Source organism: Aristolochia californica, unplaced genomic scaffold (genome assembly GCF_029961685.1).
Source record: "Aristolochia californica isolate CCGP_79_NKW_82.1479 unplaced genomic scaffold, dmAriCali1.0.hap1 SCAF_14, whole genome shotgun sequence".
Taxonomy (NCBI): domain Eukaryota; kingdom Viridiplantae; phylum Streptophyta; class Magnoliopsida; order Piperales; family Aristolochiaceae; genus Aristolochia; species Aristolochia californica.
The window spans coordinates 7,353,827-7,581,418 of record NW_027181815.1 but is presented as its reverse complement, the minus strand read 5'-3'; the positions used below and the strand labels follow the sequence as shown (position 1 = coordinate 7,581,418).

The window sequence follows — 227,592 nt, the reverse complement described above, 5'->3', positions numbered from 1 at the left end:
GTCTCTTAAAAAAAACACAGCTTGGATGTTGATATGCAAGGGGCTCTTGAGGTTACCAGTTCCCTCGTGTGGCACTACAAGTTGACGAGGTGTCCTTTGACTCTTCTTTATGCTTTTATGCATGCCTCATGTATGCATAAGATGCATTGCTCGGATGACTGGAGCAATTGTCACTACTCATGGCCATCCATGTTCGCTCAGAAAATATCATCGCCACGTAGGCAGCAAGCGAGCCTGCCAGCTCGAGTTAAAGGATCGCCCAAGTATCTCTTCTCGACCAAAAACTACCCCCAAACTGAAAACTGCAGAAATCATCTCTCCAAATCAAAATCTCCAAAACTACGAGAACTGCCAGCACAAGCCACGGCTCTGTCAACTCTACAACCAGTAACTCTATAGGTAGTCAGCTTGCTCTCATGTTTTTTCTTTTTTTTTCTTTTTCTTTCCATGTGCTAGTAGATTTTCCGATTCTGCTCGAAATTGCGGTGCTTTTGACATCTGCTATGTGGATTTTTATTTATGATTTCTTTGTTATTTTTTATAATTTTCACTGATACATTTTCATTTATCTTGCTTTTTTTTTTTTTTTAGTTTTCTACAAACCTTCCTTGTGATTTGTGAACGTTTTCGATTTTTTTTCTTTCAGAAATTTCCTGCTATGTGTTTTCATTTTTTTTTTTTTTTAGATGGTTTGGGTAATCTTGTTCACGTCTGGATATTGCTCATATCTATTAGTTAGATATTTTTCCTAGATAAGTCATTATTGTACTTTTTTTTTTGTTAACAAAGGAGATTTTCTTTTAAGTGATTATTGTACATGCGTTTCTATTTTTTCATGTCTTTTCTGGAGGGTGAATTTTCTTTCTATCTGCTTTGATTCATTTATCAATAACAGGGCGTCAAGACTGAATCAAGATCGAAGACTAGTTGGAGCAAATAAGCTGACGGTTAGTAGATTTATTTTTCTTCTGAGAGTGTATATCTTCTATTTACTGATTTTTTTTTCTGTTTTTTGGAGTTCTTTGTGCTTGTGGGTTTGAAATACTTTTTTTTTCTGATATTTGTAGAATATTGTGAGTTTCTTCTTTTCAGAATTTTTTTTCTGGCAGACCTCATTTCAAATTAAAAACAGGGTGGTTGGCAGTGATTAGCCTGGTGTGGAAAACTTGGACTCTCTCTGATTCCAATTCTTTTTTGTACTTTTCTAAGAATGGTTTTTGTTTACATCTTTCAGTGCATTTGCAGATAAAACTCTAATAATCTATTTTTTTTCATTTTTATTGATGGTTGAATTTATTTGCAATGATGCATGGAGTGATAATGAACTAAAGGCAAGGCTGTTTGGTGGCGATTAGTGAAATGATTTGGATTTAATACATCTCACTGTCTTGTTATAATGTAGTTGCTGGAGAGAAGATTCTCATGTCGTCGTCATCTGAAAAGTGGGTCGATGGCTTGCAATTTTCATCATTGTGTTGGCCTCCACCACAGGATACTCAGCAGCGACAGGTACACAAGCTAATCCAAATGTACTCTCACTTTTTTGTGTTCTTTTTCTTTTTCAATGTTGTTTTGCTAGAGCTAGCTTATAATAGAACTTTCTTTCATGTTGTCATTGTCTTCAATTTTCTGTTATTGATGTTTCCTCCTGAACAGGATAAAAGAAGTGATATAACATTTGTTGGAACGAAAGAGAGTATTTATATTTAAAGTCTTGCTTAAGTGGCAACACATTTTAAGACTTTGCTCTAGTGCTAAGCTTTAAATTCTAAGGCCTGCACAAGTACAAGGACTCAGACCTGGAAATAGATGCCTTTGCTTTTTTTATGACTACACTAGGTGAACAAACGTGTTATGTGGAAAACACTGCCAATTGCATGCAAACAACTACGCCAAAAAATATAACTACTAATATGGTATGAAAAAGTGGGTTCACTCACTATAAGCTCGTACACGTGAAAAAGTTTTTCTCTTACAATATTAGGGACACTTGCTAATTGTGTCCTGCTTTTTTGTAATATTAAAGCTCTTAGCTATGATTGAGTTCTAAATCCCTCCAAGGAGAGAGGTCATACACTTAAGTTTGAGATTGAAGAGCATACATGCAGAAATTGACTTCTATACATGCCAAAACACTTAAATCCTGCTTAAGATATTGATGTTTGCTTGACAAATTAACTGGCTGTTACTACTCTGTGGTTAAGGTTAGGCATGATAAGCAGACGTCTGAAAAGACTGAGAATAGAATGGACATCTATATCTAGTGTGAAGACAATGATCTACTTACTAGGGTGAGCCTGAACTATTAATCTATTCACCAAAGTTAAGAAATCATTAAGACTTCTAGGTTTTTATACATCTATCTGGGTTTAATACATGTGATTGCGTGCTGCACCACTTAATTTGACCTTCATTTAGAGCCACTTAATTCACTTGTTGACTACCTAATTGAGGTGTTACAGTAACAGGTTGAGGAAACTGCTAATACTGGCTCGTGCATCTATCATAAAGTAAATAGTAGCAGGCTGAAGTTGATAACTATGAGCTTATGACCATTCTGTATCATATAGTATTTGACTTTTAGGTGTCATGTGCATTAAATTCTTGTATTGACCACTGTGGTGGCTTCCCTTCATGATTGTTAACATTAAGGAGGGAATATCTGTATGAAAAAGCATCTTCTTGTTTTTATGTTGTTGTTTTCATTATTGAAGTTGCTGACTGTAGGTTTCATGTTATTGACCATACATTTTATGGGCTTTTGTAGTATTTTGTTGATCAAGAAGATACTTCTTGACAACTATAGTTGATCTTCTTTTCCATCTTTTAGGCACAAATCATGGCTTACGTTGAATACTTAAGTCAGTTCACTTCAGAGCGTTTCCCTGAAGATATTGCAGAGGTAAGTGATATTTTTACTCTAGTTCATATTAGTCGAAGCTTCAAGCAAAGAAACATTATATGTATAATTTTCCTTAATTCATTGCTAATATCTGTGTATTGCATTCTGATTTCTTCTTACAGCTAATACAGAGTTGTTACCCTTCAAAAGAAAAACGCCTTTTGGACGAAGTTTTAGGTATGCAAATCTTACTTCTGGTTATTTTATCCATTTCTTATTCCAATAATTGTCACCTTCTAGATTTCTCTTCCATTTTCTGATTAAAATTTTATCAAACTATCTTAAATTTCAGCAATCTTTGTTCTTCATCATCCGGAGCATGGACATGCTGTTGTTCATCCAATTCTTTCATGTATCATAGATGGGACATTGGTGTATGACAAGAATGACGCTCCATTTAGTTCTTTCATTTCTTTAGTCTGCCCAAGCAGTGAGGTATGACATATTGGCTTTAGTAATTTCCTGTCACTTTTAATATAAGCTTGTGAATGTTTTAAAGTCAGATATTACTCTCATTTTTAGTTCTATTCCTTGCATTGCCTTCTTATGATAAGTGACAGCTGATATTAGAACACATTTGCCAGCTCAATAGTGTAGCTGGCCCTCCATCGGTTAAAGATACATCTAAGGAAGAGGATCTGGATATGAGTCTCTTTATTTGGGTTATTGTTTTATTGTTTACTGGAATGTTTTTTTAACATGCTTGACATAGAAATGATTTTCCTTTTATTGATTCCTTATTTACAGAAAGAGTACTCTGAACAATGGGCTTTGGCGTGTGGAGAAATTTTACGTGTATTAACTCACTACAATCGGCCAATTTATAAGATTGAGAATCAGAATACTGAGAATGAGAGGAGCAACAGTGGCAGTGAGGCCACAACAAGTGCTTCTTTGAAGGCAGAAGCTCACCATTCAGTTGTCCAAGAACATGAAAGAAGACCTTTAAGACCTCTAACTCCATGGATTACTGACATGTTACTAGCTGCACCACTGGGTATTAGAAGTGATTATTTTCGTTGGTAAGTGACATTTGTTGTTTCACCTGTTGCAGTTGTATTAGTCTGGGAAAGAGTCCATTTTCTTAATATTGTTCTTGTTTTTATTTAGTTTGTGTATTCAATACTCAAATACCTGAACAATAAATCTTTTTTGAATGTGGATTAATTTATTTCAAGAGCAGTTGCAGAATTTAGCTGTAATCTTCCATGAATTAGTAGTTATTCATGTTACTGATTTGCCCTTTGCTGGATACCCTAAAAATTTGCCGTTTTATGTCCTTATTGGAAGGAAATTTAGAGTTTTGAACAGAGAGAAATTAATGGGCCAAAACTCTGGGCTTCTGAAGCAAATGGCACAAATGTAAAATTATTTCACAGAGAAGTCCCATTCAGTTAGGTACATGTGGAATGCACATCTTGAGTAAGATGAGCTCCCCAACTTTCTGAGCATTTGGAGACATCATCCGGCACTGAGGTCTCCCTTTGGGATTGAGCTACATTATAATTCTTTTTTGAAGGATTGTCAATTGCTTTTGGATTTTAAGTTTGACTTCTAAGACCGAGTGACTTGATAAGTTAGCGATATAAATTAATAAAAATAGTGCAGATGCCACTGGATAACATGCATAAAACATCTACAACTATCCGGAAGCTCAGTTTTATGTTATGGGTGCTGGGATGCATGTAAAAGTTGTTTCTTTTTCTCTATAAATATGTACTCTGTCGGTAATATCTGGATCTGCAAAGTAATTATTACCTAAAATTTCACTTTCAAATGATTTCTTCAAGTATTATGTGGTGGAATAGCTAAAGAAATGCTTTCTTTACTTGGACTAAGAACTCACCCTTGATTGCATTTCTTTGTTTCTAAATTTTATGTTAAACAGGCATGTGCTTTTATTATTGTGTTTTATTACTTAAGTTCTTTTAAATGGTGGGTAGAATACCTAGTGACATCAGTCAAATATCAGATTTTACATAAAAAACAAAATGTTTAGACTGATCAAGAATTACCTGGAAAATAGTTTAGAATGGAATGACTGCATGAATAGAGAATGATGTGCCTGAAGCACAGTATTTTACCCTGGAATTCGAAACAAATTTTACCCATTTATTTGCATGTTCTGCATGGACTTGATTAATTCCCATCAGAGAAAAGCTTTGTCAAATAGTTTTATTATAGTAGAAGCTTTGGAAAAAAAAAAAAAACAGGCCTCCAAAGTTCCTTTTGACTTTAATATAAAAGATCCTAGATATTCATTTTGATTTAATGAGATCCTAAAGGGCTTCTTCTGTTAGGTGTGGTGGAGTCATGGGAAAGTATGCAGCTGGTGGAGAGCTGAAGCCGCCAACGACTGGTGAGTAAAATTCCCACCTTATATTATCTGAGAGAAGAGTGTGATCAAACATTTTTTGGTCACTAGCAAGAAAATTGAATTACTTTGTGGGTAACAATGTCTGTATATGTTTGATATATTTCATAATTTTAGTTTGAATTTGCATGTTTGAAGTCCTGGGGTTTCTTTTCATGCATAAAACAGCAAGTTAATGCTTGTGTAGAATATTTGAAATGTTCAGGGAACTTGCACATGCATAGAGCCCCATAAGACGCTCTTTTCCAGAATCTTCTCTAGTTCTGAACTTGCCTTTTGTGCTGTTCTTGGGGTATTTGGCTTTTATATAGCTTCTCTGAGAATTTAAGGGCTTTTAAGTTGGCCAATTGCATTAAAGGACAAGCTCAGGTGAATTTCAGATGAGTGTCAAGCTGGATCCCTTGGAAATTTTTTCCACCTTCCAAAAGGGGTGACTGAGGATGAGTTACTTAACAGAGTTAATGCTGATTGGAGGAGTGTAAGTGCTTGAATCCCTGTGTGTGACATGTGCATGTGAAAAGAGTTAAAAGGAAATTCAATGTGATTGGTGTTAAAGCTGACCATGTCTTTTTAAGTTCAATGAAGGTCTTCACATGATATCCCAAAATAAGTGTGGAAGATATGCGAATTTTGAGAAAAAGAGCAATAAAAAGAAAAATAATATATATTAGAGAACTTTTATGAATAACACCGTTCCACCCACTTTAGTATTCTTTTAGTTGTTGTCTGTCCTGTAGTCCATTAACTGAAGTTTACTAAGCCCTACTGTTGGTGAACAAAAATTTGAAAAAGGCCAACCTGACAATAGAGTATATAAATCCGAGTGGAGGCCGGGTAATTGATACACATCATTGACCATAATGATGACTATGTTTGGCTCTCTTCCCTTTTTTTCATTTTCTTGAGACTTAAACAGTCATCGGATTTGTTAAAGTTGGTTAGCCAACTTACATAGGAGTCACTTTTGAAGAAAATAGGTAATTTATGAGAGAATCTAAAACTTACAAAATCAAATTTATGATGCTAGCTCTATAAATAGAAACTCATACCCTATGCTTTTGTCACCTTGCATCACATTCTGTATGAATAAGTATTCAATCAAAACAGCATTAATTTAACAAAGACAAATGGGTAATAGCCATGAGCAATCATATCCTGCATTATTCAGGCTTGAGTAGAAAAGGGGCTTGTTAGTTGGACTAATTGTGCATAGCTTAATGATTGGAAAAAACCTATAGTTATTGGTTGGGAAAAGGCCTTCTAACTTCAGCTAGTCACTTCAAATTGAACTAGGCTCAATCTTAACTTAGTACCAAAGATAGGTCTGAATCCATGCTTGTGTTTCTGTTTTATGTAGCCTTTATGCTTTTGTTCTCTGTTGCCAATGCGTATATGTTTTCTGTGTCTTCAGCCAGGCTGTTGGTTTCGGCCTGGACACAGGGGAGAGTTAGTGGGTAAAAAGCTCCATGAGTCTGTAGTTGTACATGCTCCATCCTTAGGCTAGTTGTTTGAGAATGAGAGTTGTTTTGTATAGGAGAATAGTCATTTCACCTTGGTTTAGTTTTAAAAAGATTCAATACTTATTATTTGGGAAAAAGGTTTCCAAACTTCTGCTACTTATTTTGGATAGACCTGAACCCAATTTTAATAGGGACTATCTTTTTTTTTTTCCTAATGTGCAGCTTGTGGTCGTGGATCTGGCAAGCATCCTCAGCTGATGCCATCAACCCCAAGGTGGGCAGTTGCCAATGGTGCTGGTGTTATATTAAGTGTTTGTGATGAAGAAGTTGCTCGCTATGAAACTGCAAATTTAACAGCTGCAGCTGTACCTGCCCTTCTGCTTCCTCCTCCAACATCTGCGTTAGATGAGCATTTGGTTGCTGGGTTGCCAGCACTTGAGCCCTATGCTCGTTTGTTTCATCGGTTAATACCAGACCTTCTTGTTGTCTTACTCAAGACAGAGCATCTTTTGAAGAAATTCTGAAGGTTGTTTGTTGTACTAGGTACTATGCAATTGCTACACCAAGTGCTACTCAAAGGCTTCTGCTTGGATTATTGGAAGCACCACCATCATGGGCACCAGATGCGCTAGATGCCGCTGTGCAACTTGTGGAACTCCTTAGGGCAGCTGAAGATTATGCCACTGGCATGAGGGTGAGTGGAATCATGGTGGGAACCACCAATTAAGACAATCTGATAATAATGTTCCATCCCTTTCTTGCTGTTTTTTGTCTTCTTACTCCCAACTCTTGGTCAATGTGAGCACCACTCTTCGAGCATTTCTTTAAATCATTATCAGAAGAGTGCTACTAATCCCACCAAACACCACATATCCCTGTCACTGGTTTAGGCTTTCACAAAGGGTGCTAGGTTATGCTGTCAAGAACATGGCACCATCATTACTGTCATGTTATGTAAAGAAGAGTGATGTAGATGATGATGGAGGGAAATATCATTCTTTATTTACAAAGTGATATATGGAATAGCTTAACCTGCTAATTAATTATTGCAACTTGATCAAAATTAGTTTATAAACATTTTACCAAATATTTTACTGACAATTTTAGGTCTTTTTGTTTTTGCGTGTAGCTTCCTCGAAACTGGATGCATCTACATTTCTTGCGTGCAATTGGGACTGCAATGTCCTTGAGAGCTGGTATTGCTGCTGATGCTGCAGCAGCTTTACTTTTTCGCATACTATCACAGCCCACTTTACTTTTCCCTCCACTAAGACATGTTGAAGGAGGCGGCATTCAACATGATCCCTTAAATGGTTACACAGCCTATAAAAAAAAGGTAATCTGATACTTCAAGTTAAACTACTGTTACATTAGGTTGGACCTGCTCCACCCAGAGGTCATTTGAGGGTTGGTAAAAATGACCTTACAAAAAAAAAACTAACTTAAAATTTGATAAATAACCTGAAACAGATTGCAGATTTGCTTCTGTATTTCTTTGAACACTATGAGGAGGATTTTAATGTGATATCTGGTTTACAGTAAACAAATATGATTGAAATAAGATTCAGTGGCCGTGATATTTTCTATTGGTCAGAAGAATTCTGTATTAACATTGAAGGTCCACTTTTATCAAAAAAAACATTGATGGTCCACATGAGCATATTTGTTCTGATGCTTTACACAGATTTTACTTGCATGCCATTTGAATTAACCTATGCGACTTTAACCTTTGTTGGGATGTGGCAAATGGTGGCTGAAAATCTCTCCCAAACATGTTTACAAAGACGGATCTGCTGTATCATACTTGTGCTTGATTTTCCATGTTCTCTTTTTTTGCCATAAACACAACTAGGCTGAAGTTGCAGGTGTTATGTATATATGGACAACTAACTGTGCATGTGCAAATAACTCCTATACAGGTGGAAGCTTCTAACGACGAGGCAACTATTGAAGCTACAGCCCAGGGAATTGCTTCAATGTTATGTGCCCATGGCCCAGAAGTTGAATGGAGAATTTGTACAATCTGGGAAGCAGCTTATGGCCTCCTTCCTTTAAGTTCATCAGTGGTTGATTTGCCAGAAATTATAGTCGCAACTCCACTACAACCGCCTGCTTTATCTTGGAACCTTTATATCCCATTACTTAAAGTTTTAGAATATCTTCCTCGAGGAAGTCCATCTGAAGCATGCCTTATGCGGATCTTTGTAGCTACAGTTGAAGCCATCCTTCGAAGAACATTTCATCTTCATTCATTGAAAGAGCAAACCAAAAGATCAAGATATCCTGTTGGGTTAGGGTCCACCTCCAAGAACCTAGCTGTGGCAGAACTTCGTACAATGATTCATTCACTGTTTCTAGAATCGTGTGCATCAATGGAACTTGCTTCTCGTCTTCTATTTGTCGTGCTAACTGTATGTGTCAGTCATGAAGCCTTGCCAAATGGGAGCAAGAAGCCCACCGGTGCAGATGTCCAATCTCCTGATGAGGTGTCACAGGAGCTAAACAGAAATCAAACAGGAATGGGGAACAGAACTAGAAAAAAGCAAGGGCCAGTTGCAACTTTTGACTCTTTTGTTTTAGCTGCAGTTTGTGCATTGGCTTGTGAACTCCAGCTATTTCCTTTGCTGTCAAGAAATGGCAAATGCTTGGAGCCTAAAGAGACTCCGTCTCCCTCCATAATCAATGTTACAAAAGTTAATGGATCTTTGAATGAACTGCCAAATGGACTTGGCTCGGCTGTTCGTCATACTCGTCGAATCCTTGGGATTTTGGAAGCACTGTTCTCATTGAAACCATCTAATGTGGGCACTTCTTGGAGCTACAGTTCAAATGAGATTGTTGCTGCTGCTATGGTAGCAGCTCATGTTTCCGAAGTGTTTGGAAGATCTAAGGCGTGTATGCATGCTCTTTCTGTCTTGATGAGATGTAAGTGGGACAATGGAATTTATACCAGGGCTTCTTCACTTTATAATCTCATTGACATTCATGGAAAAGCTGTGGCATCTATTGTGGACAAGGCTGAACCCCTGGAAGCACACATAGCACTGGCCCCAGTGTGGAGGGATGCTCCAAGGCGCATCAATAGTAGAAAGCGAATGAGTTCTTGTAGTAGTAGTAGCAGCTTTGAATTGGAAGACCAAGAAAGGCAGACTGAAAGTTCTGACAAAGATGATTTAGCCAATTCAGAAAAACTTCTTAGATGTGATAAAGCGTTACGTTTAACTGATGTTATGCTAAATAACTCAAGAAATGAGATTGCTAATATGCCAGTGGATGCATCAGATTTGGCCAATTTTCTGACAACTGACAGGCATATTGGTTTCAACTGTAGTGCTCAAGCACTTCTGAGAGTTGTACTAGTAGAAAAACAAGAACTCTGTTTTTCTGTTGTTTCATTGTTGTGGCACAAGTTGATTGCATCTCCAGAAACAGAAATGATAGCAGAAAGTACGTCGGCTCAACAAGGATGGAGGCAGGTATTATGTTTCCATCTGTCTAGTGTCATGTGTTTTTTCTTTCCAACTCCATCTTACCCTCCTTTAACTTGTACCTTTTTTTCATTGTTTTATTGATTTGTCAAGCATTAGTTTCAATCTTCAGCACTTACATGTTTGGATTTACCTGCATCTATCTGGGAATTATTCTTGTAAGAATAAATAGATCTTTTCTCTCTTGGAATAGTTGATTAATGATTATTCTACTGCTTTTCATTCTGTCTAGGCATTTGATTGTCAAAGTTCACATTTTCTATTATCTATAGTTTTGTGGGTTGTATTCCTTCATTAGTTCCCCTAGATGCTTGTTCTATCATAGTAAGTACTAGGTTGTTTATTGAGAATATTTCCATTTTGACTAAATTGAACTTAGCTTTTGATGTCTGTCCTGAGTATTTATCTATTGTCAAATCACTTTAATTACATAAGAAAGATACTGCATCAAGAACTCTTGTATTTTGCACAATAATCTCTAATGCCATGTTTCTTTGCATGTCTTATGCAAAGGATATTATTATTAACAAAATAATATTGCAATACAATTGATTATTGTATATAGGCAAATATGCTAAAACTTTACGAGTTAGTTTACTGTATCAAACCAAAAGCAGTGTTATATGCTATTCCTGAACTAAGCCAAACTTGAATTCCAATTTTCTCATGTGCTTATACGTAAGAGGAGAGTGTGAAAAGGTTATTAAAAAATATTCAGGAGTAGGCCAATGATTTTAGATTTGCTGTCTTCATTCATGCAAAAGGTGCAAGTCTGGCTGTGATGCAACTATTGGTTGCAATTGAATGCATGAGCCATGGATTTCTTCTGTCTTTAGTGCCGATTGGACTTACATAGTCCTGTCAAGAATATGCTTGTCAAAGTCTGAAGAGACTGAGAAATCTTTGGCATCATAATAGTGGATACCAAGATTAGGGGGTGTGCTTGAAGCTTCAAACATGTACAATTTAAATTTATAATTTTTTTTATTGACACATAAGGTAAAAAAAGCAGAGAAAACGATAAGCTCAGGATGAAAAGAAAGTGAGAAGAGAGAAGAGTTTGGGGAATGAATAAATTGGAGGTCATCCACTGTTTTATTAACCTAATTATCTTGATAAAAAACTTACCTCGCTTCAACTGGGCATGTGAGACCATCTTGAAAGGACAGAATATGCATAAGTTTCCATAAGAGTGAAATATATTAACTGGATGTTAGATTGAGATTGGCTAAGATCTAAGATATCCATTTATATAAGATGTGGAACTTAATCATGTACCGTAATCATGGGGTATAGTGATGCAGTACATCATAATGTGTAAATCTTGTTGAAGAATATATAAGGACAAAAGATCACCCAAAATTACCTATGTCTATGAAAGAAGAAGAAAGAAAGAGACTAACTTCAAAAAGGCTTGAATTTCCTATTTTAGGACAAGTTCTAAGAATAGAAAGTTCTACATTAGTAAATCTTTTTTAGTTGCAATTTTTTATATCAAGCTTGCTGAAATTAGAAGTTGCAACTGGACAAGTAATTTGATGTTTTTTGCAACTTGCTGCTTTAGTTGAAAGCTTCAATTAGGAGGTCTTTTCAAGTAATAGTTTCCTATTTTAAGTTTGGCCTTTGCTTCTTATCCTAAAGTTAGCAAATCTTTAAGTTAGAAATTACTTTTTTTGTGTTTCTTTTCCAGATAGTAGATATTGATTTAGAAAGTTCTAATTGGAGACTATTTCCTATTGTGGACAGCACAGGAGTTTCATATTTTTTTGATTTGTGTGCCTATAAAAGGCCTTCATATGTAACTCAAAAATCACATTTTTGCTATTAAATAAAGTTCTGGCTTTTGTTCTCTCATGGATAAACTTATCCTTCCAGTTTTTTTCTCTATTTGTTATTTCTCATAATTTCTGTAGAAACCCTATTTCTGTCCTTCAAGTTTTACCCATTAAACTTGAATTCAAATTATAGTTTTCTTAGTTCTTGCTGAAATCTAGGTTACTCACACTCTACAGGAAGCATGTAACATGTCATTCCTTTAATCTAAACTATGTCACATAGCCAACCGAATATACATAATATGTATCTAAAATGTTTTAAACATCTATAACTTCTAGATGCATAAAAATCATGTCTCCCATGATTCCAATAAATGTTTTTGAGCTATGTTTAAAGAATGGTTGAAGACTTTGATGTATGAAACTTCCGTTTTCTACAGAACCACCCATGAACATCCTGTTACTATAGGAATATTTAGCTTTCTTTGATTCTCCAAATGGTCACACATCTACAGATGGCAATGTACCGGGCTGGATGACAATGAAGCCTTGATTAATGATGCAGATACTTGCATGAGAGATGTACTGATCTTTTAATTTTTCTGTCCTTCTTTTATAGGTAGTTGATGCACTGTGCAATGTTGTATTGGCATCTCCAACCAAAGCGTCAACTGCTGTGGTTCTGCAGGTCTTAAAATCAGTTTCCTCTGTCAAGTTTATAGAAATGTCATGAAAGCTGTATTCTTTTTACTACTATTTTACAGGAGTTATCAACTTTTTCATTCACCCAGTTCCATGTGCCTGTGAGCAGGCTGAGAAGGATTTGCAGCTTTGGATTGCTAAAGATGACGAGCAAGGTCAGAAAATGTGGAGAATCAATCAACGGATTGTAAAGTTACTGGTAGAGCTGATGAGAAATCATGATATCCCAGAAGCTTTGATAATTCTTGCAAGTGCTTCAGACCTTCTCCTCCGTGCAACAGATGGGATGCTTGTTGATGGAGAAGCATGCACTCTCCCACAGTTAGAGGTATATATATCTTTGAATCTTGAAATAGTTAAACCAACAAAGTTGAGGAACTCATTATGTTAGTGTTTCAGATAGGAGACCAGTTCTAGTACTCGTTCTGAAAGATGTATATATTGTTTGTCTTATACCCCATCACAGTAACTTCTTTAGCAAGGCCTGTTCCTACAGTTTCTTGAGTTTTCTTCAATATGTATAATTGTAGGTAACTAGGAGTAGTGTGGTGTAATGATTCTCTTTCTGATTAGTTGGCGTGTCATTGATGGCACTTTTTTTTTTGGTGTGTATATGTAATATGTTAGAATTGTACCTGTGTGGTCTTTATTACTGGGATAATCTTTTCCCTCTCAACAAAAATTTGCAGCTCTTGGAAGCAACAGCGAGAGCAGTGGAGCTCATGCTTAGTTGGGGAGACTCTACCTCAGCTGTTGTTGATGGTCTTGGAAACCTGCTGAAGGTAAGCTTACATGACAAGTAACTATCATCTTTCAACTAAGCCTTTCTACTAATATGGTTTTCTCCATCCAACTCATGCAGTGCCGTTTACCAGCTACAATCCGTTGTCTCTCTAATCCAAGTGCACATGTGCGTGCACTCAGTACATCGGTGCTTCGAGATATCATACATATCGGATCTGTTAAATCCAACTTAACACCACAGGATGTAAAGGAACTTCAAGCCCTCTCTTTCCATTGCTCAACTATAGGCATCATAGACTGGCATGCAGACATAGAGAAATGCTTGACATGGGAAGCTAACAGCCGGAGGGCTACTGGTTTGACCCTTTCATTCCTTGATGTCGCAGCTAAGGAATTGGGTTGCACCATTCCTTCATAGTTCAGTGGGGGCTGCTTATCTGATGGGCTGGTTAGGATTTGTCACCATATCCATTTTTTGTATTTAACATGACTGGTTCACAGACTGTAGATAGGGAAAGCCACAGAATCAGTTGAAATTCCCCTTGTTCATATAGACATGGTGAAACAGTCTGCTCTGTTCTCTACAAATGGAGGATGATATTGGGCGGGTGGGGGCCTAGAGAATTTTTTTTTTTTTTTTTGGTTAATTTTGTCTATGCCATTTATGTATCTCATAAGCTTGACGGCACCACCCGTCCCCAGAATTACAATTTGGAAAGCAATCTGAGCGGAGGCTGCCTTGCTTGTTACAGAATCTGTTCTTAAACATCGTACATCACTCTGTGAATGTCAATTTTCCAGGTTTTCCCAATAATTGTGGGCTCCTTTAAGAAGTCACAAGATCTTAAGCTATCAGTCGTTTGATTACTTAATTCTCTATCCTGGAGAAGTTTGATTGGTTGCATCAATTTGTAGATTCAGGATCCTGGTTACCCAAGTCTGTAGTTGATATGCCACAGGTATGGATCTAAAATTCTAGATTCAAACTTGTACATGGGAGTTCATTGGAATGACAAATGGACGAACATGGCAGTTAACCTAATTACAGGCTTATATTGGTCTTGTCAAAACTTGATAAGGCTGATTCGTGAAATGAATCTTTCATCTTCTAGAATTGAAGAGGCGGCTGAATCAAATTTTGCAAAGAAAAAAATGATGCTAATCAGCAACACTTTTGATCCCTGTTGTTTATGGGCACGTACAACCTCGAGGAAAACCTGGGCCAATCAGGTAGAGTGAGGTTGGTGAGATCGACTTTTGAAGTTTTTGTGCAATTTTTAAATTCATAGGTTCTGTAAGAATTAAAAACCCATTGGGAGGTGAAAACTAGTAGTGATTTGTGTACATTAAAATTCCACCTCCACGTCTGTACTTTCCGTTGAAGGCAGAATTAGTGAAAAAAAACGAAAAGAAAAAGAAAGAGTCCCAATCTTTATGGGGCTTAATTGAGGATAAATATTCACATCCAGCATATATTTTCAAAAAATGGGTGCCTTTGGAGGCCCATTAAATATATCCAAAATTTAGCCCATCTTGGACTCTAGTGGTAAAAGTCGCTTAGCAGCAGGACATGATGGTCACTCAAATGTATTTTGGAGGGTTTTATCGTCTCCGATGAGGAAAAAACAAAACCCTAGGACCGGCGCATTAAAAAGGCTCTAAAACCCTACCCTGTGATACCTTGTGGTCTTTTGCTTCCTCGATCACCCGCTAAGTGGCTCTGGAGCCTCGCGTTTCTCGGCGAACGTTGCAAAGATGGTGTGTACCCTTCTAAACTCTTCTACGTTTCTCCGTCCATATTTCTTATTGGCTCAATTTTTTTTCTATTTTATAGCTATTAGAAACTCGGTAAACCCTATTGTGAACTATTATTTGTTTTTGAAGAAAAAAAAAAAAAACTTATGAAGTTTGATCTATAGGTTTGATGAATTTATTTTGTTTATGCCAGTCTTTGGTTGCGAACGAAGATTTTCAGCACATATTGCGTGTTCTGAACACCAATGTCGATGGGAAGCAGAAGATCATGTTCGCCCTTACCTCCATCAAGGGTATCGGTAGGCGTTTCGCCAATATCGTCTGCAAGAAGGCCGATGTAGACATGAACAAAAGGTAGGGTTCCTGTTTGTTTGGCTTTGGTTGGTGCATCTATTGTCATTATTATTTCCGTTGTATGAGGTTTTGGGGTTTTTTAATTCTCTTGGTGTTGCGTTTTGTTCAACAGCTTCTGCTTTTAAGGTTTTGATGTATGAATGGGTGGTTATTGCTGCGTTCGTAGGATACATCTAATGTAGATTTCAGATGACACTGCAGTTTTACTAGCCCAGCCTTTAAAAATTTGTGGAAATAGTTTTGTTCTGATTGCGATTTAACGTACAAATTTATGTGCTTTCTATCGTCTGTTTAGGAGTTATGCGAACTTATTACCTATATATTTTTGCTTCATATTGGCTTCCATTTGTCTAGGGATTCATTTTTATCTTTCCTCTTTCCAGAGCCGGTGAGTTATCTGCTGCGGAGTTGGAGAATTTGATGGTTATTGTTGCCAATCCACGCCAGTTCAAAATTCCAGATTGGTTTTTGAACAGGAAGAAGGATTACAAGGATGGGAGGTATTCCCAGGTAGTATCCAATGCTCTGGATATGAAATTAAGAGATGACTTGGAGCGGCTGAAGAAGATCAGGTAATGCATTGGTTACAATATGCTGCTTAGTATGTGTACCCTATCAAAGATCTAAGACTGCTTTTATTTCTTCAATCATCTATTCTTTTGATCTTACTTGGGCATGCTTGGTTGACATGAATTTGTTAACATGTCCATAGGAAGAGCCACTTAAAATATTTCTTGTTGGAAATTTCTGGTGATCCAAAATTCGTCAAACCTTTTAACTAATTCTTGTGACTCAGTGATGACATAGTTGAGTTTGAATTTATATTAGTGGACATGGATTTTTTGTGAGTTGGTAAAGCTGTCAAACCCTACTATTTTAAAAAAAAAGTGGAACCTTTTTTTCTTTTTTGTGATCATACACAAGTTATGAACTCATGCCCAGAACTTCAATTTGTCATGTTCTGTCTCCTGGTGCTGGGAGCCCATTATGTAGAAGTCATTGTAAACAAAATAAAATTAGTTTTTAGGCTATCAAGGTTACAACTAGAATGGGAGGAAGATTATTGCATTTTATAACTCTACAACTCTGTTTTAATTTTGCCCATAAGACTGGAACCTTTGTTTGTTGATTTCCTGTCGCACAGCAGTCTCTTTATATGCCGTTATCAAATTTACAATGACGAAGGCTGTGTTGCAGCGACTGTTCCGATACACCTCTAGAAAGAGACTGCTCTTTGGATATGGCAGTGGGCAGGCTTCTAAAACCTGATCCTTCTGTCTCAGAGCATGTTTTTCCTTATTTCAAACTTAAGGGTTTATCTTGCTATAAGTTATTTGCAATAGAGAAATGAGATGGATTGTCTATAATTGCACTTTGTGATGGGGGCTTCTGAGTGTATCTTTGCCATATCATTTGCTGTTAAACTGAGCTCAAGGATGATAGGTGAACTTGCATGTTATTTATTTGGAAGCTACAGTATGATGTTTCTAGAAACTCTGGTTCGAGGTTTGGGAGGGTGTGGTCTGCAAATTTTCTGATATATTTATAACAAATTCAGTTTCAACAATTTTTATTTAAGAGTTGAAACTATTGCAGGTAAGTTTCCACATCTTATATTCCTACTTACTTGTAATTCTCCCAGCAATGCCAGAGAGAAGCCTTTTTAATGATGACATTGATTCAATGTGGAATCTGGTTAAACCATGTAGTATTTACAGTTCTTGTAATTGTGATCTATGTTTAGATCCAACGTGAACATACAAGTGCAATTCTGTGTCTATGTGCATGCAACTTTACACGCTATGTAACATAATGACTAGATACAACAACTCTCAGCCTGTTTCCTTTGATAAAAGTTTGCCTACAAAAGACAAGTTATGCAAATTCATTTTGGTAAGAACAGTTTGTAATATTTTTATGACCTGTTTTTGAAATAATTTTGAGTTGTTTGAAATTTATTTTGGAATTTATTTTAAATTTTTTGCTGAAAGAATATAATTGAGTTGCTGAATTGCTGATTAAGTCGTTTCTTTGTTAAGAGAATATGAGAGCAGTGTTTCATATCCTGCACACAAGCTATAATTGATTCTTCTGTCTGATAATTTTCTGCATGTCAGATTGATTAGGCTTCTCCTTTTCTGTTTCTAGAGCTGCTTCCAATAATCTTCTCTTCTCTTTTCTGCAGGAACCACCGTGGTCTGAGGCACTATTGGGGTCTACGTGTTCGTGGTCAGCACACCAAGACAACAGGCCGCCGAGGAAAGACCGTTGGTGTGTCCAAGAAGCGCTGAGCTCTGCCATGTTTCTACTTACGAGAGTTTTGGAATTTGAAGAGCCTTTTTAGGATTTCGTTTGTCTTTATAATACTCGATTTCAGCTGTAAACTGATAATGAAATTAGCCCGGTCGTGATACGTATTTGTTAATCCGGATTGCCGCTTTAATTACTAGTTGGTTTGAATCTAATTCTGAGCAAATTATGGAATCTACTCTAATGTATATGTCTAGACAAAGGTTTGCTTATATACAGGGACGAAGTGATAGATGTCGGAGATTGAAGCGACTTCAGAGACTTTGAAAACCGGGATTCTAAATGGGAATTTGAGCTTCAAAATTAGGAAGCACGTAGAGAGATCAGGAGTTGACTGGCCTAAAAACCCAATCAGAAGCAACATATGTATGGACTCAAGGGTGCCAGTAACTCTTGTACTCAGTCTTCTACACCACCCCAATGTTAAATCCCAGGTTAAAGGTCTTCTTTTGCTAGCTAGTCGATGTAGCATGCCTAAACCAAACCAACGGCTATTGACCGGGTTGGTTAATGACAACATAAAGAGAACCAGACACTTGATTGAGTCAATTCAGTTGGGGATTTCCCTGAGCATATGTGCTTGAGCTATGTCTTGTTATCTTGATTTCATAAAATGATTGGCAAAAATATTATCAACAATTTTCCATTTTAAGGCATGAACAAAACACCCTTGCAAAAAAAGAATTAAAGTTGATTGTGTAAATTTTCTTTTTTTAGTCTATAAAAGGCATATAATTGATGGAAGAATTCATCCTCATTTGATTAAATTTCTCTCTCTCTCTCTCTCTCTCTCTCTTTCCGTCTCTCGTAATTAGCCTCTGGAGCTGAACCGCGTAAGCTTTTTTGTGCCTTTTTTATTTTTCAGTTACCCAATTTCATTTTCACATAAGAAAACATATAATGGAATTGTTTGATTAATTTTTTTTTTTAATGTTTATGTCATTTCAGGGGATGAAAAAAGTTTTGGTTGATTCCAAGAACAAATCGATAATTTAGTTTTATCAGAGTGAGAGGTCTTATAAAGGTGAAACATAATACATGATAATGAGAGTTGGTTATAAAAAGAGCTACTATGGATGTTAACGTGGAAGTGTGACAGATCGTTATGGTCTTGTAAAACCCAATCTGGACCATCAATTGCAATGGTTATATACAAATAAGAAGAAACCCATCTAAGGCATCGCATAAAAAAAATTATAAAAAAAATAACCCTGATACTTAACCCTAGGATATATGCTTCCGCGTAGGGAAGGGTTACCTTTTGGTACGTCGAACACTTGTTTCTCCCGTTTGAATAATCAGTCTCGCTCCTGAGTATCGACAATCGTTTCCACGTACAAATAAATAACATTAATAGTTAGTACTTGGTTGTTCATGCACATGAACGTCTTTCACGTCAGTCGTGATTCTTTTTGTTTCTTTGGTTTCTATAACAATTCACGTGAATCCTAAACGAGGCTTAAAAGAATCACATCAGTTATCGCCCCGAATCTTACTTTATTCAAATAAAAACCTCGTCTCCTCGTGTCTTACTTATGTTCCTGCCTTGTTTTCTTCTGATGGAGGAGTCGGAATTGAATGGAAAACCTTCTCGATCAATTTGTTAAACTGGTTTTGTTTCTTTCTTCTGCTTTCCTCGCTTGTCATCGATCCCAATAGATGCAAACTAAACTACCCTAGTTTGTTCAATTCGGTTCTTTCAAATCTGAGCTACTTTACACCGACTAAAACACGTCAACGACTCAACAGTGAGTTTTCCCTTTTCCTTTTCCTCTTCGATCAATCAAAAGTTAACAAAAGTTAAAACTCATCGTGCCATGATCAATTTCCCTCATTCCCTCTAACACTGATTTAAGATTTTAACCGAAAGGTGATTCTACAGATGCAAAGGGCCAGCAATTTTTTTTTTTAAATAAAACTCAGGATTAACAGTGATAAAAAAGCTAATTAACGAGATCCCCACTCCACTCCGGAAACACCGTTCCAGTGTTTATGATTAAAGCAGGAAAACCATCATTCCGTTTACATAAAGAACCACTAAACCCGGACTTAATCACCCCTCTGTTTGTTTAAACCGTGAAACTCCTCACCGGTCCAATCTCAAAGACAGATAATTATTGAAGATAAAGAGATGAATCTCTCCCACCTATGTTTTATTTATTTTTAGTTTTTTACTTTAAAAAGACGAAAAAGAGGTGGACCTCCACCTCGGAAGCCATCACTTGAGTGTTTTAATGTTGTATCTTATCTTATACACATATCTCTTTACCATTATTGACTGCTCTCCACTGGGCCAGCTTCTGTCTTCCATCTCCCTCGCATGTAACCACCACACAAACCTACACGCTCCCCCCACCTCCTCCTTTCAAACTTCCAATAATTTTGCTAGCATGCGCACGTGTGTGACACTTTTGGGATGGGGACGCTTATCCTGCGCGCCCATCGTTGGACTTTGTGTGTTCGTCCCCTGTCGTCAAGGTGGTAATCATTCAAGGGTGAAAGGTAAGAGAAAAATCAAACTTTTTTTCTTTTTCCGAGAGAAGGATGGGTGGTGGATCACATCAGGGGCGACTTTCTGTGGGGTCAGTGAGGAACAAACTATCTGAATCGTCCGTGGTGAAGGGCCCACGGAGATGGGCAATTTGATGTCTAGTGGCATGATGAGGAGGGAGATTTTCTGGGTGTGGGAGCAGGTGGGGTTTGGCACAGGCTGTAAGCGAATAGAGATTGATTGTGTTTTTTTGGAGTGGGAGGTGGGGAGAAGGAATTGAAAGAGGTTGACCTCATCTGAAAGTTGGAGTGCATGAAGCTCACCTGCCTTTGTCAATGACACCCTACTGTCTGCTGGTGGTGTTGGAGGTTCAGCTTTGAAGTCTCTGAACTGGGTGTGATACATCTCAGTTTTGAGCTTTAAATCTAGCTTTTAATGGGTAGCAATAACACAAAATGAAGTGGTCTACACTTCAGCTTGTCCATCTCAATTGTCAATCAGTCTACTCCCTTCTCTCTCCTTTGTGGAGGAGAGCCATTGGACCCTTTATCATTGGTGGTTCCCACTTTTTCACTTATTGAGGAATATGAGTAGACCAAAGTACACTGGCTCCAGAGGTTTGGTCATTTTTATATGAGATGGTTTGACAACTTCACTAGTCCTATATTTGCAGGCACAATATCAGAAGAATCAAAAACAGAGAAAAGACCTGTATTAATCTTCTACATCATAGTCAAAGAAACAAGGACTTGTTATCCGAGGGTTGAAAAGGTTTTAGAAACCTCCATGTCACCCTTTTTAAGGAAAAACTTCAAGGATTTCATTACAATGCTTCTTTTCAACTACAAAGCTAAATTCTAATTCGTAATGGTGTAGTTGCTTTAAGTTTTTAAACTGAAAATGAAGAGTAATCTCTTTTTTTTCTTCCTGTTGTTTTTCCTTCTATTAGGGATGATATATCCTTTTTCACCATATCAGTTGCAAAGAGGCAACGCTACTCTCCCCATGATAGTCCTATTTTCAGTAGCCGATACTTGAGTGCTTCCAACTTTTTACTATTTGTTACATCTGTGTCTCGTATCCAGAAAAGAAGATGTGGACCACATTCTTTTACGTCTCTTTCATGACATTATAGTCGTGCTTGATTGTGCACGTTTGAGACTTTCTAGGATGGAGACTCGTCCATGTACATTTGTTTCAGGGGCATTTCAGCATTTCACTCCCCAGTTCCTACCCGCATATAAAGCTGAATTTCTCTTTAAAAGGTGTATCAGCTTTCGAACCCTATTTTGCTGTTTCAGCCCGACAAAGAGCCTTAGTAAAGGACTATAAAGGACTCCCCTTCTCCTTTTTCTTCTTTTAGAGGAAGACCATGGCGGAAGTAATAAAAGAAGAGTGAAGAGAAAACAGAAATACCTTAGCACTTCTGTGCATCTCGCGCCCCCACTGCAAGCCCCACATTTGAAGGCTTCTAGTGCCAGCCGGAACACCTGAGTTAGAGCAGCTAAGGGACCATAAAGTGATAAATGAGAGCACTTCTCTACTCTCTGTTTCTTCTTTTCCCTTGTGAAGCTACTACTGTTTGTCTTTCTGTTTTTGTTTTTTTCTTTCCTCCCTTTCAAGTTTCAACTGTTCGCTATTAATTGAATCGTTTAGGAGAGCAGCAGCAGACTTGGTACTGAACCTCAACTATCATCTGAACCTGGATTCTTTTCTGCGCGCATCAATATACACCCTTGCATGACGTCACGTACCATGCTGACAGGGCCCACTGGCCTTCTGATCCGCTCTCATCCCTGGTTTTCCTTCCTCCCACCTTCTTCTCAGATCATAGTTTGAGTAACACAATCAATAAATTCTGCCCTCCGCAGAGGAGACCCAATGAGTCTAAAGTGTGCACCACAGAGTCTGCGCTTATCCTGCGGAAACCTTTTTATTTACTTTCTCCGAATGGAGCCGAAGAGACAACTGTACGTCTGAGACTCTGCAGTAAAGCCGCAGCAGTACGCGGATCTCAGGTCTCGCGAGGCCGTGAACTGGTGTTGTGCCTTGGAAGACAGGTCCCGGATCGATCTGAGCTCCGGTCGAAGCGGAGTGCACTGCGCACCCACTACGCTAACATGCACCCCGTGTGACGATGTACAGCTGTGATGCGTACGTGTAAATGGGAGAGGACTGCTACAGAGACAGCTTGGAATCTTGTCGGTGCCGGTTAGTCAAAGAAGGATGATTGTTCCAATCAGGTCCCCTACGTGTGCCACGTAGACGATCTGGACAAAGGCACGTGTCCGAAATAAATGTAGGACCCATACCCGTCCTTCCCTTCCTCCGCTTCCTTTTCCCAGTTCCAATGCCAGGCTCGCTCGGCTTCATCGCAATTAAGACAAACAAGAACACGAGCCCCGATACAGCGGATTACAGGGGTGGCCTTGGGGCCCTTTATCTCTCTCCTCCCGTCCGATTGTTTTCGCCGACTCGGTTCGGATTTATGGCTACTTGGCTGAAATTAAGACCTTCAATTAAACCATCCGATCAGTTCTCTGCTCTGATTCCATCTTATCTATAAGTCAACCATTCTTCTTGCGAAAATATTCGATCATGTCCGAACAAAAAGCACCATTTAGTAGATAATGAGATCGGATCTCCAACTCCTTCCAGCTTTTGAGTTCCACGACATTAATCTTAGCAGCGGAACTGTCGACTTTGGTCAAGCTGCCAAGCCATCGTTAATGACAACGAAGCAACAATTCAGGCATGGTTTTCTAGATAACACAGCAGGGGGAAAACTAAAAAAGAACATCGCAATTCGCATTTGAAATAGACAAATAAGCAGCAGAAGAGTTCAAAAGAAAACGGGGCTTGGATCACTGAGAAATCTGAAATCTCACCTCGAGGACGATAACTGGATCCTGGATTCGTATCTGTAACAGATCTACATCGTTGTTACGTCCTCTCCGAAATGATTTTGGCTTCAGAAGCAACGGGAAGAGCACACAAGGGACACGATGGAACCGTCATGCACAGGCGCAAAACGCGGGCCCCTTTCCGACCTGTTCCGCCATTGATAGACACTGAGACAGTAGCGATACTTCAAAAAGAAAAAGGTTGAAAATGTTGAACTCATCGAGAACAGTTTACCTCGATTTTATGCTGGACTCTTAGGCTCTACTTCGAAGCAGACGCAACCTGAGCTCTCATCGTGAATTAGTGCTTCGACAGGGAAGAGAGATCTCGTTAGTTCGCATTTGTAATTGCGTCATTTCCTAACGGGAACAGGTTTGTTTACGTTAGTTACCAGGATTCGTTTCTAAATATTTTCAGTCATTTTCCCGATAGGGAAAAAACGTACGACCAAAACGAAAGATAGAGTGACGATAACACCCTTCCGTCATCCTGAACTGGAATTTGACTTTTCCATCCTAGGGCTAATCTTAGTGTCTACTCTATTTTTAACTTTCGGTGATTGTGTTTTTAACCCCAGGTGATGGCGGGAGGGAATGAGGGCGAAAAACGGGAAAAAAAAAGGGAGGGGTACGAAGTTGATTATTTGGGCTAATAAATCTTAGATCCTTCAGTAATAAAAACGCCGTTTTCTGGAGAAAGTGGACCCACATGAACCAGAAATAGGGACCCACGTGGCATGTGACCAACAGCTGTGTCACGTATAAATGCCTCGTCTCCTTCCTCTGCTCCGACTTTTGACTCTCCTCCCTCCTGTTTTTCTCTTCTCTGAAACCTAAAAGGACATTTAGAATCCGGCCGGAACAGCCGAAATAATTTGAGAATCCTGGAGGTCTCTGTCTTTAATGGCGGAAGTGAAATATTGACTGGTAACGTCTCCCATGGAATCCACGAGCAACTTCGTTTTCACCTCCATGAAGTCTCACTTACTCATGTTCTGCGTATATGCGGTTCTTACTTGGCCCATTTCTGGAGCACCGATGGATGTCGATCTCCTTCTTTCGTTCAAATCTTCCCTTCGCTCTCCTGAAGTACTCCAGAGCTGGGTGGAGAATGGTAACCCGTGTGATTTTGCAGGGGTTAATTGTAATGATTCGGTGGTTTCTGCTGTAGATCTTAGCTATCTGCACTTGGACTGCGATTTTCTCTATGTATCTTCGTATTTAATGAGTTTAGAGAATATTGGGAGCTTGTCGATAAAGTTCGCAAATCTCACCGGAAATCTTCTTTCTGCTTCGCAACACACTTGTAGCAAGGCGTTGAGCGAGCTAGATCTCTCCGGAAATGGTCTATTTGGCGATGTTTCGGACATTTCGAGCTTCAGCTCGTGCGTGAGCTTAAAATATTTGAATCTCTCAGCGAACAGATTAGTGTCTTCGGGGAAGAGTTCAGCTGCTCCTATGAGGCTTACACTGCGTAGTCTCGATCTCTCTTTTAATCAGCTCACCGGGCAAAACATACTACTGTCACTTTCCTCAGGCGGTTGTACGGAGTTACAGTTCTTGAAGTTGGCTGCAAATTCCCTCTCCGGCGGTGTTCCGTTGTCAAGCTGCCGGAACTTGGAAGCTCTTGACCTCTCCTCGAATTTTTTATCCGGTCCTATCCCATCGTTTGGTGATTGTAAGACCTTACGGCGACTCGATCTCTCTTCCAACAACTTCTCTGGCGAGATTAAGCTGGGATTTGCCTCGTGTGGGAATCTCAGCTTTTTGAATCTCTCGTCCAACAATTTCCACGGTGAAATTCCGTCCTTCAGCAGCTCAAACTTGCAGACCCTTATCCTTTCAAGCAACAACTTTGAAGGCGAAATTCCTGCCCGACTGGCTCTCGGTTCCTGTAAAACTCTCATTGAGTTGGATCTCTCGTTTAACCTCTTACACGGTATTCTTCCTCCTGCTTTTGCTTCTTGTTCTGTTTTAGAATCTATTAACCTTGCCAACAATACATTGTCCGGCAAATTTCCTGCGGAAACCCTAGCCTCGATGTTAAGTTTGAAGAATCTGAATGTTTCCTACAACAAGTTTGAAGGGAAATTGCCAGATTCACTGTCCAATCTGGCCAATTTGGAGCTGCTTGACCTGAGCTCAAACACCTTATCTGGTTCTTTACCGTGGGGTCTTTGTAAAAACCCTCAGAACAGTTTGAAAGTGGTCTTTCTTCAGAACAATCTGTTCACTGGATCAATTCCTGCGTCTCTAAGTAACTGTTCTCATTTGGTTTCTCTCGATTTGAGCTTCAACTATCTCACTGGTGCAATCCCAGCGAGCCTGGGTTCCCTGTCTCAGCTTCGCGATCTGATCATGTGGCTGAATCTTCTTGAGGGAGAGATACCGGATGAGCTTTCAAATGCTCGAACGCTTGAAAAACTAATTCTTGACAACAATGGGCTGACGGGAACCATTCCATCTGGATTAAGCAACTGTACCAACTTGAACTGGATTTCACTGTCAGGCAATCGTTTGAGTGGGGAGATACCATCATGGATTGGGCGGCTCAGTAATCTGGCAATTCTGAAGCTGGGAAACAACTCATTTTCTGGTAGGATTCCTCCAGAAATTGGTGACTGCAAAAGTTTGATTTGGCTGGATCTCAATAGCAATCACTTGAACGGGACCATCCCACCCACCCTTGCAAAGCAGTCTGGCAACATTGCTGTTGGTCTGGTTAATGGCAAGAAATATGTCTACTTGAAGAATGATGGCAGTGCTGATTGCAGAGGAGCTGGAAATCTGCTGGAGTTCTCTGGGATCAGACCGGACCAGCTCAACCGGATCCCCAGGCATTCATGTAACTTCACTAGAATCTACATGGGTAACACTAAATACACTTTCAACAACAATGGCTCCATGATTTTTCTTGATTTGTCGTACAATCAATTAGAGGGAAGCATTCCAAAGGAACTCGGTACAATGTTTTATCTTTATATACTGAATTTGGGACATAATGCTCTTTCCAGTGTTATTCCTGATGAATTGGGAGAGTTGAGGAGCTGTGGGGTTCTTGATCTATCCCACAACTCCCTTGTGGGTCCAATCCCTGGATCGTTCTCTGGTCTCTCTATGCTCACTGAGATTGACCTCTCAAACAACAATCTTAGTGGTTCTATACCCCAATTGGGTCAGTTGGTCACGTTCCAGCCATCTAAGTATGCAAACAACTCAGGCCTGTGTGGATTCCCTCTTGCATCATGTGCAAGTGGTCCAAGCTCTTCCTCAAATTTTCAACACCAGAAATCTCATCGTAGGCAAGCCTCACTGGCTGGGAGTGTGGCAATGGGCCTTCTGTTCTCGCTCTTTTGCATCTTTGGCTTGATAATTGTAGCTGTAGAGAGCAAAAAGAGACAAAAGAAGAAGGATACTAGTCTTGACGTCTACATAGATCACCCTTCTCATTCAAGCACTGCCCACACTGGTTGGAAGCTCATTGGTGCAAAAGAAGCTCTAAGCATTAATCTCGCGGCCTTTGAGAAGCCTCTTCGCAAGCTGACTTTTGCTGATCTTCTTGAAGCCACCAATGGCTTTCATGATGATAGTCTCATTGGTTCAGGTGGGTTTGGAGATGTCTATGAAGCTCAGCTAAAAGATGGCAGCGTAGTTGCTATCAAGAAGTTAATACACATCAGTGGACAAGGTGACCGTGAATTCACTGCAGAGATGGAAACCATCGGGAAAATTAAGCATAGAAACCTGGTTCCTCTGTTAGGTTACTGCAAAGTTGGTGAAGAGCGCCTTTTGGTATACGAGTATATGAAATTTGGCAGTCTTGAGGATGTACTTCATGACCGGAAAAAGATTGGTATCAAGCTCAATTGGAATGCAAGGAGGAAAATAGCTGTAGGGGCAGCAGGGGGATTGACCTTCCTCCACCACAACTGCAATCCTCACATAATTCATCGAGACATGAAATCTAGTAATGTTCTGCTTGATGAGAATCTTGAAGCTAGAGTGTCTGATTTTGGAATGGCTAGACTTATGAGCGCCATGGACACACATTTGAGTGTAAGCACTCTGGCTGGCACACCTGGATATGTCCCACCCGAGTACTACCAAAGCTTTCGATGCTCCACAAAGGGGGATGTGTATAGCTATGGGGTGGTTTTGCTGGAGCTGCTAACAGGGAAGCGGCCAACCGATTCTTCTGATTTTGGAGATAATAATCTGGTGGGGTGGGTAAAGCAGCATGCCAAGCTCAAGATCAGCGATGTGTTTGACCCAGAGCTTATGAAGGAAGATCCAAATTTAGAGATGGAGCTATTGCAGCACTTGAAGATAGCTTGTGCTTGTTTAGATGACCGACCATGGCAAAGGCCAACTATGATAGAGGTAATGACCATGTTTAAGGAGATTCAGGTAGGTTGCACCACAGATTCAACAGTTTCCGATGGCAGCAATTTTGGTGTGGTGGAGATGAGCAGCTTGAAAGAAGGCCCTGAATTAAGCAATCCTTAGCTGCAGGAGAGACAAAGAGTCATGGAAAGAAAATTCCACATTCTTTGGTAGAGATGGTGACGATTCTAGTTAAAGCTCACACTATTCTTTCACTATCCTTAACAGTACTGCATAAAAGAACTAAAGATTGCTCGGGGCTCTCTCTCAACTTATGTATTATATTCTATCAAAATCTTGTCATTTATACATAAAGAGGTGGTTTTTATAGTGTATATAAAGGGGGCTAGATTTCCAGCTTTCTGTTCGATACGTGATGTTTTCAATTGTTGCAGAGAGCAGCTGAGACATGATGGTCTTTCACCTGATAACTGTTCTGAAATCTCTACATTTTACAGCCTTTAAGACGCCTACTTCTCTAGTCTTGAGCGGGGAAGATGTTTCTACATCATTAGCGAACTGCTACCGTCTCCGATTGGATGATTTGGATCCGATCTTTTCTTTCCTTATCAATAAATTATTTGCACGCAAGTCGCAAGCGAAGACAGTAAAAGAAAAGAAATCCAATTTGGGTGAGAGTGGATCTGGAGCAGCTGGGGGGGGGGGGGGGGGGGGGGGGGGACCAGAGAGAGGAACAAGGGGAATTGGAGACGGATGGAGAAATTTTTCTTGACGAGAGAGGTGAGTGGGTAGCTATCGGCATTGCGCGCACGCCCCCAACGACACATGGGCCTTCCCCTGCCTGCCCTGCAACGTCTTCTTCCTGCCATCGACCCTGTCGGTCTCTCCCCTCCTCTGTCCGACGATATCGTTTCAAGCTTTCAAATTCTACCCTCTCCTTCCTTCTCCGTCAGAAGAAGCTTTCAAATCCTACGAAGCTTCAGGGATCGAATTATTACTGGGTATGAAGTTGAGGTACATTAATGGCGGACATAGGACAGTTGAGGCCCCGTTGGTAGTCGCCAGGGGCCCACAATCATCTAACCACCGTACCTGTTCTTTCCCCCCGTGTCTCCGCCGCCACGCCCAAGAATCAAGTCCAGAAAAAAAAAAACACAGACTAATCACGTAATTATCGTGGAATTAGATAGAAAAAGGTTGGAAAGCAGGTGACAGTGACGATGTTAATTAGGTAACCGTAAGAAGAAGCAAGAAGAGTGGGGGATGGGCGGGCGGACAACGAAGGTGCAGAGACAGGCGGAGAGGAGGGAGGCAGGTCAGATAGGGCCACGTGCGAGCAATGGACAGCGGGGCCTATCTTGCCGGGAGTTCTCTTCTTCTCCGTCCCTGATAAGGACCGAGACGGTAGAGGACAAGCAAACAACAAAAGCAGAGCCGCAGGCACTCGAGCCCCCCAGCACCGGCACCGGCACCACCACCCGGATATTTGATTTACATTACTTAATCAGAAATTAATTAACAATCTTTTGGTCTGGCTGGGCTTCTCAGTCTCTCTCGCTTTGTTTAATGAGAAAAAAAAAAATTCTTAAAAAAAAAAGAGCAAATGGGGAGTGACGTAGATAGTGTATCGTTGTCACGAACGGTGGGTCTGGAGTCAGTATCGCTAGTGGCAGTATTAAAAGGGGAGAACGCTATGGCCTCGCCCTAGAAGTAAGGGTGGTGGTGGGCATTGTCACGTGGGGCCACATGCTGCTTGCTGCTTCCCCAGTTGCATGGATTAAAATAATATTAGACAAATCACTCCTTGATCAAAATTCGCTCTTTCACGAGATGGATAGAGTCAAATTGAGGATTCACGAGACCTCCTTAGCATGTGCTTATATTAAGTCCAATGGTGAGTCAACTTATTTGACTTTAATGAAGATTTCTTATCTATATCTCCATTTCTCACTTAAAAACAAATTCTAGCTAGTTGAAGCATATGAAATAAGTGAGTTTTATCCCAACATGACACCCAATAGGCAAGGGCCATGAGGTCCAATTTCCCCTTGGTTTAAACCATCACTTCTTTTATAAAGCCATTATGCCATATTATCAATACGATATAGTGTATGTAGCACATACGACGACGGACCACTCGATTGGTAATTAGTCTTCAAGCTAATGATCTTGATCTAATGACCTCAAAAGTACTTCATTTGATGCATCTAGTCACTTTGAAAGTTTGTATTTTATATGGAGTTAGGAGATTTCATTCCAAGAGAAACTCGTCTACTTTAAGCCATGTAAGGCCGATCAATCTATAATCGATCTAATTTTTTACCCAAAATTTTTGGGTTTTTGTTTCAATATAAGAACCATCATTTTTTATTAATTTATTTTTAGTTAGTTAATTATAGATTAAGAGAAAATTAGCTCAAATATAATTTTCTCCAACATTAATTCAATACAAATTAGGGTTAACATCGATTCTTATAAAACTTAGAAAATCTGTTTTCTTAAAGATTTATTTTGAGAAAGGTTTTGCAAGATTCCATTAGGCTCTAGCAAGAAAAGTATAGCTTTTATCCCAAAAAGGTTACTTCCAAACCAAATTTTGGGTTTTCGACTTGAGTAAACAAACAAAATTTTAATTAATTTCTATTTCAATTAATTAAGAGATAACTGACCCATAATAAATATCGGTCTAGTAAAATAGTTAGATATTAATTTTTAGTTAAATTATTCACCATATTACTTTAATTTTGATGCTAAAATAATTTTGATTTAATTTAATTTTATAAAATAAATATTATGTTATTATGAGACAAATTATTCACCTTGATATTTTTGGTCAATTATCAATTAGCATATCAAAATTATTTGGCATTCTTTAATACTTTGATCGAGAATTATTAATTTTGGGTTTAGGTCTACAATTAGAAATGATTTGGCAATTAAAATTTTTGGGTAGTTATAGTTGAATAAGATGCAACCAAAGTTGCTTGTGTAACATGAACTAATTAATTTGACATGACCATAAAGTTGTTTTAGCTCATGGACCAAAGCTGGTTTGTGTAGCCAAAACTTGAAATTATTTGGTACATTAGTGGTCCAAGTCCAATTGTAAATATGTTGGTGTATACTGAGACATAATTTGGACTTAAAATAATTAGTACTATTTTATATAAAAATAGGTTTAAGTTTAACTTTGACCTAAATTACTCTTGGGAAAAAAACTTAGCCACCTTAGGGAGTTCATCTAAGCCCAAGGTGGTGGTGCATATGGGCTCAATGGACAATTGCAAGTTCGGGTTCTCTGAAAGCCCGACCCGTGTTCACCCCTGCAACCGACCCGCGGAAGGGGAAGGGGTATGCGCATGTTAACTATCCTATCGCCCCCTTGTTCCGGTTAATCTTCTTGGCTTTGGGCGCGACGACTGACTACTAATAGGGATTAAATGCTTTACTTGTGTCCTTTCTTGGAGCTCTTGCAAGGGATTGCGGGCGGAGGAGAGAACTGTGTTTGGGCCTTTTAGGGTTTTGAAGGGCACATATAGGCAATCGAGATGGCGAAGAAGAGGAAATCTGACGCGACCAGGCTTGATGAGGTCGATCGGACCATGTACACCACCTTCTGTAGTGCCGCCAATTCCCTCTCCCAGCTCTACACGCAGGCTATGAATCAGCAGAAACTCGCTTTTCAAGCAGGAGAGCGCCATGCCATGGTACCTTTAATTCTTCATTCATACCTCTCCCGCCTGCTTGACTCCTCGCGGTTTTTAGGCGAAGCCTTGGTGCTTTTTTGAATTTATATTTCATGCATTTTGGATTTTCTGTGGTTCTGTCAGGGATTTGGTTGTTTTTGGACTTGGATGGTAATTTCGTTTGGCATGAAAAATGATATTTCTTTTTTCAATTGTTCACTCCGGTGGGATCTTACCGTACTATGAATCTGTGCAATGCTTGCTTCTTTTATCTGTTACTTGTGTCCATTGCTGTCAACATAGTTGGTATCCAGATGCGAGTTTTCTCTGTTGAATTCGGTTGTTTTCTGGATGTATGTCCAGTTTACGAGTTCAATTTACCTGAGAGTCTGATAACCTTGCTTCGCTAGAAAGTAGTTTGAGATACACTTTGTTGCTTGCTCAGTAGTTAACATGATCAATTCATTTCCTCCTTTGTGCATTAAGTACGTATAAAGCTACAGATGGAAGGGTCTAACCATTTCGGTGTTATTTCCAGTCAAAAAAAAAAAAAAAGGGTTCGATTATCTTCGTTGAGATATCTTGTTTGAATGGTGAAATTTAGCATAGTTACTTTTCCTAATTGCGTTAGTTTCAACTAAGTTCTTTGTAGTGTTGGTCACTTTATATATCTCTGCTTCCCGATACATTTGCATTGAACAATTGGGACCTAACCTGTCACTAGCTATTTCTCTGATTTGTTGATGAATATTGATGACCTCAGCAAATTGGTCTAAGGAACCTCATTCAAGCAGAAGCATTGTTGATTTTTTTTTTTGTTGGAAAACAAATAATTTTTCTAGGTGTTGACCACAGATGGACAGAAGTGAAGTTCTATTACATTTTTTTTTCTTTGTTTCTGTTATTGTGGGCTGGGGTTGGGTTTAGATAACTTAAAGTTACTTTTTAAGTGTAGAATCTAAACTTGTTCTTTATTGAATTTTTTTCTTCTCAAATGACAGAACACCATTGAGATGCATGGGTCCTCTCTTTCTCTCTCTCTGGACCTCTTTCTAGAATGGTGGAAATTTGTTAGAATATGATAGGTTTTGTAATCTGAAATTGGATGCCATGGAAATGATTGGGGAAAGTATAATCATTGTTTCAATATATTATCCAGATAAAAAACAGCTATCTAATACGATTGCTTGCTTTTTGAGGAAATTGGAGAACATCTTTTTGAAAGCTAGGGAAAATGTTTGATACATCCAAACTGGACACTTTCTATTTCATTTCACTTGACCTATAACATGAGATCTGTATGTATTTCTTCATTTCTGCCCTGTAAGTTTGCATTCTCTCTGTTTCCCATTGTGATTCAATATGATCTGCGTTGATCCTTAGAAAAATGAATTGCCTAAAGAATATGGTCAACTTTGGGGTTTTCACTTCAAGATTGAGCATCATGCCAACCTGCAAGATTTCACAAACATTATCTATGAAACTGAGTCTAAAGCTGCAGATTTGTCTCATTATTCTCATTATTTTTTTTTTGATAAAATGTACCTCTTCATTAAGATCTTGACATTTACTTTGCACTATTTATTGACATTGCTCTGGAGTTAGCTACTTAATCTTAAATCAGTTTTACATTCAAAGATATTATCTGTGTTCATCCAAAGATATTATCTGTGTTTCCTCAAAACATATATGAGAACTGAAATTTCCCTGTTAGATGGAATTTCATTGATTGGGAAATAGCAACTTAAATTATTATACGGTGCTTCCATTTTTTGGATCTGGTTAGTATAATGAGTCAGATGTTGTGATTGGGTGTTTTTCTTTTTATTTCATAGCTACGGAAATGAGTGAGAAGCCATGGACCAGGGCTTATTTTATTGCCTTAGCTGGGCGTTTGGATGGTGATCCAATCTCTAAATTCGGTTGTAAGTCAGTGAATCTGTGGGGCTTCCTAAGAGTCATAATAGTGGATATATGAGCTTTTTGTTCTTTGTATGTTTTTTTATTTAGTTAGAATTTCTATAATGTTGACAATTTTGTTATTTTTGAGAATGCTGACGGTAGTTGAGGCCGTTTAGATCTGTGGTCATCAGGTTTCAAATTGATGTGTGTGCAAAGATGCGTCACATTCTACTATTCCTTGGCTTTACGAATCAGAAGATGGAAAAGCATTCTAGTGAGGTTTTGATTCTTCGAGGAATACTTTGGCTGTGTTCTTGGAGGAGTGTTTAACTTGTCACTTAACTTTTCTATTGGTGCAACTATCACTTGGTCTTTTTTTTTGGGTGTTTCGAGGTCCCTGTCAATGTTGGTCTCCTTTTTAAAACCAAAATTTCTTTTTGATGGCCTACATGGGATCTCAATATTTGGAAGATTAGGTTCAGCTGTTCAGTTATCTTGACTATCATGTATGATTCACATTTAGGAGTGTGTACATTGGGAATCTGCTGCTCATCTCAACCTTCGCATTTTCAGCATTTTATATGGAAGATGTAGTTTTTTCCTTGACGAGTATTAAATGTTCTAATGCTTATTGTTTCTGGGAAGTGTTCTCTTCCCTGATTCTCTGATTGTACTAGAAGATGTGGAATTCTAGATTTGTTCATCCTGTCTCGTAAAAAAAGTAACAGAAGTTTTTTTTGTCATTCCAAACAAAAAGCTTCTTGCACCCTTCTGGAATCATCCCATCTCCCTTCTTGTAGAGAGATAGAGAATTGGTATATTTGAACTTGTAAAAGCTCAGCTAAAGCTCCTGCACTCCTGCCATTTGAGCTTCTTATGGATCTGCTCTTGGAGAATTCTGTTGTCTATTTATCTAAGTGGCTTTGAAAAAATTACAATAATGCCCCTCACTTAAGTGAAACACTAATCTTCTTATATCTCCCATTCTACATGTCCTATATACATGAAAATTGGACTATAGACATAATTCAACATAAGGAGCAAGATTACATCAATATATGAGAGTGAGGGTAAGGTGAAATGAACAAAATGCCCTTATACTTTTTCAACACTCCTCAGGCTAGAGAGTATTTGGCAAAGAGGCCCAGCTTGTCACAAAAATTCACGCTTCCCCAGTGCTTTAGTTAAAGCATCACCAAGTTGATCACCTGACCGAACATTTGGGGTTGTCACTTCTTTCTTCATCACCGCATCCCGAATGAAATGACAGTTTACCTCTATGTGCTTCGTTCTCTCATGAAACACCGGATTACTAGCAATGAAGATTGCCGTCTGGTTATCGCAATACATAATCATGGGATTTTTTTGATAGAAGCTTAACTCTTGTGCAACAGATTTCACCCACATTAATTCACTTATAGTGTAGGCTATTGCTCTATATTTTGCTTTTGCACTAGATCAAACAACAATATTTTGTTTCATACTCTTCTAGTTGATTAAGTTTTTTCCTAGAAATACACAGTACCCAATAGTTGATTTTTTGTCAAGCGTGGAGCTTGCATAATCAACATCAGAAAAAGCCTCAATCCTCAAGTGATCATTGGGTCTAAAAAGAAGACCCTTTCCTGCTGCTTATTTCAGATATCTTAAAATTCTCTGTTAGGTGAATCTTATATGGATGTTCCATGAATTGACTCACTACATTGATTGCAATTGAGATATCCGGTCTAGTAAGTGTAGTATATATGGGCTTGTCCACTAATCTCCGATACATTGTTTTATCTTTCAATTCCAGACTCTTATCATCATGAAAATCATTTCCTACCTCCATAGGTGTATCAACTAGTTTAGCCCCCAAAAGTCCATACTCTTGAAGCATGTTAGTTACATACCTCCTCAGAGTTAAAGCAGTTCCCTCCTTGCTTCTTGCAACTTTGATACCTAGAAAATATTTTAGTTGACCTAGATCTTTAGTCTGAAAGTTAGTTGCCAAGTGTGATTGACTTCTTCAATGCTTAATCTATCACTCGCTGATAAGATGATATCATCTACATATATCAATAAGACAATAATCTCAGACTGTCTCTTCATAATAAACAATGAATGATCACAATGACTTCTGAGAAATCCCATGGACATGACGACTTGGCTAAAATTTTCAAACCATGCCCATGGGCTCTGTTTTAAGCCATAAAGAATTTTCTTGAGTCTACATACCTAATGCATCTCTCTTTGAGCAACATACCCCGGTGGATGCTCCATGTACACCTCTTCTTTAAGATATCCATACAAGAAAGTATTTTTGATATCTAGTTGGAATAGAGACCATCATTGATTTACTACAACAAATACCAGTATTCGAACAGAGGACAACGGGCAATTGGAGAGAATGTCTTGAATACATCAACTCCAAAAGTCTGGTTGTATCCTTTAGTAATGAGAATTGCCTTATATCTTTTGACTGACCCATCTGCATTGTATTTATTGTATACACTCATCGACAACCAACCACTGCAGCCCTCGAACGTTAGCCACATAACTCCTAAGTACCTCTATCAACCAGTGTTTCCATCTGAACATCCATGACTTTCTTCAAATGAGGAGACAAGAAAGCGTCTGCATTGAAAATTGAATAGTGCAAGTGAAAATGGACAAAGCAAACTTATGATAACTGTCAAATAAGGAATCAAAAGAGACAAATTGAGATAGAGGATGGCGAGTGCCTTTCTTGACACCCTTTCAAAAGGCAATAGGAAAGTGTAAGTCACTTACCTCAGGATCAAGAGACGATGCAGAGTCATGGTCCGGTTTGAGAGAGGTTTGGAGTAGGATGAGATGGTGTTTGTTTGCCGCAATATACTTGTAGTGCTTTGTCAGTAGGGACATCACGTGTAGTTTGAATACAGTCATCAACTGGAACATGAATGACGGGACTAAGAACTGAGAGAACAAGAGGAATTGTCTCAGACCTAGAAGACTAAAAAAATGGGACATCCTCAAAGAATGTAACATCTGTAGATACAAATGTTTTTCTCATAGATGGAGAGAAACATTTGTACCCTTTTTATGTCTAAGAGTATCCCAAAAAGATACATTTGATAGCAAGAGGAGACAATTTATCCCTGGATGGTTCGAAAGTATGAGTAAAACAGACGTAGCCAAATACATGCAATAGTACAAGAAAAAGAGGTGCAATTGGTAAGACAATCTGAAACAAAATTTTACCATCAAGAACTGAATACGACATTCTGTTTTTAAAAAAAATGCAATAAGTACAATATCGCCCCAATATGAATTAGGAACATTTATATGAATCATCATAGTTTGAGCCACCTCAAGTAAGTTACTTTTTTGCGTTCAACAATTCCATTGTACTATGGATTGAACATACAAGATGTCTGATGAATAATCCCTTGAAAATGACAAAAAGAGTTAAGCTTCCGATTTATTAACTCAAGACCATTGTTTGTACGCAAAACATTGATTGAGGCTGCAAACTGATTATTTATTTCGTTATAAAAAAATTGGAATACATTAAAAGCTTCAAATTTTTCACGAAGGAGATAAATCCAAGTACATTTAGTAAAATCATCAATGAATGAAATAAATACCAATGACCGAACTGACTAATCATAGGACAAAAACCCCAGACATCTAAGTGAACAAGTTCAAATAATTTACTTGTCTGATGAAATGAAACTGGAAAGGAATTCCAGTGATGCTTGCCCAGTTGACATAACTTGCACTGGAAAGTAACGCTTGAAGGAAATTCTGGAATTACTTGAATCAGTTTTGCTGGTGATGGATGACCTAGTCTGCACTAATAGAGGTGAATCGGCTGTGTAGCACATATAACGTATTAAATAGTGTGTGGCTGTCCAAATAATACAGTCCTCTCTCATGAGTGGAACCAATAGTCTTCCTTGTCACGAGATCATGAAAAACACAATGAGTAGGATAGAAGGTTAAAGAACAGTTCATAGACTTAGCAAGTTGATTGACGAACAACAAATTTAAAGGAAATTTGGGAACTAGTAATGCAGATTAAGGTGATATGAAAGAAACATGGATATCATTTTTCACTCCTTGTCTGACCCATCAGTAAGATTAACATGTTTAATGAGCAGGGACTCCTTTGAGTAAAAAAATGATGAGGACATGTCTGACATGTGTTTAGTAGCTTGGGAATCAAGTACCCAAGATGGGGAATGACACATAATAAATGCAGATGTACCTGTGGGAGAATTATGAGCCAAGGATGCATAGGAGAAGTAATGAAGAGGTGTGCCATACGCTGAGCAATCTGTTGTTGTTGCTGCATTTCATTTGTGGCTCTAGGTGTGACAGGTGTTGTAACATCAGGTATTGGTGCGATACTATCATGTATAGTAGAATTTGCCCATGTTCTAGTAATGATTTAGGAGCAACAACAACTTTATCCAACATCCGTTCGAGTAATAATTAGTGCGTCTATAATGAACATACTTACTTTTAGATTTGCCATCCCCTTGGTCTCTTCCTCGGCCTGAACTGTCTCTACCTCTACCTTTGCTAGACCCTGTGTGTCCCCTAGACGAATCAGTGGAACTGGATGCAGCAGCTGATGTATTAAGAGTTGTGGTGGCTTAACCCATTTTTGCATCTTTCCTTGCTTTTGGCACAATTGTCTTCTCAGCTCTCATTACCCTATTAAAGGTAGTAGAGAGGTTAGGTACTTCATCAGAGGTGAGGACCTGTGCCTTTCTGCTATCAAATTCAGCACCTAAACCATCAAGGAATTTTGCCACTAGAAGCTGATTTTGTTGTTTCTTAAGTTCCCGTTCATCCCTATTAAATGGATTATAAACTCTAATCTCTTGCCAATTTTTTTTTTCTTTTTAAATACATCTTAATGGATTTGGCCCAATTGAGATAATTGTTACCGTTCAATTTCTCAAATGTAATAGTTTTAAATAATATCATTCCCATCAGAACTAGAAATTTCTTTAGGTGGAGTATATACTTCACCAAAATTAGCCATAATGCTTATATATAAACACAAATCAAATTAATTATACCTTCCAAAAACTTCTGTATGATCAGCCTAAGTGGGCCCCACCACGCAGAATTACGGTTAGGGCAGTTATTGTGATGTGTACACTTAAAAAATCACAGATTACAGCATATACTTGAAATTCCAGATCAGATAACCCAAAATAGTCAACAATTAGGGCTGATGTCAGCATAATCTGGTGATGTCGTCAGCACGGGTAGAATGGGAGTTGGCACACATCCTAAAATGAGTGTAAAAATCCCTTTTTGGTTAGTTTAAAACATAGAAAACTGTCCTAGGAACAGTAGAACCAATAACCCTAGGGTTATGGTAGAGATAAAAAAAGGAGAAAAAATTGGATTTTTATCAACCTTGAGCCGAAAAATCTACGAAGGGCCTTCTTTTATGTAAACGTCAGCTTTAAAGGATGAAAAAGGTTTACAAAGAACCTTCCCAAAAGTGATCTACTACTATGATACCATGGAAAAAGAAAGGAGAGAGAGTGTAGGTGAAAGCATTGAAAAGAGAGCTGTGTTGGGGGTAGTACTCAGCCCCCAACCTATTTATTTAAGTGAGTTTGACAAAATTACATTAATGCATCACTTAAGTGAAACCCTAATCTTCTTTTATCTCCCATTCTACTTGTCCTACATACATGGAAAATTGGACCATACACATAATTCAACATAAGGAACAAGATTACATCAAGATATGAGGGTAGGAGAATAAAACTCACGGGGTTTTGGTTTGGACCCACATATGAGACAAAAATATATAACGGGGTTGAGACAGGTTAGGTTTAAGTTGGGTTTACAGGGCTGGGGTTAGGAGGATGGTGATCGGGTCGTGTTTGAGTTTTGATAGACCTGACCCCGATTCGACCTGCACCCTATATGAGAGTGAGGGTAAGGTGAAGTGACCAAAATACCGTTGTACTTGTTTTTCAACACCATTCAAATCCCTTAAGGATGAGGTTAACTAGTTTGGGGTCTTTAGTGATCACTTCTTTTGGATAATTGAGATCTGGATTTCTTTTTGGTACTTGTTTATCAATTTATGTAAGTTTTGTTTGCATTTTGTACAGGAAAAACTTTACCAGTGGATATTGAGACAACATGAAGAAGGATCAAGGGTGGTGTCAGGAGCAGATTTAGTTGCATATTTGCAGGTTTGCTTAACTTGCTCTCTCACATCTTAAATATTTTAAAGAAAATATCATTTCTTGAGAGGGAATTTGTATAAAATTTGTAACCTGGAAAAGCTTGGTATTAATCCCAAAATCTCACCAGCGAAGACCGAAATTTGTCGCTGTAACTTTTATGTCGCTCTCATTAGGGTTGGATGTATCTAATTGTTGGCGATTATTGCTTCTTGGTTTCTCGTCAATAGATTACGACCAACCAGTTGATTTTTTGAATCTGCATTTCAATTTAATAAATAGTTGGCCTGGGTAAAAGATATTCTAGGACAAGCAGAAGTATGGGATGGCCAAATATTTGTTAATTCGTTTTTTTGGAGAAGCTCTTTTGTTCTTTTTTATTTGAACCAAGTGATAGACATTCTTTTCTTGTTTGCATCTACATAGCCAATGTGTCATCGTTGCCTGTTTTCCTCTGCTCCCAAGTCTCTTTTGGTGGTTATGTTCTTGTTTTGATGCAAAACGATTTTCTGTGTTCTACCAGTTCTACAAGTTTTGAAGCAAAGCAATACTATCATCTTCTGCTCTTCCATTTCGTAATATGTACTACTTTTTGCTATTGCAGCATGAGCTTGACTATGGTGGAGAGGAAGCATCGATGTCCCCTAGAATGCAGTTACAGCACCAACACCACCAACCAACCACGCACTTTTCAAATTCAAGCTCCCAACATGTGAGTTCTGGTTCATTTGGGCAGGCTGCAGTTGGTCTGGGTACAAGGGCGGTTCATTCTGATCAATCCAGGAATTCGGTTTTCTCGAATGCTCTATCAAGCCCTGTTCGGAGGAGTTTGCAGCCATTCCATTTAGCACAGGGCGGATATTACAATAACAACAGCGTGCTTTCTGGCAATAGTGGATCTCGAAACACTGAAAGCAGCTTCCCTCAGAATAGGGATGCAAACACTCTCAATTCCAATGACACGTCAATGGATATGCATGCAGAGAGTCCACAGCAGGAATCTTACTGATAAAATTTGGGTTTGGTTCTGGATAGCCACTGAAGTGTCGTGCGGTGGGTACGTAAATTCAACCTTTGTTTATTTGTACCGCAGCCTCGAGAGGGGAAGATCACCGAATGGACAGATAGCTGGTTAACAAAAGAATAAGCAATGCGCAGCTGCAGTTTGGTGATGGGGAAGGAAAAGAAAGGCATACAGGGTAGTTGCTGAATCTGAATCTGTTGATTTCTGTAATCCTCTGCGTTCTTGTAATTGCATGTTGAGGTTTTAATTGCTTCTTGTGTCACCCTTTGATTTCTCCGAAGACCCATGTTCGTATTTGTTAGATGAACAGTTCTCTTGGAGTGAAGTTTCTATTGCAACACTAAAGATTGTTCTGGCATAGTCTCCGTCTATAAAAGCCTACTATGTCTACTGTACATGAATATGGTGTAACTGAATATTTTATACCTTGCTTTGGATGAATCTATCCAATTGTTTAAACTGTAGAAGTGTGTATTTGATTTTCTAACTTTTCTCTTGCATGTGATTTTTTTCTTTTGTTGTACTTTTTCTAGTTCTATTAGCAAAGGGAGAAGAGGGTGCATAATCAAGTTTTTTTTTACATTTTAACATAAATTTTAATATATCTATCGACGTCGTTGATTTGCACTCAAAAGGGCTGTCACGTCTTCAACAGAACAAATTGGACGAGTCACCAACCTTCCCTGATTGGATCATATTTTGGAAGGGGCCGCCGTGCTTTTCAATCATTTACTCGGAATAATAATTTGGTTTCCATCGGTCCATTTCAGTTGTCTCCCTCCCACTTCCCCCGCTGGAACTTGCATCCATCGATGTCGTTCCACCGTAAGCCCATGACCAGTCCCCTCTTCACTCAGCTGCTCTCTGCTTGCTTACTCTCAGCCCCTCCATCGAATTGTTACAAAGCCAGTCTATACTTGTAACAACAGAGAGTGCCCATGTATCAGAAGGCCCATTCGCTGCACAGCAAAGACTAAACGAAGATCTAATCCATTTTCTACATGGCATATATACGAAAACAGCTTTTCTTTTGCTGCTCGCTGAACAGATTTAAAAATGCAAAAAATGGGACCTGAGGTTGGTGATCTTTAATATATGAGGGGGATTTCCGATCTGAGGTTTGATTGATTTGCACTTAATTTTTTGTTTTGTTTTTGTTTTTATCATTTATTTTTCAAGGAAATATGTCACATAAAAGAAAACTTATAATAAGGGATAAGTATAATCCCTCCACTTATCGTATAAGACCCCATTCGATTTATCACATGTTATATTTATATTATCATGTAAAACTTTTATTCTCTATTTTAAATTATATAAATACCACATTTACTCAATTGTAAAGGCGTGGTTCAATTCATCACCTTCTCCACCCCTGTAACTAGGGGTGGCATCAAGCCGAGTCGAGCCGAACCTGAACCTGTTTATGTTCGAGCCGAGCTTCGAGCCGAGCCTCGTCTCGAGCCTAAAATTTTTATCGAGCTCGAGCCTCAACATACATTTAAAACTTTTCAAAAAATATATATCGAATAAAATGTATATAAAATTATGCATACATTTTACATAAAATTGGACATAACATTTACACAAAATTGGGCATAACCTATATATATAATACGTGTATAAGATTGGGCATAACCTCTACTTAAAATTGAGCATAATCTATTTATATAATACTTGTATAAAATTCGACATGACCTCTACTTAAAATTGGGCATAATCAATATACATAATACCTGCATAAACACTCCATAAAATTGTTTATATATTCCATAAACACTCCATGAAATTGTTTATATATTCCATACACACTCCATGAAATTGTTTATACACTCCATAAAATTGTTTATATATTCCATAAACACTCCATGAAATTGTTTATACACTCCATAAAATAGTTTAAACACTCCATACACTGCATAACATTATAAATAAACTCCATACAATAATCAAACACAACAAAATTAAATGAAATATCACTATAAATTTACAATCACCCAAATAAAAACTATAAATCCTTTAAATAAAATCCTATTACTATTAGAGACTTACTAGAAAATTACAAGAAATATTTTAAATTTTTCTTAGGAAAGTTAAATGGACCTCTTATTGCCTTTTCTAAGGAAATAAATAAAAATTAATAATTAATATAATATATTATTATACTTATCGATAAATTTTTAATCACATAAAATGTCAAATACAAAATTGTTATGAAAATTGCCTCATGCTCAAAGTATTATATCATCAATTGTCAAATACTTATTCAAAAAATTTCTATATGGTTTTCTAACCCATCTTGGCAAGAAAATCTTACTTAGAAAATTATATGATTTTTTAAAAATAATTTATAATTAGAAAAATATTTTGAAAAAACATGAGGCACTAATGGTCCCTAAATTTCTACTAAAAATGTTTTTTCAATATTTATTGAAAAAACCACTAATAGTCTCTAAAAACGTATTTCTACTAAAATATTTTTTCGATTTCTTTAAGAGCCATGAGGAAGGGACAAAGAGTATTTTTTTTTCCTTGTTTATGATCTCGCACGTAGGGGTGGCTTTGAATAAATTATATATAAAATTATGCATACATTTTTAAAAAATATAATGATAGGGGAGGTTCAGGATTGAATTTCAATAATGGATTAAAATGCACCAATATTAATCTTTTTTATTCCAATTGTTGTCTAGCTTGTTTTGTAATTTTTGAATCTGGCCATAATTTATTATGGCCTCCTTAGTGCCCCTAGATGAAAATTTATATTCTAGGAAAAACTAAAAATATTTTTCCTATGATACATATTCCCAAAAAAACCTTTAAATAAAATCTTATTACTATTAGTGACTTATTAAAAAATTACAAGAAATATTTTAAAATTTTCTTAGGAAAGTTAAATGGACCTTTTATTGCCTCTTCTAGGGAAATAAATAAAAATTAATAATCAATCTAATATATTATTATACTTATCGATAAATTTTTAATTAAATAAAATATCAAACACAAAATTGCAATGAAAATTGCTTCATGCTAAAAGTATTACAGCATTAACTGTTAAATACTTATTCAAAATTTTTTTATACAGTTTTCTACCCCGTCTTGGTACGAAAATCTTACTTAGAAAATTATATGATTTTTAATAAAAAATTTCAATTAGAAAAATGTTTAAAAAAAATGAGACACTAATATTTTATAGAAACTTATTTCTATAAATTTATTTTTAATTTTTTCGAGAGCTATGAGGAAGAGAGTTTAAGGAAAAAGTTTTTTTTTTTTTTTTTTTTTTTTACTTTATGATCTCGCACGTGCGAAATCATCTTCGCGCGGGGGAGGGGGGAGATTATTTCTCCCCTGAACTTAGGTTCTGGTTTTTCGCTGAGACGACGCAGAAGGAAGGGGGTTACGGCGCCAGGGAGGACCTATCGTCGGGGATGACGGCGGTAATGGAAGCGGCGGCGAAGGAAACAAAGGCGACGAGGAGGAGAGGAAGAAATCGAACGGACGGCCTCAGAGGTGGCCGGTGAGCAGCTGCGACGGCGGTAGAGACGGTCGGCGAACAGCTGCGACGACGGTAGAGGCGGCGACAACAGCCGACGGGAGGGGCTCGGCGGTGACGAGGGGAGGAAAAAATTTTCCCCCCCTCGCTCTCGATCCCGCTCCCGATCCCGATACCGATCCAACTCACCTCGAGCCGACTCGCGAGCCGACAAACCGAACCTGGCTTCGGTCGAGTTCGGCTCGTTACGGTAAACGAGCTGATTTCGGTGCTCAAGCTCGATAAATAACGAATTGAACTGAGCCGGTACCGAGCCGAACTCGAGCACCCCTACAACTCACTCTCTACCACACCCTCCTAAGTTGAACGACCCGGACGATTCACTCTCGATTGTATTTGCCTCGCCCTCCCCGCTTTGTCGATATTGAGAAAAAAACGAAAAAAGAAAGCTTCCCTCCCCGTTCTCTGCCTCACCCTCTTCCATCGTCACATCAGGCCTGACCTCCGCCCATTGCACCTCAATAACAAATCCTCTCCCATCGCACAACGCCGCACACATGTGCTGCACTAAGCCCCTCGTCCGTCCAACTGCTCTCCTGTCGCCTGTCGTTGCCATCATCGCTCCCTATCGCCAGAAATGACCCTACACCCTCCTGAGCTATCGCAAATCTTTGCGAGCTCGTCCCTGTGAACCAGTCGCTCGCTCTCTCCCACCATCGCACCAGGCCCGACCTCCACCCGTCGCCCCTCGTTCGTTCCACTCCTCTCACATCGCCGTCGCCGAAGACCATCACTTCCGACGACCGTTCTTTTTTCCGTCATTGTCCTTCAGAATTCTTGTCGACGACGCCTCACTCACCATCGTCAGCTAGCACCTCCATCGCTTCGTCCGCCATTATTTCGCTGCATTCCGACTCTTTGCCCGTTACTAGCCATCGTCGCTGTCGACCTTCATCACTGCCGCCTACCGTCAACTTCATACCATGATATTGAACTAAACCACATTAAAACATGAATTAAACCATGCCTTTACAGATAAGTAAAAATGTTATTTATATAATTTAGAATAAAGAAATAAAATTTACATGATAAGTTAAATACAAGAGATAAATTCAATGAAATCTTATCCGATAACTAAAGAAATTATGTTTATCCCCTTATCATATGATTTTATATCACATTCAAGAAAGATTATAACAAAGTTCATAAGAAAATTTTTAGAAATTTTGAAAACGCTTATGTGAAGGGTCCAAAAGTTTCTTATAATACCGGAGAAATGCTTCTATGAGAGAGTGGAGCTGATCTGTTGAACCCAGCAAGTAATAGAAAGCTGCCATGGCTTCCGCCGCCTGTGGGAAGGAACGGAAGCCTCCCTTCCTCCCATGGGGTTTCCATCTTCAACTCCATCTGCTTGTTCTTACATGGGAATTAGCGTATCTCATAACCAAGAAACCTATCACACTTCTATCACTTTTTTCAACGTCCTCATTGTCTCCGACTGCATTTAATTCATAAAAAAAAAAAGAAGAGAAAAACCTGTGGATGTCCAGGTCCAACATGTGAGGTAAATTAGCCCACTTTTTTACCATCTAATCACCCGACAACCCTAAATGTAGTTTCTAGACCTTGGAGTGTGTCTTTCCCAGTTTTTAATTCAATTGACTAATTTAATCGAGTTTAATAAGATTTAATATTACGATCCTGGGTTAAGTACTTGGTTTTCCGTTACCTAATAGGCGGGTTTTTAGGTAGTATTGGCTAGGTGTTTAACATTTGGTATCAGAATAAACAACTTGTTGTGGGTTCGAATTCCGGAGGGGGCAACCTAGAAGGGCACTAGTAGTTAGGGGTGGCTTCGAACCGAGCCGGCTTGTGTTCGGCTTGCGAGCCAACTCGTTAATTTAACGAGCGGTGGGATGGGGCAAATTTTCGGGAGTCTCGCACTCTCTCTCCCGAAATTGTTTTTTTCGGTCTGTCTCCTGCCCTCGCTCTCTTCGTCTCCTCCTTCCCTTCTCTCTTCTTCCTCCGAAATTCCCTCTCTTGGCCTCCATCTCCCTTCTCCCTCTCGCTGTCGATGCCCCTTCCGTCGCCGCAGCACCTAATCCTTCCCCCCGCTCATCGCCTTCTCTGCCTCTCATGTCGTCGTCGTCGACTCCTGTAGCATCGTCCTCGCCTCGTCGTACCCCAACTAGAGCGGCTGCTCTGGACCCTCTCCCGTTGTCGTCACCCCCCTACCACTGCCTGTTGCCACTGTCAAATCAGACGGCCACCGATCTCGCCGGAACGGGAACCTCCGGATACCTAAAGTTCGGAGACCTAAGTTGAGGGGGGGAGATTATTTCCCCCCCCCTCGACGCGCCATCCCGCATAGCGTGCGAACTCGCACGTGCAGTTCACACATGCGAGTTTCGTATGTGCGGTCTTTATAAAAAAAAAAAAAAAACTTGCAAATCCTATTCTCAACTTGTTTTTCCTCTGGACGATGCAATAATACGTAAAAATATAGTGTGTTAAAGTTAGAATTTTGATCAAATTTTCCTGTTTATTTTTTTATTTTTTATAATTAATCATGTACACAGTTAATTGGCTCACGTAATTATTGTATTAATGTATAATAAACTGCAATCATTAAATACTATAATATCTAATTTAATTAATTAATATATTAATTTATTTTAATTATACATTAAATTACTTATTTGTGTTGTAATCATGTTTGTTTTACCTAATTTGGGGTTTAAATATTATGTTTTAATTAAGTATACTATTATAAGTTACTCATTTTCTTGTTTTTTATATTTTTCTTATTTTGGGGCACTAACACTGGAAACTGTTTTTCAATGTATATGAACTCGTCCACACTAACACCAACTTTGAAATTGAATTTCATGTAAAGGAATTAAATAAATTTGAAGCAGGAGATGAAGATGAACTTCAAATTTTAAGTTTGTTGACTAACCCCCCTTATAATTCTCATATCCACAGTAGCTTCGGAGTCATTATTTAGTGCTGGTGGTAGAGTAATAGACTCGTATCGTTTTTCCTTGGTACCAAATACATTTCAAACTTTGATTTGTGGCAGTGGTTAGGTTCGGACTCTTCATGGTATAAAGAAAAATCAAAAGGTGAATTTCTTTGATTGATTATTTATTACGATATTTTTTAGTATATTTTTTAGTTTTTTTTATTAAAATTTTGTTTTATGATTACAGCCTGAGAAGAAGAGTGCAGAGATAATGCTACCAGCTATATGATTTTTCACGTTTTTCTCATCATGGTAATTTTAATATTTTTAACGACATTAAGTAACTACTAGTAGAAGAGTGTTTTTTTATCTGACAATAACTAATTTTTTTTTTGTCATAGGTGGAGATTTTTCTCAAGCAAGGACGTATATTATTTTCTAGCATGAAGAGAAATAACTATAGTTTGTAAATTTATAATGGATTTATTATTTTTATTTGGGTGATTGTAAATTGATAGTGATATTTCATTTAATTTTGTTGTGTTTGATTATTGTATGGAATTTATTTACAATATTAAGCAGTGTATGGAGTGTTTATACTATTTTATGGAATGTATAAACAATTTCTTGGAGTGTTTATGGAATGTATAAATAATTTTATGGAGTATTTATGCAGGTATTATGTATGTTGATTATGCCCAATTTTAAATAGAGGTCATGTCGAATTTTATACAGGTATTATATATATAGATTATGCTTAATTTTAAGTAGAGGTTATGCCCAATCTTATATATGTATTATATATATAGGTTATGCCCAATTTTATATAAAATGTATGCATAATTTTATATATATTTTATTTGATATATATTTTTTGAAAAGTTTTAAATGTATATTGAGGCTCGAGTTCGGCTCAAACTCGATGGGCTCGAGTTCGATAACAATTTTAGGCTCGAGATGAGGCTTGGCTCGGCTCGGCTCGGCTCAGCTCGATGCCACCCTTATTGGTAGTCTTAAAAAGTGAGTCGGGCCAGTATGGCTAGAGTGGGGCACTTGAGTGTACCCAACATTTAATGATCTAAATTAGCAACAAAATAACCCTTTGGTTGGATTCATACCTATATTTTCAAACAAAAATTTGAAATTAATGGATTTATCCAAATAAATAATTTTTAACCTTTTTTGAGGAACAAAGTACAAACTCAAAGGGCCAAATCATTTCATAGAAGGAAAGAAGGATGCAATTAGCTATTAAGGAATTAACATGACAACTTCTTAATCATGTCTTAAACCCATCCCTTTGAGCTTTTTTTCTTTCCAAGGGACCCCACCCCACAAAGACTTCCATTGACTTGTTTTTTAAGCTTTCATTGAAGTAATTAAACAAATCATTAAGCTTTCTCTATTTTGCAACAAAGAATAGGATGGGCTCCCCGTCGCTATCATGCGCCGTCACATCATTATACCTCTTTGTTTGCTCCACTCAAAACCGGTATGCATGTTTTTCCTACGCGGGTTGCGAGCCCTCGCGCTTTTATTTTTAATTTATTTTATTTTATTTTATTTTCTCTGTTAATACGTATTTATCTTTTTATTTTTATGTTCCTCATTTTCCGTTTTCTGCCTTCTCCTCCATTTTTTCTCTCCGACATGAGATAGGGAACGCTGGAGAGAGATCGACTGCGGAACGGCCGGGGATCTAACCGGAATATTCTCGGAGTTTCGGAGCTCCCAGGAGGAATTTATTGTACGTTCTTCTGTCATCTCCTGTAATTGGTTTATTTTACGCTTTTAATTTCGGGTTCGTGAGTTGAGTTTCGGGACAAGATGAAATTTTCAAAGATTTTAGTTGGGGAAGAGTGGACTTCTACGGGGGACACCCTAACGAGATGTCGAATCTTTGTTGTTTCGTTTCTTCTTTTCTTTCTGTTATGGGAGATTTGTCATCTGTATGTGCCTCTTTTGCCGTGTTTTTGACATCTCTAACTGATTTGAATTCTTTCTCTTGTTGCGGACAGTATCCAAGAAATTAGCTTTAAGGTGCATTCGGCGTGTATTCATTTCAATTTTCTCGGTTTAAATTTCTTTTTTTTGTTTAGTAGTTTCTTTATCTAGGTCCATTCTCTATGTCTCTGGAATTTGTTTTAGAGGCTCGGATCTTTCTTTAGCTGCCTTTGATACTTCTTAAAAATTTTAGTTGGGTGATCATTTCAGTTGGTCTCTCCTGCATTCGTATGTCTAGTACATGTTTTTTTTTTTTTTTTTGTCTTCATAAGAATTCGGCTCTTAGCACAGTTTTTGAAATCTTTCTTTTCCCTGTTCTCTTCAGTTGCTTCTTGCATTTTGAGCTTTCCTGCCTGTCGACGAAAATGATGACTTGTTGTTTATTCTTTTTTTTCAAATGTTCAAATTCAATGAGGTCAAATTTCTCTTTGTTATTGGTTTCTTCTTTGATCTTACATATTGGTCTGGTGCTTTTAGCGGACAACTAATATAGTGTTTACTCATATGAAACATCTGTGCAGACCTATTCCAGATTCCCGATCTTTCTTCTCTGTCCTCCTCGAGTCGTATAGTACTTGCACAGACAAACGGATGAGAAGACTTCAACTGGTTGACTAAATTGACTGGATAGGGCACTTCAAATGCCCCGATGAGCAGAACTGATGTTATTGGCAGTGGAAGGAGGAGGTTTCTTCTCCTCTTCGGCCTCCGGATATAGCAAGGGCCTGACCCTTCTGCTCCTGGGCCGGAGAACCGAAGAGAGACTCATGAGAGTTGCGCCGTGGAATCAGTACCAATTGGTGGACCGTGAACCTGACCCTGATTTCCAGCTGGCTCCCAGGAAGTTCCGAATTGCCCGCGGGTGTGCATCTTTTATATGCTTTCATCATGCATCCGCAGGACTTGATGGCCCATCTCCTCCCCAAGTGGGTCCCGTCCACCACCCTGATGCTTTGCCGGACTCGTCAAGCGTTGCCAATGATGAAAACAATCCGAAGAAGGCCTCTCTCAAGAGTAATCTAAAGAAACCATCAAATAGTTCGGTAGTTGTTGGTGCAGGAGAACACGACTTAAGTGCAGTTTCACATGAAATTGAGAAAAGGAAAGTTCAATGGACTGATACATATGGGAGAGAGCTGGTGGAGATTAGGGAATTCGAAGTCAGGTAATCTACTTGCTTCTAAAAAGAGTGTTTATATTCTTCTCTGTACATTCTTGCTTCTAAAAAAATTGTTAATATTCTTCTCTATATATTCTTGCTTCTAAAAAAATTGTTTATATTCTTCTCTGTACATTCTTGCTTCTAAAAAAATTGTTTATATTCTTCTCTGTACATTCTTGCTTCATCCACATGGCATAAAATTAGCATATCATATTTGGAGCTGTTGTCACCTTGAGCATAATTTATTTTTTGTTTAAGTATGGTTTGAAAGTCTCAACTATATTTCGCATCTCCTCTTCTAATTTTTAATCAGGAATCATCCAGAAGACTTCGTTTTGCTCTCACTCTGCACCTCCCTGTTTCCATAAAGATGATTAACACAGACATCCTGCATGATCAATGTATTGCAATTGCTTTCTGCTTTTAATGTAGGTCACATACACTGACAAGTTGTGCATAATTACGAGAATTTTGTATTCTTGATTCTAACTGTTTTTGTGCTCACTAGTATATCTTACTGCCTTCTATATTTTGAGAATCTTTTAACACCTTCCTCCTCTAACAGCTTCTTTAAATGTGATGGGGAATCAAAAATATTATGTTAATTTATTTGTGATAGAGAGTATCCAACTCATCCTACTTTGAGTTGTTATATACAGTTTCCGTCATTGTCATGTCTGCCAGATGAAAGATTGGTTAGATCAGTAATAGGAGTGTATGGTGATATCCTCAGTCCTCAGAACCTTTAAGGACCGTAGCTGTTACCATTAAATGAGGCGACAACTAATGCCTCCTGCATAATCATTTCCTACTTCAGCTATAGTGCCATATTCCTCATTTTGGCCTTTCACTAGCCGTTGGGGGTGGAAGAACGTCATCTTCTCTGTAATCTTTTTGACAAGCCAATCTGCAGTCCAACTTCCATTTTCTTCTCCTCCTGGTTGCCCGTTCACATATATGATTTTAAAGTGCATTTTGAGTGCCCTTATTTTATTTCTATTTTTAATTTTTGAATAGTCACTCTTTTATGGTTGGCCTAGTACAGATCCATTTGCTTTTGATAGAATTCCGGACTAATAAATATTGTTTTCATGCTGGCATGCAGCAACTGTTTCTGTGAGTTTGTTTTCTTCTCCCTTTACATTTAGTGTAGGAAACAGTTCTCTGATGGTGTTTCCACCGCTAACATATGTTCACTAGTGCTACATTCCTCATTGGTGGACTAATACTGCTGATATGTATATGTATGACTGTGTTTGCGTGTGTGGACTTTCATGAATGTTTGTCCTTATGTGTATGTACGCCTGCATGGATCTGTGCCATGAGTGACTCCTGTGACATGTTGTCATGGACGGATTTTGTGAACTGCAACCAGCCAATTAGAAAACTGCCACTGGACCTAAATATTTTGGCACCTGGAAGACATTCTGTGGCCGAGAGCCTTTTGTGCTTGATCCTTGGACAAAAACAAGAAAATTGAGTACCATCTTCATCTTTTTCATATCACTGATGAATTATTCTATGAAAATGTTATAACTCTGAATGAGTTTTCAATGTTCTCCATAATTTCTTGTGAACAAGTAATTCTTTTTATCTATTTTAAGGAAGTACCCTCACAAACTAGGCATTATTCGAACAACAAGTTGCAAGCTCTAGATTCCTTGTTTGAATTTCTTAACGAATTTATCTTAGTAAATTCAGTTGATGGAACTTTTTATCTTAAATGCATTGTTTGTGCAATTTTTTGTCGGGTTGGACCGAACAAGTTTCATTTCATTTGAGCATTTGCATGTGTTTGTAGCAGCTGTTTTAGGATCATGACTATTCCTTCTGAATGCAAAATTAAGCTAAAAGTGCATGGACATGCTAAAATTCTGTATTCAGTTGAATGCAACAATATAGAGCTGACATCAATTTTGATCTGACAGCTCTTGTTGCGCATCTGAGGAGGCATTTGAGGATGAGCGTGACAAAAGCTGTGGGTGTGTGATCCAGTAATTCATTTTGATACTTATTTGGTGCTGTTGATTTGTTACCAAAACGCAAAGAGATCGATTGGAGAACATGCTAGCTGAGAAGGGGAGCTCCACTCCATAAATGTATTAGCCAATGTATTTGTTCTTGTTCTCTCTTCCACATTTAAATTCTTGAGATCATTGTTAATGAATTTATGGAAGACAGTTGACTCGAACGGATCCCTGGTTTGTGAGAGAAATTGATTTTGACCATTGCTCTTTTCTATGGTGTTTTCTTATATAGGAATTTCTTCACACTCCCCTTGTTGCTACGATGGGAAACCTGCATCGATAGAGATCACTTGTTTCCCTTGATAACTCAATTCTACAAGGTGAGGGGTCAACCCCTCAGTGACCGATTCACCGTCATGTCGTATGTTGGACCGAACCCCGCCATAACCAATCACTGTTTTTTTTTTTTTTTTTTCCACGTTTTCTTCTGCTTATTCTGCGTGAAAAAACTTGGCCACATCCTATCCACACCTTCCCGCTTTGGGTCTCTTCCTCGCTCAAATGCTTACGCGGACGAGCTCACCTGAAGCAAAACCAGACACTGGAAGAGAGAGATAAAGGAAAAGAAGATCGGGAGCGGGGAAAATGTCTTTAGCATCTTCTATTCCTTCTATTAGAATCTCCTCCTCGTCTTGTTCTTCTTCATCATCTCCCTCATTCATTGTCAGGTTCTCGGGGAAGTCTTCCATCATCAGGAGCTCTAAGGCTGAAGGACCCCTGAGAAGACCGGTGACTCCTCATAGAGAACCCTCTCCCCCTATTAAGCCAGTTCTTCCCTCGCTGTCCCCCTCTCCATCTCCATCTCCGTCTCCGTCTCCTGCGCCCCCAAAGCAGTTGGCGACTTCCACTGCTCCAGTCACCTTGGAATTCCAGAGGAAGATGGCAAAGGAGATGCAGGAATACTTCCGGCAGAAAAAGCTTGAAGAAGCCGACCAGGGACCCTTCTTTGGGTTTATTGGAAAGAACGAAATTGCTAATGGCAGGTGAGATTATCCAAATTTTCTTTTTTATTTTTCTCCATATTCTCTTAGTATTTTCTTTACTCGATTGTCGAGATCTACGTGCTTTATTGTTTGGATATTTTGGCCATCTGGTGACCGCCAGACGGCGTCCATGATTGTGAGGGTGTTCATTAGCTCAAGAATAGCTATTTCGCACGTGACATTCGGCTTTTAACTAGTAAATAGCAGTTTGATTGGTATTTAGCTTCTTGAAATCCAGAAAGGCAAATAGTTTGTTTTTCCCTTGATGATTCAACAATGGCGGCGATTATTTAGGTAGTTTCGGGTTTGAAGGTAAACAATCAAGATGACCTTATGAATTCTTAGGCTCTCATGGTTTTGCACAATAGTTCGAATCAGTACAACGGTGTAATATGATTCTCGTTGCGACTTGGGGTATGGTATTTTGCAGAATGGATCAAACGAGATGCTGGTTTAGAACATCAACAGAGTTAAGATCGGAGAGATGTCTTTTGCTTAGTGATGCAACAGTAGCTTTGCCTTGTCAAAAATTTTTTTTTGCTACAGTTCATGTAGGCATTTAATGTTTTGAGAGATCAACAACCATCAGGATGATTACTTGCCTCGCAATTAAAAAAAAAAAAGGGTGAAGCACAGGGATTTTATGGTTTTGTATTTTCACCAAATACATCAAGTCATTAGAGGAGAATAGAGGAAGTGGATTTTTCTAACCAACACCAACAGAAGCTGGGAAAAGACTTTGGTGTTGCTATGCTTTATATTGAGCAATAGAATATCTTGCATCATTTGCAGAAGCTTGAAAATCAATTTGAATCAGATATTCATTTTGCTCTAAGCAATATGATTAACTTACTAGTTTCAGGTTTTGGGTTAACAATTCCGTGGGAACTATATGGATGTTGTGTATGTTAACATTTTCGCAGCTATTCATTATTAAAGCTTTGGGAACTTTGTTCTGGGAATAATTTTTCATTGGACTTCTTCATTGTCTAATTTGCTTGTTTGGAGCGGTGTATTTGGAATTCTTTTACCAGAACATGTAGCTCCATTGTGCAGAATTCCATTCTATAGCAGTAATGTTCATAGGAATAAAAAGGGGACAAGGAAAGAAAACAGGAATAGATAGTTGTTGTTATAGGTCTCAAAGCCAGTCTGACCATTTAGTTGAAGAGGGTAGAAGAAGAAGTTGTGATGGCTGCTGGGAGAGGCATTTGTGCAGTCTGACTTAATGCCACCAACATTGATTCTGATGGCAACCAGTGCAGAAGGTAAGAAGGAGAAGAAGAGGAGAATAGGAAGAAGAAGAAGAAGAAGAAGAAGAAAAATGTTGGGAAGTGGGGGGGGAGGGGCGGAGGGTTTGGAATTCCAAGGAATCTAATCAGCTGTGTTTTGTTGATCATGTAGCAGATTATGTTTTCCAACATTGATTCTTTTTGCTAGATACTGTTTGTTCTTTGTGCAGATGGGCAATGTTCGGTTTTGCTGTTGGGCTGTTGACAGAATATGCAACAGGTTCCGATTTTGTTGATCAGCTAAAGATATTGCTCTCCAATTTTGGAATTGTAGATCTGGAGTGATTCTTCTTCACCATATTTGTGCTCATCAACAGTGTCCTGTTTATGTTTCTGTAATTATTAAAATGTTCAAATCAGTTATCCTTTCTGTAACTTGTAGGCTTTATATACTCTTTTTTGAGCACTACAGTGTTATAAGAGTTGTAAATTCCTTTTTTCTTCCATTCTTCAAATGCAGAAAGCTTCCATTTGATTTCAGTTTGATTTCTTTTAGGGAATTTTACTAAACTAACCATTTAAAAAAAATATTTATGAAAATAACCGATTCACAAACTTAATTTTAAAAATACCCAAGCATGTTAGTGACCACGTACACACGCCATATCAGCACGACTTTTTTTCATTATTGATTTAAGTCTTTTTTTTGTAAAAATTGATTTAAAATTTTCATAATCTTAATTGTTGGTACACATTTATAAAAATGTTTATAAAAAATTATAATTTAAAAAATATATAAAAATATAAATAAAATATAATAATTTTCACATTTTATAAGATTTTTATAAAACCTAAAATTAAATTTTACAAAATATTTTTTAAATTACAAAAGAACTTATATTAATAATGAAAAAAAATTGGGAGAAAAAAATTGTGCTGACATGTCATGCTGATGTGGTAGCCTAAGCATGTGATGGTGTGTCAAATGACATGGGACGTGTGTAGGTATGGATTTTTCAAGTGGGTAGTTGATCAGTTAAAGTTGGGTATTTTTAAATTTATGTTTGTGAATGGGTTATTTTTATAAATATATATTTTTTAAAAATGGATAATTTAGTAAAATTCCCTTTCTTTTATCTATTTGATATATCATTTGATTATCTATTTATTAAATAGTAGAGCTTATAAGCAGGTAAAAATAAAAATAAAAATAATAACTAAAATGATTTTAAAATAATAAAATCATAAAAATATAAAAAATCATATAATCATATTTTATGAAAGCCTAAAAATAATATCATTCTAATATATAGCAAAATCCTTAAAATAATATTATAAAATATTTAAAAAAAGGCAATTGAATCATATTTTTTCTCAAATAATAATTTAACGATCTATTCTTGTATAATTGAATAGTTGATTAATCAAGTATGAAATAATTTTTTATTCATTTTCCCATATAATAAACTATAAGGCCCCTTTAGTACCTCTGGTTGGAAATTTATACTCTAAAAAATACTAGAAATATTTTCCTTAAGATACATATTTCCAAAAAAAAAAAAAACCTTTAGATAAAATCCTATTAGTGCCTTACTAAGAAATTAAATGAATTTTTTTAGAAATTTTCAAGGAAAATTAAATGGACCTATTAGTACCTTTTCCATATAAATAAATGAAAATTAATAATCATTCTCATATATTACCAAACTTATTCGATATATTTTTAGTAAAATAAAATATCAAATACAAAATTTAAAAACTTTTTATCTAAAAACAAATTGGTCATGTTAAATCAACTAGTATACTCTACATAATTATGCAAACATGCCTAGATCTGCAACCCGACCAAGCAGACACCAATTAGCCACTTTGAGGGGCTATTTATATGAAAAACAAGGAATTTGAACCGGTTCAAAACATGATGAACATCACAGTCTATTTTTAAAGAAGAAAATTAAATTATGCATCTAACCAGAATATATAAAAAAAAGTATATAAAGCAATTTACAATCACAAACCGGTGGAGACGGAGAGTATTACCTGTAGACCAAGGACTCGAAGAGAGCTTTGAGAGGCAGAGAGAGTTTTTTCATCTTATCCAATAATTTTTCAGTAAAATAAAATTTCAAATAATTTTTTCCAATAATTACCATACTTATTCAATAATTTTTCAGTAAAATAAAATTTCAAATATAAAATTACCTTATGCTGAAAGTATTATAACATCAATTGTCTAATACTTATTCAAAACTTTTCCATATGGTTTTCTTGGTGGAAAAATCTTACATCGAAAATTATATAATTTTCACCTAGAAAAATGTTTCCAAAAAACATAAGAAACTAATGATTCCTAACTACAAGAAATATTTTTTCCAATATTTCCCCAAAAATTCACTAACATGTCCTAAGTATGAAAAATAGTTCTAGTAAGTTTCTATTTAAATTTCCGGAAGAAGATGCCATGTATGTCATTTTCTTGTTCCACATATTGGTTCCTGATTTTAATTTTGTCCTATCAAAATCTAAGACCTAATATGTATTAATCTAAGAACCAAATAATTAATAACATGAAATGGGCAACAAATAGCTATGGAAATCATAAACAAAATTTAACAGTAAAAGATGTACTACGAAAAAATGGGAGTCCAAAAGAAGAGAAGAACATGAGGAAAAAAGTTTGGTGAGAGAGGACTGAAGGAAGAGGAAGGAATGATGAGAAATTTCTATGAAATATAATATAATATATTATATTATATTAATATAATATTTGAAATTGGTTTGGGATATGATATTATTGTATCGGTCACATAATCCCTATTCCTAGTACCAAAGAAATGTTTTTCCCTATTGATTCAATAAATAAATCCTTTATCAATTCTTTCCCCTTATTAAAAAAATAAATGAAGGATTTTTATAAAAATAACGGTCAAAATTTCATAAAAATTGAATGAAAATGAGGGAAATATGAGAGTTTTTTGTTTGAAAAAAAATTGGTCCGATTTTGGTTAAAAAAATTAGAAAACCAGACAAAAACAGTAAGCGGATGTTGTATCTTTAGGCAGATTTTCTGTTGGTTTCCAACCCAGATCTAGAACTACACAACAGATCCTTGAGTCGAAACTGAATCCATGTGTTAGATTGACACGTGGTTAAGTGCAACGGATCCGGTGTCATTTTATCAAGTCTAGACGTAGTTCCAGCGACGGAGTGGGTATCTGAAACTAGATGTGCGAGCCAATGTGCATATTAAGGCTAACCATGATGGTTCCTCTTCTTCCTCTCGACACAAAATGAACCAAAGAGTTTAAAGTCTCAATTGCACCATCATTTTTATGGATTTTGACGAAACAAGTGGGTAAATACTCGTATTTGAGTCATCTTTCAAAATAACGCTTCAATGTAAATAAAGAATCACGATATTGCAATGAGAAAAATGATTAAAAAGCATGGTGTCCTTTAGTAAAAACATGAAATTATAAACCATTTCTTAATGAATTTTGATAAAACAAGAAGCAAAATGCTCATAGTAAGACGACCTATCTAAGTCATGAATCGATTTGAATGAAAAAGAAGAGAACAAATAACACAAAAAAATTATGAGAAAATTAATTGTGAAACAAAAAATAGCCAAAACCATACATTCGACATTGATACCATGAGAAATTTATATACGAAATTTTAATTTCAAAATTAATTTAATTCCTCTTGGTTGTTAGGAGGAATGGCCAAAAGGTAGAATTGAAGGGGAGAATGCAATTAGGGCGAAATGGAGAGTATTATGTTTATATTTGAAATTATCGAAATGTCTTTACACTATTCAGATAATCAAATATGGAATACCATTCCGATTAATAACAGTAATTGGATATCATACATGATTACGCAAATATCAACAAGAAAAAAACGAAGAAGAAGCATGATCCATATCGGTTCCATTTAATAAAAGATAGTAAAAAATCAGAAAATCAGGTGAGATTGAGAGCCCTAACCCCATCCTTGACTTGTAGCGAAAGCATTCAATTTCATCGGGCGTTTCTTCCATCTTGATAGAAGAATATATATAAACGAGTAAGACTGTAATAGTTAATTTGTGATCATCGCGTCAAAAAGAGGTAGACAACTGGTATAATGATAAAATGGTCCCATTGTCTAATGTAGCGACTCAGAACACTGGATCAGTATTCTCCCTGTACGGACATGGCTTCCGCTTTTTCAAATCCTTATCTGCTCCCTTGCTTTTTTTATTCCTTCCGAGCTTTCTCCCGTTTGTTCGCAGAGGCGAGAGGACAAGAGCAGTCGGTGTCCTAGGAATCAAACCTGATTTGCACGAAAGAAAGCAAACAGACCTCCGTCGTCTACAAAAGCAAATGACAGAGGAGGCATCGGAGAAAGTTTTGGTTTGTGACTTTTCTGTCAAAGAAGCTTCGAACGTGACTCCCTCCGTTTTTTTATTTATTCTAATTCCCCAAAACAGAAAAGAAAAAAGTGGCACTCTTCTTTTCCTCGCACTCTCTTCCAAAGTGAGGAAGGAGGCCCCAAAGCGCGTGAATCACACACAAGGTTGATGCCTTTAATTTTTTCCTTATTTTAAAAAAGTAAATTTTAATAAGTTAAAAAGATGACTTTTACACGTCATAAATATATTTTATTTATTAATAATAAATAATTTTGTATGAAAATGAAATGTTTAAATTAATCCATAAATGATTTTGAATTTGTTTTTCCGGCGTAGCGGTGCAGGGTGGGGAATGCGTGTAGTGAGAGGGGTAAGTTACGTGGAAAGCGTCCCTGGAGGCTGGAACCGAAAATTAACGTGAGCGTCCGAGGCTGGGAGTGCCACGTCACTCAGAATCTTCTCCTCTGTCCTCGTGCCCCAACCCTGAAGCCTTCGCCCTTGGAGCCCTGCGCCAAGCCCCCACATTCCTTCTCGGCGAAGCCACCGTACCCTGTAGTTAGGATTTTCCTTCGCCCTTAGAGCCCTGCTCCAAGCCGCAACATTCCTTCTCGGCCAAGCCACAACATTCCTTCTCGGCCAAGCCACCTTACTCTGTAATTACGTAATTACCCTCCTCTCCTCCAAAAAACGTTGATAGACTCATTTGACCACCAAAATTCTGATGGGACGATAACGTCATTTCGTGACGGTCTTGATCTCAGGAATGCCCTCGCGGGATGGCCCCATTTCAGTATAAATGTAACCATCCCACTTCTTTCCCTCCTCCACCTCCTCAGTTGCTTCCGCTCGACCTGTTTCAAAGTCTCCTTCTCGGTCCTTACCCCTCTTCCTGTGTTCTCGTTTACCTTTCCCAAGCACACTCCTCCGCTTCGATCTCCTTCTACTTTCATTCCTGCGAATCGCAATGTCGGGTTCTGGTCGTGGCGGGCGCGGCGGCGGTCGACGGCAACAGTCGTACGATCAGAGAGGTCCTCCTCCTGGACGCAAGGCATCCGCCGGCGCCTCCTCTTCTTCTGGACTGTCGCGGGAATTTGACCAGCGACTCTCTATTGCACAACCTTCTCAGTTGCCTCCTCCTCGTACCCCTCTTCCTGCGCCGGGCCCGGTGACGTCTTCGTCGCACAAATATCCTCCCCTGCGTCCTGACTATGGGACGTTGGGAAAGAAATGTATCGTCCGGGCTAATCATTTCCTCATTAAGCTCTCTGATTCTAAGACTCTGTTCCATTATGACGTGAGATTCTCATACTCTGATCGGTCTATTTATCGTCGGCCATGGATGTAGAGTTGCTGTGTTATCCATTTGGGTTAAGCATGATATGTTTCCTAGTATGTTCAATTTGTTTTCCATCATGTCCTATGATTTTACTGTTTTCCATAGTCATTTTGTTCAGTATTTTCTTTTGCTTGAGTTCTGCCTGATTGTATTTGGCTCTGTGTATATTAGTGTTTTGGGTTTCTTAATCGGTGTGGTTTTTCTTCCCTTTGCTCTCTTCTAGTCATGGATTTTTATTTTATTCTTTTATTGGCTGGCCAGTGTTCTGAATGCTACTATTTTTTATCTATATATCTCATGTTCGTAACCGTCTTAATGGTTTCTGTAAATTTTTGCACAGTTACAGTAACGGGCTTTGTCCTCTAGACATGGAACTCCATTCTAACTTATATTGTATCAATTTTTTTAGGTTTCTATCAAGCCCGAGATATCTTCTAGAGGCCTCAACAGAGCTGTGATGAGGCAGCTTGTGAATATGTACGGCGAGTCACATTTAGGCAGAAGACAACCTGTGTATGATGGTAGAAAGAGTCTCTACGCAGCTTCTCAGTTACCATTTGAATCCAAAGAGTTCTCTATTAAATTGGTAGACGAAGATGGCAGGGAACCTCGGTTTGTAATTGCCTCTCTTGTGCATGTTTACCTTTAGTTAGTTACCACATTGACTAGCATTTACATTTCCAGAACTTTAATCATCAATAAATGTCTATTTGCGACTTGAAAATCTACATATGTTTTTTGCATTTGCAGGCGTGAGAGGGACTTTAAGGTGTCTATTAGGCTCGTTTCCAGGCCGGATTTGCATAATCTGATGCAGTTTCTGGCTGGTAGACAGAGGGATATTCCTCAGGAAACCATACAAGTCCTCGATATTGTCTTGAGAGAATCCCCTTCTCTCCGGTGATTTTCTCCGTTATCTATTTTTATTCATAATAAAGCTTATCATATGTCTAGTCCGATAACTTGTGCTTCTATGTACTTACTTTTTGCCTCCTAATATCCAGATACACTCCTCTTGGGAGATCATTCTTTTCTCGGGACTTTGGGCAACCTGAAATTTTAGGTGAAGGGCTCGAGTGTTGGCGGGGGTTCTATCAGAGTGTACGCCCCACCCAGATGGGTCTCACGGTCAATATTGGTATTGTTATATTTGTTGTGTATTTTATATATTTTTGGCGATCAGTATTTTAGGTCATAATCCTTTTTTGTTTTTGTTTTTTGTAGATTTGTCAGCTACAGCTTTTTATGAGCCAATCCTAGTGACTGAATTTGTCAAGAAATTGCTCAACAATTGGGATTCCAGGGGGCAAATGTCTGATAATGAACGTGTGAAGGTCCAGTATTCTCTTAGTCTTATTAATAAATTTGACAGCCTGATCTTGTTTCAGTAGTCTTATTAATAACTTGACAGCCTGATCGAGTTTCAGTAGTCTTATTAATAAACTTGACAGCCTGATCTAGTTTCAGAAGTATTCATAATAAACTTGACAGCCTGATCTACTTTCAGTCCATGTGGTAACTCTGCTCATTTCTGGTTTATGTGATCAGGTAAAGAAGGCATTAAGAAATGTCAAGGTTTATGCAACCCATCGTAATGATACAAGAAAATATAGAATTTCAGGGGTATCGGCTTTGCCTGCAAATGAAGTGAGGTAAGTTTATTATCTATTTGATTTTTCTTTTATTGGCTGGCTTCAACTTTAAACAGCTTTATTATTGAGATGCTACTGCTAATGATTAATTTGTAACATCTCGACATGGGAGTAATGTGACCTGTTTTTTTTCAGATTTAATGATGAACAAGGCCGGTCAATCTCCGTTGTTCACTACTTCTATGAGAGATACAATTTTCCTCTCGACTATGTGCAATGGCCTTGTCTTCAAGTGGGCAGTGATAGTAGGCCTACATATTTGCCTATGGAGGTTTTTTTTATGCTCTTTGCTTATGAATCCAACTCTTTGTTTTGCTTCAGGTTTTTTGGCTTTATCAGCTAAGCACGAACATTTTAATGATGTTTAGGTCTGCATGATTGTTGAAGGGCAGAAATATGCAAGAAAGTTGAATGATAGGCAGATAACTGCAATTTTGAAAACCACCTGCCAGCGTCCAAATATCAGAGAGGGAAACATACAGAAGGTGAAGTCATGGTTTTCTGTGTTTTTTTGCATGTTTTTTCTGAAAAAGAGCTTTTTTGCCCTCTTCTGCAAAAAAAAAAAAAAACTTTTTTGGGTCCTTATAAGTGATATAGGTGCCCTAATGTTCAAATCTTTTATTCGAGGTGTAAAAGATTTCCACTCAATACTGATCCTCATTTTTTTTGCTATTTGTTCTTTGAAATGTTATCCCAGACTGTTGCTTATAACATGTACACGGCAGACAAATATGCTAGAGAATTTGGCATGGAAATCAGTGACAGATTGACTGCAGTTGAAGCACGCGTCTTACCTCCACCTGAGGTAGCTGCTAAGATTAAGTACTTTGTATAACTCTTTTTCCTGAAGTATTCAGTGATCGGTATTGACGTTTAACACCTTGTGTTTATATCTTCAGCTCAAATATTTCGGAAATGGGCGAGAGGCCAGCTGCCGTCCATCCGTCGGCTCATGGAATATGACAAATAGAGTAGGTTGCTTTTTTTTGTGCTGCTCTAGAATTGTTTCTCTAGCTGATGTTTTCCTTGGTCTTATGTGGTGTGTGTGGTCCAGAAAATGGTTAACGGTGCGAAAGTTGACTACTGGGTCTGCCTGAATTTTTCTGAACATGCTCCAAATACAGTTTATAAATTCTGTCAAGAGTTGGTCAACACGTGTATCAATATTGGAATGGTAACCTTCCCATTTTCCTTTGAAGGTTACAAATTATGCATTTTTATGAATTCATCAGTTCCTTGAAAGGAATTTCTTTTTGTTTTTTTTTTAAACTTGAAAAAAATTCCAATCAATCTAGCTTTCTGATTTTTGACAGATGTTTGAGAGCAGGGAACCCTTGGTCCCAATCATTTCTTCTCGCCCTTATAGAATTGATGTTGCCCTGAAAGAGGTGGAGAAACAGTGTACAGCAAGACTAGGAAGCATGGGAATTAAAAATGGAAAGCATCCACTGGTGATTATTATTTTGCCTGAAAAGATGAGTGGCTCCTATGGTAGGTGCTTGAGTATGATTATCCAAATTTGACAAAATGCAAACTCTCATATGTGATCCTATATCTTTTGCTTCTTTATAGGGACAATTAAACGTGTTTGTGAAACAGAGTTAGGGATGGTTTCACAATGCTGTCAGTCTAAGAATGTATCTCCGGGTAAGAGACAATACTTAGAGAATGTGGCCTTGAAAATTAATGTAAAGGTATGTACCTTCGAGTCTTCAATTGATAAGGTAGCTATTACAGTACTTCAGTACTGCTTGAATGATGTGATTATCTATGTCAATGTGGGTAGTTTGGTGGAAGAAACACTGTTCTTGTGGATGCCCTTGCTCGAAGAATTCCGTTAGTTACAGATTGTCCTACCATCATTTTTGGTGCCGATGTTACTCATCCAGCACCTGGGGAGGATTCTAGCCCATCCATAGCTGCTGTATGTTGTCATTTAACTTTCTAACCACAAATATATCTGTTGATTTATTTTATCTGTTTCTCCTCATTCAAGGTAACTCTTTGTTCATAGGTTGTTGCATCAATGGATTGGCCAGAGATAACGAAGTACAGGTGTCTTCTCTCTTTGCAGCCACACAGGGTTGAGATTATTCAAGATCTTTACACAGTTGAAAATGATCCCCAGAAGGGTGTTGTATATGGTGGTTTGATCAGGTGATCTTATATGCTAATTACTTATTCAGAAACGAGGTGTTGGATGCAGCCATTACAAGAAATTTTCTGAATTTTACAGGGATCAATTGCGGGCATACTATAGAGCAATTGGGCAAAAGCCTGGCCGAATAATTTTTTATAGGTAAATGGTGGTTTTGGAATCTGAGTGACAGAATTATTGAGTACTGCATGTCTGATTTAAAAAACTGAGCTGTACTGATCTGTATCTGCTGATAGCTTCACACTGACCTCCAAAAACTGATTCATAAGTACTAGTGATGAAACCATGCTAAGCTAATTCTGGTGTCTAGTCTTTCTTGCACACTAACACCTTCTGTTTAATGATGTTCAGAGATGGAGTTAGTGAAGGCCAATTTAGTCAAGTCCTGTTTGAAGAGGTTGACGCTATTCACAAGGTGAAGATAATGTTTTAGAATTTCCATTTGTTAGTCACTAGTATATCTTACGTATGCTCTTCTATCCAGGCATGCGCCTCGTTACAGGAGGGTTATCTCCCACCTGTTACTTTTGTTGTTGTTCAAAAGCGGCACCATACTCGTCTCTTTCCTGCTGATCACGGGAACAGTGATAGAAGTGGCAACATCTTGCCAGGTAAGTGACTGAGTAGAATCTTACTTAATAAATTCACTCTGGTGCTATATGAGGTAACAGATGGATTCGGACCCTGTCAACAGGAACTGTTGTGGATACAACTATTTGTCATCCAACAGAGTTTGATTTCTACCTCTGCAGCCATGCTGGAATACAGGTAATTGCGATTTCACCTTTTATAATCGTGTTGTTCATGTAGACACTAGAATAATTGTTCTTACTGTGGCTTTTCAGGGCACTAGTCGGCCTACTCACTACCATGTATTATGGGATGAGAATGGGTTTAAAGCTGATTCCTTGCAAACTCTGACTAACAGCCTCTGCTACACGTAAGTATATTTTCTTTTTGGGCATATTCTCAATAAAGGATTTCTTTCTATGGTTGTAAGGAAAAATGAAAAGAGTTTTTTTTGTTCTTCTGTACTTGTATTCTTCATTTTTGGCCACTTGTTCGAGTATAATTTTTTTTTTTTTTTTTATGAAAAAACTATTCCTGCTCGCAGGTATGCCCGGTGTACGAGATCTGTTTCTGTAGGTGAGTTATCAGTTTTCTCTTAATCATAAATTTGTTATGGGTGTTGAAAGTAGCTTAGCTTACGGTATTTTCAAGTATTGGGATGCGTGTCGTGTATCATTTGGCTTGTAGCAGCGTTAATCTTATTTGGTGGCCAAGAATAATAGGACTTGGTATAATGGGTGGGTGGTTTCTGATGGAATGGTGGCTGTCTGTAAAAACTTGTGCAGTACCTCCGGCATACTATGCGCATCTGGGGGCTTCCAGGGCACGATACTACATGGAAGGAGATTTCTCAGACAGTGGTAGTGGTAGTGGTAGTGGTAGTGGTGGAGCAGCAGGTGCAAGAGTAAGAGCTCTTCCCCAAGTAAAAGACAATGTCAAGGCGGGGATGTTTTTTTGCTGAAACCCCAGGGTGGACAAGTTTTAACTCTTACCGATTGCCGGATCCAGTAATTACAATCAGAACCTTGAAAAAATGCATTCTATAGAGCTTTATTTTTCTCCTTTGTCAGTTCAGTGCAACTTCAGATGATAAATAATTGTGTGGAGACCGTCCTGACCACCACCTCCACCGCTTACTTTGGCCTTTGACAATTCGACATCTTGAACTGCCTCATCCACTTTGGCAGCCATGGATTCTGGCTATTCTAACAGCAGTAGCAACTCTTTGAGTTTCTCCATCTCCAACAGCATTCCCGTTATTTTAGCAGGCAAGTTCAAGCTGCAGGTGGGAGGATGGTTGCACAAACAAAATAAAATTTGAATAACATCAGGCTTATAATATACCTCAACAACCTAAATAATGAAAATTAATGACAAGAAAGCAACGTTAAAGACAACAAAGAAAAAAGTATGATAAAGATCCATTGCAAGAATCGTGTAGTAACAGATTAGAAAGAAAGGAAATCCTGTTTCATATTAGAAACAGATGAATGACTCAGGTAAAGAAACGTGAAAAAGAGTTCCAAAGAAGAAAATGCACACACAAAACAAGATGAAAAGAACAAAGAGAGTAACGATTAAATGGAGGAAAAGAACACGCAGAGGGAAACAAGTGGAGTAGGGGGAGTATTACCATCTTGGGTGGAAATATAGTTGACGTAGCCATGTTCCAGCGACCGACCAGTGATGGAGTCCCGACAAACTCTGACGGAGTCGATAGCACCAATTTCGGAGAAGGATTGGAAAAGGTCGCCGTCTGTAATGTCAGGATGCAAATCTCCGACATAGAGGGACGCAGGTGCCGGCACCGACGGAGACATCGCCATTGTCGCTCAAATCCAACGGGGAAAAAGAAGCAGAATGGGAGAAAAAGGAGAAAGCGGAGTAAAGGAGAAAGGATCCCCGTATTGGTCAAGAAGAAAACGAGTTGGAGAGATTGAGGGTTTGAGAAAGAAAAAAAAGGCGAGAGAGGAGAGCGGTGAGGGAGGGATTGCGATTTGCATGGGCGCGAAAGTTGGAGAAGAAAATAGAGGAGCGTGATCACGACCCAGTCGGGTCCACCTCACTCTCGCACTTTCTCTCTCTAAAGAAAAAAACACCTTTTTTATTCCTTTTTCTCTCTCCAGCGCCACCCCATCAATTCTCTCGTTTCTGCTTCCGTAGAGGCTCCAAGAACATAGGATCTCAACTGCAACCACTGGAAACAATTTATGATCAGTATCCCATCAACATCTACTTTTGCAACCATCCGGGCTGAAAACAGCATTCGCTCACAGACAAGTTTTCCATTATCACGTTAGCCATCCAAAAAGGCTCCGACACGACAGTCTGCGGGGCTTTTCGTTCATGAGATATCACCTTCTGGTTTCTATAAGACGTGGAGAAGAGAGATGACAACCGAAAACATGTTAAAGAGATACTTGAAACAATCTCCTTAGCTAGAGAGAGCAAGGGAGAAGTAGCTGTCCCCGATTGTCTACCTTCTCGGTCATCCATATGTCCTTATGGGATAATCCTATTTCTTCTCCTATATTTAGTTATTTTTTAAGAAATAAAAGTACAATAAAGCCAAATTGATTTCATGCTTGTTGGGTAATGGAAAACGTCAATACTTAGGACATTATCAATAGCTATTCACTATGAAGAAAATTGTTTTATTGTTTCATTAAATCTCTCTTCCTCAAGTTCAAAAAGTGGATGGCTTTTTACTCATTGTTATATTGTTTTCCGATCTCTTGCTTTCTTCGTGTTACACGTATTATTTGTAGAAAACTGTTCATTCCACATTTACATCTCTTTTGGAATAGATCATGCAATCTTTGTTAAAATTTCTTCCCTTATCCAAAATATATTCTTTTCTTCCTTCAGAATATTCTGTAATCCCTATAATCAAAATCAAATTTACCATGTATAAATTATTACAATTTGTAAAATAACTATTTAAGCCAAACAATATGAATTGCAATACGAAACGAATTGAAACCTTATTTTTGACTTGGTATCAGAGCGGGAGAATTATTCTCCTTCCAGTCGCTCAAGAACAGAGCAACAGTTCTCTATTTTCTACTCTGTAGTCGCTGTGAACAACATTGTTCAGTAGTACTCCCGTATTCATCTCGGTTGTCACCGTGATAAGCACCGCCATCACCCAACTCTAGTGGAACATTCGAAAGACGCCAATGACTACAGCCGAGCCACCGCTCAGCCTTCTAGCAACCCGCATCAATGGTCCCGACGGAGAAGAAGAAGGTACGATAACTTTATTCTTTGCTCTCGGACGTTGTCGTGAACAAAACTGCCGTCACCCGAACTCTAGCGGAACTTCCAAAAGTTGCTGACGAACTACAGTCGAGCTACCGCTTGGCCTTCCAACGACCTGCACCCACTCGGCCTTCCAGAGACCTACACCAACGTCCCGACGGAGAAGAAGAATGTACCGTAGCTTTCTTCTTTCCTCTTGGTTATCGCCGTGAACAAAACCACTGTCACTCGAACTTCGGAGGAACTTTCGAAAATCGCCGACGAATTGCAGCCAAGCCACCGCTCGGCCTTCTAGCGACCTGAGACAGTGTTGCGACGGAGAAGAAGAAGAAGGTACCTGTGATCGCGATTTAATTTTTTTATCTTAACTTTGGTACTGCTTTGTTATTTTTCTTGCCGAGCGATCCAGATTTGAATCAGACCAAAATCAAAACTGGGTCAACCAAGTTGCAAGAAACAAACCAGACCAGTATCAGAGATTCAAAATTGGGTCAACACAGCAATAGGAAAGCAGACCGGACCAATTATCAAACTAGACCAAAATCAAATACCCAAACCAGGTCAACCCAATTGCAGGAAGCCAACCAGACTAGTTCTTTGGGTGTTTTATTTTATTCTGATCACCATCGATCTTCTTGCATCATGTCGAAGGAACCAATATCGATTATTCATGTTCAATCTAAAAACTCTGGTTTTACAATTAGTGTCATTCTTACGGAAGTTCACTATGATGTATGGTCCCAGATCATGGAGATACAAATTGCAGGACGTGAGAAGTTCAAATATATTATGGAAAAAACACCAATCCCACAAGAAACTGATGTTTCCTATACGAAGTGGTATGCTGTAAATCAAAAGGTAAGGGGTGGTTGCTAACCTTTATGTCACTGGATATTATGAAGCGATATATTTGACTATGCACCGCACGTGAAATCTAGAATGCTCTAGCCAAAACTTTTTACGATGGTCGGATGAATCACAACTTTTTTCATTGAATTAGAGAGCTTTCTCTACCAAACAGACTGGTTGCCCTCTATCAACTTATTATGGTGATCATGTGGAAAATTTCTAAGAACTTGATCATCGTGATAAGATTATAATGAAAGATTTTGATGATGTTATCGCCTATAGAAAATCCGTTGAAAGATTGTGTGTACACATTTTCTTAAATAGATTGGATGCAGAATTCAAACAAATTCGAGGCGAGATTCTTAAGAAAGGACCCGATATTGAATCTTGAAGAAGCCTATAAGTTTTACGATCCCACATCAAGATCTTTCTTTGAAACGGGAAATGCGAGATTCCTTAAGGATATTGAGTTTGGAGGGGAATAAAATATAATGAATGTTGTCTTTGAAGACGAATTTGTTATTGACAGTGATCAGGTTTCCATACCAATTGTTGTTCAAGACACGATTCAGGCACTAGAGGACAATGTTCAAGCTCCTATTCCTAACATTGTTCTAGATCAAGACAACAATGAGATTCTTGCTCTTGCACCACCTTTAGAACAAACTCAACAACCTCAAGAAGTGTCATTAAGGAGATCCACTAGGGAGAGGAGAAATGCGATTCCAGATGATTATATCATATTTCGCAAAGAACATGAGGATGGCATCAGATTGACAGAAGATGACCCGATTAACTTCTATTAAGCCTTGCGTAGTTCTAACTCTCAAAAGTAGATTGATGCCATGAAGGATGAGATGAAGTTTATGAATGACAATGACGTTTGGGATCTCATCGAGTTGCCTAAAGGTGCGAAACCCATTGGTTGTAAATAGATATTTAAAACCAAGAGGGATTCAAAGGGCAATGTCGAGAGATATAAGGCCCGTCTAGTCGCTAAAGGTTTTGCTCAAAGGGAAGACATAGACTATAAAGAAACTTTCTCTCTGGAATCTTTGAAAAACTCTTTTAGAACAATAATGACACTAGTGGCTCCTTTAGATCTAGAGCTACACAGATGGATGTTAAAACTGCGTTTCTCAATGGAGACATTGATGAGACGATTTATATGGTACAACCAGACAATTTTGTATCTGGTAATCCAAAGTCTATGGTCTATAAATTTAAGAAATCCATCTATGGCTTCAAACAAATTTCTTGTCAATGGTATCACAAGTTCCATCAAGTCATAACCTCCCACGGTTTTGAGGCAAATATTGTTGATGACTGTGTATATCGTAAGTGAGTAAATACATCTTCCTGATATTGTATGTTGATGATATTCTGCTCGCTAGTAGCGATATAGGCTTACTGCACGAAACTAAGAAATTTGAGATGAAAGATCTTGGTGATGCCTCTTTTGTATTAGGTATATAGATACTTAGAGATCGTTCTCAAGGTATCCTTAGGTTGTCACAAAAGAGCTATATCGATAAGGTTTTGAGCAGATTCGGCATGAAATATAGCAAACCAAGAGACACACCCGTCGCTAAAGGAAACAAGTTTAGTCTCAAACAGTGCCCTAATAATGATCCTGAAAGAAAAGAGATGCAAAAACTTCCCTATGCATCAGTAGTAGGGAGTTTAATGTATGCTCAAGTTTGTACTCATCCCGACATAACATTTATAGTAAGAGTTCTGGGTAGATATTTGAGCAATCCGGGTATGCAACATTGGAAGACAGCCAAACGCGTGATGCATTATTTGCGGAGAACAAAAGATTACATGCTCACTTATCGGAGATTAGACAATTTAGAGATCATTGGGTTCTCTGACTCCGACTTTGTTGGATGCCAAGATAGCAGACACTCCACATCAGGCTACATCTTTATGTTGGGGGAAGGAGCTATCTCATGGAAGTTTGCTAAGCAGACTCTCATAGCTTCTTCAACCATGGCTGTGGTGTTTATATCTTGTTTTGAGGCGACCAACCACAGAATATGGTTGCGAAACTTTGTCACTGGGCTGCGAGTGGTAGATGGCATTGACAAGCCATTATAGATTTATTGTGACAATAAATTGACGGTACTTTATTCCAACAACAACAGGAGCTCGACGAAGTCGAAGTTTATCGACATCAAGTTTCTAGTTTTTAAGGAGAGAGTTCAAGATAAGCAAATTTCTATAGAATATATATGGGCATTATTTATGAGGATACCTTGGTTTAGTGGGAGTCAGTTCTATACTATATGTTTGCTTTAGACACTGAGTTATTCAATTTTTTACGTAATAAAATTGATTGCTTATTATTCTATTTCTAAACTTCATTGTGTTTCTTTTTATGAGCAATGTTCAAAATGCATTAAGAACTTTGGAAAGAGCTCACTAAATAATAAAAAATGACCAATTGGAAATAGGCGTGTCCGAAATCACATTGCATGTAATTTCCATACTACTCATCCATATTTGAGCAATGTCATTGAGTATTAATATAGTGATCATCGTGGTTTAATCATGACTGTACTGTGATGATAGTCGTTGTGGTTCCATTATTAATATATAAGATAACTCCATAGTATACAGATGCGCGCTTAAAGAATTTTTGATATAATTGTTTTAAGAATGATATGTAATCGAAGTGGAAAATTGTTATGAAACTCACGTTTCTAAAGTTGGGTAACATATTTTATTCAATTATATTTAATATGGGCTAAAATTAAGTGGTCTAATTTTGGTAAACCCATAGACTGCTAAAGAATAAATATGGGCCAATTGAGTAGATACTCATATTGTCTTAATTAAGGAATTATGGGAACCCTAATTAAACAATATAAATAGAACATCAGGGTTGTACTCCTCGATATACTAAATTCAACATAGTTTCTCTTCTCCCTATCCGGAAGAGTCACGACGGTCCCGTAGTGGAATAAAGGTAATTTAGTTGAGAAAGATCATAAAACCATTCTTCATTCTTCTGTTCGTCACAGTAATTCCGCATCAAAAGGACGAAATTTCGGAATGGATCCAGGAATGTATCCCGAATCCTAATATTCTAGCGTGATGAAAATTTTGGATTATGATTTAAGATTACGATTTTCTAACAACAGTAATTGTGTATTCTCCCCATCTTGTATCCCTTTTGCCCTTTCATTTGGGCTAGCTTGAATTGTCCTTCCTCATTTTCGTAAAAAAAAAAAAAAAAAAAAAAGAAATGGCTACCCACACCTTAACAGTCTCATATAAAATTAAACACGGAAGTTTCCTTTTTATTTTCAGATTCTCCATTTGTGAAAACATACCTTTTTTATAGGTTCTCTAAGGAAGTCATCGATTATTACATAAGGAACCTAACTCATAATCCCCATTTCCCTGAAAAAGTAAGAAGCAAAAACTCAAACTCTAGGAAAGTATAAAGCAAAGATTACTGCCCTAAAATTACACTTCCAGGACTAACAAACCTCTGATCTGCACGGCATGCTGAAAACGATATCTTCATCAATTCCATAAGTATTTCCATTTGTATAAACCTGCGATCGCAATTGTAACAGTTACAGTTGCTTTAGCCAAGAGAAATGACATTGACAAACATCTGTGACTTGAAACTGAATAACTTTCAGTGCAGTGGCTAGTGTCGTTCGTTACAATGATTAAAGGGATTTCAACTCATCAAGTCAGAGAAAAGAGTAGGTGTAGTCAAATCAGTTTTCTTCTGGGTGGTAACAAACTTACCCTCAAGAGCCTGGAAGGATCTTTCTGACCCCAAAAGCTTGAAGGTAATTGGTTGATCTGACCCAAACACTTCACCAGATGCAAGCTGATAAACATTAAAGATAAGTTAAGACTGAAAAACATTCCTAGTTTAGTATAAAGTGACTTCTAGTTAAGCTGAGAAACATTAAGATAAGTTAAGCTTGAAAAAGAAAAGAGTGACTTCTAGTTGGAACACCGGCCTGGCGTTTGGATGGAAGCAGACAGCGGAAGCAGATGGATATTAAGTGGAAAATTTGAAGTACCGGTTTGAGGCAACGACATGACGCGTGGATATTAGCTCACCCCCAAGATGTCGTTCGTTTGTCCACCCCTGTGATGTTTTAGTACCTTTTGAGTCTTCGCTAAATTTTGACTGTCATATGACATCTACAACAAGTTGCCTCTAAAGCCAATTACAATACACCCCTACAGGGACTTATGTCACTTAATTGATTGTAACAACCAATTTATAATAATATACCCTCACTTATATTATAACAATTAATTAGACACACTAACCTAAACTCACAAAAAGATTTTTCAGCAATCGATCATTAGGGTACACAAGTTTAGACCCATAAAGAGATTTCAGCAACTCACTAAGCACACTGGCCTAGAACCACAGAGGGATTTCCAGTATCGCTTGCCTACACTAGTTTTTACAACTCACATAACAACAAATTCAATTTGGTAACCCCTATACCTCTACCAATTTCTAATATATTATTTTATACTATATTAGTATAATATATTAATATATTATATTAATATATTTTGTATGAAAATATATATTATTATAATATTTAAAATTGGTTTGAGATATGAGATTTTATCCGTCACACAACCCCTATTCCTAATAGTAAAGAAAAAAATCTCCCTATTGATTCAATAAATAAATCCCTTATCAATTCTTTCTCCTTATTAAAAAATAAATAGAGGATTTTAAAAAAAATAACGGAAAAATTTTCATAAAATTTGAATGAAAATGAGGTTTTTTGTTTGAAAAAAAATGGGTCTAGTTCAGGTTAAAAAAATAAGAAAACCAAACAAAAACAGTAAGCGAATATTGTATGTTTAGGCAAATTTTTGGTCAGTTTCCAACCCAGATCTAGAACTACACAGCGAATCCTTGAGTCGAAACCGAATCCACGTGTCAGAGTGACATGCGGTTAAGTGCAGTGGACCCGATACCATTTTATTGAGTCTACACATTGTTCCAACGATGGAGCGGGTATCTAAAACCGAATGCGAGAGCCAACATGCATATTAAGGCTAGCCATGATGGCTCCTCATCTTCCTCTGGACATAAAATGAACCAAAGAGTTTAAAGTCTCAATTACACCATAATGTTTTGATGGATTTTGACGAAACAAGAGGGTAAATACTTAGATTTGAGTCATCTTTCAAAATAATGCATCAATTTAAATACAAAATCACAATATTGCAATGAGAAAAATGATTAAAAAACATGATGCCCGTGGGTAAAAACATGAAATTATAAACCATTTCTTAATGAATTTTGATAAAACAATATGCAAAATGATTGTATTACGACAACCTATCTAAGTCATAAATCAATTTGAATGAAAAAAAATAAGAGAACAAATAACACAAATAAATTATGAGAAAATTAAATGTAAAACAAAAAATAGCCAAAATCATAACTTTGATACCATAAGAAATTTCTATGCCAAAATTAAATTAAAAATAAAATGAACAAAATGCACAAACCAATTTTACATGGTTCAGCTCTAAGAGCCTAATCCATGGGGTAAAGAAAGAGGGAGAAATTGTATTGAATTAGAGTGAATTTTTACCATCAACACAAGATTATTCATAGGCTAAAGAAGGATTATTTAATCCCTTAATTAAGGATTCCAATTTTATTAATTTAAGAAATAAAAAAACGAATCAAGATTTAAATTCTGAAATTTTAATTTCAAAATTAATTTAATTCCTCTTGGTTGTTAGGAGGAATGGCCAAAAGTTATAATTGAAGGGGAGAATGCAATTAGGGCGAAATGGAGAGTATTATGTTTATATTTGAAATTATCGAAATGTCCTTACGCTATTCAGATAATCAAATATGGGATAAGTCTATTCAATATCCATTCCAATTAATAACAGTAATTGGATATCTTACATGATTACGCGAATACCAACAAGAAAAAAAAAAAAAACAAAAAGCATGATCCATATAGGTTCCATTTAATAAAAGATAGTAAAAAATCAGAAAATCAGGTGAGATTGAAAGCCCTAACCTCATCCTTGACTTGTAGCGAAAGCATTCAATTTCATCGGGCGTTTCTTCCATCTTGATAGAAGAATATATATAAACGAGTAAGACTGTAATAGTTAATTTGTGAGCATCGCGTCAAAAAGAGGTAGACAACTGGGATAATGATATGGTCCCATTGTCTAAAGCAGCGACTCAGAACACTGGATCGGTATTCTCCCTGTACGGACATTGCTTCCGCTTTTTCAAATCCCTATCTCCTCCCCTGTCATCATCAAACCAATTTTTTTTTATTCCTTCCGAGCTTTCTCCCGTTTGTTCTTCGACCTGCGCTGACGCAAGAGATAAGAGCAGTCGGAGTTCTAGGAATCAAACGTGATTTGCACGAAAGAAAGCGAACGTCGAAAGAAACTTCGACCGGAATGTCTGCTTCCTGCTTTGGTTCCCTCTTTATTACTTTTTTCTAATTCGCAAAAGAAAGATAAGGAAAGACGTGGCACTTTTCTTCTTTTCGCATCTCTTCACAAGGTTGATGCCTTTAGTAAGTAAATTTTAATAAGTTAAAATATGACTTTTACACGTCATAAATAAAATAAAAACAAAATTTACTAATAAATTTGAGTAAAAAATGAAATTTTGTATGAAAATGAAATGTTTAAATTAATCCAGAAATGATTATGAATTTGTTTTTATTGTAAAGGTGGCGTAGCGGTGCAGGGTGTAATAGTGAGAGGGGTGAGTAAAGTGGAAAGCGTCTCTGGATGCTGGAACCCAATGCTAACGTGAGCGTCCGAGGCTGGAAGTGCCACGTCATTCAAAATCTTTTCCTCTGTCCTCGTGCCCCAACCCTGAAGCTTTCGCCCTTGGAGCCCTGCGCCAAGCCCAGACATTCCTTCTCGGCGAAGCCACCGTACACCGTAATTAGTATTTTCCTTCGCCCCTGCCCCAAAGCCCCAACATTCCTACTCGGCGAAGCCACCGTAATTAGTATTTTCCTTTTTCTTTCTTTTATTTTGCTCGGGATTGTATTACGTAATTACCCTCCTCTCCTCCGGTTTACGTTGTTAAAAAGTTTACAGACTCGGCGTTTGACCACGTAAATTCTGATGGGACGATAACGTCATTTCGCGACGGTCTTGATCTCAGGAATGCCCTCGCGGGATGGCCCCGCTTCAGTATAAATGTAACCAGCCCGCATCTGCCCCTTCTCGCCCAATGCAGTTGCTTCCGCTCGACCTGTTTCAAAGTCTCCTTCTCGGTCCTTACCCCTCTTCCTGTGTTCTCGTTTACCTTTCCCAAGCACACTCCTCCGCTTCGATCTCCTTCTACTTTCATTCCTGCGAATCGCAATGTCGGGTTCTGGTCGTGGCGGGCGCGGCGGCGGTCGACGGCAACAGTCGTACGATCAGAGAGGTCCTCCTCCTGGACGCAAGGCATCCGCCGGCGCCTCCTCTTCTTCTGGACTGTCGCGGGAATTTGACCAGCGACTCTCTATTGCACAACCTTCTCAGTTGCCTCCTCCTCGTACCCCTCTTCCTGCGCCGGGCCCGGTGACGTCTTCGTCGCACAAATATCCTCCCCTGCGTCCTGACTATGGGACGTTGGGAAAGAAATGTATCGTCCGGGCTAATCATTTCCTCATTAAGCTCTCTGATTCTAAGACTCTGTTCCATTATGACGTGAGATTCTCATACTCTGATCGGTCTATTTATCGTCGGCCATGGATGTAGAGTTGCTATGTTATCCATTTGGGTTAAGCATGATATGTTTCCTAGTATGATCAATTTGTTTTCCATCATGTCCTATGATTTTACTGTTTTCCATAGTCATTTTGTTCAGTATTTTCTTTTGCTTGAGTTCTGCCTGATTGTATTTGGCTCTGTGTATATTAGTGTTTTGGGTTTCTTGATCGGTGTGGTTTTTCTTCCCTTTGCTCTCTTCTAGTCATGGATTTTTATTTTATTTTTTAATTGGCTGGCCAGTGTTCTGAATGCTGCTATTTTTTATCTATATATCTCATGTTCGTAACCGTCTTAATGTTCTCTGTAATTTATTTTTTGGTTTTTCTTTGGTTTCTGTAAATTTTTGCACAGTTACAGTAACGGGCTTTGTCCTCTAGACATGGAACTCCATTCTAACTTATATTGTATCAATTTTTTTAGGTTTCTATCAAGCCCGAGATATCTTCTAGAGGCCTCAACAGAGCTGTGATGAGGCAGCTTGTGAATATGTACGGCGAGTCACATTTAGGCAGAAGACAACCTGTGTATGATGGTAGAAAGAGTCTCTACGCAGCTTCTCAGTTACCATTTGAATCCAAAGAGTTCTCTATTAAATTGGTAGACGAAGATGGCAGGGAACCTCGGTTTGTAATTGCCTCTCTTGTGCATGTTTACCTTTAGTTAGTTACCACATTGACTAGCCTTTACATTTCCAGAACGTTAATCATCAATAAATGTCTATTTGCGACTTGAAAATCTACATATGTTTTTGGCATTTGCAGGCGTGAGAGGGACTTTAAGGTGGCTATTAGGCTCGTTTCCAGGCCGGATTTGCATAATCTGATGCAGTTTCTGGCTGGTAGACAGAGGGATATTCCTCAGGAAACCATACAAGTCCTCGATATTGTCTTGAGAGAATCCCCTTCTCTCCGGTGATTTTCTCCGTTACCTATTTTTATTCATAATAAAGCTTATCATATGTCTAGTCCGATAACGCGTGCTTCGATGTACTTACTTTTTGCCTCCTAATATCCAGATACACTCCTCTTGGGAGATCATTCTTTTCTCGGGACTTTGGGCAACCTGAAATTTTAGGTGAAGGGCTCGAGTGTTGGCGGGGGTTCTATCAGAGTGTACGCCCCACCCAGATGGGTCTCACGGTCAATATTGGTATTGTTATATTTTTTGTGTATTTTATATATTTTTGGTGATCAGTATTTTAGGTCATAATCCTTTTTTTTTTTTTTTTGTAGATATGTCAGCTACAGCTTTTTATGAGCCAATCCTAGTGACTGAATTTGTCAAGAAATTGCTCAACAATTGGGATCGCAGGGGTCAAATGTCTGATAGTGAACGTGTGAAGGTCCAGTATTCTCTTAGTCTTATTAATAAACTTGACAGCCTGATCGTGTTTCAGTTGTCTTATTAATAACTTGACAGCCTGATCGAGTTTCAGTAGTCTTATTAATAAACTTGACAGCCTGATCTAGTTTCAGTCCATGTGGTAACTCTGCTCATTTCTGGTTTATGTGATCAGGTAAAGAAGGCATTAAGAAATGTCAAGGTTTATGCAACCCATCGTAATGATACAAGAAAATATAGAATTTCAGGGGTATCGGCTTTGCCTGCAAATGAAGTGAAGTAAGTTTATTATCTATTTGAATTTTCTTTTATTGGCTGGCTTCAACTTTAAACAGCTTTATTATTGAGATGCTACTGCTAATGATTAATTTGTAACATCTCGACATGGGAGTAATGTGACCTGTTTTTTTCAGATTTAATGATGAACAAGGCCGGTCAATCTCCGTTGTTCGCTACTTCTATGAGAGATACAATGTTCCTCTCGACTATGTGCAATGGCCTTGTCTTCAAGTGGGCAGTGATAGTAGGCCTACATATTTGCCTATGGAGGTATTTTTTATGCTGTTAACTTATGAATCCAACTCTTTGTTTTGCTTCGGGTTTTTTGGCTTTATCAACTAAGCATGAACATTTTAAGGATGTTTAGGTCTGCAAGATTGTTGAAGGGCAGAAATATGCAAGAAAGTTGAATGATAGGCAGATAACTGCAATTTTGAAAGCCACTTGCCAGCGTCCTAATATCAGAGAGGGAAACATACAGGAGGTGAAGTCATGTTTTTCTGTGTGTTTTTGCATATTTCTTCTGAAAAAGAGCTTTTTTGCCCTCTTCTGCAAAAAAACACATTTTTGGGTCCTTATAAGTGATCTAGGTGCCCTAATGTTCAAATCTTTTATTCTAGGTGTAAAAGATTTCCACTCGATACTGATCCTCATTTTTTTGCTATTTGTTCTTTGAAATGTTATCCCAGACTGTTGCTTATAACAATTACTCGGCAGACCAATATGCTAGAGAATTTGGCATGGAAATCAGTGACAGATTGACTGCAGTTGAAGCACGAGTCTTACCTCCACCTGAGGTAGCTGCTAAGATTAAGTACTTTGTATAACTCTTTTCCCTGAAGTATTCAGTGATCTGTATTGACGTCTAACACCTTGTGTTTATATCTTCAGCTCAAATATTTCGGAAATGGGCGAGAGGCCAGCTGCCGTCCATCCGTCGGCGCATGGAATATGATAAATAAAGTAGGTTGCTTTTTGTTGTGCTGCTCTAGAATTGGTTCTCTAGCTGATGTATTCCTTAGTCTTATGTGGTGTGTGTGGTCCAGAAAATGGTCAACGGTGCGAAAGTTGACTACTGGGTCTGCCTGAATTTTTCTAAACATGCTACAAATACAGTTGATACGTTCTGTCAAGAGTTGGTCAACATGTGTATCAATATTGGAATGGTAACCTTCCCATTTTCCTTTGAAGCTTACAAATTATGCATTTTTATGAATTCATCAGTTCCTTGAAAGGAATTTGTTTTTGTTTTTTAAACTTGAAAAGAATTCCAATCAATCTAGCTTTCTGATTTTTGACAGACGTTTGAGAGCAAGGCACCCTTTGTCCCAATCATTTCTTCTCGCCCTTATAGAATTGACGTTGCCTTGAAAGACGTGGAGAAACGGTGTACAGCAAGACTAGTAAGCATGGGAATTAAAAATGGAAAGCTTCCACTTGTGATTATTATTTTGCCTGAAATGAGTGGCTCCTATGGTAGGTGCTTGAGTGTGATTATCCAAATTTGACAAAATGCAAACTCTCATATGTGATCCTATATCTTTGCTTCTTTATCTTCTTTATAGGGACAATTAAACGTGTTTGTGAAACAGAGTTAGGGATAGTTTCACAATGCTGTCAGCCTAAGCATGTATCTCAGGGTAAGAAACAATACTTAGAGAATGTGGCCTTGAAAATTAATGTAAAGGTATGTACCTTCGAGTCTTCAATTGATAAAGTAGCTATTACAGTACTTCAGTACTGCTTGAATGATGTGATTATCTATGACAATGTGGGTAGTTTGGTGGAAGAAACACTGTTCTTGTGGATGCCCTTGCTCGAAGAATTCCGTTAGTTACAGATTATCCTACCATCATTTTTGGTGCCGATGTTACTCATCCAGCACCTGGGGAGGATTCTAGTCCATCCATAGCTGCTGTATGTTGTCATTTAACATTGTAACCATAAATATATCTGTTGATTTATTTTATCTGTTTCTCCTCATTCAAGGTAACTTTTTGTTCATAGGTCGTTGCATCAATGGATTGGCCAGAGATAACGAAGTACAGGTGTCTTCTCTCTTTGCAGCCACACAGGGTTGAGATTATTCAAGATCTTTACACAGTTGAAAATGATCCCCAGAAGGGTGTTGTATCTGGTGGTTTGATCAGGTGATCTCTTATATGCTAATTACTTGTTCAGAAACGAGGTGTTGGATGCAGCCATTACAAGAAATTTTCTGGATTTTGCAGGGATCAATTGCGGGCATACTATAGAGCAATTGGGCAGAAGCCTGGCCGAATAATTTTTTATAGGTAAATGGTGGTTTTGGAATCTGAGTGACAGAATTATTGAGTACTGCATGTCTGATTTAAAAAACTGAGCTGTACTGATCTGTATCTGCTGATAGCTTCACACTGGCCTCCAAAAACTGATTCATAAGTACTAGTAATGAAACCATGCTAAGTTAATTCTGGTGTCTAGTCTTTCTTGCACACTAACACCTTCTGTTTAATGATGTTCAGAGATGGAGTTAGTGAAGGCCAATTTAGTCAAGTCCTGTTTGAAGAGGTTGACGCTATTCACAAGGTGAAGAAAATGTTTTAGAATTTCCATTTGTTTGTCACTAGTATGTCTTACGTATGCTCTTCTATCCAGGCATGCGCCTCCTTACAGGAGGGTTATCTCCCACCTGTTACTTTTGTTGTTGTTCAAAAGCGGCACCATACTCGTCTCTTTCCTGCTGATCACAGGAACCGGGACCTGACTGATAGAAGTGGCAACATATTGCCAGGTAATTGACTGAGTAGAATCTTAATTAATAAATTCACTGGTGCTGTATGAGGTAACAGATGGATTAGGACCCTGTCAACAGGAACTGTTGTGGATACAACTATTTGTCATCCAACAGAGTTTGATTTCTACCTCTGCAGCCATGCTGGAATACAGGTAATTGCGATTTCACCTTTTATAATCGTGTTGTTCATGTTGACACTAGAATAATTGTTCTTACTGTGGTTTTTCAGGGCACTAGTCGGCCTACTCACTACCATGTATTATGGGATGAGAATGGGTTTAGAGCTGATTCCTTGCAAACTCTGACTAACAGCCTCTGCTACACGTAAGCATATTTTCTTTTGTGTGCCATATGTGTAATTTTTTTGGCATATTCTCAATAAAGGATTTCTTTCTCTGGTTGTAAGGAAAAAATGTGATCGAGTATAATATTTTTTTTTATGAGAAATAACAATTCCTGCTCGCAGGTTTGCCCGGTGTACGAGATCTGTTTCTATAGGTGAGTTACCAGTTTTCTCTTAATCATAAATTTGTTATGGGTGTTGGAAGTAGCTTAGCTTACGGTATTTTTAAGTATTGGGATGTATCATTTAGCTTGTAGCAGTGTTAATCTTATTTGGTGGCCAAGAATAATAGTACTTGGTACAATGGGTGGGTGGTTTCTGATGGAATGGTGGCTGTCTGTAAAAACTTGTGCAGTACCTCCGGCATACTATGCGCATCTGGGGGCTTCCAGGGCACGATACTACATGGAAGGAGATTTCTCAGACAGTGGTAGTGGTAGTGGGGGAGCAGCAGGCGCAAGAGTAAGAGCTCTTCCCCAAGTAAAAGACAATGTCAAGGCGGTGATGTTTTTTTGCTGAAACCCCAGGGTGGGGTCCCAACAGTATTACTTATACACCCCCAAGTATAGCATAAGTCTATGACATCTGAAGATAAATGTTTTTTGTTCGTTATTTGTGATGGCTGTCTTTTATGAGCCTGTTATATTTTGTACTCCCAAGTGCTTTATGATTGGGAATTTATGCTTTTGTAAAGGATGTTGACCTTAATGCGCGTGTTTTAAATTATGTCCTCTTCATCACATCTTTTATAGAGTGTCGAGGATTGTGATGAAAGAATTATGTTTTGAGCTCAGCTCAGAAAGTACAGACTGGGAATGAATTTTAGAAGCTCACGATATCCTATGCAATGAGACCCTACACCATTGCAAAAGAATTGAACTACAATAAAAGCCAACGGTTCCTATTCTTGTAAAAAGAGAAAACAAACATCGTCAAAGTTTAACTCTACAGATTGCCGGAACCAGTAACTACAATCAGAACCTCGAAAAATGCATTCTATAGGGCTTTTTCTACTTTGTCAGTTCACGGCGACTTCAGATGACAAATAATTGGTGTGGAGACCGTCCTGGCCACCACTTCCACTGCTTACTTTGGCCATTGACAATTCCACATCAGTAGCAACTCTTAAGTTGTTCATTGCCGTTATTTTAGCAGCAAGTTCAAGCCGTAGGGGGGAGGAAGGTTGTATTGAAATAAGAAGAATAAATAATTTCTCTATGTTTTACATGGGTTTAGAGTTATAAGTTAAAACAATCTCAACTTCTCTCATCCTTATCTCTATCTCTATCATGTCACCACAAGATAAGAGCTCCGAGATGAGAGTCCAATCTTGGCCTTCAAGAAGAGGAAGCATGTTTGGGGAAGAGGTTTGGTGAGAGGGCACTGGTGAAACCCTTTGGTAACTAAACGAGCCTTATACCTATCAATAAAGTCATCAGAAAGATATTTAGTACGAATAATCAATTTGCAACCAACCGGATTCTGTGAGGGATCCGAAGGAACAAGTTCCCATGTCCCGTTCCAAACAAGAGCATCATACTCATCAAACATAGCCTAACACCATTTGGGATCGGTGAGAGCTTGAGTTACGATTGTAGGTTCATGGTTGACAGATGCAGGAACCTGGGTTGTGAGGTTTAGTTTTTGGATCAGCTTATAAATGTTGTTTTTGGATTTGGTGACAATAACACGGGGAGGAGAGGAAGCAGGTAAGGATGATGGGTGTGGGTCAGCCGATGTAGGAGTGTGGTGTGAAGTGGGGTGTGGTAGTGGACGAGGGTGAGGTGTGAGGTCGTGAACAGGGCTTGCAGAGGGCATAGTGATTGTAGTTGCAGATGATGTGCCGGTAACGGGGAGAAAGGACATAGATGAATACCAGTGGGAGAGTGTGTCAGACGAGGGACAGTCAAGATGAGACTGAAGTGAAGTAAAGTGAAGGGGAAGATAGACTCAACAAATTTAACATGACGCGACACATAAAGACAAGAGGTATTGGGGTCAAGACATAGATAGACACTTTGAGTGATAGAGTACCCTAGAAAAAACACAAAGAGAAGAATGTGGAGTGAGTTTGTGGGAGGAGTATGGCCAGAGTCACGGATAACAAAGACAACCAAAACTACGGAGTTTAGAGTAGTTAGGAAGGTTGCTAAAAAGTTTGGCATATGGTGAAAGAAGACTAAGCGTGGGTATAGGTAGACGGTTGATGAGATAGACAAATTGGAGAAGGCATATGACCAGTAAGAGAGAGGAATAGAGGCATGAGAAATAAGAGACAAACCTATTTTGACAATATGACGATGTCGTCGTTCAAAATATCCATTGTGTTCAGATGTATGGGGAGGAGATGTAAGTTGAGCCCCCCTCATTATCAGAATAAAGTGTCTTAATCCGTTTACCAAATAAGTTTTTAACGATAGACTTAAATCAGATAAAGATATCAAATACTTGTGATTTTTGTTTGAGAGGGTTAAACTATATATACTTTTTAAAATGATAAAAAAATTACATAATATTTGAAATTATCAATAAAATGAATTGGAGGTGTCTACATCCGAGAATATAATATCAAAAGGGGAAGGATAGACAAGAGTGGAGTGGGAAAATGGTAATTTGTGACTTTTATTGCATTGACAAGAATTACAAGTAAAATTAAAATTCAAGGCTGTGATAAATCTAACTGAAAAGTGAACATGATGTGCCGCAGAATTGGAGACGATGATGACATGCAGACAAAGTGGTCTTGATATTGGAGAAAACAATTATTGGTGAATACTAGACTTGGGACGATGGCCATTCGTACACATCATCCTTAATTTGACCTTGCAAAAGTGTTACCCCCGTACGAAAATCCTTCACACGAAAAGAAGTAGGTAAGAATTCAATGGAAATATAATTAGTGTGATAAAATTGAGAAATAAAAATAAGATTCTTTAACATTGTAGGAACACAAAGAGCGTTGTTTAATGAAAATTTTCAAGAGGGTGTAGAGAGAGATTTGTAACCAGTATGAGTTATAGGAAGTCCGTGTCATCACCAATCATAATTTCATCAGTGTCGTCATAAGGAGTATGAAGAGAGAGATGACTCAAGTCGGTGGTAACATGGTGTGATGCTCCATTGTCGAGAAGCCAATAAGAACTAGTAGGAGAGGTGGTGGTTGCAAGATGTGCTCGTGGTTGCCATGATGTCGAAGGGCGAAGTTGCCAGTGAAAGGGGTAGTGAGCAACTAGGGAAGGGTGACAAAGATTGTTGCATCTGGCGAAAAATAGGATATTGTCCTTTTTTCCCAGCATAACTGGCAACGACCGATGCTAAGATCGACGATTCGGAGTGACAATGTTGTGGAGACCCGAGGCAATACCTGGTTGTGGGCGGTATGAGGCCGCCCCTTATTTTCGATGATTACGATTATCTGACTTGCCGGAATTGGAGCGAGAATTGGTAGGATTTGTAGAGGCCGAAAATTGAGAGGAGTGAACTTGTTGGACACGTAGCGAGACTTCTTTGTTGATGAATTTTTCATGCAGATCATCAAAAGATATTGGCAAGTCAAGACCATTGATAATATCAACATGTGGTTTGTACTCATCGTCGAACCCATCCAAAATTTTCTCAGTGAGATCCTCTGGATCCACAGGCTTTCCTAGGGCCACCAGTTCATCAGCATGCGTTATAATAAACTGCATATATGCAGAAATTGTTTGAGACCCCTTACTGGCATGTTTGAGTTGCTCGATCTGTTTGATGTGACCACGCGAAGGCCGAGCATAAGTCCTAGTCAAAATGTTTCAAGCTTCATGATAGGTTTTTGATTGAGTGATAAGCAGAATAAGAGAAGGCATGAGAGAACCGACAAAATCATAAAAAATCAGTTTATCCTGATGAAGCCAGGAAGTGTATTCAGGATTGGGAGTGATAAGATTATTGACTATCTTTGTGGGTGAAGGCACAATATAAGAATAATTAATGAGCAGATCATAGCCAAAAAGAATAGCCTTCATCTGAACCTTCTAGCTAAAATAATTGGTGGAGGAGGGTTTGACCGCATTGTGGATGTATAGTACTGTAAGCGGTGTGTTTGGGTTATGGGCATTGGGAATAGTGATTCGAGTATCTACAGGTGTCATGAGAATAAAATCAACTGTTGGAGCTTTTTTTTTTTTTTTGGGCACATGATGGGTCCTACCACAGCTGCCATTCGTTGTGTATACTACATCTGCAGTTGGGCTCTCCTGTCCTCCTTTCTCATAGCAATAGCCACATATAAAGGCTTTCGATAGAACATATATCCTATATGAGAAAATGCAAAGGTTCAGATGGGATTGAGGGTTGCAATAGAGGAACACTTTATTGAAGGTCTAAAATAAACACAAAACATGGTAAAAAAAAATCATGGAACAAGTCTTTCTTTTGTAATTAAAACAACACAATAAAATGCTTTAATTATCATGTAAGGTGCTCACAGCCTTATGAATGACTCAGGTAAAGAAACGTGAAAAAGAGTTCCAAAAATGAAAATGCACACACAAAACAAGATGAAAAGAACAAAGAGAGTAACGATTAAAAGGAAGAAAAGAACACGCAGACGGAAATAAGTGGAGTAGGGGGAGTATTACTGTCTTGGGCGGAAATATAGTTGACGTAGCCATATTCCAGCGACCGACCAGTGATGGAGTCCCGACAAACTCTGACGGAGCCGATAGCACCAATTTCGGAGAACGATTGGAAAAGGTCGCCGTCTGTAATGTCAGGATGCAAATCTCCGACATAGAGGGACGCAGGTGCCGGCACCGACGGATACACCGCCATTGTCGCTCAAATCCAACAGGGAAAAAGAAGCAGAATGGGAGAAAAAGGAGGAGTAAAGGAGAAAGGATCCCCGTATTGGTCAAGAAGAAAACGAGTTGGAGAGAACGAGGGTTTGAGAAAGAAAAAAAACGGCGAGAGAGGAGAGCGGGGAGGGAGGGAGTGGGATTTGCATGGGCGCGAGAGTTGGGGAAGAAAATAGAGCGACCCAGTCGGCTCTGTCACCTTCTGGAGGAGAATCGAAGTATTAAGGTAGTAGGCTAATCATTAGTGGTTTCTCGATACTCTACTTTAATCCGTCTTATTATAAAAACTCCTCGAACCTGCCTATATGGGATTGGATTTACGCGAGATCGGGTTTTAGTAGGGTTTATATCATCAGGTCGGGATCGAGTTTGACAATTTGGATATTTTTCCAATTTTGATGTCGGGCTTGGAGATAAAAATTACAGTTCATATGGCTTCTTTGATTATAGCTTAGTTGTACTTTTTGTTCATTCAGTAGGCCCAGTGTAAAATAAGGTTTGGCATATGTTTGTCAAGATTAATGGAAAATGAGGAGATTTCATCGAGGGAGGAAATGAATCCCGAAAACTCTTATTTGATTTCGTCTTCTGGTTAGTGGAAACCCACTTAGCATGGAGCCACTGGATGAAAGACAAGGTTTGTCTCTTTCTCGAGCCAGTAATCATCACCCCACCCATTCTCTCGTTCTGCTTCCGGAGTCGCTCCAAGAACAGAGGATCTCCACTGCAACCACGTACTGGAAACAATTTATGATCAGTATCCCATCAACATCTACTTTTGCAACCATCGGGGCTGAAAACAGCATTTGCACACAGACAGGTTTTCCGTTATCACGTAAGCCATCCAAGAAGGCTCCGACACGACAGTTTGCGGGGCTTTTCGTTCATGAGAGATCACCCTCTGGTTTCTCTAAGAAGTAGAGGAGAAGAGAGAAGAACCGAAAACATGTAAAAGAGATACTTGAAACAATCTCCTTGGCCATGACTTCTTAGAGGAGAGAAAGCTAGGGAGAAGAAGTTGTCCCTGATTGTCTACCTTCTCAGCCATCCGTATGTCTATATGGGATAATCTCATTTTTTCTCCTATATTTAATTATTTTTTAAGAAATAAATGTAATATAAAGCCAAACTGATTTAATGCTTGTTAGGTAGTGGAAATCATCAATACGTGGGACATTGTTATTCACTCTGAAGAAGATTGCTTTATTATTTCATTAAATCTTGCTTCTTGAAGTTCAAAAAGGGGATGGCGATTTGCTGATCGTTATATTACTTTCCGATCTTTGCTTTCTCCTCGTTATAGGTATTATTTGCAGAAAGTTGTTCATTCCACATTTACCTCTCTTTTGAACTAGATCATGCAATCTTTCTATCTTTTTGAGTAAATTACGTTTCAGATTTGATGGTTTGCTATTGTAGTTTAGATATGAAGAATCAAAATAGTGATTGTAATTTTCCACACACTGTTTCGAATTCAGTTCATCTGCAATTCGAACAAAACTCTATTAGACGGTTTTCTAACTGTTAGTTAGGTGACCCATCGCTTGGTGTTCTTGGTGGCTTCTTTTGATGGAAAAGAGGAGTATAAGAAAGAGTCTAGTCTAGCAGAAGCATGCCTAGACGTTGCCATCGATGAGCCTCAGCAATAGACGAGACACTTTGTTCGTCGAAAATTGACACCATGTCAAGAGGTACATTATTCATGAGTTTCATTTACGTTTTTTTGAAAAATTCATGATATTAGTAATCCTACATTTGGTATCAGAGCAACTCTCTATGATATGACTTTATCTTCGTGGAGAGTGATGATATGTGCGTACTTTATGAGCACCGACACTATGAAGCCAACCAGTGTCTCACCTTGGCGCTACACAACGGCCAATGTTGCCGTCGAAATCTGGCATTGAAGCCGTGACGGAGGCCGGCTATGAGCGACGATAGACGACTCCCTTCGTCCGTTGCGTTCTCGGGCCTCTGCCACAAAAGAAAGTCGGTGGCCGCTGCGGGGTGCGCCAGTGATGCTGACGATGGCCGCTGATGTCCGACGTCGGGAGGTTGACGTTCGACAGGGGACCGACAATGGAAGCCATCGAGTGCACCCTCTGCGCGTGGCTGGAGGTTGAAGACGACCTCCAGTGCGCAAAAATAAAAAAAATGAAACTTATGGTTTAAGTTTCATTTAAATAACGAGTCAATTCAGTTGTGTCGAGTCTTCTAAGAGAAGACCGAGCCGACTTGGTTCTCAAAATAATTTTTTACATTCACAGGGATTTGTATCTGCACGCTTAATTAAGTTCTGGTGCTAGTGACCAATAGGCCTACTAGCCATCATGTGTTATTGTTGGATATACATTTGATATATAAATAAATTGTAGTATCTGTTTTTATGCAATTTCAATTCATATAAATTAAATAGTTGTGTGTGCACATATAGTTGTATACTATGCATACTTTGTTGGATTTTTTAATTATGAAAAAAATTATTTGTGTTTTATGCATACCTCATTTTTATGCATATTATAAGAAATTAATAATTGACATCAATTTTAGTCAATTATTTTTATGTTATATTTTTTGTATACATTTGAATAATTGAGTAATTACCACACCATTTTTAATTATGAAAATGTCTAGTGACATTAAGTTTAGTCACATAAAATTAATGACATAAAAATTTGTGATTAATCATGGAGATATAATAATTTAACCCCACATGGTAAATGTTATATTTAAGTGATTACTCGGGATGGAAAAGAAATATTAAAAAATAATCTAGTTGCCCACAGGCCTAGAATATTCCTTTATAAACAAATTTTTGGGTCCCATTATAAAGAGACATAAATCGCATATGTTATAATCTAAGGCCACATGAAATATTATAATGACAGGCTGATTTATTTGTTTAAATTATTTACATGGGTAAATATTCAAAAAAATTGGCTTCATTACATGTTTAGTAAGTTTGTTGTTTATTTTACAGTTCTTCAAACTGTCTATCCCAAACTTTGATTCCTCTATTATTCCCCTGAATGGAGAAACTTATATTGAGTAGAAGGAGAAAATTCTCTTGTTATTAGGGTGCATGGATCTTGACTTGGCACTTCAAGTGGAGGAACCTTCAAATCTCATGGAATCCAGTACCCAAATTTAGAAAACATCATTTGAACTTTGGGAGCGATCCAATCGATTAAGTTTGATGTTTATTAAGTTTCCTATTGGGAAGAGTATTCTGTTATGGAAAAACAATGATAATAAAGTAATCACGCACGACACAAAATTTACGTGGTTCGGCAAATTGCCTACATCCATGGGAGTTGCAGAGGATTTTATTATGTTGAGGAATCATAATTCAAAAATGGGACCAGTGTCGTCCTAGAAAGTCCCACGGTCTCTCTCTTCTTCCTCTCACAGTGGCGCACAATGACGCACTGCTACAGCAAGCCCGAGAGTACTCTGTATGCAACTCTCTTTTTGTAAGTCCCGAGCCTCTCTTCTTTCGACAACAGTGTCAAACAACAGCACCGGAATGACGCAGATCCAGAAGTTCGAGAGAGATGCCCAATTTCTGTGTGTCCCAAGAGCTCCTCTGTTACGGCAACAACGTTGCCCTTCTCGAGCCTTCTCTCTTCAGGCGACGACGTCGCCCTTCTCGAGCCTGTCTTGTATCCGAGAGCTTCTCTGTTCACACACCTCTCTCTGTAAGTCCCGAGAGATGAGATAAAATCAACATGAGGGAAACTTGATTTTTCCCTTTGTAGTACACGCCAAAGCAAATAAAGAATTTGAAAAATCCCCTCTATGTCCTACTCAAGTGTTGTGGGCAAAACTCCACAGTACTCAACATATTCGTGGATCCATTTCAGAATGTGCTAAAGCCAAGGAATATCTTCAAGTTATTCAGGAACAGTTTGAGACTTCAGATAAGGCATTAGCGAGCACCCTGATAACCCAATTGTGTTCCATGAAATTTACTGGCCCAGGGGTGTGCGTGAGCACATCATGCATGTGGGATATGGCCGCAAGACTGAAATCGAAGGAGATTGAGATATTTGAGTCATTTTGGTCCACTTCATCCTTAACTTGCTTTTGTATGCATATGCGCCCTTCAAAATCTCTTATAACACACATAAGGATAAACGGTCAATTATTGAACTTTTGACCATGTGTGTACAAGAGGTTGAATCAAGAAAGGATCGAAAATATGTATAAGGGCGGTGTCAAATGTCTCTTCTACAAGAAGAAAGGACACATAAAGAAAACCTGCCCCCAAGTTTAAGCATTGGCTTGAAAAGAAAAGTAATCGCATATCCTTAGTGTGTTTTGAATCTAATATGACTCATGCTTCTTATAACACTTGGTGGATTGATTCTAATACTACAATCCATGTTGCCAACACCATGCATCTTGAACTAACAAAAACTAATGCCAAGTGAATGTTCCATCTATTCAGGAAACAAGATGGGTTCACATGTGGAGGTGGATGGAATTTACAGATTTGTCTTGAATACTGGCTTTGTATTAGACCTTGCAAGGACTTTCTATGTTCTACCTTTTTCTATAAACCTTATCTCAGTTATTAGACTTTCCCTTTATGGATTCATTTTTAATCTCCTTGGAAATTCCCTTCAATTATATAAAGACCATGTTCTTGTTGGACATGGAATTTTAGATGAAGGATTGTTCAAACTTTTATTAAACCCTACATTTGATTACAGTTTTACTTTTGTGCATGGTATTAATGTTGGCATTAAGTGTAATGTTATAAATGAGAAATCATCCATGTTGTGGCATAGGAGATTAGGTCATATCTCCATTGATAGAATTAAAAGATTAGTTAATGATGGAGTCCTTGAGGCTCTTGATTTTATTGATTTTAGTACATGTGTGGATTGCATTAAAGGAAAGCAAACCAACAAGTACAAGAAAGGTGCCAAGAGGACTTTTGATGTCTTAGAAATCATACACATTGATATTGTAGGTCTTTATAATGCATGTTTCAATGGTAAGAAGTATTTCATTACCTTTATTGATGACCATACACGATATATGTATCTCTCTCTATTTTATGATAGAAGTGAAACACTAGATGTTTTGAAGGTCTATAAAGCAAAAGTAGAGAAACAATTAGGCAAACAAATCAAAATCATGAGGTCAGATAGAGGTGGTGAATATTATGGAAAGTACACTAAAATAAGACAATTGTCTAGTCCTTTTGCAAAGTTTCTTGAGGAACAAGGTGTTGTGCCACAATACACAATGTCTCGCTCACCGTCTCAAAATGGTGTACCTGAAAGAAGAAACTGAACATTAATGGACATGGTGAGGAATATGATTAGTAAATTTGTTCTCCTATTGTCTTTGTGGAGTGAAACTATCAAAATTGTAGTCTATGTAATCAATAGGGTTCCAACCAAGGGGGTTCATAAAACTCCATCCGAGTTATGGAAAGGTTGGAAACCTAATTTAAGGCATGTACATGTTTGTGGTTGTCCAGTTGAAGTTCGGATTTACAATCCACATGAGACAAATTTAGACTCTAGAACAGTCAGTGGACATTTCATTAGCTATGGGGAAAAGTCGAAGGGATACATATTTTATTGTCCATCTCGTTCGACAAGAATTGTCGAATCTAAGAATGCAAGGTTCCTTGAGAATGATGAGATTAGTGGGAGTAGCCAACCTCGAAACTTAGTTTTTGAGGAGCATACAAGTCATCAACATGCTCCTACAATTTTGCATAGATTGGTTGTTATTCATGATAATCATCAGGATTCGATTATTCAAGTACAACTAATAGTTGAAGAACCATCTCATAATGAGGATACTCCTATAGATCTGGTTACTCAACATTCTAAACCTGAAAAATATTGAAGTACCATTTTGATGATATCCAAGAGTAAGTAAACCTACAATCTCTTCATAATATGAAGCGTACTTTCAAGTATCTGACATGGATATTTGTGGTGAAGATGATGCTATGAGTGAACATAAATCCACATTATGGAATGATGCCATAAAGGAAAAGTTAGATTTAATGGCTAAAAATCAAGTCAGGGATCTTGTTGAATTGCCTAAAAGGGGGAAGGTCATTGGTTGTAAATGAGTTTTTAAAACCAAAAGAAATTTTTTAAGCAATATTGAAAGATATAAGGCAAGACTTGTAGCGAAAGGATTTACTCAACAAGAAATAATTGATTATCACGATACCTTCTCTCCTGTTTCAAAGAAGGATTCATTTCAGATAATCATGACATTAGTAGCTCATTATGATATGGAGTTACATCAAATGGATGTGAAAACGGTTTTCCTCAATGGAGACCTAGAAGAAGAAGTTATCATGAAACAACCTGGAGGTTTCATTTCAAAGGGGAATGATCACTTGGTTTGTAAACTTAAGAAATCTATATATGGACTAAAACAAGCCTCCAGTTAGTGGTATTTAAAATTTCATGATGTTATTTCTTCGTTTGGCTTTTTGGAGAATATCATGGATCAATGTATATACCATAAGGTCAGTTGGATCAAAATAATTTTTTAGTCCTATATGTAGATGATATTCTACTTGCTTCAAGTGATTTAGGATTACTTCATGAGGTAAAATGATTTCTCTCGATGAAATTTGATTTGCAAGATATGGGTGAAGCTTCTTATGTCATAGGCATAAAGATTGATAGAGATAAATCCCAAGGGACATTAAGATTGTCTCAAGAAACCTATATCAACAAAATTCTAGAGAGATATCGTATGAATAATTTCTCATCTGGTGTTGCACCTATTGTGAAAGGTGACAAATTGTGTTTGGAATAAGGTCTATGAAATAATTTAGAGAAGAAACAAATGAAAAATATTCCATATGCTTCTGCAGTTGGCAGTTTAATGTATGTTCGGGTTTGCACAAGACCTCACATAGCATATGTAGTGGGAATGTTGGGTAGATATCAAAGTAATCTCGGTTTGGACCATTGGAAAGCTGCAAAGAAAGTCATGTGATACTTTCAAGGGACTAAAGACTACAAGCTTACGTATAGTCAATCCAATCATTTGGAAGTGATTAGATATTAAGACTGATTTTTCTAGCTTCCTTTATTCGAGAAAGTCGATATTAGGATACGTCTTCTTACTAGATGGAGTGGCCATTTCTTGGAGAAGTGCAAATCAATTTTTTATTGTTATTTCTACCACAAAAGCAGAGTTTGTTGCATGCTTTGAATCATCAACACATGCTATATGGTTGAGGAGTTTTATTTTAGGGTTTGAAATTGTTAACACAATTTCTAAGCCATTGAGGATTTACTGTGATAATTCCGCATTAGTGTTTTTGGCCAAGAACAATAAAAGCGGAAGTCGTAGTATGCATATTGACATAAAGTTTTTAGCTATTCAAAAACATGTCAAAGCAAACAGAGTAGGTCTACCACCCGTTGTTTATCAGGGACATGTTAAACGTATAGGACTCAGTTATATTAAGTAATTTATGTAATTAAGATTCCATTTATGTTTGTATCACAATTTGTCAATTGAAAAACTCCATTAAGTTCATTTGTGTCTTCTTTTATTTGGTTGTATACATAAAGTTTGGAGAATGACAATATAAGATGATCCTAAATGAGCATTATTAAAGTTCATTCATAAATAAATGTGTCACATAAGGTTCTCATTCAAAGAAAACAATTGCATTCTAATACGTGGAAGATAATAGTTGCTTTAAAGGACTTACCGCCACGATTCATGTAATTTAATCTTCTTTGTTTGAGTATAAGGATATTATATCTATGGGAAACATTCTTGAAGATGTATCAATAATCAATGATACATATTAAGTATGCGCATAGGTCAAGTGGGAGAACGTTACACGGTTCTCTAACCGTCACCTAGGTGACCCGCCGCTTGGTGTTTCCCTTAAAAGGTGGTTACCGGTTGTAACTGGCAACAATTACAACCTCTCACCTTCCCGTGGCTTTGTGGTCTCCTTTGATGGAAATGAGGAATATAAGAAAGGGTATGGTCTAGCAGAGGCATGCCTAGATATTACCATCGACGAGCCTCGTTATAGATGAAACACTCTGTTCACTGGAAATTAACGCCATGTCAGAAGGTATGTTCTTTATGAGTTTTATTTACGTTTTTTTTGAGAAATTCATGATATAACCCTACAAACTCATGTCTTGCATCAAGATTTTATAATGAAATGAACTTTCGAAAGATTCGACCCCATAGGAATGGTTTTATTGAGAAATGACAAAATCAAGAGTAGCTCCAAAATAAGATGTTCTTCCTCTAGAACTGAGAAGTCAGCGGAGATAAGTAGATGAGAGATGCTTTTAAAGCTGAAGAACAAAAGCTGGAGTCAGAGCTTAGTGAAGTATGGTTGGAAAATTCTAGGCTTAAGGTGATGAGATGAACAACACACACCGAATTATCTAAGGTATTAACTGTTATTGAAAACAGAAAGAGGAATGATCTTATTATTGATTGCTAATGGTTTTTAGTCTGAATTATGACATTTTTTTGAACGAGCTTCTCTCGGTTCAAGGTCAGCTAGCTCTGCGCTGTACAACCTGTTGTCAGTGAGAGGGGGGGGGGGGGGGGAGGAGGGCGCGAAGGGGAACGTTAAGGGGTGGGACGGTGACGAAGTGTTTATCTCGGAAACGAGGAGGCGACGGCCCGTGCCATTGATTCGGAGGGCTGGCTGAAAACGGGCGATCTGGGTTATACATTGATGAACGCGTATTTCTGTATATTGTTAATTGTGATCTTCAATTTTGCTTATTCCGTCTTGCTCTGCTTCATTTAAACGGATCGCCAGGAAAATCTTTCCAAAGCAGTTGATGACCCAAACTAGGCATTCTGCCGCCAATTTATGTTCTCTCTTCAGCTAGTCTCTACCTATTCGCCAAAAGCAGTGAAAACGCAGTTTTCCTTTCGATCAGTAAATAAACGAACAAATTCCATTAAGGGATAGAGAGGATTCAAACTATCTTTCCACGTCAACTAAATCTCAATCTATGTTCGCCCAATCATCTAGAATCTAAAATTATCAGACATTGGGTATGTTATAGCTGCAAATAGACGCGTACTGGCGTAAAGAAATCCTTGTTCGTAGCAAGTCATCCCTAAGGAAATTATATCAGACAAGCTTCTACAGGTAAGCTTCTCAATTTTGAAACTAAATCCAAATTTCTTGATGTCAGATAGGAGGTTGCAAGCCTTAACCTGACCGTTCCAAACACGCGACAGCGTGGACGCTCTGGCTTTGAGAGCTGAGAGAGCTTCACTTCTAACCAGAAAGATGGGGCAGAAAGGTGATGCTTTCAACAGGAAGAATGGTTGATATAGCCCAGTAGTTCTCAAACCACACACTTCTAACCAAGAGTTAATTATACACCCAGCTGGTGGATGTAAAAGACATCACAAAACCAGCTGAAATAGAGCCCTGGAGATCACGTCAACAAAATTCTGATGGTTCAAAAATGACATGTTTATTCCTCTCCTTTAAGATGTCTCTATAATTACTCTCAACTTTTACACCTATTGTACATAAAAATGAAAGACTGAGAGAGAGCTTATTTTGGGTATTCTGCTTCCCTGACTCTATTCTTTCAGCTGTAAACCAAGAACTGGGAATAGATCCAATGAGATTCTGTTCATCTTACTGTTCTCCAGGAAGCATGGTATCCTCTGGCAGGTCACAGAATGCATTACCCTGCAAAAGTGGTATGGTATGTAATGTAAAACATCTAATAAGATTTGCATATAGTTACGCATGTGTTAACATTCAAAAATTGACTGCACAGGCTTTTAGGCTACCTCTCCTGTAAGGTGGGCGACGCATCTTTTTTCTGCCAGCAACTCAGCTTCTGTCTGTGTTCAGAGTAATGGAGTCAGATGTAGAGTAGAAATATGGAAGAAATAACCTCGGTCATTGTTGCAGAAAAGGAATAATCAATAGCATTAGATGATACCGTATTTGTCTGTCTAGAAGCGGATGGCTATCAAAATTTAAAATGCAAGGGTTTTTCATGTTGCTTCTATAAGGAAGCATAATTTTCAGGTCCTGGTAGAGAAGAACAAAGGGTATAGTACAATAACATTTTGTCAAGTAGCAGTAACTGTGTATTCTCATCCCTTTTGCCCTTTCATTTGGGCTAGCTTGAATTGTCCTTCCTCATTTTCTCAAAAAAATAAAAATAAAAATAAAAAATAAAAAATCTCTACTCAGACCTTAACAGTCTCATATAAAATTAAACACGGAAGTTTCCTTTTTATTTTTAGATTCTCCATTTGTGAAAACATACCTTTTTTATACGTTCTCTAAGGAAGTCATCGATTATCACATCAGGAACCAACTCATAATCCCCATTTCCCTGAAAAAGTAAGAAGCAAAAACTCAAACTCTAGGAAAGTATAAAGCAAAGATTACTGCCCTAAAATTACACTTCCATGACTAACAAACCTCTGATCTGCACGGCATGCTGAAAACAATATCTTCAGCAATTCCATAAGTATTTCCATTTGTATAAACCTGCAATTGCAATTGTAACAGTTAAAGTTGCTTTAGCCAAGAGAAATGACATTGACAAACATCTGTGACTTGAAACTGAATAACTTTCAGTGCAGTGGTTGGTGAAGTTCATTAATCATGATTGCATTCAGGACAACAATGTGGGGAAAAGTTGGCTAAAGTATAATTATCTTTTATGAAAAGAGTAATGGCATAACTGGAAATCCTGCATCTTCTTGTCACAAACTCACCCCTGAAGAAAACCAATCGCCTTTAGGAGTTGGGTTGACGAGAGACTTTATGGCATCAACAATCGACACAGCAGTTGAGGCAGCTGAAGATCTCCCCCATTTTTGAATTAATGCACCTCCTCGCTGGTTTAGCAATGTAATTTTTCATTCAAGTAAAAGTGTAAGAACACAGCCAATGCAGTGCAATAGGTTTTCTGGTTTCTAATTAGACTACCATATAATTTTTACCTTCTGAACTCTTTCAGTGAACTCTTCCTCTAACCACTTAGTGTCAGTGATAACTTCCTTTACTGGCTTTCCATCAATCTTAGCATTTACAAAATCTGGAACCTGTTAAAATTTAAAAAGTATTCCGTAAAAGATATGCAAAATTCCTGGGTGATATTCTTTTCCATCACATATGATGAGAAGTACATGAGTAAAAATCTAACCCTATCCAAGTACCTGAGTTGTGGAGTGGTTGCCCCAAATTGTCACATTTGATACTTTGTCGTAAAAGACTCCTGCTTTAAGTGCCAGCTGCACAAACCATATTTAGACAGATTCCAGGAAATGTGGAGACGACTTCAACAAAACAAGATTTAGGAAACATAATAACTTGAAAGAACTACCAATGTAGAATTTAAATAGACTGTTTGATACCTGGCATTTAGCCCTATTCTCATCCAACCTTGTTAAAGCATGGAAGTTTTTTGCAGGTATATCAGGTGCATTCTTCAAACAAATCAGAGTACTGAACCAGCAGAAACATAGAAGGATTATTGTAATTAATCTTATACACGATAACTCTACCAAAATAAAAGCATTCATACTTTGTATTGCATGGATTGCCCACAACTATCACTTTCACATTACGGGATGCAACTGCATTAAGCGCCTTCCCCTATATTTTCATCCAAATTTCAACTTAAAAAACTGGTGAGACTTGAAAAAAGATTATCATAAATTAATCATGGTAGATAAAAACCAATAATTTTTTTGGAAGAAGAAGTGCCAGTAATTCTACCTGCTCAGCAAAAATTTGCCCATTTATGTCTAACAAACCAGCACGTTCCATTCCAGGTCCACGAGGCTTAGCTCCAATTAGCAAAGCCCATTCTACATCCCGGAAGACATCATAAGGATCTATACCTATGCTCACCTCCCTCAACAAAGGATACAAAGAGTCTTCCAATTCCATAGCAACTCCTGTACTAATAAGAATTCAGTGTGACAACACTGGAAAAAACTTGGTTTTGTAAGAGTAAATTTCAAGTCCTAAGTTCAACTTGCAGGGTAACAAAAGGAATCAATACATGAAATTCAATTACAATGATTAAAGGGATTTCAAGTCATCAAGTCAGAGAAAAGAATTGGTCTAGTCAAATCAGTTTTCTTCTATTAAATGTGAGCTAATATCTTTTTTCTGGCTGGTAACAAACTTACCCTCAAGAGCCTGGAAAGATCTTTCAGACCCCAAAAGCTTCAAGGTAATTGGTTGATCTGGCCCAAACACTTCACCAGATGCAAGCTGACAAACATTAAGATAAGGTAAGACTGAAAAACATTCCTAGTTTAGTATGAGAAACCTGAAATAATGCCTGGCAGAGTAAAAGTACATATGTGAAGCTTCTGAAGTTAACCATTTAAGGTGTTGATGTAGCGAGGACAGACAACTAATAATTCAATAAGAGAAGATCAATACTGCTTAAAATATTTTATCAAATTCCCTGATCTTGGTCGGATAAATTTAGAGAGAATCTCCTTCAGCAATTACAGGGAGACCGGTGTTGAATTTCAATGACTAATATTCTGTATCTGACTTGAAAATTTGCAAGTCCTTACTTTGAAAAGAAGATGATTAGATATCATTCCAGCAGCACCAGAAACTGCAATCTTAATCAAACGCTTCCATGATTTGGTTTCTTCTTCCTGTACAAATAATTTAGTGAATAAGAAACTTATTAACAACAATGAGACCAAACTGAAAGAAAATCTTTGAAAAGAAACAAGAAAATGGATGCAAACAACATCTCAAAGTCTTCACTGCTAATGCAACTAGAATTATAAATTAAGAAATGGAATTCAAATCCTTTCAACTCACCAAATGCAAATGAATAAATTAGAACTAAAAAATCTTTTTGCTAAAGAGAAAATAAATAAAATCTTTTGAACTTCGGTTCTTTCTTTTGTTATGTAAATTTCGCAGCTGTTTAATGTATATAGGCTTATCAACTCTAGAACATGTCAATCTCCATAAAGTTCTTAAGGAAGCATTTTATGTTAATCAAAGTAAAAGTGAGCAAGAAAAAACATTTGTTGCCATTTGATTCCTGTTATAGGGTTTCATTCACTAAAGTATCCGTTTAATCAGCAATTCGTGATCTCCAAAAAAGAAACTGCTACAAGATTTCACATTTTTTGGAGAAAAGGCTTTCTAGAGGAGGATCTAAAGATATGTAAAGAATTGCGTTCCGAATAGTTTAAATCCATGGGCAGTCAGTGAAGCCGTAAGACTCTAGCACTCCGCAACAGTCAGAAGCATAAATTTCATAATTTTGGGTCCCGGGATCGGTGAAGCAAATTCAAGTCTGAACGAATAAAAACGGAGATACATAGGCTAATATGATTTCTTAAAATGACAGCTTATCACGGAACTATTACTTGTGACTACTAAAGCGCGACTTCTAAACCTTTCCAACAAATCCAATTTAAGTATGTAATTCTTTCTCTATCCAAGAACAAAGAAAAAAAAAAAGGCATATAAAAGCATACCGCCTTGAGATCATAAGTGACACAGAACACACCATAGCAATCAGTCTTTCTAGCGGTACCATTAGTAACAGGCACCGAGGGAGCTTGCACTTGGCTGAACACAAACAGAAGGCAAAGAGAATAAGTAAACAAAAAAGAAAGTAAGAGAAAATAAAGGCATATTGCTAATATCGTACTTGGGTGCGAGAGAGCAGCTGACTCTGGGTCGACGGTTATGGCGCAAAACAACGAATCGGTGAGCATAGGCGGGAAGATCAGAAGAACTGGGGCCCTTCTTGAGTAGGCGAGTCTGGGCGTAATTGGGGCAGAGATCAGCCAAAGCCATCGCAGCTTGAAAAAGTAAAAGAGTGACTTCTAGTCGGAACACCGGCCTGGCGTTTGGAGGGAAGGAGGAGCAGACAGCGGAAGCAGATGGATATAAAGGTGAAGATTTGAAATACCGGTTTAAGGCCAACGACAGGACACGTGGATAGGGACAGTACTACTCAATATTGCCTCGAGTTCCCTCGGCCTTTCTTTTGCAGCTGTGCTTTCTAGGAAATGAAAACCGGGTTTTCTGAAGTGAAAACCGGTTTTTTTTTTTTTTTTTGTATTGTATATGGGTTTGTTTAACTTTTGTTTCTAATTTTGACTTCTGTTGTTTAATCCTTGTGTGTATTTATTTTTTAATTAATAAAAAGGTAGGGTTAATCTTATAATTTATGTTTATGCATATCAATCCACGCAAAGCAATCACATATGAAATACATAACTTTTTAGGTCGTTCCCAATCCTTTTGTGGTTCGTTTGTCCACTCCCGAGATGTTTTAGTACTTTGAGTCTTCACTAACTTTGGACTACCCTATGACATCTACAATAAGTTGCCTCTAAAGCCAATTACAGTGCACCCTTATAGTGACTTATGTCACTCAATTAATTGCAACAACCAATTTATAATAACACACTCTCACTTAGATTATAACAACTAACTAAACACACTAATCTAAACCCACTAAGGGATTTTTCAGCAGTCGATCACTAGGCTACACAAATCTAGACCCATAAAGAGATTTTAACAACTCACTAGGCACACCAGCCTAGACCCACGGAAGGATTTTCAGCATTGCTTGCCTACATAAAATTTTACAACTCACACAACAACAAATTCAATTTGCCAACCCCTATACCTCAACCATAACAACTTATATCAAATTCTTTAGGGAGTAAATGGTCTTGCCTACTCTAGATTGACCAAAATTGCAAGGATCACTTGTTTACCGAGAAACTCAATGTAAATTATGAGATTGAAATTTGCTAGTGCACACATAAAAACTCAATATAATGATTGGTTTTAGTGCCCTGGAGTTGTAGTTTGAACTTTAATAAATGATTTCAGAGTGTTGTAGCACTACTTCAGTGTGTTGACTAAGTATGATCAATATATCTCAAAGTATGAGCATGTGAATATTAGGATTTGAAATCTTATCCCAAAATTTTAATATTTTGTAAAACCCCTCCTTCAAATCCCCCCACCAAATTAGACTTTGTGCAAATATGGAATGATTTGAAAGTAAAAGATCAAGAAAGTTTCATTTCAAATGGAAGTTAATCATTCAAATACTTAAAAAAAAATTCTAAATCAAATATGACTTCAAAATCACTAGATACATGTTCAACAAACAGATATCTAAGTATTAAATCAAGATTTGAAAGAACAAGTGCTAGAATACTTAGCTCAATAGAGAGAAGTATTGATTTTGACTTCCTTTGGAGCTTGGGAGAGGGTAAAATCTTCTCAAATCAAGTGTAAAGGCTTAGGAGGCTTTGAAAATGGTTTTAAGAGTGAAATTCCTTTGGGGTGAGTTTGGATTAAATAGAAAAATCTCCAATTTAAAAAAACTAGTCGTTAGAACTAAAGTGTGATGTTTTTGTCTTCTAGATAAAATAAGTCAAATAGGTCAAAGAATAAAAAATATTCATTAAATCCTTTTTTTTATGTTGAACACAACAGTAGCTTATTTGTGAAATATGAAGACCTACAACTCCCAAAATTGAGTCTGAATGATTGTAGATTTAAATTTCTAAATAGAGGGTTCCAATCCTATGCTAAGGATTCAAATCCTACCCAGAACTTTAAAACCATTTTTAATTCCAAAAGATTTTGTGACTAGGGTTCACATCGTTTTTTTTTTTAATTTTTCACCCAGATGGGTTCAAATCCAACCATTAGTTCGAATCCACTTGCTCAGATGGTTCTAATACTCCTAGTGAGTTCTAAAACTCCTAATAGATTCTTCTGGTTATGCACCTCTTCTCCCTTCGAACCTTCTATTTCTTTTATGTTACTCTTTTACTCTCTTGGTCATGATAAATGCTTGAATTCTCCTATAGGGGCCAACTCCTTTTGCTCCTTTTTCACCATAATGTTTGACTCATTTTGTTTTTTCACTTCCAAACTTCAATTTTTTTCACTGATGTGCTTAACTTCTATGCTTGAGCTTGTCTCCTTTAGCATTTAACACTTCGTTTGATTTTCTTCTTTTGCATGTTTTACTCTTCTTGCCTTTTCTTGGCTAGCTTGTTTCTTTCTCTTCGAAAAATGATTTGTCTTCCTCTTTTTTGGAAAGTTAGTGCTACTAGGCTATTTAGATAGTGTACTTTCTGACATGAGCTACTTGCTCCTTTATTGTGTAGACCATTGAGATGAACCATATCGGGTCAAATAGATATATTGCTAGAAATCTTGTTTTGGGGTTTATAGAGTTGCACAATATACAAACACACATCATTAGTATCTAAATGTTAATTATCATCAAAATTATTTTAACAGAAACTGTTGAAGGTTGAAAGAAATAATGGCAATATATGTAATTAAGTGAGAGAGTGGCATAATGATGTAAATTATGTGTAAAGTTTATGGTCCTCTTTTCTTTCATGTATTAGGGTTTAAACCTTCATATTTATAAATAAGGAACAAGGGGGAGGGCTCCTTAGGCTGTGTTCCTCTCTCTTTTCTCATCCTTCTTTGACTTTCACTTCCTCTTCTCTCTCTTGCTCTCTTTCTCTTATTTCTTCTTCTTCTTCCACTCACTTCTTTCAAACCTTAAACCTTCTAAGCATGCAACCCTAGAATCTGACATGGTATTATTGTTATGTTTGGCCATAAAATTTATGCCAAATTTCATATTAATGGTTTCTAAATGTCCTCTGAAGTCCTTTGAAAAATCTCCAATTGATGAGAAGTGTGAGCCTTTCATCTCATTAAAACCCTATGTTAGGGTTTGAAGGCTATGTTTGCGAGATTTTGTTTCATATTTAATTTTTTTATTTAATATTTTATATGCAGAGTGGTTGTGGTCAAAATCTCTTTTTTTCCATCATTAAGTATATGTTTTAATTGTTGGAATTGAAGGTTTCATAATCTAAGTTTTTTTGGTTGTCATGCTTGTTTACTCATGCAAGCCCATGCATGGTTATGCATAGTTATGTCTCCTCTTGCCTAGCTATTGCTCAAGGCATTAAATTTGAGTCTTTCATACTTAAATAATCTCTTTTGTCACTGTAACTTATCTGTCTGATTTCTGGAATTTCAAGTTGGAAAAATATTGAGTTCAAGTATTGAGAAGTTGTCCTCTTCACATGTATTTTTTTTATTCTCATATGTTCAGCCATTAATGGAGTCATTGTGCATAGTTCTTTTTAATCGGTTTTCTAAGGACTATTATTTGAGTAATTGGTACTTTGTGTAAACCCTAAATTCAAGTGTTGAAATTTTGTCTAAACATAGTTGAGTTTTCAAGTAATTCATCTTCTTCTTCATCATATACTGATTTTAGCAAACATGATCCATTGATAATCATTACAATTCTTCTCAAGGGTTTGAACAATTATGCATCTTGGCCATAATCCACCAAAAGATTCTTACTCACTATGACCTTTTTGGCCATTTAAATCAGCCACCTACGCATGAAGGCAAGCTTCCTATCACAATTGTTTAAAGGAAAATACATTAATAATAAGTTGGTTGATCAATAGTATGGAAGAAGTTGTTGCATCCAGCTCTATTCACCTAAAGACAGCCAATGATATTTGGGACTCTTGCTCACAACTATAGTCCACTCCTGATTATCTTCAAAAGGTTTATGATATATTTCAAAACATGTGCAACACAAAACTTGACAATAATCTCCAGGAATATTTTGCTAGATTCTGACATTAGCTTCAAGAATAGAAAATAGTTCAACCATACTCATCCAATTTTGCAACTCAAACAAAACAAAGAAAAGACTTTGTGTCAGCCATCTACCTTGCCAATCTACAATCCTATTTGGATGTTGCAAAAACTCAAGTATTAACCTCATCTGCTAGACCTTTCTTTAATGATGTGTGCAGCTATGCTTAGGGTACCAATCAAGGTATCCTCCTCTCAACCAAGTCAAGAGAAAATTCTGCAATGTACTGCCAAGGAAGGGGGAGTAACAGCCCAGGAACGAGGGAGATATGGTAAATCTTATGGTAGAGGTGGAGGAAAGAGTGGTAATGATTCAAACTCTAATTCGTCCAACTTTAGCCAATACTGAAAGTGTACTTTTTGTGGCCTCAATAATCATTTAGTTGATAAGTGTTGGAATCTACATGGCAAACCGGATTATTTCGAGGCCCATAAAGTCTCCACCTCTACTACGCCCAGTGACTCACAAAAAGGCAAGACATGATCAAAAAAAGATTATGTTTTACTTCAGAAATTTAAAAATCTAATGATATCCCTTCAAGATACTATTGCAACTACCGTTACTACTCCAGGTGTGTTTTCCTTTGCCTCACATTTTATCCCTTTATTGTGGATTAATGATTCAAAGTGTCTTTGAACATCTCACTGGTCATATAAATACCTTGACAAATTTGTCAACATGTACTTCAAACTAGTATGTATTTGTTGCAAAATGATCCCAAACAAAAATTAAGGGCACTAGTACATCAAACTTATCTCCTTCTCTCACAGTCAATAATGTTTTATTTATGACTCAATTTCCCCTTGATCTTATGTCTGTTTGTCAATTATCCAAATGCCTTAACTACTTTATTACCTTTTTTCCATCTTATTTTGTTTTTCAAGACATCAAGACAAAACAGGTGATTGGTGGAGGTTGTGAGAGATGGAGTCTTTACTTTATGGATCCCACCATTTTAACCATTGTAGCAGTTGTAGATAGAGAAACACAACACTGGCACAACCGGTTGGGACACCCTTCCTTGCAAAATTTAAAGTTATTGGTTTCATCTATTAGTTCCATTTGTCAGTTATTATGTGAACTTTGTGAGCTTAGGAAACAACATAGATTTGTATTTCAACCCAAGCAAAACAATATTTCTTCTAAACCATTTGTTTTAGTTCATTCAGATGTGTGGGGAGAAATTAATATTCCAAATATCTCTCAAAGCCAAGTACTTTCTATGAAAGAAAGATATGAAGTTTTTTCTATCTTTAGTACTTTTTGTGCCATGGTGAAGACTCATTTCAAACAAAAGTTAAAATGTTTCGTGATAATAAGGAGTATTTCTCCGTGGTAGAACACCTTTTTCTATGTTATTTCAAGATTCATCTCCATTTTTATTACCACTACGTGTGTTTGGTTGTACTTCCTTTATTCTTCATCATTTGGGCCCTCTACAAACAAGTTCTCTCCCAAAGCAGTTTAGTCTATGTAGCCACAAAAAAAAATGACGACTCTTGTCATATAACATTTCATTACATTAACCAAAAATACATAAAACATCTGAAGTATCTTGGAATGAAAGATGGCAGTATCAGGTATCGGGTGATACGAGAAAAACTTAGCGCCAATGTGCATATCGGGTTTATTGGATCGGATTTCGAGATGCACCACCTGGATTACAAGCCCCCTAGTGATCCTGGATCCAGTATTGGTTTAAAAACCAAACAGAATCAGCAACAGCTGCATCTCCATCTTCATTCCGATGCCATGCGTAATAAGCATGGGTTCTGTTCTTGATATCCAACACAGCATGACCAAAGCTAGCTTCTCTGTACGTAGAGTACATTGGCTGAGGCTCTGTCATGCTTCATTCAGAAACAGCATCAAATCACAGTTATCAAATGTAAAATGCTCATTCTTAGAGAAATATGAAATATGCCTTACTTGGTGGCCAACCCCTCCTGATTCCCCCCATCGCCAATGGTGATGTAAACAGGAGCAGACTTGTCCTCCACAGGAGTGCACCTCCCGTTCACTATGTTGTATGCAATGTTTGATACTCGCTCCTGCAGATTGCTTTGGTGTTAAATGGGTGTAATGTCATTGTGTTGAAGAAACACTTCCAGCAGAGATGATTCCATAGTAGAAATGTTTAAGAGCAGAGCACATGAGAAATGGAGAAATGATCAGTTAACTTAACGGATCGTTCGTAAGCATGAACATGACCAGCGAAAACAAGATCAACTTTGTATTGCACGAACCACGGTTCGAACATTACTCTCATTGTTTCACCTTCCATGTAATGGTAATTGTAGCTGTTGTACCAGGGAGCATGCATGAGGACAATCAGCCATGGTGTCTCACTCCGGTTAACTTTTGGTAGCTCTTGTTCGAGCCATGTATACTGAGGAGTGTATTTACCTGGAATGTAGAAGCACGAACAGTTGATAGAAAACATGCTTAGATAGAGCGTTTACTGAAAAAGAAGAGAATTACTCTATGAAACAAAACGTAAATTTTTACCATAAGCAGAATATGAAGAAAGAACGATTATGTAAGCTGAAGCACGCTTTATGGAGTACCAAAATGGAGATGTACTGCCAGATGCTCTGTAAGGAACATAATACCGGTGTTTGAATGGCTTGAAAGGAACAGTCTCACCCTGAAACAGAACTCCCACTTTTAGGCACATTGAAGTCAATTCTTTCCTATTGTCTTCCTGATATTCCTAGAATACCATGAAGAATTTTAATTCAAAAATGTCCTCAGTCCACTTTTATTTGATTGGTATATGTGGGTGAAGTACTCTTCCTTTGATTCCCATATAAACACTTGAAGAAAAAGAGAGTACCCTTGTCAACGTAAAGAAATAGATTGAGAAGAAAAAGATAATTTCTCAAATCATTGTGGCCCATCCCAAAATAACTAGCCAACTTAGAACGCCTCTTTCCCAACTAATAAACTCAAAATCTTTGTACTTACTAATTCATGTGGGATTATTCCTTAACATTCTCTCTCGAGTGTAGGCCCTCTTTTGTAGCTCTACAAGTGGATAATTTGGGTGAAGGCCCACATATGAGTACCAGCTCTGATACCATGTGAAATTGGATCCAAAACCCATCCCAAAATGACTAGCGAACTTAGAAATCTTCTTTCCCAATTAATAAACTCAAGATTTGTGTACTCACTAATCTATGTGAAACTATTCATTAACACTGACATGACCCGGATGTAAAAAAAAAGACTTGATCTCAAGAAAATTGATTTCTAGATGTGATGCTTACAAATTCAGGAGCCAAATCAAGTTCATGATTTCCAGCTGTCCAAATCCAAGGTTGATACGCAGTACTCCTTTCAACAAATCTGCCCCATGAATCCCACCTGCCATTATCACGAAATGGATACCTATCTGCATAAGAGAGGTCGCCAACATACAGCACTGTCTGCCCTTTTATTGGGTTTGACTCGTAATGAGTGAGTGTCCTATTTGAATCAAAACTCTGCCCAAGATCCCCTGCACAAAGTGACTGGTTAAAGTCCCACCAGAATGAAGGGAGCATGCTTCTGCTAGATGTAGATTATTCAGAACAGTATAGAAGCCAAACACCAAATGCCAGAAAGGAATTGGGAATGATATTGAGGAAGCACATAAATGATAGAAAACCAAGTGAGCCGAGGTGAAGAGCAGTAATAGTTTTTAATGTTTCTCTTCTTCATAATCCAATTTTTAAACAAAACATGAAATACCTATAAGACCAAAAGTGTAGGAGACATCTGGGCCAACTCTTGGAGGTGTTCTGAACCAAAATTGCCGTGTTCTATTACCTATTCCTACCTCATAGAAATATTGAGTGTCATACTGCACAAAGAACCACCATTTAGAGTTCATTCATACTAATTACTTGAGCTACAAGATATTCAACATGAAAGAAATCCATGAGATTCAAGCAGATAACACTGGTAGTCCGAATGAATCTTGAAGATTATCAGATGAGTGCTAATAGGTAAAAAGCCAAACATCAGAAAGGTGCCCACCTCCAATTTCTTTACGGTACAGTGATGGATGTATCCCGAAGTATAATTATAGTATTTGTAAGATGTAACAGATCCTTCAGCACGGAACTCGCGCTTGTTCTTCGATGTACCATAAAGCACTGTATTTGAACCTGGTTCATCCATAGTCACCCAAGAGATAATCACTCCCCTCCCCTCCCGATCTCCTTGAGTTATATGAACCTGCACATCGATAAGAAGGATTATCCATGGAACAAGCCAAAACCCGTTTAGTACGTCAACAAACTCTTCAGCATAGAAAAGTAATTGAAATACTACAACAAGAACCGCCAAATCTGCAGCTCAAGTTCTCATCAGAAGAAGAAAAATAGTCCAGAAACAATAAAGTAAGTAAGAGAGGCTTTTTGTTCTTAAAGCAGAGTTGTAAGCCGAACTGATGAGCGTATGTATTTGGAATTAGGCCGATACAGAGGGCCGTGATTGGACCAATGAATCTCTGCTGAAGAATAAGCAAACAAACTGGGCAGCTGGGAAGTGAACTAAGAGCAGAGAGAGGGGAAGCGAAGAAAAGAATCACCTGTTGTGGAGCATTATAGCCTGGTGGTACTTGGAACACATCGCTGTCCAGTGGCATATCGAGGCTTTTCTCTGTTTTTCTAACAAAGCTACTGGTAATGCCTCCCTTGCAGAGCAGAACTCCGTGCAACAAGAATCCCAGAGCAGAAATCCAGAGAGGACCCATGTTTCCCCGGAAACGCAGACACTCGATCCCTTGCATCTAACCTCTTAATATAGTCATATATTTCCCTTAAAATTAGGGGAATATTCAGGAATATATCGCCGTGGCCCATAAATGTACCAGTTGAGGCTGGAGGGAGTTCGATGTGAACGGGGAAAAGATGGAAGGAAAAGTCCGAAAAGGTTGAGTTGACTTGAGACATTGGACCTCCGGACGCAGAGACTGCAAGGGGACAGAAATTTATCGGAGATCCCTGATATAGTCCGAAAGAAAGGCATCCTTGTTAAACTTCGAACCTTCCAGTTTGATCCTCCATCGTTTTCGATGCCGACGTTATCTTTTTATTTCATCTATGTAATTGTCAATGTCCATATATGACAATCTAGAGATCATAATTCTGGATACCGCTTGTTATTTCATCCGAGCAATAATGAAGGTGTTAATAGAAAATTTTAAATTATTTAAATATTTTAAAAATTTTAGTTCTGTTAAATACTTCTATTGAAAAACAATTAGCTAGGTTGAGGGTAGAGATCTGCGAGGGCGTATGCACTTTGTTAAATAAAATTTGATTACCGAAAGTTTTTTTCCCAACCAATAAATTAACGTAATATAATAAAAATGAACTTTGCTCTTTGTTACAGATTTTTTACAGAACCTACGAAGAACCACTGAAATTGATAGATCATTAATGACACTTCGCGAAAACTAAGATTCCTTCTATTTCTAATGCCACTAGAAACAGGGGAAAAAAATCACCGGAAAACAAGAAAACACCACCCTTTAGTTAACAGGGTACCAGTATCTGTTGAAAAACCAGAGAGAATCAGCGACAGCGGCGTATCCTTCTTGGTTTCGATGCCATGCGTAATATGCATGCGTTCTGTTCTTGATATCCAGAATGGCGTGACCGAAGCTGGCTTCTCTGTAAGCAGAGTACGCTGGTTGTGGCTCTTTAAACCTGAATCAGAGCAACTACTCTTTCAGTACACATCCGTCAGATCAAAAACATGTTTACGAAATCACCCATTTCCAGAAATGCCTTACTTGGTCGCCAAGCCCTCGATGTTCCCTCCGTCCCCAATGGTGATATATACAGGAGCAGATTCGTCTCTTGCCGGATAGCACTGCCTGTTCTCGATGTCGTATGCAATGTTCGATACACGCTCCTGCGGGTTGGGATTCCCTTGCCATTAGAATCGACAGTGTTGCTGTCGACTGGAAAAACAGTATGCGAAAAGGATTGAATTGAAGAAACTTACAGATCGTTCGTAACCGTGAACGTGGCCTGCAAAGACAAGATCGACCTTGTGTTTGACGAACAATGGCTCAAACATCACCCGCATCGTTTCTCCCTCCATGTAATGGTAGTCGTAGCTGTTGTACCAGGGAGAGTGCACAAGGACGATCAGCCATGGCGTCTCACTCCGGTTCACTTTGGGGAGCTCCTGTTCAAGCCATACTTGCTGAGGCGTGTATTTGCCTGACAATTGGAAGAAGAGCGAGTTTTAGTTTCTGTAGGAAACCACTGAGTACATTGATTTAGCAGATCTTCAGGCGACTATGCCTACCATAAGCAGCATATGAACAGAGGGAAATTATGTAAGCTGGACCACGCTTGATGGAGTACCACAACGGAGAAGTGCTCCCGGATGCTCTGAATGGGACTGGGTACCGGTGTCTGTATGGCTTGAAAGGCACATTCTCGCCCTGAAACATTGAGAACTGAGGATCAGAAGACGAGTAATCAAGGAAGAAAACGGGCTGGAACTAAATCCTGTGCAGGATGCAGTACGCACAAGTTCAGGAGCAAAATCAATCTCGTGGTTTCCAGCAGTCCATATCCAAGGCTGATATGCAGCAATTCTTTCAACAAATCTCCCCCATGAATCCCACCTATCATTGTCATGAAACGGGTAATCATCTGCATAAGAGAGGTCACCGACGAACAGGATTGCCTGTCCTTTTATTGGGTTTGATTCGTAATGCGCAAGTGTCCTGTTGGAATCAAAAGTCTGCCCAAGATCCCCTGCACAAGATGAACACTGGTTAAAATCCCATCCCACCACGATCTTGTTGTCAGCTCCCCCAGGAGTTTTCTGAAAACAGAATTCAGTAAACATGAACAAGAGATTGCTAGAGTGAGATTAACAGGATACCTATTAGACCGAAAGTGTATGGAGCGTCTGGGCCAACTGCTGGAGGAGTTCTGAACCAAAACTGCCGTTCGGTGTTTCCGATACCAACTTCATAGAAGTATTCTGTGTCATACCCCAACCCTTTAATGGTGCAGTGATGGATGTAGCCAGAAGTGTAATTGTAGTATTTATAAGAAGTAACAGTCCCTTCAGCACGGAACTGGCGCTCGTTCTCAGCCGTCCCATAAAGCACTGTATTCGAACCAGTTTCATCCATGGTGATCCAAGAGATTATAACTCCCCTCCCTTGGTGATCTCCTTGAGTTATATGAACCTAAATTAAAAGACGATAAACAAAAGCAGAACAACTTTAAGCCCATTGCTCTAGATGTCTTTCAAAGAATAAACCTCTGCAAAGCTTCGCCATGAATCTCTAGAAGAGAAAAATCACCTGTTGGGGTGCATTATAACCGTGAGGAGCTTGAAACACGTCACTTTCGAAAGGCATATCGACCGTCCTCTCCGTGTTCCTGACAAAACTGCTAGTGGTTCCGGCATTGCAGAGCAGAGCACCATGCAGCAGCAGCAGCAGCAAAGAGACTACGAAAACCCAGGCAGCCATGTTCTCACGCTTGAGGAATTCCATTCCCGGCTTCTGGTATATATAACCAAGTCTCTTTCTGAAAAAAGGGGGAATATGCAGGAATATATCGTAGTTGAGTTGGAGAAGAAGTGCATTTAGATGAGAAAAGTAGAGAAGGAATCATAGAGGAAGTCGGCCTTCTGAGTCCAGACCGCGGTGGATTTGCTGAGAGTCATAAGTCTGTTGAAATTTCATCTCAATCTAGTTTCTTAAATTCGAACTTAAAGAAAACATATTTGTTATCCTCGAGGGAAGTCGATACTATTAAGTGTTCACACAAGTTTGATCGTTTCACCTCCAAGTAATTACTTCCTCCGACCAACTACCCCACTCCAAATTAAACATGCTTCCACATAAAATACATCTTGGAAGAAAGAAGAAGAAATGAGAAAAAGAAAGAAGAGTGCATTAATAACACGCATAATCTTTCTCTTTTCTTTTTTCTCTTCAAATCAGCTCCGACATTTTTTGGTCACAGAGATGACTCCGGTATAAGGTTTCAACTACTGATTATCACGGGCGAAATTTGTGTTTATTTATAGTCGTTTCATCATTAAAACTTGGACTGGGTAGGATGATACCCACTGAACCGACAATGCACGCCCAGCCACGACGCCATCGAACCGCACTTAAAAAATGTTCTAAAATCTAGCGCCTTCGGCAACAAGACGACAGACCAAAAAATCTAATTTCCTAGTTACCTTGATCAAACTAGGAAATATACATAAACCACTTTATGGAGCTTGTTTGGCAAGAATGTCCATATCTAAAATTTTTACATCCAAGGTGTCGTCGACCTTAACTATGCCATCAGTACCATCTATACCAATAAGCTTTCCTGTAGCCCCACGCTGAGCACCGCTCATGATCTTTATCTTGTCAGATTTCTTAGGGACTACCATCTCCACTTCCGTCGGAAGGACTGTAACCGTATCTCCATTCCCAGACGAACCAATGGCAACCTTGCAGGATCCGTCCTACAAACAAATGGTCCAGTCAGTCAACGGCAAATCCTGACATTATTTAAAAATGAACAACAGGCAACATACAAACAAAAAAATTCTTGTAGTAAACAAGATACATTAGTACATACCGAGAACACCTCTTTTACAACCCCAATAAGTGAGTCCTCTCCTGATCGGCGTACATTGACCAAAATATCAGGCAACAACCAGTGTCCTTCACCATCACCGCCTGCTAAAATGTCGTTCATAGACAAGTCAGACGCCACTACAATTTGGAACTAATTTTGAAACAACATTTGACTAGAAAATTTTGTAATCAATACTTAAGAAGTTAAAAAGAGAATAATAAGTGAATGTAACAAGTAACTGCATCCCTAAATACAAAATATTACATCAAGGAATAACCAAATATCACTAGTAGACTTCTTACACCATGCATTGTCAGAGGACTTCCAATCTCATCCATTAATTCCATAATAAAGTTTTTCAAAAGAATTCGGCAATAGTTTCTTTTGGATGGTAATTCTGAAATAAATTTAAACTGATAATTAAGGGGACAGACTCGTTTCGAGCTGTTCCTTGAAAAGTCGATCGGATTGTACAGGCAGAAAAGAAGTCTGCGCATATACAAAGAATCACTGTCATTACTGATGGAACAAATTTCATGAATTAAATTTTGACGTAACATGCACCCCCAAAGGAATTAGGAGGTGAGCATCACGGATGCTAGAGCCAATCATCCACACTAAAATCGAGACATCCAACCAACCGATCCACATTCATGGCCACAAGGAAACAGTACATCTACACTTTTTCAGCATACCAACATTTAAAAAGGAATCAGCATATCAACATTTTCTTAACACTCCAACGAATTTAAAGAGAAGCACAGACCATTTTGGAATTAATCCACAACCAAGGAATTCTTCTAGTCTTTTCCTAAAGCACATAAATCATCTCAATTTCTAGCCTTCTATCAAGGGAAACATCAATCATATGAAATCCTCGACTTCTTGTTTCTACTCCAGTAAAATAAATCTTTCTTTCTGAACTTCTCCAAGAAACAAAGCATCTCAACTAAATACTAGTACGAACTGACTTCGTACTACTGTACTTGCACAGCATGATGAATTATGAGCCCACGACAACTAAGCATTATGAAATGCAAGCATATTTAATTCATTACTCCTAACAACTTAATAAGGCTTCCTTGATCAAGGAATTTCAGAGGAAATAGAACATATGCCAAGCCAGGCTGGGTATAACATTCCAGACTTCTTAGAGAAGCACAAAAAGAGGTACCTTCAAAACGCAACCCAGTGTGGAGGTTTTTCAAGAGGTGTGGGCAAAAAAATAATGTAGAGTAACAAAATAACTTAGATATTCTTAGCAAAGCCAGACCAAATCCATAAAGGACGCCCATCAGAAAGTGAGAGAATAGAGAAAGAAACAGACCTACTGTAGGAGACATTACATCTAGACCAACATTGCCTGGTGTCATTGGCTGCCCACCAGGAGTACCTGGCAGATAGGAAGCAGAACTTGGTGTCATTGGCTGGACACCAGGGGTTGATGGCAAGTATGGGCTTGGAGCATTTGCTGCCAAAGAGACAGAACATCAAAGTATCACCACCGTAACTAATACGAATGTCCATTTATGAGCAAAAGAAAGTAAATACAACAGTACCATAGCTGTTTTCCCTAGGTGTTCCAGAATCACTATAATTGCCGCCAGGAGTGTTAGCCCAACCTGAACCAGGCGTGGGTGCTTCATATGGGCGTGCAGGGGGAGTTCCTGGCTGAGGAAAAATGCAGTCACTTTCAAATTTGACTGCTAAACATGTTCTAGAAAAAAAAAAAACAAAAAAAAACAATGGCAAGAAAATTGATGCGTCAATTCTGACCTGATAGTGAGGAATGGTTCCCCATGAAGCAGGATTTCCATCCTCCCAATTATCCCTGGTTTTGTTCACCACACCCACAGCAATAGTTAGTTAAGAACATTTGCCAAACCATCAAGTGCATAAGTGTCGGCTATAGACATTTGAGATTAACAGCAGAAAGTAACATATAAAAACACAATACAATGATCTTCACATTTCAAGATGAGATCATTTACAATTTCCATAGCTCATAAAAACATGATAAGAATAAGCATCAGGCAGAAATGCAATTGCTACATAAAAGACTGGCATGGCTGGGATCAACGTCATCAGTGTCAACCTTGTTAAGAATTCCATTTAAAGAACCAAATCTAACTTCCTAAGAAGCTCAGCTGAAGATGGTTTACAGGACAGTTTTCTAAGTATGAAGTGTACTTGCAACAGAGGAAAATTATTAACATTGCCAGTATTCAATGATATAATCAACCTCCACATAGATATCATCCTCTCTAAGTTATAGCTAACTATTAGAAACTGAAACCATAAAGTGATGGCTGCATTAAATGATTTAGTGCTTAAAAAAAAGAGAGACAGGTGGTTGAATTACTTCTGAATGTTCAGCTCTTTAAATGGAATTATTTATATATTTTCAGAAAAAATTGACAGTGACCGGTCCTTATTCAAGATGGCACTACTTGCCACTGGATGGCATAAAAACAGCCATGATACCCCATGGAAACTTTGGCATATATTTGATGAGATTCATGATCTTACGCAATCGAGGTCTCCACATCTCTTGGAGCCAACTCCCAGTTCAGCAGACTGTACTGCAGACAATTTTGCTAGAACAGGATAGAGCGGTAAGTTCTAGCTAACTGGGGCCCTAATTCCCACTATTACCCTTCCTAATTTGCATTACTATGTACTGTTTGGCTCCCCGAGTTCTCGCAGTCTGAGCTGGGTTCCAATCCAGGTGTTGTTGAACCACATCATGAGCAGTTAGAAAAAAGAGGTAAGAGTAAGCGGGGGCAAACAACTCTTACATAAGTATGCCTGAGGAGAATAAGCATATTATAACTTTTCTGCAAACTCATAAAATATGAAATATGCATTGACAGACCTTGCTGGACTCATCGGTGCAGAAGGATTCCAGGCTCTATCGCGCATTGGTGTTCTCATACCATCATGAATGGGCGTAGCTGAAGACAATAGTAAGCATCATAAACAGAGAACATTACCACACCAAAACACTAAAAAGTAAGCATATGATAGTTTTCTCCAATGCAATAAACACTCCATATACATCTTAACTATTTTTGTTTAAAACCAGAAAAGAGCAGCAATAGTAGGATACAATGAGCATCTGAGGCACAGAATAATAGTCAGAACTTAATGCTCAACTCGAGATAGCAACTACTACTCTTTTTTTTAATAATAGAGATAGCAACTACTACTGAAAAGAACATCAAGAACTTACACTCTCCTGTCTCTCAGCATAGGAAACCTGGAAATGTTAGCTAAGAGGGCAGTTCAACCTTTCCCAATCTAACCAAAGCAACACTGAAATTCAGTCAGTGTCCCAGATCTGGCATTAATAAATGTCAGATTAGTCCCACTAACATCCCGGCAAAAATCCTGACATTAACCTATGTGGAATTATTCCCACTAACAGGTTAATCAAATAGTAAGAAAAAGTCAAAATTCAATGTCCTACTTATACAGTTAACACAATTATAAAGAAGGTTACTTTGACAGTCACCAATTCGCACCTACTAAAATACAACCTCATAGAATATCTTTGCTGATTCTCGGGCAAGAAATGGAACCTTTTAGCAATTTCTGAGAGCTGGAAGTTCCCATCCACTAGATTGTTGGATGGTCTTCCAGCAGCCCTCCCTGGAGAACAGAATAGAGGAAGGGACAGCAGGGCCTCCTGGGAAAACAGAGAAAAAGGAGGGCAACAACACAGAGAGAACCAACGTCCCTCTTTTCTTATTTTTTTAGGGAAGGTCAGTATGTTCACTATCCTTCTTTCTGGGAAGACTCACCAGCCTACCTATTTTCTGCTTTCCATTTCCTTTTTTGCAGGAAAGGATTACTGGCCCTTCGTCACCTCTCTCCTCTTTGAGAGAGATGAGAGAGAAAATAGAGAGGAGGTCCACCTAAGTACCTAGGCCTCCTCTTTTGCACAAAATAAAATAATTTTTTTATTTGATAGGTTCTAATAAGGGCATCTGTGTCCATTTACACATACGAAAGTGGTGAGCCTAATGAAATTTTTAAATCAGGAGGCAGGTGTAATTACCAATATCCGAGGACGTAAATAGTAACTTCACCAATTCACATGGGTGAGCCTAATGAATCTTTTAAAGCCATCAAAGGTTGGTCTGGAGAAAACAAGTGGTGATTTCAACTCGATTATACTTAAATTATAAAAGAATCTTTTTTTAACATTTGGAAAAAAAGAAACATTTTTTTACATGATAAGACATTCTATTGAATGGAAGTAACACACAGACCACAGGCTCAAAGGTAAAGCCTCAAGTGGAGGGGGCATTATAAAGAGGGATTAGAGACTCATGCCTCTTTAGAAATCTAGCGATCTCAAGGGTGCATACAGAGGGATTCTGGATGGGCTTTTGAAAACCTTAACTTGCCCCACAAACCGGACCCTAAAACTCGCGAGGGGTGTGCAAATGCAGCCTCTCCTCACCCCATTACCCTACTCCTGAACCTTGTCCCTGCATCCATCCCCGCATCAGCCCATGGCCCATAACCTTATAAATAATGGGAAAATAAATATACGTAAAAGTATACAAATAGATAAAAACAATAAAATCATAAGAGAAGTTTAGTGTCATTTAATGATTCCTTGAATGTTCTTGTTTTTCCTAAATGCCCTTGTTAAAGTAAAGAGTGCCTTTCTTTCGAACAAAGATGCTTTTTTAAAGACAGAATTACATGGTAATAAGACCCATGGGTCAGGGTCTGAAAGCCATCCTTACCCTCAAATCCCGCTGGTTTTCTCCCATCACCCGTTCCCTCCACTGAGTGAGGAGCTGAGACTATTCCCACTTGGGTTGGATCAAGTTCCCAATTTAGCCCCAACCCTCTGCACCCTAGTCAGCATTACTATTTACTGACCAGGAACATGAGGCCAACAAGATACAATACAATTAGCTAAAAATAATCAGGCTTGAGGAAATACAAGTGTATAAAGTGGGTGCAAGGGAATTTAGACCCTAGTTTTATAGGTAAATGTTTTCATATGCACTGTAGAGGTAAAGTGCTTAATCTTTCAGGTTCTTGCCAAAAAACCTTGACGATAGTGTTTCTTATAGGCTCTTTCCCAATTTTATTACAAGTACGACCTAGTTAAAGTAAATAATCTTGCAACAGTCATTTCAAGAAATACATAGGAAAGAATTTGATAGAAGATATTCAACTTCAACAAATACCTAAAGGAGCACACTGTAGATGATTATTTCCATCAAAAACTAAAAGCATCAATTTTTAATAAAAAAGAATTAAAAAATGACTAAAAGCACAACCATGCAGTTTGACACCAGCTATGATCTAACAATTTTTTTATGCTTTATAGACTATCTCAAGAAGTAAACTGTTTAAATGAAAAAATGAAAACGTAATCATTGAGAAATGTCAAAACAGATTAAGGCCAGTCATCAGCTCACAGGACCATGCATGGCAGTGTAATGAGTAAAGGCTTAGTATGGAGTAAAGTACATGACACTGCACAGAATATCTTTTCAAAACCCATCCAGAACACAACTGGTACCACCACTGAAGGAGGCACAACAAAAATATATGCACAAATTGAAGCAAACAATTCAATATCTAAGATTTACATTTGTGTACCTCCAGGATCTCTCATTGGAGTCGTGAATGGGTGAAGTGGAGTACGTGATGGGTGCATAGGTGTCTCGCTTCCCATACTATACTGCGATGTGTCTCTGATACCAAAACAGGAATTAATAAACAAAAACAAATATAACATCAGGCTTGATATCAGACAATAAAGAAATGATAGCAATTTCTCACCGGTGTGAACTTGGTACAGAAACTGCATCTGTGATCAGATTGCTGTTCACTGCATATCTCAAGATGTTAAGTACAAAAGAAAGATCAGTAAAACAAAATCTGAGAGAGAAAGAAAGAGGGAGAGACTTGCCTGTAACATGCTTCATCTGTGACTCTAGCTCAATCCGAACATCTTGGCCCTTAACTTCTAAAACACGTCCTCGGTAACCCTTAAAGGAACCTGACCTAATTTTTACTGTTGTACCAATTAAAGAATCAAATCTCCCCCCTCTTTGCCTTCCTCGAGCAGCATCTGAGTTAGAACAAAAGTTTTTAAAGAAAGTTTTTTTTTTTCACAAAACTAATCAAAATTATAGATTGAAATTTAAACGCGTGTAATAATATCATGTTGTGAAAAGAACCACACAGATTTCAAGAGAGATCCAGAAACATACAATCTCTAGGCGGTTTATGGGGTGGTTGGGGCTGGGCATAAGTAGGTGAAGTTCTCAGGTCGCCTAACCTTGAGGTCAGGGGATCAACACCCTGCAGTCATCATCCAGAAGTAAACATATATTTTCTTTTATCCTCTAAATTGTAAAATATGGGCTTAAAACAGTACATTTCTATTGTTTCCCCTGCGTACTCCTCCAATGGCAACACATGCCTGAGCTTTGGCACAAATATAACCAGAATTCTGGGTGTAAAGCCTGTCGTAGATGAACAACATCCCCTTATATATGTGCTCAACCGGACCTTGCATTCCCTGCGAAAAAATTTTGAATAAATATTTTAAAATATAAAATATTCATCCCAACTCAAAAAAATTGCCAAAAGATACCATAGCATGTCCTTCAAGAATCTTCACAACATCTTTCGGTGACACAGCATTTCTATAACGATCTTGAGCATTTGCCTTTTTTTCTATTTTAGCTTTTATCTCCCTCAACCGGACTTTGGCAGACTCTGGCCTCTCAGGTACACCCTTAAGAACCTGAAAAAGGAAGCACTTGAGCAAAAGCAAACACAGCCTGAACTACAATACCTCCATGTTTGACATTTGACACCACTCACCTGAAATGCTTCACTTTCTACATGAATGATTACACCAAAGCTCATATCACTGCAACAGGTTCAGTCAGAGCACATTTAACAAACAGATATAAAGAAAAAGAAAAACAATTAATACGTTTTTTTTTGAAAGAGCTAACATATGTATCTGATCCAACCAACATTTTAAGGAAGGAAATTTCATGCAAAGCACATAAGGATAGAGAGAGAGGAAGCAGGTTCAACCAACATTCAAGGAAGGAAATTCATGCAAAGCAGACAAGGATAGAGAGAGAGAGAGAGAAAGAGAGGAAGCTGATCCAAAGCAAAAGTATATCGGGGTACTTCTGCAGAAAAAATAAAAATGATGAAAATTGTAAAAAAGATTGCATACTCGATGGCAAACATAAACATCTGCGACCATGCTTAGTAATACAGCAAACATTACTTTCGGTTTGCATGACTACTAATACAACAAACTGAAAAGTAAATGGTAATGTAAGTCGTTTTAAAGGACAATGTATCAGCTACACATAAGCTCTGTCACAACAGTATATACCACAGTGTAAAGCTTCAGCAATAGAGGGTCACATAAGTAAAATAAATAGTGTCAGTATGAGATTTAAGTCATTTTATCTCCGAGAATGTAAATCACCGATTTCATTCTATGAATCATATTATTATCCAAAGCAAATTTTCCGAAGTTGGACAAGTTTCCAAAATGTAAAAGTAAATAAAATGCACAGACATGGTATCTTCAGAATTTTTGAATGGCCAAGCAAAACATAAACTGTCAACCCAGAGGCAACTCGCATTGTGTGAAAGAAACATTTTTTACGTATGAAATAAACAATGGTTTCGAATGCATACTTGAGTAGAACAAGGTCATGTAGTTCATAGTCCCCAATCTTTGTAATCCCTGAAGTTGTTTCAGAACTTTCCATTCCATCATCTGCAAAGACACGGATCTAAACAGAAAACAAAATTAGTTTCTGACTTACTGGAATGAAAAGATCGCTTCTCTGGCCTTAGTTCAGTCAAAGTGCAAACCACATACATCTTCTCTAGTTGCATCAGACAAAATGATAAGCACATGGTCCTCAACCTTGAGCACCAAACCAGTAGCACCTTCATGAGCCCCAGAGACAACCTTCACATGATCACCAGGTTCAAAATGCTTGCAGAGATCTCTATCATTGACAGCAAGAGTTGCCTGCAAAGGAGCAAATCTCATTGAGGTCATTTGCAGCTTCAACAAGTACAAAAACATTCAGAGATTAGTGCATGAGTAGTTACAGGCAAACCCGATAGTTTGGGTCTGATGTGAACATTTTCTTCATCCACTTTTTCAACCCATCCTTTCAGATTCTTGAGATCCCCTCTAATAACCACAACTGCATCCCCCTTCAAGAAATGACCTTTCTTCCTATTTGAAAGAAGAGTAGACAAATTCCTCAAAGCATTAGCACCACCATCCATTTCATCCCCATGCTTTTGAAATTTCTCGAGTTCATCAAAAGTTGGCTGCACATTCTGGGTACTAATCGATTTTGTTGACACTGTCTTGTGCAGAAAACCATCTCGAAACATCATAGTACCAACCATCTCATAATCCTCATGTAAAATTCTTTTGCGCTCCACCCTGATATTCATCTCTCTGTACATAAACAAAAAATAAAATGGGAAATAACAATTAGACAACAAAAACTGAGACAAGGGAGGAGAGGAAAATGGGGAAGAGAAAGACAGAGGGAGAGAAAGAAAGGAATAGATCAGCCATTTTCTTGTAATATTAGAAAGTCTAAAAAATATGGATAATAATATGGAGATAAAAGCTACAAAAAAACTTACTTTGCTTCATCAGCATTAAAAAGCCGTGGAGGAGGGAGAATGGCCTTTTTCTTGCCAACATCTTTACCATCCTAAACACAAAAGCACAAGAAAGCCATAATAAATTAATTAAAGAAGATTTTAAACTCACTTGAAACACGTTAGCCTTGACAACTACACCAAATTACTAAATGATACAAAAACTTTCTTAAAAAGGTAAAACTTTACTTTGCACAAAGAACTCTCAATCAATCACATGCACAGGATGCCAATAACGAGGTATGAATTTCCTCGTAACTGCAGCAACAGATGTTAGTTGTTAGGGTTAAAAACATCTGCTTAAATTCTCTGAATTAGCAAACCGGCATGATACACGTCCTACCAGCAGCAGGCTCAAAATACTTTTTTTTTTTCTTACTATAACAAAAACCAGAAAAAAAACTTTAGAAGTTTCTTAGTTGACCTTTTCTTTAAATTATCATGATTCTTATAATATCCTAGTTCAAGTTTAATACGAAAACAAAAGCTGAGCTGTTCAATATCAGAACTTTTTCATCTTTTTTTTTTTTTTTGTTTAAGACTCTGACTAGGTGGAAGCAGTGACATTACTGACTAGTCCTAGACCAATGTCAGACCTATATCGCCAAACAATAGGAAGTGGACGAAAAGCAAATCATCTATTGGGCCTATCCAAGATCATACTCTCATTTTTTGGAAGTGAGAGTATCAGATAAATTACTGAACAAGATAATGAATTCTAGCACTAATATTTGTTGAAAATATAAACACCTTCATCCATCACTCCTCAGAGAACTCCAACTCTTTTCGTTTTTTGCACTTCCAACTCCTCATGGAACTCCAACTCTGAGGTTATTTTTTTAGATCCATCTTTAATATCATACATACACTACTATAAGATGGTAACAGCCTTTTTATCCTCATGCACATTATTCTTCTTTAGACATCAACTAGACTGCTAGAATTTTGTATTTTTGTTCTCTTTCATTCATTGTATTCTTTATTCGTTGTTTCTTAGTTTTTCTTCTTGCTTGTTGGGGGGCTTTCCCCCTCCCTTTGCATGATTTTATGTAAAAAATTAAAAAGAGAAACAAAGATTCCCATCACTAGTTAGTTGATGAAAGAAGATATTCATCAACAAAGGAAGAAAGAGCTTGCCCTATCAGCAATCAGATGTTCGCTGATCTAGGGGTGTGAATACAAACATTTTAACAGAGGAATAAGATTTCTTCAAACAAGTAATTGTCTCAAAGGGGAAGAAGGAAGATCTTGTTAGTAACTAACTGTTTGTAACCCAAGGACAATTTTTTAACCAAATATAATCAGAAAGCCCAGGAATCAGGATCAAATACAGTAACAAAATCTGACTCGGGTTACTAGGATTGGCAACTCGACAAATTCCCCAGTTTTGGCCCTGTTTGTTTGGTTGCACATGAGTGTGCAAGTGTACATATGCTCATGGGTATAAACACTCAAGCTCAACATGGAAAATAAAAATATAAGTGTTTGTTAGAATATCATAAACTATTCAGCCATCCTTCAAAAAGAAAGCCAACACAATGTAAAACAGCAACTTTTTACTAAAATACGTACTCAAAATCAACTCTGTATAGTTACGGTTGGATAAGTTTCAGTCTTTTTGTAATTTTAGGGCATTTAAAACTTCATTTCTAACGCAGCAATTCATATTTCATAACATGTTACTTTACATTTTCTTAGCGCAATGACTTTTACACTTTGAAAGTTTACCTCCATACTTGTACATACTAGATTAAGGTAAGTTAACCTACTTCTACAGAAACTCAGATTATTGCTTTGACCAATCCAACACTTGCATGCTTTTCCAATTCCTCTATTTTTCTCTTTTCCATCCTTTTTTTCAACAGGGAAAAAAATTTATTAAAGAAAACTAGAAACATAGTGCAGGCCAGGTACCAACAAAAGGAATAAAAATAATTTGAAATCAGGACATGGCGAAATGGTAACAACTTGTAAATCTGAATGACTATGCCCTGATTTAGCTAATTGATCAGACAGAGCATTTGCTTCTCTTGGCACATGCAGCCACATGACACTAACACGAGCTGTGAGGTCTTCAATTGGTAGAAATTCTTGATAAAAAACCAATTGTGAGGATAGTTTTTTTTTTTATAAAAACACCAACTGTGAGGATAGTTTTTTTTTATAAAAACACTAACTGTGAGGATAGTACCCCTCTAGCCCATGTAATTACGCTTTTTGAATCTCCTTCAGTAATCATTGGATTGAGCAATGCTTGACACATCCAGGATAATACTTGAGGTCATTCAGGAGAGAGTGCACCTCCACAGAGTTCAAGTCATCTATTCCCAAGGTCCAAAAGATGTGGGAAGGTTGCTGCCACTACTATCCCTTATCACACACCCCACAACCTGTAGGGCCCGGTTACCAAAAGAACTACCATCAAAGTTCAATTTCAGATGGCCAGCAGGAGGATGGACCCTAGCAACTAGATTCTGTGGCTAGATAAACTTCAAAGGGGGCCCGCACACCAGTTTTAACGAATGACAATGACCAGAAATTCCTCAAGTCCGGGAATAGCTTCGCCCACTGTAATATTCCACGAATTGGTCGACAATGACTCTGCCAATTGACGCCGACTTGGTGGAGAAGGTGCAGTCGTTCTTCTCGAGCCAAATGAACATGGGAACAGCCATGGCTGTTAGTCACCATAAGAGTTTTCCCACTTTCCTCAAAGGAAAGCAGGAGGAGCCAAAAATATAATTTGGGAGACATAGCAAACCAAACTCTAAAGAATGAACACCAGACCTCCCAAGCAAATGGACACAGTAGCAGAAAGTGGTCAATGGTTTATAGGGCAGAGTTGCAGAATTTATAAGAGATATTAATGAAAGTACCTCGCCATTGCAGTTGTCTGCATTTAAGGATTCTTCGCTATATGAGACACCACGTGAAGAATTTGATTTTAGTGGGGGCTGGTTTAGTGCAGTCCAGATGAGGTGGTCATCCCCTAACCCACAGATACATATACTCCATCAATTTTGCTAGGAAGGTCTTCCATTTGAGGCAGCTTGCTATAGAACATAGAACATCTAAGATTCAAGTTCCAATTTCCCCCACTACTGTGGTCCAATAACTCAATGAAACAAACTTCTTTCTCCCAAAACAAACGATAAATGAGTGGGAACTCAGAGGCTAAGCTCTGCTGCCCAAACCAAGTGTCTTTCTACGACCAGGTTCCCAACTTGATCTGATTCCGAACCAAATGTGGTGCTTAAAGATACCCACTTTGGAACAAATAGATCTCCATATAGTAGTGGCATTATGGACCCCTTCCTTAAGATGAAAAGGAGAATGTTCAAATACCCTATAGAAAGCACAAATGATATTCTGTCAGAAGCTATTATGATCTACCTCGAAGCAACAAACCCATTTGAGAAGCAGAGCATCGACCATTAATTTAATTTTACAAATCCCCAGCCCCCAAATCCTTTTGGGCAGTCAGACCACTCTCAAATTAACTAGACTGTATCCGAAAGAACCAAGTGAACCTCTCCAGAGAAAGATTCTCTCCAATGGTTCGATAAGATGAGCAACACCCATCAGACAAGGAAGGAGGGACAGGAAGAAATTTGGAATACTGGCCAAGGTTGCTTTTATGAGAGTCAATTTGCTCACCTAAGTCCTTTGTAAGAAAGGTTTTCACTTTTCCATCTTGCTTGTCCTTTTTAGCTTCTTCAATTTTTTCCTCTTGACTTCTTAATAGGCATCCTCATTTATTTAAGAAGACTCAACAACGTTTCCTCGCACTAGATATGAGCATCTGAAAAAGTTGCTTAATTTTATAAAATTCTAATTACTTTCTATTAGAAATTTTGGTGTCACTATGCATTTTCTGGCCGTCATTCTTGTGCAACTCTTGCAAAATAAATGTTTCACTAGAATTATACTAGAAGACTAGGGTGTTTCTGAAAAAAATATCTCTTTTCATAGACATGCTGAAAGATTCCAAGTAGAGACTCTTCACAAGCATGGTGAAAAAAATCAAGTGTTGCCATCCCCCTCAATAAGCCACTTGTATCTGGCTCTTTGCTTTTAATAAATCTGGTCATGGTTATTAACATTTTGCAAATTATTTGAGGATATGCATCTGAGAGAATATACATTATTGATTAAAGGTCTAACTTCCTCAGTCATGTTCAGATCGTGAATTTGGGCTCAGAGCAACTCCTTTTGACAAATAAAGGTGGCTCTCGACTGCTTTGCTCAGATTTTTAGCTTGAAATTGAGTTGTTTTAGCTTGAGAGAGAGAGATCCACCAACCGGTCCCTAGACTTCCAGGTCATTCCACCAATTTTCAACCCTTCGCTAGAAATTTTCAGAGTTCAACCTGGCATTCTCAAGTCGGAAAGGTTTTCTTCCCCATTTAGTGGCGCATGAGTCCAGTATAATGGGCCAATGGTCTGAAACCAGTCTTCCAAAGTTGTTTCACTGGTGTTTGGGTATGCTTGGAGCCATGATCATTTGCAAGGAAACGGTCAAGGTGGGAGAGAGTTGGTAGTTGTTGAGCATTGATCCATGTGAATGATTTTCCAGAGGTGACTATTTCTTCCAATTCATGGGCCCCATGAAATCATAGAACTCATGGATGAAGTGATACGCCTAGCCAGGAGATTGTTGTCATTCCAGAATCTGATAGCCTTGATGTCTCATACCAGCATCCAAGGTTGGGACCATAATTGGAGGAGATTAGGTAGTTCCTCCCAGAAGTCTGCTCTTTGACAGTATCTTTGGGCCATAAATACCCACTAGACACCGAGTCAGTCTTTGTTCCTTGTCAAAGAGTTTCGGGCCAATTGAGAATCCTCCAATGCATTCATCCAACAGATCAAAAGCATTTTCATCCCAAACTATGAGGATGCTCTCAGCAGCGCCATTGGCATCAAGGGATTTCCATTGGGGGTGAGGCCAACAAGGGTCTCAGTCATTTGGCAGTTGGTTTCCTTAAAAAATGGCCAAAATTTTGCTCTCTTGTCCTTAAGAGTTTCCCGGATTGTTGCACATTTTCAGGTTCCTCGGAACTCCTCAAATATTCCATGATATGTAAATCATATAAGAGCCTTTCCTTTTGCTACTCCTGTTTTTGTTTTATTTTGAAGTTCCCCTTTTTCTATTGATTGGTTCTTCATTCACTCTTTTTTTTTATTTTTGATGAAGATGTATTAATAAAATAGGAGAAATTACAAAAATTGGGGGAGCATGTCCCTTACAACCAGCGATTGTAGGGTAGCTCCCTGCCTGGCAAGCACATCTGCCGCCGAATTTGCGGATCTCGGAAGGCTGGTTCTTCATTCACTCAACGATTTATAACATCCTAGTCAATGTTTCCTCATCATACTTATCTTTTTGGTCTTGATGGCTTCCATAAACAATCTATGATCAAAGTCATTGAGTCACTTCGAAATTGCTTTCATATTTAGAAGCTTCAAAGTGAACAGCATGCAACCAACAGAGCTGTCAGAGTTATCTTAATCGCAAACAAAAAAAAAAGCTCCTCGGAGCTGAATTTTAAAGGAAAAAATTAAATGAAATATCAGCATATTCTTTTTTTTTAAATGATGCTGATTTTTATTAAGGCAAAAGCTCAAGAGAGCATATTACAAAGGAGAGAAGCCTTCCCAAAGAATATCAGCATATTCTTATCAATATAAGAATGCCCATCGCTCTCTCATAAGCAGGTAATAGAAATAAAAGAACTAAATATCAGATGAAACTTTGATAAAAAAAAGTGTCTCGGTGAGAATCTGCAAGGGTTTCAAATATGAAGGGTTTGAGAATCACACCATTGAGGTTATATTGTTAGAAATCTACGAGGGAACACATGACAACAGGAGGTAGACATTCCCATGGGAAACAAAACAGATTCAGACAGTATTCCTACTAGAAAAGATTCCCTATCTATTTGACAAACTTTAGCAATTAATTCTTGCACTGGAAATCAAATTTACAGAGCTAATGCATATACCTGAATTACACAGGAAACAACTTTTAAGTAGACAATTTTAGCAGCAATTTAAAATGCCATCGCAGTCCAGCAAGAAGAGGAGGTGCCATCCGCAATTTAATATGCCATCCCAGTCCAGCAAGAAGTGAAGGTATTATCTAATAGTCTTCTTATATTCTGCAGCTTTTTTTAGTTTTTTTAGAGAAAAGACATGTTGGATTATATTCTGCTGCTTTGAGTAAACAGAATTCAACAGAGAGAGTTGAAAGCCCTTCACCAAGGATTTTTTCTTTTATGGTCCCTTCGCCAAGGCCTAAGTTTTTATTAACAATTTTTAGAATTCCTTTACTAAAGAACAGGAATCCGCCGCCATTATTTATTGAGTTCCAGAAAAAATCCCCCTCAATCACCTCTTGCACTTGGTTGAAATCATTTGTGGTTCTTGAGAACCACCTGAGCAAACCCCCTGATGTGAAATTGCACCAGAGAGTCACTGGCTAAAAGCAGTGCTCTCATTAACATCTTGTTGTGAGACCTCCACCTATCCAATGAAGTAGATTCCTGTTTTCTTTAGTATCTGTCATGGTCTCCTTCCTAAAGTTGTCATTTAGATGTAATTTCTTTTTCCCTCCACCAACCCTCCCAGGGAGCTCCTGCAATCTCTTCTCCCTACTGGGATCTTCTTCTATGTGTTTAATGAAATATTTTAAACAAATATGATTTTTAAATGAATTACATGCCAGATATGAGAGATAAGAACTAACACCCTTGCAGCAATTTATCAGGGCTTAATTTTTTTTTTCTTTGACATTTTTAACAGGGAGATATGGAACAACTCTCCCATCTTCCTCATGAGGTTCAGAAATAATGAAATACTTAACACACCGAAATACTATTCAAAGGAAAAATTCTTCCCATCAACCAACTAAATTATTGTCCTTAACAGGCACCCAAATAGGCAGATAATGAGCGCATCCCAATTAAGAGTTCATTTTAAACTAAAAGTACATCAATGAGAGTTGTTTTTCAGATCATCCTCCATGAAAACTTCCACGCATGCCACTTCACATTCTTCCCCATGTGCATGTCCACTCAGATCAATGGCGGCTGGAATTTCTTCCTTTCACTATGAATTCACTTAACAGACAAACATTTGCTATTGACACAATAACATATGGTAGAAAGAGAGCTAGGATGCCAAAACATTCCATTACTAAATAAGAGATACTCCGTTTCAAAAAATAAGAGATACTACCATTTGTTTAACTAATTAACACCACTTCTAATAAAAAGTACAAAGTAAAGGTGACCACCCAATCTAAAATATTAAAATATTTCAGAAATATATAAGGAGAACTAACCAATTTATTAGCAATAGCTTGCAAATCAAGCCTGGGAACTAGCTGAACCGTAACTTTTTGGCGCACATTATCCACATCTACAACCTGCACAGTTGGAATACATAATTAGAATGAGATAAGTTGAACATAACCATGAATAACAAAATAGCGCGTTACTTTAGCAAGATCTCCTTTGTAAGTTCCAATCTTCATCCGGACCCAAGCATCCTTTGACAGGTCAATGGATTTGCTTTCCACTGAAAGAACCTCAGTCATTTCTTTAATGGGTACAATCGTTATCTTTGCAGTAGAAAAGATATTCCTGAGACCTCTGCAAGCCTGAATATCCACACATTCACAGACATGAGCTAAACAGAAAACAGTTTCAAGAATCAACAACCATGAGCCACTGACTTCTGTCTTACCTCCTTAACATGGGCTTCTTTCTCTGCCTCAACATAAATGTAATTCTTTAGATGATCAAGGGCAATAGCTGATCTGATTTGCAGCTCAGATCCTTTGTCTATGTACTTCTGCATAAGGCAAACTGCAACTTCTCTTTCACGGCCCATCTGAAATAATGAACCAACAAGTTCAGTAAGATTTATGGTGTGTGAGGGAAGCAGAATGGGAGATGGAAACATGCCATACCGCGCATTTAACCATCCACAATTTGGGATCCTTCACTGATGGCAGAAGAGCCTGCTGCTCAACATCTGTTGTCTCCTCATCAAAATCTCCATGAATCGACCTCATAGAATATCTTTCTTGAATTTGTCTCTCAAGTGCATCAACATCCTCTTGTTCTTCCTCTTCAGCCACAAATGGGCGACGGTGTACATGCCTATCCTCCTCTTCATCTCCCAGGTCATTACCCAGTTCTATAAAACCTGGATTCCAAAGGGTATAAGTTAGTAAAACGAAAAAAGTGCATGCCTGCAAGTAAAAGTAACCTTGGTAAGAACTATACATCATAATGGCAAAATCCCTCAGAAGGCATTGTTAGAAGCTGACAGCTCTCACCATTGACAATCAAATCCAGTATTTATCAAATCAACAACAAACTGAATTTTCGAATCCAGTATTTAGAGTTGAAATTGACTAATTCAAAAGCCAAATTTAGGAATGCAATTTTAAAAGCCGACATCTGCATACTTCACTGTTTCCAGCTCCACTATCTGCAAAATTCACTCTTTCCAGCTCCACGATTTCTCAAAGAAATAATAAATTTCTTCTCTTTTAACAAAGCCCTTAATGATTGACGGGCATGTGTATCTCACATGCCCTGAAAGAACTCTTTTTGTTATGAAGGTTGAAGTCCAAATTTATGTTGAGAAAAAAAAATACAAAAGAATTGCCTCCTTTGAGATTCTTTAGTTAGCTACTGAAAAAATTCAAAAATAATATATGAGCTAAAAAATCCAACCAAACTCAGTATGGCATACGACCTCAAAGTCTCCAAAAAGTATCGGTGACCCTGACTCTTACCTTGTATTTTCAGAAATAAAATAAAATTCGTATTTTTTTAAATTAATGGATATTTTACAATTTTACGGGCAAATAAGAAATGAAATGCCGCAACACCATTACAGGAAGTCAAATTACCCTCAAAAGGACAACCCACTTTCGCATTGCCTAAGCAAATTTAAGTTCCTTCTTCACTGAGGGTTTCCAGTAATACCACTGATGCATCAAGTTCCAACAAATACCACTGATGCATCAAGTTCCAACAGTTCGAAACTTCAAGAATGCTCCAGACAAAAGGAGCCTACTAAGTACAAAGCTCACATGCAATAAAAGGAAACATTTAAAGACAATGCCTTACACCTAAGACTGGTCAGGTAAATTGATGGCACTAGAAAATAGAAGTGGCGACATGCAGCACACCCAATCTCCACCCTTCCGATGACGACTCATCACCAGAAATTATACTTGACTCAAGGTCCCTTCATATCCTCCTCCTCCTTAGAAGGGCACCATCAATTATGCATCGGCATAATCCAGTTTGATTCAAAGGTAATTAAAATGACCATGAAAACAACAGATTGAAAATCCTTCATCCGCATCCCTCACACAGTCATCCCAAACTTCATATCCATATTTAAAACTGCCACTATTGGAAAACAGCTAAATAAAACAAACTGGACAGCAGAAAAAAAAAAAAAAAAAAGAGGATTCAGCAAAAGAGATCCTTCTTCTGCATCCCTCAAGATATCATCTCAACCTAGATATCTACAATTAGAAGGGTCACTATTGAAAAAGGGTTAAAGAAAAAAATCTAGGAGGCAGAAAAAAGAATCAGCTTCATAATTCTAGAAGAGAACTGAAAAATATTATGCAATGATGTTGAATATAGGGGAATACCTCAATCGGATCAATGAACTAGCCACAAGCTGCTTCCACTGGCTCAGACTATAGCTAGGTCATCAACACCTTCATAATATTTTTGGTGATGCGCCTTCCCCCCCTGCCAACAACTACTGAAAATAGACACCTATGTAAACTAGGGAGCAGATGCAATATCTCAGAAAGATGTACTAGAAAATCAAGGAAGAACTATCAGCCCCCCACAGAAGAAAAACATGGAAGCCAACATGGAGCTAGGGCAACCAATACTCATAATAGATCCCTCATTCACAAACCCAATAATGAGTACCTCCCAAAAAAGCTGGTGATTGAAGTACAAAGGAAGACCTACAAGTATGCCATATCAGAAATTGGGAAGCATTGGATGCTTGCCTCTGATGCCAAGGTTCACTACCTCAGACCCAAACTTTGGCTGATCTCCCTACCAACTGAGGCTTGAAAAACTGTATTAACAAATTAAAGGAGGCTGCACTTGGCAAGGAATCGGCCCATGGCAACATCAATTTCAAGATCAAGCAGCTTCAGCTTCAACCTGGGTCAACATCACAGATATCCCTCTGCAATTCAGCAGTTTGTTAATATTTCCATCCAATCACCACTACAGCCAACCAAGCTTTGATGCATATGATGAACATTCTAAAAGGGGTCGCTCAAGAAGCGAATCCAAATCTTGAAAATCAAAATTTACACCCCTTCTCAAATGCCTTGACAACAGAATTTGGAGTTAAAAAATCAGAGCCGAACAGGCTGAATCAGATAGCTATATTGATAAAACCGAATTTTATGTAAAAGCATACATGTACCAAGTTAGGGGAGGGGAAAAATTGTAATTTTAGGGGCATTTATTTCTAAAAAGTCAAAGGGCACCTTAAGGGTAAAAGTGTTAATTTGATTTTAATTTTTCGATAATCTAGGGGTTGCCATCCAAACTTTCTAAATTTTGGGGTGTACAAGCTACAAATTTCTAGGGCACCATCCAAACTTTCTAAATTTTGCTTATACAAGCTACTAGTTGAAGTGCGAGAGATCAAACTGAAGCTAGCCCCTCCCAATATCAATAGTAGTCACAAAAGGGCAGCTCCTACAACTCACTAGCTAATTGGATTTTGTTGAAGAAGTCATATCAAGGAGTCTAAAATGAATCTCATGCAAAGCATATCTCGCAAGCTTCATGGAGTCTAAGGTGAATCTCATACAAGATAAGTCTCACAAGAGAAGCAAGCTCAAAAAGAAAAAACTGGCATAAAAGAGGAGGTTTCCCTAGTTGTGTTTTCTTTTTTTATTTTCAGTTTAGTAAGTTTGCTTTTGGGTGTAATTGGGGACTTAGGGAAAGTTTATTTTTAGTAGAATTCAATTGTATTCCATTATAAAAGGATATGATGTAAGAGAGTAAGACATCTCTCTCATTCTTCTTAATCAAAACCAACATGTTTCTCCATGTCTTTTGTTTTCTCTCTCAAATTTTTTACCCTCTTCTCTTTTATTTTCCATACTTCTTTGAAACATAACATGGTATCAGAGCATGCATGACCCTGACATGGAAATGGAGAAGTAAAAGAAGATGGAGAAGAAGAGAAAAAAAAGAAAAGAGAGTTTTTTCATCCTTTCCCTTTAGTCTTTGCTCTTACCAAGTACCCATTTTTATCCTTGAAGTTTGCATGATCATAACCCAGTTTTTATATTTCAGACAGCGAACCAGCAACCTCCGGCCCTGCGTTATCCTCTAGATAATACCCAAGCAACTTTGCCCTTTAACCAGGTAATGTCCGTTAACCCGGTCTTATCACCCCGTCAGGTACGGAACTGTCAGCTGTCACAGGAGTTTTTGAATTCAAACTCAAGTAAAGCACCACCGCTCTGGAAAACTACCTCGAAACCCACCCCATACCACATTTTACAAACCCTGGTTCAGGGATGGGTCGGGTTTACGGGGATAGGGTGGGGATGGGTTGGGTTTACGGGGGCAAGGCGAGGATGGGTCGGGCTTACGAGGACGGGGTGAGGATGGGCCAGGTTTACAGGGACAGGGCGAGAATGGGTCGGGTTTACGGGGACGAGGCCGGGATGGGGTGGGTTTACAGGGACGGGGCCAGGATGGGTTGCGTGGGCGATGATCGGATTTGAATCAGGTTAAACATTTAGGGGTTTTTTCGGGTTCAGGTTTTGGGCTCGGTGTTCAGGGTCAAGTTCGGATTTCGGGAAACCCGACCCATGCCCACCCCTACTGGCAGCTCTAGAAAGAAAAGAACATAAGAACATTCAGGGTTCTCAAAACTACATAGGAGGACAATTGAAATAGTTGCTGTTCAATCCTATCCAGGACCCTCCTCCCTGTTGCTCCCCCAATCTTATGTACAGTTATTAGAAGGGATTGGCCATTGGTTGTCATCACTGAAGTGAACCTTTTGGTCAGTTGGCTCCCAGGGTTCATCCACCACTAGGATAGTTTTAGCTTAATTTCAATGGAAGCTCAGTGGGCATATTAAAAAACCAGGAAGGGGCAAGGAAGGGAACTTTTTTTCGTCTTTTTTCCTGGTCCAGCACTGTTTCAGACTCCACAAAAGCAGAAAGTAAAGCTTCAATTAGAGGTATCAAGCAACACTCCCCAGTTGTTGTTATGTGGCTGTTTCTCAATCTTTCTCAAGTCCTTCAATTGTAGAAGGCAACTCTCAGGTACTTATCAGCTGGATGTCAAAGAAGAGCCTCCATTCTCAGCATCTTAGACACCTTTAAGATGAGATCTTCTCCCTCTCTTCCTCTCACAAGTGATCTGGCAGCACACCAGAATCTGACCAGCTAGCCAAGCAAGAGGTAAATCAGCCTTCTCTGGTAACTGGGAAATCCTTTTCCTTGTTGTTTTCTGTTAAGTTTCGCTCTCCTGTTCTCTTTGAATCTCAATTTATTAATGAAATTCACGTTATGAGCTGGTAATCTCATAAAATTATTCATAATGACAACTGAAATGATCAAAGAGATGTGAGTTATTACATGTTCTAGAGTATCAAATATCACAAAACAGATTAAACGGCGGCAGTGGAGGGATGTTCAATTATAGTAATCCAGAATTCAGCATAGAATCAATTGTGCCCATTTAGAGAATGCCCCACTCAGATCGAAGCCAAGATGCTCAAACACTGCTTCCTAGGAGCAACATGTATACCAATTTCACAATAAGTTCAGGGAGAAAAAAAAAACACATTTTATTGAATGGGCACCTCACAGGAATATGCAAAGTCAGTTATGTGGCTGTTTAGATAATCTAAAATTTTCTTTGAGGTGGTAAAGCATCTTACTTCTTTGAATGGCCTACCAAACAACTGTCAGTTATTACTGTTCAATTCCCTCATCTCCAGATAGGTAGTCAAGCCTGTAACTCCTACAGTTATTCTAAAAAGAGGTTCTGAGCAATACATTATCTAAAAAGATCTCTGCCTATTTCACTTTTGAACTCCTTATCTATCATAGTCAACCATTCACATGCTAAACTAACATTGTCATGCTAAAACGAAAAAATCTAACTTTCGATGGGGACTGTTGGGTCCACTAGTTCTTCTGGTAATATTGACATTCTTTGGTCCAATAGCCAAATTGAGGTGCTGGATGCTCAGAACTGTTCTTTTCTCCTTGCTCAAAGGTGAAGCGCAGAACTGATTACTTTTTCTGGGCCATTTCTGCAATCAACAGACTGAATACTAATCATGAGACAGCATTGACTTGGCTTGAATTGGCCAGTCTCATCTCTATAAGGAACACCTATTTGGGAGTGATTTAATGACAGCAGGATCAGGCATCAGAAATCAAGGCCTCCAAATTGTATCACTACTGAAATCATTGCATTTACTGATTTTGTTAATACTATGGATTTGAGTCATATTTCTGTGTCAGAGGCCCATTCACTTGGAGCAATGGCCAAGCTGATCGAGTCATGTTAGAGTTGTATTGGATCCTCTCTATGGCTTCTAGGCTAGATGTTTTTCCTTTCTAAGCCTTACCAAAACCCATAGTCGATCATTGCCCCATCCTCTTAGATTGAGACAGAAAATGTCGAGGTCTGGCTCCTATCCAGTTTGAATGTGTTAAGCTTGATGACAAGAATATACCTTGGTTATGGGTAGGGGAGGCATCGAACTGAGCCGATTCGTGAGCAGCTCGAGCTCGGCTCTATTCCGGCTCTGTTTGATACGGTTTATCTCGATCTTGAACCAAATTCGAGATCAAGATTGGGCACGTTTAAGTTAACGAGCAGAGCTCGAGCGAACCACGGTTCAATTCAGAAGCTCGCGAGCCGGCTCGTTAACTTAACAAAGGCCCGAGCAACTAGCAACTTCTTCGTGTTTCATTCTTTGGTATCAGGATAGTCAGGAATCGGCAACAGAGAGTTCAAGAGTGAAAATGGGGATTTGGGGCTCGGGAAGATCGGAAGAAAATCGACTGCTTGCGAAAAAAAATCGGAGTGCAATCTGCTCTTTTAGGTAAGTTTTGGTTTTTTATTCGATTTTGTCTTCTTATTCTTCGTTGTTCCTCTCTGATCTTCTTCCTCTCCGATTTCTTCCTCCGATGTTCTTCCTCGCCGACAAAAGTGACTGAACAGAGGTAAGTTCTTTTATTCTTTATCTTTTGGGTTTTTTTTTTTTTCGTCGCCAACGGAACAGTGATTTTTTTGCATTTTTATCTACTCTGGATATGTTGTATTCCATTATTTTTCTTCAATCTCGCATTAAGACTATGTTATACGCACTTTTCTGTTTATATTGTTTTGTTTGTGTATGCGAGCTTTTCTGTTTTCATGTGAATCCAACTTGATTACTTGGAACCACTAGCCACCAAGAGCTTCATTTTTTTATATACAAAAAGAAACACAGTGTATCATTTAATCCATCTGCGACAATTGCATGGATGGTCTACAGAATTCCTGAGAAACCTATGGCGATGAAGAACAGAATAGGAAGGTTGTAGAAGACACCACTAGCAAAAGCTAGGGGATGAGGGTGATGATGGTGAAGATGTTGAAGGAGAAAAAAAAAAAAAGAAAAAAGAAGAAGGAGAAGGAAGGAGTGAGGTGATGAGTGAAAAGGGAGTGTGTTTGCTCCTTCATTCTTCCAACATCTTTTCTGATGCAGACACGGGCAGTTCAACTTACTTTTGCGTTAGTTTTCAATGGCAAAAAAGTTTGATTAGCTTAAATAGGATTCTTCTAAATCCTCTCCAGATCTTGTTACCTATCTCTAAGAGTACGTTGTATATGTTTCAGAAAAAAAAAGTACATTGTGTACGGTCTAATTTTTTAGTATGTAGAGCATCATTTTATGTAGTTTGCTAACTCCATTTTCTTCTCAGCACGTATTATTTTATGCATTTTCTAAAAACAAAAGTACAATTTTATACATTTTCATTCATAATCTTACTTGTTTACATTTACCCTTTTTTTTTCTATTTACCTGGTAGAAGTTTGTTTCAATTTTCTGTATTTCTCAACACAAAAATTTTATCAGTTCTTGTTCATAATCTTGATCTTTTTCAATTACCTATGAAATTTTACAGGTTCTTATGTAACCTAGCTTATCCTGATTTCTTCAGAGTACAGTTTTACCAGTATCTATTATTATCCTTTTGAGAACTTTTTTCTACTTTGGGGAAATAGTGATGGATTTCTAACCAGTGAATAACTAGTTGTTCAAAAACAGTCTCTGCCCCCACTTCCTCCTCAACCAAATATTACGAGGGAATCTCCAACAGCAAGTTGTTGTGTGAATAGCCCCATCTTCGGCCAATTTATTGATACACTGTTGGCCGATCTGAGTACATGATGTCATGAAGCTGTCGGGAAGAACATAAGCTTGTTATTTTGTCAAATACGTAAGCTAGTCGTCATGAAGGATCTGAGTTGTTTGTCATTATCATCGGCCAATTTTCATGCCCAATTTTATGTAAAATGTATGCATAATTTTATATACAGTTTATTGGACATGTATTTTATGCAAAATTTTAAATTTAGGTTGGATCTCAAACTCTGTTAAAATTATTGGGCTTGAGCTCGATTACAATTTTAGGCCCAAGACTAGGCTCGGCTCGAGCTCGAGTTCAAAATATTTAAATCAAACCCAGCTTGAACATAGGCAGATTCGAGTTCGGCTCAATTCGACACCACCCCTAGTTATGGGTTTGCATCAAAGCTCAAAACTCTAAATGTAAATGATAAAAGATTCGTCAAGGCAAGTTTTTAGCACCTTAAGAAGGAGAAAAGAAGACCTCCTTACAAAAACTCAAGAGATAGAATGTTTAGATAAAGTCATTCACAATCAGAGGAAGAGGTTGTTGGCTGTGCTTTTTTGAAGGGGAACTTGGATGGTGCAATGAAACAAGAGCTAATATATTAGAAAAGCTCATTTCCAGTAGCTAAAAAATGTTGACACTAACAAGTTTTTCTATACTACTGCCCCAAACCATGGAAGATAAATTCCAGCCTCACCTTCACAGTGCTCTTTTATCTCTAATTTGAGTCCAATTTGTAACTCCTTACATTTGCAAACAATACACGGATGACCTTCTTTATAGGCCTTAGAATAATGACAAACTAACGGAATATTTGGAACTCGTTCCAGAAACATTAGAAACAACGAATAATATACGCAACAAATCTCAAGTACATCAAGTCAGCAAGAAGTACAGCAATTATAATGAAAAAAAAACAGAAAGCTATATGCTCACTGTCGTAGCTGTATAATTCACGATTCGTAAAAATTCACGACAGTTGAAACTATTAAAAAAAAAAAAAAAAACTAGGAGACGGAACAGAACATAAGAAAGTGTTGAATGCTAGAGAAGAAGAAAAAACAACGCAAGCGACAGTATAGCAGAAAGAGGTAGCACAAGTCATCCGCGAGAAGGGAAACCTAGACTGAAACAAATAGCTTTACACTCTCTTCTGACGCACAAATTACCAACGTTCTCGCAAGGAGAAGATGTATAACAAAAAAATAAAAAACAGACAAATGTGAAGTACCTTCTTCCCCTTCTTCCGAATCTTCTGCATCCTCCTCGCTATCAACAGCCGCCTCCATGTCTATGAACTGCGAGGCCTGTTTCTTCAGCTTCCGTTTGCGAGGGTTGCCAATATCCTCGTCCTCATAATCCTCTTCTTCTTCCTCCTCCTCCTCATTTTCAATGGCCACGTCATCAATGAATTCCGATCTCCGACGTTTTTGGCTCGAACCCCCTCGGTCATCATCGTCTTCTTCATAATCATCTTCCTCGTCCTCGAGGTATTCTTCAGCATCTTCGTCACGGCGGCGAGGCATAGGTGCAAATGCGCTAGGGTTTTGATTCGTAGAACAGACAAATGAAAAATAACTTAAAGGCAATAAATAAAATCCTCGGATTAGTAGAGTAGGAGATCAGAACTGGAAGAGTGAAAGGCAGTGGAAGAAGACGGGAAGGACCGACTGATATCGATCTCAAGCTTCGTCTCTCTACTCTCTACGTTCTGCCTTCTCTGTGTGCGGATTTTTCACCGCGAGATCGCTAGAGCCCTGTGCACGGTCATAGCCTGCACCCAGTGCGGCTTCAGTTGCTACGAGACCTCGCATGCTGATCGAGCATCGCTGGCCTTTTCCGTATTATTCGATCGGGGATCGCCGTTTTGGAACCCACAAAACAGAAATCAAGAGGACAGGAAAGTATTTTTTGTTGTTTTATAGAATTTGGGGAGAAAACAAAAGAAATAAAAACTTGAGTATCTAAAAAAAAAAATTATATTTCTTTTCCGTTTTTTTTCTCATTTTTTATGGGCATCCAAACAAGAAAAAATATTATTCTTTTGAAAAGTGGAGAGAAAATAAAGAAAAAGATAAAAAAAAAATACATTTATTTTCTCTTGTTTGGATGCCCGTGGAAAATAAGAGAGAATATGAGAGAACTATAGTTTCAATTGTTTGGATATATATGGAAAATAAAAAGAAAAAAATTAATAAATTTTAAAATATTCTCTCAATTTTAAAATTAGTAAAGAGAACTATAGTTTTTTTTTCTCCCCAAATTTCATCATTTTGTGAGAGAAACAAATTTCCTCTTAGTGAATCTCTGCTCCCAAATAATATAAACTAATATAATTTCTCCTTTTTTTTTTTTTGTGGATTCCAAACACTTCCTTAAAGGTAATTTAGAATTCAATTTACATTTATGTTATATAATTGAAGTAATTCAATTAATAAATTAAACATAATATTTTAAATTAAAAAAATATTTTTTTATTATAAATAAATTTCACAATTACTTTATTTACAAATAATGATAAAAAATATATAACTTTCAAGTCATTTATTTTAAAATTATAAAATAAAGAATTTTGTATTTTATAAAGAAGTATTTTTATAATATGAATATATAATATTTTTTCTAATATTTTTATTAATTTTATTTTGATTTAAATATATTTAAAATTATATAGCATGAAATTGAGTTTTGATACAACAAATTGAAATCATAATTACTTAGTGTGATTAAGGAACAATCATAGTCATAAAATTTTCAATCAATATAATAAAATTTCCTGGCAAGTTGCAAAGGATGTCGGGAAAGGAGATGAGGATTGAGGACGCCTTTCCCTCACTCTCGTCCAAAATTTCCGCACAGAAATAATAGGGGAGGGTGAGGGAAACACTTCCTCCTCCCTAGGGGTGGCTTCGAATCGAGCTCGGCTCAATTCGATTCAATATACCTGGATCTCAAACCGAGTTCGAGATCTAGCTACGACTCGTTTGAGTTAACGAGCAGAACTCAACCGAATCAAGGTTCAGCTTTAAACCTCACGAGTCAGCTCATTAACGGGCTTGTGAGTCTCGGGATCAGGGAGGTGGGCCTCTGTCGCCGTCGACAGCTCCTCGCAGGCTGCTACATCCCCTTCCCTCCGATTTCTTCGCCTATGTTTCTGTCGCCGCCTCTATTGCCGACGACATGTCCTCGCCAGCGTCGCGCCTTCGCTTCGCGTTGTCTCGGCGGAAAAGCAGAGAGAATCGAGACCTAAGTTAAAATATATTTTTATTTAATTTAAAATATACTATTAGACTCAATTTAAATTATTAATTTTAGGCGCTTGAGGCTAGGTTCGCTCAAACTCGAGTTCGAATCTTTAAATCAAACTTGGCTCGAATATAGGAAAGTTCAGACTCAACTAGATTCGATGTCACCCTTCTGCTCAATTTTAAGTAGAGGTCATGCCCAATTTTATTTAAAACTGTATGTATAATTTTATATACAATTTATTTGATATGTATTTTTTAAAAAGTTTTAAATGTACGATGGAGGTTGAACTCAAGACATGTAATTTTTTAAATGAATGTTGAAGCTCGATCTCAGTTCGAACTCGGTTAAAATTATTGGATAACAATTTTAGGTTCGAGGCTAGGCTCGGCTCGAGCTCAAGTTTGAAATATTTAAATCAAATTCGACTCGAATATAGGCAGGTTCGGGCTCGGCTCGACTCGATGTCACTCTTACTCCTCCCCCTTCTCCTTCGCTAGCATCCTCTACAACTTACAAATGATGCTAGAAATAAAGGAGGCCAAGGAGACAACATCCTCTCCCCCTTCCAAAGTAGCCTTCCCGATAATTTTTTTTTTTTTTTAGGAAAATGGGAGGAAGAAGAGATAAGGAAGTAGTCAATGATGGAAAGTGGAATTCGATGTTGAATGGTAGAATTTCACATTAATTTCACATTCGATCATTTTGTTAAGAAACGAGATGATTCACTTTCTCAACTTTCCAGGTTCAATAACACTTTAAATGCACTTTCTCTAGAGAGTTAAATTTTCCTCCATATTCTCTACACACTTAATAGACACTCGAAGAGGAATATATAAATAAATACCCTTTAACCAATCCTTAGATTTTGTTTCATATTGGGTTTGAGTTGTTTCTAACTACAAACGAAGAAGATTAAGAACATCTAAAACTCCAAATTTCTCTTTGCCAATGACTACCTCAACCCCACTGGTTGGTCATGAGGAGATGACCTCAAGAAACAAGCAAATATCATCTTTAGAGTAAAAAGCGAAAAACCGAATGGAGCAACTAATCAATAGAGAAGAAGTAGAGAAAGGGTGGAACAACTTAAATGATTACACACAACCAAGAAACACTTAATCATAAGTTTTGTGGGACTTGGTGTTGTACAAACTCCGTTACATGTTTCATCATAAAATCATACGCAAGTTATCTACTTGAGGTAAAAACTTGATATCACGAACAAATAGATTTGATATTATGGCATAGGAATCTGAATTTAATTGAATTCCACTCGAACTAGGAAATAATAATTATAGTAAAGTCTAATCAAGCCTATAATTAAAGACTTGTAAGTTGAGTATTTCAAGTTATGTAAAATTGATATGAAATACCTAGGTTAGCGATCATAATCCTATAAATTAAAAATATAAACAATGAGATTATTTTAAATCAACCTTATTATTTGAAAAACTAGAAGAAAAAAAACTGACAATAAGACCTACCATGGAAAGCTGATACATTAGAGGTAAAAATTACTAATCCATGTCTTTTTAGCGTATAGAACTTATATATATGATAGAGCATGCCTCCATTAGAGCAATAAATTGAAGCTATATTAAATTAGTGGATGACTTGATTGATCATTTAACTAGGGAATTGTAAAAAATCGAGTTTAAAGTGCTTCTAAAGGGACAATGTTAAAGCATAATAAATGAGTCACTAGTGTGGCAACCCAACCTATATTACTTCATATGAAAGCAAGCTGATAGAATAATTAATAGGAATAGTAAGGTATTGAGAATTATTCTCTAAGCAGTTTTTTTTCACAATTATTCTTATACAACAAGGGTTGCACACAAAAAGAGAATTATTTGACCACTTAATGATATTGAGGCATTTATACTAAGGTGTTGAGATGTATAATTTCATTGGAGATATAATTAACATGAGTGTGATTGTCAAGTCTTAGCCTACAGAGAAATATGACTTTTGGTTGTCAAGACACAAACATAACAATATACTAGGGCAAGACATTGTATGCTATCCTAATGAACCTTGCTCACAACAACAATTACTTACTAGGTAACACCGAGATTTAAATTTAAGGTTCAAGTTTAAAACTACATCAATCAAGATTGGTATGGATTGCAAAAATACCAAGTAGACGCATGTTCAAGTAAAAAATAAATTGAATATTAAAAGTTACAGAGTATCACTTGCCCTAACTTTGATGTTTTAAGAGTTCTTTATCCTTGTAAAAAAAATTGGAATGAATATATTTTAGATATTTGAAATAGTCTCAATATGATGTATGCAAGTAAGATGAACCCTTTAAAGTATTCTTAAAATTAGCTCACTCACTAGCCAATACTCGTGCAAATGTGAAAGCACACTCATATTCCCATGTGGATAGACTCACACACTTATACGATTTGGGCATGCAATGACTAATATGACAAGCTGATACATGTTAGGTTTGAGGATAAACTTAGAGGGAGAGTGAATCGGTTTATCGAATTTAAATACTAGTTTTTTTATTTAACAACGCCAAAATCACTTGTTATACAACAAAAAATTATTGATTGTGTTTGAACATTTACTTTTATTTATATTTTTTTTGTCCTAGAGTTGTTGTTTGAATAACATGCCTATTCAACACCTTATTTTTCCGACTACTTTTGGTTTGTCCATCTTATTTGAATATTACCTTTGATCAAAGAACAACCTCCAACAACACCTTTTGTTGCTTTGTGATATTCAAATTTCATCATTGATCAAACACCAACCTTTTCAGCTTAGTGGTTTGTTATTGAAATGTTGGTACTATTTCCGATGGTTGTCTTCTTGGCTTAACCTTCTATTACTACACTTTTTTTTAATGATGCCTCTAATTGAACATCCTTTGCCTATTTGTCGTTTTTGCTTTGAGAATTTGTTTGAACTATCTCAAAGTCTTTTTTGTTATTGGATCATATTTAAATAACTTCCTTATTACAAGTATATCCGATCATCATCATCATCATCATCACTATCATTATCATGTTCGACATAGAGGACAATCGACATGATTTTAAGATAAAACACTACAAAGTCAAAGCAAATATTAGGTGATAATTGTAATTAATCCTCCTTTACCAACCCAAAATTCAAACCTAATGTTATCCGTTTATACTTGCATGGAGTGGAGCAAACTTGTAGAGGAAAGGACAAACTTAGATTGTTTCTTGTTGTTTAAATAAAGAGCAAGATTCTATTAAACAAAAAACCCACATTTTGACCAAGCTTCATTTATTAATAAATATTTATTTTGTCGATTACAGAGGGCTGGGATGACCGTTTCATGACTCCGACTCCCAGGCTCCGATTAATCGCATTTTCGTTCTATTCCTCTTTTGTCTTGACCTTGTCATAGCCAAATTTCATGCTAGAAGGCCTTGTGTTTCTTCAGATAACTACAAAGTTGCCATTCTTGGTTCTGTGTGCTTTTCATATGACCGAAGAGAGAAAATGCCAGCACCGTTTTCGTCATTCTACTAACAATAAACCAGATGCTGTCTTTGATGAATACTACTGCATTATCGAAAAATTCCCAAAATTTCGTCACTTTGTTTATGGTTTTGGTTGTCATCCGCTTCTTCCCTCTCACAGGGACACTCTTCGCTATCTTCGATTTTCGGAATTCTCGATCGTCCAAGGCCTCAAGTCGTCGAACTCGGCCTCTGCAATTAATCTCCGTTTCGAAGGATTTTAGCCGGGCGTCGCCGATCTCTAGCGAATGGTTTCTCTGGTGCGTTTCTCCGGCGGTCGCGTTTCGCCGGGCGTTGATCCGAAATCGGTACCTTTGTTTTTCTCTCTCATTTTTTCAGATCCGTAAAGTCGTTCGCTCGAGGTCCGACTCGTTGATTGCCCTCCGAATCGTGTTGGTCTCGTTGTTTTTTTATGTTGATGGTTCTCTGGAGTCCGGCACCGCGAGATTGATTGCATCAGATCTATTTCAGTTGTTGTTTTGGATTTCGGTTCGGAGAAAAGAAAAATGTTTAATAAGATTATTAAACGTGGCCACCGGAAGATCAAAGCCGACGCCAATGAGCCGGCGGTGTTCTCGTACGGGTCCTCGGCCGCGTACCGCAGTTCACACCCGGGCCCAAACATCAACCATGCCTCTCGGACGACTCTCGCGTCCTCTGTGGCCAATTCGCAGCCGAACCCCGTTGTGGCCCCGACTCCGACGCCTGACCGCGGCCCACTCTCTCCCTCCGCCGTTGAGACCCTCCCATACTTCCGAGACGTGTCTTCCTCCGACAGACCAGCGCTCTTCCTCCGTAAACTTCAACTTTGCTCCATCATTTTCGATTTTTCCGATACACTGAAATCCGTCCGGGAGAAAGAAACTAAACGCCAGACTCTCCTTGAGCTCGTCGATTACATCCAATCGAGTTCCAACAAAATCAACGAACATATTCAAGACGAACTCATCCGTATGATCTCTATCAATATTTTCCGGTGCCTCCCTCCTGCTTCTCACGAGAACACCGGCTCCGAGAATACTGACCCCGAAGAGGAGGAGCCATACCTGGACCCTTCTTGGCCGCATCTCCAAATCGTATACGAGCTTCTCTTACGCTATGTTATTTCTTCCGACACTGATACGAAGATTGCAAAACGCTATATTGATCATTCGTTTGTTTTGAAATTGCTTGATCTGTTTGATTCAGAGGATCCCCGGGAGCGTGAGTACCTAAAAACCATACTCCACCGGATCTATGGCAAGTTTATGGTGCACCGGCCCTTCATCCGCAAGGCTATGAATAACATCTTTTATCGATTCATATTTGAGACAGAGAGACATAGTGGTGTTGGAGAATTATTAGAGATTCTTGGCAGTATAATCAATGGGTTTGCTCTGCCAATGAAGGAAGAGCATAAGCTGTTTCTTGTTAGGGCACTTCTTCCTCTTCATAAGCCGAAGGCACTTGCTCTGTATCATCAGCAGCTCTCATATTGTATTGTGCAGTTTGTAGAGAAAGATTATAAACTGGCAGACACGGTCATTAAGGGTCTACTGAAGTATTGGCCTCTTATCAATTGTCAGAAGGAGGTTTTATTTTTGGGAGAGTTGGAGGAAGTCTTGGAAGCAACTCAATCTGCAGAGTTTCAGAAATGCATAGTCCGGCTTTTTAGACAAATTGGTCGGTGTCTCAATAGCTCTCATTTCCAGGTTCGGAACCTTTTTCACTGTCTTTTTGTCTTTTTAGGGACATAGGATGTTGTATTTGTGTTGAGTTAATAATTCTGATGTTGCTTCCTTGTAAGAAATGTAAATTACTTTTCTTTTGCTTCAGTGATTAATTTCTTTATTTGAAGGTCTTTAGATACAAGAGAAACGCTTGTATTCTGTTCTTTATGAGAGGCTTTAGTAATTGGTATTGTTTTATCATGTAGGATAATAAGTTTTGATTCAATATTGGAGTAGACGCACTTGATACATCGTCATTTTTTTACCATTAAGTTGTATTTTGTGATGATGTTGCACTTTTGTTTGCATATTCTTACCATATTTTAATTTGATAACTGTATTTATCAGAATATAGCTTTCAAGATGCTTAATTTCACTTTTTTTGAGAAGTGCATATTTTCCTATTTTCATGTGTTATTCGACATGCATTGGTGTTATTGCCGGACTTTTAATATATATTAATAACCAAAATAGTTGATTTTTAGGAAACAATTTTAATGACGGTAGCCTGAAAGCTGTGACTAACATTACTACAGGTTCTAAATCCACTGTTTTTTAAAATATTTTTAGACCCATTATAGGTATTGGAGTTGGTACTATGTAATAATAATCTTCCTTTGGTGATGTTCTACCACATCCGCAACATGGTTTGCCTCAACTTTGAATTTTTGGTTGTTGTTAGCCCTCAATTCTTAAAGTGTTATTATCAAATAAGTTAGGTGTTGTGTGCAGCTTTTTAAATTTTGCTGGGACTCTTATTTGTTTAAGAAAGTCACAAGAAACAAGATCCTGTTTGCATAGATCCTCGAAAAGGTGCCTGGAGATATCAGGACTGAAGAAGCATATGAACTCAACTGACTAAAACCTACAGTGATTGAGGCCATAGACCTATGGTTGATGTCTTCTCCTTGTTTTAAATGAGGAGAATTAATGTCGTGATCTCTGAGTGGCAGCTTCCAGGCACAACCGATTATGAGTTTTGACATTGTCATTCAGCAGCCTTTCTTTCTTGGTTACTCTTCTGGCCTTTGGTGTTGTCAGTAATTACCCTTGGACAATATAGAAGTTTAAATGTACAAATGCTGTCTTGCTGGTGGAAACGTTTCACTAATTATATGACTTACATCGAGAGCTTAAAGATTACCAAGATTACTAAGGTATCTTGCATGGCCTTGGCATTTTCTTTGAACTTCCTAGTGCTTATAAACTTTCAACTGGAGGACCATGAATTTAAGATTATGATGAATGAGTCTGGCTTTTGCTTGTACCTCCAATCCTGCCTGCAATATTTGCAATATATAAGCTGTTGCTTCTAGCTATTAGGAATGTTAAACGCTTCCATCCAATTTTTTATGCGAACAGTTGCTTTATATCTTTGTGTCCTTTTTGCTTGAATTTGTGTTCCGTTCTATTATCGATCATAGTTCTGTTGATTATTACTTATCCACCTGAGGCAGCCCCCATATACCATGGTCAAAGTAGCAGGTAATGCTAAATTTCAATGTTAGTGTACTCGAGTTTGTGAATGTATGCAGAAGTCTATTTGTTTGCTTGTTGTGCAATTTTAACATGCCATGTGGTGCGGAAATAAAGATTATCTGTTGGATTATTGCAATTTTGGGTGTATTCTGCAAATGGTCAAGTTTCTTTGTCTTTGTACAAAAAATAAGTTTCTTCCTTTTTTATTGTCCGTTCGTATCCATTTTTCATTGTAGTTTTTTACTAGCAATATGAGTGTACATGGCACTTGGCAGGTTGCAGAGCGGGCCCTATTTCTATGGAATAACGATCACATTGTGAGTCTGATTGCCCAAAACCGCAATATGATTTTCCCCATAATCTTTGAATCTCTTGAGAAAAACATGCAAAGCCATTGGAACCAGGCTGTTCACGGGTTGACAGCAAATGTGCGAAAGATGTTTCTGGAGATGGATAGCGAATTGTTTGAAGAGTGTCAAAGACGGTATTTAGAGAAAGAGGCTAACGCCAAACAGTTGGAGGAGCAACGGGAGCTCATATGGAAGAGACTGGAAGCCGTTAATGCGGCCAAATCTGGTGCAGAAGAGATGGAGATGATTCTGGTGAGTTAGGAGGAGGGAGGTAATGGAAGACCAGGATTGACAATCTGTGCCGCCTTCGTTCTTTCGGTCACTGTCCCAATTGGATGTGACTTGTATCTTGCCAGGACTGGACGGAAATGCAGGGATTATTTGTAACTTAACGTGTATCATTTGGTGGTGATGTGAGGTGCAATGTGATTGTGAATGAAAAGTTATTTTCATCTTTTTATCTCATCAAATTTGCCTTTCTCAATTTCTTCTATTCGTTGCGAAGACGGACTGTGTTACTTTCTAACGATTGACATTGGGGGCCATAGTGAGAGAGATCTGGATCCAACTTGCTTAGATTTTCAGAGAAATAAGCATAGATTTGTTTAGCATTCATTTTCTTCTTGAGTTTCTAATGCATGCTAACAACACTGTCATAGTCAATTTTCAATTCTCTAAGGTTAGATGGGTCGACTCCAAGTTTTTTACATTCCCAATTGAGCTTATATTTTTTATTTAGGCATGCCTGTGAGGCTGTGACGTTCAAGTATCGAAGCTCGACGATCCGCTGGTCTTGTCTTCCAACGATGGGCGGCGGGTTACGTGGAAAGCATCAACCAAAGAAGACAGAACAATCACTAAAAATACGAAAATATCCTTCTTTTGCTTATCCACCGATGAAGTGGGTTATAGAGTGTAACTGTTCAGAGTTTCGATGGTCTTTTCATTTTCTCGTTCGTACAACTAGCGAAACCTACGAGTCTTTGTTTTGCTGGAATGCCGAGTACTTGCTCTCCCCTTCACCCCTCTCACTCGAACCCTCGTTACGCCCAATCTGTGATTCCATGCGATCCTCGTTGTCTCTCCCTTGTATTTGATTTAAAAAATGGCGAAAGGTAAAGAAGTCATAGGAAAACCTTTGAAAGGAAAGGAAGTGATCGGGAAATCCTTGAAGGGAAAAGAAGTGATTACCACATCATCGTCAGGGAAACGTAAATCGGCCTCTAAGCTCGATGACGCCGGTAATACCGGTGGTCGCAAGAAGAAACGATCTCGGGGTCTCAAATTTGTGGACGATGAGGCTTTGGATGCCGATTACGAGGAAGAAGACCTTGACAGCGATGAAGCCTCTGATGACAATGGTAACTCCTTGGCTTTGGGTTTTGTTGTATTCCTGTCTGCTGTAGTGTTTGCTTTTTGTTCTCGTTTGTAGATCGAGTCTCTGGCTTGATGGCCGCAGTCTGGGATTCCTTAATGTGAAGCCTTTGGTTGGAGTCTCACTGATGTCCATTGGGAATCTCGAGTGTGCGAGCGTGCGCTTCCTTCACGAAAAATCAAAACAAAATCATGTCTATTATTTATATTGACATGCATTGAGATGAAATTTACACGCCGACACACAACAATAATCCATGCCTGTAGTCATACGAACAGTGGACATTTTGGGTCGTTGGCCTTGTTGATGATGGACCTGTATATTCTCGAGACAGTGGTTGCTCGGTGCTACAGTTAAACAATAAATTTCTACATCAAGGAATGCTTCTTTCATTGCGATACCGAGTTATTTGGATCATTTGGCACTGCATAATTTTCATGTTGGTTCCTTTGGTTTTCTGAATGTTGATTTCCCATGCACACTACACCTCTTTCCCCCGGGCGGGATTTGAGGGCCAGACCTCACACTATAAACCTCCCATGTGGCACTGAACCAAAGGCCCAATCCACCATTACGATAGATTCTTATTAAATAGAAAATACATTGGGGGTGATACATGACAATATATAACTGAAAATACAGATCGAGTAGTTCAGAAATTTATTCTGCAGCTTCATTTGTTTCATCATGGTTGTGAAAAGCACAAAATACTTCAGGTTTGGTATGCCACGCAAGTTCAAGGAGTCTGATGGCATGTCATGTACTTGTCAGAACGAGAATCTCAAGCAAAGCTTTATTTATTTATTTATTTATTTTTTGGTTGAAAAAGCATAAGTGATAATAAAACTACCTTTTACCATACCTTTATTTTTCTTGGGTGTATTTCCATGCTTTATAAAAAAATTTAGACTTAAATTTCAAATTTTCTAAAACAAATTTGTCATTCCTTGTTAAATGGTAAAGACTTTTATCAACAAATGGCTCAACTTTGTCTCAAGGAAGTTCTAAAAAGTGGAAGTGTTGTCTCCTTGATGACAATGGAATTTGTTATCTTTGACTGTTTAGAAAGGCCTTTATCTTTACCTCTCTCCTCTTGAAGCACATACTGTCTCTTTGAACTTTAAATCTACTCCTGCTACTGTCTGTTCCTGCTTTAGGACATGATCACAGATACACAGCAAATTCATTTAATTTTACAAGGCCCATTCACCTTGCAGAAGTTTCTCATTATGCGAATCAGATAGTGGTTTCGTAAGAGTTGTGTTAAAGGTTTCATACTGGTTGCTGACTTACCCGATGAACCTATTTACCTTTATTTTCCAGGTTTAATCCTTGAGTGGAATTTAAGTGAGAATGCTAAAGCAGATTATGAGGTACTACGCCTGTTCTGACATGTAAAAGTATTGCTGTGCCCCAAGCAACGTTTGTAATCACTTATCTTATTCATATTAAACTTTTTGTTGGTCACCCTTGGATCCCTCTCACCCAGTAGCTTAAATAGGATCTTGGTGGTAGTTTGCCGGGAAATTTGTCAGGCAACTGGTTATGGGGGCATTATTGAGGATCAGAAGGATAGTTTTTGTTTTCCCCTGTTGCTATTGGCAGAAGTGACTTAGCTGAGGCCGAGCCCTGAGGGATTTCTTGCATGGTGGCAAGTTTTTGTCTCAGCAGTTCTCCAGTTTATCATGGAAGGGCATTTTGCTATTCTAATAAGGTTGATGAAGGGTAGTTTATCTTCCTTGGAGACTGCAGTCTGTTATTGAAGGTTTTATCGATCTTTCTCACCATCTTGTGGCTTTTTGCACCAGAGTCTTAGATCTGCAAAAGTATTACTAATGTTCTAGCTAAAGAGATATTTTGTGCCAACATATGGCTATGTACAACTTTCCCCTCCTCTAATCTGAGGCTTCCCTCTTCCCCTCCTGTATTTCTTTAAGATTCAGGGCTGGCAACAAGCCAGAAGCCACCAGTAAGAAAAAATCAATTTAAGATTCAGAGATATTAGTAACTACGTTTATTTTTTTTGAAATGGGATATTAATGATTATCTTAGGCTGCAAATTTGCTGATCTAGTGTAATGATCAGCCCTTTTGGTTGAGGGGATTCTGTTGCCTCATCAGCTGGGCGTTAGGGAAAATGCCTCCCCCAGGTTGCTTCTTGCAGTTTTTTTGTGATGCAGGAGTCATCTGAAGATCCATGACTGTCTCTTTGTTGCACACACTGAGAAGTGCTAATGACTTAGCAGATTCTTGGATAGAAGTGGAGCTTCCTGTCAGCATCTTGTTGTGGCAAATGCTCTAATGTTTAGATCTATTCTCAAATTTGTGTTTGATTCTTGATGTAGCCTTCTGTTGTACTTTTCTTTTTCTTTTTGGGGGGTTGTACCTTCATTTAACCTTTTCTGCTTGAGTTAAAAAAATAGAAAAAAAGTTTATGACTCATGGAATGTGGTGAAGCACCATGGGCATTAGGCCTCAAAGATTAGCTTTATAGGTTGAACCTGAGAAATGTTATTGAATTGCATGATCTCTGGTTCATAGGAAACTAGTAGGTTGTGTTTTACCTGGGTTTCTTTAAAAATAAAATAGAAAATCACAGGCATGGTTTTTTCTTTTGTTAATAAGAAATTTAATGGAATTTTTTCCACTCAACGATCTTTGGACTGTGAAATGGTTGAAATTTGTTTGGAATTGCCTTGTAAATTAGTGATGTGATTTGTCCTACACGATGATTGACACAGATTTTCTTTTTCTTGGGATTCAATTGAATTCAGGCTTAATCTCTCCCTCTTCGTTTATCTATTTATCTGTATCTCTTGATTAGATGTGTTAATTGATAGGCTCCAAAATGGTAAAGAGTAGATGGTTTCTGAGTGCTGGTAAGTCTTCAGCCTGTGACCTTTGGGCACTAAAAATCTATTTTTTTCTTCAAATTGTTGTGTTTATTAGCAGTATTTTAGTAATTATGCAATTTTAAATATTATGTTCCACGTCCTTGTCTAAAAAAATTGTTTCAAATTTGTTTTTCTGCTGTTCCTATTTTTCATTTCATTTTATTTGGACTAGATTTCATGGATGATTTGGGTGAAGCGACGAGAGGCACAAATAAGACTGGCAAAGCACCTGTGCTTCCTTTTTTGGTTAAAGAAGAAGAAATGGATGAAGATCTTGAAAATTTTATTAAAGAGCGATACAGTCATGTCATAAATGCAGATGACAGTCAAGACGCTAAAGGACTTAATGATCAAATGTCTATGATGCATTCGATGAAGGACCCCATAATCTGGAGAGTCAAATGCATGGTATGCTGTTTTTACTTATTCACTGATGTTGCTTAAATTTTTTGAAGTAAAACATTTGATATTTCGGAAAGAAGTGTTGCTTCTTCTTTATCTTGGTGCTCAATTTCCTTGTTGGGCGGCTGGTGCAGTCTATTATTTACCTAAGGCCGTTTGATCTAGTGGTATTCTGTTTACATTAGGTGCGTCAGGTAGCGAGTTCGAATCGCGCCACGCCCCTCTTAAAAAAAAAATTTCCTTGTTGGGTTTTATCTCTCTGTTTCTATCTACATTGAGATTTTCTTTACTCTGTTAGTATTTCTTTCAAAATATTATTGTTTACAGGTTGGTCATGAGCAGCAGTTAGCCATCTGCCTCATGCAGAAATTCGTAGATTTGCAAGAACTTAATACTAAGCTACAGATTATATCTGCATTTGCTATTGACCATTTGAAGGGTTGTATTTTTGTTGAAGCTGAAAAAGAATCTGATGTCATTGAGGTACTCCCTTCCACCCTGAGCCCTATTACCCTTTTATTTTGTCTTCCTCAGGATCTGATTATACACCTTTCTTATTCAGGCTTGTAAAGGTTATTGTAACTTATATACAACTAGAATGTCACTTGTACCCCAAAATGAAGTTCCTCATTTACTCTCTGTTCAACACAAGTCATGTGGTCTTTCTAAAGGCATGTGGGTCCGTATCAAGAATGGAAAGTATAAAGGGGACCTAGCGCAGGTAAGGGCCTTTCAAGAGCTAACTGGTTTACTCTCACTGTCAAAGTTACATAGAAATTCTTTTCTGTTTAGGTTGTGGCTGTTGAAGAGGGCCATCAGAGAGCGATGATTAAACTGATTCCAAGGATTGATCTTCAAGCCATTGCAAAAAAATTTGTAAGTACTCTCCTTTCTCCTGAAACTTTGTGCTTTTTTATTTTGTGATGATGATGAGTTTTGTTTAAGAAGAGAGGATATTTTTTCAACCAGTTTATTGATTAATTTTGATCTCGGAGGTTTTACTAGCATATTCTGCTGCTTTAATTTCTAGAACACCTATTCAAGTTACAGTTGCCTGCTTCTGTTAAAAACCTTCTAACTTAATCTCTGAATAATCCTGGCTTGTACATGCTCTCACTTGTTGAATACTTTTATGTACTATTCATACTTTGAGTGGACATGTACAAACCTGGAGTACTGGAAGAAGCAAGCAGACTGATAACTATAGGTTGAGATTTTGAGGCCTTGAAAATCTGGTCCAGAATGTCTGTTGATTTTTATCCAATTAACGTCTTGGATTGTATTTCATGGCAGGAGGCAAAAGAAAGTAGAAAAAAGCAGGATGGAAAGGGGAGTGAATGGATGAAACTTGTATTTTTTTAATTTTTTTTTTTTTTTTTTGATAATGAAGAGAAAGGTGGATTCACATAAAGAAGTCCGCTGGGGGAAGGAAGAGTGCATGATAAGGAATACAACAAAGACAAAAAGGCAAAAGTAAAATAAACATTTTTCTTGGTGCCCCCTTTAAATATTTCAATATCTTGTGCGTTACCTTTAAGTGTATCTTTCAAGGACCCTCCATTAATTGACTGACCATACTTACAACAAATGATATGTTTGGCCTAGTTATTGTGACATAAAGTTTGTCTACTAACGTTCTGTACATGGTCTTATTTTTGAGTTTTGCATTATTATCTTCATGAGGATTGTGATTCACTGCTATAGGTGTCTCAACAGGTCTTGCTCCTAGCAAATCATAATTTTGTAGCATATTTGTGACATACTTTCTCTGTATTACATGCTACCTCAATCCCACGAAAACATTTGTGGGACCCCAAATCCTTGGTTTGAGAGCCATTTGCAAGATTCTACCTTCTCAATACCTTTCCATCGCTTCTTGACAACACTATATCATTTGCATCTACAATTATTACCACAACTTCAGAGGACCTCTTCAAGACAAACAACAAATGGTCCTAGTGGCTTCTAGTGAATCACAAGGACATAAGTTCTTCGCTGAATTTGTCAAACCATACTCTGGGGCTTTACTTGAAGCCATAAAAAATTGCTTTATTTAACTTACATACTTTCCCAATCTCTCCTTGAGCAAAATACCTAGGAGGTTACTTCATGTACAATTTTTTTTCCAAGCTTGTATAAAATTACAAATATCCAATTGAAACAAGGGCCAACCCTTGCCGACTGCCACAAAAGTCAAAATCCAAACAAGTGTCAACCTGGCTATAGGAGAAAATATTTCAAAAATATCCACGTCATAAGTTTGAGTACAATCTTTTGCCACAAGTCTTGCTTTATACCTGTCTGTGCAGCCATAAACCTTGTACTTCACAATATAGACATAACGATAGTCCACAATAGCAAGATTTGGGGGTGGATCTATTATGGGCTCACAGTGATCCACTTGGTGCTGGGGTTAAGTACCTATGCCTTCCGCTCCTAACAGGCTGGTCTTTTGGGTAGTATTGGTTAGGTACTTAACATTTGGTATCAGAGTGGGCTCCTCTTAATGGGAAAGCAGGCAGTGAGGATAACATTACTCGGTTGCAATTTGGCAACCTGCATTTGGAAAAAACATAGTTCATGCAACCTCAAGAAAGTGACAATTCTACTACCCCAATTTGCTGTGGAGTATACACACATGAGGACTACTGAATAATACCATTAGCTTTGTGGAAAGAATCAAACTTGTGGTTCATAAACTCAAGTCCATTGCTAGTACAAAAGACACAAAGTAAAACACTAAAATGATTTTTTACTTCACTATAAAAATTCAAGAATACATCAAAACTTCAAATTTCTCTAGTAGGAGATACAGTCATGTTGACCTACCAAAAATATCAGTGAAGGAAACAAAAAATTGGGTACCTGACAAGGGCCTCGTACATCAAAATGAATTATTTTCAAACAAACTACTGCTCTGACTCTTGACTATATGGGTGCTTTCCGAGTTAACAAGATTCAAATTGAAACGACAAAGAAGGCAAAACTAGAAATATTTGAAGTAACTTGGCTGGGGAGGGATGTCCTAGCTACAAGTGTCACTAGAAGGGTGAAATAACTACTGGAAGAGCCAAAAAGGACTGTTTTTTGTGGACCTTTCAAGTGTTAGAGCCCCTCTCTCACACCCTGGATCAATCATCCTCTATGTGTAGAGGTCCTGAAATACACAATGAGTTGGATAGATGGTTATTGAGCATTGTAAGGATTAGTATGAGTAATTGATAATAGGTTTACAAGAAACTTGTGGACAAATAAACCAAGAGAGTCTAAAGATAATGACAAAGTGTGCTGAATCGTATCCAGTCCACTAATAGGCGAGGAAGAACCATCAACAATGGTAATAAGGTTAAATGGAGATGACTGACCAATAAATGAAAATAAGGAGGACATACCTTATATGTGCAAAGATGCTCCAAAACCAGTCACCCGTGAAGAGATTGGAGCCGCATGGAAAGTGAACATATCATGGTGGTTTTAGTTGTGGGATCATTGTGAGCTATGGATGCAGAGGATGGGGTCAACTGTGCAATCTGCTGAGCCAATTATTGGAGTTCATCTAGAGCACTAGGAACAACGCTAATACATGGATAGCAAATTTCTCATTACTGTCAGGAATACTAGAACTAGCATATACTGGTTTTCCAAATTTATTCCATCATTTATCTGAAAAATGGTTGCCGTGTTCAGTGTAAACACCTTCTATCATTCTTACCATCACCACGGCCATAACTATCTCGTCCTCGTCTTTGCCATCTACCTCCATGTCCACGGGGTGTCTTTGAACGTCTCGGAGCAGACTGAATATTGAGGCCAGCAGCATCTTTCCCCTTATTTTTCCTGCAGTCTTTGCTTGCATCACTCTGTTGAATGTGTTCTTGAGCGAGGGCTCATTATCAAAAGCAATTAATTGGGCTCGGATTGCATCATATTTAGGGCCTAGACCATTAAGAAATTTTGCCTTATAGATCTGTCCTTGCTGCTTCCATAGCTCCTTCATTAGTGGTAAGCAGGTCATAAATACGAATCACTTGTAAAATGCTTTGCAATTCACTAAAGTAATCAGTCACTGTTCTATCCCCCCTTTTTAGGCCAAAAAGCTTAGCATAATATTCTTAAATCCATGAAAAAATGCTCTCCTTGTCATACTAAGACTCAAGAGAGGCTTAATTTTTCTCTATCTTTCTCACAATTCAAACCTGGCTTTTGAATTTTGATTCCATGCTACTATCTAACCAAGTCATAACTTGGCTGTCCTCTACCTCTAGTAATCTATCATTGGGGTAAGTGGATCATCCCTATGGTATCTAGTTTTTCTATTAGTGATAAGATAAATCTGAACAGACTTAGACCAACTAAAATAATTCTGTCTAGTCAACAGTGGTAATCAGCATCGTGTCCTTACCTTATGAATTTCTAGACTTTTTAGTAGGTATAATAACTTCAATGGAACTAGTTATATTTGCCACGAAAAAACCAGGCAATCCATACAGCAGTGAAGCTGGAACAACCTTACTCACAAAAAACACCAAAGAACAAAGTATAGTGCTTGCACATATAAAGGTGGGGCCCGCACTTTGGACAATTCAGGCAATCAAACTTCAAACCAAACCACAACTGTTCAAATATGCTCTTAAGAGGAGTAATTCAATGGAGGATAACAAGAATCACCACGAGTATGGATGACATCAACATAGAGGAGGATGACACAAGCACTAGGCATGGGTCTGGGGACCTGTGCAAATCAAGATTGGGAAAAAACCAACATACAACTCTTTAGGGGCACAACTAATTTATAGAATTGTTCAATTGGCAGCACAAACTATCAACCCTTGGATTATGACACCAAAAGAAAGGAAAAATCTGACCTTGAACTTCAATCGGCAGAGAATTTTAGAAATCCCTTTTTCCTAGGGTAGTTGCAAACTTAGAGAGAGGAGAAAAGAGTGCTTGAAAATATCCTCGACCGGATCTTATTGCTCTTATACAATGTAGAAGGTTGAAATTAGGGAGAAAGGAGAAGAAAAGAGAGAAAAGGGAAGAGAGAGAGATGAAAACTGTGTGAGTTCCACACTTGTTGGTGGAGAGATCGACCCCCTTGATTGTATATTCACTTCTGTGATAAGTCATCAAAGTTACAAAAAAGCCCCTCTATACTTGAATACATCTTAGAATAAGATGAAAATTGAAGCATATAACTCACTATGATGACAAACTTGTATCCTAAGAGGGACATGACAAGAGTCAAATGACCCAACTACCCTTTACATATATTTCAACAGCTCTCTTCTTGTATATATCTTCTTGTAAGGGTGTTAATTGTTGAGAAGTTTTATGTTTATGTCACATGATATGAATTATTTATCATTGTTTTCTCATGTCTGGAATTCTCAATTAATCATTTTTAATTTGTTAATTAAAAATGAACGTTGATTCCAGATTATTAATACAATGTTCCTATTTATTTATTTTCGTCATATGCTAATTCACGCAAGCTTTCCATGAGGTCTGTTCAAGTTTGATGCTGCAGTACCTATCCATGGTTGAGCACACTTGCTATATACTTTCTAAAGAGAAAGAAGCGTACTAGCTAGTATTGTTCTTATTCTGCTTTTTTTCATATAATGAACTTGTTGGTTTTTGTGCTTGCCTAGACTTGCCCTCCTGTTTCAAAACAATAAAATAAAGAAAACTGCCCTTAGACATAAATGCTCAATGCTTCACTTTCAGGGTGGCGGGACGAGTTTGAAGCAAACTCCTGTACCAGCACCACGCTTAATTAGATCCTGCGAGCTTGAGTAATTTCACCTATCTTCTTCTTCTTCTTCTTTGGCGTCACTTTTCCTTTTTCAGATACAGGAGCCTGTTTTTTTAGTGGTGATACAGGATACACTTATGCATGAATAATGTGAGAACTACAGTGAGTGCCCTTTGTAAGATATTGCTGGCTATATGAGGTCATAACTCTGTCTTTGCCTGTTAATTTGTTAGGGATTTCCGGCCTCATATTGAACGTAAACGTGATCGGCTAACAGGAGAAGTTTTTGAGATACTTGACGATTTGATGCTTAAGGAAGGTTTTTTATACAAAAAAGTATCCTTGGGATCATTAAGCTACTGGGACATAGAACCTTCTGCTGATGAGGAACAAAGGTTTAAGATGAAAACAGGTATTTCTGATGATTTGGACTGGCTTTCAGAACTTTATGAAGGCCAAGGAAAAGTTTACCCAGTAAGCCGTGATGAAAGAAAGGATGGCATTTCTGGGACTAAAAACAAGTGTAGTTTTGAACTGCATGATTTTGTGTTGTTTGGGTAAGTTGGGCACCCATATGTTCTGCATTTGTCTCTCCTTGAGCTTTCTGATTACTCATTTTATCCATGAGTTATATTTAGTTTCTCATTTCACATATCTTTTCAGTCGGAAGGATTTCGGAGTTATCATAGGTGTGGAGGGGGAGGCCTTCAAGGTGTTGTAGTCTTTGTTTTGTTTGGTATTTTCTTTTACTTTGTACTTTAATATTATTAAAGCATATGTTTTATGTTTGTTTCTTAGGTCATCAAAGGTGTTGTTGAAACAACAGAAGTTGTGACTTTGAAGTTACTGGAAATCAAGAAAAGATTGTGTGATAAGATGTTTACAGCTCCTGACAGTTACAGGACCACCATTAGAATTGGTGACACAGTCAGGATTTTGAGTGGTCCCTTTGAGGTATTCCTTTCACCAAGCAAAGATCCTAATTAGAATTGGAAAACCATTCTCATGTGTCCACAATTTTGCTCTATAGGGAAGGGAAGGGTTTCTTAGACACCTGTATAAAGGCACAATCTTTATCCATGACAATTCCAACCCAGAGTATAGTGGTTACTTCTGTACTAAATCTGAGTTGTGTAAGAAAATTAATCTGAAGGGTACCTGTAAAGGCATGGTATGTATGAGGTTTCCTTTCTTTCCCTTCTCTTTTAAAATTTCATCTGTGCCCTTGTGGATGTAGTCTCTTTCCTCAAATATATTAATGATTACAGCAGGACGTACCACAACCTTCAGGCTTCCTTGACTCATCAGAGGATTTGACTTTGCAGCCAGAGAAATGGTCCTCCAGAGAGAGAGGACAAATCCGTTCTTGTAGGTTTCCTAATTTCAGGCTTTTAGTTACATGAGGCAGAAATTTGAAATCAACAAAGGATTTTTTTTCTGTTTCCTGCCTGGACTTTTGAAAATCTTGGACTGTTCTGAGCCTAGAGCCAGACATGTTTGAGCTCTTGTTAATGCCTTTCCAACTTTTGCATTTACTCTTCCAACTTTAACGAGTGTTTTTTTTCTGATTTGGTCATTCAATATGTAGTTCGAAGTAATTACCAAGGTAAGGAGGAGAGGTTCTCTATTGGACAAACACTCAGGATTCGAGTGGGTCCCCTAAAAGGGCATCTGTGTCGAGTCATTGCTTTGCATCGACTTGATCTGACAGTCAAGCTACTATCTCAATCAAAAGTTATTAAAGGTTTGTAAGGACGATTCAGTTTTCAAGGCAGGTAGTTTGAATCCATGCTAAAACTTTTCTATGTCAACACGATTGCAGTTAGCCATGACCATGTTTCTGAGCTGAAGAGTCTGTCTGAAAATTCATTTGGCCAAGTTACAAGCGAAGGAGTGTTTAAAGGTATATAGCATTATATGACTCATGAGACAATTTCTTGCTCTGTTGTGCATGTATCTCATTTATCTACACTTCTTTTCTTTATGGTTCTGATGTTGTTGGAGTGCTATAGTTGCTGAAAGCTAATTGTTTTAAAAGCTTCATTTTCTTTTGCTCTATGTTTTGCAACAACAAGGTTATTGTTTAAATTTGCTTTTGTGTTATTATTCTCTCATGATCTACTTGGCTTGGGTGTGTATCATGGATATGTTTTATTTTGAAGGTGATTCTGACAAAGGATTTGGATCATCAAAGGAGACTACTGGGTGGAAGTCTGAGTTGCCATCTAGTGGAAGGTATCTAAAATGTGTAAAAATTATGGCTTTGGTATTATATTCAGCTTGACAAGTATATTCCTTGAACCATTTGTTATATTCAGCTTGATGAGTATATTCCTTGAATCATTTTTTGTGAAGTATCGTCTCTGCAGTTCCTCCAACTGGAAATGCTTCAATTTTAGTGATCTATCTGATACTTTTATACTAAGAAATGTAGTCGGATTCATCTCATCTGATGCTCCTGTACTCTTTTATTTTCTGAAATGTGCTTTCCATCTCTCTTTTAGTTGTATTCTTTTCCTCTTAGCTCTTTATTTTTTTCCCCTTTCGACTTATTAGAAGTTCACAGAAGAAAATGTTTAGTTTTTCAGTGTTTTTAATATTGGTTCTTGAAAGCTAGAATGGTTCAAGAATATCCCTAATTCATTCTAGTCCATACTGATCTCGGCGTCCATCTTTTTTCTACTGTGAAAACTGTTTTAAGGCCCGAACAGATCATCCAGTTGTTGACCACATAGAAGATACTGGCCAGGGTCTAGCCTTCATAAAGGCAGCACGAAATGCAAAGCATTACATTCTGAGTTTTGAGGCATGCACTATACAAGTGCCTCTGCAATTAAGCTATAGTGTTTGTACTTAAGTTTCGTACTTCATTGAGGTCACTAATATATTTTGAATTAGTTTAAAATTCTCAAAGATACTGGAGCGTCTTATCTGAATTTGGGGTTTATGATCTCTTTCAGTAATGGGGACTTTTTGTGCGCCTCATCCATTTCTATATGTGGATATGTGCATAGTATCTTTAATCTGTTTTAGTGCATTTTGTTCAGTGTTCAGTTTATGTTTCTTGTCTTATGGTGACATTTTACTTAGTCCAATGAAAAACTGAAATGATCTATCTTGCATACCCTCTTAATATATATATATATGCACACACATATCTGACAAGCCTGGTAAAAGATATTGCTGTTTCATCTGTTATTGTTGTCATATGTTCAATACTATGGTGTAACTTAAGAGACTGAAGACTGTACGACATCTGTCTTTATTTTTAGCAAGTGAGGTGATATGTAGTTATTGGTCCTGGAGTTTATGAGCGCAAACACAAATACTTATACTTGTTAGAGGGATCTGTCTTGTTCGGAACCTGATCTTTTATTCTGTTTGTTTCAGGGATTCATGGAATTTCTCTTCTACCTTTTCGGTAGGTTCACTTCTCCACTCTGTACTCTACTACATTATTCTTTTGTTCTTTTTCTTAAATGAGTTCACCTTACTAGGTATGTCTGGATATGTCATATAGAGGATTTTTTATATTTTAGTTTTTTTGAAAGAATTCTAACTCCCCTCAATTTCTTTCTTATTCTACGAACTTGTTCTTATTAATATTTTGGCTTTTCAGTTTGACTCTGCTTTTGCAAAGACTCTGGACAGCATCTTTAGCAGTGACGTACTGAAAACAGGTATGACCCTTTTCCCAGGTTTTGGTACAGTATACAGTTCTCTTGTCATCGTCTCACAGGAATAACTTGCCAACACATTTGCTCATTAACCTTATCAATTGATTCTTGTCACCACTGACGTAAAGAGGAGCCCATTTTTTTCAATGAATGTTGGATGGTAAGCCATCAGTTTTGTAGCTAGGTTTCTTCTTGAAAAAAAATAGAAGTCATGGCTAGATCATGTGATCAGTGAAACTGTTGTGCAATGTACATCTTTATTGTAGCGTCCATTTACATGTATCTGTGTTTTTATTGTTCTCAAATATATCCTACACATTCTATAAAAAAAATGTATATTGTGGAAGTACTTGAGAAATCTAATAGGTATTTGTGGTCATGCTTGAGGAAAATGTTCTAACTTTTTTTGTTTGTAACTATGAGGTATAGACCAGGGGGATGAGGCTGGGGTTAGCAAAACTAGTCACACAGACCAGTCCGGTGAACTTACAGATGGTTGGGCCAAGGCAGTGGAAAAGGCTAAAGTGGGCTTAAGTGCTGATCCTTGGGAGAGGAAGTCAAATCAAGCTGGTGAATCTGATAAAGCAACAGATGGCTGGGAAAAGGCCGAGCTTAGCTTAAGTGCTGATCCTTGGGAGAGGAAGTCAAATCAAGCTGGTGAATCTGATAAAGCAACAGATGGCTGGGAAAAGGTCGGGCTTAGCTCAAGTGCTGATCCTTGGGAGAGTAAATTAAATCAAGCTGATGAACCTGATAAATCAATGGGTGGCTGGGGAAAGGCTGCTGTTGGCTCAATTGCTGATCCCTGGGTGAGCAAATCCAATCAAGCTGGTGAATCAACAGATGGCTGGGAAAAAAAGGCTGCAGTGGGCTCAAGCAATGGTCCCTGGGCGAGCAAATTAAATCAAGCTGGTAAGTCTGATAAAGGAATGGTTGACTGGGAAAAGACTGCAGTAGGCTCAAGTTCTGATCCTTGGGTGAGCAAATTAAGTCAAGCTGGTGAATCTGTTGAAGCAATGGACGAGTGGGAAAAAAGGCCTGCATCAGGCTCAAGTGCTGATCCTTGGGCAAGCAAATTAAATCAAGCTGGTGAATCTAATAAAGCAATAGATGGCTGGGAAAAGGTTGCACATGGCTCAAGTGCTGATCCTTGGGAGAGGAAATTAAATCTAGCTGGCGACTCTGATAAAGCAATTGATGTCTGCCAAAAGGCTGCACATGGCTCAAGTGTGGATGCTTGGGAGGGGAAATCAAATCAAGCTGATGAATCTGATAAAGCAACTGATGGCTGGGAAAAGGCTGCTCTTGGCTCTAGTGCTGATCCTTGGCAGAGCAAATCAAATCAAACTTGCAAATCTAATGAACCCTTTGATGGATGGGGAAAGGCTCCGAGGGGCTCAAATCAAGCTGGTGAATCCGATAAAGCAACAGCTGGCTGGGAGAAGGCTGCAGGGGGCTCAAGTGCTATTCCAGTGGAGATCAAATCGATTCAAACTGGTAGATCTAGTGATTCAATTGGTGGATGGGAAAAGGCTGCTGTGGGCTCTATTGCTGATCCATGGGAGGCCAAATCGAATCAAGCTTGTGAATATGAAAAACCAACAAATGGCCAGAAAAAGGCTGCGGTTGGCTCAAGTGCTAACCAATGGGAGGGCAAATCAAATCAAGCTGGGGAATCTAATGAAGCAGTAGATGGCTGGCAAAAGGCTGCAACACTCTCAAGTTGTGATCCTTGGGAGAAAACAGGGAAGCAAGCTGGTCAATCTATCAAAGCCTCTGTGTGGGATAAGACGGCATTTGGCTCAAGTGATGACACTTGGGGGAACAAGGTGGATCCAGTTTGTTATACTTCCAAGTCAGTGAATGGATTGGACAGGGCACTGGCAAGCCACAAGCCAGATTCTTGGAGTAAAGCAGTGGACGACAATAGTAAAAAGAATTGGCATGATTCTAGCCAAGTAAATGTGGGGACCAAAGATGCTATGGGATCTTGTGCTGATAGTTGGAAGAATGCAGGCATATCTGGGGGTTGGGGTGATGCAGCTAAGGATGTGATGAGGCAAGAACGAATCCAAAATGATGCAAACTCTTGGAGAAGTACTTCTTTTGGTGGTGAACAGGGATGGGGCAGGAATAAAAAAAGCGACAAAGCTTCCGAGGGTGACCAGGGATCTGGCTTTGACAAAAGAGGGATGGAAGATGATGGAGATGGATGGAGAGGTCAGAGTGGTGGATGGAACAAACTGAGAGCTTTTGAGGGGGGCAGGGGAGCTGGTGGAAGAAGGGGAGGAAGGGGAGGAAGAGGAGGAAGGGTAGACTATTCTTCGAGAGGAAGAGGGGATTTTTCTAACAAAGGAAGATTTTCTGTTTGGGGTCAATCAGGTTGGAACCAAAATCAGGAAAATGATTTTAGTGGGGGTGGTGGTATCCCTGGAGATGATTGGAATGATAATAAGGGAGATGAAGGCCAAGCTCGCTGGAACAGGGGAGCTTATTTTGAAGGAGGCAGAAGTGGAAATCGCTCAGAATGTTGGAATGGAGCAAAAGGTTTCAATGGGGATCCTGGATCAAGCTGGAGCAAGGGAAAAGGTACTGATAGAGAAGCAGGTGGAACTGAGAAGTGGAACCGTGGAAGAAGTTGGAACGAGGGAGGGGGTGAAGATGGGAACCAAGCACCTGTTTGGAAAAATGACAGCAATGTTGAAAAAGATAAGTCTGTATCTGGATGGAAAATGGGAGTTGGGCCATCAGATTATGGAGACAAAAAACAATCAGATGGCTGGACCTGGGGCAAGTCTCATTGTGAGGGACAGACCAGTAGGAACCAAAAAACATCTAATAAGGATGATGGGAGCAATGGGCTTGACAAATGGAACAGGGAGAAACCTTATGGTTGTGGTCGTTCAGCAGGTTGGAAGAGAGGCCCAGACACTGTTGGTGGTGCTCCAAATTCTTCTTGGGACAAATCAAAGTATTGTGGAGGTGGGGATTCAGTTTATCAGGACGGAAGGGGAGGAGATCATGGATGGAGAGGTGGAAGAAGAGGTGGTGGTAGAGGTGGAAGAGATTTTGGACGGGGTCGAGGCAGAGGATTTTTTGGGGAGCACTCATCATCTGGTTGGAGCAAAGGTGATAAAGGAGGCTTTGGTGGGAATGGGTCATATAGATGGAAGAATGGTGATGAAGGAGGCTTTGGTGGGAATGGGTCATATAGATGGAAGAATGGTGATGAAGGAGGCTTTGGTGGGAATGGCTCATCGGGCTGGAACAAAACAGATAGAGGAGATTTTGGTGGGAATGGATCATCTGGGTGGAAAGATGGTGACAGAGGAGGTTTTGGTGGGAAATGGTCATCTGGCTGGGATAAAGGAGATGCAGGAGGTTTTGGTGGGAATGAGTCATCTGGCTGGAACAATGGTGACGGAGGAGGTTTTGCTGCAAAAGGATCATCTGGCTGGAACAATGGTGACAGAGGAGGTTTTGGTGGGAAAGGTTCATCTGGCTGGAACAATGGTGACAGAGGAGATTTTGGTGGGAAAGGGTCATCTGGCTGGGATAATGGTGATAGAGATCCAGGTGGGAATGGGTCATCTGGCTGGAACAACAGTGATAAAGGAGTGGCCTACCATGGGGATGGTTCATCTGTATGGAATGATGGCGGTGAGCAAGTGGAAGGAAGTACTGGTCCATCAAAAAACTGGAAACAAGGAGAGGCTTCCAACAAAGACCAGTGGTCTAGTTGGAAATATGGAACTGAAGGAAATGTTGGAAGTAGAGAAAAACCCGATGTCCAGTGGTCAAGTTGGAAATCTGGAGCTGAAGGAGATGATCAAAGTAGACACCAAACAAATGTTTGGGAAACAGGGGCTAAGCAAGGAGTTTTCAGTGGGGAGGCTAAGCAAGGAGTTTTCAGTGGGGAAAACTCCACAAACTGGAACAGTGATACTAGAGGAAGAAGATTTGGTGGGGAAACTTCATCAGAGTGGAAAAATGTCGATAAAATAGCAACTGGAAGCTCTGATTGGAACACTGGAGAGCCTTCTAATAGGGGTCAGTGGTCAAGCTGGAAAAGTGGTACGAGGAGTAATGGAGACCAGGCCAGTGGTTGGGGCAAAGGTTGTGGTTCTCCAAGTAAGGAGGGTGATGGTGGTGCACCATGCTGGGAGAGAAGAGAGATTGAAACAAGAGAGAGCAAAAATCAAGAAGCCGGTTGGAGTAAGAAGGGAAAACCGGATGTTGAGGTTGGACCTTCTGGTGGTTGGAGTCCGGGAATGGCTGGCGATAACGACGGTGGTGTAAACGAAGATAAAAAGGATCCTTGGGGTGAGGTATCAGGGTCTTGGAGCAAGACGTCCCGACCAAATGCAAAGGGTGGATGTTGATAATTTTAGCGGAATGAACACGGAGTGTTACGATGAATCTATCATCTTTTTGTTCTGCTCTCTTTTTTTTTTTTTTGGCTGTAAATATCGATCATATTTTGTTGGTAATTTCTAGAAGTTCTCATGTTTCATTTGGCTAGGGATGACATTAAAAAGTGAAACTCAGCGTATTCCAAATTCAGATTTTCAGGTAAATTTCAGGTGTCATAGATATGCATCTAATTCCCGTACTTCCAATTCTTGTAGCTGGTCAGCTTGTATGCTTAAAAAGTGTTGGATCAGCTGCATGAGAGATGTAATTGAAAATGCATTTTCTAGTTTCGGCAACTTGATAAATGCACTTATGGAGAATTGCCAAACGATTGATTCTTTCGGAATGATCCATAATTCTTTTAGCTGGTCCTTTGAAGTTTGAGCACCACTCTTCTGTTTTTCTCAGTGCAGAAGTGGTGATAAGCGAGTTCCATTTTCCCCAACATTTTTTAGAAGAAAAAGGATTAGTGTTCCATTGGCTAATTTATTACTAGTAAAACTTCTCTTAGAGACAGCCCATCAACCATGCGACTTGAAGCCATGAATTTATAATTCCCTTGCTTGATTGACCAAACATTCTGAATCAACTCTGATCACTATCATTTCCCTCATCTCACGATAATGATCTACTCTTCTTTTCTTCACCTTCTCTGTATGATTAATTAGTAGGTCTAACAAAATCGTTGGTGGCTTTCAAAATCGAGTGCTCAGGAGGACGTATGTTCTTCAACTCTATCGCCCACTACAAACCGGTTTAACGCAAAGGGAGACAATTTGGACTAGGAAACAACATGGCCTCTCTGGTTCGATTGATTGACGGTGGAACATTTTGAGCTTGTTGGGTAGATTCCTTGTTTTTTTTTTTCTGTAGAGCTAGCTGGAAAAGGTGAAAATGCCACTACTGGTTGGGACTTGACGTCCGTCTGCAAGCCTCCCTGCACCTTTCATGCGAAACGACAAAAAAAATCATCCTGAATATCGTCACCACTCACCACTTGCTGAATTTTCTTTTCGTAATTTCTCTTTCTGTCAAAAGATTTGCGGAACTACACGTAGTGGAGATATTTATCCAGGAACGGAACGATGCATACGTATCAAGACACCTTGGATTTTCTCTCTAGTGGCCGGCTGTAGCCCATGCAGGTTGCTGCAATAAATAATGGAGTTTCAGTATTTTAGTGGGAGGAGACCTCTTGCACCATAAGTTCTTGAACCAATCAATGAGAATGTACAATGGAGGTGACAGCCGAGTGACAGACGAGGGAAGAACAAAAAGAAAGCAGAAATCAGTATTTTTCTTTCTCATTCTTCTTTCTGGCAAGCTTGTAACTGATAGTGATAAAATAAAAATGTACAAATCAGGTTCAGGAGTAATTTCTTCTTCATCAAATATAGCATTATTTTTCCTTTGCCTCGGTTCCTCCTACTCCCCCCTTTTTTTTTTCTTTACTGTTATAGTACTAGTAGTCATAGTTAATTACGACTACTCTCTGTTTACTTCTGCAATGTTCCTTGACTTTGGTCTTGAGACTGAGCTTTCGTCTTCTTTCTCTGTAACTACACTACCGTTTCCGGTGGCCAGGCTTCCCATCTCCGATTCTCCCACCACCTCTGCCTCCTCTCGGAACCTGGCGTATATATCGCTCCTGTAGAATTTCCTTGTTCTCATTGCCAGAATCATGGAAACTATTGTTCCTAAAAAGGTTACCGCCGTGATTATAATGAACGATAATTTATAGCAGTGTGACCCAACGCAGTTCTGGTCTTTGCCTGTATTGCCGGTAATTCCTCGCTGCTTCTGCGCCTCTCCATCGTATAAATGTCCAGCGATTCTTACATTAAGTATGTAAGAACCTATTGGGCTTGCTACGGATCCGAAATTGTATAGTGTGGAATAGTATTTCAGACCGAAGATTTCAGAAATAATGGCGAAGAGAAGCGGCCACTGAGCTCCAAAACAGAAGCCGATGATGACCGACGCAACGTATAGTGAATTGGGTACAGCAAAGGCGATGAGGAGGTGGCCGACGCAAGAGAGGAGAAGGATAAAAGTGAGCACTAGGGGTCTAGGGACTTTGTATCTGGTGTAGAAAATTTCTGAGACGAAGCCGGAGGCTAGTCTTCCCAAGCAATTCCATATACTGATGAGAGACACGAAGGTACTGATACTCTTCTTCGGGTACTGAAGCGATTTCCCTATCTGACCCATGTTGTCGATCGCAGTTAAAGTTCCCCCGACTCCACAGATCGTGGCGAAGAAGAGAATAAGCATATCGATGCTCACGAGCGCTTGAAGAATTGTGTAGTCCTCGCCTCTCTTGGGTGATTTGAAGGTCTTAGAAAGACGGGAAATAACAGACTTCTCCGGCTTCTGAGACACGGGTAGTTCAGAAGAAGAAGAAGGCACCGACGTTGATAGAGAAGAGGTTTCAGGGGTCACTACAGCCGGTGGTTGCTTATCTACTTTAACAGTCACTGGGTCCGGATTTTTTATCTCTTGGTTCCTGATTCTCCACAGGGAAACTTCCTCCTTCATCACCACTGCAAGTGGAGAAAGGAGCAAGACAATGACTGCAGCAGCGCTGGCTCGGTACTCTGCTGCGTTGAAGGTCAACTGCTTCTCAATTATGATAACAACCATGAGATACCCGGCAAGAACTAGAATAATATAGAGGAATCTGTAGAAGATTTTGAGTTCATTTGGCTGCCGGACAACCTTCATTATCCGAATAGTGTACAAGAAGACCAAGGAGATTGCAGCAGGCAACCAGCCGATGAGCAAAATAATGGCTTTAGCATCGTCCCCGTAGAAGGCATAGTAGAGCTGCGTGATGATAGCGCCACTTAGTCCTACAAAAGCCTTGAGAAGCCCAAGAACGACGCCGCGGCTCTCAGGGAAGTTCTTGACACAGGTGACGAGAGCGCCGGTGTTGGCGAAGGACTGAGAGTTGGCACCGATGCAGATGTAAAGACACATCTGCCAGACTTGCGGCCGAGCAATCCTGCCGGTGACGGCGAGCCAGATCATGAGGTAGCCGAAGAGGTTCATCCCGGCGCCGATGGCGAGAACGACCCACGGCGGAGTAACCTCATTGATGAGGCCGGATATGACACCCACGTTGGCGCCGAGGTCCTTGAAGAAGCTGAGCGTGTTGAGCGTCTGCTGGTCGTAGTCCAGCGACTCCTTGATGTCTTGGGAATATATGGCGAACATGTAAGTGGCTCCCGCGGCGGACATGATCAGAAAAGAAGCAAACACCATGAACCATCTGCCCTGTACCACTTGCACGGCCAACCGGAGCACATCGCCTCCGGCCAGGCCGCCGGGTAGAGCCGCCACCATATCTCTCTCTTAGTCTCTCCGCTTCTCTCTCAGACTTTGGGTGTAAGTGCTACTAAACTCTACAAGGGCTTAGGAGAGGAAGGGCAGGAATATATATAATATAAACATCGAAAAGGGGAGACTCTGCGTGTGGAGTTTGGACAGAAACTTCAAAATACACGAATCGTTGACTGGGAGGAAAAGCTCCAAAAGTCGCAGATCTCCCAGAAAAGGGAAGGAAAGAGGAGCATGTCGATCAGGGACAAAGTTAGAGACAACTTAATCTTCTTAATTCGATTATATTATAGCTAACAGATCTTCATATCACTATTATTATTAGGTAGAATTTCAATTGTTAGTTGCTTAGCAATTATAGGACAACACTTTTTTTTGTTTTCTTTTTCAAATTAATGCTCACTTTTGTGGGTCTCTTCACTTCAAACCTTAGCTTTTCGTAAATTCCCTACACCAGACATAAATGACATTCTGTAGATGCTCTAAACCTTAGCTTTTGTTTCCTTTCTGAATAAATCTTTGAGCCTACTTGAATCATCATCTCTCCCCATTTTGCTTTTTCCCCTGTAATTTTATATGCAAACCTGGGCTGTTTATATGTAATGATCCGGCTCCTCCCCTTTGACTCGAACAGTTGGAGAGTTGCGGAGCCACACGGGACAATGAATCGACCTGTTGGAATCAGGATCAGTCGGCTGAATTGATTGATACATCCTGGATAAGAAAGAGATCCATTTGGAAGAAAATGAGGGGTAGAATATTTTATCATATCAGTGGCAGAATGCCCCCGGCGTTGATCCTTCCACCTCGTTCGAGGAAGTCTCTCTCTCTTATCCCGTTCCAGCTGGTCGTGTTCCTACCCCGAACCGGAACTTGATTCCGAAAGAAAAAATGTTGTTACGATGGATGAGGAAGTGAAAAGAATAACCAGAATAGTCTTACTGCCCTGTTAGGAGTTTAGGTATAATTGTGCTTTCCTCACAAAGTAAAACGAATTAGTTTAAGAATATGAGCCACACATGCATGTTATAACGACCGTTTCCTGTTATGAAGATCAAAGAATTGACATGTGAATGGACCTAATCGGCTTACCCATTAATGGAGTTCAATTAAAGGCATTGATTGTCCATGTCTACCCCCATCTGCTTTTCTGTTTGTAGGCGTTGGAGGTCTCTTTCTTGATATTGAATCTCTCCATTCGTTAGATGCTACCGGATCCGGTTCCATGCTCATCAATGTTAAACTCCCACTGCAACACTTTTTTTTTTTTATAGTTATTGGTAGTGATCGATAGAGCATGTGTTTAAGTAATTAAATGTGCGGAATCTACCCATCTTCTAGAATCCAATGTGAAACCAAATGCGCCGCGAAGTGCTCTGCGTCTTCAGAGTACTACATTGTGGACTCAGGAATCTTTGCTTTGGGGGTGGAAGGTTGAATAAGATGGAAAAGCTGCTGCAAGACTTTTCTTTCAGTTCCGTTCTGCTTATCGATCATTCAAGAGAAAGATCAAAACGAAGAAGCTATGATAGTGCCGACTTTTCCAAGATATTTGTTTTCACTTGAACAACTTTTGAATGTTCTTCTTCTTGACTATATTGGTCAAGTTGCTTCAGCATGCGGCTATTTCTCCGTAAGAGAGTGAAGCGTGCATGTAGCTGGGTAGCAACTGGACCAGTGAACAAGTGGGTTGTTGGGAAAAGACAGATAAAGAAATGGGTTGTTCTTGTTCTGGGGAAACATGTAAGAAAAGTCAAGTAAATAGATTATCTCATTTCAGTTGAGCTACTGTTAATAATCACGATTCGAGAGATGTAATCAAACTGGATCTTATCTGATGCACTCATTTGAAATTGAAGACTACGACGAGTAAGCACTAATATCTGAATTAACCTTATGATTGCTACCTCTTCAAGAACCTTTGACTACGTTCCAGTTCATTTTTTTCCCACCCTTTACGTGTCGGAATCTCTTATCTATCTCCGTAGTACCAGATTGAATTAATTGGTAAACAAGGTCATTTTTTATACATCAATGGTGTTTTCCCCCACGTTTTCGTATCCTTGGGATTCTTCCTTCCTGATACCTACGTAGTTTATTAGAGTTGTTAGAGGAGAGACGCTCCAGGCGTCAATGACTCGATATGAACCCAATTATGATTCCTGACGACACCTCGTGAGTAAAGAAAGAAGACTATAAGCGAAAGATTGACGAGAGACGTTGACTGTTAACTCCGCAGTCGTCACGACTGTTGGATTCATTACCCGTAGTCGACTAGCGGGTCAATCGGGAGTAGTTTAAAGCTTTGGTTAGCCGTAGAAGCGGTGAAGAGAAGCTGATTTAACACTGGGTAGAGGACAGCTGCTACGTGTGCGGAGATTCCTTCCTACTTTGAAAATTAAAAACAGAAGATGTGTTCATTCAATCGAGTCTTTCCTGGTTTGGCTGTCTGTAGCTGGAAAGAGGAAGACGAGTGATGAAGATGCAGATGCACGAGAGGTGGACTTCGAATGACGAAACTGGAAGCAATTGTGACGGTGATTATGGCTTTATCCTTCTGAATAAAGGATCAGGAATTTTCGTGGTTGACGCGAGGGTGATGACTAGAGATTCTTCTTGGTCTTCTAGATGCGCGGGAAAGTTGATTACTACTCTCTTATAACTAGAGGCTCACTATTGGGCCAATTCAAATAGTTGTTGTTACTATTGGGCCCATGCCACTATCCATGGTTATGTAACTGTTGGGCCAAAGGCCAAAGGTCCAATTTGTCAACAAAATGCTCTACAAAGTTTAATCACTGGGCCATTTACTTGACTTTAGATCGTTGATTATTTAGTGATTTAATAGTTGCTACTCGTGGGTATTTTGTGTAGATATGTATTTTATTAATTATTTTGATTTTTATAGACTTTTAAGTAATTACTTAAGTTGACATGCTAAAATGAATTAGAAGACTTGAAGATCAAGTGGGACCCACAAAGATACCACGAGCTGGTAATCTTATCAATATGAGCTAGAAAATCATGTGGGACCCACAAAGATAAGGCCACGAACTGGCCTACTCCCTTATATTCACGTTATTGAAGAAGAGTTATAGTTCAACTCATATTAGACTTCTAGTAGATTGTGTTATATTTTCATGATAGATTTATCTTAGAGAGTTAGAGTTGGAATGTAATTAGGTGATTGAAAAATTAATTGTATAAGGACCCTATCACTTCTTCTAGTATAAATAGAGGTGTTGTAATTCAGAATTAATCAAGTTACACATCTCCTTCCTGAATAAATCTCTCTCTCTCTCTCTCTTTTTGCTTGGCGCACATCTCTCTTTTCTTTTTTTCTTCTCTCTACCCGATAACTCTTCTTTCATTTTCTTCTTTTTCTTTCTCATTTCTCTTGCTCAGAATTTTGGAAAAGGAATCTAAAATTTAATAAACCTTTCTCCATGTCATGAGAATACAATACTTGTCATCTCATGTAATTTAAAACGGTGTCGACTCTTTTACTTTAGGTAATGTTATCCAATAATACCACGTGTTGTCCATGTGTCACCTCTTTTGCTTAGATGGTACGTTCTTACAATGCCATATGTCAGTTATGCCCTATATGGATTAGCTCCATCTTAATCATTGGTTTGATTTTGATCTCAATAATCAACCAAAATTTTAACTTGGATCATTGACTAATTGTTGTTAAAATCCAATTGAAGGTTAAGTTCCTTGTCCAAATTATAAAACCCCATTGACCTGCCCGGATTTGTTACTTGGACAAGTCCAAGGGCCAACTTTACGAGAATATGAAACTTCTCCGTCAAAAGACGCGGCTGCCTTTCTTTCTTGCTTTCGTTACCCGTGTCCAGTTTCGCCTCCTGAATCTAAAAGCGTTCGACTCAGTTCGGTTTCCATCTATTTTTCAGATTCGAGGGGGAGGATCGTTTTGTTATAGTTGCGCCTTTTGGAAAGAGACATAGAGAAGACGGAAATTAGGGAAGAAATGGAACCATTGATGGAAGGCGAAGAAGAGTACAGCTGGAGAGAGGTGAAGCTGCCGAATTTGATACCGGTCGTGGGGGAGCCGGAGCTGGAGAGGGAGACCGGAGAGAGGAGAAGAGGAAGACACGTTCTGATAGCTATTGATCACGGTGCCAACAGCAAGCACGCCTTCGATTGGGCTGTCCTTCACTTTTGCAGGCTTGCTGATACCATCCACCTCGTCCATGCCGTCTCCAGTAAATGACTCCGTCACACCCTAATTCCGTAAAAAAGTTTCCCCATTTTCAGTGCGTCTGAATTGTACTTTCTTGCCTGTTTTTTCAGGTGCCAACGACGAAGTAGATTACGAGACGACACAGGTTCTAATGGAGAAGCTAGCAGTGGAGGCCTTTCAGGTCTCAATGGTAAGTTGAAATTTGGAAGCCTAAACTATTTCTTGATTTTGATTGTAGATTGAATGGTTGGCCAAATGTCAGGTAAAATTAATCTCCGTAGATTCGGAAATTTGTTATTAATTCGTTTGTGCATGCCTCCTTAACGTTTTCTCCGATAGGTGAAAAGTGTGGCTCGAATCGTGGAAGGCGATCCAGGGAAGATCATCTGCAAGGAAGCTGATAGGATAAAGCCTGTGGCTGTTGTAATGGGAAGCAGAGGACGGGGCTTGATCAAGAGGTATGTCTTCTCGAAAGTGCTGAGCGTTCTACATGCTACTGTGAATGCCCCTTAAATCCATCCTTCCCCATCTTAAAACTAATATATTGTGACAGAAGACGAAACCCAATCTAGCCATTAAATTAAAAAAAAAAAAAAAAACTTGTCTTCCCGAATCATTTAAACCGGCGGACTGCGGATATTTCAATGCCCTTGTTGCGTGGGTCTCTTCTTGGATGAATTATGATAGTCCTCGATGAGGTAAAAAAATCTAAATACTCTGCATAATCATCTTCTGTAACATTAACAGATGATACAAGGTTCGTCAGAGAATCGGCCGTGTTAGAATTTCAATCACATTCAACATGGTTATCTGTGTGGCTGGAAGTTTGTCCAAACGGAGGATTGAGTTATATTTAAGGATAACTACAACTTTGATCTTTGTAGATCATTAGAATTGCTGCGAATAGTCTTCTTTGTTGTTGCTCATATGGAAATCGGATTCTGTCTCACGTCAACCTCTTTTGCTTTCAGCGTCTTGCAAGGAAGTGTTGGCGAGTACTGCTTCCACAACTGTAAATCGGCCCCTGTTATAATTGTTCCGGGAAAAGGTATATAATGGTGGAGTTCTGTCCCTACCTCTTCGTGCTTTCGAGGTTTGCTCTTCCTTTTTAACTCTGTCCAACGATCCTCCTTTTCGGTGTTCAACAGGGGCAGGAGAGGAATCAGTGTTGTAGGGAGATCTTGGTCGGGTTCCTTTGGCTTGCTGAACTCTCAAGAACCAAAGAGAATGGATTGAATGTCTGTAACTTTTCGTTTCTGTGATTTGCTTTCTAATATATCGGACTTGTGTGTATTGACATTGTTGTTTATGATAAAGGATAAGCATAATTCCTTCAGTTATGGAAGATCCTATTGGATTTATCCCATATCGTATTTATGTAAAAATTATTTTTTTATTTTAAATTATATAAATAACACATTTAATCAATTGTAAAAGGGTGGTTCAATTCATCCTTTAATGTTTAATAATTAGTTTTAATTAATAATTCAACAAGTAAAATCTCTTTTATTTGTAGCATTGGTTAGAACATAAAGATAAAAAGGAAGATGGAGGAGAAGGGAAAAGGGGGAGAATATGATTTATTTACCTTTTGTAGGACATTTTGAATAAAATTTATACCTTTAGAGGATGGCCAACCCAATCCCACAGTTCTTGTCCTTTTATGGAAGAGATAGGGTTCCCACCCCTTACCCACCTAGAATTTTAAGGGAGGCTTCACCCAGATTGAATAGGCAAGATTATTCGGACTTTCAGTTCAAGAACGCTGTATCAAGAGGGCCGTTTCGCCATCTCTCTACCTAAAGTTAAACCCCTGTTCCGGAAACATCATATCTGAACTCTTAATCAGCAAAACCCCAGTCGCGCAGCATTCTCCTCTTCTCAGCAAGTCTCTCACAGACTTTTCGTTTGTGTTTACGGTGATTCTAATTCTGAAATGTCCCTTCCTCTTCTCTCTCGTACAGTACAAACTTACAGCTATCCTTCTCTTTCTATTAGACGAACCCGTCCACAATCCTCCAACTTTTGCTCCCGACCCTTTCTCCAATTCCGCTCCCCGCTGTCTCGATTTCCTTTAAGGCTGTGTCAATCTACTCAATATTTGAAATTATGCTTCCCTTATGGAAGGAATTCAGGGTTTCGTATCTTAGCCGGAAACGGCGGAGGAGAGAGTGAGGCTGGTGACAATGAAGCGGCAGAGGCGAGGGGTCAGAGCACTATGCCCGAGCGGTTTCGGTATTTGGCCAAGGAAGCTCCAGATAAGCCTATAAGATGGCCTTGGCTCATTGGTATGGCTTTAGATATTTTTTTACTACTTACTTGTCATTTTACTTTTTATTTCGTGGTGTTTTGCTTTATATGCTAATTGATGTCTGGTTCGATTCTGAAACCGATCGATTTGATGCCTCACTTTGGTTCTTTTATATTGCGTTTGGGTTTTGGTTCTTCTTACTGCTGCAGCAAGTTTAGAAGAGCTTCCATACCTTTTTTGATATGCCATTTGCTGGGTACGTGTTTATGCCGCTTCCTTGTTGAGATTTATCCACTTTAACAAATTTGTCGGCCACGTTTTTATTGAACATTGCTTCATTGCATTGTAAAGTTGAAACAGATAACTGAAACAACAATGGAAACGTGGTTTCTTCTGATGTGCCAATATTATTGATGACTTTACTGATAAAAGAAAACCACTAAAAATGAGAAACTAGAGATTTGAGTCTGGACTATACAAGATGCCCAGGAGATAGTAACCTAAACTTTTCCTGGAATGTTCTTGTTCTTGTTCTTGTTCTTGTTGGTGTTGTATAATGAAATTCTTTGGATTCTTTACTAGTGTTATTTCTATTTTGAATGATTTACTAGAAAGATGCTTCCTCAAATCTTGTCATATAGTGATCTCACATTGCTTGTCATGCAAATCTCTATATTACAACCATTCTCTGTTTTTATCATAAGATCTCATCTATTGAGGAAAAACAGATCACTCTGACGGTTCTGATACCCATTATGCTTTTTGAACAAAATGTGTGCTTTATGTCTGGATACAACAGAGAGAGGGGCCTCAAGCAATTGTCTGTTCCATTTCATTTTCACTTATGCTGTTAAATGCATTACTTGCACTTTAAATCCTTAGTGAGCTTGCAACAGGTGAAGATCTTCTGTTCTATAAAATCTGATTGTGCTATTCACCACATGTGATTGATTCAACCGATTCTGCATATTTTCCTGATTAACTTCTCACTTTATTTTCTCCCAGTTCTATTTTTTCTTATTTATGCTTGGCGAACGGTGGCTTGGGAACTTACTAACTGGAAGCAAGCTCTATTCTCCATTATCCGTTCTGTTGGTTACTTCTTGAAGCTTGGTCTAGCTGTTATATTCCATTATCTTGGTGATCCTATTACATCAACAATCGGATACATCGAGTCATTTCTCTATTTTGCCAGATCTTTTTACGCCAATATTGTGGCATATGCTCCTGTGCAAGAGCTTACTACAATTATCCTGCTCACTTCAACAACACTAGCAATTGGAGAGACCACTGTGCCAAACTCCATCAATGGCCAACAAAATCTTATTACCTTGGCAGGCCTACTAAGCTACCTAGTTCTGAATGGTTCCATTCCTGTTTTGCTCTTTTGGCTGCTTCTGCTGGGAATTTTCTGCTTTTCACACTTTATCAGAAAGGAAGATGTGGTTTCGGCCACCCTGCCTGTTGTTTCCGCTGCTGCTGCTGTTGGTGAGCTATGGCTGAGAGGGTTGGTGATGACTTCATATCTAGCACTCGCCATTTTTCGGCATTCAAAATTCTCTAAGGAAGACAAAGGTGTGGTTGCTGAGTCGAGTGGTAGACGGGTTCCATTGCCACTGCTGTGGGTGGGTTTGGCCATTGGGATTCATTTGGCTGCAAGATGGGCACGCTATCGACACTTGACATGGATGATAGCATAGGTTCAATGGTGCAATGGGCTGGTGGTTGCGCTTTGCTTTCACCCTACATGGAGCTGCTTGATCATTGGGAAGCCTTTTGTTATCATTTACCATCACTAACCCACAATAAACAGGGGGAAGTGTGTTGATCTATTTGAAAGTGTGTTTGTAGTTTTAGTCCTTTTTTTCTGGAATGCCTGTACGACCATGCAAAAGAGTCTGGGGACCTGGCTTGAAATGCTTGTTAACTCAGCCAGAGAACATGCACGCAGATGACTTGCCACACTCAAGCATGGACCAAAACGGAGAACTGTTGATGCTTGCAACGGTGTTTTTTTTTGTAACCCATGGCTAGAGAGTTGGGTTCTTAACTGGAACTTGAAGCGTTGTGACACAAACATCATCAAATGAAGACTTAGAAATAGAACTAAGAATTTATGATTTAGTAACGTTAAAATAAAGCCTCAAACTTCCAAGAGAATAACTTCTAGCACGGAAATTTCCTACTCAGTCTGTGTAGAAGAAGGGTAGAGGAGAAGATAAAGAAAGACAAAGAGGAAAAGGAAAAAGAGAATTTTCAAGAGATGATTTGTAGCCTAGAGCGTAGAAACTCAGCCAATTTCTTTGTAACAGTTACAGTGGTAGGAAATGACTCAATCACCATTAGAAAAATAGAACACTGGTAAATTTTTTAAGGATATTTTTCATGGCGCCAATACTTGAGCCAAGAATGCAAGAGTTACTTGGCTTAAAATTCTCCCAAAAACAAAAATCTTTCAATAATGTGGATATTAATGCAAGCACAATATGAATAGTTACATCAATCCTATCATTCAATGATGGTTTAAAAAAATTAAAGCTTAGAGCAAAATCAGTTGGATTTTGAAATTGCAAATCAAAAGCAACAAGAAATTGCAAATGAGTACAGGTCACAAAAGAACAAGATATCCAAAAAACATTATGCGCCTGCACTGAAAGAGAATGTAAACGCTAAGGGGCTAAGGGGTTAGTCAACTTGAAGGACAAGATGATCTTCAACCACATAACACCCTTCTCTACTTGAAGTCGTTAGTGGAGCGCAGATGAAGCTTCATCTCGATGCAGGGGATGAAGGGGCCCTTCATCTCCACGGTTTAATTTCAATCATGTGGAAGAAGGCCCTTTTTGATCTTCTTCGAATTGAAGGATGGGCGACGCTCGTATTTTTTCCTCTCTCTCCTCGCACCCCCCCCCATCGCGCGTCGTCATTTTTCTTTTTTCTTCCTCTCTCCCGCACTCCCTTCCCTCTCTCGTCTCCCTGCGCCCCCGACGTTGATCTCGGCCACCATCTCAATTCCCTCTCGTCTCCAGCCTCAACTCTCGGTCTTCTCTCGGCCTCGCCCTCTCTCTGGCACCCCCTCTCTCGTCTCCATGACTCCTTCTCTTCTCTCGGACAAGCTCTCTCTCGCTTCTTTCTCTCTATTCCCTCCCGACCTCCCTCTCTTCTCCCTTTCTGCCTCCCACTCCCTTCTCTCTCTGGCTAGTCTCAATTAGGCATCGATTTCACCCTTCGGCTTCGGATTTCCCCCTTCGATTTCACCCTTCGGCTTCGGATTTTCCCCTTCGATTTCACCCTTCGGCTTCGGATTTCCCCAAATTTCAGAAGGTATGCCTAAACCCTAATTTTTTTTCATTAAATTAGTGTTTTATTTGATTTAAATTTATTTTCAGTGCGTAATTGGGGGTTATTTGTGCATTATTTTGGGATTTAGGGTTACGATTTATAATCTAAATTCTTATATATGATCAGTGTTTTGATGGACTTAAAAGGGAAAGGAAATAAGAGAAGATATGGTTTTGTTCAATGGAAAAGCCAATGTTTTGATAACAGTGGGATTTATTTATTTTTATTTTTAGTTAATTTTTATATGGAAAACTGATCTCCTGATTTCAGTGGTTTTTTACTTTTTTATTCTTTTGTGAGGTAGGCAAATGTGCTTTATCTTGATATTAAAGACAATCATAAAAAGCTTACATAAGATGCAACTGTAATGTAGTATTTGGCCGGGATACTGTACTAGGACCCTGTCATTTTTGACCTGTTGCAAACTTAAAAACCACGATCCGTGTAAGACATGAAGAGCAATCCGAACCTGCTACCCTCCTTCAAAGTATATTTTAGTTTATTAACTCTCTTACTATTGGTGAGCTATAGACAGTAGAAGTTTTAATATTTTCTACCCAGATATTATGTGGCAGGTGGAATGACGTGACTATGTGCTTACCATGTAGGTAAATGCTAAGAGATCTTACCATCGCAGTGTTGGCAAAATTCTAGACAATCTCCATGCTCAGGTACATCATATTACAACCCAATGCCACAAATTTTGTATGTGTATTTTTTTTTACTTGTACTCACACAAACTAGTGCAGCATTTTGCATCTTTGTGAAGAAATTTAGTTTCTGAATCTGTACTGTTTTGTTTCTGTTGGGAATAGATGATTTGGCAGAAGCAGGCTTCTGAATCAAACCTAGAATACACAGCTTCTTCAACTGCTGAGCAGAATTCAACAGAGTGCATAGATACCAAACATTCTAATAAACCCAATGATCTGCAGACTGCAGGCCTTAACTGTGTTAAACAGTTTTTGTATGATTTGTTTCTAACCATAGAGCAGTTCGATGCTGTGAACTGTTTGAATTAGCTTATGAATTGACAATCAAAGGTGCAGACATCTGAATTAGCTTATATCCTCTCTCTCCTGGATTCCACTTTTTATAACTGAATTTGTTTCTTTCCTAAACCTTTTTCTCAAAAGCTGTGAACTGACTACCAAACATGCAGACATCTCATGCTTTCTAAAAAATCTATCTCCCGCATTCCATGTTCTATAACTGAATTTATTTCTTTCATAAATCTTCGTTTATGACGATAGCTACACTGTTTCCTTGTCCACCTCTCTTGCAAATTTTCTATTTTCTATTTTCAAACAGCTATGCCCACTGTCTATTTGATATGTAATCATTTTTTGTCATTTCGGTGATTAGTACAAGCATGACAAAAGTTCTTTCTGATGCAGTTAATAATTTGATACTGCCATTTTTATTTGTTTATATTCAGGTTTTACATTCATTTGATGCACAAGCAGAGGGCGAACTTAGTCTATCTGTTGGTGACTATGTTGTCGTTAGACAGGTAATCCATCTTGCTATTCTGGTGTGAACTTGCTGATATTATATGGTATCTATCTTCAGCTGTGCAACTCTCTATTGATCTCGACTGGAACAACAATATTATCAGTTTCACTGTAAACAAGTCCCGCTGGTGCAAAATTGTAGGTTTCTTAGACTAAACTGGGTGAACATAATATTTGGTTTTTCTTTTTGCATTCACTGTAGAAAATCATTAGAATCTCTTCAAAACGCTTCTACTCTCTTTTTAACGATCAACAGGTTGCACCTAATGGCTGGTCTGAAGGAGAGTGTAATGGAACGGCCGGTTGGTTTCCTTTTGCTTATATCGAAAGGAAAGAGCAAATTCTTGCAAGCAAGTTGGTTGAAGCTTGCTTAAGTGATTTCCCAAATCATCTTCCGAACTTGCTTGTACATTGTGTAGCTCCATTATCATCTGTACCTATTTGTATCTATTCATTGCATTATTTAGCTCTGTAACATCCCACTTGGTTGCAAGTGTACAATCTCCTGGTAACTCTGTGTAAATTTATCACATATAAAGTAGTTGTGGTTTCATATGGGAAGGTTGTGATAGTGCTTTGTTTTAAATTCATTTTTATCCTATGGAAGACAAGTAACAAAATGGTAGGGCTTAGTGTCTCATTCAGGTGTCTTTAAGGTTTTTTTACTTGGACTCTGGACTTGAATCGGATTTGGAACCTGATTTAGATACAAGAAAATCCAAGTTGGATCGGTCTTAGGGTCTGTTTGGAATCCTAAAAAATAAAATAACAATTTGATTATTATTATTTTTAAAATAGTTAATAAAATAAGATAATATTTTTTTGTTTTTTTAATTATTTTTAGAAATAATAATAATTAAATTCTTATTTTTATTTCTTTTATGTTTTTTCATGGGTTCCAAAGAGACCCTAGGTTTTTGTGGACTTATTTTTTACCGGTGCGAAGAATATTCTTGAGATTTTTAAGTTATTTCGTAAGATTATAACCAGACCGTCCATTCGTGTGGGTCTAAATTTATTTGTCAGTGACCTATTTACCCCTGACATCTATGTGGAACGATAAATGATAGTTTACTCTTATTACTTTTAAACATGCGTAATTTATATGTACTAAACTTGTAACTCGTTGATTGTAAGGCACGAACTCGTTATTTGAATAATTTTTTTTAGGTTATTTTAAAAGTTGTATATGTATTTATTTATTATTTTATTTTATTTTATTACTATATTAAACTTCATATTTAAGTCTCTGGTAAATAAAATATAATTAAAGTATACATTTGATTAATATATCATCATTAATTATGTCAAAATATATTATTAATTAATACAATGCAAATCTATCTTATGTTATTAATATAATATTTTTTATTCATTAATCAGAATTTTTTTTATTTACTCTATTGTATTAGTGATTTAATAGTGGTAATTAAAATATTGTTAATTCAAACACTTTGGTTTAATTAGTTTATTTTTATAATTATTAAAATCAATAATTTTAAATTTCTATAAGATGAAGATGAAGATGAAGTTGTCCACACTAACACCCTATTTCAAAGATTTCGAAGATAAAGTTGTCCACACTAACACCCATTTCGAAGATGAAGATCATGTAGATACATAAGATGAAGATGAAGATGAAGATGAAGATGAAGATGAAGATCAAATTTTCATTTTGTTGACTAACCCCCCTAAACGACTAGCGTCAATGAGAGGGAAACCAATGCAAAAACACAAAATCCAGACAAAAAAAAAAAAAAAAAAAAACAAGAAGTAAACCTAAAAGATGAAAAAATAAAACGGAGGAATCGAAAGAAATGCCTGCTTCACAGATTCTGCAATTTTTGGGCCAATCCCGTCGTTGGGAGGTTGGGAGAAAGGGTTGGTGGGATTTTGTGTAGAAAGGGAAGCGAGAGAAAAAAAAATGATTCAAACCCCAGAATGGATTGGAAATGACCTTCAAAAAGATGGGAATGAAGCCAGAGGGCGTATGTCAAACTTCTTTTCTTCTTGTGGCCTTTTTTGTAAAAAAAGCGGCTTTTAGTCTAATTATTAATAAGCCCATGTTATTAGTGTCTAATTACTTGGGATTTCTCTGCCATTTAAGCTTTTAGTTTCTAGTGTTTTTTTTCCCTTAAAATAACGGGATTTATGAGTATTCTATTTTTCACGACTTTGACAAGGTAAAAAACACTTTCCCTGCGCTTAGTACATCGTCGTTTTTCACGACTAAGGGGGGGTTAGTCAACAAAATGAAAATTTGATCTTCATCTTCATCTTCATCTTATATATCTACATGATCTTCATCTTCGAAATGGGTGTTAGTCAAAACAACTTCATCTTCGAAATCTTTGAAATAGGGTGTTAGTCAAGATAACTTCATCTTCTTCTTCATCTTATAGAAATTTAAAATTATTGATTTTAATAATTATAAAAATAAACTAATTAAACCAAAGTGTCTGAGTTAACAATATTTTAATTACCACTATTAAATCACTAATACAATAGAGTGAATAAAAAAAATTCTGATTAATGAATAAAAAATATTATATTAATAACATAAGATAGATTTGTATTGTATTAATTAATAATATATTTTGACATAATTAATGATGATATATTAATCAAATGCATACTTTAATTATATTTTATTTACCAGGGAAGGTTGAATTTTGTGTATTCTTCAGTCAACTAGCCTAACCAAATATGATGAATTAATCTGAACTAACACTAATTATATCCTAAATTATCAAGCAATAATTTAATTAACTACTTCCTAAATTGTCAAGCAATAATTTAATTAACTACTTGCACAACAGGAAACGTCAACTCTGGATTTTACCGTGATTCGTACCTCTCGAGCGCCACGTAACCACGAATCCGGATTCTCAATCCTTGCGTCTAGCCCCTCTCGGGCGCCTAGAGTTAATGACAAAGATCGGATTATAATAGAATGCAGAGAATCAATTTCCTATTGTGATGATGCTAAAATTATCAACTTTGGATTTTACCATGATTCGTGCCTCTTTCGAGCGCCACGTAACCACGAATCCGGATTCTCGATCCTTGTGTCTAGCCCTCTCGGGCGCCTAGAGTTAAAGACAGAAATTGGATTAAAATACCAAAATCCAACCTCAATTATAATCTTACCCTAATTAGCTAATTTAATCAAATATCAAGAAAACAAATCTTAAATAAACCTTAATTATCAAATCAGATTCAATTAACATTCAAAACCTAAGTTCCAACTATATGAAAAATTAAATTCAATAATAACGAATTACTTCCCTTCTTCCTCCTCTCGCTCGGGCAGCAACTCGTTCTCACGGGTGCTGCAATTTCCGGAAATTGGTGGCGTCGGGTAGCAATAGTGAGTAGCCGGAGGTAGAGACGACGCCGGCGACGACGGTTAGAAGCCGACGGACGGAGGTAACATCCGGCGAAGAGCGAAACAGAGTTGACGTTCTCCAACCGGCTCTCTCGAGTCTCGGTTGGAGTTGGAATAGCTCCGGGACTGGTCGGAAATACGTAACCGATGCCGGAGGATGGTCGGAAAGTCGAAGTTGCACCGAAGAAGCCCTCTCGGATCTCTTCTTGGCCTAGCGAGCGACTACTGTCGAACTCACCTCGACGGAGACTCTCTCGAGCTCTCCTCGGGTTTGTTCTCGGTTGCTGGACGGCAGTGGACGACGGTGGCGCGGCGAAAGGCGGTGGGGAAGGGAGTGCGGGAGAGAGGAAGAAAAAAGAAAAAACGACGCGCGATGGGGGGGGGGGGGGGGGGGGGTGCGAGGAGAGAGAGCGAGGCCGAGGGCGTCGCCCGTCCTTCAATTCGAAGAAGATAAAAAAAGGCCTTCTTCCACATGATTGAAATTAAACCGTGGAGATGAAGGACCCCTTCATCCCCTGCATCGAGATAATGCTTCATCTGCGCTCCACCAACGACTTCAAGTGGAGAAGGGCGTTATGTGGTTGAAGATCATCTTGTCCTTCAAGTTGACTAACCCCCCTAAAGAAACTACAAGGTTCATCACTAATGTCCAAACCTGACCCGAGGAGATTTCCAGAGTTCTTTTTCACAAACGATTCACCACTGGAAAAATAGATTACTCATTCAACACTGGAAAAATAGATTACTCACTAAATTATAGAAAAAAAAAACTCCGTCTGCTATCTAATGCCAACACTTCTACCTAAACCTTGCTAACCCAGTACAGGACCGTTCTTCCAAATTAAGGGGATTATCAAAAAGGCAAAAGAAAAATGGTGACCATTCGTACCTAGATTTACACCAGTAGATCTTTGTTTTCGATGATTACCAGGCGCATGACTGAACCGAAAAGCTCACTGGGATGGTAGCTGTAACCAACAAAAAAGTAACATGTTTCATTATGTTACATGCAGCACGACTAATTCTGAATAACTGAACCATTTCTTAAACAATTCCCTACATCTAGACGAAAATAGACCCAAATATGTTTAAACAGACGAACAAATCCTTCCACTGTTGCCCTCAAAGAGTTAAAATTTATCTCTGTCAAACAGGGTGGCCTACCTACGATCATGTAAACAAAACTACTTAGTAGTCTCACCTTTAATATCGATCATCATAGGAAGATGGACGTCCAGCCCTGCTTGGACGATCATAGGGCCCTGGCCTTTCCCTGTAGCCCCCACCCTCATATCGTGCAGGACCACCCCCACTGCCGCCACTATACCTCTCACCACCCCCACTTCTTGGACCTCCATCTCGATCGTAACCACCTCTCTCCTTGCCATATCCATTCTGAGGGTACCTATCTGCACCCCCATAGCGTTCCTGCCCTCCATAGCGATCACTAGCAAAACGGTCTCCACCAGGAGGGTACCGATCTCCAGCATACCGATCACGGCCTCCACCCCCACTGTACCTATCTCTGTCCCCATAGCGTCCCCCACCAGCACTACCATCATAGCGATCATCAATGTAGCGATCATTAAAACGATCACCTCCAAAGCGATCCCCACGGCCGCCACCACCACCAAATCTAGAGCGAGATGAGAACCGACCTCCCCCACCACCTCCACCTCCACCTCCACCTGAAGGGCATTCGCGAGCCCAATGCCCTGGGCGACCACATTTGAAGCAATCACTTCGACCCATCCCCCTATCTCCACCACCATTATAGTTGTTTCTTCCACTGCCAGAGTACCCACCACCACCATAGTCATCATCATCATCAGCAGAGCCAAGCTTAGGCTGCGCTTTATTGACAGATATCACCCGACCACCAAGCTCCCTCCCATGCATCTCGCTGATGGCATCTTCCATAGCCCTTTGGTCTGAAAATGTCACAAACCCAAAACCACGGGGACGTCCTGTATCTCTATCCAGCATGATCTACACAAGCATAGATTCTAAGAATGCAAGAAGCAGACAGCAGGCAACAATAATAATGAGTACGATAATCTACTTGACCAGAGCAGTTCAATACTTGTTTTCCTGGGCAGAGTTCAGAACTTCGTTGACTCTTTCAAAAGTAAGTTGGATACCTCAAGTAATGATGTATAAAGCGCATGACCATAAAGATTGAGTTAACTATGGGCTCAATGCAGATAATTCAAATAATAGTGTATTTAATTTCCTCTACATGCACTCATGTAAGCAAGTCTACCATTGCAACCAAAAACTTAAATGCTATACTATCAACTGAATACAGTTTATTCAAATAGTTGTTACACATTACCTTCCTCTAGGTGTGATCCATGTAAGCAAGTATATCATACCATGCAATATAAAATTCCATAATACAACTTTTATTGAGTAGACAGAAGTAACCTCTTAGTTTTCAGTATATCAAACTTCAATACACACGCCAATTCTCCTCTATTTGGGAAACACAATTTGTTTGCTTCGTGGATTCGAGTTCTTCTGCAACTATAACACATTCAGTATCAGTGTTGGGCTCACTGACTGTTTTCTAATTTAGTCCAGTTACTATTGTTACTACTAAAGGAAAATTTTCCAGTACAACCTAGTATTTTGCCTACCTTCTTGCCCATTAAAAAAAAAAATAATAATAAGGGGCATGTGGAAACTAACTTCACTCGCTACTAACAGCATACAAGGGTATTTTCTCACTTGGACAGAAAAGCTCATAAAAATTTGAGCACTTCCCTGTCCATGATGTAAACAAGTACAAACTGTGATAAGCACATGACTCATCCACTAACTTAGATTATAAATCTCTTTTTCTCCTACGTCCATGATTTCTAGATCAAAAATATGAAAGCCAAGTTAAACACTTCTTATGATTCACTGATTCTTATATAGTTTGACCCACCATTTCTCTAAAAGTTTGTAGCACCAGATAACTTAAGAAACTAAAACAATACAACAACATGAGATACAAAAATCAAAAAGAAAAACCTTTTTCATTTTCGTCAATACATGATGAAAGCAATCACAATTCAGCATATATAGACAGCACTTTTAAAATACTTTAGGTAAGAAAAAAAATGAAAAAAAAAAAAATTTCTAGTGGTTGCATGAAACACTCATCCGAAACCTCCAGCACAAAAAATGGGCATATTTCATCAGATCAAGTAGCAGCACAGAAGAGAGCGATACACCATTTGGCTTGCAAGGGAAAATAATTCCATCTTTTAATAATAAAAAGAAAGGATATTTAAAATTTTAAATACACTCAACCTAACTATAAAGCAGCTTAAACGTCAATAAGGACCCTCCACTATAAAGAACAAAGACAACAAAATAAACATACCTATCCACGATCGAAATGCTATGCTTCCCATAGCAATTTAGGACTATGAATGCAATTTTACTCTGTTGATATAAGGACTCTCAATAAAAATGTCAATTTTTTGGCCAGTTCACAAATAGCACATCAGATAAGAAGCCATAGCACTAATTATCTCTCTTAACTTGTAACAGCAAAGAACCATCCCAGAATAGCTTTAACTGCAAATGAATTTGACCCCGTAATCATATCCACCAGAAATCTCAGAATTCAGGTTCAACAACCTCTTAGTAAGCACTCAAAAAGAATCACAAGATCCTGTAGCCACATCTTGCTGACAACCAGGTAAATAGCCCCCCTCTATATTTGCACTAGGTCTCAATATGCATCTCAATTCCTTAAATGTGTTTTGCACCCCCAGTTCAATGCACATTGGCAAAAAAATCTGACAAGGCACTTCTCTGGTAGAAGTTCTGCAATGCAGAAAGACATTCACAGATTCCTCTAACCAGTTTTGATCCCCCCAGATAGGGTAAAGAGGCTAAAATTGCCAAGAACAGCAGTGCTCAAATAATACAAGCTGCATGAAGTCTGCCAAGCTCAACTTGATGACAAAGACACAAAACCAACAAAAGGACAACCTTGGGCTTCACCGTCCACACATTCTCTCCAGATAGAAAATTATACTTGAAATAGCCCAATATTCAGAAGTATGAGTAAAGGTAAATGTAGCCACTCTGATCTGACAAAAGCATGAAATGTTGCCTATAGTGATGACATTTCACAATCGATTCTCACCTTTAAACAAAAAACTTGATAAGAAGATTAAAAAAGCATGCTCTTTGACCTTCAGTATAAATACAAATTTAAAACCAACACTCAGGAGTTTGTTAGAAAAATGACAACAAAAAATGTAGAAAATGGAATGAGGTTATTAAATGCTCTTAAAAATAAAACAGTATATCACCAACCCCCAATGATTTTACAACAAAAAAAGTACTAAACCAGTAAATACTTGATTTTGTTACAAATATTGGACAACAAACAATATATGTCACCAGTCAATATGTAAAAATACTTGATGAGAAAAAGTCATACGGAAAACATCAGAATGCAAACTAGAGTTGTCTTCTTCCACTTAGATGAAAAATAAAGAAATAAAAAAAAACTGCATAGAGACTTTTGGAAATTTTGAAGTAGGTAGATCAAATCTGAGTTAATAAATAATGCTGGGTCAGTACAACCAATAAAAAAAATTGGTGTAGAGGTCTCAATTGATCAAGTCATCCTTCCTAACTAACATATTTTTCATAGGAGTACTTAGAATTTAATGTGGGGTGATAGAAAAGATACAATGTCAAAAGATTAGAACAAGACAGTATGGTAGAGAAGTAGGCAGTGCAAACAACACTGTCTTCCAACACAAGCTAGGCCATCTGATCAACTCCATGAGAGAACAGGATCAAGAATCTCTGGGACATCAATTAGGAATTCTCACCCGCCCAGATGGACAGGTTTTGGGACCCTTTAGAAACACTATCTCGATGGTTACATGGCTGTTCTGTCTTCAAATACGGCTGGAGATGTTTCATTAGAATACACTACCACCATCCTGTTCCTGAAGTCTTCTTTTTTTTTCTTTTTCGTTTTCTCTTGAAGATAGTCAGCTCCTTAAGTCTCAAACTGCTGGAAGCAATTATTCATTCTTGACATACGCAGAGAAAACACTGATTCAAAATCAATTTGGTGATTCTAACATTTTCAGCAACTTCAAACAGCAGTAAAATGAAATGCTACCGCAGTCCACCGGCATAGTTGATGTAGAGACAAATATATCCATGATCAAAGAGAGACAAGGCTGTCCGGTGGTATGCAAGTGGACGTAACCCAAAAGACCAAATCAGTCTCTGTATTCAAAGCTTGAAAGCTTAGTATCTCAGTTGCCCTCAGAACACCTCAATTGCCAGAAGCAACTCATAAAGATTGTTCTCACATTAATGAGGTTCACCTTATGGAAAATAGGTAGGAGGAATCATATAAAAAAAGTTAACAGGCAATATTCTGGAGACAATTATTCCCCAAATAATTTTGCATAACACTTTGAGATGATACCAACATGCAAGTGCAAATCCAAAATATACTCATTAACCAACAAACACGATCTGGATCTTTCAAACAAAATGCAGCAATCACCAAGCCCTCCAGCAGAAAAAAAAATTTAGGGGCGTGTACTCAGCAGAAGCTATGCAGCTGATACTCTGCAATGCACACAAAGATGTCTTGATCGGTCCTTCCAACCACTTCTACCAGAACTTTCTGCATAACTTACAGAATGCCTGCCAGGCATGTAAACTCTTGCCCTAGCAAAACTACCAAAGAAAAGCCCCCAGAGACAATGTTCACTGGCTTACAGACACTGCACCACAAAAAATTTGATGACCATACGAGTCACTAAGAAGAATCCCCACATAGTGATCATGAAAGGTCACTTTGAGTGGTAGATATGCCTTCTGGAATCTGTGCAAGAGAAAGGAAAAATACACACACAATGGTCTTTTACTTAGCCCAAACCCATATGGTTCTTGCCTTGCTGTCAGGCCTAACAACTGCTATATCACGCATGAAATTTTCGCTTGACATATAATTCTCAGCAGAAAGCTACACTCAGAAAACCATAACCACGCCATTAAAATTGTACCTACCATAGCTGCATCTTCTGAAAAACTAAACATATCTAACAAGCCCCAGACTATAGTCCTTTTGCAGATATTACTCAGCTTGAGCATCTCAGAATACAAACATCTGAATAAAACATCATCATACAAATGAGATCGATCACAGGCAACTTAGTATCCAACTGACCAATATCTCTCAACAAAACCCATCTAAAACATCGCATGAGATCATAACCAGCATTCTAAAAAGACAAAGGCAAAAGAAAAAAGAGAGAAAATTAATATAGTTGAGAGAAGAAAACAGAAGAAAAAATAAATGTTATGTTATGCACACTCAATGAATTCAGTGTAAAGTGCGATACACTTGATCACATATCAGAATTTATTTTCAATCACTTGAGCAACCAGTATCATGCATCACTTTGAGATGCATAGAACAACGAGAGCTGCTAACACAACCAGCCCAAGAAAAACCCGAGCAGCACTTTTTAAAATTCAAGTTTATCTTTTGCCTCTATTGGTGAAAACAATAAAGCTATTCAAAATAATAATTTAAAGCCTTTGAGTAAATCGAAGATTGAGTCAAAACATAGGTCTGTCACACAGTTATTCAGCAAAAATTCATGCAACTTTTCCAACAAAAAAAGCCCATAAAATTCCTGACCTTCGTAAACAAGTCTGCAGCAAGATTTATTAATAATGACTATTCTCTTTCATTTGAAAAATTTTCCCTGCTATGTACACTGCCTCTAGAGGAAAATAAATTACTCGCACTTCTAGGTTGAAGATTCTAGTGAAATAGCTAAGAAAGACATATGAAATACCAAAGTAATTCAATTACCGATCTAGTAACAGCTTCAAGCACAATTGGAGGTGCTTAAATAGCGACATGCCAATTGGTACCCATCAGACAGACCAACGACTTTTAGCGATTTGAATATAAAACATCAATCGGTATACAGAAAAAGTCTTCTCCGGTTCTCCACATTAGAGCCGGTAAGAGCTAGAGCATGAATGGGTAATTTCTGTCACTTTCTCGTACATGGAAACTTCTTTTTTAAGGGTGATGACGAGATCCTACCTGAGCCTCAAGAACTTTGCCAAAACGGCCGAATGCATCCTGGAGCTGCCGCTCAGAGGTGTCCCATGACAAACCCCCGACAAATATGCGCATATCTTCTTTACCGCCCATAAAACAGTACCTTAAAAAAAAATTGAAAATTAAAAGAAATAAGAACAATCAGAAATCCTAAGGAACAGAAAACCCTTCAAAGAGATTGGCCTGGATTCTCTTAGTAAATATCAGATAAAATGAGAAACAGAAGATAAAGAACTCACTATCTGCTACGTTCTTTAGGGGAAACTGTCCCGCTCGTCCTAAGTGCAACCAAAAACTCCGTTTCCGTATGCAACTTTAAAGTTGAAACCCTAGTTTCTTTTCTGTTTGTTTGTTTGTTGCTTTGCAACTGACCCCGGGAGAATCCCTTAACGTAAGATGTCCATCAGATGGCGGGTTAGGACGGGTTAAATGGAACTCACCCCGAACCGATCCCGATCTCGATCCGTCAAAGGCAGGTGAAAACTCAGGCGGGTTTGGAGTTGGATTCTTTGAGACTGATAATGTGGATCGGGGCACCAATTTTATCTAATTACTCAGATTTTTTGTCCACCGTTTATTAAATAAAACGGAAATAAAATAAAAACTCTTACCCGTATACATAATCGGATAATTTTACCCATTTACTATCATATATAAAAGTATGATTATAATTTTTTTATATACCTTATTATATATGACATCCATGCGATCGTAATAAAAACGAGTACTAATTGTTGAAAACGATCCATTATTAGGTAGTTTTTTTTAGATGTAGAACAGTGGGACAGTTATAACTGCTCATCAGTTGTAACTTCTCTTTTTTTTTATGAGAAAGAGGGTACTAACTGTTGAAAACGACCAATTATTAGGTAGTTTTTCTTAGATGTAGAACAGTGGGATAGTTATAACGGCTCATCAATTGTAACTTCTCTTCTATTGATGAGAAATATGGTACTAATTATTAAAAATGACCTATTATTAGGTAGTTTTTCTTAGATGCAGAACAGTGGGACAGTTATAACTGTTCATCAGTTGTAACTTATCTTCTTTTAATGAGAAATAGGGTACTAATTGTTGAAAATAACCCATTATTAGGTAGTTTTTCTTAGATGTAGAACAGTGGGACAGTTATAACTGCTCAACAGTTGTAACTTCTCCTCTTTTGATGAGAAATAGGGTTTAAGAAGTTGTACGTAAAAAAAAAGATTTGGTCGAACTTAGGAACAACTGATTATGAATTATTTATTTACATTTTGCTTAAAACATATACCACAGGAGACTCATAACCTATATTATGTACACAGGATTATACAGAAATGACTAGACATTCACATAACTTACAAGTCGATCCACTAATCAAATGGTAACAAGGGTAGGCGTGTCACACTAGTTCCACTGTTGCCAGTTAGTGAATTGAAGCCTGACATAGAATCCCCTTGTGCAGTTGATTCAGATTCAGAATGTTTAACACTGTTCTTCTTGTTTAATCTGTTTGGAAGAATTTGTAACCGTGGATTTGACACTGTACCAGAATTCTCTGCAGATAGGTGATAGCTCTCCACAAGCTCCAGCTGCCTGGCAACTATTTCAGACCGCCGTGGCAAGAGCTCCACTGGCTCACCACCAGGGATTACAATATATTCTATTGCCAGACGAACCTCCTAATGAAAAAACAGCAAGTTACCAATTTAATCTCAGACATTCCAAAACTATTGGATTTTAAAATTTCTAGATAAACCTGCAAATGTTTAGACTCCAACAGATAAGCAAAATGGAACCTCACGAAATTTCTAAAGTTAGATGACTTTCAAAATATAGAGTACCTGTAGAATTCTTTTCAGCACCTAAAATAACTTCCCACTGTATAATGCAGAGTTGAATCTTATCATTACTCCCTCATCCCGTCTCTGGGAATTCAGGTATCTAAAGTAGGTATTCATTCAGACCTATTCGGAGTTTGGACTCAAAATTAAATATTTCATTAACTTACTTATTTTTTTAAATGTTCTAAGGACTTTCTTACATTTAAATCAGCTTAGATGATACCAGTAGATGGACCACTTTTTAGGCAGGTGAATTTGGTATAGACAGGCATGAATTAGCAGAACATAAACACTAAAAACTAAAGAAAACGAACGAGAGGATTTGAGATAAGGTGACCACCTCCAATGCATCAATCTCCTCCAGAGAAGGTTTTCTTTTAGGAGCATCTTCTTCAACTTCAATGTCATTTGATGATTGGTTGAGGGGTGTAGACCCAATTGAATCCATCTTAAGAATCATGCGAATCGCCTTCACAATTTGAGCCATCGTATTGGCCTGCAATTTGAAAATGAAAGGACTTAGTGATAGGTCATCTGCATATGTTCAGAAGTAGAATGGTATCATCTGTTGAGATCATGAGATAGAACTCTTATTTCCTCCAACTGAGTAGGATAGGCACAGGGGCAGCTCAGGTTGGGCAACACCCATATGTCCAAAAGAATACAAGGAACCTTATCCCTGCCCTCACCACTCATTGATGGGATTGATTTTTCAACCGTGTCCCTACCTTTTTGAGGTCTGTCTCACCTTGACAAACCGTGTTACATTTAAGAAGAGTCACTGTCATTAGTTATGTATAAGTAAAAAAATGACGAAACAATACATTTAATTCATAGTCTGTAAAGTAACAAAAATGGCAGAAAAGGGTGCTTCTCCCGCTGCATATCATATATGTAAGTTCATGAGAGAGCTTATTTAAAAATATTTCTCATCAGATGCTGTAAGATTTACATGATATTATGTTACTTATGTTAAAAAGAACAAACATTAGAATGTTAAACCCAAGAGGTGCTTTACCGGAACCTGTCCAAACCAAATCCCTGTGCAGGTTTTCTTCACTCTATCCCAACTCTTCACACAGATTGTCCTCCCCATCCCAACCTTAAACCAAGATGGGATGCATTCCCTGTTTCATCTGGTTCAATTTTGCCACCACTACAACTAACTAGTTTTCCTCAAATAGGTCATGATAAAAAATCTCATTGATTGACAACCCTAACAAAGCTGCCATCAGGGAAGGAGTGATTCTTACACATTAGAGTGTATTACCCACTACCCATGATTTTTGAAAGGATGATTCTTTGATATCTGTTACAGGTATTATAGTGTAAATGGTGAATGCTGATGCCCATTACATGTGTCATTCCATAAATGGTCAGTGCTACCACATATGCAGTGTATAAAGCAAGCCACAACTTTTCTTTATTATATAAAAGACTTCCAATAGAAAAAAAAAAGGAGTGGTTCAGTACCTTGATGACAAACACAGGTATATGGTAAAATTTAGCAACTCCACGTATCCGAGGATTTTGTATCAATGCAGAACTTGATGCAAGGATTGCATTTGCAGTTTTAATATCATCCGTCACATCTACGTCGTCCTCTAGTCCCATGACTTGTGCAACTTGAAGCAGATCAGCACCCAAGATCTAGAACATAATAGAAAAAATAATTATCGAAAAATTTCCATTCTCAGATATAATTTTAACTTTGAAATGCTTTCATTCATCAGGTGACATATACTTGCATCAGTAGAACCAATTTCAAGTTCAAAACAGGTATGAAGGGTCAAACAAGAACATTTCATTCATACTATATCAAACAGGATAGTGGGTTACCTTGTCAGTATACACCTGAACTGGTGAAATCCTCTTGCTTGTGGAAGATCTTTTGCTACTATCTCTACTGCCATTTTGCACAGTGTTCACTGCATCTTCATCATGCACTGATTCAGCATCTAGGTGCTCTCTACTAGTGAACATGGATGATTCCTCATTGGATTTCTCAGGCACCAATACAGCACTTGAAGACTGGACAGCTTTCGGATCCGTTTTACGAACTTCAAACGGAGGGGGTCTCCCTAATTGGCAGACAACACCAAACACTAAATTAAATTGTTCCCCAAAATGTTCAAACACAAATCAGGATTGCATCCTACAAGGTAAAGCATGGAGGGTAGCAACAATACCTGCCAAAATAGCATCCACGGTAGCTTCTAGCTTGTGATGAACATGACACTCAGTTCTTGAGATCATTTCAACGGCACACGTAAATGTAGAAGGACCTTTCCTCTCAAGTATTGTCTTCTGCACCTTTCTTTTCCTTGCTTCTTCGTCACCAAGTGTAACACTCTGCAAGTGGGTCCAGATGATGGGGGTGACTTGGTTACCTTCCTTTTTTCTCTACTTATAGTTATTGAGTTTCGGATTGATTGTTTCACTTTAAAATTGTCTGTAAAAGTTGTCTTTGTTTAGTTAAAAGTGGACATAAACAATTTGGACTAGCTGAGTGGACATCACAGATCCTCTAAACTAGTAAAGATCATATCCTACTTCACACCTATGGGTCAAATTATGCACGTTAATCTTCTTTCAATGAATTGTACATAATTCAATTGAAACAAGAACTATACATAATATAAGGACGATACCTCGTACAATTTGACCCATAGGTGTGAAGTAGGATATGATCTTTACTAGTTTAGAGGATCTGTGCTATCCACTAAAACTTTTCACAATACTGTTCAATTTGATAACTAAAGCATTGGCTTCCTCTTTTCTCTTCAAGAAAAAAAGAAAAAGAAAAAGAAATTAATAGCAATGGCTTTCCTCTTTTTTTCAATTTTTGGGTACTGAGTTTCAGAATTAATTGTTTTTTATTTTAACCATAATAAAAAAGATGCCCTTAAAAGGTCGAAAGGACCATTAGGATTTGCAAAATGATCAGCACCTAGAATACAGATTTATAACACTAGTAAAAAAAATTCAGAACAAAGTATATAGACCCACATATAACTTTAATAAAGCTGCTATCATGCAGATGGTTTCACAGTTCCATTGGAACTCATTACCCATTAAACAAAATAAGAATGGTATCTAGAAGAATCTTTCTTGAAATCCATGGCCGACAACTGTACCTAGACGGTGATGTGGAAAATGATATCTTTCCATATTCCCATATATGTTGAGTTCACCGAGTACATCAGAAGGTAATGGACGTTCAATAATTATGCCACTGGAATTGACATGACAGTTTGCACCAGTAATTAGGAACAGTCATTAAATCTCTCACTCCTAGTCCTACTAAGAAATAAGTTGATTTTTTAATGGAAAAAAATATGTACCTACTACTTTAGCTTTTTTCCTTTTTTTAATGCACTGGTTTAGCTTCACCATTAGACTAAAATTAGGTCTAGTGTCTTTTGGGCCGTGAAGTTACGAGTAAAGTGATTCTCAAGGATAACATAAAAAGCTTCCACCAAGGAGACATGAAATAAGCATTAGAAGTATGAGAGCATAAAAAAGAAAAGATGTGACTTTCACCTCTATTCCACCAACGAGGATCTGAAGAGAGGGGTTTTTAATTATATTCTCAATGGTCATTCCATGTGCTGTTCCAACCAGTTGCACACCTCTTTGAGCAATGGTACTAGCTGCCATTGCTTCAAGATCTGTCCCAATTTCATCAATTATTACGGTTTCTGGCATATGGTTTTCAACTGCTTCAACCATTACCTACAAGAACATTAAATATGGCTGAGAGATCAACCAAGAAGGAAATGGAAAGTCTAGAAACCAGTATCTTTATGTTGCAAGGTTTATAATGAGACATAAAAGAAAATTTGTGTCCAGGCTCACATTATGCTGCATATTGACATTGGGAACTTGCATCCTCCTTGCACGGCCTATTCCAGAGTGAGGGACATCTCCATCACCCCCAATTTCATTTGATGTATCTACTATCACGACACGTTTCATGTGTTCATCTGCTAGCATTCTTGCTATTTCTCTGCAGCAAAGAAACTCACGGATGAGCACAATCAGCAATAATAAGGGAGCAGACAGACAACATGAGGATGATAACTATGCAAATCTTGATGCTTCATAAATTTACAATTTTTTAAGAAGCAGTTGAGAGGAGAGAGAGAGGTAGATCGACTTCTAGTTTTCAGGATTACTGAGAGGCCTCTGTGTCTACTATAAACAAATGTGTTAGGTGTCATTTTATTTCTTAAAGGAGGAGGAAGCAAGACCATCCTGAAGCCTAGACAATCTATTTCGAGTTTTTTAACAAAAAACTCTTCAACGGTAAGTGGTCCCAATTTCCTACACTTTACAACTACTGTCTTCCCTTCAGCAGCCACCTCATGTTAGACTAGATGGAATAGAAGCATCCATGTACTAAGGTCAACCTAAGTAGGGGGTTAAGAATGAATTGATGCTCAGAGTCTTCGAGGCTTCCCCAATTATGAGATAGTTCAGATGAGGTATTCTGAAAGATGGCTTATGTTATCCTGACTACTTAGATACTCAAATATTCAGCAGGTGTATATATCAGAGGTGAAACCTAGAAATGTGAAAAGTGAAGAAATACAATGCATAATAGACCATAATACCGAGAATTGCCATCAGTAGTTGACAAAATATTGATTCTATAAGGAAAGTTGGTAATAAAACTTTGCACAGTATACCTAATTAAAGTTGTTTTTCCTACACCAGGAGGTCCAATGACCAAGATGGAACCTCCACTTTCGACCAGGTCACTTATCAATTCAGCACTTCCAGATATGACACGGCCAACTCGACAGGTGAGGCCAATTATTTGCATCTTGCGGTTCCGAATGGCGCTGATGCGGTGCAAGGAATTATTAATACCAGACCGGTTGTCATCAGAAAAATCACCAACCTGCAATAATCTAGTACATACTTCATGTAAAGAATAATAAAATTTCAGGCACAAAAGCAGAGACGAAGAAGGATGAAACAAGGATTAGCATGGTACATCATGATCGGTGTTGAGAAGAAATACAAACAGTAACAACCATAATAACCAATACGAAAGCAACTAAATAGAAAACTGTGATAACCAGAATAACCTAATAAAATAAGATTTCATCTATCTTTCAGTGGGTGGAGATCTTGACTTGTCTCATAAATGGAAACATAAAGATAAAAGCTCGAAAGGGTCAAGTAAATAAATAAATAAATTAAAAGGCACATAAAGTGTAATCGGAAAAAGTTGAACCAGAGCGACTTCTTGACCACAATGAATTTAATATGTCTTGCGACGTCCAAGCACAAAATAAACAGTTGCAGACAACGGATGGGTAGTATTAGCTACAAGACAAAAACTCTGACAACCCAATTGTAATATTGAACTTGTGAGACTCCAATCGTTTTATGGTTACAACAAACGACGAATTGTGAAATATAATTTAACTAAATGGACAAGGAAACAGACCTTCGAAATGGCATGTCTTAAGTCCTCAAACTTGACAGGTTTATCAGAGATCACAAAATCCCCAGAAGGGAACCTCGCAATTGGATTCCTCCCCAAATCCATAACCAGTTCGATCAAACTCTCTATCTCCTCGTGCCGGAAAAGCGCGTCCCGCATCCTAGGCGGTACCAAATGGAGAAATATCTCGAGCTCGGAAACGGAATCCGACAGCGAAGTGGAGGTCGACTCTGACGAGGAGAGGGTCTCATTTCCCGGAGCAGAGAATCGATCCCGCGGCCGCCGAATCGGCGAGAGAATCGAAGACGGAGGGGAGACTGATCCCGATGAAGCGACCCGCTTACTCAGGCGACGCGTTCGACCAAAAGAAGAAGAGACGGAAGACAAGAGATTGGAGGAGTTGAGATAGGCCAAGGCGGATGTTGGAATTTTCTTGCAAACTTGGAGATCGAGAACTAGAATCTGAGAGTTCACAGAAGTCATTTCTTTAATCTTTGTAATCAAATTCCTTCTCGGCAGAGGAGTACAGACGATGAACGACGCGAATGGAGGCTGAGAAGGCTATGTGAGAGTAACGAATGTCAAAATGGAGGGAAGGGAAGGGTAAGAAAAGGAAGACAAGAGAAGATTCCAAGCATCTCCGATTCCTAAAAGAAGGAAGGACCACAGAGGAGGTAGATGACAAGCGGTGGCCTACCATGGGCTGCCTGTGTCTTCTCCACGCCACAATTTTGAGCGGCCTGCGACAATTCAGTCAAAATGTACCACTGTTGCGTAGTCCATTCAGTATGAGAACCCTTTACGTGTAGAACTGCTTCCCGTCTCCCTCCTCGTAGTTCATTCATGCACGAAGAAGCGTTTTTTTCTCTGCTAGAGCGGGATTGTATTGAGGACATTTTGAAAAAAAAAAATGATTTGGACCTAAATATAATTTTTAATTTTACCATCAAAATTGAATTAAAAGACTTGAAAATTGATTTATTATCATTCTACAGTTATTTATTATCTCATTTATTTATGTTGATTTTATTTTGAGATTTTATTTTTTTAGTAATATTTAATAAAAATAGAGATAATGACATTATTATAAATGGAGTTAGTAATTCATGGAGTGAGACATATTCGACATCTTATATAGAATATATTTTAATTTAAAAGCTTGGTAATTAAAGGTATAAATCCTTATATGGTTACTTCTCTCTGTCTCCTATCCCTCTCAGCCTCCCTCATTTCTCTCAGTCTCTTCTCCCTCTAGCTATTATTTTTTCCCCTAAAATACCTTCCGATTTCCTGTGATTTCCCCTATTTCGACTCCACCACTAGTCTCTTCTTCCTCTCAGCATCTCACTCCCTTCTCCCTCTCGCTATTATCTTTTCTCCCAAAATACCTTCCGATTTCCTGCGATTTCCCCGACTCCACCACTGGATATAATGCCAAGAGAAAATGAAGTTTCTTTAAATTTACCATAATACTCTCTATACATATCCTCTAAGAAATATCTTACTTTAATAACTTGATTTAGTGTTTCATTCTAATAAATATTTGAAAAAATTAAGTTAAACAAATCCCTAATGAAATAAAACTTGTGTGAGTTTGAGACATGAATGCATGCAATAGAAACAAACTAACTTTGGTTTGGTGTGGCCAATGACCTCTCGTCAGCTTCTCACGCTATGATCCATTATATGATTCTTACGTCTTATATTTGTTGTGGGTTTTGGACCTTGCCTTGCGTGAGGATACCGATAAGGGCGAGGGGGAGAGAAAAAGAGTGAAATGGCTACACTTTCACTGAGTTCCAGCTCTTGGTTGCGAAGCTCCATTGGAACGACGAACGACAATTCAAGACTTTCAGACAATGGTGGAACGACTATGCTTGTTGTTGCGCAGAAGAAAGCTAAGAAAACGCGAAAGGTACAAGGAATCAGTGATCTTTATCTCTCTTTTTTGCTTTTTCTTCCTTCTCATTTCGGGTTTCCTTTCTGTTGTCAAACAGTACGAGCTTTACCTATGACTTGATCTTTTTTGCACCCAGATAATTCTGAAGGAAGACATGACGGAACTGGGAAAGAAAGAGCAAGTGATGGATGTGAAAGCTGGCTACTACCGCAATTTTCTCTTGCCCATGGGCAAGGCCCAGATCGTCACCCCACTCCTTCTCAAGTACATTACTTCCTCTCCTTTTTCCATATTTTATCTACTTCTATTAGACTCTCTTGTTTTGTTGTACATTTGGATTTTAGATGGAAACGGAACAAAGGTCTTCTATAATTTGAGTAACAAAAAGCTGCAAAAACAAAACAAAAAAAGAGCTACGTTTCTCACGAAGTGTCAAGCCTTCCGTTTAGTAACCGAATTCCAAAATTTAGTCTCTATATAGTTCATTTTGACTCAATTGTTTAACAGAGCCTGTGCGTTAGTTTCCACAGTTACAATTGTTAGACTCAATTAAGTGTCATTACTTCTCAAAATTTTCTTTTCTATTCTCCTCGTTATTTCATGTAACGTACATCGTTTCTTTAGTTATGTAAACATAGGATTGAAGATAGTTTCTCCTTCTAAGTTGAAAATTTTCTTTGAAGAGGATCAAGACCTTGAAGAAGGAAGTTTTGAGTTGCGCTTAGTAAAATTGGTAAAAGACCTACCACTTACTAAGTGGTCATATTAATAATGCTTACTGAGCTACCTTTCCAAATATTTCTGCTTAGTATTGTTGGCTAATTACTGATGGATTATGTTGTATGCAATTCCTTTAAAATTATTGACCTCAGAAATGTCTGAAAAAGCTGTTCTCGGTAGCATTTGCTTTGATCATCTTGGCAGCTGAAAAGCATGCTGGTGGTTCCAAGTGTAAACACAAAGAATGAACTTTTAAATGAGGTTGGCTTGATCGTTGTCTTTTCCTTTTGATGGTTCCCAAGCTTCCTTGCATATTGCATTTCGATTTTTTAAATTGGATAGATTAAAGTTTCCATTGATGAGCCTAAATGGACCACATACGACATGAGTATAATAGTTATAAATTTGGACTAAGCAGCGTTGTCAAAATTGTTGAGCTTAACCTTTTAAATTTGAAAAAAAAAAAAGTTATTCGCAAGGGGAAGACTTTTACTGTTTTCCTCATCTCACCATCTTCTTGACTCCTCATCAGAAACCAGTACAAATCAGCAGAAGTAAAAACTAAGGGACATAAATGAGAAAAAAAATGGTGGGTCAATTTTTTCTAGGTAGATTCATGATCAGGGGAAGGCATTGTTTTTCTCTGTATATCACTTAAGAATATGACCCCATTCAGGGCAAACTTTCCTGCAGTCATTATCTAATAAAAGAATGTAAAATGCTTTTCCATCTTTAGAAACACGTGCCCTTCTTTTGAAAACAGTGGAGCATGAGATCTGTGAATACTCTTTTTTTTTTGGTAAAGTAGAACTATAAGGCTTCATGCAGAAAAGTAAAGGTAGAAAAAGTTTTTACTCCTGTTAAGGAATTCGAACGCAAATTTGATGATATGCAACAGTCTTTATATCCTTCTCTGGATTGAGAATAATTTGGCTTATGGTTCTAAATTGCAGGGCAATGCGAATGGAAGAGGAACGAATTGAAGCTGAGAAAAAACGGGTACTAAAAGCTTCTCTTGTATTTTTATACAAATTCAGCAAGCTGGTCAGCCCAAAGTGAACGTGGATCCTAAGAGACTTTTTCTGTCTTTTCAGATACATTGACCAAATTCATACTAGGAATTCCCATTTAACACATGATAAAACTAAACATTTATTTTAACAGGATTGAGATACTTAGTTTCACGTTTTTTAATTTAATTATTTTTCTTGATTTTTCTATAAATGACCTAAATGTCTGGCAAGGCATTTAAGAGGTAGTTAATGAAGCTACAAAAAAAAAAAAAATTATGATTGGAGCCAATGTCCTTTTACTACTTCCTTTATATTTTCTTAAAACATGACTAGATTCAACATTTGAAGTGGTGTTTTGTTAACTGATAATTTTCTTTTTAGAAGACAAGAATCTGAACCCTGATTTATCTGAGGATATGTAAAGGACTGACAAATTCTCAATGAATCTAACTTCTTTGGTAAATCATAGGGGTGAGGCATATATCAAGACTGAGGTATTGAGTAATTTATACAGCCCGTTCATCTTGCTCTTAGGAATCATTCAAACCTTGGAAAATTAAACAACTATAAAAGAAAATATTGTGCAATTTGTGTGGTTGGTTGTGCTAGTTTAGCTTGTTGAAACATTTAAATCTGTACTTATTCTGATAAATACACCCTTGATACACCAGGTAAAAGAGGAGGCACAACAGCTTGCTTTGATATTTGAAACTGTTGGGGCTTTCAAGGTGAAACGGAAAGGTGGAAAAGGAAAACAGATTTTTGGAACGTGCGTGCTAAACACAAATTTTAGTGGTTTACTTGAGAAATCATCCTTATAAAGAATTTAATTACACTCTTCTCTTGGCAGAGTTACTGCACAAGATCTTGTTGACATAATCAAGGCACAGCTATCAAGGTATGTTCCTATAATAGAGAACTTCAAATCCATGTTCTCCCTTTAGATAAGCACCTGCTATACCAGTAGGCATACTGACCCTGCTCCAACAATAAGGATGTCCAAAAGAAGTCTGTGCACCAAAATTTCTACAATCTGATAATCCTGTTGATAATCATGGTCTTATTGCCTTATCCATCCATCTGAGGTCAGTGCACTAGTGATGAAAGTGGTCCAATCGCTGAGATATTGTAATATAGCACATCTAGACCATGTTAGAAATCAAATATTTCCTGCAGAAATGTCAGTTGGTGATTGTAACATAAAGTACCATCCAGAGGAGCCCCCTATAGGACGACAATTATCCCTCTTCAGCAAGTTTTTCTCATGCCAGTCTTGTTTTAATTTTGTAGGGATGTGGACAAACGCACCATCTCGCTTCCTGAAATTCGTGAGACTGGAGAGTATATAGCAGAATTGAAGCTTCACCCGGAAGTGATAGCAAGAGTTAGGATAAATATCTATGCTAACTAAGAGACCTGTTTCTGAGCATCTTCCTGGATGAAATTGGAGTTGGAGCAGAAACAGAAAGAGAGTGACTCTTTTTTATGCTCAATGTTCAGTCATTTCCATGTGATAGGAGAAGTTTTGATCAGCAAACAAGTAGCGACTTTTGCAGAAAGGTGGACGATGCGGCACATATGTAACAAGCCAAACTGACAAGCTACCAATAGCTTTTGGTCTTGTGCTTTCATGTATTCCTTTACTATTTTTTAATTGATTTCTTCAACCTCTGGGGTGTGATGTCAACTTCTTAGTTCTTGGGATTGCTTCGCCTGAAGAAAAAGGATACTGTTGCTTCTGATACCTCGTATCATGCAGCTTACTGATGTATGGTAATATAACTAGCCAAAAATTGCTCATGACCCATTGATATTCCTTGGTATGTCTTCATAGTTCATACTCTCTAGACCACAGCCTCTTTTATGTGCCCGGTAAGAGTCTCTTTTTACATGAAGCTGTATGATTATCCAGATAGTATGCTCCTCATGTACCAGTGAAAAGACTTTCATCAAACAGGGGCTAAACAAAATCAAATTTACAAAGAATGAATCAGCAGTGTCAGATACTTCAATTGAAAAAAGAAAGATTATAGCTCGAGATGTTTTTTACAATTCTAGTTTCAATCTCTACTGATTCAAATTTGCGTTTGACGCTTGATTGTGTAAATCTAATAGCTCCCAAGATACTGCTCGGTCTACAAGGAATTTTGAAAAATAATCAATTGTGCTCCTCACAAACAATGTGAGATATACCGCGAACAGATCAAATGAGCTCAAAACTGAATTGAGACGAGGTACTAAAACTACGAAATTGCATAATTTACAGCAGGCAGACTCCCTTGGCCATCCAGTTGCCCAAACCAAAGATTTAATTGGCACTGATCAGTTATGGGATGCTGCCAATGTGTTGACTTATCCTCGTTTCGAATAGGATATCAAGTCTTCTTCTTTTTCCGTTTCCTCTCGTTTTTAAGCTGTGTCTTCTCTTCGTGGCGCTTAGAGTGCCATGATCGTATGTCTAATAGCTTTGTCTTGGCATCTCTAAAGGGTGCATCGGATCTAAAAGACGTCAGTTGCTGCAACGACAACAGAAATGAACACCTAGTAAAGACAGATATCACCAAGCCTATCACCAACCACAACAATTGCTTCACCAATTAATCACTTTACCTTGAGATGATCCATTGCAGCAAGATTGAAGCCAATGATGTCTTTGCATTCCTGAAGCAAATATTTTTTTTTTTTTTGAGAACAGTGAAATTTCATTAAGCCCAAAGGCAGAAAGAACTACAGGCAGGGGGGTCCCTAACAATGAGAGATTGAAGCAAATAAATACATGTGAAAAACCTACAAAAAGCAAGACATTAACAGGGGAAAATGGCATTTCTGATCATAATCCTTTAATTTACATAATCTACATTGCCCATTTTCATGGATTTCTTCCAAAAGACATGATTTTTTTTTACAGACATTCAGGCTAAGTTGGGTATTTCGCTCCAACACCTTGTTGTGGAGGAAAGCCCACCTAACTAGGTTTGTTTGTACTTTACTCTCTCTTTTTAATAGTTTATACACCATATTCAAAAAAAAAACGAGAGATGATTTTTTTTCTTTTCTTTTTGATACAGAGAGACATAATTTCATTGCAAAATTTATTTTGCCCTTTTGAGGAGATGACGATTTGATCAATAAACAGCTAAGCTTGTTACGGCAAACATCCACGATAAGAAATTATGATTGACAAAATGACACATTTAAAATCTGATGTCCCCAGAATGCATAAAGATAGCATCAACCACTCTCTCGGTATGCAACACACACTAATGAAATGACAGTTTAAGCAGCTCTGTAAATACATGCATCTCAAAGGACCATAAATTACCTTGACTCTTTGATGAAGAAGGTCCTTCAGTTGAGTCAACAGAGGCCTTGCAGAAGGGGTACTGATAAGCTGATTATGATGAATCTGTAAGAGAACGGTGGCAACCCTTGACACAAGCTCAACCTGCACATGCATTTGTTTCAGTAACCACCAAGAAACGTCATAAATAACCTTAAATAGCATGCAAGGGCTGTTTCATATATTAAAAACATATTAAGATATAGGTTGCACTTAACCATTATAAACTGATTCTTTATCAATATATTTGGTGAAGTGAGCCTTTAAAGAAGAATCCCAAAGAGTTAAAAGGACAAACCATCAATTATCTAGGCTGTTGAACATGAATTCGGAGGATTTCAATGTTTACGCACCTATACCATGCTTTCAGTAACTAAAAAAAGATCGCACGTAGCATACCACTCATCTCAATTAGAACCAAGTTGAAAACTTATTGCCCAAGAAAACCCCATTTAAAAATACTTCACTGCAGTAAACAGGTACTTAAATTAAAAAGGGGGACACATGTGTCTATTGTTGCAAGTTAGTTATGAGACAATCATTTTTTTTTTCAAATAATATGTTATACAGTGCTTCCACATGAATGGAAGCACCCCAGACAAGTAAAATTGTGGGGCCATTTGGTGAAATAACCCAATTTGTTTTGTCTGCTATGCTTCACTTCATGCAGAAGCTTCCATATCAAATGGGGCTCTTTTTTTAAATGCACAGACCGACCAGAAAAAAATATATTGAATACCTATTGTTCTGAGTTACATGTAAACCATAATAAGCCATCAAACAATAGGGGGAGTTAAATTCCTACTGTTTTTTAGTTACATGCAAAGCGTGGAAATGATCACATGCAGTCATATTTGATGGACGCAAATCAAAATGAGAAATTCATGCACAAAAATGTATGAAGCTCTTACAGTTTTTTTTTTTAGTGGAAAGCGGTTACATTTTTAAAAGAGTAAAATATCTGGTAAAGTGACATACCCAAAGAGTATGTACGTAAGACATGTTTACCTTGGCAGAATTGAAAACCCAATCCTTCAAGTAAGACATAAGCTTCAAAGCATCTGAGAATGGTAAAGCCTGCAAGTGCACAACTCATCAACTTAAAAAGAGGAATACCATCAAAATGCACATTAAGTCAAAGAATAAAAATTCTTCTGCCCTGAACATCGATGAATAAGTCAAAACAAACAACAAGAATAGCAAGTATGAGCAATAGCTAGGACTTATAAAAGTCAATACTATCCCCACTGCAACTTTTTACTTTAGAAAGCTGCAAGGTATAGTGAAGATAAATAAAAGTAGGTGAAAAACTTGGCATTGCTCATGACCATAATCGTGGCAGATGTAAAGCCTATTGAAGTTAAGTTGACCATGTTAGAAATATTAGACATCTTGCAAATTGGATAATAAGACTACAAATATTACATATTATAATAATAATATAACCAAGCCAAAACTTTCATAAACTCAACTTCATTGTTAATGCCACAAATTACAGAAATAAAGTTGATAGAGAGAGCTGAAATATGGCTAACCCAACGTTTACCTTGTTCAACTCTAGAAAATTCCTAGTCTTCAAGTTCCAATGGAAGAACTTGAAAATTCAGGTGCTGTTTATAGCAGCAATCGCTAGTACAAGAGAAAAATATACTAAGTTATCCTCAGAAAAAAAAGAACAACAAAACATTGGTGCTCCAGCAGCCAAAGAGAATCTGTATTATTCTTGAACAACTTGTGAAAGTTACAGCATAGCTATTTGTAAACTCTAAAACTACCATATCCTTGCCATAATAGGATACATCACTTAAATAGAATTTTCTTAGGACTAGACTTCCTAATTACAATTGAATTGAGATTATAACATTGAAAACCACTTACTACGAAACAAATTTCAGCAATTAACTAAAATAGAAACTACCAAAATAAAGACTTTATAACTTTCCTAAATTGACTATCAATAAAGAAAATTACTAACCAAACACTTTCTTAATTAACACTCTCCTAATTGGGACTTATTAACAAACTAGAAAACTAACAAAAGTAGAAACTTCCTGACTTTCCTTTGATAGAAAGTACTAAACCATGATACTTTCCAAAAATAGTAAGTTGTTGTCTTTTCAGTCTTCCTCTTCCCAACCTTCAATAGTTTAGGATGACTTAGTTTGGCATCATACTTTTCAGCAATTTCTTCAACATTAGAGTTAAATACTTTGTCAACGGCTCATGATGATAACCATTGCAGATGTAAAACCCAATAAAGTTTGCCCATATTAGGAATATTAAACATCTTGCAAGTTTAATAATAATGACCACAAGAAAGGATAGCAGAGGTAAAATCCAAGCATTTTTTTCTTGTTGGACAATAATATAACCCAAGCCAAAATTTTCATAAACACAACTTCATTGATGGAAAAATTTTGGTGTTAATTACAAGATGGAAAAATACTTCTTTAACACAATAAGACATCTGAATACATGTATTATGCAAACAAAATGCTATTTGCTTCACATAAGATGTAACTATAATGGTGCAAACCTAAAAGACCACATCTTCACACCTACAGCTCAATTTCTTCATTGGCCAAAAGATTTATTTATCTTCTTTTTTTTAGAAGGAAAGTAACGATGATTCCCAAAGATCTTGCTTCTCTAGTCACTAATTTCCTTTAGAAATACAAAAAGGGAAAGATCTACCAATAGTGCACATGCCAAAATATATTCTGTCACACCAACATGGATAAAAGATGACATGTATGCAAAGCTATGGGACAAATGAACAAATCTCATGACTAATGAAGTATCTCAGAGATTATACATAATTACACATTGTAAGTGGGCCCAGTATAATTGAAATAAGTGCAAACGAATGATTTGTTTACCAGTAGTGTCTGCTCAAGATCATTTGTCTGAACATTTGAAAGTGCACGGAGAACATAATCGGATGGAGATAGCCCAAGCATCAGAACATTTGGTTGGAAGCTAGCTGTCTGTCCACTAGATTTTTCTTCTGCCTGAAGATCCAAGACACATTACGAAGATAACGAACTACTTCTAAATTAGAACTGTACGATAAGAGTTGACCATAGGCATACATACTAGAATTCACAGAAGAAAATCTATATGCCCCTTCACAATTAACAAAATAGTGAGCAAGTATTCGAAGACAATGACAAATACACAAGATCACTACTACCAGGCATAAGTACCTTGTGCTGACACCTCAACATTTAAAAAAAAAAAAGTACCTTGTGCTGACTGATGCGTTTTATTTCCTCTTCTGCCATGTCCAATGCATCAATTATTAAGTCTGTTGAGGTAAGGGTTTCTTTAGTCTTTTTTCCAGCCAAGGTAACAGCTCCCTCCTCTGGAAGATCTACTTTTGGCACATGTCTGCTTTCAAATGAATCATCAAAGGCAGACTCGAAAATCTCCTCCAATCTTTTCTCTTTCTCTTCCTGCACACACAAAAGGGGCCCATTCATATCTTAACCCTTTAATCTTGATCAAATAAAATCTTAATAAAAAGAATAAATTCACTAAGAACACTTTCCCACCACAAAACTAAACAAACCCCACAACAAGCATTGTTGAATTGGGCTTAAGCCAAACCCAGGATTGGGGAAAAAACTAGCCGACTTGTGCAGTTCACTAGGTTTGATTGCCAAATTATATAAACCAGCCTAGTACCTCTAGCAAAACAATGAGGAGGAGTCTCCATGATCCCCTAACGATATGCAGAATTTCCGAACAATGGCAGGGAAGGCAGAGTCCCTCCCTCACTTGCACATAGAAGAGGGAAAAGGTAGAGCTGCCCTCCCCTGTACTCTTTTTTTTTAACAAATGTTTTTCAATATTAGAATTAAATTTTTATTTTTAATTCTGATGTCATTGTGAGGTCATCTTATCTTGTTCTCTCATAGCTTTTACAGTTGATCCAGTTCAACTGGATCCAGCCAACTTCCAGGCCCTCCCCAGTTGCTGTAACAGTTCTCCATCTCAAGAGAGTAAGCCACTGAAGGGCCTCAAAAAATTTAACACATTATATTGCTGTCAGCACTTATATAGAGGCAATCTCTGTGGGTTCTGTTTCAGTTGCCCTGCTTTATTCACTTTTAATTTTGGTGTACCCTATTGAAAATATCAGCATTAACAGTCAATTCCATGCACAATCGATTTGTAGCTGCAATTGCATGATACGCAACAAGTCTTTAGCAGACTATGACAGTTTTTTTTTTTTTTTTTTAAAGGATGTATAGATTAACAGAGAAAAATACAGAGGTCAAGGGAGCAAAACCCTAGCAACAAGAGATTGAACTATGACAGTTGCCATACTACTAAGCTACACACAAGTTTTAAAAATATCTGAGAAAGCATTAATGTTCATGAGAACCAGATGTCTAACAAGTCAGATGATTTATGTTTTTGAACAGTAATATTTATCCTAATTGACAACTCAATGCTTCAGCAATCCTAGGTTTTAAATATGCTGTTGAAGTATATAAATTGGTTAGCAGGTGAGTTTAATTCAACAAGAGGTAAAATTACTTGTTCCAATGTTCCTTTATTACAAAGGCTTAATCTTGAGGTAACACATAAAATAAAGATGTAGACAAGTCTAGCTCTTCAATATCATAATCAATTTTTTTTGAGAATTATACCACAATCATTTTGAAATGGTAACTGTTCAGTATGGGATCTCATTAATTGTAGTAATTATTTTTCAACTTAAAAAGTGTCACGTTATGCCAACACTTTGATCTATTAGTGATTGTATACACAAGCATGTGTTACACTTGTAAATCTTACCTCAATGAAGAAGGGTTCCTCAGTGCGATCCCAACGGCGGATGGACCGGTCATTAGACCCTGTGACAAGGAAATCACCACGATTGCTAATAGCAAGACACCAAATGTAGGAATGGTGTCCTTCAAGAGTAAGCAGTAACTCAAACTTGTCAGCATCCCAATACTTGACAAGGCGATCTTTTCCCACACTAAACATATAATGTGTGTTACTCACAAACTTTATTGCCATTACACTGTAAGAGAACATGCTTATGAGGGTTCGGAAAATTTCACAAAATCAGTCACAAGTGAGTTTTAACCAACAAAAGTACAGCAAAAGAGGACCTGTCAGAGTGAGCAAAAATAGACTTGTGGCAATCACCAAAATCGAGACCCCATATCTTCAAATTTTTGTCTGCAGACCCCGTAACTATCAAATCCCCATCAGCAGAAATATCCATACCAAGCACAGGTAGTTTATGACCATATAAAGAGAGAAAAAATTTCATTGTGTCCATAAAGAAGACCTGCAGAAGATCAGTCATAAGTTAGTTACCATTGAAACATTGAATGTTAAATGAATCCTGTCTTTGGTTTAGAAGTTTTCACAGATACCAAGACCAACAAGTCGGGATTTGCTGCTCCCTATGAAGCAGCAAAATCAAGATCCAGATGAATTACATGAAGCACCAGTGATCTAATCCTATCTCCTTGATTGATAGAAGACACATGCCCTCCACCTGTGATTAGTAAGAAGGACAAGTTTTTGCTGCTCTGTGGAACAGTAAAATCAAGCTGAAGACCGACAAGCATTCATTCAGGAAGAACGGGAAAGAGGCTTGCAGCAATATAATGCCAATAAAATATGTAGAGAAAGATCTTAGGTGAAGTTGTGAACATGTCTATTCAAACAGAGGATAAGATAAATCACTGAGGCATACCTTGACTGTATAATCTAGTAAAGCAACGGCAATATATTTAGCATCAGGACTGACAGAGACAACAGTAACTTCATCATTCATTTCATATGACCCGACATTCAGCACTGTTAATTCCTTGGTGTTCTGCATGACATGAAAAATAAGTGCATTAGCTCATAAAGCTCCAAAACATGCATTTTATACCGGTCAGCACATTGGTCTTCCCTAAGAAACAAGTGCTCATAAAGAGGAAGCTTTGGTTCAGTGTACCCAGAGAGTTTTCTTAATGTGAGGTCCCAGTTCAAGTCATGCAGGTGCTGGGGTACAATTCATGCAGTGAAACAATATTAGAAGGGAGAAAATGGTCCAAATTCTCTTTCTCCTTCCTTTCTCATAATCAAACTAACCATTACGCTCGAAAAATAAATAAATAAATAACCTCAGCATGAGGAAGAAAAAGTCGATAATACAGGGGAAGATTTTTTTTGTGACTTTAGAAAAAAAGAACAACGAGAACAGAGGAAATTGTCTTTTCTTAGAATTAAAAGAAAAAATTAATCACTCATAACACCCAGAAAAATTACTAAACTACTCACGTTCTTGAGAATAGGCACAATAAGTGACATCCCCCCTAGCTTTCAAATTTCATTACTATCAGCCATTAAAGCTGAATTTATTTTTATATATGACTCTAACCCGTCTTTATTGAATGTTATATTTTTAAGTTCAGATAAAAACATTAGAAGAAAAAGAGGGAGAGAGAGGCCCCATCCTGGATCATTGAGTAGGGGGAGTATTCGGTCTCCCCCTAGAGTCCTATCCCTCTCATACTGATGAGCCCTTCCCCCTCCCTTCTTTTTTCTCTCCCTCTCCTATAATGAGAAGAGGGAAAAACTCTCTGCCTCTTGTCCCTCTCATTGGAAGAAGAGGGAGAAAATAGGGGTGGCGCAGGTCCTTCCCCCACCTTCCTCGTAGACAGTTGGCAGCCATCCCCAGGGCTGGTGGGAGGCTGTGCCACCCCTTTCTGCCTCTGTTTGGGAAGGGAGAGTGGTGGACCTCTCCTTTTCAAAATATTTTTATTTAAAAATGAGAACTTTAACAAAAGAGTAAAAGTGTCTTTTTCAAAAATCACTTATGCATATTCCCAGGGGTGAGTAATTTAGCCATTTTCAGGAAGTTAAAGAGTATTTAACCCTGAAATAAAAAACTTGTTGACAACACTCACTAAAGAGGCTAGTTGAGCACATTAAGATCCACAAAGCACGTAAGAATAGGAGTAATACATCCTTGCTGGATCATAGAAAGAGAACCAAAACTTGAGATTTTTACAGCATACTGAGGTCTATATGGTGTACAATATTACGTATATTGGCAAAGAAGAATGCATTGTCAAGCAACCTAATGCTAAATATTGACATATGCTGTGAGCAAAATAACATACCTGACCAGGCTTCTCCTTCAGTTGATACTCCCAGAATTTAACATAGTGATCTGTACTTGCAGTGACAAATCCAGTCCCATCGGGAATAAGCCCAATTGATCCAACAGAATCAGAATGTGCTTCAATTACATCAATGCAATTTCCACTTCCAACATCAATGATTTCTAATTTTCCACCTTTGGTCCCAACAAGCCCATACCTATTGCCAGGCACAAGGGCCCCACATAACCCATATCCAGATTCAATGGTACGAAGGCAAGAACCAGTACTAGGGTTCCAAATCTTTACAGCATTGTGACTGGTTGACATCAAGAGAGTATTATCTGAACTAAGTGAAACACTTCTAACATCAGATCGGTGTCCAGGAAGGTCAATAGAAAGTACTTTGGAGGTTGTGTCACTGTGGACGGAATAAACTTCCAATAAGTTATTGTTCAGAGACAGTGCCAAAGATGCCAAAGCACCATTTTTAGGGGTGTTGGGACAGAAACTGAAGGAAGAAATTTTCTTGCTTGTTTTTAATAATATTAGAAACTTAAAACAATCCGTTGCAACAATATCAGCTACATTTGTTTCTTGCCCCTTAACAAGATTTGGATCCCCATCCGCCTCCTCTGAAGACAACTTTTCTTTTTTCCGATTAATTCGCCTCTTAGCTTTATGCTTAGCTTCATGGTCATCCAAAACTCGATATAGCTCTACAGTTTTCCCTGCCTCTTGACAACCAAGCAAATTTCCAGACTTATTAAATCTCACAGTTGCCATTCTATCCTTGCTATCTTTGTTTTGCCTATGTATTTCTCCAAATTGCTTTAGAATTTCCCATTTACTTTGAGTGGGATCTCCATTACCACCAGGATGGCTATCAAGTGGTCCTTGGTTTACTAAGTAGAACCGGAGCTCTGGATCAGCAGAACCCGTAACCAAAAACTTCTCCTTTGGGTCTACATCCATTGACCAGATCTCACTGCGGTGGCCGCTGATTATTTGTGCACAGTATTGGGTATCCAGGTCCCACACTCTGATGAATTTGTCCTTTGAACAACTAACAAGTTTTTTGGCAGAATCAAGAAAAACAAGATCAGTCACCTGCATTTCACAATTCAATGCGTTACTGCCATGCAAAGATGAAATCATGACTGGAATAGTAATAGGAAAAAAATCACTAGATATCGAAATGAATATAACTTCTTCATCGTATGATGAATTTAGAAAAGGAAGATATGATCTGAAAGAAAAAAGAGGATGGGGGAAGAAAACTTTGCTGGACTTCTAACACTCTAAAAGAAACAGTAATTTTACATGTGATGGAATAATTCCTGGACAAGGTGATAAATGTGGGAAAGGACTTTCGATAAACACTACCCTGAGAATGACCCCTCCCAAAATTTACCATTGGCAAGAGCAAAAGCAACCGCAGGAAAATGTTTTGTGAATGTCTTTCGCACAAAGTTCTGATTAAATCCGTCTATTAATGTACGCAATATTACCAACGCTTCCAATTTCACAACAGAATACCTGGTCCCGGTGACCGCGAAGACGATAAAGCCCCGCTTCACCAACGACATCCCATAAAATAATATCGCAGTCCTTGCTTCCCGATGCAAGCAAAGACGCAAGTTTGTTGTAGCGAAGTGCAGTAGTCGCACTCTTATGCCCATTTAGCGTAGTCTCACATGCACCTTTGTTAATATCCCATATCCTTATACTTCCATCAGCATACCCACTCGCTATCTGCAAAAAGGCTTACGGAATCAGTTCCCAACAGAAAAATCAGAAAACGGTAACCTTGAACAAGGCGGGAAAAATTCAGGAGGTGATTTATCGTTCAAAAATAAATCCACGAGTACCAAAGAAGAAGGGGATGAAGCAATGGAGGTCACAGCAAGCGACGGCCCCGACAGCGCAGGAGTTAGGGCTTTGGAGCAGATACCCTGCTTCAAGTTCCAGATGTTCACCGACTCCAAGGCAGGGGCCAAGAGCTGCTTTCCGGCGGCGTCGAAACATATGTTGGAGTCGAACGACGCGATTACACCAAAAACTGCCCGGGGTTCGTAACGAAGATACGATTTCACCATTTCTGCTCAACTCTGTGTTTGCGGACTCTGGCTCCTTCGCCCAGCGTTTTGCAGCAGCAGAGTATTGATTCGTTTCCAGTGGAGTAGACTAGAAGTGAATTTAACTGGGGGAGAAAGATCACGTTACATAGCAGAAGGCCAATACGTGGGAGGCGGAAATACGGGCGGCGGCCGGCGCGAGGCGCGTAAGAGTGTTGGGCTGTTGCTAGGTCGAGGAAAATATCTACTGCTCATAGCAAATATAACAGTTGTCCTAATGCTGTCGGGTCTCCTCGCTCGTAGACGCAAATCCCGCTATACTCGTGTAGTGAAAGTGGCGGGTGTGAACCAGGATCTCAGGGAAAGCGTCGCCAGCCAAATTCGATATACACCCAATAAATAATCGAATAAAATATAAAATAAAATATTCATTGACCAAGAGGGTAACACATAAACACAAAAAATCTCAGGGGAACGAGAAAAAAACAAAAACTCTAGCCCCAAGAGAGATGAAAGAAAAATCAAGGGAGAGAAATAAAAAAAAAGTGGGTGTTTTTTAACAATCTCCTTGAGTACAAATCCCTACTTAATATCTGTAAATTTTTAGTGATTTAGCTCTTCAAAACAAAGTCATGGATTGTTAGTAGCCATTTCTTAGCTTATTTCAACCTCTTTGCTTCCATGTATCCAAAGCAGGCCTCAGGAACATGACTATAGTCTTCATGTTCCATGACCGTAGTTCATATTGGTACCTCCAAAGATAGATTCATCGACCTCAGGAAACCACCTACCCAATAGACCGAAACCTGGCAACAATGTTGAAATGGTGTCGCCCACTCTGAGAATGGTATCAACTGATCAGAAACATGCATGGCCAATCCATGATGGAATTATGCTTCTCCATTCTCGACAACCCACAATCCACAGTCCAGATTTTCAAACCATCTCAATTGATGGCCAATCCCCATTGAATATCTCGAAGCCAGAAGAATTTCCGATCATCACAAGTCCAATGTCAGACGTACTAACATTTTGGAATCAATCAAGTTAGTTTTCGGATACAAACTATTTCTAGAAGGTTAAGCGCTGACAGTGCTTACATTCTCTTACTTCTCCATTTTATGCATCACAGGTTCAACCATCCGTATGACTCTTCAAAAAAATTTAAATAGAAAAGGGACAGAATTTAGTGTTCTCTTCCTGAATCTAACTTAAACATTTTTTCTTGACCTTCACCACGGAACTTAAATCAAGACGTTGATATGGGCAGGATGGCAATCTGACAGCTTCTGACAAGTGCCTGCTCGTACTCTTTATGTCACAGCTCTGAAACACTTTGATCACCAGGGAACGAAGGATCTTGTAGAAAGGCTCCAAGTTTTGGTTTGGCAGGCTGATCCTTACCAATAGGGAAATTCCAAAATGAATCCGAGTTCTCAAAAACTATGTAGAACACTACAGCTGAGACCAGGAAAAGTACTAGAAGCAACAAATATATTTGCCAATCTGCAAACAATGAATAAACGTTGAGCTTTAGCACTTTGACTCCCATTAAAGATTGGATCATGTACCAAATTAAGAGTTTGGAGAGTAACCTTTCCAATCAGCAGGTACATTTAACTTAGTTACCATCACTCCCCATTCACTAGAAGTGGAAAGTGCAACCCTGCATTACAAAAAAATAAAAAATAAATAAAAATCCACAAATGAAAATGAAGTCAAGCCCCCAAAATCTAGCACATATCGATCCAACAGACAATTTGATCAAATAGCCCAAACAATCTCATTAAAATATCAAACAGATGACAAAGCAGGGACTTAAATATGGTTATATGTTGCCACTCGAAAATTGCAGCCATAGTGAAGCATCATGTCACTGATGCAAAGAAAATCTTTTAAACTTGGTCAGTATATTTCTGTGCACACATGTACAACTTCGCCAACAGTAGGAAACATGCTTCACATGCACATGCTACTATACGAGGCAGGTACGTGAAACCAAAAAGATATGGGAAACTGACCAAGCATAAGTAGAGCACTCTTTCATAAATGCACTTATGTCAGCTTTCATCTTCAGATAATACAAACATTCATAAAAAAGACTAGCAATTCTTTTAACTTAAATTCCTGTTCAGTCTTAAGATTTGGAAGTTTCAAGTTCAGGCATGACCTTCTATCAGAATAGCATCTGAGTATTCCATAACCAAATCTTCAAATCATTCCAGTTTTTGGGGAATTAAAGCTTGTCAGACCATTTATGCATAATAATTGAGGAAAAGCAAATTTGCATCATGTTAATTGTAATGTAACATATGCTCTCCATTGAATAACTCCAACATCTGTTAGTTACTAAGATTTGACCAGTCATCTTTGAATGTTTTCTAAGATTTGACTATTAGATCATGCCTCACCAACTCCAACAAAATATAACAATAGTAATGCCAACAAATTTCTACGATAATATAACAAAATCCCATGGCATATAGCCACAAATCATACTTTTACCTTTCACTGGGACAGAAATCTATGGATGAAATGCATGTACCAAGATGAAGCCTTTTACTGAAATGGCAGATTTCCATCTTCTTTACTTGAATTACACATAAATCACCATCATTGCTTCCCCTGTATTATAGAATGAACGCTGCATTAGTTAAAGTATTTAAAAATATGCAAAATTAACTAAAAACGGCGTCTGGTCAAGTCAGAAATGCATTTTCTGATGCCAAGAAAAGATTTTACTTGGTTCTAAAAAATTTTGAAAATTATTATATGCAATTGTTGATGGTAAGGAGTCACCAGACACACTAGTGGCATATCATCGACATCTAACAATCATCGATGCATCCCTGACAACCAGCTTAATGTTGTGACTACAATAGAGATTTTGCTATCTTCTGAGAAAAGTTAACACATCATCACTTTCATACGAGTCCTTTATTTTAAAAAAAAATCTATTTAAACTATACAGAGATTAAATTTCTGTCCATTTTTATATATCTATATTAGCCTGTTTAAAACATGTGTAGAACATAATTTCAAGCCAAGTCAATACTTCTTTGAATTAGGAAGAGCCAGTTGAAACAACGAAATGACGATTTGAGGTCATTAGTACTATCAAAATCCTTTCCAGTCAACCAGTAAACAAAAGAAGGATTCAAGTTCTCAAAAATGCTTGACTGATGAGCCTCTATTGTTTTACAAAATTTTATACAAATTGTTTGGATTAATGGCCTTCTTACCGGTTTTTTTTTTAAATAAAAAAACTACTTCTTTATTGCATCCTTGAGATTTGACCTTTTTATGACGACTTACAATAAGAAAGGTGGAGATTGATGTCAGCTGATTCTAGAAGTACAAAGGGATTTAAAGCGAAAAAAAAAATTATACAATGGGGTGATATACTTTTGGAATGTATATACGTGTGCAATTAGTAAAATATTTAACATTTTAAAATATATTTATTTTGTCAAGAACTGGGACTCATTCTGACTGAAACAAGGGGTGTTGGGGTCTTTACCAACAGCAAAATCAAAAGATTTTAGGGCAGAAAAAAGAGGGGCAGGGCACTCTTCATTCTTCATTCAAAACTAATGAATGTCAGGTTGGGACTTTCTGCCTAGTTATTAACAAGGGAGCTGTACCAACTCATGGTTTTAAAAGATAATATTCATAATTATAACTATATTCAGTAACGATCATAGGTTAATGAAGGAGGGCGATGGGGGCTGAACAGGTATAGGAAAAACCAACGTTGCAGGGAGGAGCAGGGGCAAGAATCTGTTAGAGAGATTTCCCAGAACCATCCTAGTTGCCAGCCCTAATTATGCAAGACTCCCCTTCTTGGGCTGTCAAAACAAGTCCTCTTGTAGTAGTAAATAACTGTAGGAGTGACATCAGGTTTGAGCAAGTTTAGGATTTTGCCCATCCCAAAAGAAAAGACATAAGTTGTGAAGGTCCCAACTCAAATCAAACTATGATGGACGGCTAATGCAACTGAACTACCTTGACTACAAAATCATACAATTAATAACAATAATAATTTTAAACAAAAGAAAGAATTGAATATAATAGATATTTATTGAGTAAGACTTAGAATTCAAAAAATAATGAATGGATACTTTTCAAAAAAAATGATAATGGATCTTCATGTGTTTTAATTGATCATGAAACTTAATCCTCTTTCTCACCAAATTTAACATTCTAATTGGGAGCATTGACTAGAATGTTAAGATAGATTGGTTACAAAACAAAAAAGTTAAAATTAAAAACAGAAGTTGTTTAAGATAGTTTAGGCATGTTTTATGAAGAATGAATAGTACTAGATTGAGAAGGGTCTTTTTGTCATTCTTCTCAGTATGGACAGGAGATAGCAGGGACCAATAATCACATGGATAAAAGCAGTGAACAAGCAATTCAAGAAGTAGAGCTTCGGCAAAGAGGAATATATCGATGAAGTCAACCTGAACATAACTGTGAGAAGGCTCTGGTGATGTAATGACTATGAGGATAAAGGTCAGCAGATTCAACATAAACCTAGCACGAGTCAGGAGTGGCTGGAGAGCCTCCACCATAACCTCAATAGTTTCAGTACTCTTTTAAGACAGGCTCGGAAGGCAGGCAATTATAAAGGTAGCCACTACATAATTTTGCTGATGATTAAGTTTTGGCTGTGAGGAAACTTTTGAACCATGCTAACCGATTTACTCAATAAAACCTAAAAATAATCACATAAGAATAAAGCACTCACAGGGCAAGATACTTTCCATCCACGCTGACTGATAGAACAGAAGCAGGTTTTCTAAGTAGCCTCTTGTGCCCAATTTTGTTCCAAGTACTAATATCCCAAACTGCAGTAACAGCTTTTCCTCCTGCTTTATTGGCATTCTGGGTACATTTAAACTTGAACACAGCAGAAACAATAAAAAGAAGAAGGAAAAAGAAAAAACAAATCTACTCTAGTTCCATGGCAATAGTACCTTTCTGAACGGTGCAAAACAGAAACGGCTTAGTCCCATCCCTAGAAAACCGGCAGCATTCAATCTTTTCATCCTGCAATTAACACAGTATATGAATATAAATAAACAACGTGGTCAGCATTTTCCATCTAACACTACCCTGCAGCAACATAAATAACAGGATGAAAGTTGCACATACCGAGTCACGATTTAAGGATGTCAATGGCACACCATCATTTGTCTTCCACACATGTGCAGATCCATCAATTGATGTTGAAGCTAAGAATTCTGAGTCTAGGCTAGAGGAAGTCAAGGTTCAACAAACAAAATTAAATGAAACCAAATACATGGCATCTTGTATTCAGAAATGTGCTAGCCTGCAAGCCAACCTAAAGTCCATATCTCTGAAAGATTTATGAGCCTGTGGTTCATCCAATAGCATACGAAGACTTGGCCATTCAAAAATTCTAAGATGGCCATCCTATAGACAGTAAATCCTTGTCAGGGACAGAAAATCCACACAAAAATTCTAAATAACAATATTATTTGGTTTTTTTAAAAATATGATGTCTCACCTTGCCACCAGTGGCAAATCTAGAACCATCAGCACTAAAAGCCAGGCATTTTTGTGGACCAACAGCAAGAGGAAGAGGAAGGCTCTTAGGCACCAACTTAATACTCTCTTCTCTTCCATGCAATTCAAGTAACCTGTACCTCGAAATAATCAACCCCTGGTTTTAGATTCCTCCTTTAGAGTTAAATGGTGTTTGAATAATTAGAATAAGTTGCTGAAGATTTATGCATAAAAGAAGGATTATACAGATCTATTTGGGAGAATGAACTTTGGCACCATCTGCCAACAGGATTAACAATATACACCTCCACATGAACCTCAAAGGATGTATTCAGAGCAGCCAGAGTATTTTTTTTTTACATTAAAAAAAAAAAAAAGGTTATGCAATCCAATTCATTACTAACACTACATAAAACGAAGCCATATTACAAGTATTAGAGGAAACCACATCATTCCTCCCCAATGCATGTGTAGCGATAATCTCAAAGCAGCCAGACCCACATATTCAAATAACTAATTCTGCTATTATATGTGATAGCAATACTTCCAAGGAAAAAGGTAAGGCCAAATTGCACTACCCTATGAATTTACAGAAGAGGTCAATTGTAAGCCAGCCCCTTGAAATCTTTCCAAAACTTAGTCCACTAGCAAGTGAAAGCGTCTATGTTTGTTTCTCAAAAGGTATTGTGAAAAACAAAACTACTCCACATTCATGAGTTTAAGGTTCACAAACATGTCTAACTGCCAGTAAACCACCACCTCAGGGCTCCAAAACAACACATGCACTGAACAACTGAAATCAAGAGGAAGTGCACTACATGCAACTAATAATACGTTCAATAGGAAGTCATACTGTACAAACTACTCAGTTTAAGCCAGTCATTGGTTCAGGTATGTATAATTGTTAGAAAGTGAATTTTTTTAATGTCTTGCTTTTGCAGTTTTGGGCACTATCTCAATTTCTACCATCAGTATCGTGTCAATCCAAGATATAAGCTCTCTTTCTTTCTAAATTTGGCATCGGTTTCCAAATTTTGGCAGATTACAAGGGGCATCAACGTTACAGCTTCAATATTTTGTAGGAAGTCAGTTATGGTTCACAGGGCATCATATCACTCATTGTGATGCCTATCAACTAAAAATAGCAGAACACCTACTTGACTCCATACAGGATATACTTACGATGGCATCCTTTGCAATTTTGTAATCTGTGGATTGAAAAGGAAGCCCTCGATTTTATTCACATATAGGGGTTACTGAAAAGACGTTCCATCTACCATAACATTATTGACAAGCCTCAAGCAACCAAATTCGAGATGGTTTGGTAAAAGAACACATAGAATATCAAATTGCCACAAATTCCAGAATAGAATCAGAAACTAGGAACTGTTAGGAATCTGTTCTCACTAACTTGCAGCCAATGGACGTGGAATAAACTATATCGTCCCCACTCGGATGCACAGCAATGCTTACAGGGTCACCATCGTCGAGAATGAAATTTTCCTACAAAAACAAAAAAAAAAAAGAACAAAAAACTTGGTAACAAAAAGGAGGGAACAACAGAAACGCAACTTGAATTAACAAACTAAAAGAAGAAAAAAGCAAAACCAACCTTAGGAGTATTGGAGATAGACGTAGTCTTGTTACTGAACGAGGAGATCTCAAGCAGAGGAGGAGAAGCAGCGGTCCTCGACCTACCTACGATCACCAGGTGATCGTTGTCCGGTCGTCGTATCCACGACGCAACCAAAACCAAACCTTGTTGCGGCACATCACCAGAAATACCCATTAAGAGCGAAGGGGGGCGAGGTTGTTATGCTTGAAACTGGTGGGGAGTTGGAGAGACGAGATTTCAAAGTACTGGGTGTCGATCACAGAGCAACGAGTCACAGACTATGATAACTAGAGATGAATTATCTATGAAACCAGAAGGATATTCGGAGATTGTGCTGCTGAGTGCTGACATTAAAATTATATTTCTGAACAAGGGGACGGTCGGAAACTTGTAAATCCCACAATCCGAAAAGAAGTAGACGATTCGAGCTGTGAATTTTTGTTCTTTCCAGTTTTATATGTACAGGAAGGATCTAACAAGTAAAATCTAAAACGCGGTTAATTTAGTACGGATTTGCCGGGCCATTCACTCATTGTTTTCCACGTGGCTCACACCGGCCGCAGATTTGTGAAAGTCGCCTCCGATAACTATGCCATAGTTATTCGATTTGACGGTGAGTACGGTCGAAGTAGATCGAATTTAGAATTAGAGTGATGGTAATATATTAGAGTGATTGATAACTTCTATCTATTTCCTTGAAAATGTGTTAATAGTTATAAGGAAAATTTTCAAGTAATTCTCAAGAGAGATTTTTTTGCAGTGTTAGGGCAAAAACAAGAGAATGGTGAAACTGTGACTTTGGGTTTCTTTTAGTATTGTTTCTCTGGGGCTTTTCTATTCTTATTGGTGTTTGTATTACAGTTGCCCCAATTTTCTCTTTATATTTGGGAGTGCCGCTATTAGGATTTATCATCAAGGAAGATCATCAATTACAATTAAGGGAGGTTAGATAAAAACAAGAGTGTGTGCGATTTATCTTGTAAACTACTTCATCATCATAGTAAAATATTGCAACGGCAAAAGACAAGACATAATCTCACCTCGAGGCGAACTTGATAAATTTTGTGTTTTTCATGCTTGATTATTTTTTTTCTGCGATTATTATTGCTCTCATTATCATTAATTAGGACGTCTAATTACCAACATTCTAGTCATAATTTTGGTTCTATTTTTTTTTATTATTTCACTATCAATCGTTCTATGTATTACTAATGTGGTTCAGTGTGATATTCAGTGGGAGAAAAACCCCACAAAAAGAACACGAGTTCCCAAACTATCGGTGGAACAAAGCAATTTGGTCTGAATTTGATCCAAATTAAGCCAAACTCTGTCATAAGAGATATCATAAGAGATTATTCGCTTTATACTCTGAAATCCATTTATCAATGATATTTATTTCTGCCTCCTGCTGTGCAGTTAACCAGTCAGGGTTGGTCGGACTCTGTGAGAACAAATCCATGCAATGGGCTCCTGCAGCAACATAAACTTCTCTGTGAAAACCATACGCCCAATTAAAGCCACCAACGCTTGAAATAAATCAGAACAGCTGACGTACCTTGCGTCGTATGTATTGCTACAAGACTATCCGAAATGTTCTGCAGCACTCTGCAAATACAAACAGTATCTATAAGATCAAATCGAACATTTTCAAAAACAAAAAAGCTTTCTTGAATCTTTTCGTACCCTCCAACGCTGTAGGGATCTCTGAGTCCGTTAGAGAAGATGATGTTGCTAGCGAACTTCTTGAGTACTGTTTTTATATCCTGGGTTTTGTGTTCACAGTTGTGGATTGGTTAGTTCTGGATAAAAGCGCCCGTGAATTGAGTGAGAAGAAAAAGCCTTACATGTCCTCCGAACTCTGTGGTTATCCAATGGGGTCTGGGAGTGACACCAAAGAGACGCTGGCAGAACTCCGTTTCGTTTTTCAGATCGAAGGGCATTGCCTGAAACATTGTGTCGTTCTCTCCACGGCCGATGGGCATCACCATCTCCGAACAAGTCTGATGAAGAAATCAAATTAACCACTGTAAGAAGCATACTCACTCGAGCAATCTGGAACTTGATTTTTGCGTGTAGAAGGCAAAAGCCAAAATATACCTGCCACAACCAACCATCAAGGGTTGATGTACCTTCATCTAAATGGATGCATGACGAGTCTCCGGCGATGGCCATCGCTCCGGCGAGTATCCTGCCAAGCGTGTCGTTCTCCTGCGCTCCGTCGATGGCCTCACACATCACGTTAACAGGATAACTTGGAGGGTAATTGTACTGGGCAGCACCGCAATACAAATTATCGAGGAAGTCCTTGAGCTCTTGCGTATCGTTCAGTGGGCTGAGATCGAGATGCAAGTAATCTCAGTAAACCGTTCTACAGATAGAATGGAAGAGAGAAAAAAATGAAGCGAAATATGGCTTTGGTAAGAGTATTACCTGCAGACTTTGAACTTCTGAGTCAAATACTGGAGACCGTCAGGCAGGGTAGCGATCTCGTCGATGTCAAACCACGATTGTCTTATAGTACTGTAGCAGCTCTTGCTGGTTTCCTAAGAATGTAAGGCCACCAAAAATGCTGATAAGATCCAGGAAACGAGAAGAGGAAGTTGGAGTTATAAAAAAAAAATGAAGAATTTGCGTCAACTTACTCTAAAATCTTTAGTCACCACAGAATAGTAACCGTTCTCTGGAGTAAGGTCTTCAAAGTACAGAATCGGCGCCGACGATGCCAGAGCAGCCATGGCAATATGTGGGTATTTCAGGCGAAACCAGGCGGCCAGCACTGTTATGTGAAAAATGAGGAAAGGGATGATTAGGTATGGAGGAATTCGAGGATGTTTATCAGCCTGGGTTAACCCTGCTGACACAAACAGAATGCAGATACTCACTTCCACCGTATGATGCTCCATAGACGAACACTGGACAGTTTTCGGCGGATAAATTATTCTTAAGATTAACGATCAACTCGGCATAATCAGCTAGAGCTTGAGCAGAAGTGAGGTAACCAAGGGTGCTGGAGTTCCGGTAAGCTTCTTCCATCGAGCCGAAGGGAATCGATGATCCGTAGTATCGGTGCTGTTATGAAATACGATAAGAACATTTGAAACTCATCATCGTTATTCAAAGAAAAAATACATCAAGTAGTATTATTAAAATACGAAAAAACTCGTAGTTACTCTTATGAATATATTAACATTGAGAAGAACCCTAATGCTTCTCCCTCTTTAAATATAGACCTGTTCGAAACTCCTGCAGGCAAATCCCATATAATGCAGGATTTCAGGTTACCTCTATATACACCAGGAGAGCCTTGAACCGAGGGGCGATATCCAGTATTAAGTCATCAGCATCCCATTCAATTTCCAGGGGAGCTTCCTGTCCTGTCCAGACGAAGATCGGCGAGGTGTTATTGGGTCCTCCCCAGTGCTTAAAATTGATTACGTACTTCTGCTGGAAAGTCGTGTAGCTCTCGGGATCGTAGTTGAAATGATCCAGCGTCTGCGTGTAGTTATATGTTTGGAAGTCGTCGAGCGAGAGAGCTCCCATACTGTGGGCGGAGATCCTCCTACTGTTCCATCCTCGTCGCATTCCCATTCTCCGACCGGGAATGTACGTGGAAGAAGAAGCGAGTCCCACAAGGATAAGAAGAAGCCATGGGAGCGGAGAGAGCATTGTGACGCTTGTCCTTCTGCTCGAGGAAGGAAGTGAAGTTTATAACTTAATATAATCTACGAGGAAGGCCGGCTAAGATTTCTTTTTGAGTTTTTTCGACGGACAATTCCAGGAATTCTTGGATTCATGTCTTCGTATTTGCATGTATCCATATTTAATTACGAGTTTGATCATGTTTGAAAGGTTATTATTATTGTTTGTACTTCTCAAACAAATGCGTCGTCTAGGGTGGCTCCAGGTCAAACCGATCGAGCTCGACTTAATTCAGTTTTTACTTGAAATAGGGTTCGTGAGCCGACTAGTTAACATATATTTTTTAATCAAAATAACCTTTATTCTAATTTCTCTCGTCAATTCCCTGTTTATTGGTTGATAGTTGTTCTTATTTACCTCAAACCTCAAAGATGATCGTTCATTTAACCGTTATGGATCCTTCAACATCTAATGTTGTTATTTGCCAATAGAGTAAACAATATTGAAAGAGGTGTTTGTTCTTTCTTTTAGATCTATTAAGCTTGTTATTATTCATTAGTATGCTCTATTGCAAAGTCTTGGACTCCTTTGTAATAGCTTGTAGTTCAATGGTATTAAGTTCATCACAATATTCTCTTATTTATTTTTATATTTTTTTATATATATTTTTTAGTTTTATATGTAGGTTGGAGCTCAAACTCGATTAAAAATTTTGGGTTCAAGCTTGATTCCAATTTTAGGCTTGAGGCTGAGCTCGAACTTGAAGTATTTGGATCAAGCCTAACTCGAACATATGCAGGTTCAAGTTTAGCTCGACTCGATGCCACTCCTAGCGGCATTCATGATGTTGATGTAATTTTAAACAAACAACTTTTTATATAGGAAATCACTTTTTTAAGGAAAATATTAATTTTAAAAAGAAATTAAAAACATTTTAGGCTTAGATAAAGACAATACAAGAGACCACCACATACAAACTACCCATTATAATTGGTTGTTTGAAAGATTTGACCAGTTCTTTGTCTGAATATCAACCAGATATAAGGTTAGAGTTCAGTCTATTATATTTCTATGAAGTCTTTAAATTTTTCTGTTGTCCAAAAATTAAAAACAATAATTTTTACATAAACTTTTAACCATTAAAATTTGGGAAAAATTATGAAACATTTTCATCCTAATTATAAACTAACTTAACTTTTACATCTGAATCTAGGAATAAATGAGACAATACAGGCCTATAGTATCGTAGATGATCCACATTTATCTTGTATATCCATTGAAATTTTTAACTCGATGAATGACATTATTAAAATATCTTCGTGCCCTTATCTCTTTTACTTTATCTTGTCTTTTACCGTTCTTTTAGGATCTGTTTGGAACCCTATGGAAATTAAAAGAAAATGAGAATTTGACCATTATTATTCCCAAAAATAGTTAGTGAAAAAGAGAATTTGATCATTATCTCGTTTTCCAAACAGACCCTTAATATATATATTTTTTTGCAATATATTAGAGTGATCGGCACTGCCCTTACAGGTTTAGATCAAAATTAAAACCTAATTAAATAAAGCCAGGACAAGTTTGATAGATCACTCACCAAGTGCCTTGAATTGCCCCTCTTCCACCAGTTTGTTCTTCAAAAGAAAGTTTCAGAAATATTAATAGAGAGCAAAGAAAATAAAAAAAATACTGCTGATAAAAATAATAAGCAATACATTGGTCAAATTGATTTATTATTTCTTTGTAATCTTTGTTATTTGTTATATCGTTACCTCTGTGCTCTTATTTTTGGAAGCTGTCGTTTGAAGTTTAGTTTGATCCGGTTTGATTTTCAGCTGGCATTGTGGGCATCAAGACGGTTTTGGATTTTGCTAACCTTTCTAGTCATTGCCAACGTATACACCTCGTCTGTCTCAAAACAAAAACTAAAGACAGAAAGAAGACAATGAAGGAGAGAAAGAAAACCTGCTCTCGTATTTTGCTTTACTGCTCTTGCAGGTTTAGATCAAAATTAAAACCCAGTTAAATAAAACCACGACAAGTTTGATATGATCACTCACCCAGTGTCTTGATGCCACCAGTTTTGCTCGTGAAATTGTTCACCATCTTCAAAAGATGAAGTTTACAAGTATGGTAGTGAAGTTAGATCTTGACAAGGTATTCAACTATGTAAGCTGAATCCTCCTCAACCAAGTTATGACAAAGATGGGCTTTGGGGGAGCAATGAAGAGGGTTGAACAACAAATGGTTGGCTTCCAATTCTTTCTCCTAGCTCATCAATGGTGGAACTCAAGGTTATTTTAGAAATTTTTGAGGCATTCACCAAGGTTTTGCTATTCAATCTCATCAGATAGGTTTTGCTCTATCTATTCCTTGTTGTCAAGTCCAATTCTTAGCCCCTTCTAGTTACAGACACTGATGACCTTGACATCCCTATCCTCCCATTTACAGACAAACACCCTTTGCTTCTATCAAGCCCTTAATCTCAAAGTTGCCCTAACCTTATAAGAAATTAGTCGGGTTAATCTTTTTTTTATGGAATCATCTCTAGCCAAGACACCCTCAATTAAATGAGTGAGATGCTTGACTGCCAAACTTCTCAACTCAGAACTACATATCTCAGATTCCATCTCTCAATTGGCCAGCGTCACAAAACCGCTTGGAACCCCTAGAAAAGAAAAAGAAAAGAAAAGAAAATGAGAATTTGACCATTATTATTCCCAAAAATATTTAGTGAAAATGAGATAATGATCAAATTCTCTTTTTCACTAACTATTTTTGGGAATAATAATGGTCAAATTCTCATTTTATTTTATTTTATTTTATTTTCCATAGGGTTCCAAACAGACCCTAAGAGATTTAAATGTTGCCTCTCAAACTGGAAAGGGAGATTGTTATCCAAAGCAGGTCACCTCACCCTCACCAAACCGACCATAACAGGTCTTCTTCCTCTACTTCCTTTTCCTCCTAAAATGTCCTGCTACAGTGGCAAACAAAATTCAGGCTCCAGAGAGGAGGTTTCTCTGGCAGGGCTC

At 38.2% G+C, this 227,592-nt stretch overlaps 24 protein-coding genes across 31 annotated transcripts; 14 read left to right on the top strand and 10 right to left on the bottom strand.

Moving 5' to 3' along the window:
* The first annotated feature begins 259 nt into the window (after positions 1–259).
* On the top strand, positions 260–14,278 carry LOC137949575 (protein GIGANTEA-like). Its single transcript, XM_068795655.1, has 16 exons — positions 260–399; positions 896–947; positions 1,403–1,509; positions 2,831–2,902; positions 3,025–3,079; positions 3,195–3,337; positions 3,650–3,924; positions 5,203–5,261; positions 6,959–7,199; positions 7,280–7,430; positions 7,866–8,072; positions 8,656–10,212; positions 12,619–12,687; positions 12,811–13,029; positions 13,391–13,483; positions 13,564–14,278. The coding sequence occupies exons 3-16, from the start codon at positions 1,423–1,425 to the stop codon at positions 13,861–13,863; spliced, it is 3,528 nt and encodes a 1,175-aa protein (XP_068651756.1). The 5' UTR covers positions 260–399; positions 896–947; positions 1,403–1,422; the 3' UTR covers positions 13,864–14,278.
* Positions 14,279–15,112: 834 nt separating this feature from the next.
* On the top strand, positions 15,113–18,040 carry LOC137949910 (small ribosomal subunit protein uS13z/uS13y/uS13x). The gene is made up of 4 exons (XM_068796153.1): positions 15,113–15,203; positions 15,394–15,554; positions 15,938–16,126; positions 17,740–18,040. The coding sequence occupies exons 1-4, from the start codon at positions 15,201–15,203 to the stop codon at positions 17,843–17,845; spliced, it is 459 nt and encodes a 152-aa protein (XP_068652254.1). The 5' UTR covers positions 15,113–15,200; the 3' UTR covers positions 17,846–18,040.
* Positions 18,041–24,078: 6,038 nt separating this feature from the next.
* On the top strand, positions 24,079–28,011 carry LOC137950555 (brassinosteroid LRR receptor kinase-like). Its single transcript, XM_068797097.1, has one exon. It carries the CDS (start codon positions 24,198–24,200, stop codon positions 27,762–27,764), a length of 3,567 nt encoding a protein of 1,188 aa, XP_068653198.1. The 5' UTR covers positions 24,079–24,197; the 3' UTR covers positions 27,765–28,011.
* A 3,059-nt stretch (positions 28,012–31,070) lies between these two features.
* On the top strand, positions 31,071–40,910 carry LOC137950487 (uncharacterized). Its single transcript, XM_068796972.1, has 3 exons — positions 31,071–31,309; positions 39,307–39,390; positions 39,986–40,910. The coding sequence occupies exons 1-3, from the start codon at positions 31,151–31,153 to the stop codon at positions 40,388–40,390; spliced, it is 648 nt and encodes a 215-aa protein (XP_068653073.1). The 5' UTR covers positions 31,071–31,150; the 3' UTR covers positions 40,391–40,910.
* A 7,592-nt stretch (positions 40,911–48,502) lies between these two features.
* On the top strand, positions 48,503–52,271 carry LOC137950774 (uncharacterized). The gene is made up of 3 exons (XM_068797392.1): positions 48,503–48,613; positions 49,392–50,035; positions 51,961–52,271. Exons 2-3 carry the CDS (start codon positions 49,533–49,535, stop codon positions 52,028–52,030), a joined length of 573 nt encoding a protein of 190 aa, XP_068653493.1. The 5' UTR covers positions 48,503–48,613; positions 49,392–49,532; the 3' UTR covers positions 52,031–52,271.
* A 127-nt stretch (positions 52,272–52,398) lies between these two features.
* LOC137950649 (light-harvesting complex-like protein OHP2, chloroplastic) lies at positions 52,399–54,774 on the top strand. Its single transcript, XM_068797229.1, has 2 exons — positions 52,399–53,042; positions 54,505–54,774. The coding sequence occupies exons 1-2, from the start codon at positions 52,645–52,647 to the stop codon at positions 54,617–54,619; spliced, it is 513 nt and encodes a 170-aa protein (XP_068653330.1). The 5' UTR covers positions 52,399–52,644; the 3' UTR covers positions 54,620–54,774.
* A 4,732-nt stretch (positions 54,775–59,506) lies between these two features.
* LOC137949541 (protein argonaute MEL1-like) lies at positions 59,507–65,446 on the top strand. The gene is made up of 22 exons (XM_068795606.1): positions 59,507–59,964; positions 60,416–60,618; positions 60,757–60,906; positions 61,011–61,144; positions 61,231–61,340; positions 61,555–61,658; positions 61,794–61,929; positions 62,027–62,143; positions 62,356–62,463; positions 62,558–62,629; positions 62,713–62,832; positions 62,972–63,149; positions 63,231–63,352; positions 63,445–63,582; positions 63,673–63,815; positions 63,895–63,957; positions 64,168–64,231; positions 64,301–64,427; positions 64,511–64,584; positions 64,662–64,756; positions 64,931–64,962; positions 65,172–65,446. The coding sequence occupies exons 1-22, from the start codon at positions 59,635–59,637 to the stop codon at positions 65,345–65,347; spliced, it is 2,796 nt and encodes a 931-aa protein (XP_068651707.1). The 5' UTR covers positions 59,507–59,634; the 3' UTR covers positions 65,348–65,446.
* A 10,300-nt stretch (positions 65,447–75,746) lies between these two features.
* Positions 75,747–81,835, top strand: LOC137949509 (protein argonaute MEL1-like). The gene is made up of 22 exons (XM_068795571.1): positions 75,747–76,200; positions 76,684–76,886; positions 77,025–77,174; positions 77,279–77,412; positions 77,496–77,605; positions 77,780–77,883; positions 78,018–78,153; positions 78,251–78,367; positions 78,573–78,680; positions 78,775–78,846; positions 78,930–79,049; positions 79,185–79,359; positions 79,449–79,570; positions 79,663–79,800; positions 79,891–80,033; positions 80,115–80,177; positions 80,388–80,451; positions 80,521–80,656; positions 80,738–80,811; positions 80,889–80,983; positions 81,126–81,157; positions 81,358–81,835. Exons 1-22 carry the CDS (start codon positions 75,871–75,873, stop codon positions 81,519–81,521), a joined length of 2,790 nt encoding a protein of 929 aa, XP_068651672.1. The 5' UTR covers positions 75,747–75,870; the 3' UTR covers positions 81,522–81,835.
* Positions 81,836–95,250: 13,415 nt separating this feature from the next.
* Positions 95,251–99,732, bottom strand: LOC137949628 (malate dehydrogenase [NADP], chloroplastic). The gene is made up of 14 exons (XM_068795734.1): positions 99,520–99,732; positions 99,344–99,437; positions 98,414–98,500; positions 98,015–98,099; positions 97,596–97,777; positions 97,402–97,472; positions 97,232–97,322; positions 97,034–97,108; positions 96,818–96,919; positions 96,590–96,712; positions 96,291–96,359; positions 96,133–96,201; positions 95,645–95,698; positions 95,251–95,540 (listed from the first exon to the last, which is right to left on the bottom strand). Exons 1-14 carry the CDS (start codon positions 99,666–99,668, stop codon positions 95,487–95,489), a joined length of 1,305 nt encoding a protein of 434 aa, XP_068651835.1. The 5' UTR covers positions 99,669–99,732; the 3' UTR covers positions 95,251–95,486.
* Positions 99,733–104,957: 5,225 nt separating this feature from the next.
* On the bottom strand, positions 104,958–108,343 carry LOC137949629 (purple acid phosphatase 2-like). The gene is made up of 8 exons (XM_068795736.1): positions 108,131–108,343; positions 107,575–107,775; positions 107,287–107,398; positions 106,824–107,053; positions 106,063–106,201; positions 105,740–105,960; positions 105,484–105,605; positions 104,958–105,404 (listed from the first exon to the last, which is right to left on the bottom strand). Exons 1-8 carry the CDS (start codon positions 108,329–108,331, stop codon positions 105,227–105,229), a joined length of 1,404 nt encoding a protein of 467 aa, XP_068651837.1. The 5' UTR covers positions 108,332–108,343; the 3' UTR covers positions 104,958–105,226.
* Positions 108,344–109,075: 732 nt separating this feature from the next.
* On the bottom strand, positions 109,076–111,052 carry LOC137950375 (purple acid phosphatase 2-like). Its single transcript, XM_068796815.1, has 7 exons — positions 110,882–111,052; positions 110,452–110,764; positions 110,092–110,321; positions 109,864–110,002; positions 109,555–109,775; positions 109,340–109,461; positions 109,076–109,253 (listed from the first exon to the last, which is right to left on the bottom strand). Exons 1-7 carry the CDS (start codon positions 111,050–111,052, stop codon positions 109,076–109,078), a joined length of 1,374 nt encoding a protein of 457 aa, XP_068652916.1.
* Positions 111,053–111,498: 446 nt separating this feature from the next.
* LOC137950373 (putative transcription elongation factor SPT5 homolog 1) lies at positions 111,499–138,094 on the bottom strand. Of its 4 annotated transcripts, none has more exons than XM_068796809.1 (22): positions 137,572–138,094; positions 128,853–129,091; positions 128,627–128,773; positions 128,379–128,540; positions 128,223–128,306; positions 120,861–120,931; positions 120,306–120,666; positions 120,067–120,222; positions 119,880–119,977; positions 119,034–119,082; positions 118,801–118,953; positions 118,582–118,725; positions 118,415–118,505; positions 118,111–118,272; positions 117,981–118,029; positions 117,798–117,892; positions 115,042–115,120; positions 113,943–113,997; positions 113,726–113,837; positions 113,494–113,637; positions 112,167–112,270; positions 111,499–112,050 (listed from the first exon to the last, which is right to left on the bottom strand). In XM_068796809.1, the coding sequence occupies exons 1-22, from the start codon at positions 137,864–137,866 to the stop codon at positions 111,808–111,810; spliced, it is 3,093 nt and encodes a 1,030-aa protein (XP_068652910.1). In that variant the 5' UTR covers positions 137,867–138,094; the 3' UTR covers positions 111,499–111,807. The 4 variants fall into 4 exon arrangements, with proteins under 4 accessions (XP_068652910.1, XP_068652911.1, XP_068652912.1 ...); XM_068796810.1 differs by having other exon boundaries at positions 112,167–112,267; XM_068796811.1 differs by lacking the exon at positions 137,572–138,094 and adding an exon at positions 130,566–131,110.
* A 5,086-nt stretch (positions 138,095–143,180) lies between these two features.
* On the top strand, positions 143,181–147,062 carry LOC137950374 (serine/threonine protein phosphatase 2A 57 kDa regulatory subunit B' beta isoform-like). The gene is made up of 2 exons (XM_068796814.1): positions 143,181–144,789; positions 146,562–147,062. Exons 1-2 carry the CDS (start codon positions 143,605–143,607, stop codon positions 146,895–146,897), a joined length of 1,521 nt encoding a protein of 506 aa, XP_068652915.1. The 5' UTR covers positions 143,181–143,604; the 3' UTR covers positions 146,898–147,062.
* A 537-nt stretch (positions 147,063–147,599) lies between these two features.
* LOC137950792 (protein RNA-directed DNA methylation 3) lies at positions 147,600–165,350 on the top strand. 3 transcript variants are annotated; one of them, XM_068797413.1, is made up of 17 exons: positions 147,600–147,997; positions 151,077–151,312; positions 151,634–151,789; positions 151,869–152,027; positions 152,099–152,182; positions 157,034–157,101; positions 157,295–157,618; positions 157,725–157,773; positions 157,860–158,015; positions 158,092–158,232; positions 158,330–158,429; positions 158,650–158,805; positions 158,884–158,964; positions 159,224–159,296; positions 160,452–160,482; positions 160,681–160,741; positions 161,168–165,350. In XM_068797413.1, exons 1-17 carry the CDS (start codon positions 147,742–147,744, stop codon positions 165,118–165,120), a joined length of 6,084 nt encoding a protein of 2,027 aa, XP_068653514.1. In that variant the 5' UTR covers positions 147,600–147,741; the 3' UTR covers positions 165,121–165,350. The 3 variants fall into 3 exon arrangements, with proteins under 3 accessions (XP_068653514.1, XP_068653515.1, XP_068653516.1); XM_068797414.1 differs by lacking the exon at positions 147,600–147,997 and adding an exon at positions 149,369–149,384; XM_068797415.1 differs by lacking the exons at positions 147,600–147,997; positions 151,077–151,312; positions 151,634–151,789; positions 151,869–152,027; positions 152,099–152,182 and adding an exon at positions 152,694–152,779.
* Positions 165,351–166,429: 1,079 nt separating this feature from the next.
* LOC137950056 (protein NUCLEAR FUSION DEFECTIVE 4-like) lies at positions 166,430–168,687 on the bottom strand. Its single transcript, XM_068796409.1, has one exon. It carries the CDS (start codon positions 168,494–168,496, stop codon positions 166,637–166,639), a length of 1,860 nt encoding a protein of 619 aa, XP_068652510.1. The 5' UTR covers positions 168,497–168,687; the 3' UTR covers positions 166,430–166,636.
* Positions 168,688–172,296: 3,609 nt separating this feature from the next.
* LOC137950729 (universal stress protein PHOS32-like) lies at positions 172,297–174,032 on the top strand. The gene is made up of 5 exons (XM_068797333.1): positions 172,297–172,719; positions 172,808–172,887; positions 173,037–173,155; positions 173,669–173,745; positions 173,846–174,032. The coding sequence occupies exons 1-5, from the start codon at positions 172,485–172,487 to the stop codon at positions 173,869–173,871; spliced, it is 537 nt and encodes a 178-aa protein (XP_068653434.1). The 5' UTR covers positions 172,297–172,484; the 3' UTR covers positions 173,872–174,032.
* A 360-nt stretch (positions 174,033–174,392) lies between these two features.
* LOC137950303 (uncharacterized) lies at positions 174,393–176,975 on the top strand. The gene is made up of 2 exons (XM_068796697.1): positions 174,393–174,985; positions 175,954–176,975. The coding sequence occupies exons 1-2, from the start codon at positions 174,634–174,636 to the stop codon at positions 176,646–176,648; spliced, it is 1,047 nt and encodes a 348-aa protein (XP_068652798.1). The 5' UTR covers positions 174,393–174,633; the 3' UTR covers positions 176,649–176,975.
* A 734-nt stretch (positions 176,976–177,709) lies between these two features.
* Positions 177,710–180,326, top strand: LOC137949344 (SH3 domain-containing protein 2-like). Its single transcript, XM_068795418.1, has 6 exons — positions 177,710–177,826; positions 178,899–178,961; positions 179,106–179,294; positions 179,729–179,803; positions 180,061–180,158; positions 180,272–180,326. Exons 1-6 carry the CDS (start codon positions 177,710–177,712, stop codon positions 180,324–180,326), a joined length of 597 nt encoding a protein of 198 aa, XP_068651519.1.
* A 3,567-nt stretch (positions 180,327–183,893) lies between these two features.
* On the bottom strand, positions 183,894–190,689 carry LOC137949715 (glycine-rich RNA-binding protein RZ1C-like). 3 transcript variants are annotated; one of them, XM_068795870.1, is made up of 4 exons: positions 190,555–190,689; positions 190,298–190,418; positions 184,394–185,181; positions 183,894–184,160 (listed from the first exon to the last, which is right to left on the bottom strand). In XM_068795870.1, the coding sequence occupies exons 2-3, from the start codon at positions 190,406–190,408 to the stop codon at positions 184,396–184,398; spliced, it is 897 nt and encodes a 298-aa protein (XP_068651971.1). In that variant the 5' UTR covers positions 190,409–190,418; positions 190,555–190,689; the 3' UTR covers positions 183,894–184,160; positions 184,394–184,395. The 3 variants fall into 3 exon arrangements, with proteins under 3 accessions (XP_068651971.1, XP_068651970.1, XP_068651973.1); XM_068795869.1 differs by lacking the exon at positions 183,894–184,160 and having other exon boundaries at positions 184,164–185,181; XM_068795872.1 differs by lacking the exons at positions 183,894–184,160; positions 190,555–190,689 and adding an exon at positions 186,566–189,458 and having other exon boundaries at positions 184,164–185,181; positions 190,298–190,378.
* An 842-nt stretch (positions 190,690–191,531) lies between these two features.
* On the bottom strand, positions 191,532–198,160 carry LOC137949818 (protein SEEDLING PLASTID DEVELOPMENT 1-like). The gene is made up of 9 exons (XM_068796012.1): positions 197,600–198,160; positions 196,830–197,044; positions 195,997–196,147; positions 195,682–195,873; positions 194,328–194,490; positions 193,978–194,219; positions 193,612–193,788; positions 192,479–192,634; positions 191,532–191,976 (listed from the first exon to the last, which is right to left on the bottom strand). The coding sequence occupies exons 1-9, from the start codon at positions 198,077–198,079 to the stop codon at positions 191,668–191,670; spliced, it is 2,085 nt and encodes a 694-aa protein (XP_068652113.1). The 5' UTR covers positions 198,080–198,160; the 3' UTR covers positions 191,532–191,667.
* A 1,175-nt stretch (positions 198,161–199,335) lies between these two features.
* On the top strand, positions 199,336–202,992 carry LOC137950607 (large ribosomal subunit protein bL9c-like). The gene is made up of 6 exons (XM_068797172.1): positions 199,336–199,511; positions 199,633–199,760; positions 201,170–201,215; positions 201,901–201,998; positions 202,080–202,127; positions 202,520–202,992. The coding sequence occupies exons 1-6, from the start codon at positions 199,374–199,376 to the stop codon at positions 202,638–202,640; spliced, it is 579 nt and encodes a 192-aa protein (XP_068653273.1). The 5' UTR covers positions 199,336–199,373; the 3' UTR covers positions 202,641–202,992.
* A 249-nt stretch (positions 202,993–203,241) lies between these two features.
* LOC137950120 (uncharacterized) lies at positions 203,242–214,064 on the bottom strand. The gene is made up of 12 exons (XM_068796500.1): positions 213,565–214,064; positions 213,233–213,448; positions 211,715–212,803; positions 210,295–210,417; positions 209,699–209,880; positions 209,376–209,607; positions 207,815–208,024; positions 207,449–207,580; positions 205,578–205,646; positions 204,552–204,674; positions 203,840–203,890; positions 203,242–203,745 (listed from the first exon to the last, which is right to left on the bottom strand). Exons 1-12 carry the CDS (start codon positions 213,790–213,792, stop codon positions 203,605–203,607), a joined length of 2,796 nt encoding a protein of 931 aa, XP_068652601.1. The 5' UTR covers positions 213,793–214,064; the 3' UTR covers positions 203,242–203,604.
* A 678-nt stretch (positions 214,065–214,742) lies between these two features.
* LOC137950433 (SEC12-like protein 1) lies at positions 214,743–221,331 on the bottom strand. Its single transcript, XM_068796889.1, has 10 exons — positions 220,916–221,331; positions 220,715–220,806; positions 219,305–219,437; positions 219,119–219,210; positions 218,929–219,028; positions 218,751–218,823; positions 218,522–218,642; positions 216,277–216,396; positions 215,367–215,437; positions 214,743–215,277 (listed from the first exon to the last, which is right to left on the bottom strand). The coding sequence occupies exons 1-10, from the start codon at positions 221,090–221,092 to the stop codon at positions 215,090–215,092; spliced, it is 1,167 nt and encodes a 388-aa protein (XP_068652990.1). The 5' UTR covers positions 221,093–221,331; the 3' UTR covers positions 214,743–215,089.
* A 929-nt stretch (positions 221,332–222,260) lies between these two features.
* Positions 222,261–224,584, bottom strand: LOC137950348 (uncharacterized). Its single transcript, XM_068796755.1, has 9 exons — positions 224,201–224,584; positions 223,801–223,987; positions 223,561–223,694; positions 223,349–223,461; positions 223,016–223,250; positions 222,763–222,918; positions 222,602–222,681; positions 222,474–222,523; positions 222,261–222,388 (listed from the first exon to the last, which is right to left on the bottom strand). Exons 1-9 carry the CDS (start codon positions 224,582–224,584, stop codon positions 222,261–222,263), a joined length of 1,467 nt encoding a protein of 488 aa, XP_068652856.1.
* Positions 224,585–227,592: the final 3,008 nt, after the last annotated feature.

What these genes read in the sequence shown, in the direction of transcription:
- LOC137949575 (XM_068795655.1), top strand. Translation starts at nt 1,423, where the DNA reads ATGTCGTCGTCATCTGAAAAGTGGGTCGATGGCTTGCAATTTTCATCA. An exon ending in TAGTCTGCCCAAGCAGTGAG is followed by an intron (nt 3,338 to 3,649) that starts GTATGACATATT and finishes CCTTATTTACAG; the next exon opens with AAAGAGTACTCTGAACAATG. An exon ending in CTCAACAAGGATGGAGGCAG is followed by an intron (nt 10,213 to 12,618) that starts GTATTATGTTTC and finishes CTTCTTTTATAG; the next exon opens with GTAGTTGATGCACTGTGCAA.
- LOC137949910 (XM_068796153.1), top strand. An exon ending in GATGTAGACATGAACAAAAG is followed by an intron (nt 15,555 to 15,937) that starts GTAGGGTTCCTG and finishes TCCTCTTTCCAG; the next exon opens with AGCCGGTGAGTTATCTGCTG. An exon ending in GAGCGGCTGAAGAAGATCAG is followed by an intron (nt 16,127 to 17,739) that starts GTAATGCATTGG and finishes TCTTTTCTGCAG; the next exon opens with GAACCACCGTGGTCTGAGGC.
- LOC137950555 (XM_068797097.1), top strand. Translation starts at nt 24,198, where the DNA reads ATGGAATCCACGAGCAACTTCGTTTTCACCTCCATGAAGTCTCACTTA.
- LOC137950487 (XM_068796972.1), top strand. Translation starts at nt 31,151, where the DNA reads ATGGCGAAGAAGAGGAAATCTGACGCGACCAGGCTTGATGAGGTCGAT. An exon ending in CAGGAGAGCGCCATGCCATG is followed by an intron (nt 31,310 to 39,306) that starts GTACCTTTAATT and finishes CATTTTGTACAG; the next exon opens with GAAAAACTTTACCAGTGGAT. An exon ending in ATTTAGTTGCATATTTGCAG is followed by an intron (nt 39,391 to 39,985) that starts GTTTGCTTAACT and finishes TTGCTATTGCAG; the next exon opens with CATGAGCTTGACTATGGTGG.
- LOC137950774 (XM_068797392.1), top strand. Translation starts at nt 49,533, where the DNA reads ATGTTATTGGCAGTGGAAGGAGGAGGTTTCTTCTCCTCTTCGGCCTCC. An exon ending in ATTAGGGAATTCGAAGTCAG is followed by an intron (nt 50,036 to 51,960) that starts GTAATCTACTTG and finishes TTGATCTGACAG; the next exon opens with CTCTTGTTGCGCATCTGAGG.
- LOC137950649 (XM_068797229.1), top strand. Translation starts at nt 52,645, where the DNA reads ATGTCTTTAGCATCTTCTATTCCTTCTATTAGAATCTCCTCCTCGTCT. An exon ending in AACGAAATTGCTAATGGCAG is followed by an intron (nt 53,043 to 54,504) that starts GTGAGATTATCC and finishes TTCTTTGTGCAG; the next exon opens with ATGGGCAATGTTCGGTTTTG.
- LOC137949541 (XM_068795606.1), top strand. Translation starts at nt 59,635, where the DNA reads ATGTCGGGTTCTGGTCGTGGCGGGCGCGGCGGCGGTCGACGGCAACAG. An exon ending in AGAGAATCCCCTTCTCTCCG is followed by an intron (nt 60,907 to 61,010) that starts GTGATTTTCTCC and finishes CCTAATATCCAG; the next exon opens with ATACACTCCTCTTGGGAGAT. An exon ending in CTAGCCCATCCATAGCTGCT is followed by an intron (nt 63,583 to 63,672) that starts GTATGTTGTCAT and finishes CTTTGTTCATAG; the next exon opens with GTTGTTGCATCAATGGATTG.
- LOC137949509 (XM_068795571.1), top strand. Translation starts at nt 75,871, where the DNA reads ATGTCGGGTTCTGGTCGTGGCGGGCGCGGCGGCGGTCGACGGCAACAG. An exon ending in TGTGTATCAATATTGGAATG is followed by an intron (nt 79,050 to 79,184) that starts GTAACCTTCCCA and finishes GATTTTTGACAG; the next exon opens with ACGTTTGAGAGCAAGGCACC. An exon ending in GCAGCCATGCTGGAATACAG is followed by an intron (nt 80,812 to 80,888) that starts GTAATTGCGATT and finishes GTGGTTTTTCAG; the next exon opens with GGCACTAGTCGGCCTACTCA.
- LOC137949628 (XM_068795734.1), bottom strand. Translation starts at nt 99,668, where the DNA reads ATGGCTTTGGCTGATCTCTGCCCCAATTACGCCCAGACTCGCCTACTC. An exon ending in ATCTTTCCAGGCTCTTGAGG is followed by an intron (nt 97,778 to 98,014) that starts GTAAGTTTGTTA and finishes TTATTAGTACAG; the next exon opens with GAGTTGCTATGGAATTGGAA. An exon ending in TTAGAGAACGTATAAAAAAG is followed by an intron (nt 95,699 to 96,132) that starts GTATGTTTTCAC and finishes CTCTGAACACAG; the next exon opens with ACAGAAGCTGAGTTGCTGGC.
- LOC137949629 (XM_068795736.1), bottom strand. Translation starts at nt 108,331, where the DNA reads ATGCAAGGGATCGAGTGTCTGCGTTTCCGGGGAAACATGGGTCCTCTC. An exon ending in GTACCGTAAAGAAATTGGAG is followed by an intron (nt 107,399 to 107,574) that starts GTGGGCACCTTT and finishes TTCTTTGTGCAG; the next exon opens with TATGACACTCAATATTTCTA. An exon ending in CTACACTTTTGGTCTTATAG is followed by an intron (nt 107,054 to 107,286) that starts GTATTTCATGTT and finishes CACTTTGTGCAG; the next exon opens with GGGATCTTGGGCAGAGTTTT.
- LOC137950375 (XM_068796815.1), bottom strand. Translation starts at nt 111,052, where the DNA reads ATGGCTGCCTGGGTTTTCGTAGTCTCTTTGCTGCTGCTGCTGCTGCAT. An exon ending in ATACACTTTCGGTCTAATAG is followed by an intron (nt 110,322 to 110,451) that starts GTATCCTGTTAA and finishes CATCTTGTGCAG; the next exon opens with GGGATCTTGGGCAGACTTTT. An exon ending in TTGATTTTGCTCCTGAACTT is followed by an intron (nt 110,003 to 110,091) that starts GTGCGTACTGCA and finishes TCAATGTTTCAG; the next exon opens with GGCGAGAATGTGCCTTTCAA.
- LOC137950373 (XM_068796809.1), bottom strand. Translation starts at nt 137,866, where the DNA reads ATGCCTCGCCGCCGTGACGAAGATGCTGAAGAATACCTCGAGGACGAG. An exon ending in TTCGGAAGAAGGGGAAGAAG is followed by an intron (nt 129,092 to 137,571) that starts GTACTTCACATT and finishes TTTGGAATCCAG; the next exon opens with GTTTTATAGAACTGGGTAAT. An exon ending in AAGAAGCCCATGTTAAGGAG is followed by an intron (nt 128,541 to 128,626) that starts GTAAGACAGAAG and finishes GTGGATATTCAG; the next exon opens with GCTTGCAGAGGTCTCAGGAA.
- LOC137950374 (XM_068796814.1), top strand. Translation starts at nt 143,605, where the DNA reads ATGTTTAATAAGATTATTAAACGTGGCCACCGGAAGATCAAAGCCGAC. An exon ending in TCAATAGCTCTCATTTCCAG is followed by an intron (nt 144,790 to 146,561) that starts GTTCGGAACCTT and finishes GGCACTTGGCAG; the next exon opens with GTTGCAGAGCGGGCCCTATT.
- LOC137950792 (XM_068797413.1), top strand. Translation starts at nt 147,742, where the DNA reads ATGGCGAAAGGTAAAGAAGTCATAGGAAAACCTTTGAAAGGAAAGGAA. An exon ending in AAGAATCTGATGTCATTGAG is followed by an intron (nt 151,790 to 151,868) that starts GTACTCCCTTCC and finishes TTTCTTATTCAG; the next exon opens with GCTTGTAAAGGTTATTGTAA. An exon ending in TGGAGGGGGAGGCCTTCAAG is followed by an intron (nt 157,774 to 157,859) that starts GTGTTGTAGTCT and finishes TTTGTTTCTTAG; the next exon opens with GTCATCAAAGGTGTTGTTGA.
- LOC137950056 (XM_068796409.1), bottom strand. Translation starts at nt 168,496, where the DNA reads ATGGTGGCGGCTCTACCCGGCGGCCTGGCCGGAGGCGATGTGCTCCGG.
- LOC137950729 (XM_068797333.1), top strand. Translation starts at nt 172,485, where the DNA reads ATGGAACCATTGATGGAAGGCGAAGAAGAGTACAGCTGGAGAGAGGTG. An exon ending in CCTCGTCCATGCCGTCTCCA is followed by an intron (nt 172,720 to 172,807) that starts GTAAATGACTCC and finishes CTGTTTTTTCAG; the next exon opens with GTGCCAACGACGAAGTAGAT. An exon ending in AGGCCTTTCAGGTCTCAATG is followed by an intron (nt 172,888 to 173,036) that starts GTAAGTTGAAAT and finishes TTTCTCCGATAG; the next exon opens with GTGAAAAGTGTGGCTCGAAT.
- LOC137950303 (XM_068796697.1), top strand. Translation starts at nt 174,634, where the DNA reads ATGTCCCTTCCTCTTCTCTCTCGTACAGTACAAACTTACAGCTATCCT. An exon ending in AAGATGGCCTTGGCTCATTG is followed by an intron (nt 174,986 to 175,953) that starts GTATGGCTTTAG and finishes ATTTTCTCCCAG; the next exon opens with TTCTATTTTTTCTTATTTAT.
- LOC137949344 (XM_068795418.1), top strand. Translation starts at nt 177,710, where the DNA reads ATGAAGCTTCATCTCGATGCAGGGGATGAAGGGGCCCTTCATCTCCAC. An exon ending in ACTATGTTGTCGTTAGACAG is followed by an intron (nt 179,804 to 180,060) that starts GTAATCCATCTT and finishes AACGATCAACAG; the next exon opens with GTTGCACCTAATGGCTGGTC. An exon ending in GAGCAAATTCTTGCAAGCAA is followed by an intron (nt 180,159 to 180,271) that starts GTTGGTTGAAGC and finishes TGCATTATTTAG; the next exon opens with CTCTGTAACATCCCACTTGG.
- LOC137949715 (XM_068795870.1), bottom strand. Translation starts at nt 190,408, where the DNA reads ATGGGCGGTAAAGAAGATATGCGCATATTTGTCGGGGGTTTGTCATGG. An exon ending in GCAAAGTTCTTGAGGCTCAG is followed by an intron (nt 185,182 to 190,297) that starts GTAGGATCTCGT and finishes ATGCTTGTGTAG; the next exon opens with ATCATGCTGGATAGAGATAC.
- LOC137949818 (XM_068796012.1), bottom strand. Translation starts at nt 198,079, where the DNA reads ATGACTTCTGTGAACTCTCAGATTCTAGTTCTCGATCTCCAAGTTTGC. An exon ending in TCCTCGTTGGTGGAATAGAG is followed by an intron (nt 194,491 to 195,681) that starts GTGAAAGTCACA and finishes ACCCACTTGCAG; the next exon opens with AGTGTTACACTTGGTGACGA. An exon ending in TTCAGGTGTATACTGACAAG is followed by an intron (nt 193,789 to 193,977) that starts GTAACCCACTAT and finishes ATTATGTTCTAG; the next exon opens with ATCTTGGGTGCTGATCTGCT.
- LOC137950607 (XM_068797172.1), top strand. Translation starts at nt 199,374, where the DNA reads ATGGCTACACTTTCACTGAGTTCCAGCTCTTGGTTGCGAAGCTCCATT. An exon ending in AAGCTAAGAAAACGCGAAAG is followed by an intron (nt 199,512 to 199,632) that starts GTACAAGGAATC and finishes TTTTGCACCCAG; the next exon opens with ATAATTCTGAAGGAAGACAT. An exon ending in GGAAAACAGATTTTTGGAAC is followed by an intron (nt 201,999 to 202,079) that starts GTGCGTGCTAAA and finishes TTCTCTTGGCAG; the next exon opens with AGTTACTGCACAAGATCTTG.
- LOC137950120 (XM_068796500.1), bottom strand. Translation starts at nt 213,792, where the DNA reads ATGGTGAAATCGTATCTTCGTTACGAACCCCGGGCAGTTTTTGGTGTA. An exon ending in AGGAACCCTTCTTCATTGAG is followed by an intron (nt 208,025 to 209,375) that starts GTAAGATTTACA and finishes TTGTGTGTGCAG; the next exon opens with GAAGAGAAAGAGAAAAGATT. An exon ending in AACGCATCAGTCAGCACAAG is followed by an intron (nt 207,581 to 207,814) that starts GTACTTTTTTTT and finishes TTGGATCTTCAG; the next exon opens with GCAGAAGAAAAATCTAGTGG.
- LOC137950433 (XM_068796889.1), bottom strand. Translation starts at nt 221,092, where the DNA reads ATGGGTATTTCTGGTGATGTGCCGCAACAAGGTTTGGTTTTGGTTGCG. An exon ending in GTTTTGCACCGTTCAGAAAG is followed by an intron (nt 218,643 to 218,750) that starts GTACTATTGCCA and finishes CCAATAAAGCAG; the next exon opens with GAGGAAAAGCTGTTACTGCA. An exon ending in GATTTCTGTCCCAGTGAAAG is followed by an intron (nt 215,438 to 216,276) that starts GTAAAAGTATGA and finishes TTTGTAATGCAG; the next exon opens with GGTTGCACTTTCCACTTCTA.
- LOC137950348 (XM_068796755.1), bottom strand. Translation starts at nt 224,584, where the DNA reads ATGCTCTCTCCGCTCCCATGGCTTCTTCTTATCCTTGTGGGACTCGCT. An exon ending in TGGTGACTAAAGATTTTAGA is followed by an intron (nt 223,462 to 223,560) that starts GTAAGTTGACGC and finishes TTACATTCTTAG; the next exon opens with GAAACCAGCAAGAGCTGCTA. An exon ending in TTGATGGTTGGTTGTGGCAG is followed by an intron (nt 222,919 to 223,015) that starts GTATATTTTGGC and finishes TTTCTTCATCAG; the next exon opens with ACTTGTTCGGAGATGGTGAT.